The 260,149-nt window shown below is 43.7% G+C and overlaps 3 protein-coding genes across 12 annotated transcripts; 2 read left to right on the top strand and 1 right to left on the bottom strand.

The window, feature by feature from the left end:
• Positions 1 to 35,824: 35,824 nt before the first annotated feature.
• On the top strand, positions 35,825 to 98,639 carry Uev1A (Ubiquitin-conjugating enzyme variant 1A). Of its 3 annotated transcripts, none has more exons than XM_075703202.1 (4): positions 35,825 to 35,911; positions 52,651 to 52,802; positions 90,088 to 90,213; positions 97,876 to 98,639. In XM_075703202.1, the coding sequence occupies exons 1-4, from the start codon at positions 35,887 to 35,889 to the stop codon at positions 98,014 to 98,016; spliced, it is 444 nt and encodes a 147-aa protein (XP_075559317.1). In that variant the 5' UTR covers positions 35,825 to 35,886; the 3' UTR covers positions 98,017 to 98,639. The 3 variants fall into 3 exon arrangements, with proteins under 3 accessions (XP_075559317.1, XP_075559321.1, XP_075559323.1); XM_075703206.1 differs by lacking the exon at positions 35,825 to 35,911 and adding an exon at positions 36,129 to 36,162; XM_075703208.1 differs by lacking the exon at positions 35,825 to 35,911 and adding an exon at positions 36,479 to 36,503.
• On the bottom strand, positions 49,199 to 142,160 carry LOC142590758 (uncharacterized). 5 transcript variants are annotated; one of them, XM_075703192.1, is made up of 7 exons: positions 141,984 to 142,160; positions 141,533 to 141,725; positions 136,376 to 136,537; positions 131,183 to 131,390; positions 129,782 to 129,977; positions 125,463 to 125,535; positions 49,199 to 49,275 (listed from the first exon to the last, which is right to left on the bottom strand). In XM_075703192.1, the coding sequence occupies exons 2-7, from the start codon at positions 141,704 to 141,706 to the stop codon at positions 49,252 to 49,254; spliced, it is 837 nt and encodes a 278-aa protein (XP_075559307.1). In that variant the 5' UTR covers positions 141,707 to 141,725; positions 141,984 to 142,160; the 3' UTR covers positions 49,199 to 49,251. The 5 variants fall into 5 exon arrangements, with proteins under 5 accessions (XP_075559307.1, XP_075559311.1, XP_075559302.1 ...); XM_075703196.1 differs by lacking the exon at positions 49,199 to 49,275 and adding an exon at positions 110,984 to 111,218; XM_075703187.1 differs by lacking the exon at positions 49,199 to 49,275 and adding an exon at positions 114,418 to 114,589.
• A 230-nt stretch (positions 142,161 to 142,390) lies between these two features.
• Snx21 (Sorting nexin 21) lies at positions 142,391 to 188,086 on the top strand. Of its 4 annotated transcripts, none has more exons than XR_012830236.1 (5): positions 142,392 to 143,039; positions 148,573 to 148,709; positions 164,453 to 164,834; positions 174,657 to 175,087; positions 187,595 to 188,086. XR_012830236.1 is itself a non-coding variant. In XM_075703173.1 (5 exons), the coding sequence occupies exons 3-5, from the start codon at positions 148,608 to 148,610 to the stop codon at positions 174,977 to 174,979; spliced, it is 807 nt and encodes a 268-aa protein (XP_075559288.1). In that variant the 5' UTR covers positions 142,904 to 143,039; positions 147,174 to 147,280; positions 148,573 to 148,607; the 3' UTR covers positions 174,980 to 186,352. The 4 variants fall into 4 exon arrangements, 3 of the variants coding, with proteins under 3 accessions (XP_075559293.1, XP_075559283.1, XP_075559288.1); XM_075703173.1 differs by lacking the exon at positions 187,595 to 188,086 and adding an exon at positions 147,174 to 147,280 and having other exon boundaries at positions 142,904 to 143,039; positions 174,657 to 186,352; XM_075703178.1 differs by lacking the exon at positions 187,595 to 188,086 and having other exon boundaries at positions 142,391 to 142,724; positions 174,657 to 186,352.
• The last annotated feature ends 72,063 nt before the right edge of the window (positions 188,087 to 260,149 follow it).

Genomic DNA, 260,149 nt, shown 5'->3' with positions numbered 1-260,149 from the left:
TTTAATGTTATCGTGTTCCGCTCTTAAAGGTGAAGCTTAAGCGTCCTCCAAATTTTTCAGTGTATGTGATAGTTTGGGAGTGACCGAAGAGCAGCGTAGCTATAGGGATTTTACTGGTACTTTGCTCGAAGCACACAGGCTCCAGTAGCCTTTAGCTTTTGCAATTGGTGCAGCGACTGGACAATATCTCATATGCCGCTCTTTGTGCTATTTACCGTGAATTGAGGGAAGATGCACCTCAGCGAGCTATTTTCATTATTAATGAAGCTATTTGGATGGAATTTACACTAAATATAGCTATTACTCCTATTTTCAAATATGATTTTAGCTGCTCAATATCATATTTGGTTATTTTTCTGTACCTCCTGGAGGTGGGAAAAGTAGGGTCTCTTGTGCAAGGTTTGGGCTTCATATTAGGCTTAACAGATTGTTATAAAATACTATATTTCTCCTCATAAGTAAATCATTGCAAACAAGCTCGAGAGGTAATTTCATTTAGCATCATCATTTAAAGAAAACAACCTGCCATGGGTGGCGTAGTGACTATGGCGTTGCACTGCGAAGCCTAGGGATGCGGGATCAAATCCTAGTCACGGCGGTCGCATTTCGATCAGAGCAAAATGCAAAAATTCTTATGTACCGTGCATTGGGTGCACGTTAGAGAACCCAAGGTGGTTGAAATTAATCTGGAGTCCCCCACTATGGCTTGCCTCACATAAAACACTAGAATCTAATTACATATTTTTAAATTATTCTGAACATTGAAGGTTGGGTTCCTAAAATGCACTTGACCAAAATTGGTGCAAGTTGCAGTAAAGCCTAGATGCTTGCATTCTGCACATCCTTGTCCATGTCCTAGCAAAATTTAGCCGAGTTTGAGTCATGTTAAGTACAAGAATTTTGTGTACAAGTGGTAATAAGATTGAAAGAAGTGAAAAACAAAGCATCTAAACATGCTCAATATTATTGCAGATGATCAATTTGCATGAAATTTGACCACAATGCAGACCAGTCCTTTCAGAAGTGTAAAACCCAAAAATTGTCTTGCTGCATAGGTGGCATCCTCGGAAGCCTTGTGAGCTTACTCATCGAGCAGAGTTTTCTTTGCTACACTGCATGCAATGACGAGATTTAGCCTCAGTTGTCTATTTCCAGAGACTCTCTGGTCTCTGGAAACATTCTCTGGTCTCTCTGGTTGTTCAGAGTGATCAAATCCCAAGTTGTAAGGATGCTGAACTCCTGTAGAACCTCCTCAAAGCCTTTGTTGAACCACACTATGGCTATAGGAGTGACCACCTCACCAACAGTGTGTGAAGCAATTCTTGTTTTGGGGCATAGAGAGACTCGGCCACATTTTAGGGTTTGCCCTGAATACAGCAAAACAGGTTTCCGCTTGTCAGTCTCGCATATGTAGGAAGCATAGCCCTCACCTGAGTACTGGTGAAAAGTGGAGAATGAGCTCATAATGACTAAGCCAGGGCTAGTGCTCGCTTGTGAGGAATGCTCTCCATCTGGGCAAAACTGTGCTTCTGTCTCATCAGTAGAGTATGAATTAAAAAAATAAAGCCCCTCCAGCTACCATACCTTGAGTAGGATCATTTTTTTGCAGTGCTTGGATTGATGACAATTCCATGTTTTTATGCAGGAAAATAGAATGTTGTCGCATAATTTTGCTATCAAAATAAAAAAAATGTAGTGAAAAATATTATTTTTCGATCCATGTCTCCCCTAAAATAGTAGTCATTTAGAAGTATAAAAAGTCAATATGTTTGTGAACATTAAGATTTTTCTTTTATATCAGGCACACTGACATTCTTGCCGCTGCGGTTGGTTGGTTTTATCACTGTTTGTTCTTTCGAAGTGCTATACTTTACTCACTGAAAGAACACCTGAACTATGCCATACAAAGTGGAGCTGAGGTAGAAGAAAAAGTAGAAAGATTGAAGATTTAGGGTATGTGAAGTGAATTTAAGGAGTGTTCATATGGGGGATTTTTCTGGTAAGCTCCACTCCTGCCCTGCAGGCAGTGCTGCCGTTGAGCAGATGCACTGCAAAGGCTGGGTGCTTGTCCCACACCAGCAGTGGGTGGGTTTTTGTGGCACTTGAACAAACAGTCCCCCGACTCTGCAGGGAGCTCAACAAGATCATGCTGCCTTATAAAGGCATGATGTCATCATGTGATGTGCTCCCCTTGCAGCAGGTGGATGGATTTCTCATTCGTGTGGATACGGGAAGGATAAGGGAAGCAGCGCAAGGTGGAAGAAGAGTGCTGTCACAGATGCTGACTAAGTATGCTCTGTAAAAATATGCATCACATGTGCATGCAGTGACTATTCACATCCAATAACTTGACACTGTGAAAGCCTGACCATGCAATAAAGGTGCAACATCGGTCAAGCCAATCTTTAACACAGGAACACAAAAGTATGAGCATTTTGTGCTCTTATAACACATACGCATGTTCAATCATTTTCAGTGTGCATGCAAAGCAGGCACTGCAATGTTTCCAAACATTCAAAATTGAACAGTTCATGCGTTTAGTATCTCAGTTGCTTGGCAAGCGAGCACATGAGTACTGAAGGCTTTGATACAAATAACTTGGCTAACATATAGCATTCAGTCAGTTAATCGTGTGTACGTGCTTGGGAATATTCTTATGCTCGAGAGAGATGGCACTGACTTGCAATTCTCGTTTTTTTTTCCCACAGCTCTGCAGAAAAAATTTTCTCCATATACAGTGAAACAACATGAAAGGAGCACTGCAGTACTTTATCAACACGGTAACAAAGCATTTACTATCTATAGACAATTGCATCCTGAAGATGTGTGCCAAATATTCACTGCATCCAGCAGGGAGCTTGCAATCTCGCATAATATGTAGCTCGCTCTCCTGTAGCTTTAAAGGTCCCCTCTCTTTTGCTCCAATCAATGAAGTTGTAGATACCATTGATAGATGCCAGCCATTGGACAATTGTTCATGACCATGAATTGCTTCGGAGTAAAAGCTCGCACATGCGTGCACACTCCTCCAACCTTCTAGCAAGTGGCAATTAATGTATCCGAGCCATTCTATCGCTGCTGCTTGTCATACTCTTACATTCTCAAAGCCTTTCACAGAATATTTGAGATGCCCACAACTGGCCCATATGCTGCTTTGTGCATAAGGCTTTTTATAGCATACACTACCACATTAAAAGTGAAAGGCACAGACTTTCACCCATGCATTGCGATGCACCCGTGTCTTGGCCTAAGTTTCAGCTGACTCAGGTTAACCTAACCGTACATCTTCAGGAGCTGAGATTACGGTGAGTACCTATCTTGCTTGGTTCTCTCTTTTGTCTTCACCTTTGTTTTGTGGATTCCATTCAAGTTAGCATCCAATTGGCTCACCCATTGACATTACTTAAACAGATCTCCACCATTGCACTTTTATAGTTAAGCTCTTAAAAGTGAACTACAACAAAATTTTTGGCATCATAAAAAGCCTTGACCCACCGCAGTAGCAGCTTGGCGATGGTGTTGCGCTACTGAGCTCAAGGTCACATGTTGAATCCTAGCCACTGTGGCTGCATTTTGATCAGGGCAGAATGTGAAAACGCTTGTGTACAGTGCATTGGATGCACATTCAAGTATCCCAGGTAGTCTCAGTTAGGAGCCTATCACTACAGCATGCCTCATAACCAGACTGTGGTTTGGGCACATAAAACCCCAGAAATCTCACCAACTTGGGCCACTGGTTAGTCCGTGGTCTACTGAGTTTAGCATCAGGCTGCTGTGTTGAGGGAACAGTGCTCGAAACTAACCATCGGGCCAACTTGGGCCACTGGCTATGTGTTCCTGGGTATGCGCCGCTCTTCAATTAGCCTCTTTCACGCTAACTTAGGTCACTTGGTATGGGCCACTGGGTATGTGCCGCTCTTCAATGACAAAAAAATTAAAAAGTTATCCAGTGCGGGACGGCATCGAGACCACACCATATACATTCTCAGATAATCTTGTCTGACGATACATTTGCACGTGCCAAACAGATTTCGTGGCGATGGCACTATATGGTGCAGCGTGTTTAGTGGGAAAAGCGTGAGAGAGGAACCCAGCTGCATACACTCGTTGTTCATAATGCATGTCTGCAGTGGCAATATGGTGTGTCACTACATTACTTCAATGCTAATCGCATTAACCTCGACATTCATCACGAGTTGAGCTCTGTCAAAATTTTTTTGTTCACAATCTTCGGGTACTTCGTGCACTTTCTGGGGGCTATGTATCTGTCTGTTTGTAGCTGTTTTCTTGCCTACCTTGATAAATGGGTAGTTCGTAGTCAAATGGGTAGCGCATCGGGCTGCTGTGCTGACATAACAAGGTTCAAAAACCAACCATGGGACCAACTTGGGTCACTGAATATGTGGAAATGTGTACATATGTGCTCAACGAAGCTCTTTCACACCGACATGGGTCACTGTAGATGCAAGACTGGGTAGGTACCATTGTTCAAAGATATTCTTTGATGCTGAATTGGAGCACTGGGTATGTGTCACTCGGTATGTGGTGGTCTTCAGTAAACCTCTTTGATATCAACTTGGGTCACTTGGTATGTGCCAGTAGGCGAGTGCCGCTCTTCAATGAAGGTATCTGACGCCAACTTGAGTAATTAAGTATGCGCCGTTGGGAATCCAGTGCTGAGTGGAATCAAACCAACATCACAAGGGTTCCTCAAGGACAGCAACCTGACGCATTAGCAGGCTGTGCCACAAATGCACTGGGAATGTGCCACTTTTCAATTAACTCCTCGCCAACTTTGGTCACTGAGTATGTGCCATTGACTGTGTTGCAAACAAGGCAACAATTCTCAGCGTTCACAGGCATCGGCGTGCCACGCTTATCGTCTCGGAGGCCGCGCGTGTACTTCTCGGCAGTGCCACTAGTTGGCGCAGCGGGTCCAGAAAAAAGCGCGAGAGTGGAGTCCGGTTGCCGCATGGGGTGTTTCCCAGCGTTCGAATGCACCGGCGCGCCATGCATTTCGGAGACCACGCGCAGGCTTCACGGCAGCGGCGCTAGATGGTGCCGAATGTTTTTAGGAAAGCGCGAAAGAAGAATCTTGCTGTAGTACACGCCTCATACATAACTCGTTTCGACGGTGGCAATACATTGTATCGCTATGTTGATCCAATGCATTACTGCCGACAGACATTGTGAGATGGGTTCCGCCGCCTTTTTTTTTTTTTAAATAAACAGCCTAGTTTCGGATAGCGCACATATATAGCAGCCTCCATAGAATAATTTACATTTGAAATAGTAGTGGGCACTTCACGAAGAATTAGCAAAAAATATAACTTTTTGATACCGAAACTGAAGAAAAGGTTGACGTTGTTCAACTCAGTCATGAAATTATTCAATGATTAATTATTCATTATATCTCTATTCTGTCTCTTTCTGACCCCTATTAATGCTCATTATTTGCGCATTTCGTATATCATTCAATTTACGTCAACCTTGTCTTTTTTAGTGTCAACTCTTAAGTGACTTTTTTTTTTTTTAACCAAGAAGCCTGGAGGGCTGATCCAGGAGATAGTGAAGCATATAGTGCAATGTGGTTAATTTACTACTCTATTGGTGCTAATTACCCGTACCGTTAATTTTACATACTCTGCGACTAACTCTCACATCTTGTTGGCACCTCTGAAGCTGCCTTTGACACCATTGTCTCGCATGATCGTGAACTCGCTCCTTTACACAAAAGTGTGCCTTATGGTGGCTTTGCCTCAACATGTCTTTATCTATGGCAGTGCACCCTTTACAGGGGTAGAGTGCGATAGGGTTAATTTTCGACTATAATGGCGCTACTTACGCCCGTACCGTTATTTTTACTTACTCTGCAGCTAATTCTTGTTTCTTGTTTCATTGAGACCTACATTTTGTTTACTCTTGTGACTCCATACGAAGCTCTGGATGCGCTAGAAGGCCATTTTTTTTTCTGGGTCTGGTTACAAGATATCCATATCCCATGCCAAACTCGTGTAAAGTCAGCGAAGATCTCGTAGCTAAGACCTTGTCTTCAAAAACGCCGCCATTACTGCTCAACACTAAAGTACAGAACCCAAAACATTGCGAATCAACGCAGCTCCTCGGCATGAGCTTTGAGATGGTGTGGCATCCGCAGTACACTGAAAATCTCCGATAAATGGTCGGGATTTACGTCTAATCCATTAACCACCAGGTGCATGCATTGATAGCTGAAGTGCTTTAAAAGCTGTTAACAACAAAATTTGAGTATTACCAAACCTGCAGCTTTAGCAAGCACATTTCAATAATATATGATACTCATTTTCAACCAATTTAGTCAACAGGAAATTTTATTGCAGTTGGCAAGCAAAAAGTGTGTGCACAGCAAGCGGGAGGAGGGGGAGGCGTGTTTCTATTTACGCCCAAGCCCAGCGCTCGATCGCTGCGCCGCCATGCGCCGCCCGCACGTACTACATCTCTAGGTACTTTTTCGCCGAAGCGCTATGGTACGCGCCCTAGATGTATTGGGTTTTGCGTCCCTGGCTGTGCCAGGGCGCGCAGTGTGTTCGGGCCAGCCCGCATTCGCAGAGTTTAGGCGGCGTAGGTTAATTTTAATTCTGAATGCTTAAGCAATTGTATGCTTACCCAAAGAGAAAACCGTCCCTTCGTCCGTCCCGTGATAAGACGACCGCTTTCGATATAGCGCCCGCAGTAGCGAACGAATTTGCCTTTGCGCTGCCTTCCGCTTCAACGGAAATGAAGCGGCGAAAACACAGGGCTGGCGTTGCTCTCAGTTAACGTCTCATTCTGTAACTTTCGCAGATCGCTTTGAAGTTAAGCGGACCCGCGTCTCTTCAAGACTATGTAAGCGGCAAGAACACAGCGCGCGAAGCTATGAGCTGTTGGCACTGTTTTGTGGGTATCGCAGATCGCTTTCAAGCTGCGTCCCACGCGGCATTGACATAAGCCGCCGCCTTAGTACATTCATGGCTCAATAATAAAGAATTTTAGGGCGCCCCGTATTCCGTAAAGCGCGGGCGGTTTGCCAGGTGAACGGGGGCGTAAACGTCAGCAGGCCAGATTGGTGGCGCCAGCTGTTGGCGCAAAGCTCAATCACACAAACACGGAGCCAATTGCTATATTCTGCTTATCTGCTGGTGTAAATTTTGCACAGCAGGGTAATCGTGTGGACAATTATGCCACTGCCAAAAATTTGCACCGGCACCGAAGCAGAATATAGTAGCTTACTGCAATTTTAGCTCTGTGTTTGTCTGGTTGAGCTCTACGTCACCAAGGCGGCTGCATCGCGCCGGCCGCTCACGTTGCTCCCGCCCATCCGGCAATCCGCCCAAACCACCCTGGTGTCACCAATCCAATGGTGTCACGCGGATGAATAATCCGCTGAAGAGGGATAACGGCTTATAAAATGATCGGAACGGTCATCAGCGCACCTCGGGCCTCCACCTGCAGTACTTTAATTGCTTGCGTCATCAATGCTCCTTGCGCCGCCGTCGGCACTAGTTCGTGTCGCCACTCAGCTGTCGTTAGTAATGGCCTAATCAAGTTACATAACATTGGTAGTGACACCGGGCTGCGCGGAGGTGAGCTAGTGGCACAATGCTTACGCATAGTCTAACTCCCAGAGGAGTTTCTGCGAGATTTTTTGTTGTTGTTGTTCCTGGTCGTTTAATATGCGTCGTGTATGGCGCCAGCGCACTGCTATTGTTTCTGCTGGAAGAGCGATAGTGATATCAATAAGGAAGCTTGAGCGCAGCGATGATGTGACTCGTGGTGCGAGAAACCCTCCATGCCCCACGATTATTCCAGCTTTTGTAGATCGAAGCGCCTCGCACACCACAACCAACTTCTTATCACATCCCTTTATCCGCTTATCCAAACTGAGCGTCCGCACGCAACTCTTATTTCGAAGCAGCCTATAGGCGGCTTGTTTTGAAACACCTATTTTCTCTTAGCGACAGCTGGGTGAGCAGATTGTGCGCCCAGGCACAACATCTCCCTAGGCCCACCAAGTACCTACAAGGATCTAGGGCGCTCGCCGTGAAGCTTTGGGGAAGAAGTACCTAGAAACGTGGTACACGCGAGCAGCGCATGGCGGCGCAGCGATCGAGCGCTGTGCTTGGGCGTAAATAGAAACACGCAAGCGGGAGTGCCAGTGAAAAAGAACTTGTTCAATTGTGACAAAACTTTGCAGGGATGTGTTGGTAGGTACATGTGCATAGATCATAACCTCTTTACAATCACAACGTCTATAGAAATAGCCATGGAGATCAGATAATAAACATTTATAATGCGCTTTTCTCGATATATATTAGTGGTGCATACAATATATGTAAACAGACATTTTGTGGAATATTTCTATTAAGATGGAGGTCTGTGGGAAGAAAACAAGTCTACTAAAGGAATTGTATATATGGGAGTGATAAAGTATAGATAGCAATGGGAATTGGTCTAAGTGGTGACGTCATAGCTTATATAGATAGACTTTCGCCAGGGTTGCCCGTTGTTGCCTCTGCTCTTTATGATGTACATAAATTTTCATACTTGCGGGGAATTAAGGTAGCTGTGGATCCTTTGTAGGTATTTCCCACGATATTAACGTATGGCCCCTGTACTCCTTGATTACGGAATGCCTCCATGATTGCTGGTATCTCTACTGAATGAAATGCCTTTGCATAATCTATGAAAGCCATCTAGAGAGGCTGATTGTACTCTGCGGATTTCTCGATTACCTGATTGATGACATGGATGTGACCCATTGTAGAGTATCCCTTCCTGAAACCTGCCTGTTCCCTTGGTTGACTCTAAAGTACAGTATTCTCCTTATTCTATTGGAGATTATCTTGGTGAATATTTTATGTAATTATGGAAGTAAGCTAATGGGCCTATAATTTTTCAATTCTCTAACGTCTCCCTTTTTGTGGATTAGTATAATGGTAGTATTAGTATAATAATGGTGGCATCCTTCCAGTTTTCTGGGACCCTTAAAATGAATAGTCAGTTCGTATAAAGAGCACGAGGTCGCGGGATCGAATCCCGGCCAAGGCGGCCGCATTCCGATGGGGGGCGAAATGCGAAAACACCCGTGTGCTTAGATTTAGGTGCACGTTAAAGAACCCCAGGTGGTCGAAATTTCCGGAGTCCTCCTCTACGGCGTGCCTCGTAATCAGAAAGTGGTTTTGCCACGTAAAACCCCATAATTTAATTTTTAATTTTTCAGTTCGTATAAAGGGCCGCCAGTTTTTCAAACATTGTCTCCTCCATATTTGATTAAATCGACTGGTACTCCATCTTCTCCTGATGCTTTTCCCCATTTCATGTCTTGCAAGGCCCTTCTAACTTCATCGTTAGTTACAGAAGGAGCCTCTGTAATCTGTTCATTACTACTTCGAATGGAGGTATCGTGGCTGCTTTGGGTACTGTACAGGTCAGTATAGAATTTTTCTGCTGCGTTTACTATATCTTCGAGATAGCGATGATATCACCCTGCTTATCTTCTAGTGCATACATCTTAGTTTGTCCAATGTCAAGTTTCCTTCTCACTGATTTCAGGCTGCATCCATTTTTTACTGCTTCCTCAGTCTTTCAGACGTTATAATTTCGAATATCCCTTATTTTCTCCTTGTTGATTAGTTTTGACAGTTCTGCAAATTCTGTCCGATCTCTTGAGTTGGAAACTTTCATTCTTTGTCGTTTCTTTATTAGGTCTTTTGTTACTTGGGAGTGCTTACCTACTGGTTGCCTTGGTGCCGTACCTCCCACTTTAATTGCTACTTGTTTAGCCAGCCTAGTTATGGTTTCATTCACTGCCTCTATGTAATCTTCATCTCTCAGTTCTAAGACTCCATATTTGTTTGCAAGTGCCAACCTGAATTGGTCTGCTTTTGCCCTTACTGCATCTAGGTAAGCCTGTTTCTTCTTGACCAATTTTACTCTTTCTCTCTTCAAATTGAGGTGAATCCTAGCCCTCTACCCTTTTATCACTGCTCTTTACGCTACCTAACACTTCTATATCCTGCACTATGCTGGGGTCGGCAGAAAGTATGAAATCAATTTCATTTCTTGTTTCACCATTAGGGCTTTTCCAGGTCCACTTTCTTTTTCTACGCTTCCTGAAGAAGGTGTTCATTACTCGCAGCTTATTCCTTTCTGCCAATTCTACCAACATCTCCCCTCAAATGTTCCTAGAATCTATGCCATAGTTGCCAATTGCTAGTTCACCAGCCTGCTTTTTCCCTACTTTTGCATTGAAGTCTCCCATTACTACAGCATACTGAGTTTACACTTTTCGCATCACTAATTCAAGATCTTCATAAAACTGTTCTATTTCATCATCGCGGCTGGAGTTTGGAGCTGAGGTTTGTCATACCTTTATTCTATACCTCCTAGTCAGCTTTATCACGACTACTGGTACCCTCTCATTAATGCTGTGGAATTTGTCATTGTTGCCCGCTATGTCCTTATGGCTTAGGAATCCTACTCCGAACTGCTTCTTATCTGGTAGTCAGGGGCGTAGACGGGGGGGGGGGCTTAAGACCCCCCCTGAATTATTTTTGTGCTGTCATGCACCGCCCACAAAAACAACCCCGGTGCAGGAAATAATTCTGGGTTTTGTCTAGAATGGGGGGGGGGATCTTGTTCATGCTCGAAAAGACGTTTCGGCAAGAACATTGTGAACTCTGGCTGGATTTCGTGGCAACGCTCATGCACCTGGGGTCGCATAACGTAAGGAGCCCCATCCGAGCACAGTTTCAGGAGCGTTTTGATGGCAAGCGGACTTGTCGCGGCATGTCACGGAGGCCGCAGAATATACGGAGCACATGGATTTCAATTTCGAAACTTTATGGGCATAATGTTCTCGTAAACTTTTGATGCAAAAGGTGCATTGACATTTCCAAAATGTGCTTTAGATTTTCAATTCCGAAACTTTGTGGGTTTAATGTTCTAATAAACATTTGATGCCAAAGGTGCATTGACTTTTCTAAAGTCGTACATCAGACCATACGAGACAAGCCAAATCAACACACTATCCGACAAGTTGGCAAAGCATACAGCGAGGTCCGATGAGATAGACGAAGCATTGTGGTGGTTCATTTGTGCCATCATGTGTGAATATCAACATGTTTTCCCTTGCGCCAAAGCACCCACGGCAAGGCACTAAAGCCAGCAAAGGTAACTACGCTTTCTATTTATTTTTTCTACTTTGACTTTTATTCACGAGGACTCATTGAGCCTCTTCAATTTTCTTGTTCTCAGTAACTGCGGGCTGCTAGAGCCAGCCACAGGTCATGCGTTTTGCACGTGTTGTCCTGACAACCACGCGGCGCACTTTTGGACGCTTTCTGGCTAACAGATGAGAAAAAGAAACAATGGTCGCTCGCCGCCATCACTGTGGGGACTTGACGGAATGCAACGCGTTCGCTTGAGGGCATCACGTTCACTTCGATGTTATTGCAACCTCTCCGGAAAGTCTTTTGTCTAGCCAGTGCAGGATACTGAGCATTATGTGTACGGGTCTCTGTGAACCAGGCGTCTCACGTTTTCCTCAATATTCATTCGGTAGCCACATTAGGTGCCTAAAGTAGGCATTCTATTGTGGCCAACATGCTTTCCTTTGTGTTTTTTTTTTCATTTCGGTGCCCCCGCCCCACAAAAGAAAACAAAGGACATTGTTGCGGCGCAGCAAATTGTGGCATGGTGAAAGTTCGATTTTTTACTTCTTTTGCGGAAAGTAATGGGCCACGGGACTCTTCATTTGCCGGATACTCTTATATTGTTGCGATGGCAATTATACGGACAGTTTAGGCGATCGTGTATGCGCGAGTGAAAGCATAGGGGGCTAGGGGGATGGGTGGGCCGACATTGGGGGCTCAGCCTTGTGTCTGCAAGGGAGAAAATTTGGAAGACGTTTAAGCTTCGCCTTTAAGAGTGGAGCATGATGGCATTCAAAGATCTCCGACTGCATGCTTCTCATGCTTCCCGGCAAGTGGAGCGTATGTAACCGTAATGTTTACCGGGAAACGCTGGCCACGAACGCTGTGCACGAAGGCAGGCTTTGTGGTAGAAAGGTGGCCTCTTGCATGACCCGCGATGCGGCGGAGGCGAGCGCCAGCTGGAGGTATTGCAAGTAATCGGGCGATCGAACCGCCCCGTGGCCCCCGAGACACGCATGCGCTGGCGTGCGCAAATGGCGGACGCCGCGGCCGGTCTGTGAATTGTAGAAATACTGGAAAAGGGACTTCGCTGAGTTCTCGCGTAACAGAATTATGTTTTCTCGTGTAGTCAAATTACAATCGGAGAGCTATCATGTCTGTAGGTATGTGTATATCGTAGTTTACGATATTTCCACGTATTTTAGCTTGAGAAATTGAATTAGTTCAGTAAGTTCCCCTTTCATCACATGGATAGCCTGGGTATGGGTGGTTCGACAATTTTTTTGCGGCAACGACGCCGGACGCCGAATTTTCTGCGACACGGGCTGCTTAACGCGATGCATCGGGGAGAGGGGAGGGGGGGAGGGGGCATAATGATTCTGTGGTCTGTGAATCTGTGATTGCGCAACATGTTTATTTGCCTTGTTTTACGCATTGTATACAGTGGCTTTTGCTTAGATGCATAGGTTTATAGACTTATACGGATATTTATAGACATAGACTTATACGGATAGTTAAATATCTTGTTGCGAGGTTTTGTGTATAGATTCACTGAACTTTGTTTCCAGTGAGGTTTTTTTATCCTTTATCAAGGTGTATCTTCACATTTGCTTATTCCATTGTATCTTCGCACTTCTAATATATATTTTGTAGAACTTCTTTCTATATGTGCTTACTGTTGTGACTATAATTTTGATCCAATTACCCGCAATACACGACCGGTGACAGCTGTTCCTGCGCAATACATTGGAACAAAGGACAGCGTCATTGAGATTTTTCCATGGCCGTTGCATATGTACAAAAATACGAGGGGAAGTAAAAAAGCAAAGGGACTTTTGCAATTTCTCGCACTAGGGTATGGTAACACTGCTAGCATCCAGCGCTCTGCAACACTTCTATGGAACGTGTCACTTTTATTCCCGCGTTAGTCGTTATAGTGTAGCAGACCATTAAACATGGCAGCTCCATTGTCGATCTGCACCACGGAGGAAATGAGGGCAGTGATTCGTTTATTGTTTGCGGAAGGTGTTAAACCTGTGGAAATTATTCGTCGAATGCAAGCGCAGTATGGTGACAGCTGTTTATCGCGAAGCAAGATCTACAAATGGATAAAGCATTTCTAACTGGGAAAAACTTCTTTATGTGATGCGGATAGATCGGGCAGGGCATCGACGTCAAATACTGCAGGACAATATGAAAGTCGTTGAGGGTATGGTGACGGAAAACAGATGTATCACAGTGGACGAAATCGCCAATACTTCACATATAAGTCATGGTTCAGCGTATCCCATCTTACACCACAGGCTAAATTTTCGGAAAGTGCGTGCAAGGTAGGTCCCAAAAGAATTGCCAGCGCAGCATAAGGCACAAAGTTTGGACAAATCTCGCAAACATTTGACCCGTTATCGTCGCGAGGGAAATGCAATTTTACAGCAAATTGTTAGTGTAGATGAAACTTGGGTACATCATCACGAACCAGAAAGTAAGGCTGCGAGCATGGTTTGGAAACGCTCATCACCAGAAGTTAAGAAATGTAAATGTGAACCATCAGCTGGGAAGATTATGTTAACACTATTCTGGGACATGCAAAGTGTGGCAGCCGTTCATTTCACTTCAAGAGGCGAAACTGTGAACAGTGAGAACTACTGTGATGTGTTGCGAACCAAACTGAAACCTAACGTTGTGGAAAGCTGCGAAAAGGTGTCATCCTACAGGAAGATAACGCTCGGCCACATTCTGCCAAACGGACGGCCGAAACAATAAAGGATCAAGTTGGGATTCGAATTCCTGGAACACCCGCCATACAGTCCAGACCTGGCTGCAAGTGATTTTCATACATTTGAACCATTTAAGGAAGCGCTCAGGGGAAGATTTGCAGCCGATGCAGAAGTCATTGACGTCGTGCAAAATTGGTTACAGGTGCAACCAAAAAACTTTTTTTTCGACGGAATAAGAAAACTTGTGAAATGTTGGGCAAAGTGCGTTGAAGTGCGTTGAAGGACAGGGAGGTTAGGTATAGAAAAATAATACATGTTTCAGTTTTCTATCATTAAAATATATGTACCTTTTCTCCAAAGTACTTTACTTTTCGACTTCCCCTCTTATAAATAAAGTTCTTGAATTACAAAGTTTCATTAAATATGTGTCCTCATTTTGTTCATTTCACGGCCATCACATTTTTCATATCAGCTTCATGCACTGCTTTGCTGGTTTTGAACTGATATAGTTCTAAAGTTCATGTGATATTTTCTTTACACATTAAATAGACAAAAAAAAAGGTTGAAGCATTGATACCAGTTATTTCTGGCACAATTTTTTGGGAGGTACGAATATATTCTTTTATGAAAAAATATATTTTACATGTCTTCACAGTGTGTAGCATTATGTTTGCGACAGATGTTTGCGACATCTTTGGCAATGGCAATGCAGTTATTATTCATGTATTTGATCCCTCGACAATTTTTATAAAGAGCAGGCCGAGCTGGAACGTGAACCCCCCCCCCCCCCCCCCGCTCCCCGAATGAAATTTCTGGCTACACCACTTGCAGGTCATCCTCGATAGCAGAGGACATGGCCATTTGTCAGCACTGTATAAACCTCACCCGATCTTCTAACCTCACTAAGGCCAGTGATATCCCAAACAATGCCTGATAGTTCCTCAGAGAGTCCTGCTAGGCTAGCTTCACTCGCGAGGGTTAAACGTTGCAGGGAAGTTGATAGAGAAAAAAAAATTGAAATATAATATAGTGCATAGTGAATATAGTTATATAGAATATATATAGAAAATATAGAATATAGTATTTTGAATATAGTTGATCACAAAATTATTGCAAGTATGTATGTATTGGGCTGCCAAAAAATTGTGGACTTTCTTAAGTATTTTGTCACTGTATACAACGGAAAGTTCACTGGCATTCACACATAGAGCGTATTGCATTCAAGCGGTGTGCCCTGTTGGCATGCTGCATAGATTCAACAACAATCGCTCCATAGAGAATCTGCAACGATGCTCTCCTTAATTATGATTTTCTGTATGGTTGCATATTAGAGTATGGCTGTGTTTTATCCTCTGGCAAACCCATTTATAAACTTTCACTTCTTTTTCTTCTATAATGAGAGTCCTGAAAAGGTCGAGTAACCCTTTCAAGTACACTTCCATAAAGTGGTTTTGTCAAATACAGTAAAACCCCTTTAACTCAAAGTTGTAAAAAACTAGGAACAGTTTTGAGACAGGTGTAATTTCGAGAAAAGCAAATTTACGAAAATATAAGCCTCTGGCCATGCATAGACAAATGGAGCCTCTCGAAATAGGTGCCAATAGCCGCTAAATTTCAGGCATAAGCTCAATGTACCAGGAGTGCTTTTTTCAGTCGACCACTTTTGCAAGATGTGCTATAAATTCTGCGAGCTATACGTTAAATCTACAGTCAAGTGTCACAACTTGCATGGCATAGTGTGCAGATCCACAAACAAAGACACGGAGCACGGCAAACGAGCAAACTGACGACGATCTATTCACACGTGAGCGTGCATGTTGCGTAGGTCATTTGTATCTTCTCACATTTATTGCGCTCCGTCAGGGCAAGAGTGACACTTCGCCTGCGTTACCAATGAGATCGCAATCAGCCATGAATGGTGATGATAAGAGGGGTGTAGAACGAAGCGGCATTCGCTGCGAACTTGCAGTCCTGTCGCTTTTTGGTGATATTGCAGTGGCGCATAAAATATGGAGACCTTTGGGTAGTGACTTTTTCCCAATGTTTTTGCACTCGAGATTATTAGATATCCAGAGCATGGTGCAAAAGCATTTCGAGATAAGAGGTGAAAAATACAGTGGACTCTCTTTAAATGGAACAACATCAAGGGACCAGGGAAATTAGTTCCGGTTATCAGGAGTTCCATTTACTGAGAGAAAAAGCTGAATAGAATTGCATGAATACAAAACTAATGCCGCGTTCAGACTACGTGTGCTACGTACGGATCGTTCGCACGGATCGTAAGCGTAAACGCAAAAAGCGCAACTAGTTTGTTCACACTACTGCTGCATTGAGCGGAAAGTACGCAACAATCGCAACCAGTCTGGGCGTAAATGTTGGAGTACCTGCTACTTTGTAGTTTGTATAGGTGTTCTGTGCTTTTACGACAGGCACATATACGACTGTTAGGACGCCGCCAATGCACGAAGCAGTTTCGGTTTGAGTCTTCCGGTCACGGAGCTTCAGGCCTCCACATATTCCGCGTTTTCATCCGGTGCCCGCCATCCCAGCAATCCATCGGAGCAGCGTTGTTCTTTGCGTGTATATGCGGTTTGACGGTCTTATTGTGCAGTGTGTGCTCGTGGCTGGTGATGATACTAGCTTATGAAGCCTCTGCGTGACCTCAATCCCAGCCGTCCGGCGTTTGCAACGCTGTTCCTTGCTGCCGCTGCCGATCGCGCCATCCGCGTTTTCCCGGGTTAGCGCGGAACGCGCGCGGTGTCCCCGAGTGCAGTGTGGTTTTCCGGTCTCATTGTGTTGTGTACACTGCCCGTGCCTAGTGATGATGCTAAGTGCGGAAGCTTCTTCCCTGTGCAGCGGTTAATTCTAATTGAAGTGCGACAGAGGCCGATACTCTATGACCAGCGCCTGAAAAGTTGGGCTTGAAGAGCCTCGACTTGCTCTAACAGCCGCTTGCTGATCGGCGCCATGTGGAAAAATACCAAACGCGGCTGTCCCAGAACGGCGATTGGCCAGTCGTAAAAAACGTATCTTATCGAAAGGCTCAATGTGAACATAGGCGGTCGCTAGCTGCGTAAACAGTCGTTCCAGCAGTTGCGTAAATTGCAATAAATACGCCTCTTATAGCGGATGCGACTGTAGTCTGAACGCGGCATAACCAACCATGAGGATGGTGTGCTGCTTAAGAGGCAGTTACGTTTAAGCGACTTTTGTTTGAGATTCCACTGTACATGGAAACGGCGCTGATCCAGAAAAAAATTTCAGCTTAACCGATATTTCGAGATATTGTCACGTGGTGGTGACGTTGAAGAACACAGTAGCAATACTGTGAAAGACAAAACTATTTTATTGGGCGAACCTGTGCCCACAAAAACAGGCTACACGTATAGCACAACGATAGCGGCGAACACGGTCGGCGATCGTCGAAAATCTGATCAGCGGGTCAAGCGCGTCGGCTTTTATACATCAGTCGTCGAATGTTCCAGAGTAATCGCTGGGACCCGCGTGCCTTCCACAAAGTTCTACATCATTCGCGTCGCGCACACATGCGATCAGATTACACAAGGTTCGGTCACAGCTAGACAGCGGATGGAAGCATCGATAATATTCCAGAAACTTCCGATACACGCAGGCGCGTCCTGCGCTGTGCGATAACATTTGTTAGGCGGTGAAACGTGTCACCCGAGAAAGACAAGTACACGTGTCAATACCCCCCTCTTAAAAAGCATCGACCCGATGCTGCAAACGAAAGTAATAAATGAAAAACACCCGTAGCAAAGAGAACAACAAAATAAGGAAGTTAGTCAGCGGCCGTAAAATGGTTTAAGACGCACCACGTAGACCACTTCAGATCGTGCGCGGCGCCGCTGTGAATGCGAAATGCCGTCTGGCACGACCTCACAGTCCAGTGCGCCAATACGTCGAATGACCTTGTAGGGTCCCAAATAACGTCGCAATAGTTTCTCACTCAGTCCTCGTCGGCGTATCGGGGTCCAAACCCAAACACGGTCGCCGGGTTGGTACTCGACGAAGCGTCGTCGGAGGTTGTAGTGTCGACTATCGGTACGCTGCTGGTTCTTGATCCGTAGACGGGCGAGCTGTCGGGCTTCTTCGGCGCGCTGGAGATAGGTAGCGACATCAAGATTTTCCTCGTCAGTGACGTGTGGCAGCATGGCGTCGAGCGTCGTCGTCGGGTTCCTGCCGTAAACCTGCTTAAATGGCGTGATCTGTGTTGTTTCTTGGACCGCCGTGTTGTAAGCGAATGTTACGTACGACAGGACGGCATCCCAGGTCTTGTGTTCGACGTCGACGTACATTGCTAGCATGTCGGCGAGGGTTTTGTTCAGGCGCTCCGTAAGACCATTCGTCTGTGGGTGGTAGGCAGTTGTCCTTCTGTGCCTTGTCTGACTGTAGTGCAGAATGGCTTGGGTGAACTCCGCTGTAAAGGCCGTTCCTCTGTCGGTGATGACTTCTGGGGTGCCATGTCGCAGCAGGATGTTCTCGACAAAGAATTTCGCCACTTCGGCTGCGCTACCTTTCGGCTGTTCTTTCGTTTCAGCAAAATGGGTGAGGTAGTCCGTCGCCACGATGATCCACTTATTTCCGGTTGTTGACGTCGGAAAGGGTCCCAACAAGTCCATCCCGATCTGCTGAAACGGTCGGCAAGGAGGCTCGATTGGCTGTAGTAATCCCGCTGGCCTTGTCGGTGGTGTCTTGCGTCGCTGACAGTCTCGGCATATTCTTACATAACGGGCGACGTCGGCGGTCAGGCGCGGCCAATAATACCTTTCCCGTATTCTCGACAGTGTCCGGGAGCATCCGAGGTGTCCAGCGGTCGGATCGTCATGTAGGGCGTGCAATACTTCTGGACGCAGTCCTGAGGGAACAACAAGGTAGTTGGCGCGGGCTGGTGAGAAGTTCTTCACGAGCAGGTTGTTTTGCAGCGTGAACGAAGACAACCCGCGCTTAAATGCCCTAGGGACAACGTCGGTGTTCCCTTCCAAATACTCGACGAGGCCTTTTAGCTCCGGGTCTGCTCGTTGCTGTTTAGTGAAGTCTTCCGCGCTTATTATTCCAAGGAAGGCGTCGTCGTCCTCGTCGTCTTGCGGCAGGAGATCGATAGGGGCGCGTGATAAGCAGTCGGCGTCAGAGTGTTTTCTCCCGGACTTGTATATTACCGTGACGTCATATTCTTGCAGTCTGAGGCTCCACCGCGCCAGCCGTCCTGACGGGTCCTTTAAGTTAGCTAGCCAACACAACGCGTGATGGTCGCTGACGACTTTGAATGGCCTGCCATAGAGGTAAGGGCGGAATTTTGCTGTAGCCCAAATGATGGCGAGGCATTCCTTTTCAGTCGTAGAACAATTGCCTTCCGCTTTTGACAGCGACCGGCTAGCATATCACCCGTTCAAGTCAGTCTTTCCTCTGGACTAGGACGGCACCGAGGCCTAGGAGTCGGTGTGGATTTCGGTATCTGAGTCCTCGTCGAAGTGTGCAAGTACCGGCGGCGACTGCATGCGTCGTTTGAGTTCTTGAAATGCGTCGGCTTGCGGCGTTTCGCACTTGAACTCGACATCACATTTGGTTAGATGTGTTAGCGGCTCCGCGATGCGTGAAAAGTCCTTGACAAAGCGCCTATAGTAGGCACACATGCCAAGGAATCTGCGCACTGCCTTCTTGTCGATTGGCAGCGGGAACGTTGCGATGGCAGCTGTCTTCCGCGGGTCGGGGCGTACTGCAGATTTGCTGATGACGTGGCCTAGGAACAGAAGCTCATCGTAAGCGAAGCGGCACTGTTCCGTCTTCGGAGTGAGCCCTGATGACTTGATGGCCTCTAATGCTGTCGCAAGCCGCCTAAGGTGATCGTCGAAATTTCCGGCGGAGACAACGACGTCATCCAAGTAAACAAGACACGCCTGCCACTTCAATCCTGCTAACACCGTGTCCATGACGCGCTGAAACATTGCAGGCGCCGAGCACAGTCCGAGTGGCATGACCTTGAACTCGTAGAGGCCGTCTGGCGTGACGAAGGCGGTCTTTTCGCGATCTCTCTCGTCGACTTCTTTTGCCAGTAGACAGACTTGAGGTCCATCGACGAGAAGTATTTAGCGTTGCAGAGCCAATCCCGTGCGTCGTCTATCCGTGGAAGGGGGTACACGTCCTTCTGTGTGATCTTGTTCAGTCGACGATAATCGACGCAGAAGCGTAGGGTTCAGTCCTTTTTCTTCACCAGGACTACAGGAGATGCCCACGGGCTTTTCGACGGCTGGATGATGTCTTCGCGCAGCATTTCGTCGACTCGTTGCCTAATAGCTTCATGTTCTCACGTCGAAACTCGGTAAGGGCTCTGGCGGAGTGGTCGAGCGCTCTCTTCGGTTATTATGCGATGCTTTGCAACTGGTGTTTGTCGAATTCTCGATGACGTCGAAAAGCAGTCTTTGTATCGTCGAAGACTTCCTGATCTCTTTCTGCTTACTCATAGGAAGACCTGGATTCACGTCGAAGTCTGGTTCGGGGGCTATGCTCATCGGGGGAGATGCGGCAGAATCCGAGAGGACAAAGGCATTGCTAGTTTCCACAATTTTCTCGATGTACGCGATTGTCGTGCCCTTGTTGCTGTGCTTGAACTCTTGGCTGAAGTTGGTTAGCATAACTTGCGCTTTCCCTTCGTGGAGTCGAGCGATCCCTCTTGCGACGCAAATTTCACGGTCGAGCAGTAGATGTTGGTCGCCCTCGATGACGCCTTCTACGTCAGCGGGTGTTTCGGTGCCGACGGAAATAATGCTGGAGCGCGGCGGGAGGCTCACTTGATCTTCGAGCACACTCAAGGCGTGGTGACTACGAGAGCTTTCCGGCGGTATCGTTTGATCTTCTGACAGCGTTATCGATTTTGACATCAGGTCTATGATTGTGCCGTGTTGGTTCAAGAAGTCCATGCCGAGAATGACGTCTAGTGAACACTGTTGGAGGATAACGAAGGTGGCAGGGTAAGTCTGGTCATGAACGGTAATTCTTGCCGTGCATATTCTAGTCGGTGTAATGAGGTGTCCTCCAGTGGACCGAATTTGGGGGCCTTCCCATGCAGTCTTAACTTTCTTCAACTGCATGGGCGGCGATGTGTCCACTCATGACGGAGTAATCGGCCCCTGTATCGACTAAGGCGGTGACTGCGTGGCCGTCGAGAAGCACGTCGAGGTCGGTGGTTATTTGTCTTGCATTACAGCTCGGTCTTGGCGTCGGATCACGGCTGCGTCGCGTTGACCTGTGGCTGGCATGTGACGTCGTCAGATCGTCTTTCGTCGACGTATTCTTTGCTTCCAGACTTTGTCGGGATGGCGGCGTGTCGTTATGTCGTCGAGGTAGTTTCTTCGGCGTCTTCGTCTGCGGCGGAGGATCTTCGTCAGTTAGACGAACAGCAACCGCAGCTCCATCGGTTGCTGCTTTTAGTTTTCCGGATATGAGCTCGCAGAGCGGCCCCGGGCTGTGCCGGTGTATGGTCGGCGCTGCGGCGATAGGTAGCGGCCTGGTGACGGCGAACGGGATGGTCGTCGAGGGTTCCACTGAGTGGCGGCGAGGTAGTCGGCGATATCGCGAGGTCGTTCGCCAATCTGTGGTCGCGGCGCGTTAACGGCGAACCGTCGGAGTTCCATCTCCCGGTATGGGCATCGGCGGTAGATGTATCCGGCTTCTCCGCAGTGATAGCAAAGCGGACGGAGGTCGGGGGCGCGCCAAACGTCAGTCTTCCTTGGAATGCCTCGTGGAGTGACGGGTTGGCGTGCTGGCGGCGGGGGTGGTGGTGGACGACGGAACTGTGTCGTCACTGGGCCCTGCCGTGGGCGCGGAAGGGGAACGTGACGGCGGGCTACAGCGGCGTATGTCATCGCTTGCGGCTGAGGCGATTCAGAGGCTACTCCGAGTTGTTGTTGGAGCTCCTCACGTACGGCGTCGGCAATCGAAGCCACTTGAGGCTGTGATGACTTCTGTAGCTCCTCCCGCACGACCGCTCGGATAGTCTCGCGCAGGTCGTCGGTGGCCAGTGACTGAACTCCGGCGTAGCTTGTCGAGTTCGTGCGGCGGTTGAATTGCCGGTTCCGCATTTCCAGTGTCTTCTCGATGCTAGTGGCCTCGCGAAGAAACTCGTCGACGGTCTTCGGTGGGCTTCGTACCATTCCGGCAAAAAGTTCCTCCTTTACACCACGCATCAGCAGGCAGACTTTCTTCTCCTCGGACATATCCGGCTCGGCATGGCGGAACAGACGGCTCATTTCTTCCGTAAAGATGGCAGCGTTCTCGTGAGGTAGCTGCACTCGGCCGTCCAGCATATATCTTCGGCCCTTTCCTTGCGCACGACGCTCGTAAAGGCGCGCAGTAAGCTGCTACGAAACAGGTCCCATGTTGTCATGGTCGACTCCCGGTTCTCAAACCACGTTCTGGCAGCGCCTTCTAAGGCAAAGTATACATGCCGCAGCTTGTCGTCGGGGTCCCAGTTGTTGAAAGTCGCGATTCGTTCGTAGGTCTCCAGCCAGGATTCCGGGTCTTCAGTAGCTGCTCCATGAAAGGTCGGTGGGTCCCGAGGTTGTTGCAGGACAACGGGGGACGCTGAGGCAGCCATTGGGGTTGTCTTGGCCACGATCTTCTTTGTCGGCTCAGGTAGAAGTCCGTGCTCTGGGGGCAGTACTTGCAGTCGGCGGCTAGCACGCTGGGCTTGGGCGACGCTGGTTTTGTCCTCGGGTATGGGGCGGATCGCGGCTTTGCGGGGGCGTTCGGTACATGAACGCACAAGCACCTCCACCAGATGTCACGTGATGGTGACGTTGAAGAACACAGTAGCAATACTGTGAAAGACAAAACTATATTTTATTGGGCGAACCTGTGCCCACAAAAACAGGCTACACGTATAGCACAACGATAGCGGCGAACACGGTCGGCGATCGTCGAAAATCTGATCAGCGGGTCAAGCGCGTCGGCTTTTATACATCAGTCGTCGAACGTTCCAGAGTAATCGCTCGGGCCCGCGTGCCTTCCACAAAGTACTACGCCATTCGCGTCGCGCATGCATGCAATCAGATTACACAAGGTTCGGTCACAGACAGCGGACGGAAGCATCGATAACATTCCATAAACTTCCGATACATGCAAGCGCATCCTGCGCTGTGCGATAACATTTGTTAGCCGGTGAAACGTGTCACCCGATAAAGACAAACAGGTACACGTGTCAATATCAGAGTTCGAGCTAATGAAGGTTTACTGTAGCTCTCTTTCAGTGACTATGTAACATTGAATTTGGTTATAGCTTTCCAAATAATGCTAAGTATTTGCCTTCTTCTTACTTATAGCCGGTGACAAACCAAGGATGCAATAGCATATACACAGCTATCACACAGTCCGACTGAAAGAGAACGTTGTGTACAGATGCACCAGCCAATCATGTTCGCTCATATCAGTGATGTCATGGCAGAGCTGAACTTCTTTCAGTATCGGCATTTTTTAAATGAACTGTGTTCTAGAACACGGAGGCACGTATAGGGCAGGTGAAATATGGTATTGTGGGCGAAGCTCTTACTGATTTCTTAGGTTGTCACCGAATATAAGTTGTCTTTTGGGTGACTACTTCATGTGCCTTTAACTAAAATAAGAGTGTGACTGCGACCAATGCTTCCATCTGTAAAGAATTGGCAGGTTTTGGCATTGTATCACCATCACTGAATTGGTCTCTTGCAATATGTCTACCTGGTTTTCATGCCTATCTTTCAGTCTGAATTATTAGAAACTGGTTTAATTAGCTCTGCATAAATTAAAGCCATCTAGTCATCAGCCATAACTTATTAATCAATCATAACCATAATCATAACAGCCATAACACATTAATCTTCCCTTTACTCTGCCAACCATGCCAAATTTATCAAACATTTTAAAGCTATTGATCTGTTACTCCCATAATATTTAGACATAATTTGTCTAGTGTGGCAAGCCTGCAGGCTACAAAAGTTTATTCCTAAACGAATATGCTTATTATCCCGGCCACGGCGGCCGCATTTCGACGGGGATCGAAATGCAAAAATACCAGTGTACTTAGATTTAGTTGCACTATAAAGAACCCCAGGTGGTCGAAATTTCCGGAGCCCCCCACTACAGCGTGCCTCATAATCAGGAAGTGGTTTTAGCAAGTAAAACACCATAATCTTTTTAACGAATCTGCTTATTCTGTACTCTAAGTGTAATCCCTGTTCTACCAACATTGGCATTCATTAGATCATAGTTAAACAAAATTATCTATTGTCACTAACTTTGCCTAATCTCTAAATTTTCCTTGGAACACTAGACGATGCCCCCTTTTGAAAATAGAAGTCTTGATTATGAGACCATTTTGCCAAGCCTTCTACTCAACTTCTACCTTCCTCCCTTTTATGTCATCTCCTTTATGTAATTTCTGTAATGGCTAAGAGTGAATATTAGAACATTTCTTTTTAAGATGTCATTTTTGCTTCGAAGGAAAATACTTTTAGAGTAGCCCTTGAAAAGCTTGGCCAGAACTTGACTCTTCTAGCAGTCCTTTCTTTTGGTACTATATCGCTTTGGGTTTTAGCTGCACAGACATTTAATACAGGAAATTAATGTCAAAAGCAACAGCACTGATGAAAATGATTATATTAAAATTGTGTCGCATACATCTTCAGACAATTTAGGTTGGACCTGTGCTACAAATTTGAATAATATGTGCAAATGATTTTTAAAAGATGAGTTGGAAAGGAGACGGCTGGGTGTTTGCACTATATCGTCATGTAACGGATTCACTTTTTTTCATTGCTTTAATTCCACCATGTTTAATACCTGCGTCAGACGGCCACTTCCGATCACGATCAAGCCCGATCCGGATCAAAATTGTCAACCGCGATTGGCTCCCTCTAGTAACTTGCACAAAGGAGTCAATCGTGGTCGATAATTTCCATCCGGATCGGGCTCGATTGCTATCGAATGTGCGCCGTGTTACACCCCTTTTACAAAAGCGTATTTTTAAGTGGTTGGATAGATGCTTTCCACGTATACTAGATATGAAATAATTCATGTCCTCGATCATAAATGATGTTCGTGTAGAGACTTCTTGCATGAAGTCCACATTCTGTGAATTTTACAAAACTCTCTGGAGAATTGAAAAGTCTTAATGTAGGGTTTTTCAATAAGGGCCGGTCGATGTTGAAGTGGAATAAAACAAGCTGTGTGTGAGGTATTAACGAAATTCTTTTTTTTATTTGAAAGGCCCATGTATGCCATTATGTATGGAATATAACATGGTTCAAATGACCGCCGCGGCTTCTCATGGTGGCACGGATCCGAGTGGTCCAATTTTCAATGACTCTGCCGTATAGATCCAGCTGAATTTGAGCGATGGCCTGGGTTATGCTGACTTTAAGGGCATCGGTCAATTGCGGCTTATTGGCATAGACCTGCGACTTCAGGAAACCCCACAAGAAAAAGTCTAGTGGGGTCAAATCGCACGATCTTGGTGGCCAATTCACGTCGCCTCTGCGAAAGATAACCATACCCTCAGATCGTTCATGCAGAATGTCCATCGTGGCATCCGCTGTGTGGCACGTAGCGTACGCATCGTCCTCCTGGAACCACATGTCGTCTACGTCCGTATCGTTCAATTTGGACCCAAAGAACTCTGTTATCAACGTTGTGTAGTGCTCGCTGTTGACGGTGATAGCCTCACCAACGTCATTTTAAAAAAAGTACGGACGAATGATGTCGCCGGCCCGAAATCCACACCAAACAATTTGTGGATGTATTGCCAACCCACCTCGTGTGGGTTGGCGTCGTCCCATATGCGGCAATTGTGCTTGTTAACATAGCCATTCATCCAAAAATGTGCCTCATCGCTAAAGATGTTTTTTCAGCTAAAATTGGGGTCCTCTAGCAAACGCTTCGAAGCCCAGTCAGCGAACGAACGCCGTTGTCTATGGTCATTAATTTTGAGCTCCTGGGTCAGTTGGATCTTGTACATACGGGTGTAGGCCCAAGTCCCAACGCAAAATTCGTCAAGTTGAAGTCTGCAAAAGGCCGAGTTCTTGTGCACAGCGAGGAAGTGACTGCTTCAGGTTCTCCTGCATACTTTCACGGACCGCAGTGATGTTCTCGGCCGATCTGGCGTTCCTTTGACATACAGGTGTTGGCTGATCGATTGTTTACCGAACCGGTCGTCTTCAGAGAGTCAACTTTGAAAGGCCACCGCGTCTGCCATAAAATGGGCTCAACGTGCGCAACGTTTGCACTAAAGAACAGTCATTTTGATTAATAAAGTTTTATCATTTGGACGTGCGGCCGAATCGTCTAACTTGCCATGGTGATTTGGCATCAGTGACTGAGTAAAAAACAATGGATTAGACAGACGCCACCAAAACATGGCCACCACAGGTTGCCATCATCGAATCGCCCCAATTGAAAAACCCGTTACGTTTTACATTTGTATGCATCATCATCATCATCATCATCATCATCATCATCATCATCATCATCATCATCATCGTATTCATCCTGCAGTGGTACAGTTATGGTGGCTAGAAGCGCTAGTGGCCCTTCTAGCCACCCTAGTACGGTATACTAGAATATGGCAGTGTGTTGAGACGGCGGAACGCGCCACGCACTGCTTTGAAGCCAGGAGCGTAGACAGGTCCCGGATGTATGCGGCGGCGCTGCAGTCGCACGGGCTGTACGGACGCGTTCTCCGTGTGTTGCGACCGGTTGCAGCCTGCTTGCTCTGAAGGACTCTGAAGGAATTCCTCGAGTTTCTGTCTCGTTGGGAGTCACATGCAAAATGTCTCTGCGGCTTCTTGATCCAGTCGACGGCAGATGGGCTCCGTGGGACATTGTGCAGCACTTTGGCTGTATTAGAATACTTGGAAGGAGAGGGTTTTAAATACCTATTGACATCTAGAGTAAGCCAATATAAGTTGGAAAACTTCTTGTGAGGTAGTCGGGCAGATCTAACGATCACCCAACGCTGTCGCAATTTTTTATTGTTGTGAATTGCCTCTCTTTTCATAACTTGGCGAAGGCAATGCAAACAGGGAACACACAGGTCAGTAAAGATTTGGTATCGCTACTTCACTCACCTGATAATTCTGACAAGGAAGGGGACGTTGCGTCACTTGATGAAGCTGGAAATCTGACGCTGGTAGAGCAAAGGCTAAACAGTACTCCGCCAGAGCACCGGGCTTATGTGGAGGAAAGGAGCGATGAACGCCTCATCCATTATATATGGCAGGGTATGCCGCGCAGAAATTTTTTACTCGCAACAAATGTGAGGATTGCCGCTCTTCTTTTGCAGAACTCATGTCAGTAGCAGAGTCTCAAAATTCACAAAATTTGTGACAGGGGAGGATTGCTGTAACCCTCTGTAAGAGTTGAGGAGGACTTTGTGATGAAAAACTGGAGGTTTATTTACATTATTTACAGTGAGACGACCAAGAAATTAACAGTCATACAGTCATTACGGGCCGGCAGCAACTCGAACGCTGCGGCCCGTGGCAAGAAGCTCGAAAGAGATCAATGAAGGAATGCTCCAGGAATGCTCCCGGTCTCTGGCTTTTAAGCCCTTCGGTGTCTCGATGTCACGTCACGTTCGGCCAATCGGCGAGCCCGCTCAGGTGTCGTCATTTTCGGCCAATGGTAGGCGCCCGTGCGATTGTGTCACACCCGGCGGAGAGGGTCGCTCCTTGGGCCCCAATTGTCCGAGGACTTACTTCTTTTTGCGGTATTGCCTTCCCGGCTTGCAATGCGCCGTCACAATAGGCGGATGGGGGCGATGCTTCCAGGGTTTCACGGTGCATTACAGCCGTCTTGCTTCGGGACCCACTTTACCTGGAACAGTGCCAGGCTCTCGCTTCACTTTCGGGAAGAGTCAAGCAGTGAATAGCTCCACCTGCGGCACACGAGGTGGGGGACGCCAACTCGTTTGCACGTGCCGCGCCTCGGGAATGTAGTATACGTGCTTCTGCGCTCCTTAATTAGCTGTGGCGCGATTCGATGTGGTCTGGTGAACTCGAAGGAGGCTTGAGGGAGTATATTTACAACCTTCTTCAGAAAAGAGGAGCTTTGCAGCGACAGAATAGTTGATGTCATGATTCTAGTGAAAGCTTTAAATTTGGCTATGCCGTAGGCTGCAAATTACATGCTGATGATTTCACATCTGCAGTTGTGCGTTTTTATGTCCTAACAAGTAAGGCTGCACTTTTACGTTAAAGGTTAATCAGTGAAGAGAAGCACGAGGAAAAAGGAAATTGCACTTTAAAGTTAGCTATATTGTTCTTAGCAGGCTGGTGCAACGACCCTTCTTTGTCTTTTTTATCTGAATGCACAACTTTTTCTGGTGCATTCAAAAAGCTAATTTTGTGAATATAATTAAGAAATGAATTAAGGAAGTCATTTGCGCATATTAATTCCGCTGTAGGTGTCCATTTGCTTGGGATTGAATGTACTCGCGCTGTTTTTCTGTGTTTTGGCATACTATGTGTAGTTTTGCAGAGATCCCTTTTACTTGGCGTCTTTCCTACCTGCTTTATTCCTTTCATAGAACTGCAGCATGTCGTTGTGTCTCATACTCGCACATGAGCCTGACGTTCGGGAGCACTTCATGATGTAAATAAAGAATTCACGAATAAACTGTGCAAATGTAGTTGCGGGGGGCTCGCGAAACCGAATGAAAGAACGAGGGACAAATGTTTATTGCGAAAGAAAATAAATACCAAGCAGGAAAGCTCTTTGGCTTTGGGCTATGTACGTACATATTGTTTTGCCTTCTTTCCTACAACAGCGGCTGACGAACTAAGCGCTTCTACGTTGGGTCGCGGATGCGGCCACTTTTTTATGAATGCGAACCGCAGAAGAAAATGTGTGCACCTGGAATCCGAGTTGGTTTAAATAAATTCGATGTCCTTTACTACGGCGTTATTTCCAGCCAAGTTTTCCATCCGAATAATTTCTGATTACGTGGCAGCGTGGCTCAAAACAAATTTAACGGCTTTATGCTACTACTTCGGTGTCTGCAAAACCTTTGCTATCAGGTTAATAAATCCCTCCAATGGGCGTTGAGATGCGCTAGGAGTGCACATATAATCCCTCTATTATATGAAGTGAGTTTCGGGGATGCATCTTAACATCCGCCAAGCATTTGCACGTCTACGTTTATTTGACTGCAGCAGAAAATGATTATCAAAATATCAACATGCAGCGCTGGCGCTGCGCCGTCCGTTCCGTACAAGATGGATGGATGGAAGGTAGTAGCGTCCCTTTTGAAACGTCGTGATGGCAGTTGCCACCATGCTCAGATTTTTATTTTGCCTTTTATTTTTATTTTTATCTGTATTGTGTGTTATTGAAATTCTCGATTTTCTTTAAATACGTACGTCTTCCTACCATTTTAACCTTATGTCACCTCTCTGCTTTTGAGCCACCAATCCTCCAATCGCATTTTGCTAATTTCCACCGCATATTTATTTACATGACTATTATTATCTCTGAACCCTAGGGCCTCAGGAAGCGTGACTGTGGCCGCATCGACATCGGGATTGATACCATCACGTACATTTTAGTATGAGGTGTTCCACTGTTTCTACATATTTACCACACACAGTATATGTGTCTTCTTCTTCGTTAAATTTCTTTTTATAGCTCTGCGTTCTAAGACATCCTGATCTAGCTTCAAAGAGAAGGGCACTGCCTCTTGAGTTATCATAAAACGCTTCCTTCCTGATCTGGTGTTTCCAGTATCGATATAGTTCCACACTATGCTTCTTTTCCATTGAATTTATCCAATTTTTACCTTCCGCGTTTTTAACCTGTCGTTTAATGCTCTGTCTTTCTTCGTCCTCGTGTCTGGCATACTTACTGGTTAGCTTCCTAGTTCTTTTCCGCCATTGTGAGTCAACGCTCTTTCTGTATAGGTATTTAAATACCTTAGCTGCCCACCTGTTAACGTCCAATTTTCTCAGACGTTTTTCGTATAGGATTTTACTCTGAGCTTCCCATGCTTCGAACGATGCCCAGCCCATATCTCCCTGTACTGCTTCGTATGTGGTTTTCCCGTGGGCACCTAGTGCTAACCTTCCCACAGCTCTCTGATTTACTTCTAGTCTCGACTGAACCTCTGCCCTTAAACACAGGACCGCATTCCCGAAACTAGACCCCGGCACCATTACTCCCTTCCAAATACATCTCAGTACCTCATACCTGTTGTACCCCCACAATGCCCTATGTTTCATTATCCCGGCATCTCTTCGCCCTTTTGTTATGAGAGACTGTTCGTGCTTTTCCGTGTACATCTGCCCTTTGTTTATCCAGACCCCGAGATATTTGTATTCGACCACTCGGGGTATTTCATGGCCTTGTATTGTAAGCTCCTGATCAGTTGTATCGCCGAAAAACATCCCACCGGACTTAGCTGCACTAAAACTGAAACCTAAACTGTTTCTTTCGTCTCCACAGTAATTAACCAGAGTTTGCAAATCTTCCTGGCTATCTGCTAACATTACAATATCGTCCGCATACATAAAACCCGGTAGTCGTTGCTCAACAACCTTTTCGCCTAATCTGTACGACAGATTATACCCTAGATTGCTTCGTTGTAACCTTCTTTTCATGCTTATCATATTGTCACAAGCTGTCATGAACCACGCCTGCCGCGCAGACAACCAGATGAAAGAAAGAAGAGGACGACGTTAGGCAAGCTGCCGCGAGACCGCTCTTCAACAACCGCGCCTATCAACCAGCTTCAACCGGTTCTGCATTAAACACCTCGTCTGTAACAATATAAAGCATGAACAGCAGCGGTGACAGAGGACAACCTTGCCTTAATCCTTTGTGTACCTCGACAGTTGTCGTACTCTTAATACCTTCCCATGTTATTTCAACATTATTTTCTAGATATATTTCCTGTAGAAAATTAATTACCTCATGACCAATACCTTCATCTTTTAATATGTTCCACAGGAGTTCCCTGTTCACGTTGTCGTATGCACCGCTTATGTCCAGGAAAGCTAAATACAGAGGTCTATTTTCCGCCTTAGCTATTTCTATGCACTGGGTAAGCACGAACAGGCTATCATCTAAGCGCCTACCACTTCTGAACCCGTTCTGAAGTTCTCCGAGTATTCCATTACTTTCTACCCATGACTGCATTTTTAATTTCACCGCCTGCATCGCCAGCGTATATATAACTGATGTTATCGTAATTGGTCGGAAGTATTTTATGTTCTTCTTATGACCTTTCCCTTTATAAATCAAATTCATTTTACTCTGTTTCCAGCTGTGCGGAATTTGCTTATTTGTTATGACTGCCTCCAATGCTTTTATCAGCGTTTCCTTGCTTCTTGGGCCAAGTTCATTAATTAACTTGGTTGGAATTTCGTCTATCCCCGCGGACGTGCATTTTCGAACATTTGTTTCTGCCTTGTTCCAGTTAAGATTGGTCAGTTCTAAGCTGTTTTCTATTATGCTATCTTGTATTGCTCCCTCATTTATGGCGATTACCGTATCGTCTTTCCTAAATGACTCTGCTATAACTGAACCGATGTAGTTCACAGCGTCATTTCCCTCTAAACAATTTCCTTCGGCATCGTGAATCTGTTCTTGCTTTCTGTGATTCGCTTTACCCAGCCAGCTTATATGGTTTCAGAATTTTCTTGACCCCCCTTTATTAGTTGCATCGCGAACTTCAGCCAGCCAGCGATCAGAGGACTCCTTTATTTTAGCCTGGACGAGCATCTGCACTTGTTGCTTTTGTTGATAAGATTCCCATTTTTGGCCTATTTCCTCTTCAGATGACTGCGCCCTCTTTGCTTCTCTGTGTTCCCGAGATGCCAGTCGTCGTTGTTCGATGGCCTCCCTGATTTCCTTATTCCACCAACTTCGTGGCTTCCTCTTTCCTCTCCAGCGGTTTACTCCTTTTACTTCTTTTATTTTTGTACTAATGAGTAGTTCTAACTGATTATAATCCCAGCTTTCCATGGGATGTTTCTCTATTGCTTCCTCTATGCCGGCCGCTATTTGCGCTATTTGTTCGTTATTTAATTTTGCGTACTCTTTTTGACTTCCCTGCATTTCTCTTTTGAGCAGGGCTCCCAACTGTAGACTAATACGCTTATGATAACTTCCGAGGCTGTACTTCCCCTCTTCGTCTATTTCCATTATTGCGAGCTTGCTATACAACCCCTGCGACATTAAGCAGTAGTCAATGGTCGTTTGTATGTTATGGGACTCCCACGTGATTCGTCCCTCACACTTAGTTTCTCTATTTACTATAACTAGGTTGTGTCGCTCACAGAAGTCTAGCATCAACTTCCCATTACAATCTGTGTATCCATCCAGATCCTCGATGTGGCCACTCATGTCACCCAGCAGACAAATATCAGCACCTTCTCCAAACTGCTTTATATTGTCATCGAGACACTTCACTAGATCCTTGTTCTCTTGCCTGCATTTGTTGCCTGTCCCTAAATAAACTACTCCTAGCCATGTCTTTTTACCGGAAATTGTACCTGATACCCAGACATGTTCTTTGCAAGTTAACTTTATTCTTTGCCAATTTGTTCCTTGATGTATCAGCATACCTCCTCCTCCTCCCTTCCTCTCCGTTGTTGTTCTATTGCTCCCTTCCCAGACGTGGCCTTCAATAAACGGTGGGTCTTCTAGATCCCTGAGATGTGTTTCGCATAGCGCGTATACACTTACTTCTTCGTCCTTTAACTGCTGTTCTATTTCTAACCACCTCGATCGCTCTCTTTCTACCGCCTTGCATGTTTACGTACCTGATCCTGGTGTTAAATTTCTTTTTAGTTTTCTTCCTGGACCTCCTAGCGGCCATTTTATTGGCGTCAGCCTCTATTGTTGCACTTTCTACACTGTTTCTACTTACCCCTACGCCCTAAGGCGCAGTGGACCCCCTAAAAAAGCTACTGCCCGACCTGCCAGGCGCCAGCCGATCTCGGCTTCTAGCCTTCCATTAAAGTGGATGCCATCTCGTGTAAAGCCTCCGCCAAAGCCTGCTCTCTGCACTTCTCTATTTATGTCTGCCACTTCAAATTCTTTCTCCTGGCTTAGCTTTCTTATCTCACGATTAACAGCCACAACGTCCTTGGCAATTTCTCCGTTCCGTCCTTGCACCTCCGGCACTGTGCATACCACGATCTGGACTTGCTGTGCTATCGTCCTTAAATCGTCAACTCCCTCCGCTAATCTTTCCACTACTTTTGCGGCTTCACCATTCAAGATATCATTTAGCCCCGCCGCTACCACTACCAAATTGCGCTCTGCAACATTCTCAGAAAGCTCGCTTTTTGTTTCTCTCAGTACTGCGTCCATTGTCCTGCCTTGGAACGTCCCGACTGCTACCCGCTTATCACCCTTTGCATGCTCCATTATAGCTCTTTTGCACCTCCTCATATTTGAATCACCACCGATAAGTACTAGGGCATTCCCTCCCTTCCTCCTAACTTCCAGGTTATGCTGCCTCTTATCATTGGCTATGAGCTCATTCCTTCGGGTTAGCTTGTTCCCCTCCTCTCTTCGCGCTCGCTGGCGCCCCTGTGGCGGCAGCGTCGCCTCACTCGGGGCGTGTTGCGCTGCTTCACTATAACTATGCCGATTCACCGGCGGCGAACCGACGACCGCTTGCTCTGGCTCCCTGCCTCCCACTTCGCCTGTAGGGTCTACCCTACTTTCTGTGCTTTTGCCACCGGCTTGGTGTCCCGACCCATCATTCTCCGCTGCCCGCGTCTCAAGCGCATCAAGCCGCCTATCCAGTTCTGCTCTCCTTTCCCTCTCTTCTCCAAGCTCGGCCACGGTCCTTACTAATTGCGCGGCCTGGACCGCTTCCACCTTGACCAACTCGGCGACTTTCAGCTGCAGTGCTACCCGCTTCTCCCGCTCCTCCCTCAGGTCTGCTTTCAGCCCTTCGAACTTGGCTTCCCAATTTCCTTCCAGTTTTTGGACTGCTTCCCTGACCCCTTCGCACAGCCTGCACGTAAAGCTAGACCGGCCCCTCCGCGTCTGCTAAGCTCTGGAAACTGGTCTCGTCGAGGGAGCACCAGCGCAGGCACTCGTCTCACTGCACTTGCTCCGCGCCCCCGCGGCCTTCCCTTTTTTTTGGTTTCATCGCTAGGCCTACGTCCTTAGGCTCAACGAGCAAGTCCGTCAAATCACTTCGAAGAGCAGCTGAGATAGTTAAATAAGCCTATCAAATAGGTCCCGCCTAGCACCTAGGCCTAACGGGGGAAACCGCCAGACGTACCTAGACAAAGCCGGTACGTTTATTACTCTTACCACTAATTCAAAATTTGCGCTCCTGCTCCATGCAAAATACTTCAAAAACACCAGCTAATAAAAAGCCCATGTTTCTACAGCGCCATCTCGTGCTATCTACATGAAGCGCTTCAGCGGCGAGCGCTTCCTCATTCAGGAAAAATGTATGCCGCTACCGCTTTTTACAGAGAAAACGGGCAAAAACACGCCGTGAGCCACAGCGGCTATATGCTTCCTGGACAGCCACCGATCTTGAACTACTGGTCATCGAAGAAGCCATTCAACTCTGTGAGGCGCGCACCGAAGACACGGTTCACATATACACAGACAGTCAAGATCGAGGCCGTCAAGCAACTGAACTCCCGATCCTACACGACTACCATAGCGCACCGCATAAAACAAGCCTGCCGCCACCTGCGGGACAATAGACATGCACGCATTTTCGTACACTGGACACCGGGTCACAACATGAGGATAGCGGGGGACAGGGCGGCCCATGAAGCTGCAGGCGAGAAAATGAGAGAAGACCGCCATCGCAGCCGTGAAGTGAGCCCGTCCCTGCTGGACCACACCTATAGCTCCCCGTCATCTGTCGTTGTACCAGACCACCAGATTGCCCGGTTGAAACGCGAGAGGAAGGTTCTACTACGGGAGTCCCCCCCCCCCCCCCATTCCTAGCATCCTTCCTCCCATTCCCACTCGCCTTCCCAGAACAGCCCAGGTTCGCTTCCACAAAGCAAGAGCTAATGTATCTATTACACCGGATGTTCTGAGCAAGTGGAGAAGAACACAAGTGGAATGTCCCAACTGCCCTGCGATCAACGCCATTCCTAAACATCTGATCTGGTCCTGTCCTGCCACAGCCACCCTCAGGGACAAGTACGCCCGACCTCTAAAGGTGGCATCGTCTGAGTCGCACCGCAAGCAGATGCCACCAGAAGAATTAACGCTTTGCTGTCCTTTGCGAAGGAGGCAGGCATACTTCCTTTCACCTGATCCCTTACCCCTGTCTTAAGCCACGAGCCATCATTTTTAATAAAAGTTTCAATCTTCCTGAAGACAGTAACCGTGGGCATAGAATAGGCTGCTGCTGCTGATGATGATGGCGAAAACATAGCCGCCACAGGTTGCCAACATTGACCAGTCCCAATTGAAAAACCCGTTGTGTGTTGCATTTGTATACATTTGATGATTCTGAAGATGCAAGAAATGCGGGGAAACTAAAATTAGAATGAACAGAGCTAACGGTGCCCAGAAGAGATACTGTTGACCCGTCACACCGCTTTATTTGCGTTGATCTTTCAGAATGGGTTACCCATTACCCTGAGACAATTGCCCCGAGTAGAATGCTCTGAGGGACAACCAACCAACTTATGGAGGAGAAAGTTGGCACATGCTTTTAGGCATTCTACACGCGTCTGTTGCATTAAAACAGTGCAAACTGCTGCTCGGAATCTTCACTGCGATGAAGCAAAGAGCTAATAAGCAGTTATGATAGCAGTTCGAGATAATCGTCCTTTATTCTGCTATACAAGTGTACAGCATGCAGCACAGTTCCAGCGTTCCAACAGATTTCAGTCCTGCTGTTTCGGCTAAACCGCTGAGCCGCCGCGCCTGAGCTGAGCCAGCTGAGTTTGGAAGCTGTGTAGTACTTGTGAACTCGTCCAGTGTGGCAACATTGTCCTAATTGTTCTACGCTCAAGATGGCGGCATCCACCTGCGCTGCGGGTAATGGATATAATTTTTAATGACAATTTCCACGCATTTCACAACAACCTATAACGAGGTTTATCCTGACGGCAGTTGTAAATGCATTGTCGCTTGTTTGAGGCTGACTTTACTTTTGTTAACTGCGATAGAGAGCAGTTTCCGGTGTGATACCAAACCTCGATCTGGTCAGCCATTTTTTTTTGTACTGTGACGTACGAAAGTTTTCGGAAATAATACGTGTTGTGTGACCATGTCCGATGAGCTAGAACGTAAGTGTCATGTAATTGTACGTTGAGTGATGTGTAACTGAAGCCGTTTGTTTGCTAGTGCAAGAGAACTTCGTTAGGGTTCAGCTGAAGGGGCGCCGAGCAAGCGAGTTGCGCGACATGCTTTAGCCGGTCTTGACACCTCTGTCGTCTGTTGTGCGTCACTGTGTTTTTAAATTTAAAATGCAGTTGTCATGATCGGAAAAATTCTTTTACGCGAGCAACAAAGTGATATTGCTGCTTTCAAATTTGGAATTTTTTTAGGTGTCTGAACGCTCCTGTATAAGGTTTTAACATCGCATTGGAGCGTGCATGAAATTCACAGTCGCCTTATATGCCTTCAGGTAATGTACATTAGCGAGTGTATTTGATGGTTTTGTAGTTGTATTGCACGGAGAATGGAAGGCTACTGACCACAGCTTATCTTCATTTTGCTACCAGGTTTACTTTTGCACTTCACGGTGGAATGCGGGCACTATGAAGTCGCCGGAGCGGCGCTTTTACACCCAAGAAATTTGATTGTGCGTGCAGTTTTCTTGAATTAAACATTTAGGGCTTCAGCTATCATTGTCACCTGAAAGCATTGCCGTAAAATTTCCCTGTACTCTTGATGACTACGGGCTCGGCGATTCGTTGAACGTACCGCGTCTCTTCATGTTTGATGCCCTGTTTAATGTAAAAAATGCCATATTGGTGAATGTTAAAATTTCGAGTACCACAACATGGAGAGAAGGGTTCCCATTTGTATTTGTTGCTTATAGTACTGTTGGTTATTATTGATTCTGGGAAATGCGTGAGAAGTACCAGTCGACTTCCACTAATTCATATCATTCCACTAATTCAAACCATGTAATTTGTTTTCATTCAAAAGCACCGGTCGCTGATACATTGCTTTCCAAGAGGTTAATTTTCTTGTGAAATGATTGAATATCCAATAATGGGAGGCCAATGACATGTTAGTGCATCGCTTGAGCTGGACGAGCAAATACTTATTTTAGGAATTTACCGTGCGGGAGTTACGACGGGACCAATGTAAGGGCACCCTGTTATATCTGCATTGGTGAGAACTTGTGCACATTTTAATTTTGATTCTTTATTATGGCTGGCTTGCTTCTCCAAAAATGTTTAGCTTCTCACTCCGACTAGCTCTATTGATTGCAACTGCCACAGCTGGAATGGAAATAGGGCAGTATCTTTTAGTCCTTCGCTTGTTAAGGCAAAGCTGTAATAAGAAAACATCTAAACCCTGCATGTCCATTGCCAACTATGAGCGCATGTAACAATCAAGTGTTGTTGCTTTGTGTAAACAAAGGTGTAATTATATGGAAATTTTGCAGTCACAATTTAACTCTGGCAATCCCACCAGGGTTGAAGTACTGGAAGTCAGCCATATGGTTGCTTATGTGAGCAGTATGCTATTCAGCTCAAAATGCTGATCAGTAGTATGGAAACATGAGTATGTGTCTATCCATCTGTTTACCTAGATAGTCATTTGGTAGTGCTGTGTCCATTTCTTTCATAAGTTTTTCCGTGCTGCTTGCCTGAAGATTGGAATTTTCGTGTTTACAAAAGCTGTGCCCCCAAGCTTTGTTATGGGACTCTACAAGCCCCCTGTTACCATTTCTTGGATTTTCTGTCTGTAATTATATGCCACATCTGTAGTGTCAGGGTGTGAGCACTTGCTTCAGTGAATATGAAAGCCACCACCAGTGAATTTTGTCTGAATGGTTAAGCAAATTATGTTTTCAGGCTAGCCAACAAAGGAAGCAAAAATGGCAGCATGGTTGTTCATGACTGGCAGAGTATTGAGTATGAGCAATGTTGATCATATTGCACTCAAGAAGGCAGTGAGTTACACTGTGCACAACAGTAGTGGGTATGTTGGTGATGCACCGAGTGTCATTGTGGCACTACTACTTTTGTTTTTCTTAGCACGTTAAAGTACATGCTTTGCTGTCGTCCCTTTGTAGCTGATGTTCTGACTTGTGTTAAGCATTCCTTTCTTCGGCAGTTTTGACAAAATTGAGGCTGAACAAAAACGGCTGTGTTAGAGATGGCATGTTTCAAAGAAAGTAGCTGCATACTTTTGCTAAAACATAATTCTACAAAATTTTGTAAGATGAATGAAACATAGCTAAACAGATAAGTGATTCTCTTAGAACCAGGTTTCTTAATGCATTTTAATCAGGTGTGTGTGAATGGCGAGACATTGTAATCAAATAGACCATTTAAATATTTTGAATATGGACGTGGTGCAAATTTTTTTTTTTCATTTCTAAAACACTGGAAAATGAAGTTGAGCGGGAAAGTTGTGAAGAGAAAGAAAATGTATTCTGTTCATCATTGTGTACTTAGCTACTTGCAAGCCCAACTGGGCAGCCGGTTAAAGTTTACTTACATGAAAATTTTGTGTCCCGCTTTTACGGTATGAAGCCTTCGTTCCTCAAGGGTGCCACAAATAATTATTTACATCACCTTTTGTACAACCTGTTCATAACATGCATTAAGCACAGCACAACTTTGGACATGAAAAAGGAGACTAGTCACGTCACCAAAAGCGGCGGTCACATGGTATCACAACTTAAAGGGCCCCTTACCACGCCGCTTAGCAAATTTTGGTTATATGCTTGAAGGTATTACGTGCCCTTTAGGGAGTGTTTTACCGCAATAATTTTTCAAATTAGTTCATTAATAGCTAAGATAGAAATATTTCAAGTGCTGCGAACCGATGATTTCAGGAAGTGAGTGTCACCGCCGACACAGATACTCTCTCCACCTGCCCCCGTCTAGCCTCTGTAAGCGAAATTCCTTCCCAGCGTTCTCCCATACCAGAGCTGGAAAATTGTAAGACACACGTCACGAGCCCCGCCTTTTTTTTATTGCTTTTTTGCTGCGCAGTGTACTTCCGGTGACAGTCTCGCACGAGAGCTGTTGCATTTGTCTCGTTTCGTGCAGCGCATAATTTTGCACGCTGTGCACGAGCATCCCTTACTAGCGGTATAATACCTGTGTCACGCGGGCACATTTGGAAGGCCTTCCAGTCGATGGCCTCCGAAATGCCACAACTCTATCGACTCAAAGGAGTTGTCGCGCTGCTACACGGCACTTTCGAAAGGCCGTAGAGTGGTTCACATGTTTCTCGTAAAATTGTATGGCGCTGCGGATGTTTACTTTCGTTTTCATGTCACGAAAAGTTAAGCAACATTAAAACCACTTAAAAGAACTATAATTCCTTTTATGTTTGTTTATACATTTAAAGAAATGTTTATACATTGCCATACATATATGTTTAATTTTTAGGTTGTTGAGTAGCGAAACTGCGGCAATGTTTGCGTCGCTGCATGTCGCTGTTGCCGAGAGTATGTGCAGTTCGCACATATGAAGTGGCAAAAATACTTTATTGAATAATTAATAACACCCATATATAGTATTTTTAGAGCATTTTCGTTTGATTTGTTCTTTCTAACCAATAGTATGAGCACACTGTGAACGAGAGGGCATGTTCGCACTGTTTCCGTTTCCGTTGCTCAAAGGCTATCGAGATTTCGATAGAGTTGTAAGGTGCTCCATTGACTCGATAGACTATTGACTCGGCGGCCTTCGAAACCTTACGTGTAGCAGCTCGAACTTGACCTTTGAGTCAACTGACTATCGGTTGGAAGGCCTTCCAAACGCCCGTGTGACACGGGTATTAGTTGGGGCTATGCTAACACTGAGGCAGGCATCAGAGGATGAAAGAGCATGATCACAGCGCTGGAACAAGGTTGAAAATTACATAGTTTAATTCTCTGTGCAACCTGTGAACAAGCAGACCAAATGGAAGTACATCTCTCTTGCTATGGTATGAAGCAAAACCAAGATGTGCAGACATTTGGTTTATACGTTTTATTTCTCAGAACTTTAATTTGTCTATTAAAGCAACAGATCAAACAAATAACTGCTGTTGCCTTGAATAATTCTCAGTTGTGTGCCACTATGATGTCACAGGACTGTGAATTATGTAGCTGCACTTAAAGGAAAAAGACACATCCACCCACTCTTAGCAGTTGCTAGAAAGAAAACCCATACAGGTTCCTCAAAAAAAAAAAACCCTCGCATTTGAAGAAAAATTCGTCCTGGTCCTGGACTCGAACCCAGGACCACTGCCTTTTTGGGGCAGCCGCTCTACCATCTAAGCTAACCAGGCGGCTAGCAGATGGTAAGGCGAAGTCGTATTTGTCAACAACTCGAAGCAAATGCAAGAGTTTGATGTAATAGTTCTGCTGAAACCCACAAGGTGGAGAGAAGGAATTAATTGAAAGAAAATTAGACATTCACCCAATCGTATTAATTGCTATAAAGGAAACCCACATGGGCTCCTTGAAAGAAAAGGACAAATTTTTCTTCAACTCCAAGGCTTTTCTTTCGAGGAACCCATATGGGTTTCCTTTGTAGCAATTGCTACGATTAGGTGGATGTCTCATTTTCCTTTAATTACTTTTCTCCATCTTGTGGGTTTCCACAGAACTATTACGTAGCTGCTCTTGTGCGATTGACATCGCATCTGCATGAGGAAAAGGGTGCAGGGCATTTGGTTTGAAATTTCAGGTCTTTTTGCGATGTGTAGCGGTGTAATACTACTCAGACATGATCGTTAGCTTGCATTGCATGCACTGCGCTTGTCAGTTCCAAATTACCAGACCTGGTGAGGGGCCCCATAAGAACCTGCCAGTCAGCCCGCTGTGGTGGTTGAAGGCCATACAATGACCGTGTCGGCTAATGCTGCAATATTGGCCCTGTCAATTGTGTGCTTCTCTTACAAAAACGTACTCTCTCCTCTTGTTCTGTGAAGTGATTCAATTGAATGGTGTTAGTTTTTGTAGCACGGCAATAGTGTGTGTGTACACGTCAGTGGTATTTAGTACCATGAGACCGGCACAACAGGTTTCAGTGACATAACGAGTCCCATTATTTTTTTCTGAAGCTGCGCTGCCCTTGGCACACGCTTCGAACTGGTCTCCTTTACAGGTAATCTAATTGTTGTGCGCTTGGGGAATTGAGGCTCTATAACGTAATTACTCGGTCAGCAGCTATAGAATAAAGCAATAAAAACTAGAAAATTTTTCTGTCAGTACTCCTTTAAAGTGAAAGGTCAGCACACTTTGTTTTGGCAGTGGCATATTAGGAATATGACATACAAAACATTACTAAATGCTTATGGTGAATTTGTGCGGTTCCATGCTAGATTAGGTTTGAAGTGAATGTAGTGTGTTCAAGCTAAAGCTAAAGTGATATGTTAGTGCTTGAGAACGTCTAAGGTTTCAACATTATCACGAACAGAGCTTTAGTAATCGAGAAATTGAGGTAAATGCAGGATGATTAGAGAATACCCCAGGACATTCAAGTACTGACCTGATGACAAAGGCACTCCTCATTGTAATTCTATCACTATTACTCAACCACTCATAAAAAAGATAATTGCACAGTATTATAAGACCAAAGAAAATGCTACTTGTTCAGTTCTGTTTGATTTTTAGAAAAACTCATTGATGTTACCCTTGACAACAATGCGGGCAGTCTCAAGGTTTCGTTTTCCCCACTCTGCACTACCCTTGCTTTCACATTTCAGAAGTTTTGTTATTGCGTAGTGCTGTGCTGGTTTTGCTGGCTCGCGAAAGTCACACGAACTGCATGTAGCAGAGAATGCCATGTTCATGTGATGTCGTGGTATTCCCGAACGGTCCACGCCACTTGACCGAGTGCATCTGCATTGGCAAATCCAACACCGTGTTTTGGCTTGGTTTCCCCATGGCCGTGCATTTGGGTTTTACTCACCAAGGGACCAATGGCAGTAAAGGGTGGTGATGGCATATGCAATGTCAGCAGCTCCGGGGTGGGCGATTTGAATTGCACTAAAGGTATGCACACCGTTCAGACGTAATTTTCTCCTAAAATAAGTCTTGGCATAAACAAGCAAGCACTGCGAGATGTCTGGAATGTTATTTTAACATTCCACATTGACTTTGTGTTTACCTTTAGTGTCCCTTTAAAGGGGACAAAATGCAAGTGCAACATCATGCTTCTGTTAGTGCCGTGAACACAGTGAGCTTTGTCGAGAGACAAACTTTGTGTCATTCAAAATAAATCCAGGAGCAGCCTAAAACCGAACCATCCTTGATTAGGTTACTGCAGGCTGCCACGAAAAAAATAATTCCTCTACAAAGCTCGCATAGTAAGTACTCTGTGTGTGCAGCTTTTTCTACCACTGATGTTAAATCTCTCCAATCCAAAGAGATTAGAGAGTGGGAAAGTATAGCTGGCTAAGTTGGTTTAAAAGCTGGAATTTTCAGGCAGGGCACATGCTAGTCGTAGTAATCCTAATTCTGAGTTGCATGAAAGAAAAAGTGCAGTAGTGCTAAAGGGGACAATACATTCAGCATCTGCAATTATCAGATGTTTTTTGGTATGTTATAATCTATAAAAATTTGCTAGTTACATTTTAGTGATCTAAAGGTGCTTGTTGGATTTGTGAAATGAAATCCAGCCAGGGTTGTAGCCATCACAATTTCTCAGTGGCTTAGATACCGCCACCTGTCATCCATTCTCAAATGGAATTTTTGTTTTGTGTAATGCTTGCGAAATGTCAAAGTAGTAGAACATCCACAACCTCCAACTCGCACAATTCAGACATGAAATGGAAGGAAGCAGGAACACCGCAACTAATGACAATCTTTTAATGAGCACCGTGTAGTGAAAGAATCAGTTATCCAAGGAATTGTGCAGAGCATTCTTGCCTGCCAGCATACCACTTGTGCCAATTAACAAGTGCCTTCATATCTTAGAAGATTACACAAAGCAGTATTTGCTGGATGAGTCAGCTCTCCAAGAAAAGTCTGTGAGGGAGCGCTACAGTTGGGAATGACTGTTAATCAAAATTAACCCTTTAAGTGCCAGTAAAAATTCAAAGTATTTAGAAAATGACATTTCTTTTTTATTTCCTGATCTGGATAGCAAATTTTTTGCAGATGAAGGTAGTCAATTCACAGCTTGTGTATGAAAATACGAAATAACAAGAACCATGTACATTGACTAGAATAGTCAAAGTGATAGCGGTTCAGCTCTGGCGCAACTGCTTGATGCTACAGATACATCTTAGAGCAAGCATTTGTTGAGAAAGACTTGCGAAAAGTTGAGAGTTCCCTAATAGTGGCTGTGGAGGTTTAGAAGGTTGCTTTCGTATGATAGATTTCAAAACACAGTACGAAGCAAAGTCCTACACTACACTCCTTACACCAGAAGCATGGAACCTTGCGGACTTTGTTGCCAGTGTTACTTCAACCTTTGTAACAGACAGCGTGCTGCACATTAGGCGTTCTTAGCCTGCTGTAGATGGGATAATGTCCACATAGTGGCATGCCGTCAGACGAGTAAGCCCTGCTTTCAGAGAATGTGCACACCTGAGGGGGCAGCAACATGCAAGTGGTAGCCGCCATTTTTAAAATCTCTGCTGGACGAACGAAGTCTATAGGGAACCCACCACAACGTCAGAAGAGATTAGATGATCCAGGCCCATTGCTGGAACTTAGAAAGAGCGCCCAAATGTGTGAATGAGAGTGACACTTTCTTTGCACTTTTTTACAAAAGATGGCACCCGAGTAAGACTCGTCCCTGGCACTTTAAGGGTTAAAAGGAAATCGCAAACAACTAAGTGGTATAATTTGAAGTAACTTTTTAAGTCTGCATAACAATAAGGACTGAGTCAAAAGGAATTTGCCACTTTATTTAGCATAGTATTTTGTGTTCAACACAGCTGCAATAATTCTAGAGCAATGGAGGGATGCCATGGGTTAATAAATGTTGAAGGTAATGCTTCAGCCAGGAATGTACTGGTACTTTCAGCACTTACAAGTGCACAACTTCATAGGACTGAGAGCTACTCAAAGAGACCCAAGCAAATTAAAATCATTGTTCCCAGTTCCTCTGATTGCATGGTGCAGAATGCCCTCAACATATGAACCCTTGATTTTTTTGTTCATCATATGCGCATTATTAGACCGTGAATTCTGATGCTGCTGTCAACAGCAGTGGTGAGCAAATTACAACATTTTGACTATATTGTGGGCATCAGGTTGTACTGGAGCAGGTCCCAATATGACACGATGTTTGGCACCCTGTGCAAGTAATGTCTTTTTACCCGTTGTGGCCCCAGAATATTGTGAGGATGACCTTGGCATATATAGGAGCTTTTTTGAATTGCCTTGGTTATTGTGGCAAAGCAATTGAGCCTCTGCCCTTTGCTTGTCTTGTCCACTTGGGCTCTGCCTGGCCATAGTTGGTTCAGCACTTGTTGTCAATGGCAATGCACCAGGGAAAGCGGTCTTCCTCTGCCTGCTGTGCAATGTCATAAAAGTATCCTGTGGACATCTGCCCACTGCTCTTTTATAGACAGCACAAATTTTTTTGACCACTTGAGTCCTCTGAGACAATGCCTTGAGCAATATGGTGCATCAAGCAATGTGTAATGTTTGATTACACAGCCATTTCATCAGTGCTGCCACATCAGTTTCTGTGCACAAGCCATTACACTTCTGATATTAAAGGGCCCATCCATAGATTGTTAACCCTACGAGAGTAAACTTTATTATTTTTTTTTGGGTGAAATGTCACTCCCACAAGGTCAATTTCTTTATTGCATACTTAAGATCTTCAGAGAGACTTACTTCAAGATAATGAGCAAAACGAGAACAAGGTAAAAGTGGGAGCCAATGTTTTGACAAGCGACATATTTTTTTAAAAGGCGACATATATACAACGTCAGCTTGAAAAAAAGACAAATTTATTTACAACATACTGTGGTCGTAAGCAGGGGCGTGTAACAAAAGCAGTTGACAAAAGAAATTAAAAAAAAAACAGAAAAAGTGAAACGGTAGAAGACAGTATAATACATAATTATAATCAAAAGTCGGCACAATAGAGCAAAAGTGAAAAGCACAACCAAACAGATACACAATATGATAAAAAAAACAGTTCGTACTGTGTGGTCAAAAACAGAAAGGTACACAGTACTCAAAGTCAGGATTATCGCCATCACAAAATGCTTCCAACGGTGACGCATTCCATTCTTTTATGGTCTGAGGGAAAAAAAGAATACATGAAAAAATTCGTGCGCGCAAAGTAAGGTTCAAGAGTATGAGCATGTGTATGTCTAGTTTGCCTACAAATTCGGTGTGTTAAGTAAGTTTCAAGTTTAATGTTAAATTTACCAAAATATAGTGAGTGGAGAAATTTCAGCCCAGCAATTGTTCTTCGGTGTTGTCAAACAGGGATGTTATTGCTAGTCATGAGCGTTGACGGCGAGTCATTTCTCTGGTAAGCATTAAATATAAAACGGACTACTTTTCATTGCACCATTTCAAGTTTCCTACGTTGGCTTTCGCTTTTACCTTGTTATCATCTCCCGCCTTCCTCGTGTTCTTCCCTTACTTCAAGATAAGAACTCGTAAATATTTGGTGAGTTGACAAAGCAAAAAAAAATTTTTGTTCTGTTTACATAGTTTATTTTTCAGTATATGGATACACTGTAATAAGCATTTCTTTTAGAACAATGTAAACTTCACCCTAATTATCTTCAGCATAGCCTTAAAATAACCAGCATGTGCAGCGATGAAGAAAGTGAGGCGAGTGCCTGTAAGCAAACTCGGTGGTTGGGCATCTGTTGGGAAAACCAAGCAAGTTAGAGACTTAAACATTTTTCAAGTCACTACACGAAGTGCAATTAGTCCTCGAAAATCACTGCCTATGCAGTGTTATTGTCTGTAATTGCACGTCTGTGGGAGAAGCATGCGAGTGATCATCTCATGATATTTTGAGAGATCAGAATGTGATAGACATCAGTTCTCATGGCACTCATAACCAGAAACTGTGTATCCGACAACAGTGTATCTAAAGTGTACGACCTCCTTCGGTAGCCTAGTGGCTGTGGTGTTGCGCTGCTGAGCTTGAAGTTGTGGGTTCAATCCAGGTTGCGGCAGCCACATTTCGATGGGGGCAAAAACCAAAAACGTGGGAATACTTGGATTTAGGAGCATGTAAAGAACCCCAGGTGGTTGAAATTAAGCAAGAGTTCCCCACTACGGCATTCCTCGTAATCAGATTGTGGTTTTGGAATATATGACCCCAGAATTTAATTCTTAAAGCGTGCAAGCACGGGTGTGAGCATGCGGTATTAAACAAGGCAAAGTGTTAATACTTCTAGGTGACTGTTGCTGTAGCCACCAAAGCGCAACTGGAAGATCAGTTCAGGTTGGAGCAAATAGGTGGCAGCACATTAAAGTAGCTTTTTTTTTTTTTAATTCATGGGAGGTAGAAGCACCTCTGAGGTGATCCTAGGCGGTGCTTTGTTCCAAAAAGGCTTATTCTTTCAAATGTGCATTTGCCATAATAGATATACAGTAGTGGCCCTTCAAGGGTTAAGGGGTCACATGGGGCCGATAATTGAGGTTTTTAGTCAAAAAACGAGTTTTCAGGTTATAGCAATTTCAGGTTCCTTTACTATTCTCAAGATAGCATTCTTTCACAAGCCGGTGACTCTGTACAAATGAGAATGCCCGATTTGCTGCAGCCTCACCGTGCTTGTGGAATTTCTGCAGTCCAATCGGACGCAGCTGCAGGGGGTGCTCGATAAGAATCACGCAAAATGTGAAAAGAAATCAGCGACAGTCCTTTCTATATTTTTTTTTTTTATAGCTGCTGCAACTTTTCGATGCGACTTCACCCAGAGTCCATTTCATGCCATTTCTCTTAGCGCTCATTTCACTTGAATAAGATGACACACTTCAGAACTTTTAGAACCGTTTTTCTCAGTTTGTGTTTTTGCACAAAGTTCATGTTTACAAAAAATATTGTGCTTGTATAAGGAAAGGAAGACATATTGATAGGGTGCTTACTGGGGTATAATGTTGTGCAGAATGCAACTGTGGACTCAAATTTTTAGATTCCACAATAGACAGCTTTAGTTTAGCATACGCTATGCCGTTGCGTACGCTATAATATAGCGGGTTGTCACTGTGTATGTGCAAAATGCTTGACCCATAGCGTATAGCGTATGTGCGCTGTTTCTCAGATTTAGTGTTACCAACTTTGCATGGTTTATGTAGTTTGTGTAAAACATGGCAGCAGTCCCGGCTGCTCGCTCCAAATTTAATTTGTCGTTGCGTTTGTAAAATTCACTTCATTCGTAGCAAATGACTGTGTAAACGGCTTTCGCTTAGTCTCAGGTCGCTTTGACGATAGATGATTATGGGTAACCTTGTGGAGATTTCAAGATCGCTTCTCATTTTGAATGAATCAAAGCCCAACGAGAGAAACATTTGAGATGTCAGCGCCACCTATCTGTGAAGTCGGGAGATAGCCGCGACGACAGCATATGGTCTCTGAGATCGGAAGATCTTGCAGGGCAACTAAAACTGTAATAAACATGCTGCTTAGCATATGCTGTACTGTAGCCTATAGCCTACACTATAGTTGCGTACTCTATACTATTACTACTATTCTAGTTTCTTTATATGAAAATTGAAACTTGTTGCCGCAAGGTGGAAGTTCAGTTCCTTGTGGAGCCAATTATTCAATTTTTTTTTCTTAAAAACTGCAGAAATTGAACAAGACAGCTGCGCAGTGTAATAGTTTGGGCCATTATAATAATATATGATGTACAAGATTTCAAAAATTTGTCATTTTAGGATGATAGTTTTTGTGACTAAGCATAGTCACTTCAACATTTGAAAATTAGTAACTCTTTCAAACATTCTTCTAGAATAATAAAATTTGTCACCTGGCCTTATAATATTGTCCTACCTGGCCTTATAATATTGTCCTGAACACATCCTCCACTTTTTATCAAAACCAAGTTAGTGGTAACTTTTGCAGGCCGTGTCCCCCCTTAACTCTTTCGTTACCGTGCCTATTCAAATCGATCGCTGGTGAACGATGCTTTAGATCGCCAATTTCGACTTATTGGATCCGCTTTTTATCTATATAAGGTCATCCAGTAGTTAGTACAGGCACTGCACTTTCAGAATCAGTTATTTTCGCACTGCGGCGAGTAGTGATTTTTGATAATCTTTTTGCGAACTAATGTGCGTATGCTGTAGCGAAAAGAGGCATGGCTGTCACCTTCTGCCGGGCTCGGGAAAAAAAGCATGCCGCTCTCAATTACGCCCCACTAGCATCAAAAGTTTGTAATCAAGTGACTCCTAGCATGCCACGAATTAAACTATATCGCCGGCTAGCCGTCCAACAGTGCTGAGCGGTGATAATTAACTGAAAATGACACCACTTGTTCACTAGTGAGCTTTGGTTTGGAGTCCGAGTCATTTTATTCCACTGAAGTGTATTTCTGAAGGTCTGCCGCATGTCCAACATGTAGACCTGGCTTTGGCAACCAGTTTCCAAGAGTTTCGGTAACGCTTCTGTCATAAAATCCGGGCAAACGGCGGCGCCGGTGTCACTGCGCAGTTATTGAAAGTCACTCCCATGGCATCGTCCCGCACGGCTGCGTCGCGAGAAAAGTGTCCTGCTCAAAACTATGCTGCACCCGCACTTGAATTTAGTGATGAGGCCTCGATTTATGATGCCGAAGATGACGGTAAAGCAGATTCAAGCTCTGACAGCGACAATGTTTTGAGTCAGCATGGGACATCTGCAGCTATTCACTGGCGAGTTTCCTTTACGGCCTTGAGCAGTCTCCTTCCTTGTGTGCGCTTATCTGTGGATTTTTTTAATGACCTGAGAGCTCTAGTGATTATCTTCAGGGTGCATACTTCACTTGGTTGTGATGTGCTGCCATCAGCAGCAAAGAAACTTCCGTTCACTCCAAGGTCGCCTGTAGCATGTCTCGGCCCAGCACTACGGATTAGCACAAGACAGTTTACAACGGCGTGGGATTTCTTTCTACTGTTCTCTGCAGAGAGTGATGTGCAAAAATGCAAACAGATATGCTTCGATGCATAATCTTGTAGTTGCCCAGCTATGCTGAAAGCGATCGGTCCTGGAAGAAGTGCATGACTCTAGATGAACTGATGAAGTACTTTCCTTGTACTTCTCATCGGACCACCTTCAGAAGATGCAGAAAAGGTGGAACTGCAAAATGTGTTAAGAGGACCACAAAGTTGAACAAAAACCATGCGTTTTGTGGGAAAATTGTGGAGTGCACCTATGATTCACAAAATCGAACTGCTTCAGCGCCTGGCATGAGCGAAGAACTGGTCTTGGTTTCTTTTTTGTATCGGAAGAATGGTGGTGTACTGAGCATTTATTTTTTCAGACACTATTCCTGGGTTATCTATCTTTGAAATGTATATTCCGAATTTTCATTTATATTAATATTTTTGTAGATATGTTTTGTTTTTATCAACTGGCAGCAAAAATGTCGCTTTCTATTTTACCGAATAACTTTTTTTGTTTGGCAATGAATGTTTTTCGAAAGAGCATTTCATTATGCACAATATGCTATTCTGCAATGTGTGCTGGAATGCTATTTGTAGTGGTGAGTAATTTTTTTCTGAAACCTATAAAAACCAACTATTTTCTCGTGGTAATGAAAGAGTTATGGACCTTCACTTTTGTGGTACGATTGAAAAACTATCAGTGAAAGTGTGCATACTTGCAGTGGCTTTTTGGTAAAGTGAAAAAATTTTAACCAGAGTTTTTAGATCTGTGAGCTTACTTGATTACAAGGATAAAGATGCTGGCAATGCTGATATCAAGTGCCTAAAATTGAACTTGAAATGAGTGAAGCTTTGGCAGCAGAAAAAATTGAGCTTTTTAACTATGTGATTAGAAGCATTTATGCCTGCAAATTATGACAGCTTCTGCAAAACTTATTCGATTTACTGACTTTTGAGCGCGCCATACATCAGCGCTGTTGAGAGAGGCATTCTGAGGAAACCAACAGCACGTGGATGTAAACAGCACATTCTGAAGGATTCGAAAGTGTTAAGGTATAAGGAGCACATATGAAATGTATGAGCTAGAGTTGCATATAATCAATAATGGGTGCAAAGCTGCATGTAGCGGGTCATGTTACGAGTGGCACTTTTCAACCAAGACAATGTAGTTAAACATGGATCGGAGGTGTAAAAGCCTCGGTGGTAGTGTAGAGATAACTTGCAGAGTGTGCTTAGCAGCGGCGCGGGTGTGCACGCACGCATGCACGCGCGCGCGCGCGCACACACGCACGCACGCACGCGCGCACACACACACACACACACACACACACACACACACACACACACACACACACACACACACACACACACACACACACACCTACCTCTGACGTAATGTGGGGTGACGTTATTTGGTTGTGATGTTTAACTGGTGTGTGTCATCAAATTTTTTGCAACTTTCTATGTCAAATTAAATATGTAATTTCTTATTTAAGGAATGATACTTTTTCTATCATTTTGAGATTATGTTCCCATTGGCACCACACTCTTGGGGCACAATATGGATTGCAGGCGTTCCCTTTAAGCATAACGAGGTGAACCCGGCTCCTGTATCTGGAGCTAGGCGCGTCAGTCATTTGACTCTCCACTATAGAACTCGTGTTGTTAGTAAGGCTGTTTAACTGACATACAGGCACTGCCATACTGCTTCAACATCCTGCAGCACATATTTGTGGGATTTTCACTCTTATGAACCCAAAAGCCAGGGCAAGAGATCTCATTCCCTGGTGCACACTTCCAAGTGAGTGGCCAAATTCAGAGTACTGTGGTCATGTCACTTTTACCATCAGGATACCAGGCATGTGTGCACACATCTGTTTAGTGAAGGGCCAAAAAATAGCATTCATCACTGAATTTTACACCTGATTGTTGGTGAAACCACGAATTCCAGTAGCCGGCATGTAATGAACAACTTGATGGTTGCCAGAGAAAAACTTCATGGCTCAGGGAGCAAAATGTGATTCACTGCCTATGGGACAACACATATAGTATTGTTGAAACACAACAAATTAATATTTCAACACCAAAATTATAATATTTACAAACATTAATGTATAAATGTATTCAGAAGAATAACTTTATATTTTGTTTAAGTATGCATGATTGTGTAAGTGCTTACATGTTATGCCTAGCCACAAAGACAGCAATTAATAATAATATTTGGGATTTTGCGTGCCAAAACCACTTTCTGATTATGAGGCACGCCGTAGTGGAGGACTCCGGAAATTTTGACCACCTGGGGTTCTTTAACGTGCGCCTAAATCTAAGCACACGGGTGTTTTCGCATTTCGCCCCCATAAAGACAGCAATTCTGCATCATTTACTGTTGCTTTGTTAAAATGAGAATTACATCTGCTCAAAGAAGTGCTGTGTTGCACTAGCCTATATGACTGGTGAACTCCTGCATAAATGTTATTCCGTTTGGGCCAAGCTTAGTTTTTCTGATACTTGTGGTGTTGTGTTGTTCACTGCTACATGTTCTACTCATGGACATCAGTCCTGTTGCTTAGGTTCTGTTCGATCCAGTTATGTTTTTAACTGGTTGATCTGGAGTGGATTCGCACTTTCGACTGGTTGTTTCGGATCGACTCACCCTGTGCCGGATCACTCTCACATACTCTGCTGCGGAGGCGCGGATTCGGGTAGAAATTTGACGAGAAGCATACATCACTTTAGCTCATTGTGGGACATTGACTTTGTTGGTCGTCGTACAAACATACAGAACGGAAGTATGTTTCTGTGATGTATGTGCAAAAACTTTCCGTATGATCCACCGTGAAGCGTTTTTGCTCTCCACTGACAGGTTCACATTGGTGAAATCTGAGCACTCGCCTCAGGATTTCGGTGGCTGCTCTAGATCGACCAGTGAAAAATACAACAACATTTGTTGAGGCATGGCCAGCATAAATGAAGTGCCTCATGCATCAGGTACCCACTTTACATCCATAGCATCACTATATGTGGGTGCACCTGCACAGTACACATGATACACACACATGCAGAAAATGATGTGATGCATATCTTTTGCCCATTGTGTTTCTGCATCACCATGCTCCTCACTGTTGCTTTGTATTGTGGTTAGTGGTTGATACAACTGAGAGGTGGATGAGTCATAGAGGTAGGTGGTGAGCTGGACTAGTAGGCAATAAGCTTGCCGCCTCCCATCGTGGGGAGAGCCATGGTGTTTCCCCGAGCATAAGTTGGCATGCTAAGCTTGATACTTGTAAGGTGGCTTCTGTAAAAAACATAGTCTTGACTGTAGTAAACATTACTTATCAAAATAAATGTTAGGTTTAAGTAGTCAACTAGTCCTGCTTGAATTATTACAACCAGCATGTAGTGCAACACAAAACGCTAAAAAAGACGAGGACAGCGCCAGTCTCCGTCGTCTTGTGTGTTTTGTATCATGCTTTGTGGTGGTCATAATAATGCAGAAGCAACTTGCCCAAAGCCATTTAATAAATCGTGCTTGGAACTGGCTTGCTTGATGTTGGCCCTTGCTTTACAGGCGGAGTGGTGGTTCCACGCAACTTCCGACTGCTAGAAGAATTGGAACAAGGCCAGAAAGGTGTTAGTGATGGCACCATCAGCTGGGGCCTTGAGGATGATTGCGACATGACACTGACTCACTGGACTGGCATGATCATTGGCCCACCGAGGGTGAGGATTTTTTTTTTTTTTTCCCTATGCTAAAAACTGTCATTTATCCTTTTGAAGGTAGATTGTTTTTCACAAATTGCGACCCTCCCATGGTAGATTTTTTATGCAGATTTAAAATCCTAAGAATGACTTATGTCAAGAAACTATTTAAACATTTGAATGTGACATAAAGTAAAAAAGAATGTGGACTGTATAACATGGTTTATTCGTTACTATATGGACACCTTGTAATAAGTATTTTAAAGAAGAAGTTGACTTAACAAAAAGAAAATTGGCTTAACTAAATTTTATATTTGAACATTTTTTCAAACAGCCAAGCAAGCATGGTTACAGCAACAATGAGACGTGAATCTGAGCACCCAGCAGTAAACCCAGTGGTTGTATGCTTTTCAGAAAAACCAACTGAGCGACAAAATATTAGTTTGAGACCATTAAAGGAGATAACATGAGCTCTCTGGATTCTCAAGAAAGGAAACATGGTGGTATCATTTGTGAGCCCCTGCTTGTAAAGAAAATAATTGCATGCTTTTGAAAAAAAGATGCTGATGAGCAGCTTGCTGTAACACTTTAACCCTTTTGGCCCCAGTGGTGTCATTTGACGACATTAGGTAAAACTTTGTGCATAATTAATGAAATGAAGTAAATAAAAAAAATTAAGATTTCAATACGAAGCCAGCACAGTCTTGAGGCAATTGCCTGCAGTTTAGGTCAAATAGGCAAGACAGGTATTGTTCGGCAGAAAAAATAAAACTAAGAAAATGAATAGTAGCAGCAACACAATTCATTTCGCTTTAGGATGTCACAACTGCCAAGCAACCTTGGCATGTGGCTTGATAATTCTATTGTATGATATGTTGAATGTTCAAGAAAATAAAAAAGCAAAGTGCTTTTCGAAGCTCATATGATAATTTTGCGGTGTATGAATTTGACACCACAAGGGCTCAGTGGTGGTAAATAGGTTTTGGGAATAGTCACTTTGTTTTCTTCCATATCTTTCCCAAATTGTTTTCTACAGGCATAGTGCTCATTTTTGTTGTTTATTGTTCGTTCGTGACTGTTTCTAGCTGAAGGTATATAACCGCATTTGACATTCAGGTGCATGTAGATTATTCATCGATAAAAACAAAGACGACTCATTGAACATGTGTGCATAACTTGTTCATTAGATGAAGAAGCTGCAGGTAGCTTTGAGGATATTGGCCCACAAATATTGAGCACTCGGCACGCACTACGACTTAGAACAAGAGGTCTGGGCACCTGTAGTAAGCTTATTTTTATTTGGTACAGTTTATTTTGAGTTTGGTGCTTTGGAGTTTGGATGTTTGTATGAGCATTACAACTACCAACATAATGTTTGATGGAAATCCAACTTTTCCAGCCCCTGCAGCATAAAATATAAGAATGCTGTACGTTTTGCAAAGAATACATCACTTACTCATTCACAACCTTTGAGCCCTTGTGGACACCCTATTTGACACCCTATCCGTAACTTTGCTAAAAATCATAAAATACAGTGGAATCTCGATGATACGAATCTCACGGGGTCACGAAAAATATTCGTATCATCGAAACAATTAAAACTAGCTAAATTAAAGAGTCAGAGGTGAACTCACTCAGGCACACATACGTAAAAAGTATTTATTTCTTGAAGAAAAAGACTCTAGTGTCCATCTGCTTCTTTTTCTTTGTCAGATCAATTAGCAAACTTTTTTCAAATCCATAAAAACGCGTGCATGTGTTGTCGCTGATTTCATCCGCGGCCATAGCACGCTTCAGAACTTCGAGCGCATGCAGGGTTTCAGCCGCCGGTGGTGGTCCTTCGCCATCGCCCATGTCTAACACAAAGAACGCGGCCCGAAGCACAGCAGTCACTCCGTCCGGTGGCACGCAGAAAAGGAGGAAAAGCACAAAAGCAACAAAACTGCCACCGCTTCAAACTCTTTGCGCCCAGTCGCGGCCTCCACGCTGTCCGGCGCCGCGTCCGCACCTCCGTACCAAAAGAGAAAATGAGAAATGGTGTGACTGCGTGCTGTTCTCTTTCACTGCTGTCGGTGGGGCTCATGCTCGCAGTCGCGTCCGTCCGTGCGCTGGAATCGTGCCAACTGTGGCCATAGAATAAACTCCTCCGCACATCGGCGCAACCTCCTCCCCTTCTTAGCAACCGGCGTGCCAGTGGGGGGCGCAGCTGTGCATAGCAACCGTGGCGTCACACAGTAGCGGTAGAACGAGCGCGCGCGCGTCGGCGGTGGCAGCTGCACCGCCGCTCCTTCGCCAGACGTCTCATTGCAGTCGAGTGAGTGAGATACATAGCTCCGAAGCGGCCCAGTGATTGTGCGCCAAGCGGTTCGGGGAAGCGGCAGCGGATGCCGGATTCCCCCAACACCAAATGCCAGAAGAACAATGAGTGAATGCGCATGCGATGACTGAACATGTCACCAGATGCGAAAGCAAGGGAAGCAGAACGGAAACGCCAACAGCGACTGATTAGATCGCCAGGTACCAAAGGCAGGGAAGCAGAACGAAAGCGGCAGCAGCTACAGGCGATATCGCCGAACACCAAAGCGAATGAATATTGGAGCGCACACGGCAGCAGCGTCTGGCTTTCGCCTAGCACACTTTAGAATTTCCAAAGTGTCTTCGGTAACTTTCGTATCAGCCGACGCGGGCCGAAAATTGATTCGTAACAACTGTTCTCTAGCACGTTGCAAAGTAATGGGGCTCAGCCGGGACCACAGAAAAATTTGTATCATCCAGAAATTCGTATTAGCTGTGATCGTATCATCGAGATTCCACTGTACAAATTTCTATTTTTGTGTCATGCTTTTAAAAGCTTTTTGTACACCGAATATGTAAAGGAAAAACGAATTTCTGATCGAAAAAGTTTACAAATTAGAAACGAGATAGAAATAAGTTTTGGCAACAGCATAACCAGAGGTGGCCCATGCAGCAATGTCAAATCTAAAGTGTGTGCACACGGGCATGAGCATGCAGTAATCAACGAAGGCAAAGCACATATGCTCCTAGGCCACCATAGTGCTAGACACCATAGTGCAAAGCGAGAACCAGTTCTGGCAGGAGCTATGATGTGGCAGCAGAATAAATATGCTAGAACTCAGGATTGGCAGCAGCATTTTTGGGGTGATACTAAGCGGCGTTAATTCCAAAAAGGCGTGTTCTTTCAAACGTGCATTCACAGCTCTACGTGCACAGCAGGGTCCATTTGGGTCTTGTTTCTACTGATGTACAGTGGTTGGTGACCTACAAAGGGTTAAATGTGACCTAAGTGGTGACTAGTGAGCCAGTTAAGGTATGATATTGCGAGTTTTAGGAAAAGGTTGTCATATGAATCTAGATCTGTCAGCCCGCAAGGACGTCTGCATCAGCAGGCGTTTCGTGTGTTGTACCCAAGCACATGAGGGTTGGACCCTCCCGTGTGTAGCCATGCGCAGCTTAGCGGTGTCTGGGGAAAGCGGGATTTTGGGAGTTGAGCCAATGCCGGGGTGTTCAGACATTTAAGGCCCACCGGCGAAGGCAACACACCTCTTTGGCCTCTGCTTCACATAGACAGCACCTCCAGACTGACCCACCTGGAGGAAATTGGCAGTCGCTTTTTTCTGTCTCTCTCTCCTCGAATCTTAGTCTCTCTCTCTCTCTCTCTCTCTCTCTCTCTCTCGCTTGTTGGCCTTTCCTGCCTTCTTCTCTCTTCCATTTACTTCCTTTCTCCCTGGCGGCAAGGTTTAACCCTGTGTGGCTATCCTACCTTGGGTACACCATATTTGGTTATAGTAGCGGCATGTGACTGGCATCGTGCAGACTTGTATGCAAGCTCTGCCACATCCCCTCGTTGGACTCCGTGGTGGACGGCCGGCGCTGTTGTCAAACAAACATTTTCTTATGGCAGCGCAAACTTATGTTGTCTATGATCGGCGTCTGAAAAGCTGCTGCACCAAAGCATTGTTCCAGTTCTCCTTTCGGAGCAACGCTCCATTACCGAAGTGCCATGTAGTCCATAGCGAAGACAACGTACCGATAAGAAAGCTGTCTCCATTTCTGATGGCCATGTGCCTGAAAGACAAAATTGGGCCGATATACAAAGCCTCAAAAATGTCAAGTGGGGACCTACTCCTAAAAATAAATGACAAAGATCAAGCATAAAAGCTCTCGGAACTTACCAGTATTGGCGACGCGACAGTGACAATTTCGGCCCACAGAACACTAAATACAAGCAGAGGTGTGATATCTGAGGAGGGCTTTGTTTCCAGGAACAAAACACGACCAAAGCACAAAGAATTGTCATCCGCAAAAATGGCCAAGAAATCCCCACAAAACATGTTATACTCACCTTTGGAAAGAGCGTAATGCCTACCTCTCTGGATGCAGGGTATGTAAAAGTAAATGTCGGACCACATATCCTGAACCCCAGACAGTGTTTCAAATGTGAAAGGTTTAGACATGCTTCACATGCATGCCGAGGATAAAAAGCCTGTGCTAAATGCAGCTCCTATGATCACCCATCTGATAATTGCACTTCCCCACATTGCGTTAACTGCAAAGGAGACCATCCAGCTCACTCTCAGTCTTGCCCTTGCTGGAAAAAAAGAAAAGGAAGTAATTGCACTAACGGTTAAAGAAAAAATCTTTCTTTGAAGCAAAAAAGCGATTTTCATACCTTTCAAGAAGTTATGCCGATCTGACGCATGTGGGGGCAACATCACAGAAGCCTCAGGAGTCCCCCGAGCCCACGCACAGCGGCTCCACAGTGACCACTCCCACCCCCGTGGTGGAAGCAGCCAGTGCTGCTCCATCCTTTTCGAAGGGCCTGCAGACACCAGTCCCGCAGAGCCATAAAATCAAGTGAACCCCAAGGCCTGAGGCACATGTCTCGATGCCCATCTCTCCATCGCACCTCAGAGAAAGCGATGGAGCTTGATGCAAAAACCTCGGTGTCATTGATGCTGAAGGACAAGCACTCTCTCGAGCTTGGAAAGAGGGACAAAGTCCCAATAGCCACATTAAATAAGGAAGTGATAACCTAAAGGCTATCGCTCCTTTGTATTAGCCTTCTTTAGATCTATGTCACCTAACATCTTTCTTATCTCTTATTCACTCGTATTGCCATTTTTTACCTTTCAGTTTTAAAATGGCTTTTATTATCCACTGGAATTACAGAGGACTCTTATGCAATTTAGGTGACATCAAAGGCATCTCAAGTAACTTCTCTCCTGTGGTCTTGTGCTTACAGGAAGCAAACCTAGGCGAAAAACAAAAAAAATTTTAAAAGGCTTTAGTGTGGTACAGCGTGATTGTACTCAGGCAAACTGGCTTTCAGGTGGTGTAGCCATTGTTCTGCAGGACGATATCGCAGCTAGAGAAGTTGCCATTAACAGTCACATAGAAGCCATTGCTGTCACCGTTTTAGCACACAAAACCATTACTATTTGTTCACTATACATTCCACCGCATTCGCATTTTACTGTAAGAGATCTAGCATTAATTTTAAACCAGCTACCTGAACCTTTCTGATTTTTGTGCACAGAACACGTTACGAGGCAGCATAACAACCGACACCAGGGGACATACAGTTGAAGATGTTATCCTAACAAATGACATATGCCTTTCAAACTGGTCATGCAACCTACCGCTCTCCAAGCACAGGAGCTATGAGTTGCCTTGATTTGGCGCTATTTACTCCATCGCTATTCACTGATCCCCAATGTAATGTAATAACTAATCCCTACGGTAGTGACTATATGCCTGCATACATAAAACTAACATCCACGCTACCTATCCTATCTTCTAGAGCACACGGTTGGGAACCTAATCTAGCAAATTGGCCTCTCTTCACCGAAAAAGCCAGTGTGTATAAAAGTGATCATAGATGACCTAAGCATAGACGAAGCGAATGAGAAGATTACTGCTTGCATAGTTTGTTGCTGCAGCGGAAGAGGCTGTTCCCCATTCTACTGGATTCTTAAGGAAAAAACTAAAACCCTGGAGGACGAACGAGGGCACAGAAGTTAAGAAACTTCAAAACAAAGCATGGGGCATCTTCGAAGGTACCCAACACAAGATAATCTATTGTCATTCAAAAAAGCGAAAGCAGAAGCAAGCTATATCCGCAGGCAAGCCGAAAAAAAAACTAATGGAAAAGTTATACTTCATCGATTAACAGCTCAACTACATCCGAGAGAATGTGGGACCAGGTTTACAAGTTTAGGGGCGATGTTCCTTACACAGTCCCCATACTCTCAGCTCCAGACATGCAAACAAGTCTACAGGAACAAGCAGACATATTAGGCCAGCACTTCTACGCCATATCTATCTCAGCGAACTATTCCGCAATCTTCCTAAAACAGTCTGCAGAAAAATAAAACGAAAGCTTCCGACAACAGGCAGTTCAAATAGGCCATTTAATGGCCTTTTAACGCTCCATGAAATAAAGAGTAACGGGTAAGAAAACGGCTCCTGGTCCTGACAAAATACATTACACTATGCTGGCCCACCTGTCCCAGAAAGTGGTGGAAGCCTTGCTGCGTTTCTTCAGTGCGATCTAGGAAACGGGTAAAATGCCTGCAGAGCGGGAAAAAAAGCTGTTATTATTCCATTCCTGAAAGCGGGAAAGTCACCGAAAACTCCCAGCAGCCATAGACGAATAGCACTAACAAGTTACTTGACAAAATCATATGAAGCCATAATAAATCTAAGATAACATACATTCTCGAAACAGATAACTTACTAGATTCTTACCAGAAGAAAGGGGGTTAACTGAGGGGCCCGCTTTTTATTAGTCATATCATAAGAAGCCAACAAACACTGACACCAAGGACAACATAAGGGAAATTACTTGTGCTTAATAAATGAAATAAAGGAACGATAAATTAATGGAAATTAAAGTGGATGAAAAAACAACTTGCCCCAAGTGGGAATGTGGGTGCTACCTGTGGCAAGTTGTTTTTTCATCCACTTTAATTTCCATTAATTTATCGTTCCTTTATTTCATTTATGATAGATTCTTACCAGTGTGGTTACAGCAAAGGCTGCTCAACAACTGACCATCTTGTTTGTCTTGAACATATCATACGTGAGGCATTCCTTTGCAAACAACACTGCCTACCAGTCTTTTTCGACCTAGGAAAAGCATACGTCATGACATGGAGGTATGGTATTTTACAAGATCTAGCAGCACTAGGAATACGCAGCAGAATGCTCAACTGTCTAGCCGATTTTCTATCAAACCGAACATTTCAAGTTCGTCTGGGTGCAACAGTGTCCCAAGTCATTGTCCAAGAAAATGGTGTCCCACGGGGTTGCATATTAAGCACTACGGTTTTCGTGGTGAAGATGAATGCAAATTCAGTTATGCTGTGCAACATTATGTACTCTTTATATGTCAACGACCTTCAAATTGCATGCCGTGCCTTGAGTATGTCTACATGCAAAAGTCAAATCCAGATAACAGTAAACAGGTTGACCAATGGGCTGATAAAAATGGATTTCGTTTTTCTACACAAAAAACTGTGGCAGTCGTGTTTTCACAAAATAAGGGGGTTATGCCCGGACCGAACTCTCAGATTAAATCAAAGCCTACTACCAGTGAAGCACTGTGGGGATCGAGGTGCCTCCCTGCACCTCGTCCCCCAGCTCGCATGTTGTGCTTAGCTCTATCTCCGGGAACCGCCGCCGTAATGGCAACATGGCGGACATGGCTAGCGCGCCGGAGCTAACTTTCTACGCAAACCGTGCTTCTCTCTCCCCGGCTCGAATCGCCACGCGAGCAAGTGTCACCAGGACACGCCCTGATTGGCCTACTGAGTCTCGGCCCCCGGGTGCCCTCTCCACCCGAGCTCTCTTTCGCTGAGTACCTCATCACCGCAGCAGATGCTCAAAGGCCCGCAACGAGTTCATTACATGGGACCTTTGTTCCCGTGACTCCTCATTCTCGCGCTTGGTGGACCGCTTACCGGTTAGCCCTAGTACAGTGGGTGCATGTACTCGATCGGTCTTGCGGTGAGCCTTTGCCCGTAAGCACCATGACTGTTGCACTGTGCTGTATCTGGGGGAATAAACCTGTGTTCTTTGGCAATCTGACTCTGGAGCCTTCTCTGCGCCGTATCGGAGAGTCGACGAACCCTGTCGTAGCGCCTTTGTGCATTGCAGAGTAAAGGAGCGTCGAAAACGAAAGTTTTTAGGAATAATTTTTGATAATAAACTAAATTTCATTGCCCACATTAACAGCGTAAGAACTAAGGCAAACAAAGCGCTTAACATCCTGAAGGTCCTATCACATAAGCATTGAGGCGCCGACTGAACGTACGCTGGTTGCGTATTTACCTTCAGCATTCTTGACTGCGGCTGCATAGTTTATGGATCAGCAAGGCAGTCTAACATCAGGCTTCTTCATCCCACACACGATCATGGACTACGCTTAGCAGCTGGTGCGTACAGGACCTCACCAGTACAAAGCCTATATGCCGACAGTAACGAACCCTGTTTGGAACACTGAAGAGCCTTGGAACACCAAAGAGCCTTGCGCACAATTTCATACGTTATCAGAATAACAGCTCTTCCTAATCATATATGCCATACTCTTGTCACTTACACCACGAACGGAATGCACTACATCAACAAGTCACATAGTGTGAAACCACTTATCCTTCATTTCGAAGAAATGTGTCGAAACTACATTGTTCTGAGCGAGGCTCTCGGGGTTGCCGAAAGACCGAACAGACTGCCCCCGTGGTATGGTTTTGAACATTGTGATTTCACTGTTATAGACCACAAGAAAAAAAAAAGAAACACCACGTGAACACATAATGCAAGATTTCTCAGAATTACAAGAAAAATACAGTGACTACACCGAGTTTTACACTGACATCTGCAAGACAAATGAACATGCCAGAAGCGTAGTCGTATCGGAACACTGGGAAAATTGTCTTAGGTTGCCACAGTTTGCTTCAGTTTTTACAGCTGAAGTATACGCCCTTATGGCTTTGGAAAAGATAGTAACAGAAAATTATAAAAATGCAGTTTACTACATAGATTCTCTCCGTTGACTTAATTTCCTCCATAGAAAGTCAGAGTGCGAACCTCTTCTTGGAGGCATCCTTAGAATGCTTGGTGAAAGTGAAAATCATGGTAAATTATTTCGTCTCTGTTGGGTTCCAAGTCACATCAGAATTTCGGGAAATGAAAAGGCAGACAAATATGCAGCAATGACAGCCCGTGAAAGACTAACAAAAGTAAATCTTCCATTCAAGGACTGTGTACGGGTGGTCCGTGCTGCAATCACGTCAATGCAGCAAAAGGATTGGGACTGTCAAGTTAGAACGACAGAAAGCTGAGCTAGTTGGTAAGGATTCATTATGCAAAAAGGTGAGGCGTGCAGACAGGACACAAGAGAAGAGAAGTGGACAACACGAACGCCGAGTATCAACTGAAGGGACCTCTGAGGTGAAAAGAAGAAAGAAGACACAAAACTCATCTGCGCAAGCTCTGGAATGGTATCACCACGTGTCAGTCGGCTACATGTGCCAGTCTACGCGAGAGATAGCTGTTAAGGCACTTAATCTCTTCCTTGCGTAAAGTAATCGAAGGCTGGCTCATGCACACACTTCCACCATTATAGATATGCCATGCCTCTACCATAAGACGCGTATCCTCATTCTTGTGCCTGTACAATATTGCGCATTTATCTAACTCTGGCGTGCAGTTACAATATTGGCAATGTAGGGAAAAATTAGAAGGCGAACCACCGGTTAACAACCTTTTATGTTCCATTAGCCTCTGATTGATACACTGCCCCATTTGCCCTACGTAAAACTGGTTACAGCTAAAGGGAACTTTATAAACCACACCCATACGACAGTCAGTGAAACTGTTGTTATTGTGCTTTACAGGACAAATATCTGTTCTTTCCTTGCCTTTTACTTGCTCCTTTTTCTTTGCACGGCAGCACATATCTTACCTAGCTTATTGGGAGCAGTGAAAGCAACATGTGCGATATTGAATGAATGTACAGAATAGCCACTACTACTTTTTTTTTTTTTTTTGCTATTGCTGCTTTCTGTAATCAGGTCCATCCCCCTCGAAACCAACTTCTTTAGGCGTTGAGCCACAGTGGCCACTGCTACGCTAGGATAACCTGCTTCTGATAGGTGCCAGACCTGTGTATTAAAACTGGCGCTCATTTTGTGCATGCAGGATCTGGTGAGAGAAGACTTAAGGCATGACATGGCAATTCCGTTTTTTACTACTTTGGAATGCTTGGATTGAAAATTTAACAACGGCTTCGAAGATCTTGGGGAGTACTGCCAACAAACGTGATTTTGTTCGAAGATCAAGCAAATGTCTAGAAACTGAATTACGTTTCGCTGAGGAAATTCCTTGGTAAACTTTAATCCTCCTCCATAAAGGTTAAGTTGCTCACTTATTGAGGTAGCAGCGGAATCAAATTCTTCCCTGTTGCAGAAAATCAGGTAATCATCAACGTAACAAAATATCTTGATAACGCAATCACCTAAGGCTTTCTCTAAGCACATGTTAACCTTACTCAGGTAAATATAGCTAAGAATAGGGGCAACTTTTGAGCCAATACAAATGCCTCATTTCTGCAGAAACACGCCATCTCTCCACCCAAGCAGCGTCGACTTTAAGTACATTGAAAGAATTTCTAGAAAAGCTCTCGTGGAAACACCGCATCTGTCAATAAAAGCCGACTCTTGCACTTGTTCTTTAATGCACTCATTTACGGCATTTAGCAACTCGTCATGCAGCAAGGAGTAATACAGGTCTTTGATATACATACTGAAAGCTGTACAATCACCAGGATTTACCTCTCTCAAATACTGAACTAGTGCCTGAGAATTACGCAAGCGAAAAGGGTCTGGAAAAACTAGTGAAGCTGAGCATTTCTGTAGGTAACTAGCAACACAGACCTGCCAGGTCCCTTTCTCTTACACTATAGCACGAAAAGGAATTTCTTGCTTATGGGTCTTTGCCGAGAAAAATAGTTCTAGGGTGAGGGAGTTTGCTTTCTTGACATTAGAGACAACCCTATCAAGATTGTTTTGACAGGAGGTCAACCGCACGTTGCTTAACTGCTGAGGGCTTAAGTTTTACTGGCTGTAAATTATTTTCTATGGCTGAAATCGCTTTTTCTGAAAACATGTCATCTGGCATAATTACAAAATATCCTTCCTTGTCAGATATTACTGTTTGTGCTCCACAAGGTAATTAACTAACGGTCGGACAGGGTCAGACGTCTTAAAATGAGAATTGGGTTGATTAATGCTTGCAGTACAATCTGAAATACAGCGCGAGCGTTCTTGCGGGACGAACCTGCTTATTCAGTGCGGTATGCTTAAAACGTCAACGGGTTTTATGTTATGCTTAAAACACTGCTTGGGACCTAAAGCAAGGGTTTTTCTATGGGTATCACTTACGTTGGCGTCTTCAAGAACCAGTACGTTATTTGACGGGTGAATAATTAGAAAGGTGTTTCCTCTTACTTTGTTGAAGCTCAGGAAGGTTCATCCTTCACAGGAAGTCCATGTGTTGCTCGGCTAACCTGTTGCAATCGCCGTAAAGGCGGTTCCAATGACGACCGTCTCCCAGGGCCTCGCAACGGACCTTTAAACAATCCTGGTAGAACCTAACTTGGTGCCATGATTCAGTGGAAAGAATAGCTTCAATCCTCCTGGCATGTCCAGTTGATGGTTGAAGGAAGCCGCACATCATTTGAACTTCCAATGGGACTACACGATTAAAAGTAAAACACGACATGGTTCTAGCGCGGAAGATACACATCGGGGCAATTAAGGAAGCTAACGAAGCAGGATTGTGCAGATAAGTAGGGGAACATGGAACAGGGCTCAGAGTACTAGAAATGAAGCTTAGAACGACAGAAAGTTGAGCTAGTTGGTAAGGATTCATTATGCAAAAAAGAAGTGAGGCGTGCAGACAGGACACAAGAGTAGAGAAGTGGACAACACAAACGCCGACTATCAACTGAAGGGAGCACTGAGGCGAAAAGAAGAAAGAAGACACAAAACTCATCTGCCCAAGCTCTGGAATGGTATCACCTTGTGTCAGTCAGCTACATGTGCCGGTCTACGCGAGAGATAGCTGTTAAGGCACTTAATCTCCTTTTTTTTTAAATTGAAATGAATGTTAGGAGAGGTTGGCGCCTTTATGTGGTGGCACCGGCTACTCCTTGTCACTTGGCAGACGAAACAAATTTGCGTAAAAAGGGAGAATAGTGACACTAAATATAACACTCAGCAGAACACCGGATCAATAAAATATATACAGTCCAACAGTACATAAGTCACAAAGTTCTGTGCATTAGTTCAGTCCACGTACGCATATATAAAGTCCGATGTTTTGAACAGCCAAAACATACAACACTTGTAATACACTCCAAGTACAGGACAGAATTATACATATTGCATAAAAGTTGCGATCACCACATAAACCAACTATGAACCACGAACGTTTATTAGTCATATAATAAGAAGCCAACAAACACTGACACCAAGGACAACATAGGGGAAATTACTTGTGAAGGCTGTGGGTTCGGTTCCTGCCTGTGGCAAGTTGTTTTTTCATCCACTTTAATTTCTATTAATTTATTGTTTTATTACTTCATTTATTAAGCACAAGTAATTTCCCCTATGTTGTCCTTGGTGTCAGTGTTTGTTGGCTTCTTATGATATGACTAATAAAAATTGGGCCCCTCGGTTAACCCCCCTTTCTTCTCGTTAAACAACGTTTATGTAATTCATTTAGCGTATTCGGATCATCCAATACTTAATATTTTCCCAAAACGTTGGTGTCCTCTAAAAACTTTTTCAGAGCAAGAAGTGCTCTTTTTTGAAGGCCAGCAGTTGGCTATGGGCTAAGTATCTTTTTTAGAGTGAATGGTCTTCTGTTTAATATAAACAAATTAGCTTGCAGTACCGTTCTTTGTGTATCGTATTTCGTGCACTCGAGAAGAAGATGATGCACATCTTCGTCTGGATGGCCACAAGAACACTGCGGACTAGAGACACGTTTTATTCTGTACAAGAAGTGTTTCATAAATGCAGTACCAAGACGCAGCCGGTGTACCAAAGTTTCAAATTTTCTATTGTCTCTTAGTTTCCAGCATTGATAAATTTATACATGGGTCTATAGAGTATAACTCTTGAGTTTTTAGTTTGCTGGTCAAACCAGGTAGTTTTGCTGAGACGACAAGAAATTTGTCTCAGGATCAGACAGACTTCACTACGCAATAGGGGAAGATTGGTTGTCTCTGCGTTATTGTGCGCTCGATTCGCAGCTGCATCCGCTGCAGTATTACCAGAAATATTGCAGTGCCCAGGAATCCACTGAAATGCAATTACGTGGTTCATTGCAAGTTCTTTGAGCGTCTCATACAATATCGAAGTGTTCAAAGAATTTTTCTTATTGCTCTGTAGTAATGTGAGAGCAGCTTGCGAATCGCTAAAGATAACCCATTTTTGCGAATGTTTTTCTAATGTTATGAAACGCAAAGCACACAGGATTGCAAATAGTTCTTCCATGGTGGAAGATGTCTCCTGGGATAATTTAAATGTTTCCTCTAGCTCTAAATGTGGAATGACGAATGCTGAAGTCGAGGAATTTTTATGACACGAACCATCTGTATAAACATGGATGTACTGGCGGTATAATGAGTAAATTTGGAAGAGTGCTAGTTGCTGGTGCGGCTACTATGAACATGTCTCTCTTAGATATAATCCCGTCAACCGATAACTCTATTTTAGGGTATGTTAACATCCAGGGAGGGTAACTAACATCCACTTTGCATAATTCAAATCTTGGTAATAATGCTTTATGTTCTCGAACATCGTGAAGTTTGCTTTTGTTTCTTTCGGTGAGCGCGAGGTTTAATGGATGCTTCTCGTGTAGGGTTAAGATGCGATAAATATGTCGGCATGTTTCAACCGTTCGTATGACTGGAAATGGGGGGTGACGAGCTTCAGCAATTACTAAAGAACTCGAGGTAGCCTGCGGAACGCCAAGACACACTCGCAGCCCCCTTGCTAGTAAACGTTGAAGACGTTCCTCAGAAGTTTGCGATAAACCATGGAGAATAGGTGCCGAGTAAGCAATTTTTTGTTTTATGAGTGCATTATGTACTTGTAGTAGCGAAGAGACTGATCCCCCCCACGTTGTGCCTGCGAGTCGCCGAAGTACGTTTATTACTGCATTGGTCTGCTTTTCAATTGCCTGGATGTATGAAGCCCATGTAAGCTGGTGGTCAAGAATAACTCCAAGAAATTTATGCTCTTTCACAAACATCAAAGTTTGCCCGTTAAGCCTGAGTTGGAAATTAATCAGCTGTCGTCTAGTGAAAGGAAGTACGGCTGTCTTTGCGTATGAAAGACTCATGCCTTTTTCTTTTAAAAAGATGTCGATACTATCAAGACCCTCTTGCAGCGTTGTTTGAATGTCTTGTATATTAGAACCAGAGGCCCATATGCAGATGTCATCTGCGTACAGAGAATACCGTAGACTAGACGGGAGTTTTTGTGGCAAGGCTGCCATGACACAGTTGAATAAAAACGTACTGAGAACACTGCCCTGCGGAACGCCCTGCGTGATGCTGTGATAATTACTTTCTCCTTCAATTGTTTCCATAAATATTTTTCTATCTTTCAAGAAATTTGATACCCATCGCAGCGTTCGACCGTGTAGGCCAAGCTCTAACATACCAGCAAGGACGTGTATGTGACTTACAGTGTCGAATGCTCTTTGAATGTCTAAGAATACTGCTACTGTCACATTTCCACAGCTTCGTTCATGTTCGACGTATGTGGCAATATCTAATACTGCATCCATTGTACACCGATTTTTTCGAAAACCGGTCATGTGGTCGGAAAACACATTTGTGTGTTCACACCACCATTGCAGTCGACTGTCTATCATCTTCTCCATTAGTTTGGAAAAACAGCTTGTGAGACTGACGGGTCGGTAGGAGTCAAGACAAAGTGGAGTCTTTCCTGGTTTTAGCACTGGAATTACCCGAGCTAATTTCCATGAATCCAGAAGAGTCTCTCTTATCCAGATATCATTAAATATCTCCAAAAGAGTCATTCTTCCTACTAGACCTAGGTTGTTTAACATCACATACGTAGCACCATCTGGGCCTGCGGTTGTCTTTGTACGGCATGACGAAAGAGCACTTTTCAATTCATTTAATCTAGACTCACAATCAAGTTGTGGATGTTGTGACATAAAGCACGCACGAACCTTCTGTTCTGCTAGTGTTGTCGAACTTGCAAATTGTAGGCAAGTAAACGGAATTCCTGGTCTGGATATAAGTTGACAAAATTCGTCAGCAACGGGTGTTTCCGGAGTGCTTCGAGCTACGGCAAGGGCTCGAAAGGGATGGCTCTGGGTAACTGGACCACTAAAAGATCGGACAACGGACCATATTCTGGGAACTGGAGTAAATGGAGACAACGACGCGCAGTATTCTCGCCATTTTCTTGTACCTAATTTTTGTAAGCGTCTGCGTGAAGTTGACTGAACTTTCTGTGCCATCTTGTAGTCGTCCAGCTTACCACTGCGGCAGTAAGCCTGTTCTGCGCGCCTTCTAATTGCTCTTAGGCATTCATATTCGCCGTCGACTGCAGCGTATTCACTTAGAACAATGACTTGCTTTGTGCAGATCTTGTAAGAATAGCATGGGCAGGATCATCTGTGCCACGGGTAAAGGCGCGTAATCACCAAACGACGCTGAAGCTCCATGTGTGCTCGAAGCAGGTAGCTGAATAGCTGACTGAGATGGTCGCTGGGATGACAGATGTGGTTGAGGCGAATGTTGAGGTAGTCGCTCAGATGTTATGTGAGGTTGCTGTGTCAATGGCACAGGGCGTTGTTTAGAAGGTCAGCGAAGTTCACTCGAAGCCTGGGCAAGATGCGTAGTGTTCTCTGGAGGTGGATTGTGTCGCTCGCTGTCAGAACGTTGTTGACCTGAGTGCTTTAGAGCTGCAGAATAGTTCATATTGACCACTTGCTCTTTATTTTTGTTGGCAGTTGGAGTCTCGCATCTTACAGCATCAAGGTTGGGTGGGGGCGCATTACGAGGAGGCAGCCTTACGTATTTCAACTCATGTCTGCGCAACCTTGAGGTAGCTCTGCTCTGAGGGCACCCGGAAAAGGAAGCTGTATGGTTTCCGCCACAGTTGGCACACTTTGGCTGACACACAGACTTGCACTCTGAATAGTCGTGGTCTTCTGAGCATATCTTGCAGCGACGTGGACTGCGGCAGTTCTTCGATAAATTTCCAAATCTCTGGCAGTTGTAGCATCTCAGAGCAGGGCCGTGATATTCTTCTACGGGATGATTCGTGAAACCTACACTTGTTGCGGCATTGGTTTGTCTTCTCTGAAATGAAGAATGACAGTTCTCAGAGGGCGTGATTCAACCGCTCCATCTTCTTGGCGATTGTAGCGTGCCTGACGACGGGCAGATGTCACGCCAAAGTCCTTCAGGAAGTCAACCAGTTGTTCTTCTGTATACTCAACTGGCACATGGCGTATCTTGCCGACATTCTTGGTATAAGATGCCGGAATGAATGGTTTGACTCCCAAACCAGCCACTTCGCTCATCGACAGTAGATGTCTTGCAGATGAGACTGAAGTAACATTGACAGAGAAACTTCCATCTCTGTTTACGTGGAATGACTGTACTTTTTCCTTTGCCGCGGAGACAATTTCCAACGCAGCGCGGTTTGGATTCACTTGCCAGAAGTTACGCCCTTCCTGTGAGGGTCGAAAAACAACTGGAATTCCCTCAAGCCGCTTCTTTTTATTCAATACCAAGGAGAACGGCGTTTCATCGCAGTCTATGTCTTCATCTACACTTAGCTCATAGGTAGAGCATGCACGCAAGTCTTGTCGTCGTCAACCCGTGGTTTCTTGGCTTCACTTTCGCTTGTCTCAGCCATATTCACTGAAGGTGCACTGGAAGGTAGGGCAGCGTTGAAAACTATCGTCGCTGGCTTGATGACATTAGGCGCGTGTTGTGGCACTTCCGAGTGCGGTGCCTATTCTGCGGCACTCATGCGCCTAGGAACGCCTAGTAATCAAAGGCTGACTCATGCGCACACTTCCACCGTTATAGATATGCCATGCCTCTACTATAAGACGCGTATCCTCATTCTTGTGCCTGTACAATATCGCACGTTTATCTAACTCTGGCGTGCAGTTAGAATCTTGGCATTGTAGGGAAAGATTAGGAGGCGAAGGTGGATAGAATGTGTATCGCCTTCTAATCTTTCCCTACATTGCCAGTATTGTAACTGCACGCCAGAGTTAGATAAATGTGCAATATTGTACAGGCACAAGAATGGGGATATGCGTCTTATGGTGGAAGTGGAAGGAGGCATCATACCACCAGGAGTGTTCCGTGGAAGTTGTTCTATGTCCTGTTTGTATTGGACACCCATATCTCACACAACTTTTATTGAAAAATGAAGAACAAGCGGCTTGTAATCAATGCCAAGAATCTCTTAACTATGAATCACATTTTAGTAACATGTCTGGTGTAGGAGGGAGAAAGACAAATAGTTTTATGAACTTTACAAAACGCTAACACCACTTCATCTCTCCCTGATCCTAGCTGAAAACGCACTTGTGTCCCTAGAAGATATTTTTAAGTTTCTAGAAGAAGTAGGTTTCTTAAATAAACTCTAAAGTAATAATTTTTGTTTCATCAAATTCTATATTCTCATCCTGTCCATTGCGCATCATAGCCTTAGTTGCCTTTGTGCCATAAAACCCTACATAAATAACTAGATCCATCATGCTTTTAATTCATTATAAGTGTTGGGGCATCAAATCTAGCTGGTTGTGAGAGAGTTGGGGATAGACATTCCTGATGCACTAGCACTATCCATTCCTTTCACTGTGTGTGTGCCATGGTGGTTTATTAGTAGCTAGACTTCATGCTACTGAGCTGGAGGCTGCAAGCTTAATGTAAATGCAGTTGCAGTGGCTGCATTCCATTCAGGGTAGAGTGCTGAAATGCCTATGCATTGGAGATTTCCCTGCATGTCAAAGAGCCATGTATGGTTAAAATTACTCTGGAGCATTTGATTGCAGCCTCTCCCGTGCAAAGAAGCAGACACATGCATGCAATATTCAAGCTACTGAAGTTGATCCTGTCGCGCTCTTGCGGTGTGAGGAAACCACATGGATGTGACAGGGAAAATAAGCGATCACAAATTTACGAAATGGTAACTATGCATCTAATCATTTAATCATGGCAGCTCAAGTGGCCTAACCATCTAATAACACATGGTCGTGGCTGCTTCAACGTAGTCATTGGCACCAGAGCTCTGATGTGTCATATTATAGCTGCATTGGAGGAGAGATGTCGTGATAGCTGACTGGCTTGAACAAGGCAAGCCCAAGTGTCTCCATGGCACTGCTGGCCACCTGTTGCCACCCGAATATCTTGATGAGAATGGGCTGGACCTTTCATTGAAGGCTTAAGTATACATTTATGAATATCATCTATTGGCATCTGCATGCATCATTGCCCTATATGTATTCTGTTCCATGAAATTTGTTTCACAAACGTTTAAGTGCTTGCTTTGTCTCAAGGGACAAAAAAGAAAGGCACTTGTAAAGAAAGCCCCCAAATGTCCTACTTCGTGTGAGCCACCTTGGGTTTTCTGGCACAACCAATTTAGTTCTTTTCATGAACAACCAGCTGACTGTTAGTAATAAATTGCTGTTCTTGAAGGTGCCCTGAACAAAGAAAAAAGTGGAAGTACCTCTGGACTGAGGACTGCCAGATCAAAGCTTGGAAAACTAGTGATCGTAGGGTGCTCTGAATTTTAGCCGAGCTGAATCGGCATATATTCACATAAGAACAGCACGTAATGTGCTGGCTGTTTGACATGTGCCGGTGCATCACAATATGCCTTGCATATCCATGGGAGCTTTGTTCTTTACTTTGTCGCAATTGACCTTCATTGATTCATTCTTTCTTTAAGTTTTAATGCCTGCTGTCTACGAAAGAATCACCAAGGCATAAAGAACTTCCCATCTTCTCTTTATCATCATTTTTCTTTTATTTGTGTTTCTGAGATGTGGCTTTGCAGCAGTGACAGCAACATGTACGAGTACCATTCTTACATTCCTGAATATTGTTTACCGTTCAAACAGTAAACATGGTGGTGTTGCTATACATAGTGGCGTTGCAACCAAAGAGTACCGTATTTACTCACATAATGGTCGCACTTTTTTGTCAAAAAAGTTGCTGCAAATTTAGGGGTGTGATTATGACGCTGGTTAAATTTCCCGAGAAAAGAAAAAAATTTTTTCATCCTGCATTTGCTGCGGTATGACAACACGTCAACAGACAGGCGGCTGCTGCTGTAACAGTGCGGGACACCAAGATAAAAATGGAGGCCGGCTGAGCAGCGATTTTTTTTTTCTTTTCGTGAGTACATTATGTGCATTGAAACAGTTTCTTCCATATCAGTAATGAATCATATCGTTAATATTAGCAAGTTTGCGGCAATAATGTAGCCACGTCCACTTTGAAGGGGCAGAAACAGAGATAGGTGTGCTTAGCTGCCAGTGACATAGATACACATGGCGGGTATGCTGTGCAAACTGCGGCATTTGTCTTCTCTACTATCCTAATACGGCACATTTCCGCTAAGGGTGGGCAAATATCTTAGCTGTGTTACAAGCGTCGGCGTATGAATAGGGTACACTTCTAACGTATCATGTAGATGTGGCTACTATAGTTTCCGCTCGCAATTTGTTGCGAGCCCACGAGTGCAGACGACACAATCGAAAGGCACCTTTTTTGTTGTTGTTGACCACAACCATTATAAAGCCTACAAATAATAAAGCCAAGGCAAGTTAGGTTGTAGCTTTTTTTTGCTTCACGGATGTGTGGAAAGTGATGAAAGGAATAAAATGGGGCACTTGCTTAAGAATCTTTGGTGCATGCAGGCCGCTTGGTATGTCTCGCGTAGCATTCGCCAGCATTTGACAGATGGTAAGCGCGATCATCATTAGCTACACTTGGCACACGACATATCGCTGCAGCAAGTTGGGCTGCGATCATTACACGGGAAAGAAAAAAAATCGAATTTCGACAACAAAATTCAGGGGTGTGATCATTATGCAAGTAAACACGGTATGTACCCTCCAATCAGGGCTACGCTAGATGGAAACTATGGGGCTATGATTAAAACTATTCATCAGAAACACCAAGGTCGACAAGTAAATGTTTCTCGTACACAGCAACAACCGTAAAACAAAGAGCGCGAAGCTTTGGCTTAGCGAACCACGTTGCTAAACACATACTCTAACGGTTGGAACAGCCGCAAGTGTGCATGGATGGATGGCTGTTATGAGCATCCCTTTGGAACGGGGAGGTGGGTTGCGCCACCAAGCTCCTGCTATTTTACTGCCTAATGTCCTACCTAGGTAAAAAAAAAAGAAAAAAAAAGAAAAAGGAAACAGACTATAAATTCCCATAACCAAGTTTTCTGACCCCCTATTGTGAACTTTGTTTTGTACGTCCCCGTTTTCTGTCGTTTCCCTACTTTTCTTCTGCCAGTCTTCCAATCACCTCTTACTAATCTCTATTGTGGATGTGTTTACTTTCCCCCATGCTCTCACTGAACCCAAGCGCTTCAAAGAGTCCATTATTGCATAAAATGATCGCTGGGCCAGATATCTTCACATTCTAATAAAACATGCTCCGTCGTTTCCCTGTGTTTACCGCAGCAAGAACATGCTTTCTCTTCCTTCTTACATCTCGCTATATAGGTGCGTGTTCTAAGGCATCCCGACCTCGCTTCAAAAAGTAATGAGCTTCCCTTTGAGTTATCATAAATTGTTTTTCTGATTTCGTTTTTCCCTTTTAAGTAGTTACTCATGGCAGGTTTCTTTTCCACTTGACCGTCTTTGTTGCTGTGTTGCCCACCCTACAGGCCACATACTTGCTGGTAAGCTTCCTAGTTCTTTTCCTCCACTGTGAATCAACGTTTTTCCTGTACAGACACCTGAACACTCCCCCAGCCCATTTACTTTCTTCCATATTCCTCAGCCGTTCTTCATACTCAATTTTACTGTGAGCTTCCCTCACTTCAAAACTAGTCCAGCCCATATCACCCTGCACAGCTTCATTTGTAGTCTTCCCGTGAGCACCCAATGCGAGCCGTCCCATTGACCTTTAGTTCCCATCGAGTCCTGATTGTATCCCTGATTTAAAGCAAACAACCGCATTTCCAAAAGTAAGTCCTGGAACCATTACACCTTTCCACATACCCCGGGGCACCTCGTACCTATTGTATCCCCATAGTGCTCTGTGCTTCATTATGGCTGCATTTATCTTCCCCTTTACCGTTACTGTTTTTTCTTGTGTTTCCATATATCTATTGCCTTCATTTATCCATATGCCAAGGTATTTATATTCTCTTACCCGAGATATTTCCTGGCCCTGTATTGTCACTGTCTGTTAACTGTTTTCATTGAATACCGTAACACCTGATTTTCTAACACTAAATTTCAAACCTAAATTGTTGCCTTCCTATCCACAGATATTAGCCAGACATTGCAAATCATTTTGCTTGTTAGCTAGCAACACAATGTCGTCCGCATAAAATAAACCTGGAAGCTGCTGCTCTACTACTGTACCCGCCTGTTCGTATGAGAGATTAAAGCTGATATTACTTCCTTCTGGCGCCCTCTCCATTCTCACCATGTACATCATAAACAGCAGTGGGGATAAAGGGCACCCAAGCCTCAGTCCCTTGTTGATATGAACTTTCTCCTCGCTCCTCATCCCTTCCCAATCAATGCAAACGGTATTTTCTAGGTAAATCTCTCAAAAGCTGTAGACAATCATTGTCTAAGCCTTCTTTTTCCAGAATATCCCACAGATTGTTGCGGTCTACGTTGTCATACGGTCCTGTAATGTCTAAAAAGGCCACATATAATGGTCTGCTTTCTACTCTTGATATTTTAATACGCTGAGTAAGAAGAGATTAGTTATCATCCAAACGCCTACCTATTCTGAAGCCATACTGAAGTTCTCCAAAAATGTTATTATTCTCTGCCTATGCTTGCAGCTTTAATGTGATTGCCTGCATTGCTAACCTGTATATTACCGATGTAATGGTGAACGATCTATACGAGTGAATTCTGTTTCTCCCCCTTACCTTTATAAATTAAATTAATTTTACTTTGTCGCCAACTGTCTGGTATTCGTCTATATTTTAGACTTTCTTCTACTGCTTTTAACAAGCTTCCTTACTTTTTGGTCCTAGTTCATTAACCAGCCTAACAGGAACCGCGTCTAGCCTTGTGGCTGTGGGCTTCGGAATTTTCTTTTCGGGTTTTTTCCAGTTGAAATTTGTCAGCACTAGTGTCTATTCCACCTGGGTCTCTTTCGTGCTCTTTTTTTCTTCAAGTACAGCCTCGTCATTGCCTTGAAAAGATTCGATTGTCATTTTTCTGATGTAATTTAATGCCGCGTCCCCTTCCAGTTTGCTTCCATTTTCAGCTAGGATAATTTCAGCATAATTCCCGAAACCCTTAATATCAGCACTTCTGCATTCCACTAACCTAACACTAACGATTATTTCCGGTGCACAAACACGTAACGCCCAGCCAAGTTTTTTTTCCTACTCATTGTGCCTGATAACCAGGGATGCTCGACATTTTGAATTTACTCATTTCCATTTGGCTCCCTGATGGATGAGCATTCAGACTCCCCCTTCCTTTCTTTACGACTTAGTTCTGTTACACCCTTCCCAAACATAATTCTGAATCACTGGTGGCTCTTCCGATTCTCTTAAGGTGCGTTTCTGTAACTGCATACACCCCTATTTGTTCTCTATTTAACTGCTCCTTAATCTCTGCCCACTTTTCCTTTCTTCTGCGGCCTTGCATGTTTATGTAGCCTATTGCATGGCGAGCTCTCTTTGCTTTCCTCCTTTTTCTCTTATTGAGGGCGATGCTATTCTGAGGTTCCCTTAGGGGACCTTCTTCATTACTACCTACTCTGGCCTCCTGAGCACCTGTGGGCCCCCTAAAGAGGTAAGAGCGCGACCAGCAAGTCGCCAGCCGACATCTCGTGCAAGCCTGTAATTGAACTGGATCCTGTCTCGTTGAAAACCACCACACCCTCTCACTTCCCTGTTTACTTCGACAACCTCGAAAGCTTTCTCTTGGCTCATATTCCATATCGCCTCATTTGCAGCCACTACTGCTCTTGGTACGTGACTGTCACGTACAGGCACCTCCGGCACTGTGCTCACCACAAACTGCACCTGAGGGGATAGCTCGCGCAAGTCGTCCACTCCCTTCACCAAGCGCTGAGCTAGTCCTGTCCCTTTGCTGTTTAGGACGTCATTTCGCAAGGTTGCGCAGGCGGGCATTTTCCATGCGCTTTGCTTTTCGTTGCTCCATGACAGAACCCAGTGTCCACCATGGAAATGTACCTACCACTGCTCTTCTTTGGCCATTCACCCTCTCCAGAATTGCTTCTGAGCATCTAGCCAGGTTTGAGTTTGCGGCGATAATCACCATTTCACTCTGTCCTTCCTCTCCCTGCTTCCCTTTGTCCTTTTCCACATGATTCGGATTCGACAAGGGCGATTGACCCCTGCGCTCCTGCTTTTTTTTCGTGTGGCGGCCTTAAGGTAGGTGCTGCTCTTTCCAACTGACCCCTCACCACGCTGCACATTCCACGTACTTTGCTGGCGCTCCCTCACCTGTCGCTTCGGGGGACAGTGTTCCATTGTCCCGACCATGCTCATTCACAATGGCGGCACTGTTGACCTCTTCTTTGGCTGCTTGAAGTCTTTTTTTCCACTACTTTCTGGGCATCACGCTCCATATTTAGCTCACTTTTGAGCTCTTCAACCTGTTTGACAAACTCTTCATGGAAAGCCTCCATTTTCTGTAGCCTAGCATAGACATCACAGTGTGTGCCGATTGACTCGGTTCCCTCTCCATTATCTTCCGTCCCCTCATCTGCCTTGAGGGACCCCCCCCCCCCCCCCCCCGCACACTGCCTGCTTTCCCGGCTTTTTCTGATGCAAATACTATAATACTATACTAATGCAGAGCCCGTGCCTTCTAGCAAAATTCGATACACACAGTATCTAAATTCTTAAAATGCCGCAAATTAATTCTCACCATTGCTTCAAAAGCAATCAATGCCACACAGACTTAAGGTATGCCATGTTTTCGCACGTGTTCAACCATGCGGCGATGCTTTCACTGTCCTACCAAAGCAATATTCCGGATATGTGCACACACACTCCAACCAGCTAATAGTCTTGCGATTTCCTATAAAGACTTAACGTCCCACCCGGTTGCATGTGTTGAAGGAAGTGGCACGAAAGGGTGCTCTTGACTATCCTGCAAAACCAAATATATAGTCGAAACACACCCATGCACGCGAAAAAGAAAGAGAAAAAAAAGGAATTGACGCAATTATTATTTCTGTAGTTTGCTGGCTAGGTGGTTCTGCTGGCATTTCCTACTACAGAGAAGGTGGGTTTTTTGTCCTCCATTTCAGTATTCTTGCTATTTAAGGGCTAAAAAATCACCAAATCAAAAACAGAAGCAAGCTCAAACCATGCACAAAAAACTTATGATTTCGTCACCGCCATGGAGCCCTTGAAAAACACGTCCATCCGCCACAAAACCTCGCCGTACGGTGTAGTGTCAGCCGGCAGCACCACGGCCGGCAAAATCAAGTGAATGGGAGAGGGTGACAGGAGAAGGCTTGCTGTACGAGCTGCAGCCTTTCTGACTGGCATCAAAAAAATGGAGGAGGCGCTGATCTAAGCACCACCACCGCCATGTTCATTGCCTCGCCGCCCGATTACAATAGCCACCACCATGGCACCGGCAGGCCTTGCTGCTTCGACGTTCGCTATTAAGCTTCCCACGGCGGCCGCTTTTGGATGGGGGCGAAATGCGAAAACACCCGTGTACTTAGATTTAGGTGCATGTTAAAGAACCCCAGGTGGTCGAAATTTCCGGAGTCCTCCACTACGGCATGCCTCATAATCAGAAAATGGTTTTGGACGTAAAACCCCATAATATATATATATAATATAATATATTAAGCATCTTGCCATTTGTTGCTGTGGTTTTCATCGAAAGAATTCGCCGTTGTCAGCAATGGCACCGACTCCGCCTTTATAATCCTCGTGATTGGCTTCGAAGCTCGGGAAGCACAGCGTGTTTTATAATGCCGGTTCCTGAAAGTCAGCTTCGCCTCAGTACAGCGAAGTTACGTAGTGAAGCATGCGCGAAAGTATTGCGGTGAAGCATAACAAACATGGGGAAGGGACATGGTCGCGTCACGGGACACAGTATGTATGCCTTAATTATACACACGTGCAACTGCCATAACTGGTCACAGTATGAGCACTGATGTGCCTAATAAGTGTACTGGCAGGCCTTCAGAGATTTTTTGGATGTGCCTGTGGCGATTTGAGCCCTTAACCCTTTGAGGGTGGAATTATTTTGAAAAGAACTTTCTCAGGTGGACAAATTACTTTATTGCGGATCTTGAATGTACAAAATGTGTAAAGTCGGGAATAAATATTAAAAATAAATAGGAACAGTATTTTGGTGTCGGCATCACTCAGAACTGCAAAATGTTCAATAGTATTTCAGAGTGTGGTACTCCTTGAAACATGGCTCTACGCACAGCGCCTTATCGCAGTCTGCACACCTTAAAATGCGTGTCTGTTCTCCTCTTGGAGCGACGAGTTGTGTTGGCGCACACATGACATCTTCTCTGCGTGCGGCTGCCTTGGGCAGAGGTCTGAGGCACCCTCTCACGTAAGCGCGTCGCCAGAGAGAGCGAGAATACCTCGTGAGCGGTGGTGATAAACAAGCTAAGAGCAGCACCAATCAAGATAGAAATCAACTTCCGCCGCCCCTGCAAGAGAGTGCCGACAAAGAGAAAAATGATGTTTCGGGCGCCTCCGTTGTGATCACGCGGCGAAACCGAAACCGCAAAAGGGGTGTTGCCACAGTCTGCGCGACGAGCTGAAGCTAGAACTCAGTTCTGTTTATCTCCCCAAGAAGGTAGCGCAAGTTTCAAACGCTTCGTGCAAGTCCTAAGAGGTGACAGCACCTCGCAGTGAGCACGCATCGTCATTATGGCGCGAAATTTCAAACGGAGGGTCGAAACTGTACCCATACGGCAAAGACCTTGCAAGACAGAGAACCGCCACCGTACATGTACGGCAAAAACCTTCAAAGGGTTAAGGACAGTAAAAGACATGCATTCATTTTTTTGAACTGCTAGATTTTTCAAACGTTTTCTCGGCCCCTAGGGAGTCACAAAAATCAGATGTTGACTGTACAACTGACCAAGAGGATGCTTCAAATGGTCCGTGGGGCGAACGAGCGGTGGAAGGAGGACGAGAACAGAAAGGACCTACGCATTGATGATTGAATGGGAAAGAAAGCATGCCATCACTTATTTGAGAGAGCTCGAGATCAAAAAACATTGTTGGCTGACACCAAGATGCAGGCGTCCCTCATCCAAACAAAATAAACTCTTTAAAGCAGTGAAACATAGCACTGAGACATTGTGTACAGGCTGATGTCAGGACAGTTGAAATTGACTTACCAGCTGTTGAGGGAGAATCTCACTTGTGACAAAGTTCGGGCCTCATACCAACGAGCTTTCTCTCAGTTGGTAGAAATAGCTCATATTCAAAAATATTTTTTTCTGTATTCATCTCCTTTTTTATTTGTATTTGAGAATGTTTGACTCGATTTACAATGGGTTTTACCATACTTTTTCCGAAGATACTTTATTTGCTGTGCATTTTACTAACCCGTCCCTTCTGTTTTCATTTTGAGTAAAATAAACACTACTCCTTACTATTCAAACTGGGTTCAGTCATTTCTTCTTTGTTTTTTATTGTTTTTTTTTTTAATTTGTAACATTGTTACTAGAGGGTGACAGCATCGGCTGACATGGTGTCTGCCTGACGGCAAAGTTCATCTGTGTCACTCAGGGAATTTGGAAAACTCAGGGAAAACCTGGAAAACTCAGGGAATTTGGAAATGTCAACTTGGTAGACATGCTGGATTTAGGCTTTCGACTAATTGGTCATGCTATAACAAATCAAGATTTTCTAATTTTGGTAGGCATTGTTAACACTGACCTCACTGATCATTTTCCTATTTTTTTAGTATTAGACATAGATAAATTCATCTTTGCCATGAGCTCTACTGTCTGGTCAGCTCTCAATTTATTTCACAGTGCTATGGAGGGAGACTGTTAAATCTTTCTGTTCTGCAATTCCTTCACTAAGGCAGTCTCAACTTGTTCTAGGAGTATTCGATGTAAAAGATGACCCAAACATCCTGAAAATCCTTGTATGACAAATGGTTTGCTTAAGGAGCTTATGGAAAAAACAATTTGTATACGAAATCTAAGATGTTTATCTGTTCTCTGCTATATCGGCATAAAAAATACTGCAACAACCGTCCTGGGTGTCTGCTAGAAAAAATTTCCGCTGTCTGTTCAATTAAAAAGAAAAATTGCACTCGATAAAGAAAATTATTTTGGAAACTTGTTGCCTAACTTCATTACAACTTGTGGGGATTTAGGAATTCGCCGGCACCTTTGCATGGGTGCATTCACCTGTTCTGCCATCCCTAGACCTTGCCCGCCTTCGTGCTTGCAAGCGGTTGTCAGTGGTGGCATGCCACTCGCGATGGTTTGCTGTGAGGGCAGGGCACTGATATCCCAGCAGCCGCTGGCGGCTGCTCTCGTGGCGAGAGCACTTATCTTCTCCCTTTGGACTGCACCAGGTACACACATGCTTCCTTTCACCCGCCGACACCTTTGTGACTAGGACTTGAGCTCGTGCACGGTACTTTTGCCCGTGTGGGGAGTGTGTACCTTGTGTTGTTCTTTTCCTGACGCCAAGCCGAAGAATGGGAGCCTTGTGTGCGAGGTCATACCACACCGAGCGACACTTATCGGAGGCTCAAGCCGAAGGAAATTGCCAGAGCTCTCGCGAGTTGGCCCATTGGTTATCGCGAGAGCAAGTAGCATAGCCGCTGGGACTTTTCCTTGCAGCGTGTCCCAGCTTGAGCCTGTGCTCTCGCAGCAACGTGCTATGGCACCCCTGTCTGTATTTTCACCCTTGATGCGGGACCTTATTGGTTCCCCGCCGCCCTGGACCGGGCGTTTGTGCATTGTTGGGTGCCACCGGAGACAGTAAATGGTTTCCATTACCTCAAGGCAATACTGTGTTCTTGCATGCGTTGCTCAGTAGCCCCTTGTGGCCTGAGCTTGCGCACAGCGGCACGCTAGAGGCCGACGAGTGACGTGGCCCTGTGGCTTGCTAAGCTCAAACCCGCGGTGGTTGGTACTCCTGGAGACCTGAAGACCCAACAAATTTCACCAGAGAAATTCTGGTGCACAATCTCTCCGCTATCCAGGGATTCTCATGTGTTTGAAGTCAATAGCACTCTAACACATGACGAAAAAAAAAAGTCATTTGCGTTTAATGAATACTTTAAATCTGTTTTCACTAATGATAATGGTATACTGCCTGCTTTCGAAACGTGCTTGCCTCTGATGTCTGATCTTGTGATCAGCGAGCAAGGCATTATGAAAATGCTTTTGAATGTCAATATCAAGAAGTCCCCCAGACCTGATAAAATACCACGCACATTCCTAACGAGGTATGTAGAATGGGTAGCAAAGTACTTGCTTCAATTATTTTCAAGATCTCTAAACGAAGGACAGGTTCCTTATGACTGGAGGACAGGCAGAGTTGAACCAGTTCATAAATATGGTAAGAAACAGTGCATCAATAATTACTGGCCACTGTCATTTACATCGACAAGTTCTAAAGTTATGGAGCACGTAATACATACCCATATTTCTGAATATCTTGAAAAACATAATTTTATTACTTATTTTAAGCATGGATTCCGTAAATGTTCTACTTACTCAGTGAGTCCAATGTTACATGACTTTACTAACTCTATTAATAATGGAAACCAAACAGATACCATTTTTATGGATTTCGCAAAAGCATTATCAAAAAGTTTCTCACAAAAAGCTGCTTTCCAAAATTATTATCACAATAAAAATTACAAATTTACTAATTGGATTTAAACATACTCGAGTAACCGTCAACGATATGTCACTTGTTGTGATCATTCATCTCGGTCTGTTTCTGTTGACTCTGGTGTCCCTCAGGGTTCGGTGCTTGGGCCACTCCTGTTCATAATTTATGTAAACAACATTGTAAAAGACATTCCAGTTCATTTTAAACTATGCGCGGATGATTGCGTGCTTTACTCTGGAATTAAAACTGTATCGAATCAGACAATACTGAATAAGGCCTTGCTAAAGATTACTTAATAGTGTGATGCTTGGCAGATGCCGATAAAATTTCAAAAAATTGTCTACATGAGAGTAAATCACACAAAAAAATTTCCCTCATATTCCAGTATTCTTCTGCTAACAATATTCTCTCTGAAGTTGCACATTACAAATATCTAGGATTATGGCTAACTAACGCCTTTGACTGGACTAAACACGTTGATCAGGCGATAAGCAAAGCAAACCGTAAATTTTTTTTTTTACTTAGGCGGGCACTAAAGATCTCCACACGCCAAATCCAGTTTCCAGCTTACAATTCGGTTGTTATTCCAATATGAGATTATGCGGCGATAATTTGGGGTCCATTTACTAAAACGAACATTAATAAAATTGAAGTACAAAAGAAAGCAGTTTGTTTTGTTTGTAATAGCTGTGGACATGTAATAGCTATGTAATAGCTATGGAAGTCATCTGTTAAATAGAGCTGGTTTGACATCTATAACCAAAAGAAATTGTGTTTCCCTACTTAAGTTCTTATACCAATTAATCAAAGGTCATTTTAATATTAACCTTAAGATTATCTTTCTTTTTAAATTACACTACAAGACGTCACTGGCCTTTGCCAGTGTAATAACTGCTTTAAGTATTAATCTTTTTTTTAAGGACAGTAACGGAATGAAATCGGCTTACTAACAACGAAGTACTACAGCTCTCTCTGACGTCATTCACCAGAAGCCTCAGTGTCCACTAATGCTCCCCATATAGTTATGAATTTATTATTGCTATCAACTTGATGCTCCTTACGTTGAGTATTAATTTATTCACTCAAGATTTGGTGTGTTCTTGATTAAATAAAATTGCCATAAACCTTAGTTTACTGCTATGTCTACTCCTATGTGCACTGCCATTATTGAATATTTCTGTATTGCTGATGCGTTTTGTTGGTTTAGTAATCATTTGCATCCTTTGTTTCCTGGATTTGTTTTGTGAATATTTTATCTGTGCTTGTATCTGTACGCCCATCTGGCGAAAATCCCTTCCTGGAATTTCAGCACCAATAAATAAATAAATAAATAAATAAATAAATAAATAGACCGACAAACAGACTCATTCTTAACAGGACCTCTGGGAGGCCCAATAACTTCATTCTGAAATAGCATTCTTGCAGAATAAAAACAACTCTAAGAAGCAATGGCAATTGCTGAATGATTTTTTCAACAGTAAGTCACCTACGTTTATCCAAAAAATTGTAAAGCATAATCTTACTTTTTGTCGGCCTGCTCAGATTGCAAACGGTTTTTCTGACCATTTCACACCACTCAACAACAGTGATGAGACAACTTCTCTGCCTAAAATAGACCACCTGAGCCATTCCTTCTACCTTTTTTTCCTGTCAGGCCTCATAGAGTGCTTTCAACCGTGTGCAATCTGCGTAACATAAGCTGAAGATTTGATGGCATTTCAATGTGGCAAACTAAATATAGTCGCCGATGCCATCTGTGAGCCCCTGAGCGTAGTGAATAATCCTATTTTATTTTATTTTCTAATTTTGCCCCCCCCCCCTTGTAACACCCTGTAAGGGGCCTTGAGGGTATAATAAATGATGATGATATTTAAATTTGACACATTTCTGCCATTGTTAAAGTGTGAAGAGGTTATTCCGATCTTTAAAAAAGGGTAATAAAGAAATATGAAATTACCATCCAATTCTCATTCTTTCCACCCTAAGTAAAATTCATGGTGTGATCAAGGAACCAGTATGGGTTCCAAAATGTCTGTGGTTTTCACCTTCACTTGGTCAGTGACTGCAATTTCTTCGTCATCATGTTATCTGACCAGACAAACTTTCATCGACCTCTTGACTAAGATTCATTATTCATGATGAGATTAAGCAAATATATTGAAAAATTGCACATAATAAGTCCTGCCATTTATGTTGTTGGGGCTGGAAGCTCTACTAACTTGGCTCTACCTTTTCTGATTTTATTAAGAATTGCCTTGATAATAATGAATTCGTCGGTTCCATCTTCTTAGATATTACGAAAGTCTTTGATGCTATTAATTATGTGATTCGTAAATTTGAAGCATATGGAATAATAGGCCCTGCCTTAACCTTTTTAAAAGAGTTATCTGCGTGATAAGGAATTCAATGTATATGTGCATGAAACTTTTTCTCTTAGTATCTGTACATGGTAAGTCTGTCTTCTCTGGTAATCAAGCTAAATAATACACCCAACTTCTTGAAATGGTGCAGCGACAACAAATTTATTAGGCTGCTTAAAACTAAATTTTTAGTCTTCCATTCACATCAAAAGTCACTAATTAATATCCTTCAATAATGTTAGGTCATCATTCTATTCCCATTTGCGATTTCGGTTCTTTTCTAGGTTTCATCCATGACAGCTATGTGAAATTTCTTCACATCAACCTTGCTAAGTTAAATTGTGCTTTAGGTTTTCATGTGCTTATAAAGGTGCGTTGGTAGCTTTCTCGTTGTGCTTTGTTTAACCCTACCTTACATTCATTCGTTCTCACATTATCTATGGAATAATCGCTGGGGGTAATACATATCTATGTCATCATCTATGTCCAGCGTATACAAAATCAAGTCGTATCACCTACAGTTCTCCACGTTGTAATGCTCTCAGCCTTCTTGATCAGTACAAAATATCTTTCAGAAAGTCATTCTATTATAATTTAGCAATATTGTTTCATAAATTGCTTGCTTCCCAACTGTCCTTTGAAGACATTCGAAGTAACTCGCTTAATAGGAAGCTTTAGCTCGGGTGCTCCTATCTAAATACATGTGGAAGGAGAATTCGTTTTTCTCAGCAACCACTACACCAAATTTGGCAAGGTTTGTTGCATTTAAAAGAAAAACTTAAACTCTTGTGACTATTGGTTTGGAATGTTTTATTTAGGTCGTAATTTTTTTTATTAAGAATTGGCAAAAGTAGGAAATTTTTAGAAAACGAAACTATGAAGTTTACAACTCTGTAACCCAGCAATAAAAAATAACACAATTCTGTGAATTGCACCTAATAGTACATCTAAAGCGGACAAAATTGATGTTTAGTAATATTTTAGTAATAAAATTCAGTAATATGGAAATACAGCTTTCGCAGAACCCTTGTAACCAACGTAACAAATTCACGTAAGATGTAAAATGACATCTCGAATTTGTCCGCTTTGAATGATCTAATGGATACCGTTTACAGAACCGCAATATCTGTTCTTGATGCAGAGCTATTAATTTATAAACTTCGTGCTTCTATTTTTTTCGAACTTCTGAATTTTTGAAAATCTTTTTTTTTTTTAATTCAGGCTCTGAATCGAAATTCCGCTTTCGACAGTCACTAGAATTTAACTTTCTCTCTCAGATACAACAAATTTCGTTAAAATCGGTCCAAGGGTTATCTTGGAAAAACGTTTTTGCGTTTTCATCATCATCATCATCAGCCTATTCATGTACACTGCAGGACGAAGGCCTCTCCCTGCGATCTCCAATTACCCCTGTCCTGCGCCAATCGATTCCAACAAGCACCCTCAAATTTCCTAATTTCGTCGCACCACCTAGTCTTCTGCCGTCCTCTACTGCGCTTCCCTTGTCTTGGTACCCATTCTGTCACCCTAATGGTCCAACGGTTATCTAGTCTGCGCATTACATGACCTGCCCAGTGCCATTTTTTTTTCTCTTAATGTCTATTAGAATATTGTCTATACCCGTTTGCTCTCTGATCAAAACCGCTCTCTTTCTGTCTCTTAAAGTTATGCTTAGCATTCTTCGTTCCATCGCTCTTTGCACAGTCCTTAACTTGTTCTCAAGCTTCTTTGTCAGCCTCCAAGTCTCTGCACCGTATATCAGCACCGGTAAAATGCACTGATCGTATACTTTCCTTTGCTATGATAATGGTAAGCTCCCATCCAGGAGCTCACGATGTCTGCCGTATGCGATCCAACCTATGTTTATTCTTCTGTGAATTTCCTTTTCATGGTCCAGGTTCTCTGTGATTGGTTGACCTAGGTAAACATACTCCTCCGCAGACTCTAGAGGCTGACTTGCGATCTTGAATTCTTGTTCCCTTGCCAGGTTATTTATCATTATCTTTGTCTTCTGCATGTTAATCTTCAGCCCCACTCTTACACTCTTCCTGTTAAGGTGCTCAATCATTTGTTGTAACTCGTCACAATGTCATCAGCAAACCGAAGGTTGTTGAGGTTTATGCGCCGTTGATCTTTACTCCTAAGCCTTCCCAGTTTAATAGCTTGAATACTTCTAAGCACACAGTGAATAGAGAGTTTTAGCCCAGCGGGTTTACGGCCAGCGGAGCGGAGCGGGCGAGCGGAGACACGACTGCGCATGCGCACAACGCTGAGGCGGCCAGCGGTTTTACGGAGCAGCGTTTACGCCCGCTGGAAAGCACTCCCCAGCGGAGGGTATACGCAGCGCGCGAGCGTGCGTAAGCGCGCGCGGGCGTGTATGGGAAATGCAAGATGGCAGCCGCGAACATGAACGCCGGCAGTTCTGCTTAGTTCTGCATCGACGACGGCGACTGCGGCGCTGACCCGTACATTAGTACTCAGTATATTATTAACAAATAATGTACTGAGAACATGTAATATATCTTTATTCAACATTTCTTGCATTATAAAAGCAAGCGTAATTCAAATTCATTTCTCAGTAACTCCTATTCGGACCACTAGGTGGGGAAGCAGAGCGCCCCGCTCTCTCCGCTCGAGCGGGCGAGTGATCCGCCGGGCTAAAATTATTTTTTCGCGAACCGCTCCGCTGGCGCAACGGTGGAGACCGCGAGCGGAGCGAAACGTAAACCCGCTGAGCTAAAACCCTCTAATAGCATTGGAGAGATTGTGTCTCCTTGTCGGACCCCTTTCTTTATAGGTATCTTCCTACTTTTCTCGTGTAGAATTAAAGTGGCTGTGGAATCTCTGTAGAGATATTTTCCAGGTCATTTACGTAAACGGTCTGTACTCCTTGATTACGCAATGCCTCTATGAGTGCTGGTATCTCTACTGAATCAAATGCTTTTTCGTAATCTATGAAAGCCATATAGAGAGGCTGATTGTACTCTGTGGATTTCTCGATAACCTGGTTAATGACATGGATGTGATCCATTGTAGAGTAACCTTTCCTGAAGCCAGCCTGCTCCCTTGGTTGACTGAAGTCCAGTGTTGTACTTATTCTATCGGAGATTATTTTGGTAAATATTTTATATAATACTGGTAGTAAGCTAATGGGCCTATAACTTTTTTAGTTCTTTAACGTCGCCCTTTTTGTGGATTAGTATAATGTTTGCATTCTTCCATATTTCTGGGACCCTTGCAGTTGATAGACATTTCGTATTGAGAGCCGCCAGTTTTCCTAGCATTATGTTTCCTCCATCTTTGATTAAATCGACTGTTATTCCATCCTCTCCTGCCGCTTTTCCCCATATCATGCCTTGCAAGGCCTTTCTGACCTCATCTCTTGTTAAAGGAGTAGTTTCTGTATACTGTTCATTATGGTTTTGAATAGTTCTCCTGAGTCGTCTGGGTAGTTTTCTGGGAACGCAGCGAGCCTAAGCACTAGAGAGACGGGAGTTGTATGCCTCATTTAACCTGTAGTGGTGCCTTCTTCGATCAGTCGGACATATTTTGAACATTTCGCGTTTGTAAGAAATTGGCGGCTCTGCTACCGCCGCGGTCGCAATACAATTCTCTGGAATAAAAACACGAGTAAGCAAGAAAGAATAAGAACAGATGTAGACGAAAGGGATGGATGCATATATGATGGTTCTGACATGCTGAAAATCTGTGTGTTAACTTTGCAGCTAGGTGTCGTTGCTTGTTTTCCCTTATTGTTTGACCCTTTGTGCAGTTGTCGAATATTGATAAATGGTGTGATTTGATTAATATTGCTAAATGATTAATGAAAAGAATAATGATAAATGATAAAGCCACAGATGGAGCATTTCCAGTGAATTGTTAAGCCATGTTGCTGGCCGTAATGACGACCAATCTGCGCTCTGATAAACCGCATAGATGGTACTCAACTGGAGAAACCGGGTAGTCTATGACCTGGACATTTGTGGCCATAAGTAAGAAAGACAACAGAAAAAAAAAAGAAAATTCAACAAGTGTGTTAAGGAAAATTGCAAGAGGCCCCCGTGTGGATGCTCGTGGCGAAGATATGTAATTCTCTGTGATAATGATAAACTAAAAAAACTTTTTTTTGCGTTTTACATGTATTTGAATAGGCCGCGTCGGAGTTGGGCCCGAGCTAAAGCTTCCTCTTACGATTACTAACCCCACTAGGTTTGCTTCTAATTATAATCTCTTGTTACAATCCATTTGCACTAACCATGGTAAAGAAACATTCCATTCACTACAATTACACTTTCGAATAGTTTGCCTGTTCCACTTGAGACCCTCTTACATAGGGGCACTTTAAATTTTCATTAAAATATTTGCTACTAGCTTCATATAATTTGCCCCATTAAATGTTTACGGTTTTAATTAGGCACTGTTCCTGCCTTGTACTTTCATCACTTTTTTTTTTCACAATTCTTACACTGCACCAGTAAATTTTTTTTCTTTGCTCTTATTTATCTGCATCTAAACATTGTATACTTCTGTATACTAGATTCTACTTCTGTAGACTATTTGTAAGCTAGATTTATGTATTTTTTTTGTGTGTATGAATAAACTCAAACTTCACTTCTTGCCACTTCCATTGTTTTTTACCTTTATATTTATTTAACATTTATATTTATGGTGCTCTTTGTTCATACCTGGCCCTTGCACCACTAAACAACACACATTCATTCATTAACATTTATATTTCTTGTGTTTGATCATTTATTAGTTCATTCTGCTGATGTGCTGCCGACCTTGAGAAATTGTATGTTTTGTTTTAATTTCTAACCAAGGTTTCCATTCTCACGGTCACTACTCTGGGACCCTTATCTGTATGCATGCATCTTGTAACTATGGTTTTTGTGAATAAACTCAAAACTAAAATAAGCTCTAGATGAAAGGTAACTGAGTAATACTTGTTGGGGGGCTAGTTGGTGCATGTTTCCAGAAGAGGGTTATAGCGCCGAAAAAACACAACACACAGCAAGCGAGACGGGACAGGCGCGGACAGACGGTTGCGCCTGTCCCGTCTCGCTTGCTGTGTGTTGTGTTTTTTCGGCGCTATAACCCTCTTCTGGAAAGCTCTAGATGCTACATTTCTGGTGCATTTTCAAGAAAGGCCATGGAATGACCTTTCTAACAGTGATAGACATACAGCGCGAGGCTTTATTCATGAGTGTGAATGACTGGTTTTCTAGGGCACAAATATGAATAAAATTTTGCTGTCATAATGCTGGATTCTGGCACAACAAAGGATTGTGAACCGAAAAGTGCAAAAATGTGAAGATTCATTTCTTGCACTGTTTTGCCTGTTAAGTGAAATTGGCCTGCATTACGAAGCCGTTCCAAGTTAAATTCAAAGCTTTCTACTGGGGCATTCAAAGCTGCTTAGTGAAACTGATGGTAATATGTATTACATTTATAAAATATGACCACTACTGCTACCAAATATGATAAGAGAATTTTTTTTGTAGCCGTGTTTTAGATGCAGTTAAAATTAGCAAAATGTGGTGTAATTTGTGCTGCTGATTAGGGATAGGACCCTGAGTGCTCAATGTGCAATTTTTGTTTCCTTACCTTAGCTCATCCAGAAAAGCTTATCTTACAAAAAAAAAAAAAAAAAAAAGCCCTTGTCTTACCAAACTTAGCACATGTATCATATACTAGTGCTAGTGAGCTTCTCAGCACAGAACACCGCAAATAAGTTTGGATGAAACGTTTGCATGCCTAATTTACATAAGAATGACTTTCCAGACCCCATATGAGAACCGGATCTACAGCCTGCGTGTGGAATGTGGATCCCAGTATCCAGATGAACCACCTTGTGTCAAGTTCATTTCTAAGATCAAGATGGTTGGCATCAGTGAGAGCAATGGTGGTGTGAGTATATTTTTTAAATGTTTGTGATATTTATTTTATTAGTTGCCAGACTAAATCTCCACACTTCAAATTTATTGTAGCATCATGGCTAAGTTCAAAGTTTAACTTTCAAGCTTATTTGGAGGAGACCATCACATGTTGAACATCTCCTTTGGGTATCAGAAGCTGCAGCTGACGTGTCTCAAGAGTAATTTTTAATATGGAAATATTCCTATTGGTCAGTCTATCAGAAGGCGCATTGACCAGATGACACTTAGAATCAGATGACCTCATCGTCATAAATCATAAATGCATGTCATCTCCGTTGACGTGAGTGAAAAAAAGCAGACTTTTTCTCTAGTTTGAATAGTCAGAGAATGTGATGCCACTGTTATTTCCCCTTCAGTCTAAAATTATGATACCATCAATAAATCTATTGATCACATAATTGTATTCTAACACGCTGCATTAAATATTGATTTATTGTTAGTCAGTCATGTTGTGTCTTTCCATAAAAGGAATGGGATCACTGACTCAGACCACGCACGCAAGTCATTTATCGGCTGCAAACATTGTAACAAAGGAAAACATAGTCTTTCACCATTGCTGACGGAATGTGACATGTTGAACATAGTGTAAACATGGTAGTGCCTTCAGTAAAGTGGATGTATGTAGCAATACACTATGCACACAAAAGTGAAATGAAGTCATATTGGGTAAGTAGAGGGTTGAATTCACTCACAGTTAAATGGCCATGTTTTTTTCCGTGCGATTGCCGGACAGAACTCGATATCAAGTCACATACACAAATGTGCACACTGCGACTGAAGGAGTATCAAATAATGATGCAGCGAACTGTTTTTGGATTTGATTTGAAGAGGACACATGTGCAGCATGCATAAAGAGCCTCAAGTAATGCAATGCCGCAAATGTGGCGGCCATGAATAAAGTTGCCACCATGTTGACTGGCACAAAACCGCAACTTTGGTTGCCAACTGCTGACGAAGTGGTGGTGATTAGGCCTAGTGGCCTTAGCAGTGCAGCTGGTGGAGTGGCCGATGGCAAGCTGTCGTGGGAAGCTTGCCATCAATATATTCGCTCTCTTAAATCTCATCGACAATCGAGCGTGGGTTCAGATGCACAGGCTAGACTGACAGCAGTAATAGCAGAGTACGGATCGACGTGCAGACCCCTGCATGTCCCAAAAGCATGTCAGCAGGGGTGTGCTCGGGGATCGTTGCCCCCCTCCCCACTTATACCTGCGTGTATGCTTATAATGAATATTGGATATGAAGTTTTTTCATGTCCTAAGTGATTTCACTATAACAGGGTTCAGCTCTAATTTCTTACAGCCGAGGTCGCACTTGTCTGCTTCTCTCGAATGCAAGCGTATAAGCGTTATTGTGTTCAATTATTACATATTCTTATTAAACAAATTTTCCACAGTGCTTTTAGTGCAATCGTGTAAGCACTGCAGGATTGAGCATCTTAAGAGGACAGCACGTTTTCCATGCACTAGTTAAAGAAATGTACCATAAACATCAGTTCTCGGTCCTTTCTTTGAGGCCTCCTTTACCAAATTTAGTAAAACTGCACAACACTGCTAAGTTTCCTTGGCTGATTGCAAGTATGCAATCAATTTTTGTAATAGGCTAATCAGTTCTAAAATTACTTAAAAATAAATTACTATTATTTCCAGGAAGAATGGAGCAAGGACTACTTGCCAAAATATTGCTTTAGGCAAATAGCTTGATACTAGGAAGCATGATGTTCAAATTGGTAGGAATAGTTTTTTGGTATAACAAGTATTAATGGTCATAGAGCACTTTGAAGTGTTGTGTTCAAAGTGTAGCTAGCTCATTATTTAATGTACAACCAAGAAAAACTAAATTAGAATGAGAATTTTGAAAATCTGCTCCTACCCTGTGTACATTAAGCATTTAGCTACATGCTGACGTAAAATATTATGATTCTAGGTGCCCTGATGGCCGAGATGTCACTCCTGAGATTGCATGAAGCCCAAAATTTGTACTTTGTGAAAAAAAAAAAGCTCAATTTTAATTTAATACTGCAATAAAATATTGAAATATTTACATTGCTAGATGTTTAGTGGCCACTGGGGATATAATCAGTCTGCCTAGAGCTATACAAATATCATCTTTAAAAAATCAATTTTTTCTTTCATATTTTTTGGTCTCTTAAGACCTATCTGTGCTGCCTTTGGTGCGACATGGCACAGTGGGACACTAGAGCAGAAAACAAGCTTCATGTGATTAAACCAGCACTAGGCAAATGAATTCAAGTAGACACCAAGAATCAATCAATCAATCGATCAATGTTCTATTTCCAACGAAAACTTGTTGGGGGTCCTCCAGGCGAAAAGCAGCGACATACAGCTTGAATGTGCCTGGAGGCCCTCACATGGCAGCAGTAAGTCAACATTTGAAAACACTAATCTGTTACAATATACAAATACAATGGGTCACATTTACATTAATTACAAAGATCACATTTCAAAAATATGTTTACAAAACTACACTCTAATCTGTTTTCGAGTCAAGGTACTTATGGTAACATTTTCTTTCCCAAATTTATTTAACAGTGAAGGTAGCATGTGTCTTAGCGACTGCATGAGGAAATTTGTGCATCTGTGTGGTACGAACCACCTGTCTTTGCTGCGGGTACGTGCATCACTACTTTCATATTCATGTCGTAACGTATGTTTTAAAAATGCTTTAGAATTTTCGGACCCGAAGGAAAAAGAATGCAGTAGCTGGTATTCATAAAGGTTAGTTACTCGTATTATGTTATAACTCTCAAAAAGTTGCACAGTAGAATGGAAATGAGGTACATTCGCTGCATGTCGAAGTGCTCGTTTTTGAAGTTGAAGAAGTGCATGAAGGTTACGTTTCGTGGTGGTAGCCCATACAAGCGCACAATAATTCAGATGCGATTCAAACAAGGCATAATATATCTGCAACTTTACTTTCTCTGGAAAAAAATGACTGCAACGGGACAATGCACCTGCGGCAGATGACAATGATTGCATAACTAGTTCAATGCGATATGTCCAGTTCATATCTTCAGAAAACGTAACGTCCAATACTTTATATTTGGTTATAATCTCAATGGGCGCGCCATCCAACAATAATTCTTGATTTAAATAAGACTGCCTGCCTCTTGCCTTGAATAATATGGCCTTTGATTTGGAGCTATTAATTGTTAGAGCGTTATCACGAGACTAACTCGACAAATTGGAAATGATACTGCTAGATCTCTGTAACAGATCATCAAGATCATTGCCAGAGACAAACAGGCTCGTATTGTCAGCGTATAGTACGATGGATGTGTCACTTACTACTTCAGCAATATTGTTTACAAATTATTAAATATTAAACAAAATCGGTCCCAAAACTCTACCCTGGGGCACACCTGATCTAATTTCCCTGTAAGAAGAGCAGTATTTTTTGATAGCAACACACTGCATCCGCCCAGACAGATAAGATTGAAACAACTGATTTACCATGCCACAGATACCATATCCTTCTAGTTCACTTAATAAAATTTGATGACTTAAACGATCAAATGCGTTGCTATAATCAATAAAAATACCCAATGTTAGTTTTCCCGCGTCAATGCTATTAATTATTAGCTCTTTTTGGCGTAACAAAGCTGTATCCATCCAGTCATCCTGTGCTAGCTAAGGATGAGACATGCTTGCCTCACACACAATTTTGTATTGGTGTGACCAAAAACATGCATGTGAGGTGTACCAGAAATCTATTTTAATCGGCTGCATTTTGAACATCTGCCCCCTATGCTAACAGAAGAAAGGGGGTTAACTGAGGGGCCCGATTTTTATTAGTCATATCATAAGAAGCCAACAAACACTTGACACCAAGGACAACATAGGGGAAATTACTTGTGCTTAATAAATGGAATAAAGAAACGATAAATTAATGGAAATGAAAGTGGATGAAAAAACAACTTGCCACAGGCGGGCAACGATCCCACAACCTTCGCATTTCGCGTGCGATGCTCTACCAATTGAGCTACCGTGGCGCCGTTTCCCCATCCTCTTTCTTGGGTATTTATGTTTCCTAGTAGAACCCTGGGAGTGTTAGCCAGCGCCACCACTCACAGACCTTGGCGGTGAATATGGAACATATTTTTTGCCGCAGGCATCATGAGAACGTGATCTTTTTGTGTGAAGGCAACTGGTCAATAAACCCACACATGCTACCTGAAGGCATCAATGTTGCCGGATTCGAGACCCTTGTTATGTAATAAACGAGAAGAACAAGTTAACGAAGGGGCTCAATTTTTTTATTAGTCATATCATAAGACGCCAACAAACACTGACACCAAGGACAACATAGAGGAAATTACTTGTGCTTAATAAATGGAATAAAGAAACCATAAATAAATGGAAATGAAAGTGGATGAAAAAACAACTTGCCGCAGTTAACCTATGTTACCCTATGTTAGCAGGTTACATAAAAGTATGCATACTTAGCATGTGAACTCACACCAATGCAACTGCTAGCTGCGGCAGTTTCGCGATTGTGCTGGGCGCATGGTAGCACGCTATGTATTAAAGGGGGTGTAATGCAGAGATTTTCGTGGACTGATATTTTAGTGCATGTTAAAGTACCCTGGGCATTTGAAATAAACCTAGTGTGGCGCTACAGTGTCTCTGTCTATATTGATGATTCCATTTAGTGGTGCTAGATCCATATAGGACAGAGCATGATGCATGCGACACAAGTGCTGAACTTCAACTAGGCTTTTGTCTTACATCCGTCTTGTCTTGTCTGAATTTGGTGCTCTTGAATCGTGTATCACAGTACCTCTAACTGCCCGAGCTTTTCTTGTTTTCTCAATCTGGGTGTAGTTTTGAGACATAAAACACAACCAGCCATATATTTATTGGAATGCAGAAGGCATTCGTTGACTTTTACAGAGAATATATACAAGTATGCTATGCAATACACACTATGTACTTCTAATAAAATAGTATTTAGAAAAATAATGTGTGCAGAGGCGCATAAGACTTTTAAAAAAGCATGTGTGTCCTGCACATACCTGTGTGTTTTCATGTATACATAGTACATGCTCCGGAACATAGTTTTCAAATTTTAGATAGCTACTGCCTTTCCTCGTGACCATTCTCTAGAAAGAAATCAATAGAGAGTTCTTGGCAGAAATTGGTACAATGACAAATGAAAACATGCTATGCTTGATAGATTCTTTGGTTTACATTGCCTTATATCTCCAGCACTAAGTCTGCAAATGTACTGTGCATTTATTCATCCTCACCTATGACATGCTGACAAACGTAAGCCGCAGTGTGATTAGCCAGCAAACTCGTCGCGGCACCCCGCGGCGGCCGTGGTATCTATACTATGTAGCAGACCGCAGCTACTTACAACTCTAGTGCGTATGCGCAGCGATTGCTGTGTGCGCAACAGGGCTTGAGTGCATGCTTGTGCCCATGTGCTTTCAGTCTGACCATGCAACATGGTGCGTACCGGCTTTGTCTTTCACCAGCTTGACCGACGGTTAGTAGGCACATCCAACTTGTATATTTTTAAGTGCTATCAATAAGTCTGCCAAGTCTACCAGAAGTCAGCGAGCGCTGGTAAGTGTGCATGTGGTCTGACCTTAAGTTTCATGTGGTTTGAGGCCAAAAAAATTTAATTATGGGGTTTTACGTGCCAAAACCACTTTCTGATTATGAGGCATGCCGTAGTGGAAGACTCCGGAAATTTCGACCACCTGGGGTTCTTTAACGTGCACCTAAACGTAAGTACACAGGTGTTTTCGCATTCCGCCTCCATTGAAATGCGACCGCCGTGGCCAGGATTCGATCCCAGGACCTCGTGCTCAGCAGCCTAACACTATAGCCACTGAGCAACCACAGCGGATGGGTTCGAGGCTAGTTGAGGCGTAGTTGAAATTGCAAGGCGCGATGACTATGAACCTGTTAAGCAAGGCGGCCAAAGTTTAAATCCTGTGTGGGTGGCCACAGCTGAGCGTGAGGAGGCGATAGTCGGCTTCTTCTGGAAGTACGTAATTATTGAAGTTCGAAAGTATATTTTCACTGTCTTCAGCCTGTTTATTAAACTTCGTCAATAAATATACACAGTAACAAGCAGAAGAAGTGTACTGATTCAAACACCCTTCTTGATGACGTCAGCTATTGGCCAATAGCAGTCATGTATGGGAATCCGCTTTATTACGAAGTAGAGAGTCCAGAAAAGAGTGAGGAGCACGCTTCTGTTAAAAAGAGAGCATTTGAGAGAAATTTGAGTTTGCGCTCCGCTTGCAAGCTTCACATGCTGCGCATGACTGCAGTACTTGGCTGAGATGTTCACAGCAGTGTGTGGTACTCTCGGACTAGTTATTTCATCAAGCTCAAGGGGTGGTTCAGGGCCCCTTTAAGTGCGAAGCAAAGACGTTTGAGCACTTCATGGAATTCTGCTAACCTTGCACGAGTAGGTAATGTACAAATTCACGGTCCGCCAAAATGGTAACCCACATTTGCAGTTCAGCAACACTTCATTGTTGATTGGTATGAAATGCATTGAATCCTATGGGCATTTGCCAAGGTTATAAAATATTTCGTTCTCGATATATTTCATCATCATGGGTTTCGTCATTTCAGAATCGTTATCCCAGGGTTGTCATGCCAACATTGTCATACTGCCTTCATTGTTCCTTCAACATCATTCTTTCATAATTCTTCATAGTCACTGCATTGCCATACAGTGTTCGTGCAGTCATGGTTGACCGTGGCGAGTAAGTGTCATTGCAAAGTGGGCCGATCCGGGGAACAGTGTATGTCGCATGAAGCTGAAGCAATGGAAATTTCGAAATCACCACTACAGATTCTAAATTAAAGACAAAAATAAAGGAAGAACTGAGGACAACAGGTGCTCTGATTGGTATTTGTGGGTGACGCGGCTCAAGGCCTGAGTGCCAACATCTGATGAACAGGTCGTCTGCTTCCCAAGTTGCACACCCTCGAGGTATGTCAATATCATGGTAAAAGCTTAGGAATCCTTTCAATGCGAGTCTGGAGTGTGGTATCCATCGCTTAGCCGATGTGAACGCTGCCGACGTACTCGCACGAGCGAACATGAAAATGAAGTTTGTTTGACCCTCGGAAATTGTGTGATTGTCGTAGAGGTAAGTGCGAAAGGAAATGTGCTACTCATGTCACTCGGTGCGACAACAGCTGTGCATAGCCATCTAGTACACTGTAGCACAGCAACGGGAGTAGCCACCGTGAACTCAGCCTTAAGCTGAGTGATAACCTCTGAGTTTGGCGCATCGTGTGCGCCAAAATTAGAAGTAGTGTGGTGTCCACGTGTACACCCAAAATAAAATTTCAATTGCGTGCCACGGTGACGTTCAGTAAGCAGGCACCACTCTACTCCGCCGTAGCCTTTGGAGTGGAAAGCATTGAAGGACAGGGAGCACTGCAAAAAGGATATAAGGTGATCTTTGATTGCCAATAACTCTGCTTCTGCTGAATGTATTCAAGTAATTTTTGAGGCGAAGTATTTCTGTAATATAATGTACTTTAATGTCAAATGCATTTTTCGACTTCAATGAAAAGTAGTTCAGAACCCCTTTAAGTAATGTGCCCCTGTGTTAACTGGCATGCCACTCTGGCAGGTGGAGAAGCGCAGCCTGAGTGTGCTCAACCGCTGGCAGAGGAACTACTCCATCAAGACGGTGCTGCAGGAGTTGAGGCGTGCCATGACCCTCAAGGAGAACCAGAGGATGGCCCAGCCACCTGAAGGATCCACCTTTTGAAAGAGTGGTGCTCTCCTCTTCTGTACTGGGCTGCTGCTGCCACCGCTACCACCACCGCTCTGTCTCTGTGTCTCATTTTGGACTTCTCTTTGTGCCCTCCGTTTGATTTCCTTGAAACCGCAAACATGGCAGTTTTCTCTCCTTTAATTTTTTTTTTTTAATGAAGCTGCTTGTCTGATAAACCTTCCCCACCTTCCTCCCCATCTGCTTTTAGTGAGCACACATACTGTTCTTCCTAAATGGAGGAGATAACCACATCTGCGGCCACAGCTAAAATTTCTTCCTGTTCTTTCCTCCCAGATATCTGCTCTTGAGTGTACTTTTGTGTTACATGGAGAGTTTCCTTTTTTCTTTCTGTTATTCTTTGTTCACAATGTGCACATATGGCTCCGAAGAACCTTTCGCCTTTCTCCTATTTTGGATTTGAGCGCTAGTGGCACTTAAAATTCTTTTGTAACTGCACCTTTAAAGCAAAAATGACAAGCTTTTCCCTTTCCTCAATAAGCAAGCACAGCCTTAGAACATTGGGACTTTATGTTGCCATGTTTGCAATAGAGACCAGTCTTGTCTTTAAACTTGCTAACTGAAATATGCAGGAAAGGAAATAAAGAAAAAGCAGGCTATTTTGAAGTGGTAAACATTCTTCATATACATTTTACACTTTCTTTTTGGTTTAGGGGCTGGCCATGAACTTGCCCTGTACTCATAGGTTCCCTTCCTTCCCAAGTGCATGAAGGGAGCTCACTGTGTAGGAAATGGTAGCGGAACACAAGATGCTCATCTGGCAGGTTGACATCCATCAAATGTTGGATATCTCAGCCTTGAGCATTACTGAAGCAATCTACGCGTTTGGTAAGGAAAGCCTTTTGACCAGTGTTTTGCTACAGTGCTCTCTTCTCTGCCAGAGTTCGGCATGATATTATGTGCATGTGCAAGATGTGTATTGTCCTTAACTGCTGATCTGCACAAAAACACATGTTGAAGAGTTGCAGTGAAGGTAGTGTGCACATGGCGTGCCTTGAGTTGTATGCCAACTGTGGCCATAAGTACGATGTTTGTCAGCAGCTTTCATGAAATAGTAAATTCCATTAAGCTTTGGTTCAGATGAGCTCTTCACACAGACTTTGACACATTTTGGAGACAAAGTAACTTGCCAGTGAATGGTGTTTCGTTGTACTTCCGATATATAACTTATTTTTACTAAATGAGTTCTGCAGAAGTCCGTGAAGTGAAGGCAGCTTGAGAAAGGAAAATATGCCTGCCATCTGGCTGTAGCTGAATGCTACAAAAGGAACCAGCTTAGTTTCCTGTAAAGCAAACACTGTAGTTGACAAAAAACAGCCTGGGCCAGAAATTCTGCCTGGGGCCACCACATCAGAGCAGCTTCTCCACTTTTCAGATTCTGCAGAACTCATTTCGTTAATATAACACTTCAATCTTCCATTTGTCGATTGATGTGACTTAGCACTACCATCTGCTAGCCTTCTGGATAGCTCAGTTGGCAGAGTCTGACTGCACCACCCTGGCAGTGGTCCTGGGTTTGATTCCCAGATCAGGATATTTTTCTACTACCAAATTTGGTTTTCAAGAAACTGAGCTGGTTTCAACTTGTAGCATTCTGCTACAGTCGGGTGGAAGGTAATTTATTTTGGGACTACTCCACATGGCACTAACTTAATTTCAGTGCAATGTGACATATTATTATCGTTTTCTCCTTTTACTTTTTTATACCTGCTGTGGGTGTTGTAGATTTTCTGGGCTGACTGAGATTTAGTTGTGTGTAGGTGCAGTGCACACTGCATCAAGTTATTTTTGTTATGTAGCTGCCAAGGAAATTGGGAATGAAAGCTAGTTACCTTATTTTTGTCTTGGTATTGCCTGCAGTCATGTGTAAGTATGATAGGTAATTGCACATGTAATGCAAAATTACTTTCTCTTTTTTTTTGTATGTGCGTGTGTGTGTGTGTGTGTTAAAGGGGTTCTGCAACACCTCTTCTTCAAAACTGAAAACATGTTGGAGTGAGTGCAATGCCTTTCAATGAATGTATCAAATTTTTCTGAAGGACCTAATAATAACAGATATAGAGAGCGTAGCTTTTACTTTTCCCATCCCTCCTCAACACGTTTCCTCTTAGCTCAGCTGGCATCGATACGAATGCCCTACCGTTCCTACATTTCCTTTTCCCATGGTGCACTTATGGTAACCTTTCAAGGTGGTGTCTGACAAAAGTGCCAAGGAGCTACAGTGGAGTGTTGACATAATGGGCAGGACTCATTTACAGCCACCGCTTCAGTGTTTGCTTGAAAATCGGAGGGGTGTGCATGCGTGTGCGATATTTCGCTCGGGAGCAACTCGTGATCAAGAACGATTGCGCAGTGCCTGGCATCTATAAGCTGTTGCATGGATCTATGACATAATGTGGAGCATAATAGAGGGTGACCTCAAAAGCCACAGGAGAGGGCCAGCAATTTTTTATACAAAATCGTGGGCTCCCTGCTACACGTGGCAGATAAATATCTGGCTCGCATGTTCATAGCAGCACTACCTACAAATCACTGCAGTTTTATTAGCAGTTCGAAAAGTGTTGCAGTGCCCCTTTAACATCAGGAGAGAAAGAAATGCATGTAAAGTTTGTGTACTCTGAGGGAGTGACATAATAAAGTGTTTTTGATTGCTTCAAAGCTGTGTTGCTTTTAGGCATAGAGGTCTTTAAACATGGTTCAGGACAACATTCTTTTGGGCTAGGTGGTGCATACTTGAATTGGGAAGGAACAGCGCCAACTAAGACAATCACGAGAGGGAGAATGACACGGGACAAGCGCCAGTCGTTCTCCCTCTTAGTTGGCGCTGTTCCTTCCAAATACGAGGTCTTTAAAGCAAGCTGTTTCAGACATTTATTGACAAATAATGATCAATGCAATACATTCGTTTCATTTTTTATGTTTGTCATGCTTGGGTTGAACATAGCTGTGGTTCTTGCTTTGAATTCCAAGTGACAAAGGTTTAGAAGTTTGTGGCGAACACTGAATATAATTTTCACAGAATTTCTATTGTGATAAGGCCATTTCAAGTTCTTCTGGCAACTTGTGGATATAATGATGCATAAAGGCATTCACAGCCCTAAATATTACTTCACACATGGTATAAGTGCTTCTCTTCTGATATCTGAAGAAATGCAGCACATATACAGAAATTAGGATCGCACACCTATCATTTGAGACTTTTGATTTCTTGATACATACTGTCACTAATGCTCCTTCATAAAATCTCTTAAAGCACTTGATAGCAGTCCATGGCCTTGCTATCTCTTTAAATTTAATGCGTCGGTGTACAGTGAAACCTTGTTAAACCGTAGTTTGCCGGAGCTCGGGAAAGGTACGTACTAAACGGTAGTACTGTTTAACCGAATAGCATGAGATCGCCCACTGACCTGTCGAAAACGGAACTCAGAGAAAGTGCGATGAAAGGGGAAAAAACATGCAGTATTTATTCACTTCGCGCGACAAAAGCGTTATTTTCGTTTGATGCCGCGGCGGCCTAGCACGCCGACGACAGCGGCCTCAAACTTACTGAAGCTGCGTGCCAGCTTTTCAGCCAGCCCCCTCTTCTCGGCAAACACTCGCATGGCAGATTCCTCGTTGGCATTACGTATTCACCGTGCACGTGCGCAGTAGTGCTGCAGAAGTCCCGGGGGCGCCTTTTTCACTACGGGTGCCGGAGTTTGGAATAATTTTCATTTGGAATAGAGTTACATTATCGCGCCCCTATTGTCGTTGCGACGATTGCATTCATGAGGCTGACGCAACGCGCAGCTTAGGCCACTGTCGGGCCTGAATCGCCCGTGCTATCGCTTTCCGTGTCGTCCTCGTCACTGTCGCTAGTCGACACTTCGGCAACAACAGAGGCAACGATGGCGAAAAGTCGAACCTCGTAGCCGACATATCTTCGCGGTCGGAGCAGCGCTGCCGAGCAACTTCTTCGCATTCCAAATGCCACACAATGTAGTCAACAGCAGATCCCTGTTGCGTGTCAGCGCAGACTTCTTCGTGTCACGTTCGATAGCACGGACGATGTCTAATTTTTCTTCTATGCTGAGCACCCGGCGTCTTTTTTATCCAAGCTTCGGAACGACGCGAGTCCTCGCTTGCACGACGCCATAACGCTCTCTGGCACTGCGTCGAAATGATGTTGATGTGGCTTCACGCGCAAACGCACAGGGCGCTTGGAGGCCGTTGTTCTGCCGGGCCGCCCGATGGAGACGGCGCAGCGCAGTGTTTGCGCGACGAAAAGTTCAGACGCTACGTTTTAACCGATGCGTACACAGTAAGCTGGTACGGTTTATGCGGATACGAAACACATTATGTTCAATGGCCGCTGAGTCGGGGATTTGACTTTACTTCTTTTAAAACGAAACTACTGTTTAAGCGGGTATGGTTTAACGAGGTTTTACTGTATATCGAATTTGCACTGGTACAGAATGTCCATAATGGGTGTATTGAATTATTAGTACCATATTGCATGTAGCTCTGATTGTCGCACTACTGGAGTTACGGCACATCTGCAGTAATAAGACTGATAACCGCTTTTTAAAGTGCTATGACCACAAGTTTCAATTCGAAATTAGACGCCTTTTTGTGGAAGTTGTAGATTCATTTGGCAATCTGTGCCATGCCAGACTTGCAGTGTGTAAAATATTTTTTTAGCTTAATTTTTTCAGTTTATTTGATGACCCTCATGCAGTTGTATTTTAGAGTGCAGCTCTTAGGCACCAGTTCCCGCAGCGAGCGTCAGTGTCAGCAGTGTAACCGAGTGTGCGAGCACAGCGAAAGATGACAGAGCAATCGCGGAGCGGGAGATGAAAGTCGCGAGCCACCAACAGCGGAGACCAATGAGAGCGGCCCCTTCAGTGACGTGCGCACGGGGAACTGGTATCTGGCGGGCCCGTCCGACTGCTCGTTTCGTACTATCATCCGATTGTGTCAGCTCTCGCTCGTGCTTGTTTGGTTTGCTTAATTGGTCTGGTATCGTTTACGCTTGTTTTGATTCTCATGGTTTGTGATTTTTGTAATCTGATTCTATGCGCAACGCAAATTGTTTAGTACTTACTGGAAGCCATGCGGGCACCAGCGATTACACTGGAACCTTCGACAAGTCGTGTATAAAAGCCGATGCGCTTGACCCGCAGATCAGTTTTCCGACGATCGCTGACTGCTCACCGCTATCGTTGCACTTGAGTGTTACTCGTTTTGCTGGGCACAAGGTCGCCCAATAAAGAGTTAAATTTGTAACTCACAGTTTTGACACTGTGTCATTCTTCACTCTCACTACCACGTGACAATATAATCAAGATACAAAGTAGTGACCGCCAGTTCTTTCTGAACAGTTAGCGACGCAACCGGTGGAAGTGCTTTGTCTGCTGCACCTGCTAAACTAGCTGCTCGAGCAGAGGCTCAGCGCTGCTGCCGAGAGAACCCTCTCACTGAGAACCAAATTCTTTGCCACGATATATCGCGAATTCAAAACAACTAAAGAGCTAGTGAGTGTCATAATCGTCGGTGAATTTTTTCTTTTCGTTTTCTTATTTCACTGGTATGTTCTCTAACTCCATCCAGTACACTGTTGATAGTGTGTTCAAAAAGGTAAGGCCATACCATTGTCTTGGGCATCTGCCAAAGCTAACAATGAATATAGCTAAGGCAAACCAATTCTCAACGAACAGCAAGTCAAGAAATGGGGGCGGGGGCCGGAGAAAAGGCAGAGAGAATCATGACGAAAACTACGCTAGCAGGAAAGGAAGCTTTCAATATTTGTGATTTAAGCCTGTAAATAAAGCTTGTCTCATCAAATTTAGAGTTGTTCTATGTGAAGCTTCTTTTGAAGTGAGATTGGACTGAAAGGCTAGTCGGTTCACAATTACAGGAAAAAAAACTGCACTTCAAAAAGGGTTGGAAGGGGAGAAAAGGATGCATGAAAGGAACCACAAACCCTGTGCTGTCTTATTTGCTGAACATTCTTTAGCATCGCAGCACTAGCTGTGTTGAAGTGCTCGGTGGATGTCGACTCAAAAACAGAAGTTTGCAGAAAAGAGATGAACAACAAGTGTGAAAGACAATCCTCAGGGACACTTTAGTAAAAAGAAAAATGCAATGTGCGTTTGACCACCAAAGCACGTTAACGTGAGCACATGGTATGCAAAACAGTTTCAGTATCGTTTGAAAAGGCAGTGGCATTTCAAAGCTGGGTAAAACAGCTGCCTCTGCGCAGCATGCTGTGTGATGTGGCATTGCTGTTAGCATAGAAAGTTCCAGTGCACATTACCAATGTTATGCATCACCTCTAAAATGGTGAGCAGTGATTTGTCTGGCAAAGCTTTTTTGAAGACGTGCTGGTACTTATGCAATCTGTGCTGTACAAGAATGCTTGCAAGAGTGAATGACTATCATTTAATTATGTAATAAATTCAGTTCTCGTAAAACTCGGATGTACTATATGGTGTAAGTGCAAGCGATAGGGTTACTTTTTAAAGCTGTTGTGCAAATTGGCAATCGGCAGCAGCCAGAAGCTGTTCACTTAATTGAACTAGTTCTGTGTATTTTATGTATTTCTACTGACATATAGCGACTTTTATGTTTGGTAATCTCAATTATGCAAGCAAGTGTCCCTGAAATTTTCAGTGCACCATATACAGGGAGTTTCACTTCAAATATATGCGTAGGTGCGCGCCGATGGACGCGCCACTGGTGGCGGCCTTGCGCAGAACACGCGGGAGAGGAGCCAGGCGCGTGCCTTAGTTGTGTCGTTGATAGTGCTTCAAAGTTGTTTCTTTATTATAGGGTGCTTCTTCGTCTTATACCTGTGTCACACGGGCATATTTGGAAGGCCTTCCAGTCGACGGCCTTCAAAACGCCACAACTCTTATCGACTCAAAGGAGTTGTCACGTTGCTACACGGCGTGCGTGTAGGCGTGCTACACCCGTCGTTAGTGCAGACTTATATCAAACAAATCCACACGGCGCAATCTCTGCATATGCCGTTGTGATTTTTCTGCCGATGAATACATGTGACATCGCCGAATAACTGCAGTCGAAGTCGCCTCAAGAAGAGTAATTGCCAATTTATTGATGGAAACGCGTACACTAGCCAACGAAGTCACCAAACACACGGGTTAATAAAAGCGCGTGTTAGTGCTGTACCACCGATGCAATTCTGCTGCATACGCCGACGAACTACAGTTTGTGCAATTTTAAATTCCCCAAGAGAGCTGCTTGGAAACGTACAAAGCTAAAGACTAACTTTTCAGTACTTTTTTATATTACTAGAGAGAGGTGCCACATGATATATTTAAAGGCAGAGCAGCGCCAGTCAAAGTAGATGAGTGCTGGCGGCAAGACCCCGTTTAGTCGTCTGCATCGTAACCATAAAAAAGAATTCAGTTGAGTACAAAACTCACATGCAAGAAGGGACTACATTGTGAAACAAACAAATCACTCGGCGTGTTAAGTTTGCTCAGGCAGCATCCAGGTGTGATGACTTCCCAAATGGGACGCGAACTTTTCAGCGAGAAATGGAACAAAAATACCATATGCAGCAGCTATTAGCAATTCTTGCCCTGAACTACCTCTTTTCTAAAAACATTTCTAAACACGCAAACAATATCTAAGATGCCCTCGGGCGAAAAGAATAAACCTGTTAAAGAAGCACTTCCTTGGTATCATTCCGATAAGACACAGCATGATTTATATCCTTTACAAACAAGGCAGGGTGAAAGCTTCGCAGCTCAAAAGAATCGACAAGAGTTATCATGGAGCAACTAGCAACAGTTAAACATGTGCGAAGCCACGTATAAAATAGATGTAAAAACATGAAGTGCGCGACAGATGGTGCGAGGATTTACCGCGCCACATGAAACCAACAATTTCAGTTCTTGCAAGCTTCAGTAGCTTTAACATACAACGCAATGCGCTCGTGCAGTCGTGCTGCATAGCTAGCGCAACACGGTAAAGAAGCGGAAACCAATATAAGCAGCAAACAGCATTCCGAACTTTAGCGAAATGCCTTTAAACCTCATGCTGCACTGCAGACGAACTTCGTTGCTCACGCGTCTACCTATGATCGAGTGGGAAAAAAGAAACACTGACGAGACAAAGGAAAGGATGAGAAAAGAAATTTCCCTTCGAAGCGACGATCCATATATTTTTGCTACCGTTGCTCCCGCTGATGAGGCTTTGCCGGGAATGATTAGAACCGTATTGCCGGCACGTTTTCACCGGTATTTGAGCCCCCCACCCTGCAACAATTCTTCGACATTCCCTGAAGCTTTGGCTGCCTCACACGACACGTGCGAAAGGTGTTGCCTATCCTGCTCTGAAAACGTGAATAAGACAGAGAAGCACGATGAACAACACAACAAACTACGGCGCGCGCCAGGCTCCTCTCCCGCATGTTCTGCGCAAGGCCGCCACCAGTGGCGCGTCCGTCAGCGTGCACGGCGCCTATAGGCGGTGCACGAAGCCTATATGCAAATGCTACGTAGATGGACGGAACCAAGGTAATGTTTGCCGTCACTTGGAGATACTTGGATTATTTTTTTTCATTCTGCCTAATTACATAGTCTTTTAATCAACTTCTCAATTATAATTAAATGAAAAATTTCTAGAAAACTGTCAAGCAACATGGGGAAACTCCCGATACAGCTTTCTGTTGCTCAATACCTGCTACATAAAGGTGTTTTTCCCAGAAAGAAGCCCATGCCTCGAGTGGCCAGTTGCTCGTCAATTTTGCATGTTTTCGTGGGCTTCGTTCACGCTCGGAAAAACACTTCTGTAGCACATATTTAGCAGAAGAAAGCTGTATCAGGAGTTTTTAACGTTGCTCCACAATTTTCTCATTGACACTTTCCATCTAATTATAATAATTGAGAAGTTGATTAAGAATAATTATGTAATCAGGCAAAATGGAAAAAATAATCCATGCATCTTCAAGCGACAGCAAAAAAGATAACCTTGGTTTGGTCCAGCTATGTGGCATTTGCATATTCTTAAAGTTTGGCTCAGGTTACGTGCAACGCCCTGTAGAACGATTTAGTGCACATGCAAAAAGATGCCTAAACTTGGTTTGTGGACAGCACCTTGAGACAATTACAGATTCCTTGTTTTATACATGGTTTACAAATGATTTACGCAGTCAGACAACAGGGTAAGCACCATTTATTAACAATATAGGCAAAAGTTATACATATTGTAAAGTTGTACATTGGGGTTGAGGTAAAAATCAGGTATATTAAAAGGATCTGCTCTGGAATTAGAGCAACATAGGAACATTTGTTGCTGGAAAACAAAAGTGTGACATATCCTTCATCATTGCAGAAAAAGTCTTTGCAGGTTACTGACATATTAGGGAAAGTTTGAATCACTTTCCCAAGTAACCTCGGATAACCACGGGACGTACAATACAAATTCCTTTAGGATATATAGCAGATTTATGAATGCCTAGCAAGACCATAGGAAATTCTGGTACAATGATGTTGAAATGTCAATTGGAAAGGTGTCGAGTGGAAACATGCTGTTCGATTTGGTATTGTGACTATGTGATCCATAACCAGTCGTGTTTCAAAACCAGTACTTGCACACCCTTATCATATAGTAAGTAATGTGTCCCCTGGAACAATTAATTTTACACAGTTAAAAACAGTGTACAACATGGGACAAGAAATTGAGACAGAGTTCACTTTCTTGTCCTGTTATGTGTGCTGTGCCAGTGCCATGTATAAACTATAGATGTTGAGCATAATTGTATGCAATTGTGCTCCACTACGTAATGCAAGACCACTACGTGTATCATGCATTAAGTGAGGCATTATATTTCTAAGAAAAGGATGTCGTAAGCCATTATATTTTTGATAAAAGGGTTCGGTCACGGTGTCCACTCTTATGTGCTTTAAGATGAGGTATAGGACTGCCTTTATATGCCCAGAAAAGTATATATAGATACGATTTAATGTGACAAAGTTTCCACAGGTTGTAATTGATGCGATGTATCCTTAGTGAGCATTTTCTTTTCTGGGCACAAAAGAAGATCCTCCAGACAAGCAAGGTTCACACTTTTCCTGAGCCTAGCCTATGTTCTGTACGTCTCGCAAAATGCACAGGATAAGTGTTTAGGAAGGGCGAAGTGAAGCTGCCATGATGCTCGAGGTCTGCTCAGAGCATTCACAAATCTGTCTAAATATTTTAAAAGACATTTATCGATGCCGTTCATATATTCAGTTGAAGTTCAATGTGAATTTTCACTGATGCCCAACTTTTTGCCCCATGCATTCTGTCTTGACACTGGATGTTTGGACTTTATAGAATATGCCGTGGATACCTATGGTTACTTGGGTGTGAAAACTCCAAATCCCTGTACAAAATGTAAACATTTTCTATCCAATAGGCAAAATTAAGTTAGGTCAACCAAGCTGACATTGTGTGTTGGTAAACCTGCTGTTCAATGCATCATTGGCAACACATTTGTCATACATGGCTTACAGGTAGTAAGCTGCAAGATAAAATATTTTTGGCAAACATGGTTTGTATGATCTGTAAACATGTTTCAGTGAAAAAGGCCTGCAAGCCATTGTACTACTGTAAATGGAGAGATAATTCTGAGAATTTTTGTACAGACTAGGGATTTAGCTGCTGCAGTAGCAGGAGTCAAACCTCTATAGTATATAGTAACTTATGTTTTCAACAGCTTGTAAAAGAGTGTGATTGGCCATTTGGAACCTTTTGGAAGAGTTCAAACTTATTAATATAATAGTACATGCTATAGAAATATATGAAGTTCAAGAAACGCTGCCAGCTAGTAAAGGAAAAGAAAACTATGCAAAGCAGCCAGGGCTATTCTTATGTCCGTATCATCCAATTTCTGCAGTTTTCCAAATAGGACAGCCTTTAAATGAGCTCTGCACATTGGGCTGCATCACAGTGCCAGTGTGTTTTTGTGTGGTTCAATCACGGGAAAAATCCTTAGCAGTTGTAACCATATCTCATTAGCTACAGTAGCTCCCAGTTCTAATTTACTGCAATCAACTACTAGCTTTGTGGTAAGAGACCAGATGTTTGTTTAGTGTGCTCACACAAACTTATGAAAACACAAAACCATGTGTGAACTGGTAGTGATTACTTAACAGATTTGTCAAACCTATTCTTCTATAATAAACTTAATGTGAAAGCAGAAAAGCAAAATTATTAGAGCAGTACTGACCAGTTACTGTTTACTTAGTACATAAACAGTTACGTTTTTAATAAAAGACATTCAGCCAACAATCGCAATTATTTGGCATGTCAGCCAGGCTAGAGCTCTAGTTTTACCGAGATGCAAATGACACAATCCAGAATGGAAAGATGTTACCTGCAAGTTGAATATGACAAGAGCACTTTAGCATTTTGCAGTATCATTAGACCTGAATGCCCTTAGCTTATTTAAAGCCATAACCAGCTGTTAACAAAATAGGGCATTTTAACATTATCACTGCAAAATAAATGTTTTCAACATATTATGAAACCAAGAGCAAGAAGATATGCATTAAGAAAGGGATTATGTCATTATGATTATGTCATTATGAAAGGGAATATGTCAGTGCTAATTATAAATTTATAGAAGTGTTCAATCATCTAAGTGCAGGAATCGCTATACAGTGTTTTATCCTCTGTTTTATTTGCATTTAACAACAAAAAGAGGCAAAATAAGATTTTGTAGCAGCCTTCAACCACTGATACTATATTTTTCACAAATTTAATTGTCATGTCAGATGGACACTATGGAAAATCAAAAACCAAAATTATGCTAAATAAATATTCTCTTCTTCAAAGCCATGTAAAAGTGATTCCCCCACTTGGAACAACAGAAAGCCGAGCAAGTCAGTAGGGATTTATGGTTTAGAAAGGCAGGCCTACAAAAAATGGACACTTGGTGCATTGTACTTTTGATGTTTCTCACGTCCCTGTTTTGCATATGTGCCTATTTAAAAAAAAATAATCAATCCCCTCATTCTTAATGTCACAAAGAATTGAGATAACCGTCCAGGAACATTTTTCATCGAGGCAGTGCTGAAGCTACATGCCTCTTAGGAATTTGCTCAACTTTTTATCTTCACTAACCCATCAACACAGCAGTGCTTACATAGCAAGTTTTCAGCGATGAATGTTTTCAGTTATTAACCTAGTACTGACATCACATTTTAGACTTTACATTTACATTTTTTTTTTTTTTTTTGTTAAGTGAAGGTCCTGGGCCTTGAAACTGCAGAAAAAGTACAGGAAAGCCTGAACCCTAAATAACTTACTATGCCAGGTGTTTCTGGGAATACATTATGAAATTTTTAAAGATCGCCTGTTGCAGATAGCACAGTTCTAGTCCTTGAGCTGGTTTACTCGAAGAGGTCTACATTACTTGCACGAGAAATTGAAATGTGTAATCGACTAACAAAATTCACAAATAAAGCTTTTAACAAATTACCGTACGACACAAATGGCAATTTACAGATTGTAGCCAGTGAGACTGCTAGGCATATCCACTTAAATAGAATTCTGTGGATGACACCATTTTCGAGATATGTGCCATCACATTTGCAGCAAAAATGCACTGTTGTTCCACCTACCATTTTACCAGAACACTATCTCATGCATTGAAGCACAAAAGTAAATGGACCGCCAATGTATTTCTTTGAAAAGTTCAGGAATTAATGTCTCAAAACTAGTGTAATCCTGAGAATTCATTCCAAGTGGCTCTGCCTTGTGAACCCCTCTGGCTACAATTTGTCAAATGCAAGATGTGCCAAAATATGTACCGGTAATTAGCTAAAAACTTAGTCAAATTTTGTTAATTAGTCAATTATCTATTTTGACATCTTAGGCAAGTAATGTCTGCATTTTCTAGTAGACCAGCTCAAGAACTAGAGTTGTGCTATTTGCCACAGGCAATTTTTGAAAAATTGCTTAAAGTCTTTGCATAAACACCTGGTATAATAGCTTTGTATGAACAAGTTTCAGTTTCCTTTCATAGGGGGTGTATGCATCATGATGCATATACACCTGATACCTTGGGCTGTGCATTGAGTAGCAGCATAACAGACTGCCGAGTGAGCCGGTGCCAAAATGTTGTGATGTCGCCCTCCCATGTGACCACATTCTGTGTCATGACATCACGATGCAGTCGCCTCCTGGGAAAAGAAACTGAAAGTGGTTTTAGAAAACTATTATAGTGAATTATTTAGGTTGCTCTGAGGCTTGCCACTTTTCAGTTTAGTTTAAAGGTCGAAGACCTTTATTTAACAAAAAAAGTTGAAAATATTGTGTCAGTACTCCTTTTAAAAAATAGAGGATTGAACACAAAATTCCCAGAATGCCCAGCAGTGATGGACATTAGAAATTGTGCACTAATTGCCAGCAAGCTCTTTTGTTAAATTCCACTATCTGTCCATTACTAACTTTAGCACACATATTACAACTGTAAAATTGAAGCTGTTCAGTGCCACCTAGTAGGAATGCAAAGACCAGCACGAGTGTAAAGGTTTTCATTTACAAACAGTGACATGCGCTGGCAGTTTACATACTTTCCTACAAAGCCTTTCATAAGCACTGCGACACCAAGCTATGTTGAAAACCTATCCATTTCAAGGTTGCTTTTGGAGGGCAACATCTCGAAATCAGTGCAACGCCTTGTTCACTAAATGGCTGCAATTTCGTAAGTGCAGCATATATGGCAAAGTTAGTAAAGTAAAAGCAAGCTTTAGTTAATTCAAGAGCTTACAGGTAGTTATTGCATAATTTCTGATAACAGCCAGTGCTATGAATATTTACCAGTGATCATTACCACTCAGTCTCGAATTCACTATTTTTATTTATTAGGGACAGTTGCTGCTGAAGCATATGGTATGGCATTTGGCTATGGGCCCATTGACAGTGGCATACATCGCCATGAAGCCACATCAAGCTGAGAATTCGCATACATCCTGTAATTACCACTAAAATTGTGTTTCTGGCATGGCCAATATGTGCAAAAATATGGCATTTGAATGTTGTTGAAGATAATATGGTAGTTTTATAAATGTTGTTGAAGATAATATGGTAGTTTTATAAATGGGTAAATGTGTTTTATGTAGTGGACCAAAAATTTTAGCTTTAAGTATGCATTTGTATTTCATTTCTTCTTTCTTGGCCTTAGTGCTGTTCGGTTGTGGGGTAGGCTCTTCTGGATCTATCTTCAATCCCATGTGCTAAAATTCACTTACGCAAGATTAATTACGCTTAGAAGTTCTGGTACAATGAAAAAATAGACATTCAAATAAAAATTCAGTGTCTGCTAGTGTCATACGAAATCAGTCTGGACTTGTAAGGTTTCAACAGAATAACAAGAAGTGCAGGCTCGAAATGGAAGGCATTGGTTTCTTTTGACACTGGGTTATGCTACTGTTTAGTATTCTAATTGTAAAACTCTCACAGTTTCCTCTATTAAGCAAGGTACTCTAAGCTTCTCTGCAGTGCTCTTATAATATGCTTCAAGCTTGACTATTACACTGAAGCTAAACATTAAGAAAAAAAGAAGTATTGGTATATAGCTTCCAGTAATAGGAAAGCTATGGCAATGATTGAGTGACTTGAGCATGTTTTTCTAGATGATTGAAATGTAGGATATATGACAAAAATATGAAGGTGGGATATTTTAAAATTTTACATGCATGAGTAGGTTATAACACCCTTCTAAAAAATTGCAGTGATTCGTGTGTGTACAAATACAAAATTATACCTCATACAATGAAACTCATGCAAACTGTGTGTTCTGCAGCTACAGGCATAATGCATAATTTTGGGGGAAGTAGATAGAAAAAAATGCAACTACACAGCTGGAATTAGTTATACATGAGGTAATCTGCATGGTGAAAACAAATGTGACTAGTGTATCTACAGGAATTAAAGGTAATCAACAATTCTAACAAACAACTTGCATAATTCATAAATATAAAAACACAGTGGATGAACAGCAGCTTCCAATTTGTGTACAGGATGATGTCTCCTGTGGTTCAACAAAAAGAACATAGTAGTACAGGATGATATAGTTGTCACCTGTGGTTAAAAAAAAAAAAAAAAAAGCACATTTTGAGAGCATGTGGTTTCTCTGTAGTAGGAAATTAAAAAAGAGAAAGAACGAACAATTCCACTAGGCAAACGGGAGCACTATTGCGGTGTTCAAAAACTTCCCTTGGAGGACATGTACCAGCCTGAGAAATGCTGCCATGACGTGTGTGTGTGTGTGCCCTTGGAGGAGCACTTGTTTAACACTTAAATGTGATCCTGGTGTCCCAGTGAAACATTGTTAGTTGCAACAGTACCGTTCATGAAAATAATATGTGCATTTGAGCGTCTGCACAAGAGCAATCGTTCATTGCTTCCGTGAGACCACAGCTGCAATTGGAGCAACCACTCCTTATGAGACTTATGAGCACATTGTAGAGATGCAAGAACTTGTACACATGCAACATAACACTCATAACTATTGAATACCTTTGTTTATACATTATGCTTGATCATAATTAAAACCCATCATCTATGCCTGCACGTCCACTTGGACTAAGTCAAGGTAGCTGTAGTAGCTGTAACGTTGCATCATGCTTCAGTAATTTGGCACACTCATCTCAAGAAAATTGTACTCAATCATTAGCACAAAGGCAGTATCAATGCATTCGAAAACAATTAGAGACGCTAACTGGTTGCTTACGGTAAACAGAACACACTTTTTTTTTTTTCATCTGCCAGCATTTTTGAAGAATAGCCCCTGGCAAATAACACGAATCTTGCTTTTCAGATCAGTTATTCAAAAAGGTGGATGTTACTAGCACAGCAAATAACAGTGTGCAGTTAACGGACTTACACAACTGCTCTAATTACATTTTTGATCAGTGAGTTTAGGGCACATGTTACAGGTGTGCAACTGAAATCAGTCAATTATCATGGCACGACCATTCAGTAGGAATCATCAGGACAATACCACGTTTGAGATATACACCCAAAAATGTAACAAAATATATTGGTGTGTCTTGCAACTTTGTCTCGCAATGCATAACAAAGGCCTTGTAAGCAAATAACTGAAACGCTAGCACATTTCGCTGCAGTATTGGGAATTCACACCTCAACACACTCACTAGTCTCGAAATTCACATAAAACAGACAAGCTTTGAGCACTGGTTGACTCAAATCCTGCAAATGTAATATGTGCATTAATGTAATTAAACATACGTTGATTAGTAGAATTTGTTGATTAGCTTATTGCAGATTGTCATTTGAAGGGGCGTGCAAATATTAAAAATTCTAAATATAAATCAAATATCCATCAAATCTTTGCAGTTCAATTCATATTTAGATTTGTATTCAAGAATTCACCATTCGAATTTGCCGAATATTCATTTCATTTGAATACTTTAAGGGAAAACAACAGTTTTTGCAGTCTACAGGCAGAAAGACTTATAGAAATGGAGACTTGTCTGAATTATTCTGGTCCATGAGAGCCACGGTTCTTCCGCAGATGATCCAGTTCCTGAACATGAAGGAGGTCACTTATGCACAACAGTTACCAGCCATTAAGTAAGCATGTCTCGCCTTAAGCAGTCTACAATTTTGCTGTATCTACTTAGACAAAGCAATTTATTATTTGGCCAATTTCGCCATGCTTGGATTCCTTCAAAACAATATGCAGTGCAGTACTATTGTTCTTAGTTACTTTAACGAGCACTACACTCTACTGCATGCATCTGTGATGCACAGCTGCTTCCTTTCTTTTTTTCATTACTGTCATTGTCATTGTGCCCCAGATACAATCATACTTTCCTTTTTTTCCCATTTACAAGCTTTACAGGTAACCTGACATCCTGTTGTTAATGACATTAAACATATCAAATAATGTAAGCAAGCCTTTTGTTGCCAAATAGACTCCATCGGACTTTTCATTCCACTTAATTTTTAGAAATTTTGAATATTTGACATTTCAAGATCATTTTTCTCAAATATTTGTACTCGATTTGATTTGAAATTTTTGCTATTCAAACGCCCCTAGTGAATTGTGGTACAACTAATTCCTGCCCCTTCAAGTAATGCAGCTGTGTAATATATTCAGAACTGTTTTATCTGCCAAAGGTGATTTTTTAAGATGTGTAAAAAACTGGCTGGTGGCATTTATTACTTTTGGCACTGGAGGCTATGAACCATGGGCATAAACAGCTACTATATTGCGCTCTTTAAACTGTATAATTGAGCTCTACTGTGATCAATCACACTACATAGGAAAACCTCATATATTAGTTACTGAGATAAAAAAAATACTATGTTAATATCGCCATTCAGTGAGATCTGTATAGTCATATATATATATATATATATATATATATAGGGGAATTGAAATATACACAATATTTCAAACAGCATGAATAAACCATTAAAATTAAAAGATTCTATGCCGGTACTTTCACAGTTGTGGTGCCAACTTGGAACAACCTCTAGCTTCATATTCAGAACTGTTTTCTAATTGGGAGAGTGGATTTGACCTAAGCTGCATGCTGTAATCTACATTTCTTCTGTGTGAACAAATGTGCAAATGCCTATGTGCCTAGATGTACTTAATAGCTACACTGAACAATTCATACCTTAAGAACAGATATGTTGCAATGTTATAAAATTATCTTCGCTACAGAGCCAGTGTTTCTACATAATGGTAGAACAGCTCATTTTGTGCGGCTGTGGTTAGCTGCAGTGGCAGCATTCCAGTGCTTGGCAGGTATGTGGGAGTGGGACAGAGACTGTGGGGGTGCGTGCCATCTACTAACAAACACATACACAGTTCTGAAATTCTCCAAGATATAAAGCAAGACCTTGCTGCATGTTACAGCTACAGTTTAAGCTAACAGTCGCAGCTCAAAGACCAAGATTTTTGCAAAACAAGAGCAAAGCTGCTGACAGCTGTCTTGTCTAAAATTAAAAGGACATGTGAACATAACTTTATATCACACTTCTAGAAAACTGTTTCTAGTAAAACAGAAACAGTCCTACTAAGTATAAATGTAGACTAAAATGTGATATTAACTCCTTCCGTGCTTTGGACGAGCTGGGTTCATCCATGTACTTCTGGTAAAAACAGCCAAGGACGAGCTCAACTCCTCAGTGGTACTTTGCATTGTCTAGCAATGCCATGAACAAGCCTAGTTTTGTCTTGGTGATTAGTCGTGCTTTTGTCAGATGGCAACATACAATTCGTGAGGCAGTGCAAGAAAAAGCAACATTATCTTTTCTGGGGGAATTGAAACATGTTGACAACTGGGTTTTTTTTAAAACAATCTGGCCATTTTTGGTCAGAATTCGGGGCAATAACGTGGCATTGGAGGGGTTAATCCGCTGTAATATTTCCTTTCTTGAAGATAAAGCACACATGGTTTATACAGAAAAAATTGCACCCAATATGCAAATGGCATGTGAATAAAAGATGCCTTTTAATTATATTCATTGTTTATGCGCGGCATTGCAAGGTTTCCAGATTTAAACTACAGGAAAGAAACTTTGTGTATATGCATAAGTAAAAAAAACCTGGAGATGAAACAAATTAAAAAATGAATGGCTGTGACAGGTTATAAAAACACCTACAAAATATTACTCTGTGTTTTACCAGCATTACATGTCACTTTCGTGTAAGCACAAATTAGAAAACAATTCAGTGATAAATAGTTTCAGCACAATATTACTGATGAAATTTAAATTTATTCAAGGCTTCATCATGTTCTGCACTGTCTAACTGTTTTTATTCTCCAGCTGCCAAAAAATTCCTTTTGAACTTATGCAAATTATGAGATCTCGGTGCCAAATCTGCATAACTACCATCCTTAAATAAACCTTTCCTACTATACTCCTATTTGCATTCATGTACTTAATATTAATGCATATCTCTTTTCGTCACTGTGACATAGGCATTCTTACAAAGGATTTATGGGTGCAAGCACAGCTACTTTGAAGATAGTATATTGCCATTGTGTATAGCACTGACAAAACTGCCTTTACCACTTTTCTTGCGACTTTACATAGGGCACTACCTCATACCTTTCTTGATCATCCCCTTGTGTAAAGTTTGAGGAATTAATTAGAAGTACCATATTTTTAACTTCTATATATGCAATAGTTAGGCTGCTGTAGGCACTATGAACTTCATCCAGAGAGCAACAGACCTGAAATTTAAATAAGTATAATATTTCCTAAATACTACAAGAAAAAGAAAAATAGATGCTTACTGCTACATAAAAGAGAATGCCAATCTAGGATCACATTTCAAGGTTATGGTTAAATACTAGTGACTTGACAGCAGCTTAATGATAGCCAGGCACTGATAGTGCTTTCTATATTTCCAAGTGACAAAACACTGAATTGAGAGCTGGTGCAAAAATTTGCATAGTGCCACGAACCAGTTCCACAAATACAGGACAACTCTGTAAAACTGCGACTGCAACTTTTTTTTTTTTTTTCAAAACAAATCGTGACAATTGAGGCGAACTTTGATAGATAACCTAAGCTTTCCTGTTTGTGAATATAACAGTGTAGCAGAACTCTGCTATAGCAAGATGGCTGGTACCACACATTTATTTTCCTAGATCAGTAATTTTGTTGCAACAGGAGTATCTCTAAATACTCCTCACATCCTACCAAAACGAAAGTATGAAAAATGTTTGTAGAATTGAAAGTAGAAATTAATGGGGCTTTTTATCCCAAAACTACACCTCGAATATGGGCAGGTGTGTGGCAGTGCAGTGTTTAGTTTTGCCAAATATCAGCAGATCTGTATCTCTTCAGAAATGAGCAAATTATGATGCAGTAATAAAACAAAATGTCAAATTCCTCAAAAAGAGAAAAACAAAGCTTTGAAAGTAGCCATTATGACTGTATGGCACTCACAATGTACTGTGAGCTGAATTTCTTATAGGAGATTGTTGCACACACAAGCCAAATATGCATAGCATGACGTCTCACAAATAGCTAACAGAGCTGCATCAGTTAATTAAACATAATAAAACAAAATGCACAAGTGTTTCCTCCCACATTGCCTACCTGCAATGCAAAAAGGTGCCTGAGATAGTGTAAGCTTTCGTGCTGCAACATCCTTTTCTAGTTCTCGTGAGCATGTTTGAGGCTGCTGCTTTCTAGTGTGAATGGGTGTGTAGCCATGCGGTATTTCTCATGTTTCGCAAGCTTTCTTTTTCAGCCAGAGAGAAATAAGCATTCAAATAGTATCTTGCTGAAAACATCCCAACTTGCTGTTACTTATAATTTCCTATAACTCTTTTTAATTGACACCTTGGCAATTAGGATGGTAACTAATGAGCTAGATAATTTATAATGAAGTCATGGAACATCATGAACAATATTACTGGTGGCTGCTCAGCTCATCCGTGAACAATATTCAATTAGGTTTGTTCATGCAAAATGATCAATCTTTTTTTTTAAAGCTCAGTGCATGATAGGGGATGCATGGTATTTATATTTTATTTTATCAGCTGTAAAAAGTATACTTGTTCACATTTATTTGTTGAGATAGGATGTTTTTTTTTTCACCTGCAACTTATGCAGTTTTTCAGAGAATAGTAACCGAAGAGTCACAACAGTGGTTTACTTTGTCTTGATACCTGCTTTTCTCAAACAAACATTGATTTTCAGGCTAATTGTTCTGACGCATTGAGGGTGCAAAGAAGTAAGACTTTTATAGACAGGAAAGCAAAAATGTCATATCTGCCTTTCTTTTTCGTCTCCATCATTTTGGCTCTTCAAACCCTCAGCCTGCTTCTGTAAAAGCATTGAATAAGCTATATTACATCTAAAGGTGCCCTGAAACACTTTTCTAATTAATCACAGAATGGTGTCACTGTTAAAGGACATTGCCTTACAAATGTCCTGCCGCAAAATTATTTTGAATCCTTCAAGTATAAGCGGAGTTAGACGTACTTATCACACCGATGAGTGGCTTTCTCTCTCCTTTCATCTCCACTAGGGCACATTTCCCCCCGGCACACTCCTCGTTAAATAGACGGCAAGCGACGGCATGGCGCCTCTTACAATCAGATACATATCCGAACCCGGTGGCCTACCACCGCTACTACCTGGACTTTTACACGGATAGATGTAGATTCTGTGAAGAAAGGGCGGACCTACAACATATGGTTTGGGCTTGTCCTCGTACACCCATACAGAATAAAATAATTAAGACCAGAGAGCAGTGGGAGACCGCGTTGCTCAGCTGTGCACCGGAAGACCAACTCAAGGCAATCCAGCAGGCCGAAGATGCCGCCAGGGCCCAAGGGCTTGAGGCCGTCATTTAGGTAGAGGCCTAGGTCTCAAATCTGCTGTGCACAAATAAAGTTTATTCCTCCTCCTCCTCCTTCAAGTATAAGCGGAGTTAGACGTACTTATCACACCGATGAGTGGCTTTCTCTCTCCTTTCATCTCCACTAGGGCACTGGAAGCTACACAGGGGAGAAACCAAGGGGGTAAAGCCCCACCCAAAAGTTGGGCATCTTGGTGGCGAGAAGGCTCATTGTGGCATACCGTGGCAGCTGCGGTAAACTGCGCTGCGCAGCATGCCGCTGCTACCTTGGCGGCCGCATCAGCAGACGCAGCTACGTGCAAATGTCGTGTGTAGACTGGCAGTGCAAAGATGAAATGATATTCGTCTTTTTGAGATCGTAGACATACATATTTTTGATTTATTTAGCTCAAAATTAGCAATATAGTATTACTGATAATGTTCTCGCAATCACGAAATCAGCCAATTGCTGTTGGTAGGCATCGCTGCTCACAATGACACTGCATGATGACATTGCGGAGGCAAGAGCAAGTGATTTTTCACTGTTTTTGACACGACATTGACAATTCCCTTCCGCATGCACTGCAATAATATTTGGCACACATTTCCTCAGGAGCCTATTCTGCAGATCGGCAATGATTTCTTACTATGTTTAAAAAGCGTTTAAGGGCACCTTTAAGAATCAGTCCTGCTACATGGAATCCAGATTTTAAGATTATATGCAGCATTCAGCTGACAACTGCATAAAGTGGAAACCTTTGAAACCTCCCTATGCACTGTCACCTAAGCAATGATAAACATGGCAGTTCTGGTGACACAGAACTGCAGCAACAGAAGAGCTGCCATTGAGAATTACCGCTGCCATGCATTTATTTATTATTTTAGAAAATAATGCAAAGAATAATGTTAGACTATCAGATAACATCAAAGATATTAGAAATAGAACTCCTTTCTGTAGCATTTAGTTTATCCAGACCAGCATAAGGTGCTGTATGGCTCACACTCTCTCAATATTGTTCCCGTAGGGGAATGACAATTCAAATGAATCAGTGCCTTCTTGGACTGTAATGAGAGTTCAACTATGGGCACAGTTACAGCAGTGCGGTTCTACTGCCTAACACTAATTACTACACAGTTACTAACCTTAAATATTTGTTAATGTCTAATTAGCCTACTTTGCTTGTCATTTTCATTAATGACCTGTAACTACTACTACTGTACTTCATCTTTACACAGTAATACTAAAACTGTGATGTACACTAATAAGCTGCTATATGCAGTTTGAACAAATAGATGACAGTCATGGGAAGTGAAACAATATCATAAAGAAGCCTCAAACGTAACTGAAATGCCATTAGTGAATATGAGAGTGTTAAGTGGCAAATGTTCTTGGCATCTATATTTTCCATCCTGAAGTATCATGAAATAATGAAATCAAATTAACTAACTGCTCAAATGTCTGGTGTCCTAAATACAGTTGCTGTAGAGGTGACATTATAGAGCTAGTTAGCCCAAATCTCACATATGGCAAAATAAAGTGAGAGGCTCATCACCATTGGTGTTGGCAATTTCCAGAATATGAAAACTCGCCCATTATTCAGACATTCCTTTTACCCTGCACTAATTCTTTTTGAAGAAGCTGTTCTACTGCATTCCTTTCGCTATTTCCTTTACACTCATTATCGCAAAGGTGACTGATCAGCCCCAGTGTAGCACACGCAACACCTGCAATACTCAGCCAAACATGCAAAACTACACGCATATTCTTTTACGTTATTATGTATGATCTACCTGTGAGTATGCTCTCTTCCCCCTTTAAGTAAAACCTTCCAATGCCGATTTTCATATTCAACAAAGTGTCTGCATGCATTGTAGCACAAACGTAACAACAAATGATTATGGAGCAGTGAAATGGAGGAAAGGATGAACAGAGATACTGCTGAGAATCTTTAAAAGAGCTTTTTACAATGCACCTTGCTCACTACAGTTAGTATGGTTATCAACTTTTTTCACGCTCATATTTCATGCTGTACACATTTCCCAATAATGCCCTTTCTGGCTTCCTAGACTGGTTTAATTTCATTTTAGCCATTTGTTTGTGCATTTATTACAGTCAACAGCACAACAATTGTAAATTTCTGAATACTATTTTGTTTATGAATTCCAGCTGGGCCGCTGTCACTGTCGGTAATTTCTGGAAGAGCATGTAAAAGTCAGCATTGCCATTTGTTGGGCATGTTGGTAAACTGACTTGGAAAGCATATTTAGCGCCAGCACTCCCAGCACGTTACAAATATATTTACGTTTGGCAGCTCAAGCCATTGTTCGCTGGCGCTAAATATGCTTTCTATGTAAAAGTGTGCTGTAATTCATGCAGAATGTTAAACCAGTTTTTAAGGCCTAACAGCAAGAAATATCTTGTATGTAAATTATGCTTGCAATCTGTAAAACAGTGCATAATTCTGTAAAACATGAGCCACTCAGGCCTCTATGGCAACTTAAACTATGAAATTGCTGCGTTTCTGTGTTGCATATTGCTATGTGAGCGCTGAGCACAGTGCAAGAAGGACAGGTGCTCCAATGGCACCGTGGCTCTGTAGAGAGATGTCTCTCACAAGCAATGGTATTTTGCATGAACACCACTGCATAACTGCACACATAAAGGGGCTGATGGTCGAGAACTTGAATATGCAAATGACTATAGTTGGATGTGAAATGTGTTGAAAGAAATAAAAGCAGTGATGTATCCTTCCTTTCCTACACAGTAATTATTCAAGTCACTCAGGTGCCATAACAGATGATAATGCCTCCAACTGTGTGGTTATGGTGCTCGTTTGAGCAGATGGCATGTGACAATGCTTGAAAGGGGTTGCCAAAATGACAACCTGCTTTTAGAACTTTTGTTTTGCTGTTGAAAACTCAGTCATCCTCATGAGCATTCACTAACGTCCCTGTCTGACCTACAACAAATGGTACACAGCGAAGATTCTGAAGTGCAAGTGAGAGAGAGGAAGAGAAGTTTGCCATTCGCTCGAGTGGCTTCACTGCCTGGCAGAGAGAGACTATGAACAAGAAGTTCTTCATACTGATGAGCAACAGGAGGTATGACTGATGCAAAAACAAATTTTCTACATTTACTGTTTCTAAACAGAGGACCCAACTGCAAGTGTAGTGTGGCAGATTGCCATTGAAGTGCATATAGAAAGATGTGCAAGAGGCAAAAAAAAAAAAAAAAAAGAGGGGGGGAGGAAAAAAAAAGCAGCAAGCAGAGTGACTCATCGGTGAGTTATCGCAGCTGGTAACTGATATTTTAGGAGAAAACAGCCATAAACATATCAGAATTGCCAACACCGAATGCACTTCATGCAAAGGCAAGCACAAAATGAAGCCAGTGAACCACAAGAATAACAAAGTATTATACATTTGGTATGAAACTCTATGACAAGAACTTGCCCATAAATGATTCCATCATTCAATAAACAAGAACTCTTGTGACATCTAAAGTAGCTGACGAAACAAAACATAACAGCTCAGGTGCCTACCAGCAGCAATTAAACATCATTCCTTAAACTTTCATGAAATGAAATAACACAAGTGTGGCATTATAGACACTAGCAAGGGCTCTGAATAATGCAGGCTGTAATGCATGTCCAGTGTTTGCCTGCCCCAAAGCCTCCTAGTCATGTGTGCCATCCTACAGAACCCAGCATTAATGGGACGTGCCAAGCGTCGTCATCGGAGCACCTGTCCTTACACCACGGTGCAGCTTTACTTATCCCATTGTAATCCTGTATAACAGTGCTGGATGTTTTGAACTTCCAGAGACTACAGATTTTTCTCCAATTATCGGGAAGTTGTATTACTGGAAAAACATTTGTAGTATGCCAAACAAAACAGACACCATTTAATGAATGGGTACACACACAAAGCATTGTTCTGAAGTGCAGCCATACACATAAGACTGGTGAATCTTGGTAGCACAAGCTAATAAAATCAACAACTAGCAGCTGGTATTATGCTTAACAATGAAGTTAATATTATACATGTCTGAATCACCCATAATCCCATTTTACCAGCACTTTACAAATATATTTATGTTTGGCAGCTCAAGGCTATGAAAGGGGTTGTCCCCCAGAAGATCATTGAGCAAGAAAACCAGGGGTTTCTCCTGGCAAAAAGACAATGAAAGCAAAACTTTTTGAATTCATCAGTAGTGTTGTTTAAATTAGTTGAATTCAATATATGCATCAAATGTGGTGGGCCAGTCAAAGTTACACAGGGTTTGAATTTAGAGCAAGTTTGAATCCTTGGAAGCCTACAGCATTCTGCAAACTGCAAAACAACCTTAAGTTTTTCATTGAGTTTACCAGATGTCCTGGCATTCAGTTCTATTTGTATAAACTAAGGAATATCCAAGATAGTAAAAATTATTACCCATTCTATTTTACAACAGAATTTAAAAAGAGTGCCTTTGAAGGTTTCAGTTAGATAATGTTACTGTCAAATAAGTGTTCTAGGAACTGGGCAGCTAAGTAAAGTGACTTGTCTGTTTTGTCTAATGGTCATGATGCACACAACAGCCAACTGCCATTAATTTGGCAGTTTTTCATTTTTTCATTGATTTGATTAGGTATGTTTAAAAGTTTGCAAACGTGCCCAGTGCTTCTTAGAAAAAAGAATTTCTTATTTCAAATTAGAATGCTGCAAAGTGAATAGTTCATACTGGAGTGGATTGTCAGTTATCATTCTCTTGCCAAAAAAACTGAACTAGCTCGAGCAAGTGTGGAAATACTCTCAAGCTGTCAAACTGTGAAACAGAAGCTATAACAGGAAGTGCAGCCTAACTCTTGCGAATGACAATGCTGACAAAGAAGGCATGATTCAGTTCTCAGCTGCAGAAATTAAGCCATTTCTGGGCAACATCAACATGGAAGCACGCATTAACGATAGCAGAGCAGAAAGAAGTGTGCAAGCCAGCAACCAATGAAGACAGTGCAAATTTCTGCCATGCCACACCATAGGTGAGGCTTCCACAAACTAGCAGGGGTGATAACAAAGAGGCCAAGAAGCTGTGACTGAAACATGCCTGAAGTGCAAATGCCAGGCTCTGCAGCTCATTGCAAGACTATTTATGCAACACTTGCTTGGTGCATGGAAAAAGTCTAACACACAAGACACCTCAGAAAATGAATGCTCACTTTGGTGCAACTTTTGAATATTTCAATTTGAATTTTGAGTATTATTCAAACTTCAGTAATTCAAACCAATTTTGCCTGTCATGCCAAGGCTGAATTAACATAAGTTGAAAGTATACTTTAGCTGACAACCATAACTGTGCTCACGCTGTCAGCAAATCCATCTTGAGTAACCTAAGCAGCCAAATATGCATCTTACTGTTTTGAAAAGCCAAACATACATGTTGACTAGTTTGCGCACAAGACAGAATAAAGTTCACCCTTTGTGGCACATCACGCATGTTATAAACAGAACATGCATGCTAGGGATATAAGTCTCATTTGAAGACTTGCATTATCACTACTTCTAAATGCATACATTTTGCTTGGCATTGAAACATGAATTTCAGTGTATAAGTATGTGTAGTAGAACATTAAAACACTTTAAACCAACTTTTATGTAGCCGTTGAAATATTAAAACATACACAATGATTTATACATAAATTTTCACCTTTCTGCTGTGAGCTGCTAGGCATAAATAACTTCAGTGGCAATATTAAGCAGAGAAACAACATGAACAAAGGCACTGACTGGTGGGTTTATATATACAGCACTGTCTCCTCTAGTCTGTGCCTTTGTCCATGCAGTATCCTTCATTAACATCTATGTGCATAACTAATTAGCCAAAAACCGCCACTTAGTTATCTTTTAGTGGAGACTATTGTAGTGAACCTCGCATATTTGCTGCTTTCTATTCCAAGGCAAACATACTACCGTAGCCTTTTTTTTTTCCTGTAGAGAGAATGCAGTGATGCCTCAACATATGTTATATGGATGTTGCAATGGCCTTTGAATTTGTGTAAATTGGGAACTCAAAGCAAATCAGACACTTGAAGCAAGATGGCACCTCTCTGTAGAGTCCTGGAGGCAGTGGCACCAAGGGGCTGGTGGTTCGCTTGTACCGCTGGTACTCCTCCATGCTGGACAAAATAGCATTGTTACATGTTATGATACTTATCAGTGTTTTGAGAACAAGAAATCATTTGCTTTACAACAGCAAAAAGCTGGTGTTAAAAGGTAATGCTAAACTTTTTTGAGGAGGTATGAAAGTCCATAGCACACCTTTGCACAGTTATATGAAGATGGAAATAAGTCATTATTTTAAACATTGTCTAAATGTAACAATTCAATGGCTACACAAATAACAAACTCAAGGTAGCAAAAGACAGTGAAGAAATCAAACTGCATTACTCTGGAAGTAGACGCACTGCACTGCTGATGCAACTACCATACCACTTTTCACAATCTTTTCCTGTTTCTAAGTGAATGCTTTTCAGCCAATGGTTCAGAAGGGCTCTGGGATGACATGCATGTGTGTGTACCAATCTGCAAACACAAATTTCTTGACATTTCACTTTGAAAGCCTGATGAATCGTTAATGACTCACATGCCAACATAAAAGTATTGGCAGAGTAAAACAAAAGTAAAATTGTGAAAAGAACAAAATGTAAGATGACTGAAAACAGCATGCTGCACTTATTTGTAACCTGCAAGTAAAAAAAAAATCAGAGAAGCACACACAGAAAGCTTAAATGCCCTTAAGGGGGGACATGGTGCGACATGGGCAAAAAAAAAATTTTTTTCCAAGTTTCTTGCAGTTTTGGGTTTTTCAATTATTCAAGAAAGTGCCAGCAAAATTTCAGCCGCATTGGCACAATAATAAAGTGAGAATTTGTGGTGGTGCCTTGGATAAAAGAAATGTGCCCTGGATAACCGTTTTGGAAGCGCATTCATAGTGAGAAGAAAAGGCATAGCATGAAATGGCTACCATCATTGTAAAGGCCTTTTCCTCTCTTTTTTATAAGCTCAAGCAGCGGCATCAAGGTGCAATAAGATGAGTGCAAAAGCTGATGAATGAAGCCAAAACTAAAAAAATGTGCGCACTAAATGCAAAGTAAGGAAAACTCGAATGGTGCCGACGGTGTCACTTCACTACAATTTGCCACTACATGAGGCTTCACACCATCACCCCAATTTCTTGGCACATGCATCTTCACACATATCAACCGTTTTGGTGCATGCTGTGCTTTTGGTCCCTTTGCCATCTGCACATTTGCATGTGTAAAATGGCCCTCAACTTTGGCATATGCTACAGCTTTGGAAAGCTACATTGTTTCACAAAGCTGAACGACAATCCTGAGGTGGCCGAGTGACAGTGTGGAAAATTAGCTTGTGTTCTGGGCTTTTTCAGGTCACAGTGAGAGATTGACGCAGCGGCTTATTCTGCAACACTGTCCATGTCTGTTCTGGTGTTTCAAATGGCCACGGCCCTGACAGTCATAAAAATAAATGCTGGACAAAACTGATTCAGAGAATGCTTGAGAAGTTGGCCACTATTTGTGGCATACACATGGCATAACATTCGGGAAAAAAATAAAAATTATGGGGTTTTACGTGCCAAAACCACTTTCTGATTATGAGGCACACCGTAGTGGGGGACTCCGGAAATTTCAACCACCTGGGGTTCTTTAATGTGCACCTAAATCCAAGTACACGGGTGTTTTCGCATTTCGCCCCCATCGAAATGTGGCCGCCGTGGCCGGGATTCGATCCTGCGACCTCGTGCTTAGCAGCCCAACACCATAGCCACTAAGCAACCACGGTGGGTACATTCAGAAAAGAGCTTCAAGTAATGTATGCCCAAGGTGACAGTGAAAGCAGCAGCATGTGCAAAAGTTGCAAAAAAATAAATGGAAGTCATTTTCTCACAAGATTGCAGAATACAAGAAGGCCTCACATATGTTCCAGGGGATTTTATAGGCTACATGTGAAGTACAAATAAAATGGCACAATTCTGAATCTTTTAAGGCATTGTTCTCATTTTGCATTTTTTAGCTATGTTTGCATTTTCAAAAATTGACAGTCACTTAAAGTATCCTTATATGATTTGAAGGCAAAAGCATGGGGACATGTCCAAGTTATCACCTTAAATTAAAACTCCGCCTTAATCCACCTTGCTCTAATTTGTACCAACTTTAGTCCACCTTAATGCAATTTTGGGAGTGGGCCAGGTTGGACGCTGTGGCTGTTCATCGTGGAATTTTGCAGTGTGAGCCGCAGCAGGTCCAGCACCGGGAACGTGATGTCGTCACTTGGTCTCGTGGGTTTTGGTACTGTCAGATGATAATGCCGGATGCCAGATTTTTCACTTCATGGCACTTATAAGGCTTTCGCCTTAAAGGGCCCCTCACCAGGTCTGGCCATTTTGAGCTGACAAGTGCAGAGCATACATTGTGTGATAACGATCGTGTCTGCAAAGTATTACATCGCTACACGCCACAGAAAGATCTGAAATTTCAAACTGAACGCCATTTTTCCTTCTCCTCGCGGCTGCCGCGCTCCAAGCATGAGGATGACGTACTCGCGTCCCTGCGCCTACGTACTCGAGTCCGCAGTGTGACGTCGCTCGTGGTGACATGTGACTTCGAGAATTGTTCATGGCACCATCTGCTACTTGTGTGATCTGTTGCTTGAATTGACAAATTGAAGTTTAGAGAAATAATAAAACAAAAATAAAACACACAAACGGAATGTCTGCGTGTTTCTCGCTTCGCATCGAAGCAAGAGAGATGTACTTCCGCTTCGTCTGCTTGTTCTCACAGTCGTGCAGTCACGTGCGCAGGTACCGAAACTATTCCATTTTCTACCGTGTTCCAGCGCATGATCATGCTCTGAGATCCACTTGTTCTGCCTTAGTATTCGTGTAGCACTGAATTATACTGCTAGTCATGTTTCCTTGTGCACAGCAGGCAAAATTGCGCACTGCGCGAACGAAACAACAGCTCGCGCACGACACCGTCAATGGAAATGTGCAGCACCAGAAAAAAAAAAAAAAAAAAATGATCGCGTGACGTATGCGTCACGTGATCGTCGAGGTCTGGTATGGGAGAACGCAGGGAAGGAATTTCGTTTGCAAAGGCTAGATGGGGCGAGTGGAGAGAGCGTCTTGCTTGGCAGTGGAGCTCGCCTGCTGAAATCATGGGTTCGCGGCACTGAAATATTTCTATCTCGGCTATTAATGAGCCAATTTGAAAAATTTTTTGTGGCAGAATGCTCCTTAGAGGACATGTAACAACTTACACCATATAACCAAAATCTGCTATGGGGCCTGGTGAGGGGCCCTTTAAAAACTATAGTTTCTACATTACATTACACAGAGTAATTAGCTTCAGACAATTTTCTGAGGTTAAATTTTATGCAGAATGCTATACTGTGGATGTTTCGCCTTCCTTAAAATAGAGAAATTCAAATTTTGAATGCAAGGTGAAAATGCTATTTTAGCGGTGCCAGTGATATATATATATATATATATATATATATATATATATATATATATATATATATATATATATATACATACACATTTTTTTTCCATGACAACTACTGAGATATACGAAAAATGGCTCCACACTAGAATAGTTTGGGTCTTCCTAATATTATGTAAGGCACAAAAATACTGAACTTTCTTGTCATTTTAGAACAGTAGCTTTTGCAACTAACCATAATCATTTGGAACGTTTAAAGGGCCATAACATTGACAAAATATTCTAGAGCAATAAAATTTAGCACCTGGCACTGTACTATTGCTCTAAACATGCCTTCCAATTTTTATTAAAATGAGCCAGCAATTCAAAAGTTTACTTTCCTGGGCTGTGTATCTTGTTACAACTGAGGCCTGCTTCTACACTTGTAATGTAGAAAAATAAATTGAAAAGTCTGCATGGAAAATCACTTTCCTGATGGCGTAATGATGACAGTATTAGGCGTAGAGAGAGATTTGTGTTAGCTACAGATATCACTCTGTCCGCTCCTTTTGCTTACACAATGATAATTTTCAGAATTCTTTTTAGAAGTGAGTGAGAAAACAAGGAAAAGCAAGGGAATGAGGAGTGTACGAATTGGCTTTGTTCAACCTGCATTTTTTAGAAACATTTAATCAGCATAGAACCAATGAAACACAGCAGGAAAAACCTGGATTGAAATTCTCACAAGCAAATAAATGAAGTATAACATCCTCTTTATGGTCCATTTAGGAAAGCATGGCACCCTGTTATATATGGCACCCATGCTACTGTTCTACTTGGGTGCACAGCATTCACTGTGCACCCAAGTTGAGTATGATAAAAGCTGGCAAGCCACAAGCCATATCAAATATGCGGCACACACCAGCCATAGCGTATGTCGGCACTGTTCTCCAGCAGGGGTACTCCACTGAGGAAAAGGATGATGGCTGTGATGAAAAGGGGGCTGAGTACAGCCACCCATTCGGCCCCCCTGAGCACATTGGTAGAGATCAGGAAGATTCCCCACCATAGCGTGATTTCCCCAAAGTAGTTGGGGTGCCGCGAGTACTTCCACAACCCTGCACCAAGCGTAATATTAAAAACAATTAATTCACTTAATTTTGTACATAAAACACAGTTTCAGATTTCTTTTTGGGCAGGCGGCAATAATGTAATGTGCCTAATAATAATAAGTATCTTGCACTGATCTTGCACTGAGTGCGAGATACTTTTGCACTTGTTGAGACAACAACACAGCAGAAACAGACTAATGAAACAGTAAATTGAACAGACAACATAGGCATTGATTGACTGATTGCATGCACAGTATAACAACTTCATAAAAATCATTGGTTACATCTATGCGGACACAGAAAAGCTGTATATTTACGCAACAGACACGTCACTGGAGTGACTTTGTTAACAGCTTGGCTTTTCAGCTTTTCATACGTGCTCTGCACAGATTGTTCTGCAGTAGGTGAGAACAGCAGCAAAAGCACATCAGTAAAAGGTGCAGGGAGAGCAATTACTGAAAAATAACAGTGTGTGAAAAGTTACAGAGAAGCTGTATAACATACCATGGTTGTGCGATACTAAAAAAACAGAACAGCTGTCTGCTATAGAGGAATTAGCTAAGCTCCTTAGGATAAGAATTCAAAACAAAATATATCACTACGTACTCTTGTCTGCTTTGTACAAATATCGAAATGAAAAGCTCACAATATAAACTTCAGAAAAACATTACACTGGCTTTTGTATCCTTCTGCAATGCTCAAAACATGGCAGTGTCATTAGAGAAGAATACTGAAGTGAAGTTTCTGTACTGATAAGTGCAGGCAAAGTTATTTCAAGTGCCACACAGACACACAGTACACAATTAATTTAAGAGAATAAACTGCACGGATAAACACACTGTATCAGTGTGTTTGCTGAGATAATTCAAGCGGTGATGCTTTGTGGAAAGCCCACTTAGCTATTCTAGAAAAGGGTCCTTTATCTAAGCATGGGCTTTGTCGAAAGTATACAGACCATACAGTGTTTGACCAAAGCTGTCTCTGGGCGATGCAATACAGGACAGCAATTGTCACCTCGGCACAATGACAAGGTCAAGTTGATGTGCTGCCAATAACTTTAAAGCACCGCGCAGGAGCCTCACAACATAGCCCAGAGACAGCCTTTTTCACCTGCATGGTGGCCTTCATATTTTTGATAAACTCTGTGCGCAACTGTCACATATAAACACACTAAGCTCTGCACATAGGTCAGCTGCTGCCACTGTACTCACCAACGTCGCACCAGTGCCTGGCATTGGACGTGTTTTGCCGGTAGCTGTACTTCTGGGCATCTGCCATGGCCTCACAGAGGAAGCCAATGACAAACACAATGGTACCGGCCATGTCGAGCCGGGTCATGGTGGCATCCGTCAGGGGCTCGGCCTTGCGCGGTGAGTTTACAAAGATGACAGGCAGGCTGACAGTGTACACCCACACCGCCTGCATGGCACCATGCCTAAGCTCATACCGTGTTTGATGTTCCTATAAATGCTCTTCAGACACACATGCACAATACCTTTCACATCTTCACTTCCACATTAAAGCGTTTTCCAGGGTATCTACCAACCGGGAAAACCGAGAATTCTCAAGGATTTTGAGTAGTCTGTAAATACTCAGGGAAAACTCAAGGAATTTGTGCTCCTATCGGGGAAAATTTGCTTTAATTTTATTGAAAGGGAACGAAAGTTGCGGTGATGTTGGCTCGAGTAATAGAGAGGAATCGCAACGAATCTTCTTTGACGCTGTGTCGTCAGCTGGAGGAGTTGCCAGTGTACAGTCAATGACCAACTTTCCGGATGCTTCGCGGCGCCACCACGTACCCCATAAAGTCAATGTATAAGAAAGTCTCTGAAAATGTATTTGAAATTTCGGTCGCAGAAACCGTTCGCCGTCCCATTTTCCTGACCTTTAGCCGTGACTGCAGGTCTCACACGGCATTAATCAAAGCCACCACCGTTGTCGTTTTGATTACCTCACCGCCTTGAACCGGCGCTCTCGCACGCAGATATGCTGGCAGCCATAGCCACCGCTGCGGTAAGGCTAGGCCTAGCTGCTTCCATCGTTCCCCACCTGCGGCAAGTTGTTTTTTCATCCACTTTCATTGCCATTAATTTATCGTTTCTTTATTTCATTTATTAAGCACAAGTAATTGCCCCTATGTTGTTCTTGGTGTCAGTGTTTGTTGGCTTCTTTTGATATGACTGATAAAAAAATCAGGTCCCTCGGTTAACCCCCTTTCTTCTCGTTTATTATATAACGAGGGTCTCGATTCCGGCAACATTGATGCATTCAGGTAGCATGTGTGGGTTTATTGACCGGCTGCCTTCACCCAAGAAGATCACATTCTCGTGACGCCACCAGCAGAAAGGATGTTCCACATCCGCTGCCAAGGTCTGTGAGTGGTGGCGCTGGCTAACACTCCCAGGATTCTACTAGGAAACATAAATACCCAAGAAAGTGGATGGAGAAATGGCGCCATGGTAGCTCAATTGGTAGAGCATCGCACGCGAAATGCGAAGGTTGTGGGATCGTTCCCCGCCTGCGGCAAGTTGTTTTTTCATCCACTTTCATTTCCATAAATTTATTGCTTCTTTATTCCATTTATTAAGCACAAGTAATTTCCCCTATGTTGTCCTTGGTGTCAGTGTTTGTTGGCTTCTTATGATAGAACAAATTTTAAGTCTTGAGTTCATAGCTGTTGCACTTGAATGTACAATACTCTGGCAACACAAAACATTCCTGCTTACAATGATGCATTAAGTGAAGCAAGCACAAAAAACACAAAATACACCAGGAAAGCTGCTTCCTGACATGCAAGAAGAGATAAGCATTTGCCTATAATCCGGTCTCTAACAACGAAGCATGTTGTTAATAAGGTCTTGTTGACAGACTGTGTTGTTAATCAAGTCTGACACCTGACAATACATGACAACACATGATGTGTGAGAACATGAGCTTGCATATAGCAGGTTCGTGTTTCCACACGTCATGTCTGCCTGTGAGAGACACTGCTTTTAGAGATAGCAGTAACATCAGCACCAATTCAAGAGTGTGACATTAAAGAAAAAAATGATTTCACCTGTATTAGTAAATTACTCTACTACAATATCAAAAATGGCACTCCTACCGCTAGAAGCAGATCAGTAAGCCAGAAAAGCCATAAAGAAGACAGACAGGCAGTGACACTACCTTGAAGTTCCCTCACCACCTACATGTGACATCGTGAATTTTGACAGCGTCTGCTAGCACCTAGTTAATTGTGTATCGGTAAAAATGGACTACATTATGTTTTAAAGCGGCCAAATATTAAACACGGCAATTTTCAGAATCTTGTACTGAGCCAACAAGGCCCAAATAAAAAAAAAGTACTTTGAAATCTGTGACATCGCACTGACGTACCACCACTGGAGATTTTGTGCTAAATTAAAGAAATTGAGTTTTCACCTTCATTTTCTTTTCAACATTCAACCTATTATTGCAAAATAAGGGAAATAGAGTTTGAAGAATTTTTTATTGGCCAAAGCTGATTTAATGTTTCTTGTTACTGGGGGGTCCCTTTAAGAAAGAAAAAAAATGAAAGGCATGCTTTAATGACATATTTGTTGACCTCCACCAGAATGTTTCGTGTGGAAAGACACAGACAGAAGAGGCTATTTACACTGGAGCCAGGCAGCCAGGCCGACAGTCGCTCGCGCCAAGCGCACCGACCCACTTCATCGTCATTCTCACGGCGGCTCGTTTCTTGAGCACCGCTCGATGATATCGTAATACTATCAATGGCTGAAACTTTAGTTTTGTTGAAGCTAACCTTGAAGATTTCATGCCATTCAAATTGCTTTCAGTGTTCTTCATGTGTTTTTGATATAATTCTGCTTCACAACTTTGGCAGTTTGCAATACAATTGAATCAAATGCTACATCTCAGATAACTGAGAAATACAAAAAAAATAAAACTCTAAATTACATCCGGCTGACATCACCAAAACTGAGCACCAGAATGATGGAACCTTAATTATATAGCATCATTAAATAAGCAGCCATAAACAGCTTATTAACACTGCAACTTATCAATTCTTTCCAGAAAATTCTTTTTACGAACTGCCCCATATATTATTTATAATTTGTCAACATTTTGTAGATAATACACAGATCTGAGTGATACATATCAACAGCTCTGTTAAAGATATTCATTTAAACAATTAAAAATGAAAAGCTGTTCTTGAAAAACAACAGGCTTTTGCTAATTGTGTATATAGATTTTAAATGCAACATTCTGAACACATGATAATGAAAGAAATATAAACCGTCAAATACAGCTAAACATCGATATAACGATGTCGGTAAAATCGGCACTTTGCTTCGTTATATCAAAATTTCGTTGTATTGAAATTTGACCTTTTATACAAATAAGTATAGTCGCCGATAGATTTTTATTACACGGAAAGGGGCCGCAGAATTTCCAGAACTATCGGGCAATCGAAAAAAAAAGCAAATTTGAATGAGAAAACAATTCATTTCGACAAATTTGGGAGTCGGCGACGAATGATACGGTTTCATGCCACGTATGTACGTCAATATCTTCTCGGCGCTGCGAAGTAACCGAAGCCAGCCATGCTTTCGCGTGCACTGCGCCCCCGCAGCTGATAGCGTCGCCCGCACTGGGACGACGTTAACGGGAAAAGCGCCGGCAGTGAGGAGCGAATGTTTCCTCTGCCTCTCGCTCCAACGGGTCACCGAAACTCGAAATACTAAACGTGCGGTAAGACAGCTTACATGGTGCCATGCCGTCTCGGCACGAGCAGCAGATTACCTTGGCAGGGTGCGCGGCTGCGTACGCGCTCAGCCGCGCTTACAGACATGCGCAGCCACGGCCGAGTTGCACGCCACAAATCGAGACGCGCGTCAGCTTACCCTCCACTCCGCCCCTTCGCGCACACTCCCCTCCCCCTCTTTCCCTTTGCTCGCGCGGGAAGGCGGCACTCGTGAAGCCACCATCTTTCTTGTCTCACCCTCGCACACTTTGAGTCGCACCTAAAGCGCACAGCGCGCGATAGGATCTTATCGCACTTGGCCTTTATACGGAGCATCATGCGGCTTCACTTCGGGGGCCGCTCTTGATTTGAGAAGTGTTTGCAAGCAGCCGCTTGTGATTCAATCATTTGACCGTCTGCGTCCGCGGAAGTTTCCATTTATTATCCCGGCATTTCTTAGCAGCGGCAGTGAAATTTCGTTATATTGAAATCGCATACGAAAACACTTTGTTATATTGAGACTCTAAATACATGGTGGTCTATGGACAAGAGGTTATGAAAAGTAAAATACTTCGTTATATCGAGAATTTCGTTATATTTAAGTTCGTTATATCGAGGTTTAACTGTTTAATAAATGAGCATCCAAACTCAAAAGGTTTGAAATGAGTTGATAAGTATGGTTTGTCTCTATTGAAGCATAAAGTAATGATTGGTAAGGGTTGGAAAAGGGAAACATTTCCTGTAACAGATGTTGTGTCTTGCGGACATGGGCACTATTCAGCAGCAAAGGCGGAGCCACAGGACTCGGTGGCTTTCCCATGTGGCCTCTTTCCCAAAGACCGAACAAGCGCAATAGTGCTTAACTCAAGCAAGAGTTAAAGCATCACATATTTGAATAAACACTCTGGTTATGTACAGATGTCCCGATGTCATATATCTGTGGATCAAGTTAAACAAGAGCTTAGTGTAACAGCTGCTCAAGCAACTCAAGCAACTCAAGCCTCTAAAATGGGCAAACCATTCTCAATTCAGTTCAGCCTAAATAAAGTAAATAAACCATCACTAAAAAAAAAACTCTTTGTTAGTGTTTCACACAGAATTAATTGAACCAAATACCTAAGCAAAGCCTAATAAGTGCAATTTTTGAACAACAAAATTTTAAAAATTAAGAATACTCTGCTTCTTGGACCCATTATAAAAACAGCACAACAGCAAATGGAGGACTGAAAGAACAAATTAATGAACACAAGGGCACAGCCCACATTGCTTGTGTTCATTGGTTTGTTCTTTGTGCCCTCCGTCTGCTGTTGCGCTGTTCTTTATAATGGATTACGAACTAGTCCGGTCACACACATTTGCTTCTTGTGACCGCTGGAGAAAGAAGCAGCGCAATGAATGCAAGTGAAGTAATGACAGTCTTACATAACCATATATGACAATGAAGCAGCTTGTTTATTGTTGCAGAAACACTGCAAATTAGCCTAATTATAAATCAAGCCACTGCTGTTATCACAGCCTGCTAACATACAAGAAATGCTGGAAAAGTCTGATTGCCATATGGGACAGCTCCCAGTCCGTGGCTTATGATACCCATGCTGCACAGACATAAATAAGGCTGCTCTGTTTTGAAAACTAAGCAGCACTTTTCATTGCTATTGCTGAATTGTCAACCGACCTGAAAGGTCCAGAAGATGGCGAAACGTACAATATTCTTGCTAGCTTCTTGAAATCTCTCATCTCTACCAATTTTGATAATCCGGAAAAGGAGGAATGTTGATAGGCGCACACCCCACAAACAGACGAGACCAGTGGTGAGGCACTGCCTTGGGCTATAAGTCTGAAAAAGACAATCATGACTTAGTATTCGTTTTCCAGCTACCAATGTGTCTTGTGTTTAGGGTATTTATAATTTTTCAGATAACAGTAAATACTTGTATGCTGCTTAGATAACTTTATTTTATAGCAAGAAAAAATGTTTTTGTTTTCACATTGAATGATGAAAAGAAGGTCCAGTCCAGTAAAATGTGCCTTGTACAAAAAGAATAGTTTTACGAAAAAGTCTAGAACCATGTACACCACGTAGTGTGTTAATAACTTTAACAGTGGTATTTTTCATATTCTGCACCAAGGTTAAATAAGCACTGACAGCATTCTTTTGTAACTTTAACACTTCAATGAATTTATCTGTGTCTAGTAATCATGAAATGAAACCGTAATGTTCCAATGTGACAAATAATTAATGATAGCATTGTTAATTGTGATGCACTCTGGCGTCACTTGAGAACAAGTGATAATGACTGTAGATAGCTGAGTGCCACACTGCAGCAGTTGCAACTGACTCGATGTGTGATCACATGGGCTCACACACTAGTGATGGTGAAGAATAGGTTTGAAGTTGTTATAAAGGAGGTTTGACTGTAGTGCAAAAATTCTCAAAACCAAAAGTGAAATCCACCTGACATGCATGGACAGCTGTACATTGATGGAGTTTTGTTGGCTAGCAAATTTCTTCAGTGAAGCTGCATATCTGATCTCGGGAAGGTATTAATTTCAGTCCCTCCCCCCCTTCCTGATAAAGTTGAATATAGTAATAAACTGGAACTTATGAAAAAAAAAAAAAGAAGAGCCTGCCTGACCTATTTCACATGTTTCTCTTCCTGATATTACTAAACTCAAAAAACATCTAATGAACTATTCAGTTCCTCAGTAGTATTCATATAGCCCAGCACTTCTGCAATATTGAAACCACAGAATCACAGTCACAGCTATTAAGTAGGCTGCCTTGTGCACTGAGGCACTGTGTTTTGTTTTACAAAGGTGCATGCAATATTGCAGTCATGAAGCAGTCAATAGTGGTGAACTACTTCAAGCATGTCATTTGAACTGCATGAAACAGGATCTTGGTCCATGAGGCTTATAGAACCAGAGCACCACAAATAATTGCAGCACTTTTTATACAACTCAACCAAAATGTGCGCCAAGCACAGCATGGCTTCAGATGTGAAAAAGAAGATTTAACACGTCACCGAAATCGGAGGTGGTGGTCATGTCGCATCTCACACAACGCAAGAGCCTGTAAGTCAGCCCGGAGTGGTGGCTGAAGGCCCAGTGACTGTGTCGCTCAAAGCAGCCAAACTGGCCCTTACAACTGTTCACTTTTCTTGTAAATGCAGGGGGACAGTCTAGTGATGAATGGACTCTGCTTCTGGCAGCATGGTCATAGTGTGCTGGCAGCACGGTCATAGTGTGCATGTGTACGCGTCAATGACATCTGGTACCACCAGACCGTCGCAGCAGGTTTCAATGATGTGACGGTGTCGGGTGACGGTGACGATGTCGAGAGGTGCACTGCACTGGGTGCGCATTTTTGACTGGCCACATTAAAAGGTAATGTAATTAATTATTTGTTATGCTCTCGGTGAATTGAGGCACTATAGCAAAATTACTGCTTTGATGGCTATCTTAAAGAAGCAATAAAAATGAGACAAACATTTTCTGTCAGTACTCCTTGAAGATGCTACCCAAAGTTGCTCTGACGTATGCAGCACTGTTTAAAGCTGTTGGCCGGTGAAGATTAACTTTGGTGTGTACTCATGCAAGCTGTGTAAGATATAAATTTTTATATTGCAGGCGCAAGAAGCAGTGTGTTCAAACACAACTAGCACAATTCTATAAATCTAAACCTGCTATAAGCTCACTAAATGTGGAGATTTTAATTCAGTTACTACTGGTAATGGCCATTACATTGGTTTCGCATCACAACAATTTTTCACTAACTCTAAGAGAAAAAAATCTGAGGAGGATGTTGTGCATGTGTTTGGCTGCTATTAATAGCAATTGAACTGAAATTCTGCACTTTGTGTTCTTCTCAAGGTTCTATTTTTTAAATTGCAGCATTTGTTCTTCCATGAATTTGTGCAGCAGTGATGATGAGTAGGTGCCGCAATACAAAGAATTCAGCGCTTTTTGTTTTGATTTCTATAACACTGCTACAGGCATGGCTGCAGGAAACCTTACACAACCTGTTTGAATAGGCATGCAAGTTAGCCTCCTTGGCTGCAAGCTAGCTAAGCTATATATCTAATAGCTTTGTGACCAGGAAACAAAATATATTAAAAATACCTAAAGATTAGTGACTTAATCCAGAGAAGTTGCTTAGCAATGATGTTTCTACGATCTCACTATGATGACTCCTATACAAACTCATCTATAATGACTATTCGAGTATTCAAATAGCTGAAACGCGTCATGTATGAGGCATGTACTGTAGCCATACTCCTCTCTCGCACTTCCCTCTGGGGCTGCTGCACCTTCTGGTGGTGTCACCGTGAAGTTCGCACATACCCAGTGGCACAGCACACAATGACCCAAGTTGGTGTCAAAGAGGTTCATTGAGGAGCAGCACATGCCCAGTGGCCCACATACCTAGTGACACACACTCAAGTTGGCTTCAAAGAGGGTTCATTGAAGAGTGACACATACCTAGTGCTACATACCCATGCGAACGGCTCATATTTTTAGACTGCACTATCTTTAGGACTGGCCCACATTTTTGGTAGGAATAGCTAGCTAGGTGGAATGAAAACTACTCTGACAATGCCAGGAATGCTATTCACATTAAAAATTTAGTATAGTATGAGTAATGTGAACATGTTGCTATTTTACCGTGTTGAAAGAACTGCATTTTGAAAAAATTCTCATAAAATTTCTTCATGAAGTTCATTTCAGGCAGCTTTACCAGAACAACTTCCTGCAATCGGTTGACCTCAGAGTAAGATAAAAAATTCTATAGCTACCTTCTCATCAGTCAGAGACATTATTCGCAACTTCCACGGCCTATAGGTGTCGTGGCTGTACATCCAACATGACGGACGTTGAGATGATCGCGACATGCTGCTGGAATGGTACGTTTGGAGAAGAGCAGAGTTCTTTGTGCTGCAATGTATGTTATTGCACAGGTAGGGAAGCAGTAAGATTTTGTTATAACTGAAGAAAGGTTGCGTACATGAATGCACCCACATTAAGCACTTAACTACACAAAATTGTAAATGCTGCAAATGCAGCAGACTGTTGCATCAGTAGCATGAAATCATTAATGGAAGCTTGTCACTAAGCATAGAATGATTAAATATTTACCTCAGTAAAGTGAGGAAAATTCCCAGAGACGCGGTTTATATTGCTTTTATCTGCACTATACTCTGCAGCATAACATTTGGTTCACTTCAGTTTCTGTCAAAGGCTGTCAAATTTGGCATGTTCTGCAACAGTGAACTGATGATGAAAAAGACGAAGTGGAGTTTGTGCTTGAGTGAGCAAACAAAGTAGCCAAAGAATTGTTTTTGCACTGTGTGACGAAACAGGAAAAGCAACTCTGCAGGCATATCCAATTGCCAGTAATGTGCTTTTATTCCGGTCCCTTGATCAGCAAACAGTAGAGGACTCGGACAGGAAGTCAGCCAACAGTGAACAAATTTAGAATAAAGTAAAAATAGCCAATTTCGAGAAATATTGTGTCTCTTTTCGACTGTATGTTTGCAGTCTTTAAGAAATGTGAGGAAAAATAAGAAGAAAGAACTGTGGGTGAAGGTTAAGAGTTGTAAGAAAAGTACTTTCTGGGAGCTTGAAATAATGTGACAGACATTTTGAATGCGGACTTTTTGTGATGAATTTGAGGCACATTGCACATAGCAGTCGCATGCAGCTTTCTTTTTGTTGCACTCGTTCATTCACAATGTTTATTTTTTTATGATTTAGTGCACAAACCAATATCTCTTTTTTCTCTGAATATTCCACACTTCTCCTACTTTGGAAAAGCATTGATAGGCAAGTTGCCTGTACTTCTTTCTGTGTCTGAAAATGCAGCAGTCACCTGTTCCACCAAGCTCGATCACTCCTTCACTGGTTCGCGAACAAACCACGTAGCGCCACCACCACCTCTCAAAGTTGCGAATACCATTGGCTTTGACTGAATGTACTATTCATGAACAGTTATCTATGTAGCAAAGGGTGAGCAATCAATCCCTACTGTGATAACTGTGACAGTTTAGAGACAGTGGAAAATACAGTACTTGAATGGGGCCCCACATATTGTTACAAGAGATTTTAGAAAGACAGGAAGCTAGGCAAGTTGGAACAGATTCATTATAAATGCTGAGCAAAGGAGCAAGGACAGAGACAAAAAAAAAAAAAAATCAGAGCTAGTGACCTTGTTGTTATTTGCTTTGTGTACTCATTCCTTTGCACATGGTTATAATGAATGCTATTTTGTGTTGAGCATGAAATGAACATGATCTGTCACGCTTTGCTGACATTATGTGACATATATATGACTTACATACTATGCCCTGCCCTTCAAAACAGCAGTGGGCCTTAGATCTAGATTAATTGTTTGATTAACTTTCAGAAATTGACCTTAGGAAAGCTTTCGCCAAAGTTCGCTTCATGATAATGAAAGGCCTGTATTTTTTTTTTTGCGATCTTCTCACCCATAAATATAATTATCAGTTTCACTGGCCTATTTTTACACTCACGCCCCCCTCCCCCCCCCACTTTTCTTTTCTTACACTCACCCACTGAACTCTTTTAATTCCTTCCACCGTCCTTATGCATGCAGAGTAGCGTGTCAGCGGTCATATGTACGTACGTCGGGTGGCAGGGGGAAGAAAGGAAAAAAAAAAGAGAAAACCTCTGCCTTTTAACAAGGAGCATACCTCTCTCCCGTTGCTACTTTGCATGGTGCACACATGAATGCATGCCGCGAGGATAATACAGCTGTTACAAATTAAGGAGAACAGTAGGAAGGGGGCAGAAAAAGCACACAAAAGATACCTACCTGGGATAAAACAAATACAGTCAAGGCCAGTATAATAAAGTTGGCACCACCAGCGAAATCTGTTAATTTGTCGAAATGAAATGTTGCTGCGATGACAAAGAAAATGAATTGCAGTCCAACGGTAACGATGGCAGATATGGCCAAATGGTCGGCGTCAAATATTTCTACTGCCATTCGTCAGTATCAATAAATTCTGAAAAAAAAAACAAGAGAAGGAAACGGCAGTTGTGTGCCGCACTTAGCATATATAAAGAACCAACTATATCATTGTTAAAGTTCTAAATGCAACACTTAAAACCGAGGGGCTCGATTTTGTTAATCATGACCACATAAAGCCAACAGACAATACGTGGGTCATATAGCTTCCTAGCAGTGCTCTTCTGTAATGCAGGAAAGTAAGTACAAACGATTCTAGTTTAATTTAATTTTTTACGAGTAGTGATGGGCTTACCTCTCAGTATTCATATCCGTGACAGTACGAAAACGTCATCATGTTCGTATGATGAAGCTACTCTGCTTCCAGAATGATGGTGCATAGTTTTCGGCCGAAAATAGCTTCTACTATCGGAAGACATGTCGTCTTACAATGCGCTGGAAATGTGCGCCGTATGCGCAACGTGCGCGTAAGCAATGCGCAAGGCGAATGAAGCATCCGCAGAACTGCATCGCAATAAATTTGATCAAATAGCATGCAAGAACTTTGATAGATAAATATTATTTTAAAAATTTGGTGTGTTAAAACCATTTTCCCGTTGTGTAGCGGCTGCGTTATACCCGATTAGTAATCAATATCATTCAAAGGAGAGGAACTCTGGCTCAATGCTGGGTCAACTGTCATCGTCATTGTAAGATTTTGGTTTCGTTATTCTGACACACGCAACTTATTCAGAGTGATCTGATCGTCAATCGCTTATACCAGTACAATTAGCAGATACCTTTATTCGTACAGTACTTACAAATGTCGAATAGCCGATGATATTTAACGGCATCAGTCAATTAGCTTCGATGCCCATTGGTCAACGACGACGACAGCGCCCTATCGTACGCTGTGACAGCGCCAATGCCCCCAATTGATCAAAATTCGTTATAAAGACAGCAGTGTGGAGAGTCCGATACCGAGACAACAAAAATTGTCTCGGCCTGTGAGACGACGGCAGTGAAACTCGCTCGGAGGTCGAACGGTTGTTTTTTGGTAAATAATCATTGCACTCGTTGCTTGGTTGGCTGTGTCAGAGGCGTGTGCCCTTGCAGCTGCGCTGGCTGCGCCTCGCACAAGGCTGGCTGCGGTAGTAGTGACTGCGGAGGTGTCACGGTGATGATTTCAGATCGACGAGTTACAACGCGTGTTCGTAGTACTGTGTAGTTATGAGCTCCGAGGAACTGAACTCTTCTCTTTCTGATGACGTGGACGAACTGCGTTGTTCCCAAGTGGTGGGAACGCTTTGCTTTTCTGACGCTGCAGATGACACGGGGGAGTGTTTCGTCTCGTCGACATCGAGAACCATTCGTGAGTTTTTCGCGTTCTTGCACTGACCTGTTTTGAATCGATAGATGATCCGTATACGTTGCCTTGAACGGTAAATAGTTAATTACTTAAGGGCTTGCGAAAGCCACTACGGACATATCAACACTATCAATAATGCACTCTTAACTTAAGCCATATATAAGCAGGTGTTCTCGCCCTTAATATCTGCTCTGCTCGAGAATTCTTTTTTATTAGATAAGTAAACAGTCCATTGTGCAAGCGAAAGGAAGCCGTTAAGATATTGCGATTTCCGACCTATCGGCGTAACAAGCTGTCCTTCGTTTTCAATCCTTTCGTTCTCTTAAAGCTCGCCTTGACAGATGCAACTGCTTTCCCATGCTTGCTCGCCTGCCTTTTTCTTTGCGCTTGCGTATGACTTGCACGGGCACAATTTGTTTTTCTGTTATTTTATCTTTTCGTGTGATCATTAACCAATAATTACTTTTCACATGTTAATTCTTCGTAAACGTTTTTCAGCCAAGGAAATATATCTTCTGTTGGGTTATGACGTGTGGTTGTTACATAGATGGTCATTGTTCGACGTATAGATACATTTTAGAAAAATTTGCCTTCTTGATGTGCGAAAGCGTTTAACTTGTCAGAAAATTAATGTTTATGTATGTGCGAATATAAACGCACTCATTTTTTTTTTAGCATATTTGTGTGAGAACCATTCGAAAATAAGCTTAATAACAGTAATGATTTAAAAAATAAGCGCGAGGACGGGGGCACTGAGTGAATTAAGGCGTGACACAACGAAGTACCTTAATTGTGTCGCTCCTTCACTCTTGTGTCTTCGGGATTAGTGAGCCATGTACCATCCACGACCTCGTTCAGTCGCGCTTTCACGGATTCAAACGAATGAGCCCGCCAACGTGTTTTGACCAACCCAATTGTAAACACAATCTTGTGAAGATGAGCGTTTGAAGGGAAATGAAAGTGATCCAGCTTTTACGAAGAAAAGCTCAAATGTAGAAACACACACACACTGTCTAGCTGCAGTATTTGTGTGTTTCTGAAAAAGTGCACTCCAATGTCTCTAATATGCAAGTTTATTTACTCATATGTTCTTTCATTGCCTATGTTGTTAGGTGGTCTCTCAAGAGCAGTGAAGTGCATAGATCTTGGGCTTTTATTTATTTTTTTTTTTCATTTCGTTTAGTAATAAACATGTTCTTTGTCTGAAAGACTAAGATAAACCAGCTGTTTCCAACTAATAAAAATTACAACCTTTACATTCGATAAATAGCGAACAAAGCAAAAAAAGAATTTTTCGCTTAACAAGTAGGGAAGCAGGGTGTCATAGATTAGTAAAAATTGTGTAAAATAAATGACAGTTGTGCAATAATAAACAGATTTAACTGACTCGCTGAAATTGTATATAGTGTCCATTAAAACATGATACCTATAGGTGTCAAACATTTTCAGAGGATTCTAGGATTGCATTGGTGTATTGTGTGTCCTTTGTGTGTATTTGAATGATTGTCCAGAGAACATGTGCATGTTGCTCTCTTAGGCCTTCTGGTAATGATGTTGCACAAGTGGAAGTACTTTCTAGTTTGTATCTTAGTACCAACAAAAAGCTGCCTGGTGTTTATAACCAGGGCTGGCTCATGCAACTGAACAAACCCTAGCTAACACAATATTTTTTTGTTGCATGTGCATGAGAGCCTCCAAAAGGTGCAAAGCACTTGAGACAGATATTGCAGTGTTTGCTACACTTTTTCCTTGTGTGTGTTGTAAGAATGGAGAACTTGAACTGCACCTATGTTTTTAGATTTCAAATACTGTGATTACTTGTGCTATGTAGCATAATTTGCTGTAGTATCTTTCATTGTTATGTCTTGTAAGAGATATGTACGTCACTGACGAGATGAGTGTCTGTAGAAATGTTATGGTGTTTAGTGATGTAATAAATATCAGTGGATGAAACTAAGTGATCTTGCTTGAGAAGATTTCTTCTTTGTTTGTGAAGCAGCTTTTCAACATAGCTCTGTTTGTTCTGTTCCTGGGTGTCTGCATAAAATATGTGCCATTGGATATTTGCATTTAGTGTGTTGCAATTGTGTTACTGTTGTCCAAATGAGTTCTCTGAAAACCTGTTAAGTGGTGGTAAACCTTCCTAAACTAGGACTCATCTTTCATTGACAATGAAGCATCCCTTCCGAGGATCCGCTTTGAGTTTCCTTTGTAAAATTGAGCTACAGTCGCATGAATAGAGGACCATTTCCTAACATAACAGTTTAATGCTTGCTAGTTAGGGTACTTTTTTACAAATATTCGTGTATGGTAGACTAATAACATTAGTGTTATATGCGCAAATTCTTGAGTTGTGTTATTTACAAGTGTTGTGGTTTCTAAGTACAACCTTGCGATACAATGTAGAGGAAGTTTTCTTTAATAGCACTCCATATGGTCGTGCAGGCTTTGGTTGCTTTCTAACTAAGCCTGTTCATAAAGGCATGGTTCTCCTGTTTGCAACGACCTTGAAAATTAAGATTGCGGTGTGGCCTTAGAAGTATGAACCTTGTACTTGCAGTTTGATGTTTTTTTGGACTGTGCTCATTGGGCAAGCTCACAACTGCGATTATGCTCATTGATCTTGCTAGAAGCTTATAGCTGCGAAGGTACAAAACCATTTGCAAGTCTCCAAATACATTTGGCCTGTGACCTATAATTATTACAAACTAGCAGATTATTAATCAGGACTGACCTGAGCTTTCTTAAACATTCTAAATAATTGTACGAAAATTTCAGAGGTTGAAGTGCTCACAGTTGTCTTTCCCCTTTTTGTATTTTCATTTCCCTTTCATTCTTGTCATAATTGCCATAACATAACATTTCAATAAAAATATCAAAACCAATGCTCATGTGCTTTAGGGCATTTGTTTGCCCACTGGAGTTAATGGAGAGAGGTGCAATTGTGTAGGACCATTTTCTGCACAACTTGTGAGGCAGACCTGCCATGGTGTTGTGCTACTAAGCCTGAGGGCATGGGATCAAATCCCGGCCATGGAGGCCGCATTTGATGAGGGTGAACTGTAAAAATATCCATGCACTGTGCATTGTCTGCATGTTAAAGAACCCCAAGTGGTCAAAAGGGATCCAGAGTCTCTCACTACGGTGTGCCTCATAATCAAATAATGGTTTTGGCACATAAACCCTAAGAAATTAATTAATTTTATTTGTGAGGCAGGTGCTTTAATTAGTGCTAAGGGAACTCTTCATGCCAGTCTGCCATATAAAAGAAGCACTAATACAAAAAAGTGCACCCTATAAGTCGCAGTGCATTATAAAAGCACTGACACAAAATTTTCAAAGTTGAAATATTCATGTTGCCCAGTTCCTGTGTAGGCATGGGCACCTGAGACCAGTTTTCAATGGTGGTTAGGTATTCAAATTACACGTTGCAGTACGAAATGTTGCAATCAACATGCCATGAAGTGAGGCTTTGAAATATTGCTTTGCACGCTATAGTTGAGCTTCACGACATTTTCTAAGTGCTGCTTTTGTCATAAGCTGGCAGGGGACAGCAGATTGTTGGGAGTCCCATCCCAAATAGTCTATTTATGCCATTAGCCAACATAAGGAGGAATCCAAGCCAAGCCGAAGGCAGCCCTATAATGTGGTTGTAATTGCAAAGTTTCTCACTGTAACACCTAAAGGGAAATCTGGTGCCACCGTCTATGGGAGCTTCCTAAGGGGCGCTGTGCCATCATGGGAATGATGGTACATGTGTCTGCGAGGCTTGTGTTGGCTGTTGTTGTAAGAGGCTTCGTCTAAAACGTGGATGTGGCTACACAAATAACACATTCTTCAAGTAAAATCTTAAAATGTTTCCATTCACGTATACGACATCTTCCAGTGAAGTTTACTCACCTACAATGCATAACCAAGCAAAGAAAAGCAAGAAAAGACGACAAACTGTTCCAAAGCGAGCACGAATCTTGTTGTCTGTCCTCCAACTTTAGCGGCCCGCTGATACTTTTTACATTTCATATAATTGTACATGCAATAACAAGTTTTCATAGTTAAACAGAACATGTTTATGTGTAATAATAAAGCTAAAACAGCTTTTTACGTGCTGTTTTAGTAGAAAATTAATCTTTGTGACAGACGGAATGGTGCTTGCCTGGCTCTCCAAGAACGATGCCTATCCGAAGTCGCAATATACCGGCATTCCCATGCATACCACAGCGCAGCAGCACCAGATTTCCCTCTAGGTAATGTAGTGAGAAACTCTATGGTTATAATCACTGTATTGTGTACTGCAAGCATCTTGCTCACATTTGACTTTTATCTCTAAATCATTGGAAGTGGGTAGAGTATAAACTGGCTTTTTTTTTTTCAACCCACTTCTAAAATTATGTTCAGAGCATAGAACCCATAGAATGTAGTACAGGGAATCTGAATTTGAATTTTTGTAAACAAATTAAGTATAAAATTGTCTGTAGTGACTTTTTAAACTTCCTTGATACTTATTTGAAAGGCCCCAGACTAGTCCTTAAAAATTTTGGCTCTGGCTCTACATTAGAAGTTGTAAAGAACTGTTTAAGGAGTGTTCTACTGCAAAAATATTTAGTAGAGAATTTCTTGTAATAGTGGAAGTACAAACAAGTGAAAGATTAGAGTTTCAAGCTGCCTTCCCCACAACATAGGCTCTCTCTCTCCTTGATGTGACTGTTGTTGCAAGCAACATTCCTTCCCTGCCTTCTCCTGATGTGCTGCAGTTTTTTGTCAGTACTTCTTTAAAAGGACCCTGTTACTTTCCATGGTAGTCAGCATCTATGGCGCTCTACTGCTGAGCACAAGATTGCAGGATTGATTCCTTGCCGTGGTATCTGCATTGAGACGAGCGACTACTGATAAGCTGAGATTTGGCAGCCAGCACATGTACTGTTTAGGAACTGCCTTGATCGGTAATGAAAGGAGAGGAATTTGATAACTCATTTGGTTTCATATCTGGGAAACTTGAGAACTGGATGTGTCACAAAAAGAGAAAAAAGGAAAAAGGGGGAACCAAGTGATAAGTCCACACAACCGAAGTTGGAAAAAAAGAAAACAGATTACTGTATTACTTGCTATTTTCTGCATACAAATAAAGAGCAGAGATTTCTGGTCTGAAGTAATTCTACAGCTATATAGATTCCATAAACTTTGTTTTATTGTATCAAGGGTCATTACTGCAAGTTTAGTAAATACTTAAGTAATGTATCCTGTACTAAAGCAGTTCAAAACATTCTTATTCCTGGGTGTACTTGTTAAGTGTCACTAATGTGGACTATATTGCTTGTCGGTGTGCAATATCGTTGGTTGAGTTATTGTATTATGGCATTCTAGATGTTTTGCTTATCATGTAGCATTTTTGCCTATTGTTCATTGCAAGAAAAGCAATGTTCTTTGCTGATACTAGTAATGTTTGAAAGGTGCATCACACCATGGGTTATGTCAAAATATTTTCTGTTTGAGAGGCTATTGGTGATTTCACAAATAAACACTGTTATTTGGTTTCTAGGCTCGTGGTCAAAGACTTCACAACCAAACACCTTGATGGCCTCAGCAGGTGATCCTCCATCCAGAGTAGGACCTCAACAGGTGGTCTTTGAGATTGTGTCTGCCAAAACAGTCGTTGAAGGACGTAAGAAGTTTGTGGTGGGTATACCATTGTATTGTTGTTATGCTTTCATTTTACAGCGAAGCTCTGTATGGCTTGCCAATTCGTTCGTCCATCTGTCTGTCCATCCGTCCGTTGGTCACCTGTATGCCAAAAACTCCTCTGGCGCAACTCCATGTGCATGCGCGAAAAAAAGAGAGAAAGAGAAATGCGCGATTAGCCAACACCACCTAAATAGCACAAGGTCTGTTTACTCCAATCCATGACGTCACGCTACCTGGCCCAAAATTTCCATTTACAAGGCTGGCGTGATGAAATCGGTGATGTCAAATTCACTGTTGCCTACTCAGTAGCATCCTAATTCAATTCTATGGCAGTCAGGCCAGGTAACATGATGTCGTGGATCGGGAGTGAAAACGCCTTGTGCTGCTATCTAGATGGTGTTGGATTGGTGTTGGATTAGCTGCGCCAGTAGTGACGTCGTTGGTCTCCGTTGCAGCTGAGTGCATATGCAACAGTTTCTCTCCAGCACCATAATGGTAGGCCAAGCGTCATATGTACTTCTGAGGAGCAGGCAGCTTTCGATCAGCAATGCTGCGAGCAGTAGCGGGAGCAAGCTCGTCTACGCCATGCCGATGCTGCAGCTCTGGCTCAATAACAGGCTTGTGCAGCTGAGCGCAAGCAGCAACTGCATACTGAACCGTTTTTTAATGCGCCATTGGTGTTAACCTAGTGATAAACACCAGGGCTGCACGTTTCAGCTTTGCTGGTTAACCATCTGTACGGAGTGCTTGGGTGGTGATCTTTAAATTTGTTTATCCATCACTGTGGCTATAAAACTACAATAACATTTCATTCAATATGCAACAGTACATAACCAAAACACATACTTGGTCAGTATGTTGTTATTTAGATTTTTTATACATAGTAGCACATGTGGATACAACACAGCAGATAAAGATGTGCTGTGAAACTGTGTTTATGGCTATTAAATCTTGAAGGATTTATATTAACGCTGTTGCACAAATAGGTCCCTTAACTTTGTTAGTAGCAGTATAGTTTCGTGTATTGTCAGAACTATGCCAATGACACAAGAACTTACAGGAACTTTCTTTACATGTTCATGCCAAGCCACTTACGCATGTCACGCTCTAAATTTATGGTTGTTTGTTTTCACATTTCGTGTTCTTAAAAGTTGGGTGTGATTGGGTGATATCTTTTTTGCTGATAATTAAGAAGCTATTTAGCATTTCTTTCACATTATAGTACATTGAGATACAATGCAGCAAAAAGTAGTGCTTTGAAAATATTGTGAGTGCAACACATGCCTGACTTTCATGTTCATCACCTCGGCATGTCATCCATTGTACATCTTTCTGATTTGTATATATCATCAGCTGCAAAGCTTCATCCTTGTGTGGCAGCATGGGCTTGGCTGGAATAAAGCAGTTCCTTATAAGTGGTGAAAGGTGCTTTTCGTTCCCCAAGACCTCTCGCACGTCCTCACTGGAGCTTCGCTGGGGTCACCGCATAATACCACCGGCCATGCTCGCTGACCAGCAAATGCAGGCACATCCAATGCCGCCGCTCCACTGCAGCCTTCGCCATCCTGACCAACAACAACCACCAGCGTGGCCCACAAGTCTTCGCTGGTCTACAAGGGATGATGTTGAGGACTGTCTTCGAAACTACAACTTCGTAAGCAACTTCAACAATTGGGACAGTTCACAGAAGTTGCGGAATGGCCCGTTCTGCCTGTCTGTTGCCACGAAAACCTGGTTGTGGAACCATGTGCCGGATCTTCCTGACTGGGTGACATTCATGCTACAGTTTTGACAGATTTTCGGCACTCCTGCTGTTCCCGCTAAGGTCGCCAAGAAGAAGCTCCGTGAGCACATCCACTTTCCTGGGGAATCGTAGACCTCATACATTAAGGATGTGCTTGCATTGTGCAGGCGTGTGAATGCCACTATGTCCCGGAGCGACTAAATACGCCACATCATTAAAGGAATAAACACCGTCGCCTTCAGCGCCCCCGCTGCGCAAAATCCTGCTGTCATCCAGGATCTGATCACTGCCAGCGGCTTGAGAAATTCCAGTCCCTTCAGCTATACACCGATACCTTGGACATTCGTCTTTCTTCGTCCATGGACTTGCGCATGCTGATCTGTGACATTGTTTGTTAAGAGCTTCATAAGTGGAGCCCTTCCTACGCTCCACAAAATACCGTCCCTTCTTCACGGACCGACTTGCGCGACATTATTAGGCAAGAGATCAGATCCACTTTGCGTCTACCGTGCTTTAATGGCCCCTGCGCTCATCAGGTACCAAAGTATGCTGACGTTGCGGCGTACTCTTCAGCCTGTACGGCCCCTCTGCCTACAGCAGGAGACCATGCTTCAGTGGCTTCATTGTCACCATCAATGCGTGTACAGCGTTACTACTCCGCTCCGTGTCTTGCCTAACTTATTTGCTATTACTGTGGCTATCAAGGGCACGTCTCCTAGTTTTGTTGAAGGCATCAACAGGATGAGCAACATAGCTATGCTCCTGAGGAACGTACAGGCGTACGTCCAGCAATGGGCTATCAGCGCACGTCATTACTGCGCTACCTACCACCGGCCACCTTCTCCTCCGTAGCCTACTCGTATACCTATGAATTCTCGTGACTCTTGCCGCAGGTTTCCTTCTCCACATTATCGTTCAGTCTCGCATGTCCAGCCTGCTTTTCACGTCACGAACGCATGCTCGGAAAACTCCCCGTTGCAGTTTTAGGAGGGAAAACTGCATCCAGTGGACAGCCTACAATTCCTCCAGAGCGACCACTCAACTTGTTGTCAGTGTTTGTAAAAGGTGTACGTGTCAAAGCTCTCGTTGACAGAGGCCCTGTCATTTCAATTATTTGTGCCAACTTTTAGTCCTGCCTCCAAAAAGTGACAACGCCTTACTCTGGCCCTTCTCTCCATGGAGTGACCAATGCTATTATTCGTTCAATCGCACAATGTATTGTTCATGTCTCCATAGATGGAATTCATCACCACATTGCTTTTGCAGTCTTTCTGGAGTGTATCCACGAACTCATTTTCGGGTGGGACTTCTTATCTTCTGCGTCCGCTTCTATTGTCATCAGCGCCTCATACAACTGGATGCCACCGGCTATTCTCTTCCTAACCATGAAGAATGCATTCGCCTCATCACCTCCTCAGATTAGGTTCTTTGGCCATGTAGAGAAGAGATAAGTGTCAACTCGTGGATGGCGATGTACTCATTCTACCCTACAGCTAGACCCTATCTCGAGGGATTCTGATTCACTTCTCTCAGGGGTCTGCATTGCTTACTGCCTTAAATCAAACTCCCGAACCCCACCTGTTGTCCTGTGGATCAACTGTCACTTGTGCATTTGACACTGATCCAGTTGCAATTGTTGCTCTTTCAAGAGTGCCACCAGAGTAAAGATCGCTGCCAAGCAACGCCTCTTCCACACCATTGTAGGCAACCATAAGCCCTGAGCTGCCCCCTGCCCATAGTCAAGGTCTCCTCACCCTATTGAACAAACACCGTTCCTTGTTTGACGTCAATTCGCCGTTCCTCAGTATGACTACCACCACTACTCACTGCATACAGACTGACAGCTCCCGCATTGTTCATTGGCGCCCATATCACATGCCTCTTACAGAGCGCAGAATCATGGAGGAAAACGTATCGGATATGCTTCAATGAAATATCATATGTCCTTCCTCGAGTCCCTAGTCCTCCCCAGTTCTAGAGCAGAAGAAAAATGGTTCAGTGCGTTTTTGCATCGATTACCATGCGCTGAACAAAATCACTCACAATTATGTTTATCCCTTGCCATGGATAGACAATGCACAAGATAAGTTACATGGCGCCGAATATTTTTCTAGCCTTGATCTTAGATCAGGCTACTGGCAAATACCGATGTCAGAGTCCAACAAGGAAAAAACGGCGTTAGCCACCCCAGGTTGGCTCTACTAGTTTATTGGGATGCCTTTTGGACTGCAATGCACTTGCCACCTTTGAACATATGATTGATAATGTCTTTCATGGTTTGAAATGGAAGGCCTGTCTGTGCTATCTTGATCACATTGTAGTGTTTTCAACCACATTCTCACAACATTTGCATCATCTTGAAGAAGTTCTTGCCTGTCTGGCTTACAGTTCAATGCGAAAAAATACTTTTGCTGGCAAGACCATCAAGGTTCTGGGGCACTTGGTCAGCAAAGGGGGTATTGGAACATACCCTGAGAAGCTTGCCGCCATCCTCGAATTTCACTGTCCGCTGCGTCAAAAAGACCTGCGCAGTTTTCTTGTACTTGCTTCTTACTTCCAGCACTTCATACGCAACTTCACTGTGCTTGCATCCCTGCTCCATCAACTCCTCGAAATTAATGTGCTCTTTGTTTGGTCTGACAAATGTGAACATGCTTTCCTGGCTTTGAAACATGCCCTGACGTCGAACCCGTTTCTGTGCCACTTTGATTCGAGTGCGCCCACCATCCTTCACATTGACGCTAGCACTCATGGTCTCGGTGCCGTTCTACTGCAACGTGACAACACCTTCTGCAAACGAGTAATTGCTTATGGTAGTCGTACTTTAACTGGTGCAGAGAAGAATTAAACCATAACTGAGCAGAAGTGCCTTGCTGTTGTTTGGGCAGCGAAAGAATTTACCCCACATTGCCACGGTTGCCATTTTACTGTCGTTAGCGACCATATTTCACTGTGCTGGCTCGCTTTCATCTCTAAAGAACTTATCGGGTCGCCTTGGTCGCTGGGTGCTTCGCTCACAGGAGTACGATTGCGATGTCACCTGCAGGTCTAGCAAAAAGCATCGGGACACCGATGCTCTGTCTCGCTACCCTCCACTGAATCATGATGACTCACCATCGACTCTTCATACTAGCGTACATCCCGAGTCCTCTTCATCGGCTTTAACCATCGTAACGCTACATTGGCAAAGACCTGACAGCCCATCTGCCCTTGTGTTCCAGCAACGTGTCGACCCATACTGCTGAACTATTCTAAAACGCATGGAAAGTTCATCTTCACCTCTGAACGCCTGACTTCATAAAAAATTTAATCAATTCAAGCTGCACGGTGGGACTTTACATAGTTACGTTTATCACGTTGATGGCAACAAATGGGTGTTATCACACCGCATTCTCTGCAATGTGAAGTGCTGGAAGCCTTTCATGAACATCCGACGGCCGGTCATCTAGGTTACTACAAGATTTGCGACAAAATACGAAGTCGCTGCTTCTAGCCTGGCCTCTCTTAGGCCGTCGCGAAGTACATCGCATCCTGTGTAAATTGTCAAAGCTGCAAAAGACCAGCAACAGCTCCTTCTGGCTTTTTGCAATGTCTTTCTTGTCTTGCTTTGCCTTTCCAGGTTGTTGGAATAGGCTTGTACGGCCCTCTTCCCACGACTTCAAATGGCAACCGTTGAATTGTGATGGCCATTGACCATCTAACATGCTACGTGGAGACAGCCTCTCTACAATCGGGGACTGCTGCTGAAGTTGCCTATTTCTTTTTACGCAACATTTTTTTACACTATGAAGCTTCGTGCGTCTCCTCGGCGACCACGGCAAAGTCTTCCTCTCTAATACTTAGCAAAGTTCTGCACGCCTCAAACACCATTCGCAAGATGACTTCAAGTTGCCATCCGTAGACAAGCGGCTTGACGGAGCGTATTCATCGTACCCTCTCAGACATGATTGCAGTGTACATCCGCCCCAACCACACGAACTGGGATGCAATCCTGCCGTTCGTGACATTCGCTTATAACACGGCTATGCTACGTACCACCGGCTTTTGGCCCTTTTTCCTCGTCTATGGCCGTTCGCCAAGTTTCATTCTGGATGCATGTTTCCTTTTGAATTTTGTACCCCCAGCAGCTGCTTTCTCAGAACAATTTTTGTCTTGCCTCATGAACTGCCGTCACCCTGCCCTCATTAACGCCGGCATCTCCCAGGACACTTGGAAGACTCTCTATGACTCGACTCGCCATGCTGCAACTTTTTCTCCTGGTGACAAAGTTCTTCTTTCAACTCCTGTGGGTGTTCCCGGCCTATGCGAAAAGTTTCTCACTCGATTTATTGGACCTTACATGGTTATTGACCCAATATCCCCTGTTAATTACCACTTCTTGCCCCTTAGGACGCCATCTGATCACCGTTGCTGCGGGACAGAGATAGTGCATGTCTCTCGTTTGAAAGCATGTACTTGTTGCATTTTATAATACTTTCACGGGGCCAGGCAGCTGCTTCCACAATGAAAGGAAATTAGTGTGAGCGCAACACATACCTGACTTTGATCTTCATCACCTCTACATATCATCATCCATTGTACATCTTCCTCATTTGTATATACAGTCGAACCCGGATATATAGAACCCGCATATTTAGAATTATTGGCTATATTGAACACACAGATTACCTCCTTAAAAATACTATGTAAAAGTATAGGACAATTGTGTAGTATATCGAATTCCATTTTCGTCGGACATTCGATATATCGAACGCCGCACTGTGCCGCACCCCTGGAAGGTGCGCTTTTCCCAAAGACATTCGTGTCCTGTCCTCAGGGGAAAATATTTCCGCAGAGTCAGTCAGCAGGCTCCTCCTATGCGCATGCGCGGCCGTCGCCTAGCGATGGAGACGCAGAGCCTTTCCCCCGTTCTTGCGCCCCACCGGCGCGAGCTCTCTCGCTCCTCCTCTAGCGCCGGCGTGTGCATTGGGCAACAGCATTGGAGCTCAGCGAAGAGAGTGCGCGGCATGGAGACGCGGCGACGTTTCCAAGCCACGCTTCCTGGGAAAAGGGAGAGAGAGAGAGAGAGTGAGGGGTCGGCACGGTCGCTCGTGGGCCAGGGGAGACAAGAGAGCCAGAGAGGGCTCAAAAAACGAACACAGCGCCTTCGACGGCATATTCCGCTGATCTTTTTCCCTGCTCTCTTCTTTCTTTTCCCTTTGTCGTTCCTTTGCAGCCCTGTTGACTGCCACTCGAACAGGCTTCCCTCGGACTGCTCCATCTGCGCATCGCGCGTTTTGTTGTGCATACCTCTTGTTTCAACGTGCCTTGTGTAGCGTGTGTGATTGCAGTCATCTGGTGAGCTATGGCATCCGCGGACATAAAAAAGAGGAAGAATCTGGACTTTGCAAGAAAGCTTGAAGTAATCCGGCGTGTCGAGAATGAAGAAAAGAAGTCCTCCGTGGCAGACGCATTCGGCATTCCGCGGAGTACTTTAAGTACGTCGTTAAAAAACAAGCAGGGCATCAAGCTTAAAGCAGGTGAGGAAAGTCGCTCGGGAGCGTGTCGTGTGCGCCCTGCTGCTTTTGACAAAGTGGAGAAGGCACTCTATACGTGGTTTCTTGAAATCTGAGTGAAAAATATTCCCGTGGATTGCCCGATGTTAATCGAAAAGGCCAAATGGTTTGCTACGGCTCTTGGCGAAGAGAACTTTTGCGGTGGCACTGGATGGCTGTAACGGTTTAAAAACCGCCACGGCATTGTAGGAAAGGCCATTTCAAGCGAAAGTGGGGCTGTCAGCAGCCAGGAGATGCAGCAGTGGCTTTCTGAGGAGTGGCCGAAGATCACTGAGAAGTTTTCGCCTGCAGAAATCTTCAATGCAGACGAAACTGATCTCTTTTGGCAAATGTTGCCAAATAAGACACTCGCTCTTCATGGAACCTCATGCCACGGCGGTAAAATGAGCAAAGTGTGTGTGTCGGTGCTGCTTGCAGCCAACATGGACGGCTCGTGCAAGCTACGGCCATTCGTGATCGGGAAGAGCAAGTCACCGCACTGCTTCAAGAACTGCAAACAGCTTCCCGTCCGCTACGGCTGTAATAGGAAGGCCTGGATGACACGTCAACTTTTTGTTGAATGGCTGCAGGCTTAGGATGCTGAGTTGGGCAAGTCGGGCCGCCGAGTTTGCCTTCTGGTAGACAACTGTTCGGCCCATTAAACGACTTGCAAGCTGCAGCACATCGAATTTAAGTTTCTCCCGCCAAACACCACAGTGAGACTGCAGCCCCTCGACCAGGGTGTCATAAAGGCATTTAAGGTAGGCTATCGGAAGCGACTTATTCAACGGCTCCTCATAAACCTCCGCATGAGAACCGACCTCAAGATTGACCTGCTCGGCGCGATCCAGATGATTACCGGCGATTGGGGCGACGTGAAGCAGGCCACAGTAGCCAACTGTTTCAGCAAGGCAGGCCTTGAAGTGGCCGGAGATGAATGTCCGGAAGCTTTAGATGACGACGAGTGCTTGGAGGACGCATTCCGCGACTTGTCCAATTTTCCTGGCGCCGTCCCATCGGAAGTTACTGTTGATGACTTCATTAACGCTGACAGCGAAGTTCAAGCGGTAGCCGACCTCGCTGATGAGGACATTGTGGCCGGAATAGCTGGCGTTCAAGACGGCGATTCCAGCGACGACGAGGGCAACTGTGTTTTCGAAGAAACGCGTCCGTGCACAGCCACTGAACTGGCGTCAGCGTTCAGCCTGATTCGGCGCTGTTGCGGCGAAATGAAAGGCACTGGGCTCTCGCACCTGGACAGTCTCGAGAAGATTGAGACTAGTGTTTTAAACTTCATTTCCCAGAGGAAAAAGCAGCCCAAAATTAGTGATTTTTTTTTCTGTGAAATAAAGTGCTTTCATATTGTGTGCACATGCTATGTGATTCGCGGCTGTTCCAATCGGTAAGCCACAATTTTTTATGATTGCGAGTGCTTTTTTGGCCTATATCTGTATATCGAATTTTCGCTATATCGAACTATTTTCCGATCCCCGTCGAATTCGATATATCACGGTTCGACTGTATCATCATCAGCAGCAAAGCTTCATCTTCGTGTGGCAGCACGAGCATGGCTGGAATAAAGTGGTTCCTTGTAATATTTTTTGGGCTATCCATTCTTTAAGAATATATCTTATTGCACTTGCACAAATAGGTACCCCGGCTATGTCACTAGCAGTATAAACCTTGTGTTGAGAATTATGCTGCTGACAACAATTTCAGGAAGGGCTCTTTGTTTTCATGATCCATTTTTTCAGAGTTGGGCATGATTAGGTGATATCTTTTGTGCTAGTAATTAAGAGATCAGATTTATTTTTGAATAACTCATTCTAAAACTAATGTTTATGACAAATATTTTTACCCATGAAACTAGCAAACAGTAAGCATACATCTTTTACCAGGCATAATGTAGTTTGCTTTCACAAACACATTATAAAAAGGTTCCCCCAGGAGAGGGTTCTTCCACGGAGTTCTTTTTGCGTAGGTAAATGATGCAAGTTGTGGAAGTTCTCACTAATTCTCACTAACCTATTTTAATGCGATAGCATTAAGGAGCCCGTGTTGCAGAAAATCCGGCGTCCCTCGACGGCGGCCAACATCTGGCATCAGACATCGCATCAGCAAAAAGATTTTCGAACCACACATACCCAGGCCGTTCATGTGATGCAAGGAATTCACTGAACTAATTGAATTTCTCAAGCTAAAGTATGTGGAAAAATCGTAAACTATGACTTACGCTCAACCTACAGACATGATAGCTCTCTGATTGCAATTTGAATATACGAGAAAACATAATTTTGTTGTGCGAAAACTTAAACAAACCCCTTTTCCAGTGTTTCTACAATGCACAGACTGTAGACGGCATCTGCCATTTGCGCACGCGAGCGTGTAAATATCTTGGAGTCCAAGGAGCAGCGCACCTGCTTCCTTGAAAGACTTCCAGATGGCGCTCGCCTCCGCCGCATCGCGGCCCCTGCAAGAGGCCGCGTTTCGACCAGAAAGCCCGCCTTTGTGCATAGTGTTCACCACAAGTGTTTCCCAGTAAACATTACGGTTACATACACTGCAGTTTCATGGAAGTGTGAGAAGCAGTCAGTGATCTTTTAATGCTATCGCGTTCCACTCTTAAAGGCGAAGCTTAAGCGTCCTCCAAATTTTTTGGAAGAGGGTTCAGAATTGTCCAAGGCTTGGAGATCTTGTTGACATGAATTTAGGGTAGATTATTCATTGATGCCTGTGCTGTTCACCTAGCACATTTCTTTACAAAGTGGCAGCCACCTATCCGACAGACAGGGGCGTAGCCAGGGGGGGAGGGCTTATGGGGCTTCAGCCCCCCCCCCCCCCCGAAATTTTTTCGCACTGTCCATGCACCGCCCACTAAAATCCCCGGTGCCGGAAATCATTCTGAATTTTGTCTAGAATGTCTTTTTCATGCTTGAAAAGACATTTCACCGCGATCATTGCGAAGTCAGGCTGGATTTCACGGCAACGCCTATGCACCGGGAGTCACATAACGCAAAGATACCCATCCGAGCACAAAGATTCAAGGGCATTTTGATGGCGAACGGGCTCGCCGCAGCATCTCGCGGAGGCCGCGGCTTCTACAGAGCGCATGGATGTCAATTTTGAAATTTACGGGTATAAAGTTTTCATAAACTTTTGGTGTAAAAGGTGCATTGACATTTCCAAAGTTGTTCTTTAGATTTTCAATTGCGGAACTTTATGGGTTTAATGTCCCTATAAATATTGGGCACCAAGGGTGCATTGACTTTTCTAAAATTTTACAATGGACCATACATCGAGACAAGCCAAATCAACACACTATCAGACAAGCTGACAAAGCCAGCGGCGAGGTCCGATGAGATGAAACGTTGTGGTGGTTCATTTGTGCGGTCATGACACAAGAAAATATCAACATTTTTTTTCCACTTATGCCAAAGCATCCATGTCAAGACACTAAAGCCAGCCAAGGTAACTACGTTCTTATTTATTTTTTTACTTCGACTTTTATTCGTGAGGACACATTGAGCCTCTTCATTTTTTTTTTTTTTTTTTGTACTCTCTACTTTACCCGCGGGCTGCCAGAGACAGCCAGAGCGCATACGTTTTTCTCGTCTTGCTCCGACCACCGCGCAGCGCACTTCGGTGCGCGTTCGCTTTTTTGTGGCCTAGTGGATTTTCGCGTGGCAGAGTTTTGGCGCTTTCTGGCTACTGAAGACAAGAAAAAGAAACTATCGTCGCTTGCCGCCATCACTGTGGGGACTCGACGAATGGCACCGCATTAGCTTGAGTACAACCTCTCGGGAAAGTCTTGTCTCGCCAGTGTAGGATACCGAGCAGTATGCGTATGGTTCTCGGTAGACCAAGCGTCTCACGTTTTCTTCGATATTCCTTTGGTAGCCACATTAGGTGCCCGAAGTAGGCATTCGATTGTGGCCAACATACTTTGTTTTTTTCGTTTCGGTGTCCCGGCCCCACAAAAGAAAAAAAAAAAAAGAAGACATTGATGCGGCACAGCGAGTTGTCGCGTGGTGAAAGTTCGATTTTGTTACTTCTTTTGCTGCAAGTAGTGGGCCACGGGACGCTTCAGTTGCCGGATACTCATGCTATATAGTATTGCGATAGCAATTATATGGGCACTCCAGGCGCATTCCTGCCGTCACCGTCGCCTTCATGTTTTGCATAAAGTCCAAATGCGATAACATCGCGACCGCGCGCTGCATACTGTATGTGCCAGTGAAAGTGTAGAAAGGGGGGTTGGGGGGGGGGGGCGGGGCTGAAATGATGGATGGCTGGTGGTTCAGTCTTGTGTGCGCAAAAGTGAAAAGCGGGGAGCAAGTGCGCCGCCTTCGGTCGCGCGCGATACATCGGGGGGAGTGGATGGATGGGGGCGGGATCTAGGATTCTGTGAATCTCTGATTGCGCAACATATTTATTTGCTTTGTTTGATGCATTATATACAGTGACTTTTTTTAAATACAGAGATCTATTGGAGACATACATATATTTAAATATCTTGTTGAGAGGTTTTGTGTATACGTGGAGTGAACTTTGTTTCCAGTGACACTTTTTAAAAATTGCGCCGCCTTCGGTCGCGCGCGATACATCGGGGGGAGTGGATGGATGGGGGCGGGATCTAGGATTCTGTGAATCTCTGATTGCGCAACATATTTATTTGCTTTGTTTGATGCATTATATACAGTGACTTTTTTTAAATACAGAGATCTATTGGAGACATACATATATTTAAATATCTTGTTGAGAGGTTTTGTGTATACGTGGAGTGAACTTTGTTTCCAGTGACACTTTTTTACCTTTTGCCATGCTGTATCTTCGCATTTGTATATTCCATTGTATTTTCGCATTTCTAACGTATGAGGGCCAGTCAAATGAAAGTGATACAACCAGCCCCGCACAATAATGGTTCGGTTCATTATCTGCGAGGCATGCGCGTAGCACACAGACATCTCTCATTTACATAAGTGACACGTAGGTGTGAGAATAAATTTTTTAATGCTCTCATACACTGGGTTGAACATGGTTGCGTGACGGAATGGACGCTCCAGAAGTTGAGCAGCGTGGTGCCCTGAGGTTTTTGACAGCTGAAGGTATTTCCCAAAAAGAAATTAGTCACCGTATGGCTGTCGTGTACGTTGAACATTGCATTTCATTGGCCACTGTGAAGCGTTCGAGCAAACGGTTCAAAGAAGGACGTGAAAGTTGCAAAGACGATCCAAGGCCGTGCCAAAGCCATCTGCAATCACCCCTAACAAAACTGAAAAGGTTGATGAGCTGATCAGACAAGAACGGAGGATAAGCATCCATGAACTAGTGGCAGAGCGTGTGAACACTAATCAAGGTTTGGTTCACGCCATAATTCAGGAACATCTCGGCTATCGGCTCTTGCGTGCTCAATGGTTGCCCTAGATTTTGAACTACCGCCAGAAAACGGAGAAGTTCAGCGCTGTCTTGACTCATTTGATCTGGTATCATAATAAAGGTGACGACTTCCTGTCTCCAATGTGATCGAAGACGAACCATGGTGCCACTTCTACGAGCCTAAAACACGACGGCAGAGCTTACAGTCAAAACTTTCTAATGCACCACCCCCAAGAAAGGAAAGGCCGTCATTTCCGCCGGAAAGGTGTTGTTGACTTTTGCTTTCGATCGTCAGGGACCATTACTGATAGAATTTGCTAAATCTTGAGAGACTATCAATTCTTCTCATTATTGTGAAACACCTGATCGGCTGCGTGTCACAATCAAGAACAAACTACGTGGAAAATTGACGAATGGGGTCATGTTGTTCCACGACAACGCCATCCCCACGTCGCTGATGTATTTAATACAAGACTGGCAACGTTCAAGTGGGAAACGCTGCAACATCCGCCACACAGCCCAGACCTGTCGCCTTGCGACATCCACACTTGGGGCCAAACGAAAAAGACAGCTCAAGGGAACCAGATTCGTGTCGGACGATGACGTGAAAGAGTCAGTTGCAGACTTTTTGAAGCAGCAACCCAAGGAGTCTAATGAGACGGGAATCACGCGACCCGTTAGACAACGGGACAAATGTCTAGATGATCATGGAGACTACTTTTAAATAAAGTACCGCGTTTGTCATATATTCGCATTGGCTGACTTTCATTTTACTCGCCCTCGTATATTTTGCAGAACTCCGGCTTTTTATACGTGCTCTCTGTTGCGGCTCTAATTTCGGTGCAATTACTGAGGATATACGACCGGTGGCAGCTGCTCCTATGTAATATGTTCGAAGAAATGAAAGCGTCATTCAGATTTTTCAGTGGCCGTTGCATATGTACAAGAATCTAAACAAGGTTCTTGAACGGCAAAGTTTCATTACAATATTTGTCCTGAGCTTGTTAATTTCATGGCCTTTACATTTTTCATATTAGCGGCATGCACTGCTTTGCTGGTTTGGAACTGATATAATTCTAAAGTTCATGCTATATTTTCTTTACTTACTAAATAGCGAAAAAACATGGAAGCATAGATATAAGTTATTTTAGGCACAATTTTTGACACATACAAGTAGTATATTATTTTATGAAAAATACATATTTTACTTGTTTCGACAGTGTGTAGTGTTCAAGAATTCGTTTGCAGCATCTTTAACAATGGCAATGCAGTTCGTATTCATTTATTTGATTCCCACACAAATTGTTTAAGAGGAAGCTTTAGCTCGCATCCAGCTCCGATGCAGCCTATTCAAAGAAATGTAAAACGCAGAAACGCTCTTCTGGGATAACCCCCGGATTGCTTTTAATGAAATTTGTGGCATTTGAGAGCGAAAGCTAAATTCTAGTGTCTGTTGGAAGCGGAATTTCGATTTAGGACCTGAACATTGTTTAAAATACCTTGGAAAACTCGAAAGTTAAAAAAATAGAAGCATGACGTTTACAAACTAATAGCTCTGCATCAAGCACATATGTCTCTGTTCAGTAAACGGCATCTATTATAACACTCAAAGCGGACAAATTTGGTGCGTCAATTTGTAACTTACGTGAATTGGTTACGATGTTTACAAGGATTTCGCGAAATCTGTATTTCCGTATTGCTAAATTTCTTTAGATTCATGTGTAACATGGCAATTCTGTCCACTGTAGATGTACTATTAGGTGCAATTTACAGAATTGTGATATCATTTTTTGTTGCTGAGTTACAGAGTTTTGAATTTGCAATTTTGGTCAATTTTTAATAAGGGATTGACAAAATAAATGAAAAATTACAAACTAACAGTCACTAGGATTTAAGTTTTTCTTTTAAATGCAACAAACCTCGTCAAATTTGGTGCGTTGGTTGCCAAGAAAAACGAATTCTTCTACATGTATTTAGATTGGTTGCCAAGAAAAACGAATTCTTCTACATGTATTTAGATACGAGCACCCGAGCTAAAGCTTCCTCTTAAGGAGGAGACCGAGCTGCAATGTGAGCCCCCCGAATGAAATTTCTGGCTACACCACTGCCGACAGAGGAGATAAAGTGTCATGACATGACCTTAGCCACTGACTGCAATGACTTGTATATTGTGGCTTTTCTGATTGTATAGATGGCAGCATGTATTCAGTGCTATAGAAAACATTGACTTCAGTGTTAACTTTAGTGGCATATTGATGGAAACAGCTGCATATAAGAACAGGGTTATAAGGGGTAGTTTATAAGGAGTAGTACTTTGGAATCTCATCCTGTATACTACAATTTCGTTTATAACAATGTGCTTCTAACAATCAACAGAGTTCTAAAATCTTGTTGTTGACCCTGAAGTTGAGTGTGAAAAGCAGTGGAGTATGCATGGAGCTTTGACTGACATGGCGCTTTAATTTCATTTTTCATTCAGTAATGATGAACTTGGATGCTACACCTTGATAGAAATTGCTTGGCACACGTTCACTATGTTTACTCACATATTCCATTCTCATTCATGTCCCTCATGCAAGAACAGTGACTTGGGAGCAGCAAGTTGCACTTTTTGACTACAGACATTTAAGCACAGCATGGTCAATAGTGAATGCACTGTTGTCATTGGCTAGCAATAATCTTTGACCCTGGTGGATGACTTGTGTGCTGTATGCTCGTCCCCACAGGAGCAATGGTGGCCGATGCATGAGTACATAGTGAGGCAGGAAGTTTTACCTCTGACCTCACGTGCACAGTATTGTATTGATTTTTGCCAAGCTAGTGACTCTTTGCAGAGTTTATTCTCAGAAACCAAGTGGTTCTTAGCAAAGCAGAAAGACAAAAGGCATTCAAAATGCATTCAAAATGCATTCAGGTTTAAGAACCCATTTTTGGCACATCTCTTCAAGCAGAATGGCCACTTCTTTTCGTGGCTCTTTGAAAATGTAATTTCTTATGACCCCTGCCATAATAGCAGTCTTCAACTCTTTTCTGTTAGCAGACATTGTTCATAGGACTTGCTTCTTTGTGCTTTTTCCTTCCAGTGCTACACAGTGCTTGTGAAAAAGAGTCCTGGACTGGAGAGACTTCCAGGGGTCCTGGAGCGTCGCTACTCTGATTTTTCGGCCCTGTTTGCGGGTCTGCGTCGCCGTCACCCATCATGCGTGGCTCTGCGTGACTTCCCTTTCCCTCGCAAAGCCCTGCTCGGAAACTTCACTACTGAGGTGATAACAGAACGTAGTTTGGCCTTTCGCCACCTGCTGTCCCGTGTCCATGCATCGCCGGAGTTACGTCGGTCACCAGAGTTTGCAGAATTCACATGGCGCCGGGAAGTGTGCCGTGCTCATCGGCTGATGACTGCTGGCCAGTTTGAAGATGCCTCTGTCTTGCTTGAAAATGCTTACTCCGTGCAAGAGAAAGTTCTTGGTAAGTGGTACATAATTTTTAAATTATGTTTTTCTTTTTGATGAAAAGTAAAAGTTCTGCACTTGCTAAGTTTGAACCCTCAGCAGTTAGTATTTCTTTCAGGAGCATTGGATCATTGAGGTAAGATGAGTTTATTCTGCACATGTTTAGAAATGGGGTGTAAGCACTTACCATAAGAGTTATAACAAATTAAGTATGTTACGAATATAGTGCAAGGCAGTGAATGAATTGCAGAAGGGTTAAAATAGATCTTGTTGGTACATTGGAACTTTTGGAGGAGCGCTATATGATGGGACAAAGAAAAACACATGGGTGCCCCCATGTGTTGTCTTCCTTTGTCCCATCATTAATGCTCCTCCAAAAGTTTCAGTGATAAAGTTTTTCTTATGGGTATTAGTAAAACAAATTTGAAGGCATAAATATGGGAAGGAAACACTGTCATTATGCTTTTGTAACAGAATTACCCTGGGATGCAGTCATTATTCTATCACACTTTTGAGTAGGCATGTAGCCATATATTAGTTGCTGTGTATGGCTCCCTTTAGGGAGCCAGAGTTGCATTTGTTTTCCATTTGTCACTCACACCACCATCTGTCAAGTGCAGTCACATTCCAAAAGCAATCATGTGATATGGAGAAACCAACAATATGGCACTGATAAACAGTTTGCGATGGCAGTGCCACAACAGTTCAGTGCTTTATTAGATGACCAACATCCAGACTACTGCATTAGAAATTAGCCTATCGAATTTCTCTTCTAAGTGCATAAATCATATGATAACTACTTTTTTTTTCATGTTTTTAGACTTGTTTAGGGTTGCTGGGTGGCATGTGTTTTGACAGATGGTGCCACTAAGCTGCGCACAACGAACAATCCTGCGCTAGGCAATTTCTCGGCACAAGCAATAGCATATTTTTATTAATTCAGAAGAAATCGGACAACTACCATAGCTAATATGTGCAAGTTTGTAATAAGTGGTCCAAGATTGTCCCAGATAAAGCGGACAAACCATGCAGTAGTTGAGGTAGATGGCAGTTGTTCATGGCGCGACGAGCTTGGCTCCTGCAAATGTGATCTGTGGGTTTCCCTCAACACCTTGGTTCACCTTGCAGACAAGATGGTGAACCATTGCACAACTTTGTTCCTGTAGGGAGTATATGTAGTAACTCTACTATATTTTAACTTTGTGCGCACTCAGTGGTGCTCTAACATGCTTGAGAGCTTGTGCAGCATCATGGATGTTACAGTGTACTATATTCAGTGACAACCTAAGACCAGTAAAGTTTTGCCCAAAAGACTGCACTGCAGCTACCCTTTGTGCTTCCACACTCGAAAACAGTTGGTTCCTAAGATACGTACACCAATACTGAAAAAAGTTTGTGTCGACTGTGACATCACGAAAATGAGTGAACATCGTAGGCCAGTGCACCTACACAAATTCTCTTTGAGTTAGGCACTGGTGAATTTGCCATTGCATTCTTGGTTTGTCACGAGCTGTAGTATTTATGGAGTGCCATGAATTCGTGTAGTGCTATTAGGTTTAAGTCTCTTTGTGGAGTCTTGCTGACGTAGAATATAGGGTAACACAGGTGTAGAGCAGGTTTCACAGCTCGCATGCATGATAAGATTATGTACATATGACCCTCTCATGTCATCAAATGACAATGTTGATGTTGGGCCCCAATCAACCAGAATACTATCAGGCCATGTCATTCTAGCTTTATGACAAGTGCGTACTATCGCACTCAATATGAGCTACGATGCAAAAGCATGTGGCAATGCGGTCACGTGTTGCAGCTCATATCCAGCACAGTAGTGTATTGAATCTCATGCAGATGGTGCTTAAACTCTTCCCTTACCGCTAGAAATGTGCTCATTTTCAGTGCTTCCATGTTTTAACGTCTCATTTTAAGACATAGTACTTGCAATGTATACTGTGATACATAAAATTGTTGCCTGTTCACTGGTATTTTGAATGGAAGTAAAGCAGAAATAATTGCTCTGAGAAGTTTTGATAATTATATGAAACTTCAAAGAAGCACCTCAAGAAACATGAATGAAAGTAATAACTTGCTATTTTTAGTATAATTATTGAGTAGAAAAGAATCTGGAATGTACAAGGTCTTCACTGGGCCCAACTTCTGTAAGTTGGATCAAGCAAAAAGCCATGTTATGCAGATTTGTTGGCTTGAATACTAGCCATAGTAATGCCCATGTTGCGCGTGAAAGCTGTGGCTTCACAAGTGTGAAAATGGGTAAGTGCCTATTGTGCAGTGAGCATTTGCTTTTACTCATTGCAGCAGGCACCTTTTTTTTTACATTATTTAGGCTTGGTGGGGCAGTGGTTGTCAGGTTGGGGAGCATGCAGAAGCCTTCTCATATTTGATTTTGTGTTCGATCAGCTTTCCTGTGCAAGGAAGCTTGTCTAGTGCTGTGCATTCAAATGCGCTGGAGTCTCTTCTCCACATATTTGGAATAGTACCTGTACAGTACTGTGCAGGAATGTGCAGTGTTACAAAATATTCTAGAGTAATGGAATGAGGGACTTGCGAAGGCCTGAAAAGTGAGAATTTAGCCTGATGGTAAAGCTAAGGTCGAAGGTCGATCTGAAATCGACTGCAGTGCTCTTGTGTGTATGAAAACCCCCACATGACGGGAAGGATTGTTCATAATAGTTCATACATATGCCGTTGAAACACTGATGGATAAAACCAAATCACGGGGGGGAAATCAAATGGCACTTGATATTAGTCGAACACAATTATGAAAGTAACATGCGCCCATGAGCATCGATAAATGTTTGAGACATCGTTAAAACAGCCTAGGCATTGTATTGGAAAATTGGACAACATTACCAAAGCTAATCTGTCTTCACTGTCATGTAATCCTTTGAGGGTTGAATTTTTTTCTGAAAAACAGTGCCGTCGTGGTTAACTTTCTTTATTACAGTTTTCAGTGGTAAGAAATGATTAAAAACTCGTGAATAAAACAGACATCTATTGCTAGCAATATTTTGTCTCAAGACATTTTACTCATACCAACAGTATACATGCATATATGCTATACAGTAAGAGATTGAGAAAAATACCTACCAAAATTTATGGCTATCAATTTGTTGTCCCCAAAATACATTTAATCGCAAGAAGGAATGTGTCAGAAATAAACGCTTGTGCAGTCGCTGTGTGAAGAGGCACAGTGCGTAGCCAAACTGAAATCATGACTGCGCATACCCAGTGTACAAGAATACGCAAACTGCAATTTAAAGAGGAACTGCAACCGAAGGCAAAGAAAATGAAAACTTTTTAGTATCTCTGAATTTCGGCTGGGCAGAGCTATTAAGGTACTGGAAACATGATAGTGGCACCCATAAAAACAATAGCATCCCCTCCACACATTCCTTGGAAGTAGCAGACACGCGTGCGAGTGAATGCTTAAAGGTAAACTAGTTGAGTTGAGTGCCCCGGTGAGCAGAAACACGATTTCAAATTACTTTGGGCTACTCCATAGAGATGGCAGTGCCTCTCAAGAACCAGTGATGTCAAATACTCTCGAAATATCAAACATAATATCGGTGCAGTACATGTACAGCAAAAACATTTAAAAGGTTAAAAGTTATGTGGCCGAGTCGACCAAAGTGCAAATTTTGTGTCATTTGACTGAGCAGGTGCTAGGAGCACTGGAGACTATTTTCCACGATCCCTCCAGTCGAAATTTGTTTTTCAGACTCTCCAATCTGCCAGAAAGTGTCGTTTCGTGTGGTGCATGCTGTTGCTGGTGGAAGAATTCTAATGAAAATGTTTAATGTATCGAAAAACTGTTGATCAAAGTTATTGGTTTCTTTGGGCCCAGGAAGGGGAAGAGTTAAGTGCCACAGTAACAGTGAAACTCAGCGCCTTAACCATAGTGGATGACAGAAAACTCAAAACGACCATGAGGGCCTTTCGTGCAAGGGTTTCACTGGCTACATGTGGACTATACACACCTGCCAACTCTCAAATTTTATGTAATTTTGGCTTGTTCTACAATTTTACAAATGCTATGTTGAGTTTTATGACAAATAATTTGTTCGCGAAAATGTTTCACTTGTCGGGTTTCCAGCCCTACTGTTGAAAGTCTTCTGATTGTGAAAAGACGTCGGAGGGGTATTTGCTCTAAGCAAACTTATTTAAAGACATTCCTGAAGCAGGCTAAATTGGAAACAGCAGTCACTGAAACAGTCACTAGGACGTAAAAATATTGTGTTGCTTGTCAATATTTGCTGTTCTAAGTTTGCTGCTGCTTCTGTGTTGTCTACAAGCAGTGTCACACAGTCACTTTCAGTAGGGATCAAGCCCGATCCGGATTGAAATTCTCAACTGCAATTGATTCCTTATGCAAAAAAAGAGAAGTGAGGCATGCAGACTGGACACAAGAGTAGAGAAGTGGACAACACGAACGCCGTCAACTGAAGGGAGCACTGAGGCGAAAAAAGAAAGAAGAAACGAAACTCATCTGCGCATGCTCAGGAATGGTAACACCACGTGTCAGTTGGGTACACGTGCTTGTCTACGTGAGAGGTAACTGTTAAGGTACTTAATCTCTTCCTTATGTAAAGTAATCGAAGGCTGACTCATGCACACACTTCCACCATTATAGATATGCCATGCCTCTACCATAAGACGCGTATCTTCATTCTTATGCCTGTACAATATCACGCATTCATCTAACTCTGGCGTGCAGTTACAATCTCGGCAATGTAGCGAAAGATTAGGAGGCGATCCACCGGTTACTCTACTCTACTGTACTCTTGGGTCCTGTCTGCACGCCTCACTTCTCTTTTTTGCGTAATGAATCCTTACCAACTAGCTCAGCTTTCTGTCGTTCTATGCAATTGATTTCCTCCTGTAGCTTGTGCAAAAAAGTAAGTTGCGACTGTGAAATTAAATCCCGATTGGGCTCGATTGCATTTGAAAGCATCCCGTGTGGCATCTTTATAAAGGTTAATCATTGTTAATAAATTGCTTATTTATCCTACAAAAGGCTGTGTGCGCAAGGCAAATGTGAAAAAGAAATGCATGCTATTCCCCTTTTCCACTTAGTCTGTGGGATTTCTAAGAATTTTAAAGCTCGCAGGATTACAGCTATGCCTATGGGTGGTGTTTGGGTTTCCTAACCAGCAACAAAATTTTTTGGTGGTGGTGTCCGAAGGGAAAGACAGTCATAGTTGTCGGTTTCTTGTCTAATTTATGAAAGGTACCCTGAAATGGTTTTGGCACTTCTGTACAAAAGTAATAAGTCGGTAAAGTAGATCCTTCTGATCATTAAGAAACAGATTTAAGTGCTCCACATAAAGTGTGTAATTTATAACAAAGCGTTAGAAATGTGCATTGCTACCGATTGCTGTGGCGCCACTCCCCTGAGTTTTAAGTCTCCCCTTCTTATGCTACATAGTGTGGGTGGAGTGATGCCACTCGGGCAAACGATCTGATTGGCTACCCACGCAGCGTCACTGGGAATGCTAGAAACATGTTTCTTCATGAAGCTTATTTTTAATAGCATACGTATGCATAGAAATTTGCATGCTCTTGAAAATAAGTATACAGATGCAATAAATGTATATGTTTCTTCAAACCAGTGGCCTAATTCCATCGTGCAGATCATCTGCTAAAGTTGTGGTGACGGCAGCTGATGGTGCGCAGAGAGGTTCTCATTTGAACGTAGGTGCAGCGATTTTGTCTTTGGTGTCAGGAACATGAATGGTACCAGCACTGTATTATGCTTGTATCACACTGAAGATGTGCGCAGGGAGTAGCATCGAGCAACAAGTAGCCATGACAAGAAATGTTTACTGCAGTATAACATATAGAATAATTTTGTTCCAGGAAAAAGAGTAACCTCTTCTAACCTGCTGCCACGATTTCATGACATACCAAATATGACCTCATAAACCCTAATGGGACACTTAAGCGAAAGAAATTCTGATTTTGATGTCATGTGTGGTGATATAGCAAAAAAACATGTCACCGTGTTACCATCTTTGACTTAAACATATTGCGCATGGTGCTTCCAAGGGTGACACTCCAAGAAACTTGTGCGGTTGCATCCGTTCAGGTGCATAAATTGAAGTTGCCACTTCTACAATACCGACTGTTTTACTGACTGCCATAAGATGTGAAATGCTTCACCTGCGAAGTCTTGGTTTGTTCAGTGGGAAGACATGCGAATATAAAGGCATTGTTTTGGGCTGGATTCTCATTTCAGTTCTTTTTAAGCGAGTTGACAAATCTCACTTGAGGTAGCAAATGGTGCGAGAGTAATTTTGGGTGTTTTTATCTTGCATATAATCATTTATAAATGCAACTGCAATGTTCTTTGTTTTCCGACAAAAATAATTCTGGCTGTGTCACAAAATTATTTTCATTCAGTGTAAACTCTTTAAGGAAATACTTGCTCAAATTTTGCTGCAATACTCTTCTAAGGTTGTTGGGTAAAGTTTACATGCCACACTGTAGCCTATCTCATCTGCGATTTGTTTTTTGAAAACTGCACTGTTCAAGATTCTCTGTCCCAAATATCATGCATGCTGCACATAACTTAAATTGGAGATAAAGAAATCCTGTGTGACAAAATTTCCAACTGTTTCTATATTTTGGTGAGATGAAATTTGCAAAGTTGGTCCAGTGAGATCGTGGGATGCTGAAGATAGTACTGAATAGACATTCTATGGAATGCAAGTGATGTGGTACAGGGCTTTCTCTTGTAGGAGGTTGTTGTAACATTTTTAGTGTGGTTAGCATACTCTGCAAACTTCACCCAGTTTTTGGTATGTCTGTCCATTTGCCTGCATCACCTTTTTTCTGGCAACTTTGGTCACTAGGTAGTCCCTTGTCAAATGGGTTGAGCATCGGGCAGATTTGCTGAAGGAACTGTGTTCGAAACCAACTGTTGGACCAACTTTGGTCACTGAGTATGTGCTGCTCTTCAATGAAGCTCTTTCACGCCAACTGGCTCACTGGGTACATGCTACTGGGTATGTGTCGCCCTTCAGTGAACCTCTGTGACACCAGTTTGGGCCCTGGGTATCTGCCACATTTCAAAAAAAAAAAAAATGTTACAGGCGATTAGATACAAGCATGCATACATACAAACATAGTAGATAGATAACCCCCGGAAAGTGTGAGAAGTACCCTAAGAATGCTAATGTGTTGAAATCTTAAAATTTATCTGGTGCAGGGTGAAATCGAATCCATGTCGTATATATTCGGGCAAGCTTGTCTAGGTATATATTCACATATGCACCATGCATGGACTTCACAGCGGAGTTGCTAGATGGTGCAGCGTGTTCACAGGGATGCGCGAGAGCAGAGCCTGACCGCCTCGTACGTGATGCGATTCAGTGCTAATTGCATAAATGTGTAAATTCATTGAGAGATGGGTTCTGCTGGAATTTTAATGCGTTTAGCATTCTTGGGGTACTTCACACACATTCAGGGGGCTGTCTGTCTCTCCTTCTAACCATTTTCACATAAACCAAGGATGCCAGGTAGCCCATGGCCAAACAGGTGTGGCGTCGGGCTGCTGTGCTCAGGGGACAGGGTTCGAAACCAAGTGTCTGACCAACTTGAGCCACTGGTTACGAGGCGCTGTGTACCTATGTGCCATTCTTCAACGAACCTTTTTGATGCCGACATAAATCACTGGCGTTGCGGCACACTAGGTATGGGCCACTGACCCAGGATACCAACTTGGGTCAGTGGCCCAAGATGGACTGTGTGCCAGTAGGTGTGTTCTGCTCTTCACTGACCATCTTTGATGCTAACTTAAATACCTAGGTTTTTGCCACTGGGAATGTGCCACTTTGTAATGAAAAAAAAAAAAACAGACACTTTCCTGATCGGGGCTACTGGGTGCTGCTGCTGTCTTGCCAAATAACTTGCACATAAAAAAAAAAATAGAATTACGGGTGTGATGCTGGTATCGAACCTTGCTCCTCCAGCACAGCAGCCTAATGCTGTGACCATTCGGCCACTATCGCAGGCATACTTACATTGTGCTAAGGCCAACTAGCTCAACTAGAGATTATCACCACGTGTGTCGCATTGCATAGCACGAGTGCGTGAGAGCAGATGCATGCCCACCATGTCCCTTAACACTAAAGATGCCGCAATGGAATGGCCAAATTTATAGCATCGCCTTGCAAAAGCTTTGCTTCTTATATATTTTAAGGTGTGCATTGGATTTGCATAATTTTTTTACTTTTTTGAACTTCTATCATTCTAGACCCAATAAAATATGTTGAGATCATGAACTGCTGTTTTTGGATTGGTGTCGAGAAAAATGCGTTTGTGTTAAACAACTTGGGTTGCTAAAAAAGAAAAAGCTATCGGGAATGGTATTGGCTTTTTTGATGCTTGATTAGCATGGTACAACTGGAAGAAAAGGCTGATGTCCATATGTATATAAAGGCCGATTTAATCTTGTTTGTTTGGGTAAACAGTGTATTGAAATTCAAAAGAAACAAGGGAGCCAGTAGTCGCCATAATAAGCAAGTTTATATGGTGCTGCAATTATAAAAGACAATAAATGCAGTGTGCAGCTGAGGAATCGCTTGCAGATTTTTTACAAATAGTTATACCTTAAACATGATTTGAATAAAGAGAGAAGTTTGGTAATTGTCCTGCACTTGTTCATTACTGGACCTTTATTGTTGAATAATGTTTGCTTTTTTGCCTTTGGAAACATAATGCTTGTGCCACAAGAGTCATGAGTAGATGATTTTGTTACGGCAAGAAATGCAGGACAGTGACACTGAATTTAGCAGTGTCAGATATTTTTCGCAAAACATATTGCACCATTATTACTGGTGCACTGTAACAATTACTTAAGGGAAACATCTACCACTCATTCATGTTATTCTGGAGACTGTATGGAATCCTGGTATGAGTAAGGTTCTTCACTGGGGATTATTGTACTATGTATGCCTGGATATGCAAGACATGTTCATGGCATTAAAAGTGTTAATCCATGAAGAGTTATTCTCTAGTAAGAAAAACTTCAATCTGTCTTTCTTTTTTTAGTTTTAGTCTATGTATCGTGAAATGTTTTCTCTTCATCAGGGCTCAGTGAGTGCATGTTCAAAATTCCGGCAGAAACCATCTTACAATGAATGTCAACTTTAATGTAATTAGTAGTGAAGCAATGTAGTAACAAACCGTATTGCCATTGCTGAAATGCGTCATGTAGGAGGCATGCATGTAGCTGTGCTCCTTTCTTGCGCATTCCTTTGGACATGCTGCACGATCTAGTGGTGCCGCCACAAAGTTTGCATGTGGCGCGTGTATCAATATATGTTTAGACAAGATTGTCTGAATACGTATGACGCTGTTTAGATTCCGCCCAGCACTGGAGGAATTTCAAAGAATTTTTTTTTTTCATTGAAGAGCGGCACATACCCAGTGATTCAAGCTGGTGTTGAAGAGGTTCACCGAAATGCGGAACACATCCAGTGGCATATACCCAGTGACCCAAATTCACATCAAAAAGGTTCATTGTAGAGCGAGACATAGCCAATGTCACATGCTCAGTGACCCAAGTTGGTTCAAGGGTTAGTTTTGAACACAGTTCCTTCAGTACAGCAGCTCGATGCTCTACCCATTAGGCCACGAAATACCCATTAACACATGTTGGCGTGAAGATAGTTAGGGTACAGGAGCTAACAAAATGGAAAGTGTATGAAGTATAATGAGAATGCTAAGTGCATCAGAAATGTTTTTGAGGAAGTTTTAGAGCTACGCTGTTGTAGACTGGTGACATGGATCATTGCTGGATGACCTCTTTTTGCAGGAGATGGTGACCCGGACACATTCACCACCTTGGCGGTGCTCACAGCTTGCCTGAATGCAGTGGACAATGTGGCCGAGGCACAGAAATATGCTGAGCTGGCCCTGTCCAAGCGGCTGCCTGGCAGCACTGTGTCAAATCCCAGCGACCTAGAGGTGCCATTACTTGTGCTGGCAATTCGACTTTGGTGGGCGGTGGGAAAGGAGAAGCGTGAGCTGGAGGAGCGACTGCGCCAGGTGAAGGACACGGGAGTCAATGTGGATGCTCTGCCGACACTGCTTGAGCTGGTACTCAAGAAGGACAGTGCTACCTTGTATTCATCCTAACATGATAGACTACCAGCACTTGATCCTCGCAGGCTGTGTTTCCCACCACTCTGTGCGGCTGCAGGCCTTTGGGATGTTGCAGCTCTTCTTTTTTCGTCTGTGGATGAGGTCAGTAATTCATTTTCCGTGCACAAAAGGTTTGATGACACTAGCTACAGTCTTCATAGGCTAAGTAGATGCAACTGGACATCACTTACCTCATGTGACTTCTGTGACCTGGAATCTTGAAGCCTGCGACAATGGGAGGCTTTGGGACTTTTAACAGCCTTTAATTTTGCGGGAGTTTCAAGAAGCATCTGCAGTTACATCTTGTGTGAAAGTGTGAATTCAACAAGGATTTGTGAAGTTTGAATTATTGCTTCAATTTTCTCTCATTGAATCTTACGGTTACATTTTTAGTCATTGCCTTGAAGGGGTTCTGCTGTAGCTCTCAGTGGTACAGCTTTCCTTGCTTTTTTCTGCTCTCCTATTTTGTCATGGCATAATCATGCCTGATGCAGCACATTACATGCCCGTTATACTTGGCCAGTTGTGCACAACTGTGCGACACCTTTTGTTTCTTTCTGATTTGTCAGCATGTGAATGTTTTTTGCTCAACCATTCAAAGAAACCTTCCAGTGGTGGTGCCGTGGTGGTTGACTAAATCGGGGATAAGGTGAATCGGGGTGTTTCAGAGCACTGTTAAGAGCACTAAATGCCATTTTATTTGCAAGAAGAATATGGCACACTAAACCAGGCTTGGGTTGGAAAATTAGGATAGAGCAGATATCTGTGTCTGAGATGCACCTGTGCCCAGCTGACCTTCCAAATGTGGCAGGTAAGTGCACTTTTCGTAAGCACTTAAATGCACATCACCGGCTTTTCCTTATTGACAATCCTGAAATTGCTTGTACTGTTGTTTTCAGATGGACATTTGAATGTGAAATTTAAGGTGTCTTCAATGTTTTTAATTTCGAGGCTTACATGAAATGCAAGTTCAGGCAGTATGCTTTATATTGGTATGCAATGCATATGTTGAGATGCAAATATTAAAAAATGCTTTTCCTGTTGGAGCAAGGTTCTTCATTCAGTTATGAACATTGTTTCGTGCTGCAATGAAGAAGCTGCAATGCTGTACACATTACTTTCTGCTCCTCAAACTGCACATCTGCCAGATACATTTGTTATATAGTCTTGTGGTTGGCACATGCATGCTCAGAAAAAAAGCATAGAAAGACGTCTCGCTAGTATGGCTGTTCACATGCGATGACACAGTGAAATAAATTAGAATTGTGTTGAAGGTAGTTACAAAATTTTGCAGTATGTGTCTGTGGGGCACAACTTGACTGCTGAAGGCAAAATGTAGCTTTAGTTTGCGGAATGTTTAATTTTGCAGGATCGCTTTAGAAGCATTCACTGTTAATCAGTAGGAAGTAAATAATTCTTTTCTACTGGAGTATGTGTCAGCAGTAAGATAAGGTTAATATTGTATGTCTACTTTAGGCACTTATATCATCTTCCTTAAATATACGTTTGGCCAAGTCGTAAACTACAGACCCATTGTATATCTGGATGTGTAAGTTCACTGTGTTTGATAGTGTCTGAACTGCCTGATCTATAGCTTACCCTTTATACAGCTCGGGCCATTAATGCCAATGAATAAATTCTGCATTCCTTTTGTGAAGAGCAACTCCAATCATTCTATTTTTGCACATTTTATATTTATCTTATTTATATTATGTAGTTATATATAGGAATCATTCAGAGCTTGGGCTTTCATAAAATGAAACCGCTGGCACAGTGAACTATGTGTTTAATAAATGATGACCATAATGGGCAATACAGTGATCACAAGTCACCAGCAACCTGCTCTCTTTCCTTGGGTTATGGTTAGCCTTCAGCACTCTTGGTTAAAACCTAAAAAAACATACTAATATCCATGTAGTGTAAATATGTACCAAATACCAAGTCCATTTTTTAAAAAAAAGAAAAAAAAAAGAATTTTAGGTGAATAAAGCATAATGTGCAAACATGCTGGCATTTATGCATAAGAGTTTTGCCATTCAGCTTCTTCATATGGTAGGAATACAGATCTAATGTAGAGTTGACATGTGTAATTTAGAAATATAGGTGAAAGAATTAGAACTCTTTTTCAAACTTAGTGATACCTCGTAAATGTAACAGTTCACTGCATTTTGTACATATATATTGTGGAAATTGGGTGCACTTCTTTCCTTGTTTAGCTCTCCCTCTTTGGCATTGCATGTCACTGCATTTTTGGGTGAACTCTTAGTTGCATAGTCATTGCATAGTCAGTGCATGTGATGGTTGTAGCTGCCTCATAAATTCTGTGCAGCTGTTGGTGCATTGTTGACTTTTGAGCCATTGTTTACTAGTGAGAAGGAGCAAATGGGGCCCATAATGTATTAGGTATGCTAAATGGAAATACAATGTTGATCACTTAGCAGCATGTTTTAATGGTGGGTTCTAATAGATTGTATGTGAAAGCTGTGTAAGATTGGCCCTCATACATAATGCACATTTACAAAAATTTGATTTTCAGGCATGCTAAACATATGTCACTAGTTTGCACATGCTAGCTAAAAATAACTAAACCTATATGTAGCAAAACTTGTAGGCTTCCATGTGAATAAAATAGCGAGTGAAAAAGAAAAATGGTTGATAAAAATGAAAGGGCAGGCTCAATTTTTTAAAGATGCAAAACCATGAGCTGAACCTTGTTGATAAAGGGACACTAGAGGCAAATGTGAAGCTTAGATAGAGTGATAAGATGGGGCTTAAAACCTCCAACATTTGTTAAGTACATGTTAATCAAATCATGGTTGAACATTGGTCATGGTTGAATCATGGTCTTTTCCTCAGTTTAAATGGCCTCAGCAAATGTGGGTGCCTTGCTCATATTTCTGTGTAGCACAGAAGTACTACATTGTGTTTGCAATCTAGGAGGTCGAATTCTGTTAAACGCTACACTTTTGGTGACTAAGAGGGCTGCACAGAGGGGGCACCAAATACTGCTTCCTGGTGTTAACAGCTCAAAACGTAGACGGGGACAGGGACACGAGACGAGAAGATGACACCACGAGTACCGACTTTCAACAACATTTATTTGAAAGAAACACGGCTTCTTATACATTTGGCCGCAGGAATCACGCATGTCACAGACACGTCATTGTACATCACGTGACACACACACTTCTGTGCACTGAAGAAAATGATTGCACGTGCAAAAGCTGAAGTTTTTTTTTGTTAGCAACAAGGGTGGCGTGCTAACATTGCTCACGAAGTCTGGCAATCTCGTCTGCCTCAATAATCTCCCGAACCAGCTGGTCGTGTTTTTCCAGCACAGTGACTGCTGTTAATACCAGGATGGAAAACCAACAAGCCCAAGCTGCTGTTCTAGCAAATACTGCTGCCAAGGCAGTGGGAAGAGTTAGCATGGATTAGCTGTTATGTGGAAAAATTCAACAATATTGGACAAACTGCATTTTCTTTGATGACCAATTGCAGTGTAATTTCCTTTATGTTATCTGTCATTGACCACTCATGACACATTGTTGTCAGAATGATATACATAACTGGGAGCTGGTTGCACATTTTAGTGCTAGCAGGCAAGAACAAATGGGCAACGTAGACAACACTATGTGCTTACTTCAACCATTTTTGAAATTAGTGCATTGTGGTGTCTGCCTCCCTTTTGCATTGGATGTCCTTTTAAGGGCCTGAAACATCAGGAATTTTTTATTGCTGTTTATATTGCTGATGAGTTGTTTTGTCATATTTTCTTGTTTGGTGTTTTGTAGCTCTTGTGAGCATTAGCCAATTTCTGCTCCATATTTTTGCAGAAGGAAACTCTTTCGATGGCATCAATAGTTGATCATTCTCATTTTATTTTCTTTGCTTTGTATTATTTAAAAGGACTGCTAGCTTCAAAAACCTTTCTAACAGCTGTATTTGGTACATGGCTGCAAAAGTCATGTCAGACTTCAAATTATATTAAAACTGGCAGAGATTTCTGGCATAGAAATCGGTAGATTTGTTAAGAACCTTAAGTAGCTCCTTGCTATGTTAGGTGCTTTGCTCCTTCTATAGAAGCTGCATGTCTCTGGTACGCCAGAGCAGAAGTGTAGCACCACTGCCCTGGTGAAGCTGTGCACTGGTGCAGGGTGCTGTGGGACACATTGCAATGTTAATGCTGCAGGAGGCAGGTTACATTGCTACAGCAGTGATGTATCTAGTAAGTTACTAATATGCTGTGGTGCTCTTTCCTCTTCTTTTTTTTTTCTTTTTTCTTTTTTGCTTGCCTTGTCCAGCTGTGGCAAGGCTTGAGCATAGAACTTGCCATGCTCTCTTGCTCAATTTACTTTCTTTGCTGCCCTTTGAGTATTGGTTTCGCTTTGCTTGTATTTGTTTTGGCTCCTGTCCTTTCTCACCTTGAAGGAGTCAAGACAGCAGCAATAATTAATTCCTTGAAATACCACAGAACATTCATAGCCGCTGTTAGAAAGCGGTCAGGTGAGGGCAGGGAATCAATAGTGTGGGATCATTGTATGCATAGAGCAGCAATGTGTAGTTAAATTTTCTGTCCATGATTGCATGGCTTAATTATTGGGTGCATTTACTTACCCCTGAAAAAAAAAAATGTGTTTCAAGGCCTCTTGTAAATGTGACTGTAAAAAAGCGAATTTTGGAAACTTAATGTAAAGCTGGTTTTAGTGTCCTATTCTAAGCTTGACCGGGAGAGACCTTTTTTTTTTGTATATATCTGTTGCAGACATCCCAAGAAAAGACGGGGAATGCGGGAGATGGAAATTCAAGACGATGAGCAAAACGTGAACAAGGTGAATGCAGGAGTGCATTCACCTTGTTCACGTTTTGCTCATCGTGTTGCAGACATAGAAATCTGAAGTAAGGACAGTCTATTCCAAAGCATTCTGAGAAAATGCTGGCAGTTATGCTTCTGCTTGCCAATCTGTTTAACATAATTTGAAAGAAATTCATTCATGCTGCCACTGAGTAGAAAAAGACATTTAATTTCTTTATGCTTTCTATCAGCTTAAGTTGCACTGTTGGAGCATTAAGTTGATGATGGTCTTAGTAGTCATGAGGTACAATTTTCATTATGGGAAAATGTGACTGTGGAGGATGGCTTGTAAAACTTGGCTCATTATGGTGAGTACATTCAATTTTCAGAATTAGTCAATGGCAATGTGCTTTTTCACTTGCTGTTGTGGCTTAGTGGCTATGCCAAGCATAAGGCTGTGGTTTCAGTTTCGGTTCATACTGGTTGCATGTAGGTGCCAGTGGAATGGAAGAATAGTTGTGTGCCAAGCAATCGATATAGTTGGAAGCAAATGTCTAGAGAAAACTGCGTCAGCAAAATATTCAAATGTTTTTGAGCACAGCCTGAGCATTGTCTGAGTGTCAAACCGAAACATTTTTTGTTCCTGTTTTCGTTCCGATTCAGTAAAGACAGTTCAGTTTCACTTCAACTTCTGAGTGAAAAAATAATGGTTCAAACCAGTTTGAACAGGTTCATGTCCAAATAGAAAAATAATTACAGGAAAGCAGCATAAATTTATTTTGTAAAAGAGCTCGATGCTGCTGCTAAGCTGCACAAAAATATCACATATGTTGTTCTTCAAGCCACAGGAAGTTAGTCGTTAAAAATTAAGCAGATCTAATGCCAGTGCTGGAATCTTATGTGAAGTGAAGCTATAGTGAGAAAGAGATATATGTAGAGAAAGAGAGAAGGAATTGCAGTCTTCTAGCCCGTGACTCTTCTCTGCAGAGGGAAGAAAAAGAAAAGGAGCTAGGGGTATTTGGAGTGATGATAAGGATAAGCAGTAGGATGTGACTATGTACGCATTCTTGTCTGGATGGCTTGTTCAGAGCCTTGGCTCTAAGTCGGCATTAACTGAAAATTCTGAAACAGCCTTGATGGCTTGTTTCGTTGATCTGTCCTGCCAAGGGCCCAGTGAAATCTTTTTGCTAACTTCCTGTTAATTTGTGCTAACGAAGAGGCTTTGCGAATATAGCCTCTGGGCTCATATTCACAAAGGCTCTTATGCTTGAACTGTTCGTCAAAAAATTTCCAGCCAATCCTGATGCTTGACATATTAGTGTTAGTGAGGGCAGCCAGCCAATGGCAAAGAGCACTTATGAATGAAACACTTTGTGAATTCGGCCCCTGGATCCTCTTTGGCACGAACATGGACGAGCGGCCAAAATTTGCTTAAGGAGAGTAAGGACGAGCACGACTGTGACTTTTACGGCTGCCACTCTTTTCCAAAGGGAAGGCTTGTTGTCATAGCCCACCAGACACATCTACAGATTGCTGTTTGAGGTGCAACATTGTAAAGCGTGCCAACGTCTTCCATCTTGTATAGGAGTCAGCACTGATGCAAGATTATAAAGTCTACTCGCAGCTCTCCATTGCGCAAGTTTTCATCAATGGAAGAGGTCAAGAGGGGAGCCACAGCACAGAAAGGGGATACTGGACTGTCGTAGAATCTTTGTGCGAGATGTCTTTGTCCACGCAATTTTAACTTGCCCTATGCTAGTTCCCCTTCCCTCTCCTATTTCTCCCCAGATTGTCACCACCAAGAGGGCAGTTCATACTCGTTTATTATAATACATTTGCAGCAACCCAAGGTAGCAGCTAAAGAAAGCTTCGTTTTAAAAATCATGTTGCGGAAGCACATGTAAAAGCATTGTCATTTTTATTGCACCTGCTTCAACTTGTGTGATTAAAAGCAGCCACCTAGTTAAGAAGTGCTTCTTTATTTCAACAATCATATGTAAGTCTCTGACTGACAGAAAGCTATTTAACAGTCACCAATTTCAAGTGCTTACGAGAGTGCATTGCTAACATGTCTGCCTCCCTACGTGATACATTGAAAACGGTACTGATGGTGCTGCTACTTTTAAAATCAAAGGGGGAGGGGGGACATGGTGTGTATTTAAAGATGAGGTAGCATATTTGAGCTGCAAGTGCAGGCAGTGCATGGATAAAAATCTCCAGAAAAGGTGGCCAGCCTGAACCGAAAACCGTTTTTTTTTTTCTGTTTCACTCTGGAGGGAAAAAAAATAACATTCAGATTCAGTTCAGTTCGATAACCTGGTTTCAGTGCATTACATTTGAACAGACGCGAGTAAGCTGTACTACTTATTTTCAGCTAGCATGCCTAGGCTACGAAGAAACAATTTTCTTGTAGCATCTCTGCTTTTAAATTTTTGCTCGCTACTTTAAACGTTAAGGAACTGCAGGTAGTTGAGATGCATCTGGAACCCCCCAGTATGGTATCTCTCGTAGCCTGCGAGTTCACACCCAATCAATCAGTCAATCAGTGTTTGTAAAAATTAAAGTGAATACTACAAGTGTAGGCTACCACATATGAACATATATTTAGTTGCTGGGTAACATATTTCTTGCAATTCCTTGTTTTTTATGCAGTTGTATATTTTTGTCAAGAAATATTAGTGCAACATCTATTGTGATTCTGGCTTATCTGTTGGCCTGTTGACTGAGAACAGTGAAGAACACTGCAGAAATAATTATTGAAAAAGACTACACGCTTTCTGGGTTCTGCTGATATTCACTGTAATTAACACAACCTGAAATGTAAAAATAATTGTGTGCCATGCCCATGGTTTTCACACTAGAAATATAACTTCTGTTGATGAAGTTAGCCATTTTGGCACCTATGCTGTGAAGAAAAGCAATCCTCCACAAAGCAGAATGCAGTAGTGTCCTAGTCACAATTTTTTTTTTACTTCATTGTAATTTCTTCATTGCATGGGGTCTGTTTTATTTTGTCTTGGGTTTCTTTAGGCATGTGACAGCTGATAACTGTGCTGGAAAATGTGCATAGCTTGTCTTCAAATTGATCTGCTGGTTAGCACTTCTCGGTGAAAGGAACCTGGTATAGCTGGACACTTGAAGCTGACTTTAGAGCTGAAAGACGGTTGGTCTGGCATGCATAATGATGGGTGAGATGGTTCACTGCAGTGTCATGTTGGTGCAGTGAAAACATAAATCATTAGTGAGCCACTACAAAGGGTGGCATTGAGATTCTGGCCAGGTTTTTGGGTTAGTGAAGGCATCACATGCTTGTGTGCATTGTGCATAATATCTTGCATAATATCTTTAAGCCTGGAAAATTAATGTAATGATTGTGATCTTGCCAAATCTTCTCTGCCGTTGCTGCTGCTGGAAAAAACTGTTGGCAAAGCAGGTAAAAGAGCATGATCTATGCCATTCATAAGATGAAGTGAATCACTCATTTTAGGATATGTTTGATAGTTCCGCTAGCTGAAGGTTTACTTCAGAATATGCATCAGAGTGCTGGAGGACTGCGGATATAGCCTAATGAAAAAGTAGTCCTTAAGCAATGCAGTGGCCACTGATGCTTGTTGAAAAATGCTGAAATCCATGTTTGACAGTATATCCAAAATCTGTATGTTGATCGATTTCCTATGAGATGGTATTAACTGCTTGATGTGTGCTCAACAATTCTGCCTAGTTTCTTGTTTCAGTCTGTAATGTAGAACCCAGAAATTAATAGATTTTTCAATGAGTGAGAACTGTTCACTAACTTGCACCCTGTACTGTCCTTCATACCAACTGCTTTTCTCTTAGCAGTAGCAAAGGTGAGATGAAAAATTGGGTCTATTAATGTATACTTCATTATTTTATACTTCATACTTTGTCCCAAGGAGGCACTAACAAAGCTTGAAATTGGGATATTTGAAGCTCCATCTTTCTTGCAGCAGTGTGAGAAAACAACTCGGACAAGGACGAACGCAATGGAATGGGACTGAAAACATGAAGTGCAAACCTTTTCACTCCTGTTCCAAGTTAAGTTTCAATCCTGTTCCAGGTTGGACAGGCTGGGCTTCACCTGTTCAATCCCATTCCTTTGTGTTTGTCCTTGTTGAGTTGTTCCCTTGTGCTAGCACTAAAAAGGCACCAGCACTAAAATACTTCATAACGACTTGAAATTACAGTAAGGCTACTACTAAACAATGTGAAATGAAAGGATCCCAGTGGTTTAGTGTGTCCATGATATGCTGTAAACCATTTAGATATCTTCATTTTCAGTGGTGTTTTCCTTACCCCTCTTCATTAGTTCACACTTTGATGACCATTTCACCACATATCATAAAATTTACTGCTCTTCTGCTCTTGTACATTGCTGCTTTAAAAAAAAAAAAGCTGTCTTTTTTTTGTTGTGATGGCTATGCAATTGCAGATCTTCGAGTGTAACATTCAGACAGCCTTGTCATGTGCTGCAACTTATTGATCATGAACGAACTAATCCAACATTCTATTCTTGTGAGCTTTGTTGGAGTAACATGAAAGTTTTAATGCATTGTTTCGTGTTGCCATTGCATTCTTTGAGGCACATGATTAGAACACACTCATAATATCCAGAAATGTGTGCATATAACCATGTGGTCTGCACAATTTGAGAGTTGCACAGTGGCAAGGTTTTTTGGGGGTTGCTTGCACCACGTTTGGACAACCAGAGTACACAATCCTTCTGCCACCTTTAAAACTGAACACGTCCCATAGGTGGTGGTTGTTACCTCACTGTTGTTTCATTGAGCACTTCGTGCAAATGACCCATCAATGTATATAACTTTTGTAAAAAAGGTTAATGGACTACAGTAGCAACTACAATGTTGTGCACTTGCTGTTAACACTGAAAACAGTGTTTCTTGGGAATACCACTATTTTGCATTTGGATAGGTGCCAGCCATACACTGCTGCTTGTATTTTTAATCATTTGATGCGTAAGTACAGTTAAACAGAGGCTGTAGGCAATGCCAAATGTGTGACAGCCAATCCTAACTAACCTATTGTTTCCAGCTTTGCAGTTACAGCAGCCATTAGCTACTAAATACATATTAAGGTATGCTTTTATCTATTGAGATGCACATATGAACAATCCTTTTATTTATTTATTTTTTTCAGTATAATGAATTGGGGATTCTTTTCAACTCTGATCTTCGTTGCATGCAAACTGCAATCCAACACTCGGGACCCTGTACATTCCATGTGTTTTCTTTTTTGTTGTTGCTGCTTTGTGTATTTCTTATGTCCTTGTCCATATATATTGTGAATGTTTATTTACTTTTGCTGAAATGCAGTAGAGGTCTTCAATGGCATTGTTAATGTTGCATATATATTTACACATCTGTATTTTAACGAACAGCTGTTGTGCAGTGCTGTTATCTGATACTTCAGAATAAGCAATCATAACTTGGCATTTTGACAATGACACTTAAAAACACATTCTTGTCATTTGCTACACCAAAAAATTTCTAACCAAAGTCTGATCTCTCATCTGTTATTTACCATACATAAGTGTGTTGAAATTGATCTTTATGTTATTATGAAATAATGTGCAGTAATCACCTGAGCACTATGCAGTGATTGGGACAGGTTAAACGAGTGCTGACATGACATTATTGACTGTTCATCTTCTGTGTGAAATGGAGGTCTTAGACCATGAAACCCTAGAAAAAGCACTTCAAAGCCTCAGAGTGCCATAAATAATTTATTATGGTAGCTTTAGAAGAACTTCTTGCTGGGCTAGTTGGTGCATTGCTTTGAAGAAGCAAGTTGCGCATTAAAAAAAAGTTTATTTTACAGGCAGTTTTGTTTTCATTTTCCAAGAGCTACTAACAGTGTCATGACATCACGATCACATGGTCACATGGGAGCAGGGCATCCAAGATGCTTTGGTGCTTGCTTCAGCTTGCCCTGTCACCTCCTATGCTGCTACTCATTGTAAGGCCCGATGTAGCAGCATAGCAGACGACCGAGCAAGCTGGAGTCAGTGCCAAATATTGAGATGTCCTGCTCCCATGTGACCACCTTCTGCATCGTGATGTCACGACACAGTAACCTTTTGGGAAATGAAACCGAAATTGGCTGTAACAAAGCTCTTAAATTATATAGGGCCCTATGCATTTCTCTAGGGTTTAGAAGTTCAGGACAATTAAAAAAAGCGAACAGTCGAAAGTGTTATGTCAGTGCACCACCAAATACTGTATTTACTTGCATAATGATTGCACTAACGTAATGATCGCACCCCTGAATTTTGTCGTGAAAATTCAATTTTTTTTCTGCCCCGTGTAATGATCGCACCCCGAACTTGCCGCAGAGATATGTTGTGTGCCAAGTCTAGCTAATGATGATTGTGCTTACCATCTGTCGAATGCTGTCGAATGCTGTCGAATGCTATGCGAATGGCTCTTCAAGACATACCAAGCGGTTTGCACGCACCAAACATTCTTAAGCAGATGCCCCATTTCATTCCTTTCATCATTTTCCGCACTTCCACGAAAAAAAAAAAAAAAAAAGCCTACATCCAAAATTGCTTTGGCTTTATTATTTGTAGGCTTTATAATGGTTGTAATAATGTATAATTGACAACAACAACAAAAGGCACCTTTCTTCTCATCTGGACTCGTGGGAAGGCAACAAATCACGAGCGGCAATGATAGTACCCGCGTTTACACTCATATGTTAGAAGTGTACCCTATTCATACGCTGACGCTTGTAACACAGCTAAGATATTCGCCCATCCTTAGCAGAAACGTGCCGTATTAGGATAGTAGTGAAGACAAATGCTGCAGTTTCCGCAGCATGCCCGCCTTGTGTTTCTATGCCACTGGCACCTAAGCACACCCATCTCTGTTTCTGTCCCCTCAAAGTGGACATGGCTATGTTATTGTCGCAAACTTGCCGATATTAACGATATTCACTACTGATATGGAAGAAACTATTTCAGTGCGCGTAATGCACTCACGAGAAGAAAAAAAAAATGCGTTAGGCGCGTTCGGCTTGCTCGGCCAGCCGCCATTTTTGTTTTGGTGTCCCGCACTGTTGTAGTGGCAGCCGCCTGTTTGTTGACCTGTTGTCATCCTGCAGCAAATGCGGGATGGCAAAAAATAATTTTTTCTTTTCGCAGGAAATTTAACCAGCGTAATGATTGCACCCCTGAATTTGCGACAATTTTTTTGACAAAAAAGTGCTATCATTATGCAAGTAAATACAGTACCCTTTGGTTGCTACAAGAGCAGTGACAAATTGTTTTTTGAGGACTTTAAACAAGTCATCTACAGATTAAAATCAAACGGGACCAGATTACAAGAGTATTCTTGTGGTTTGAAATGCACGTGCAGGCATGGGCTAATATGTAGCCTAAAGAACTGGACAACATGTGAATAGGAAGCGTGAGGAGCAAAGCCAGAATAAAGGTGTGGTGGGGACTGGGGCTAATATAGCTGCACTGCTTCAGACAGAGGGATTCTATGGGACCTGAAAGATCTATTCTAAACATTTGTTTTATGTAACATCATCCATGTTGCTTTCATTCTTGTAGCTGTCTATTCAGTCTTCTAAGAATTTTTTCAGATAGATTTCTGTCAGAGGTGGGACCCAGGACTCTTATTCCTGAAGCTCCCACCTTAATTCATTGCTGTTAAGGGTAGGGAGATGAGTTAAGATGACACACCCAAAAGAAAGGTTTTCCTGAAAGTAGCCATGTATGAGAAGCCATCTGATTTGAAGTTCACTCATCCCTGTTTGTCATAACATTGCAGCATAAAAGCCTGTTCACTTCAATGACATGATGAAAGAAGTTTTTGGGCTGCAGGAGTCCTACATCCCAGTTGTGAATATAGGATGGACTACAGAACTTCTTGTGAAAAGGTGTAATCAAAAGCTCCTGCACATGGCATATGCTTTTCAAGCAACAAGCACTAAAAGTTTGTCTAGTTCTTTCTCAACAGTGCATGCATTGAGCACCAGTTGTCTGTGGCATATCTGCATTGTCTTTATATGATAATGTGGCACTGTTCAGCCAACATTTAGAAGAAAAAAATTGTTCTTGCAATACTGCAGAAAAATAGGAGGAACATGAGCAAGTGATGGAAAGCACTTCAAAATGTGTATGCACAGATAAGTGTTAGCTTGTAATATGTCTATGGCAAAGGTGGAAGGTGTCACGAGTTGCATTGTTGTACCCATATTCTTTCACAGATGATTAATAAAGCTCTTTAGACAACAGAAACAATTTCTTGTATTGAATTTTTCTTGTTATAAGTGGCTTCCCCATATCTAAGTTAGGTCATGGCAAAAAAGAAAGATTGGCTGTTCTGAGCTGAACTTTGTGCAGTAGCTCAAAGGCAAGGAGATTTAGCATGAGGTGTCATGCCTTTGCTAATAAGTGCACTTTATTTTAACTTTTCGTTCTGTTTTGTTTGGTGAAACAGCTTTTCTTTTTTTTTTTGTGCCACATTTCAGTGTACTACATTTGTGTTCATTTCCTCAGGAGGCCTGTCTGCCTACTTGACGAGGGAGGGGGGAGAGCACAAATGAGCCTCTTGATTCTATATAGTATATCTGTTTTGTGATAGAGAAAAATTTACAGTTCTTAAACACGCATAAGAGAACCCCTTAAAGTTTTATTCCTATCTCAAGGTTACTTGATATGAACAGGTTTTCCAGCACTTTTCCTGAGATTGTATTTAATATCTACCCACATGCATCGGAGCATGTCTGGGTGAAAGCTGGCTGCTGTGGCTGTGATCTATGACTTACATATATCAATATTATGCGGAAGCAGCTATAAGACCTGACTTTGAACATAAGATTTTTTATCTTCAGTTTTTATTTCTTATGATTTGTCACTCTTATGTGGCTGATCCCAGCAACAGCAGTGGTGTGGCAGGCTGTGAGCCAGTGATGGAGGGTCAAAAGAGTGAAAAAGAAGCAATGTTACAAAATATGACTCAATATACACAGATGGTGAGAAAGAAATGGGAAGTTCAATATAGGTGATTGCTGAGCCGAAAGTGCACGCACTGATCAACTTAAGTGTTCCCAATCTAAACCTTAGGCACTTACTCATTTACAGTATTGATGCACTTCATTTTGGGAAATTCATTGTGGCGTTTTCCTATTTTGTATAATAAATGTGCAATAACTTTACGTTTATGCACTAAGGAAGCTGTCTGTTATTCTTCATTCATGCAATTCAGAAGGGCTCATACACTTTCTACAGGTACAGGGGGCAGGAAATAGTACTAGTGTTTAGGAAATTTGCGTGTTTAAAATTGCATAAGGGTTAGCAGTCTTTGCACACAGATGTGAAACTTGTATTTATTAACATGGTTACATTTCTATAGTGCACCAACTAAATCGGGGAGATTGTTAGTGTTTATCCATATATTTGTTGCACTGAGGCTCTTAACTCAGGTGCTCAGTGCACAATTACACTTGTGCATTGTCAAAATGTTTGTCTCTTCCCAAACAGATACAAAGTTCAAAGTTAAGGCTGGCAGTTATGTTCATCTTATTTTATGTAAAAGCAGGTTATGTAAAAAGGGCCCCTCAACAGATTTGAGCATTGCAAACAGGCCAACGTGGTGTCTAAATCATGCAATGGTGATAATGTCAGCAAAGTATTACGTGGATTTGCACTGTGTAAAGAGTTAAAAATTAAAAAAGAAATCCAATGCACCCTTTCCTTGAAGGAGTGACTCAGCCCACCAATGAGAAGATGTCGCACTTCCGTGTCACATGCACTGTGCCAGCAGCAGCGTGAACAAAGTGGGGATTCCTGCTAAATGCAAGGCGTGCCAAAGTGTTTCTGAAGATGTGCTGCATGGCAAGGAAAAGGTGACAAAAGAAAAGAGAGAGAGGACACAGGCTCAGGGTTTGTAACAAAAAAGGAAGTGGGACTTTGGCTTCAGTATGGGAGAAGGCAGGAGAGGAATGTTGCTCGTGGGTGCTGGTTGAGGCAATGGGAGCTAACCCCTGCTGTGGGGTGAGTAGCCCACTTTGACACTCCATGGCCTTCCAAATTTTCACTTGCTTCTATCTCGGCTACTACTGAACCCTTGCCAAAAATTAATTCGGTAGAATGCTCGCTGGATGGTGCTTTACAACCAACAGTGTATAACCAAAATTTCTGACTGGGCATAGTAAGGGGCCTCTAATGCAAAAAATGTTATTGCGATAGCAATTATATAGATACTCCAGGCGCATTTCTTCCATCACCGTCACTGTGAGGTTCCGTATAGAGTACAAGGGCGGTAGAATGGTCACCGCGCACTGTATGCTGTGTGTACGAATCAAAGCGTGCGAGGGTGAGCCAGTGACCGCGGCTCTCCATCGCATGAGACGTTCATTTGAGGGATCGCCAGCTGCTTGTGTGCAGGTGCGAGTAAGAGCGGGCGTGAGAGAGTCTGGGGGCTTTTGTTCCTTGAATATATATTTCTTAGCCTGTGTTGTATGCGTTTGTTCCCTAGACATGCCGGCATTGCTGAGTGCAGTCAAGTTTGCTCCGCCGCTGGCTGCCCACGCGGTGAGGCAGTATTCACGGATGCCCCGTTTGGTGATCGCTGTGTCTGAAGGGGCAAGGTTCCGACTGGTGTTGTATAAGTCACGGGTCGCTTTTTTTCGTCGCGCTGATAGATTGGATTTTTTTACAATGCTCCAGGAGGGCACAAGTAAACGGCAAACAGAGGCCTCAGGAAAGCACCTGAGGTTATATTAAAGCAGGTGGCGCAGGATCTCCAGGGCACCCAAGGGGTAGCGGGGGGATCAAAGCTGGAAGCAGGGCAAGGGCGGCCCATGGGTTGGGGCACGCGTAGGCCTCGGCGAGCCCCAACCCACGGACCAGTCCGGGTTCTAGCTTTGGTGTCCTGGAGGCACTGCCAATAATGTGAAATAATCGACACGTTGTTACAATTAGTAAAAAACATGATTTAATAAATATAATTACGTCCAGCCGCCAACTTTTGACGCTAAGTTCAGCACTACCACGCCCTGCAACTTCTGCAACACCAGTCAGAACTTTGCCTCTAAAGGTACGTCGGACAGACTAGAAAGTTTGAGAATAGGGGCCCCAAACATTTTGGGGCCCCAAAGAAATAGCATCGAAGCCACTGCGCATGCGCGAGATGCAAACTGCGTTTAGGTTTTGTGTTGGGCGCGCTAGTTCACTGATTTAGCAGGAGCCCCAAAAGTTGCCCCAAAATTTTTGCGTAAACAAACATGGCAACACCCCTCGAAGCGACGGCTCTAACATAGCACCAAACTGGGTTCGATTCGTGGTAACACGTGAAGTTCGCAAGCTAGGAGAAGTGGCTGCGGTTGTCGCTTTCTCTCAACTAGTGTGTTATGAAGATTGATTGATTAGACGTCGCTGATTCCGAATTCAATTGTGGATTTTATGGCTCGTAGGCCTAACACGGCCTAGCTTGGCTGGTGAAGGCACGTAAAGTTGGTTACTCAAAACTAAGTGCAACTAATTGTTTGCTGCTTACAATATAACCTCATTGTAATTAGACGCGAATACACGAAAGTCAAAATTGCTATTCTTATAAAATGGTATATTTTATTTAATTATTTCTAATAGCTTTTCTTTGACGCCGTAGTGGTGCTGTCAGCTCAAGACGCTATGGTATTCTGGAAGGGGAAGGCTTAGGTGATGATTGTCAACAGCTTTTGAGAGATTTACCTAGAAAATACCGTTTGCATTGAATGGGAAGGGATGAGGAGTGAGGAGAAAGTTGATATCAACAAGGTACCGAGGCAGGGGTGACCTTTATCCCCACTGCTGTCTATGATGTACATGGTAAGGATGGATAGGGCGCTTGAAGGAAGTAATATCGGGTTTAATCTTTCGTACAAACAGGATGGTACAGTAGTAGAGCAGCAGCTTCTAGGTTTATCTTATGCGGACGACACTTTGTTGCTAGCTAACAAGCAAAGCGATTTGCAACGTCTCGCTAAAATCTGTGGACAGGAAGGCGAGAATTTATGCTTGAAATTCAGCTTGAGAAAATCAGGTGTTATGGTATTCAATGAAAACAGTTAACAGACAGTGACAATACAGGGCCAGGAAATATCTCGGGTAAGAGAATATAAATACCTTGGCATATGGATAAATGAAGGCAATAGATATATGGAAACACAAGAAAAAACAGTAACGGTAAAGGGGAAGATAAATGCAGCCATAATGAAGCACAGAGCACTATGGGGATACAATAGGTACGAGGTGCCCCGGGGTATGTGGAAAGGTGTAATGGTTCCAGGGCTTACTTTTCGAAATGTGTTTGTTTGCTTGAAATCAGGGGAACAATCAGGACTTGATGGGAACCGAAGGTCAGTGGGTCGCCTCGCATTGGGCACTCACGGGAAGACTACAAATGAAGCTATGCAGGGTGATATGGGCTGGGCTAGTTTTGAAGTGAGGGAAGCTCGCAGTAAAATTGAGTATGAAGAACAACGGCTGAGGAATATGGAAGAAAAATGGGCTGGGAGAGCGTTCAGGTATCTGTACAAGAAAAAATATTGATTCACAGTGGAGGAAAAGAACTAGGAAGCTTACCAGCAAGTGTGCGGCCTGTAGGGTGGGCAACACAGCAACAAAGAAGGTCAAGCGGAAAGTCAGAGAGGCTGAAATAATCTCATGGGTGGCGGCAATGGAAAGGAAACCTGCCATAAGTAACTACTCAAGAGGAAAAAACGAAATCGGGAAACCATTTATGATAATTTAAAGGGAAGCTCATTACTTTTCGATGAGAGATAGGGATGCCTTAGAACCCGCACCTATAAAGCGAGATATAAGAAGGAAGAAAAAGCCTGTGCCTACTGAGGTAAAGCTAGGGAAACTATGGAGCATGTTTTATTAGAATGGGAAGACATCTACCCAGCGGTCGATTTAGGCGCCACTGGCCTCCTTGGAGCCTTTGGGTTCAGCGGGAGCAGTGGTAAAGTAAACATGTCCGCAATAGGCATTAGTAAGAGGCGATTGGAGGATTGGTGGAAGAAAAGTAATAAAACGACATAAGACGGAGACGTACAAAAGCACAGTTCGCAATAGGGGATCAGAAAATTTGGGTGTGGTAGTTCATAGTGTTCTTTTATTGTTTAACCTAGGTAGGACATTAGGCAGTATAATAGCAAGAGCTTGGTGGCGCAACCCACCGCCCCGTTCCAAAGGGGACGCTCATAACATCCATCCAGCTATCCTGAAATGTAAAGCCCTATTCTAAAACTTCACTCCTGCTTGCCCCAGCGCTAACACCTGCAAAGCTCTTTGGGGCCCCTATTCTAAAGCTCTCTACTTTCTCGTGCCTGTGGCACTGGTGCTGAGTTGGTCATCGTCACCGGTGGCCTTTCAGCCGCTTGCGTTCAACCGCGGTTGCTAAGGCGCTCTTGCCTTCTAGATTGCCGTAAGGCAAGAGAAAGTTATGATCCGCCACAACTGACTTAGCACGAGTGCCGCAGGTGCGAGACAGTCTGTCCGACATAGCAGTTGCCAAATCGGGCGTCAGTGCGCACTGGTTCACCTGTTTGACCGCAACGGCAGCCAGCGTCCGAGCGTAAACAAACTCGACCCCACTCCATAATGCCGGCACATAATCCGCGCAAACAAACTTCTCCACCGTAGTGCCTAGGCATAGCCGGATATTCAAGGAGCAAAGGCCTCCAGATTTTCTCTCTCACACCCGCTTTCACTCGTGCCTGCGCAGAAATGTTGATTGCCTCGAGAAACACCATGCCCTGCTGTATGTACCCACTAGCAATTGTAATAATCTGCTCGGGCCGCTGTATCTTCAAAGCCATCTACGACGGGGACAAAGTCTGCTGTGTGCGGTGTTTTTGCGGCTTAATTCGCGTTGGTGTGAGAGGCAGCACAAAGGTAAATTCGCTCGCTGCTGCTGCTGCGCTTCCTCACTTCAGCGTTTTGACAGCGAATTTCCGCGGTCATCGAGTGGGATGTGTTCATGTTTTCTTGTGCGCATGTGACACCTTACTTGTTAATTTAGTTAGTATGCCTATATTTACAAGTTTATATGACCGGTAAAACTACTTACTATCCTTACTTCGTATAGCTGTCCACTAATTAGCTATGGCAATTGATGCTTCGCTTTTCGGACGAAGATGCGGCTTTCTTTAAAGTAGTCATCTCCTGCCCAAACTAAAGTATGGTTTCTTCATGCTGTGAGCGGCTACGTTGCCTTTGTGTTTCAACACATATCTAAAATTAGCAGGGGGGCTTGATTTTCTGCATAGACAAAATACATATGTTATATTCACAGACATTTTACTGTGTCGTTGCTCTTTCTGTGGCCCTATACATAAGTCTTCCCTCAGTGTCATTGATTTGTTTGGTTTAATGCCCCAGTGCAATGCACAGGATATAAGAGAAGTTGTAATGGATGGTTCCAGGTTAATGTTGACCACCTGCAACTCTTTCCTGTCCCTTCTTTGTTTAGGGCGGGATTTAGCCCACCTGCTACTATGACAAGGTTGCCTCCGTGGACATTTTCCGCGAGCTTTGCTTTTGCTCGCTGCATGACAGAACAGGGTTTGCGTTGGAAATCTCCCTACCGCCACTCGTTTATTGCCTTTCACCCTCTCCACAATTGCTTCTGAGCACGTAGCCAGGTTTGAGTCGCCAGCGATAACCATCCTTTCACTCTCTCCTACTGCCGAGGCCTCTCTCCGCTTCCCTTTGCGGGAACGTGGCGCTTTTGAGGCCTTTGCGCGGTGGGATGGATGGATGTTATGAGCGTCCCCTTTGGAACGGGGTCGTGGGTTGCGCCACCAAGCTCATGCTATTTACTGACTAATGTCCTACCTAAGAAAGAAAAAAAGAAAGAAACAAAAACCCATTATGAACTCACACAACCAAATTTTGTGACTACTATTGCGAACTTTGCTTTTGTACATCTCTGTTTTTTGTCGTTTCCCTACTTTTCTTCCACCAATCTTCCAATCGCCTCTTACTAATCTTTATTGCGGACATGTTTACGTTTCTCCTGCTCTCGCTGAATCCAAGGGCTTCAAGGAGGCCAGTGGTGCCTAAATCGACCACTGGGCAGATGTCTTCACATTCTAATAAAACATGCTCCATCATTTCCCTAGCTTCACCGCAGCAAACACATGCTTCTTCTTCCTTCTTGTATCTCGCTTTATAGGTGCGTGTTCTAAGTCATCCTGATCTCGCTTCGAAACGTAATGAGCTTCCCTTTGAGTTATCATAAATTGTTTATTTCCTGATTTCATTTTTTCCTCTTAAGTAGTTACTCATGACAGGTTTCTTTTCCATTGCCGCCACTCATGAGATTATTTCAGCATCTCTGACTTTCCGCTTGACCGTCTTTGTTGCTGTGTTGCCCACCCTACAGGCCACATACTTGCTGGTAAGCTTCCTAGTTCTTTTCCTCCACTGTGAATCGACGTTTTTCCTGTACAGATACCTGAACACTCCCCCAGACCATTTACTCTCTTCCATATTCCTCAGCCGTTGTTCTTCATACTCAATTTTACTGCGAGCTTCCCTCACTTCAAAACTAGCCCAGCCCATATCACCCTGCATAGCTTCATTTGTAGTCTTCCCGTGAGCGCTCAATGCGAGGCGAGCCACTGACCTTTGCTTACCGTCGAGTCCTGATTGTACCCCTGATTTAAAGCAAACAACCGCATTTCCAAATGTAAGTCCTGGAACCATTACACCTTTCCACGTACCTCAGAGGACCTCGTACCTATTGCATCCCCATAGCGCTCTGTGCTTCATTATGGCTGCATTTCTCTTCTCCTTTACTGTTATTGTTTTTTGTGTTTTCATATATCTATTGCCTTCGTTTACCCATATACCAAGGTATTTATATTCTCTTACCTGAGGTATTTCCTGGCCCTATATTGCCACTGTTTGTTCACTGTTTTCATTGAATACCGTAACACCTGATTTTCTAACACTAAATTTCAAACCTAAATTGTTGCCTTCCTGTCCACAGCCAGACGTTGCAAAGCATTTTGCTTGTTAGCTAGCAACACAATGCCGTCCACATAAAATAAGCCTGGAAGCTGCTGCTCTACTACTGTACCCGTCTGTTTGTATGAGAGATTAAACTCAATATTACTTCCTTCTAGCACCCTCTCCCTTCTCACCATGTGCATCATAAACAGCAGTGGGGATAAAGGGCACCTCTGCCTCAGTCCCTTGTTGATATCAACTTTCTCCTCACTCCTCATCCCTTCCCATTCAATGCAAACGGTATTTTCTAGGTAAATCTCTCAAAAGCTGTTGACAATCATCACCTAAGCCTTCCCCTTCCAGAATATCCCACGAAATGTTGCGGTCTACGTTGTCGTAGGCTCCTGTAATGTCTGAAAAGGCCACATATGACGGTCTGCTTTCTACTTTTGATATTTCAATACACTAAGTAAGAACAAATAAGTTATCATCTAAACGCCTACCTATTCTGAAGCCATTCTGAAGTTCTCGCAATGTCATTATTCTCTGCCCATGCTTGAAGCTTTAATTTGATTGCCTGCATTGCTAGCCCGTATATTACCAATGTAGTGGTCAACGGTCTATACGTGTGAATTCTATTTCTCCCCCTTACCTTTATAAATTAAATTAATTGTACTTTGTCGCAAACTGTCTGTTATTCTTCTATCTTTTAATGTTTTTTGCATCGTTTTCACCAGAGCTTCCTTACTTTTTGGTCCTAGTTCATTAGTCAGCCTAATGGGAACCTCATCTGGCCCTGTGGCTGTGCGCTTAGGAATTTTCTCTTCGGCTTCCTTCCAGTTGAAATTTGTCAGCACCAGATCATTTTCCTTCTGGTTCTCTTTCATGCCCCCTTTTTCCTCAACTACAGCCTCATCATTGCTTTGGAAAGATTCGGCTGTTATTTTTTGGATGTAATTTAATAATGAATCCTCTTCCAGTTTGTTTCCATCTTCGTCTAGGATATGTTGTTGTATTGTTCCAGAATTCCTGCCTAATAATTCTATGTGGTTCCAAAATATTCTAGGTGGCCTTTTTCTCATGTATTTCAGACAACCAACGTTCACTTTCGCCTTTTATCTTTGCTTGCAGCGGTATTTGAACCATAGATCTTTTAGGCCCGTATATTTCCCATTTTCTGGCCACTTCATCCTGTGACAACTGCACCTTCTTTGCCAGCCTGTGCTCTCGGGGGATGCTTTCTGTTGTTCGGTGATCGCATCCCGTATCTCCCTGTTCCACCAGCTTTTCATTTTTTTTTTCTTTTCCAACAAACATGTTGTTTCGCTTTCCGTATTTCTGTCATTATTGCGCTTAGAAGCTCACTATATTCCCACTCTTTACTTGGCCATTTGCAAAGTTCTTTCTCGACTCTAGTGACTATATTTGTTATTTGTTCAGTGTTCAAATTTGGACTGGCCATTTTGCACTCTTTCCCAACTACATATCCCAGTTTCAAAATGATACGTTTATGGTCACTCCCTATGCTGCTATACACTTCCTCATCAATGACCATTTCTCTCAACTTATCATGAATTCTCTCTGTCATCAAACAGTAATCAATGGTTGATTGCCGGTTTCCCAATTCCCACATGATCTGCCCTTCACACTTAAGCACTGTATTCACGTTAACGACGTTATGTTTCTCACAAAGGTCTAGCATTGACTTCCCGTTGTTGTCGTTATAGCCATCTAAATCCTGTATGTGGCCATTCATGTCACCTAATAGGATAATTTCAGCATAATTCCCGAAACCCTTAATATCAGCACTTCTGCATTCCACTAACTCTTTATTCTTCTCTGCACAATTATTTCCGGTCCACAAATACATAACGCCCAGCCAAGTTTTTTTCCCACTCATTGTGCCTGATAACCAGAGATGCTCTTGACATTTTGAATTTACTCATTTCCATTTGGCTCACTGATGGATGAGCATTCAGACTCCCCCTTCCTTTCTTTACGACTTAGTTCTGTTACACCCTTCCCAAACATAATTCTGAATCACTGGTGGCTGTTTCGATTCTCTTAAGGTGCATTTCTGTAACCGCATACACCCCTATTTGTTCTCTATTTAACTGCTCCTTAATCTCTGCCCACTTTTCCTTTCTTCTGCCGCCTTGCATGTTTATGTAGCGTTTTGCATGGCAAGCTCTCTTTGCTTTCCTCCTTTTTCTCTTATTGAGGGCAATGCTATTCTGAGGTTCCCTTAGGGGACCTTCTTCATTACTACCTACTCTGGCCTCTTGAGCACCTGTGGGCCCCCTAAAAAGGTAACAGCGCGACCAGCAAGTCGCCAGCCGACATCTCGCGCAAGCCTGCAATTGAACTGGATCCTGTCTCGTTGAAAACCACCACACCCTCTCACTTCCCTGTTTACTTCGACAACCTCGAAAGCTTTCTCTTGGCTCATATTCCATATCGCCTCATTTGCAGCCACTACTGCTCTTGGTATGTGACTGTCACGTACAGGCACCTCTGGCACCGTGCTCACCACAAACTGCACCTGAGGGGATAGCTTGTGCAAGTCGTCCACCCCCTTCACCAAGCGCTGGGCTAGTCCTGTCCCTTTCCTGTTCAGGACATGATTTAGCCCACCTGCTACTGTGACAAGGTTGTGCATGTGGACATTTTCTGCGAGCTTTTCTTTTGCTTGCTCCATGACAGAACCCAGTGTCCGCCCTGGAAATGTCCCTACCGTGACTCTTTTATCGCCTTTCACCCACTCCACAATTGCTTCTGAGCACTTAGCCAGGTTTGAGTCGCCGGCGATAATCACCGTCGCTCTCTCCTATATCTCCCTGCTTCCCTTTGTCCTTTTCTGCATGATTCGGATTCGACAAGGGCGATTGACCCCTGCGCTCCTGCTTTTTTGCTGTGGCGGCCTCAAGGTAGGTGCCGCTCTTTCCAGCTAACCTCTTACCACGTTGCACGCATTCCAAGTTCTTTGCTGGCACTCCCTCTCACGTCGGGCATGGGCGTAGCCGGGGGGGGGGTTATGGGGCTTCAGCCCCCCCCCCCTTGAAATTTTCTTGTGCTGTCATACTCCGCCGACCAAAACAACCCCGCCGCCGGAAATGACTCTGGATTTTGTCTAAAATGTATTTTTAAAGCTCAAAAAGACATTTCGGCGCGAAGATTGTGAACTCGGGCTAAATTTCGTGGCAACGCCCATGCACCTGGAGTCGCATAATGCAAGGAGCTTCATTCGAGCACAAAGTTTCAAGAGCGTTTTGATAGCGATGGGGCTCGTTGCGGCATCTCGCGGAATCTACGGAGAGCATGGATTTCAATTCCGGACTTCATGGGTATAAAGATCACATGAACTTTAGATGTGAAAGGTGCACTCACATTTCCAAAGTCGTGCTTTAGATTTCATTAATTATTAAATTATGGGGTTTTACGTGCCAAAACTACTTTCTGATTATGAGGCAAGCCATAGTGGACTCCGGAAATTTTGACCACCTGGGGTTCTTTAACGTGCACCTAAATCTATGTACACGGGTGTTCTTTTTAGATTTTCAATTCCGGATCTTTGTGGGTACCCGCCGTGGTTGCTGAGTGGCTATAGTGTTAGGCTGCTGAGCACGAGGTCGTGGGATCGAATCCCGGCCGCGGCCGGGATTCGATGGGGACGAAATGCAAAAACACCCGTGTACTTAGATATAGGTGCACGTTAAAGAACCCCAGGTGGTCGAAATTTCCGGAGGCCGCCACTACGGCGTGCCTCATAATCAGAAAGTGGTTTTGGCACGTAACACCCCATAATTTAATTTAATCTTTGTGGGTTTAATGTCATAAACATTTGACGTCAAAGGTGCATTGACTTTTCTAAGGTCGTACATCGAACCGTACAACGAGACAAGCCAAATCAACACACTATCGGACAAGTTGGCAAAGCACGCAGCGAGGTCCAATGAGCCGAAGCGTTGTGGTGGTTCATTTGTGCCATCATGTCACAGAAAATAACATCAACATTTTTTTTCACCTGCGCCAAAGCATCCATGTCGAGACACTATATAAAGCCAGCAAAGGTAACTGCGTTCTTATTTATTTTTTCTACTTTGTCTTTTATTCACGAGGACACATTGAGCCTCTTCAATTTTCTTGTTCTCACTAACCGCGGGCTGCCAGAGCCAGCCAGAGTTCGTGCGTTTTTCACGTATTGTCCTGACAACCACGCGGCGCACTTCGGTGTGCGATCGTTTTTCTCCGAGTGGATTTTGGCCTTACAGAGTTTTGGACGCTTTCTGGCTAGCTGATGAGAAAAAAGAAGCAATGGTCGCTTCTTTAGGGGCTTTAGCTGCCACCACTGCGGGGTCTCGACGGATTGCAACATGTTGTTTGAGGGCACCACTTTCATTTCAATGTTATCGCAACCTCTCCGGAAAGTATTTTTGTCACCAGTGTAGGTTAACGAGCAGCATGCATTCTGTGATCTGGGAATCTGATTGCGCAACATGTTTATTTGCTTTGTTTGGCGCACTATACAGGGTGCTTCAGCGAACTTTAGCCAGAGTTTAAAAATATGCCGATGCACTTTAAGACGACGCGATCAAATTCATGTTGGTCCTTTTTGTATGCAGTGTGTCATGTTATTTCTATATCTTGTTTAATTTGATAATTAGTCAAGATTAACCTGTTTCTGAAGCAACGAAGCTAGGAAAAAAATTACAATTAGAAAGTTGCAGAGCGGTTTGCAAAACGTCCGAATAAACAGTTTCTGTCTTTCTATTAGGTATTAGTGTTTTTCAGCTTGTTGCGGATGCCCGCGAAATACAAAAAAAAAAAAGAACGTGACATGCCCGCTTGCGCGTCGTGATTTCACTGCTCCCAAGCATTCTGCGCACAAACAGCCATAGGTACGCTGCCGCTTAAAAAGCGACAGGGCAGCGACGCAAGCGTTCGCTGTTCGATTTAAGCTAGCAACCGTTATCGCTTGCGCTGCGTAAAGCGAATGACGGACGTAGTGGTGGGGGTAGGTGGTAGTTCCAGACAGCGATAAACGAACTATCGTGCATCGGCTGTTAGAGCGCGAGCAATTTCGTGATGCCCTTTTCCAACGAAGAAAAAGCAGACATGATCCTTGTCCTAGGAGCTGCATGGGGACAGAGACTGCAGGCTGCAAGAATACCTCAAAGCTGGCACGGGGGTACGCGACCGAGCCGGATGACAATATTAAGTACCTACTAGTCGCTGAAGCAAACCAGAAGCTTCACAAGAAAGAGGCAGAGAGCTTCAGTCATAAATAATGAGGTTCGCTCCAACGTTTTGTCTTTCATGGCAGCTAATCCACACGCTAGCATGCGCAGCGTGGCGCCCAGCTCGGTGTGTCCAACTCTACTACCTGGAGGATTTTTAAAACAGCTCGACTGCACCCCAATCATCTGCAGTTGCACCAATGCCTGGAGTCAACGGATGTCCAAAAGAGACTCAACTTTCCGAATTGGATTTTGATTCAGGAGGAGCAGGATTATGACTTTCTCACCAAGGTACTCGAACTGACGAGGCGAACTTTTCCCGAAATTGCCAAGTAAATATCCACAACGCACACTATTGGAGTGAGCGAAATCCCCACTGGCTAGGAATATCCCGCCACCAATATCAGTGGTCTTTTAATGTTTGGTGCGGAATATATGACAGCACAGTCATTGGCCAAGTGTTTTTAAACAACACTGACTGGCAATAGGTATGTAAGTGAGTTCCTCAAAGGGCCGGTTGAAGACTTCTGCTGCAACATGCCACTAGCCCAGCTTGACGCAATGTGGTATCAGTGCAACAGGGCCCCAGCCAACACCTGCAGTCAAGCACGAGCATGACTTGATGTTACTTGAGGGAGAAACGGGCCTGGTCCTGTGGCCAGCAAGGTCACCCGCCCTCAACCCTCTTGACTTTTTCTTGTGGGGCTATATTAAGGATCACGTATACACGACGGCAATGACGACTCCAGAAGCCTTGCAGGAGAAGATAATTGAAGTCTGCCACATCATTTCACCGACGGTGCTCAAGGCAGCGACAGCAAGCCTACTCAGAAGATCCTAGTGTTGTATCGCTGCAGAAGGTGACCCCTTCGAGCGCTTGCTGTGAAAGCGCATGAAAAACGTAAATTCACTGAAAGACGGCGTCTATGGTCATTTAAGATACTTTTATTCTACCATTTTAAGCCTTCTGAAAACGGAGTTTTTTACATTTTATTTAATGATTTTCAATTTCCGTACAGCTATGCGAAGTGACGGACGTGTTGCTTCCGGAAGCACAAGCGATAACCGCTTCGTTTGCTTATCGCTATAACGAACTTTCGCGAGGGGAGCACATCGCTGGCATAAATGGGACAGCCAACACCTGCGTCGCTGCCCTGTCGCCTTTTAAGCGGCAGCGCGCCTATGGCTGTTTGTGCGCGGAACGTTTGGGAGTAGTGCAATCACGACGTGCAAGCGGGCATGTCACGTGGTGTTTTGTAGTTCGTGGGCATCATCAGTAAGCTAAAATACACTAATACTAAGTGGATAGAAATACAGAAACTGTTTATTCGGACGTTTTTCAAACCACTCTGCAACTTTCTAATTTGAATTTTTTTCCTAGCTTCGTTACTTGAGAAGTTGGTTAATTAATCTTGACTAAAAATATAATTAAGCAAAAATAAAAAAGATAGCGTGGCACACTACGTACAAAAGCAAGCAACATGCATTTGGTCGCGTCGCCTTAGAGTGCATCTGCATATTTTTAAACTCTGGCTAAAGTTAGCTGAGACATCCTGTATACAGTGACTTTTGCTTAGATACGTAGATTTATTGGAGACTTATACGTATATTTAAATATCTTGTTGTGAGGTTTTGTGGATACATGCAGTGAACTTTGTTTTCAGTGACTTTATCAAGCTTTATCTTCGCATTTGTGTATTCCATCGTATCTTCGCATTTCTAATGTATATTTTGCAGAACTCCTGCTTTCTATATTTGATCTCTGTTGCGACTATAATTTCGGCGCAATTACAATACACGACTGGTGACAGCTGCTCCTGCGCAATACATTGAAACCAAGGACAGCGTCATTGAGACTTTTCCCTGGCCGTTGCATATGTACAAAAATGTAAGCAAGGTTCTTTAATGACAAAGTTTCATTAAAATATTTGTCCTCAACTCGTTCATTTTACGGCCTTTGCATTTATCATATCAGCGGCATGCACTGGGGTGATATACCGTGAAGCTGTTCCAAACTTTTTTATTCCAATTCTGTAATGAGCGCTCCGCGATTGGTCAAAAACTTTTTTGGACCGCCCCCATTTCACCTGTTTGTCACGCGACGTCACGAAAACCGCGATAGCTCTCCATCTGATATGACGTGTACACACTGATTATGCATGATTTGACCGAAAAAAGAAAAATATAGTTATTTCTGATTCGACGCCTTTTCGCCATTAGCCCCCGGCTATTGGTCAAAAGTTTTCGGGCTGCACCCACTTCACCTGCCTGTCAGGCGAGTCACAAAACCGCAAAAACTCACCGCGTCAAAGTGGCGTGTACGCAGTAAAGATGCATTAATATGCTGAACAAAACTGAATTTTCTTCTGAATAGCCGCATAACACGGTCATGGCCACGCTGGCGTTGTGCCAGTACTGCGCCAATTCCGTGACCGCTGGCATCAGTACGGACTTCGGTAGGCGCAGAAGGATCGAAATGGGCCAGAATGGGAGGCGTTGTGAGAATGTCGATTAGATGTGAGAATGCAGAGGCCTCGTTATCGCCCCACTGGAAAGGGGCGTCTTTCTTCAAAAGCTCGGTTGGTGGTCGTGCTATGGCGGCGAAATTTCTCACGAAACGGCGGAAGTACGAACAAAGGCCGATGAAGCTGCGCACATCCTTGACACACTTCGGAACAGGGAAGTGCGCAACAGCATGGATCTTGCCTGGGTCCGGTTGCACACCGTTCGCGTCAACGAGATGTCCAAGGACGGTAATCTGGCGACGGCCGAATTGGCACGTCAATGCGTTGAGTTGCAGACCGGCTCGACGAAAAACGTCCAGGACTGCTGAGAGGCGCTCGAGGTGCGTAGCGAAAGTTGGGGAGAATACGATAACGTCGTCCAAGTAGCACAGGCACGTGGACCATTTGAAACCGTGAAGAAGGGAGTCCATCATGCGTTCAAAAGTGGCAGGGGCGTTACATAGACCGAACGGCATCACTTTGAATTGATAAAGACCGTCGGGTGTGACAAAAGCAGTCTTCTCGCGGTCGAGATCGTCCACGGCAATCTGCCAGTAGCCGGAGCGAAGGTCAATAGAGGAGAAATAGCGAGCACCGTGGAGGCAGTCAAGGGCGTCATCAATCCGAGGTAGGGGATACACGTCCTTTTTGGTAACCCTGTTAAGGTGCCGATAATCCACGCAAAAGCGCCATGAGCCATCCTTCTTTTTGACCAGTACTACAGGTGACGCCCATGGACTATATGATGGTTCAATAATGTTCTTGGCAAGCCTTTTGCGAACTTCTGCGTGAATAACTTGACGCTCAGCTGGTGACACTCGATACGGGCGGCGATGAATAGGAGGGGCATCGCCGGTATTAATGCGATGTTTGACAGCTGTAGTTTGGGCCAAAGGACGATCGTTAAAGTAAAAAATATCGTGGTAGGAAAACAGAACGCGGTAGAGTTCACGAGCGTGCTCGGACGGCAAGTCGGGGGCAATCATTTTCTGTAAGTCAGCGATAGTACAATTTGCCCACTGCGATGGTAGAGGAGTATCGGATGAAGTGTCGTCTACTGCAATGGATGCTACTGATTGATCCTCGAATGAGCAAAGCTGAGCCAGAGATATCCCACGTGGCAGCACTTGTGTCGTCAAGCCAAAGTTGACCACTGGCAGGCAGACGCAATTCGCCGTAATAGATAAAACTGTATGAGGTACTGTGATCCCGTGTGTAAGGAGGACGTCCTGCATAGGAGCCGCGATGTAGTGACAGTCGGGGACTGGTGGAGATGACACTAGAACGTAGGTTAGTGCCGAAGGTGGCAAGCGAACGAAGTCGGCGGAACTGAGGCGACTGAGGTGTGGTTCAGCAGGATCCAGAACAGGCAGGTCAAGGCGGAGAGCACTGGCGGAACAATCGATGAGAGCAGAATGTGCGGAGAGGAAGTCTAAGCCGAGGATGATGTCGTGGGGACAGTGGGCGATGACTGTGAATAGCACGATTGTTGAGCGATCGGCGAAGGAGACGCGGGCGGTACACATACCAATTACGGGGGCTGTTCCGCCATCGGCGACACGGACAACAGGCGTCGTGGCGGGCGTGATAATTTTCTTGAGCCGGTTGCGAAGGTCAGCGCTCATTACGGACAAATGCGCCCCAGTGTCTATGAGTGCAGACACAGAAACACCGTCGACTTGCACGTCAAGAAGGTTCAGATGAGTGGGCAACGTCAGTAGAGGATTTGGCGGCGTAGGGAGCAACGCAGCGTCACCTCGAGGCGCTGCATCGTCTAGTTTTCCGGCTGGGAGCGGCGTCCGAAGGGAGTCGGCGAATAGGAGCGACGGGGCTGGGGAGAGCGAGATTCTCGTCGTTGGGGCGAAGGCGAACGAGAATAGGGGCGGTTCGTTGCAGGAGAATCAGTGGCGGCATTATCGGAGCGTGCGGCATAGGGACGAGAAGGGCCACCTGGGGGGCGAGAGTAGGCAGTATAAGTAGACCGGATCGGGGAACTCCAGCGACTGCGACAGTGCCTAGAAATGTGCCCGATTCGATGGCAGTGGAAACAAATGGGCTTGTCGTTAGCAGTGCGCCATTCAGATGGGTTGCGGAAACGTGGTGGGTAAGAAGATGCGGGACGGGGCGGAATCGAAGAAGCCGGGCGGGTATCAGGACGATGGGCCGATCAGATGGTGTGAAGACCCATGTTTTCGAGCTCTTGGCGGACAACTGCCTGGATCAGTGAGACCGTAACTGCAGTTGTGTTGGTGGGACTGGAGTCGAAGGCAGCCGGATAGGCGGCCTCGATCTCACGCCGGACGATTCTGGTAACATCGGCAGTGTTGTTGGGACGAGGAGTGTCGGCACAAGAAGATGTCGCTCGTGTGTTTGGCAGACAGGCGAACTGCTGGTCAATACGTCGGCTTTTGGCGAGTTCCAGGCGGCGGCACTCTTTTATAGACCTTTTGCATCCGCGATGTGGCAGCAGTGCGTTCATGACCCCAGAGAACTTCCGGTCAGCCAACTTCGACAGTCCAGTTAGCCAAGAAAAAAGAAGTATTTTGTCGCATAGTATACCCCAGGCACATATTCTTGGTGTTTTCAGATATGAGGAACGTGCGCTGAACATCAAGCTCATGTAGGGGCTTTTTTTGTTGCACTGAACACTACAATTCACCTGTCAAACGTTCCAACTCTGCAGCAAAACTGGTGCCAGCTGGAGGGTTCTATAAGTTTATAGGCTATTGTAACATATGCCGCTACTGAGGGCTTGACCGGAAGTCTTCTGGGAGCTCTGTTTGTAAGCATGAAAAGGGTCTATAACAGCATCCACCGTTGCTACGTTGTTGCAAACGAGCAAGTTGAAGGCGTCATCGGCAATGCCTTTGAGGATGTGGGAAACCTTGTCTGACTCAGTCATGGGGGTGTCAACTTTGCGGCACAGAGCCAAGACGTCCTGAATGTACGTGACATAGGGCTCTGTTGACGTCTGCACACGGCCGGAAAGCGCCTTCTGCGCCGCAAGTTGGCGACCGTAGGGGTTGCCGAACAAGTCTCGAAGCTGTGTCTTAAGTGAATCCCAACTGGTGAGCTCATCTTCGTGCATGCGATACCAAATTCGAGGTGTGCCACCGAGGTAAAAGACTACGTTGGCGAGCATAATAGTAGGGTCCCACCGGTTATTGCGGCTGACGTGTTCATACAGGCTGATCCAGTCATCGGCGTCTTCCCCATCTTGGCCCGAGAATACGCCAGGATCACGGGGAACGGGGAGAGTGATGTAGGTCGTCGAAGTGGCAGCAGGTGTCGGAGCCGGCGGAGTCGGGTTGTCGTCGCCGGGAGCCATGAAGGAAGGCTCGACGTACCGTCCACTGCGAAGCTCCGTGACGAGGTACAGGGAACGTCCACCTCCACCAGATATGTTACGTAGGAAGACGCAGACGAAAAGCTGTGTACAAGTATATTTACAAGAAAATACGCTGCGCTTGGCCAAGAGGCAACAGCCCGCGCTAGCTTCTAATCGTCGTCGTCGTCTTCACATTGCTCGCCTTTCGTGATCGCACATATTGTGCCGTAGCAATATGTTAAGAGCTCGCCAAATATTTTATTACAAGCTACTACAATTTGTGCATCATGAAAAATTATACATGAGTAGCCACATTGACAAATCATCTTACTACTTTAGAGAACAAAAGCGACGCATGCCAATAACACGGACTAACTATGGAAAACAGTCCATGATATATCAAATAACATCACTTCTTAATAAAATGGAAAGAGATTTGGACTTCGAAGTTAGTCGAAACCTCTTTAAGAAACAGCTAAAGAAAGTATTATTAATCAATGCATCCACTTTTACTTTATCCAACTAAACAAAAAATTTCCTTGTATTTTAGGTATTTTTCTTTATATTGTCTGCAACACATATTGCTAAGTTGATTATAACACTGTGCATACGAAGCTCTCGTAGTTATATTGTTAGGAAGCGTACACATATTTAAGAGGGAATTGTGAACATAATTTTTTGTTGTTGTTGTATAAATGAAAATAGACACATGCTGCGAACTTTTTTTACTATGTATGTATTATGTTTATGTGTAACCGGTACAGATGCCTCTGTCAGGTATTGCCATACCTTTAGCTTCTGTACCTTTCTTGAAGAAAAAAAAATCAAGAAAAATAAATAATCTGAAAGCGCGCGACGATAAGCTGGTTCTTCATTTTATGACGCCAACTTTGACGCTCGTTGCAGTGGACGACCCTGACAACGACACATTGGCTCGCCATGCTGGGCTCGACTTGAGCGATTTAAGCATTGATGAACGTGACCTGCTGCTGAGGGCGCGCGCCGCCGGCGTCGTTGCGTACTACTACGACGGCGGGCTGCTTTGAAAGACACTCCACGCGACTTCAGTAAGTCGGCGTTGAACTCGTAATCCTCTGGACGAAAGTGCAGCGAGCACACTACGCGATTTTTCGACTCTTTGTCAACGCGCTGTGGCAGAGGTACGGCACTTAACCACTTCGAACGGAGAGGTTCACTCACTGGCACACCGTGATGAGTAACATTGGATTCGCCGCTGCAAATGCCCTTGGACAAGCTCCGCGGACCGTTCGCGCATCCCACGACATCACATGGACGTGGCATACTAGCTGCTTGTTCCAAACGCAAGTTTCGCGAGCCAGCAGGACCACCGCAGCACGACGCGATAGCGAAACAACTGAAACTCAAAAGCGAGCGTGCAGAGTCGAGCGAAAACGAAATCCTTTCGATCACCCATACTACTAAAGGGTAACGTGAAAATGTTATTTTTTCTTAGAATGGAATAGAAGTAGACAAGTAGCATGTTCTTCCGTTTTATAGCCTAATGAAATGATCTTTTTAATACGAGTAGTTGAGTACTAGTGACATAAATTATGATGAGGAGTGCTTTCGTCATGGGGCTAATACCGGAATGTCGCTGGCGGGTCTCAAATCGTGTCATGTATTTACCTCAATTTCTCGGTTACTAAAGCTCTGTTCGCGATTATATTGACGCCTTAGACGTTCTAGAGCATTGCTTTATAAATTTAACTTGACTTCATAGTAACCTTTAGTGTCCCTTTAAGCACCCCCCATACGTGGGCCGCTCCTGAAGATAGTGCACCACAGGCTGACCCTCGGCGGAGGTGAATCGGGCGTTAAGCACCCCGCATACGTGGGCCGACCCCGCAAGTAGTGCAATATCGGGCCGACCTGCGGCAGAGGTGAAGCAGGCGTTAAGCACCCTCCATACGTGGGCCGTTCCCGAAGATAGTGCAACACCGGCCGACCCTCGGCGGAGGTTAATCAGGCGTTAAGCACCTCAAAATACTGGGCCGATCCCGAAAGTAGTGAAATATTGGGCCTACCCATGGCGGAGGTGAAGTAGGCGTTAAGCACCCCCCATACGTGGGTCGCTCCCTAAAATAGTGAATTACCGGCTGAACCTCGGCGGAGGTGAATCAGGCGCTAAGCGCCCCTCATACGTGGGCCCATCCCGAAAGCAGTGCAGTATCGGGCCGACCTGCGGCGGAGGTGAAGCAGGCGTTAAGCACCCCCCATACGTGGGCCGCTCCCGAAGATAGTGCAACACCGGCCGACCCTCGATGGTGGTGAACCAGGCGTTAAGCACTCCGGATACGTGGGCCGATCCCGAAATTAGTGCAACATCGGGCCGACCCATGGCGGAGATCAAGTAGGCGTTAAGCACCCCGCATACTCAGCAATAAAAATGATAACACAATACTGTGAATTGCACCTAATAGTACATCTAAAGCGGACATAATTGATAGGTTACGCATGAATCTCAAAAATTTAGTAATATGTAAATTCAGCTTTTGCAGAACCCTTGTGCCCAACGTAGCAAATTCATGTAAGATATAAAATAACTAACCGAATTTGTACGCTTTGAATGATCCAATTGATGCCGTTTACAGAACCGCGATATCTGTTCTTGATGCCGAGCCATTAATTTATAAATTTCATGTGTCTATTTTTTTTCGAACTTTCGAATTTTTGAAAATCGTTTTCGCCAAATTCAGGCCCTAAATCGAAATTCCACTTCCCGCAGTCACTATAATTGAACTTGCTCTTTCGAATGCAACAAGTTTCATCAAAATCGGCCCGGGGGTTATCTCAGAAAAGCGTTTTTGCGTTTTAAATGTATTTGAATAGGCCGCGTAGGAGTTGGGCTCGAGCTAAAGCTTCCTCTTAAGCTTTAGTGACTGTTGAAGCGCAATTTCGATTTAGGGCCTGAATTATGTAAAAATAATTTTTAAAAATTCGACAGATCGAAAAAAAAAGTGGAACAAAGTTTGCAAATGAACAGCTCTGTATCGAGAAAACATATAGCGGTTCTGTAAACGGCATCCTTTAGAATATTCAAAGTGGACAAATTAGATATGTAAATTTATATCTTGCGCGAATTCGTTATGTTGTGTACGCGGGTTCTGCAAAAGCTGTATTTCCATATTACTAATTTTTTTTGAGATTCATGCGTACCATATAAATTTCGTCCGCTTTAGATGTATTGTTATATGTAATTCACATAATTGTGGTATCATTTTGCATTTCTGAGTTACAGAATTGTAAGCGTGATAGTTTCGTTTTCTGAAATTTTGCGATTTTGCCACCTTTTAATAAAATATTGACGACCTAAATCAAACATTCGAAACCATCAATGACTAGATTTTAAGTTTTTATTTTAAATGCAATAAACCTCGTCAAGTTTGGTGCAGTGGTTGCTGAGGAAAACGAATTATCCTTTTACATGTCTTTAGATAGGAGCACCGGAGCTAAAGCTTCGGCATGGAGTGCAACGGTCAATTCGGCCGCCGGGCTTTATTGGAGTGTCCGCTCTTGTTGAATTTCTTTTTCTATGGTTATTGCGCGAGCGTCGACCGGCCTAGCGTCCCAGGCGCCTGGCTGCCCGTTTCGGAACAGAGAAAATCAAGATTTCGCAATCTTCTCTCCTTCGCTGGCTGTTCCATGCTACAACATTCACCCTCGTGGCAATTGTTTGGGGTGAGTCGTCTTTTCTGCCGCGGCAGAAATGACGTTACACACGCCAGATGCAGCTTCGGAACGTTCAGTTCCTGATAATACCGAATAATACGTTGCACGCAATATACCATCACTGCCTGTATGCTGAGGGGAAAAAAGCGCTTGCTTCGGATGGTAGTGACCGCAGCTTAAGGAACCGCAAAAAGGGTGAGGAAACCTGGCACGATGCCTCCCTCTCCTCGAAAGAGGATTGTGGGCCGTGGCGGTGTTCTTGTTCTTGGTCGACGCCCGCGCGAGAACCTTCAAATCACTCTAGATGGTACGTTCAATCGTGCACCGCCTGGAAACAAAGCAAGACCCCTCCACAGCGTCCTCTTGGCCCACTACAGCCACTACCATGTCCTGCTCGACCGTTCGAATGTGTTGGAATCGACCTCTATGGCCCGCTCCGATACAGTGGATGTGGAGACCACTGGATTGTTGTTGGCATCGATCACTTGACGCGCTACACCGTGATCGCGGTCCTTCCCGCCGCTACCGCACTCGACGTTGCGATGTTCATTCTTCGTAAGTTCGTTCATGTACTACGTGAAGTCTGCGTTAGATAGGATGTTCGACATCCGCTGCCATAGCCGTGAGTGGCGACGCTGGCTAACACTCCCACGGTTACTTCTAGTGGACAGACATAAATACCCAGAAAGTGGACGGGAAAATGGCGCCATGGTCGGTCAATTGGTAAGGGCATCGCACGCGTAATGCGAAGACGTGGGCTCGTATCCCACCTGCGGCCAGTTGTTTTTTCATCCACTTTCTTTTCGATTTATGATTTTTTTGAATTCAATTGGAAACTACAGATAATTTCCGTCATGCTGCCTTTTGTAGCGCTCCCCCCCCCCCTCCCCCCAACCGTGCTTCCACTTACTCGCGGCGCAAAGAAAAGACGCGAACACCGTGGACGCGAATTTCACGAAAGGTGGCCGAGGACTCACTCGTATTAATTGTCACCGCAAGTCGCAGAGGTGTCCTGAGTTTGGCAAAACGTGTAGCACACGCGGGAAAAATTGATCGCTCCTCGCAGCACGCTCCGTTAGTTGTTCGGCCTCCAGTGCAGGCAGCGTTGGGGAAGTGCCACCACGACAGGCAGCTAGTCAGTCCTTGCGGCGGGCCGCAAGAAGATGACCCCCGCGGCGTTTCCGGCGGCAGAGGCAACACCGGATGCGGTTCCATTAGACACCGCTATGTCGCCGGAGCGCCGGTGGGGCGCCACGAAGCAGATTACGCGCGCTACACCTGTCGCTGGGAGTGGGCCACTGGAGAGGTGGGAGGAGGGGCGGACCGGTCTCCGCTGCTCTTTGCCCGAGGCAGGGCCAGGGACGCGAGGCAGTCGAGGTACCGCCGACACGGTGCCGATTCCGCAACGAGGGCTGCGGCAAGCGCAGAAGAAAGAAGCAAGGAATTGAAGCCGAGTTGAGAGGTGGTCCTGAACCTGGCAAACCTTACTAAAAAGAAAAAAAGAAACACAGCAAATAGTGACAAAGTCGCGTTTGCAGTAAGTCCAAGAGCTGTGGGGTTTCTGGCCATCATCATCATCAGCATCTGGCCAGCCTACTCTATTCGTTAGTTAACGTTCTGTGCTTGGTTTATTGGTGTTAACATAAGCGCGGCGTCAGAAACAGCGTAAGCTGATCCTTCGCGCGAGAACTGTGTCCGCCAAAGCGCATAACGTACCTGTACAAGCAGCATATGTGCGGATAGCAAGGCGTTTTTAATAAATAGTGCTTAAAATAAACCAAATCAAGAGTTATGGCAACAGAATCAGAGTTCCCCAGGGGTTGATCCTTTCAATAACGTGCTAACCTGTGCAGTTTGGTACATGTCTGACGAAAACGAGTAAGAGCGCTGAACAACGGAACGTGACCGGCCGCAAACGAAGTTGTCACGTAGACGAAGTTGCCACGCTGCACCAGTCCTTGACAATGTCAAAAGCAAAACCTGAACTTCGTGGCCGGAACGTGCTCTTTCGTCGACTCTTTGGTTGCGAATAATGCCACACTGATTCGTCAGCCACTGAAATCTGATTATATCTTCCATGCCTTCGTCAGGTCTTTCTTGAACAAACGATGCGCCATCCTCAAGGCTGGAGATTTGGAATCGGAGAAAATGGAGCTGAGCAGAAGAGGCACCCCCCAGGGGTCAGTCATCTCACCACTCCTCTTCAACATCGCAATGGTCGACCTCTCAAGGTATCTAGGCAAGGTCCAGGGCATCGGTCACACGATCTACGCGGACGACATCACTGTCTGGTGCGCGGGTGGCAGTGACGGTCAAGTCGAAGCCGCTCTCCAAGAAGCTGTCGACACTACAGAGCGTTTTCTAACCGACACGGGACTCCGGTGCTCCCCGAAGAAATCGGAGCTCCTACTCTACAGCCCAAGTAGAAAGGGCCGCAAGCCACAGAACTGGAAACCCCCCTCTGAAATTGACATTAATCTCTACACCAATTGCGGAGATCCCATTCCCAAAGTCGCGTCCATTCGAATCTTGGGAATGACACTCGAAGGGGCGGGCTCGAATAACATCACCATTCAAAAACTAGCAAAAAAGACGGACAGCGTCATCGGTCTAATCAGGCGGGTAGCTAACAGAAGGAGAGGCCTGAGCGAAGAGAATCTGTTAAGGCTAGTCCACGCTTTCTTGTTGTGCCATTTTACGTACGTAGCGGCCATGCACGTCTGGAAGAGGGCCGAGCGAGACAAGCTAAATGCCATGATAAGGAGGGGGATCAAGAGCGCGCTCGGACTACCCAACTACACACGCACCGACCGACTCCTGCAGTTGGGTATTCATAATACCCTGGAAGAGATTGCAGAAGCACAAGAAAGGGCACAGATTCTCAGGCTCTCGGGCACCAGGGCGGGCAGACGACTCCTAACTGAGATGGGCGTCCCCCCGGCCACTGTCGAAGATGCCTACCAGGGCCTTCCGAAAGAGCAGAGAGATAACATCATCATATCGCCCGCCCCGCGCAATATGCATCCCCAGCGCAACGTGGAAAGAAGGAAGGCCAGAGCGGTAGCGCTCCTACGCCGCGCAACCGAACTCCCTGGCGGCAGCTGCTTCGTTGACGCGGCCCAGTATGCAAACAGCAACAATTTCACGGTAGTTTCAATCAACCACAGAGGTTCGACCGTTAACGCCGCTTCGGTACGAAGCACGTCGTCGCATGCGGCCGAGCAAGTGGCCATTGCCTTGGCCCTCCTGGACGACGGACATGCCAATATCTTTAGCGACTCCAGGGCAGCCATCCGCGCCTTCAGCGTTGGCGCCGTGTGTAAGGAAGCCTGTCGCATCCTCGAAGGCAAAAGCATCGCCACCCACACTCTCACGTGGTTCCCCGCTCACATGGGATCCATCATGGGAGGCCCCGCAAACCTCAACGAGCTGGCCCACTCCAAGGCGCGAGGTCTCGCTTTCCGCGACCATGGAGAACTCCAACGCCGGCCCGCAGTGGTGGAGAATAGAGATCAACCGACCACATACAACGAAATTGCGCAGCACTTTTATCTCGGCAGGAGAGACTTTCCCCTTCCCCACAAGAAGTTAAATAGAGCGCAGGCATTGACCCTCAGATTATTGCAAACAGGTTCATATCCCAACCCGGCTTTATTACACAAAATTTATCCCGACACCTATGCCACTAGTTATTGCAGGCACTGCAATGACATCGCTAGCCTAGACCATATGCTCTGGCGTTGCCCCTCGTTACGAGGCACGGAACAAATCAATGTGGACAAGTGGCTCTTCGCTATCAAGAGCCCCGATGCCGGGGCGCAACTATGGGCTGTCCAGAGGGCCCACGATGCGGCGGTCGGGCAAGGCCTGACTGTCCCAACGTGGGAGCGGCCCGCAGCGCGCTGAGTCGCGTACCTCAGGACCTTATTAAAGTTTTGCATCCATCCATCCATCCATTTATTTTTAACAAGGTGGGGGGGGGGCGGTGAGATTCTGTGACCTCGGATACCAGCTGTTCGTGAGAGCCATGAACTAGGCTTGACTGGTGTGTTTGGAGGGCCACCTTCGAATCATTGAATATGGCCCGCCGCAGGCACGTACCCAGGATTTTTTTTCAGGGGGGGGGGGAGGTGCCAACCCAAGGTAACCTTTCTATGCAAATCGGGGGGGGGGGGGAGGTACCTTTACTAGCACAAATGTGAATAATGCCCACCATTCGCCTTAAATACGCGTAAACTTGCAAAAGAGAATTGAAAAAAGGTGTACCTCACAGGTACGCCTTTGAGATACACCTCTCCTTTACTTGGCAAACAACAAATGGACTCGCGCTGGACAGAAGCGCATGAGGAACACTGCCAAGAACAAGTAAACAAGCGAAAGTGTAAAATAAAGATTTCTAGTAGCGTTTTCTGAATTAGCTCCGGAAGAACTACAAAGATATATATATATATATATATATATATATATTTGCGAAACAATCAGAGTTCTTTTGGATCCCTCGTTTACTGCTCTACCAATTTAATTGACAAAACCGAGTCGTGTTGTTATTCGGGAAGTTGCGTAACAATGCGTGGTCACGAGTCCCACGCAACCGCGTAGAGCGCAGGCCGCTGCGGTTCTAGACGTACTGCGCCCACCCCGGAAGGTTACAAAAACAGCCACATAGCACAGCAGGGCTACGTCAGGCGGCTCGACTCGTAACAGTAGAAGTGGCATTCAAAACACAGTGAATTCTCCACTTCTAACCGCATTTTCTGTACTTCCTTTGCTGAATATGCTGATCCATAAATATTTTCACAAACAACCGTTGAATTTGTTAATTTTCGCTTTTCCTTCCTGTTTGGCTGTTGCCTTGGCTCTTTCCCTTGGTATATCGCTTAATTTCTCCACTGCTTGCGACTATTGTTTCCATTTGCCAATTTTTCCCGAAAATTGCTGTACAATTAGGGGAAAGTCAGACGAGGTAACGGGCGACAGTCATATTGCGTATGGGTTTAATGGTTATTGCAGGGTCGGATGATGGGCACTGTTTTGCATCTCACCGAATTGATAAGAAAAGTGTCCTTCACACCCCAGGAGATGCCGGTAACTACCGCCGTCCAAAAAGAGTGAAAAAATTGACAACCATTCCACTCTGTGAAGATGGGATAGCAGCTGGAGCTGACGGCAGTACAGGCTCTCAAACGAAAAGCAAAGTGCTTCACCTCCGCCGCGGGTCGGCCCGAAGGTAGTGCAATGCCGGGCCGACCCGCCTCAAAGGTGAAGCAGGCGTTAAGCAGTCCCCACACGTGGGCCGATCCCGACGCTATTGCAATGCCAGGCCGACCCGCGGTGGAGGTGAAGCAGGCATTAGGCACTCCCCATTTGTGGGCCGATCCCGAACATGGTACAATACCGGGCCCACTCGCGGCAGAGGCGGAGCAGGCCGATCCCGAGGATAGTGCAACACCGGGCCCACCCGTTGCGGAGGTGAAGCAGGCGTTTAAGCGCTCCCCATACGTGGGTCCATCCCAAAGTAGTGCAATGCCAGGCCAACCTGCGGCGGAGGTGAAGCAGGCGTTAAGCACTGACCATACGTGGGGCCATTCCGAAAATTTGGAAGGGCGCGTTACAAGTTCCGAGCCCACAGGGGTATGTGCCATTGAGCTTGGACCCTTGCTGCACTATCACCAGGATCGGCCCACATAATGATTTTTTTTCTGTTGGCGGACGCCGGCAAAACTACGGAAGGTTAGTCATATAGAGCTTTCGCTGTAAAAGGCACCAAAATATTGACCGCCGAATAGATTGATTTGTCGGCGCTTTAGGAATATTTGTGAGGAGTGGTGGCGTGGGCGGGGAGGAGGGGGGTTTGCCGCTTAATTTCGGGGGAGGGGGAAGCCGGGCCCCCCCCCCCAGGCCCCCCCTTGGGTACGTGCCTGGCCCGCCGGTAGAGGCCTTTGGTGGTCGGTATAGTCAACAGTGAATCTGAGAGCTGCAAGTTACTATCCCTTTAATGATGTGGCATAAGAGAAGCTAAATTTGATCGATGCCGCTTTTGATGCCGATTACACGCAAAATTGCAGCGCGAAAGGCCGCTCGAGGCACTTTGCCTGTATTCGCGGGCTTCTTTCTCGCTCGGGGCACCCTGTATACCGGCAACCGGTATGGTGCCACCTCTGTAAAAAACATATTACCTGTTACTGTACGGAACTGAAGCGGACGAAAATCATCTCCACTTGAGCTTCGCCGACATGTCACTTAATATAGTCAAGAGCGCAATTAAGATCTTGGGTACATCCAGAGATTCAAGGGACTCTAAAACCTGGCTCGATGGACCACAAAGAACATGGTACAAGATGCTAGATTTGATCAAGAGGATCGCGTACCGATCTGGAGGAGCAAGCACTGCTGTCGCCAACAGCTAGTGTCGGCACTGCTCCTCTCTAGGGCCCGGTACGGAGCGCAGTGTTGCCGTCTTAACGTTAGGCAATGAAAAAGAATTGAAACTTTTCACCGAGAGGCATTGAGAGCAATCTCTGGCCTTTCCAAACACACTAATGCCGAAGAACTCTATCGATTCGCCGATCTATACCGCCAGTTGATATTCTCGAGATTCAGCGATAAAAGTTCAAAACGCCGGAATTCTACACACGCGGCAAGAAAGAACGCTTAGGCTTTAACTGAGACTCGACATGGAGGATGATTACTTCGCAGAACTGCCTGAAAAAAATTCACCGGGGGATGACGCTCGTGCAACAGATTGTAAACCGCTTCCCAACGACATGGGGCCTGCACACGCCGAACGACACCGAGCGTACGCGCGCGAGCACCAAGCCGAGGTGGAACATCACAGATATAGTGGACGTCTACACAGGTGCGTCCTTACCCAACCTTTCGTGCAAGAGAGGTGCCATCGCCTCCTGTCATGCATCCGCCGACATTACGGAGGCAAAACACATAGAGGGTAACGCGTATACCTAGATAGAGCGGAACTCGAGTGACAAGCCAATGCGTCGGCGATCGACCACACAGCGCAATCTATGATCATAGTCAAAACAATAAATATTTACAGATTCACTAGAAGCATACCGCCCCTGCAAGTCCATGTTCGGCATAAGTTCAGCAGTACACAGCATCAAGATCACCTGCAAAGCAGCCGAAGAAGTTTCCGATAAACTGAAAAAAAAAAAAAAATCCGGCAGCACTCATTTACAATGGTTGCCTAAGTTATGCGAGAGCACACATACGTTATTCAACTTCTATTACAGCCGATTGTGCGGAGCATGACGGTGCGTCCGTTTGGCTTCGTCACTTTTGCAGCCAAAAGCACTGCGTCTCTCTGGAGACTTTCTGAACTCTCCACTAGGGTGCCTCGATAGCAGCGCATTGAGGCGCTCTACTCGCCACGCACGACACGCGTAAGCGCGTTGATATCGCGACAGCAAGACTTTGGCGGTGCTCTTTTGCTCTACTGTCGCAGGTATTTCGAGCCCTTTCTGAGGTGATGCGGTGCCGACGACAGGTGCGCACTTACCACGTTGCAGGCCCGGGTTCGATTCCTTGTAGAGCTTGACTTTCTTAATTCTTTTTTGCGCTGTCATCCTATCGAGGCCACATAGCTCAATGTGGGTAGGGCAGGTAAGGAAATGCTCTCGCACTTAAAAGATTGTCATCCACTGGATCCCGAGCCACGATGGCATTCGAGGGAACGAAATGGCGCACGGAGCAGCCGACATCCAGTTTGTTGCTAATTGGTGGGATGGTTGGTTGGAAATTCTTGACTGAACGGCAGCGCACTTAATGAGACATAGACTAACATTAAAACACGCAGATGCATGGGCTCCGAACGCACAGAAAGACTAGCTCCGAACACTTGCCGCAAGATACACAACCACGGATCTACGACCCTCATAGATCCTTGCGTCACCTGCCTGTAGAGAGGAAGCGGCGCATTCGTGAAGTCACGCCTCAGAACACGCATCGTCCACTACCCGGTTTTGCACGGGCTTGGCAAGTCGTGCTGCATAATTGCAGTCAGGCTTTGCTCGAGCGCCAGACATAATAGAAAAATGGCGCTCTTACACCAAACGCGCGGTAATTACACATGGAGGTAACGAAGGTTTACCTTCCGGACAGCGGCAGCAAACTACCAGAAAACAGCGGCGAGCAATATCGAGTAACGAGCAGCACTGTTACAACTTCCCTGGCTGCGAAGAGCGCGCAAGACCTACCGCGAAGCACTTCATCTGGAAGTGCAAAAAGGACCCACAATATGACACGCTATAGGCACCTTCGGCAAGAAGAGGTCACCAACAATGAGAAGCAAGTTCGACTGATATATATATATATATATATATATATATATATATATATATATATATATATATATATATATATATATATATATATATATATTATGGTGGCCGCATGGCTGCGCTGCTGTACCGCCATCATCACCATCTGAGCCTGGCTCACGCGCCTGTGCCATGAGCTGCGCGCGCTCGTGACCCGTGCGCGTGGCGGCGGCGACGTCCGCGAGCCGAGCCGTTAAAATCTCGCACAACACGGCGATCTCGCCCAAAGACGACGAGGCCATCGCGTCTTGTCGCTCAGTGGCTTCACAGGCTCCAGCTCCCGCCGCAGTCGAGACTTGGGGCTGCTGTTCATTGGCTTCCGAGACTTCCTTGCGTGGCGAAGAGCGCGTCTCTATGGACAAACAGAAAGCAAACCAGACAGACAAGACGAGAACGATAGGGGCTCACAAATAACACCGCACAAGAAACCAAACCGCGAAAGATACCACAACCGCTACCGTCAAAATGACAGGAACTCCAATTAACAAACCAGAAGCCCTGATGCCTATCTTCTGAAAAGCACAAGCTGGCCCCACGTTGGGCGCCAAATGTGGGCTAAGGGCCGTGGCTTCAGAGCGAGTGGCCAGCTTAGGCTCTCGGAGACGACACGGGGTGCAAGAGCCATGCAAAAGACAACCTTTACTGCCCGAAGCCCTAACCAACTGGACTGCTTCCTGGTCACCGTTCCTGGTGCTCTGGCTCCGGGCGGTTGCGCGTGGTACGGGCGCATGAACCAGGTCCAGACAGGGATGATGGCGGCACAGCAGCGCAGACACGCGGCTGGCGTTCCCACAATATATATCCTCTTTTCGACGTCCGCTTCCTACTTTGTCGGGGGCAAAAGAACTTTCAGCATATCGAAGAATGCGCCCGTGAGTTGGCTTAACCTTTAGCAAGAATTACAAAGTCAGAGCACGCTTTACAGGAGAAAGAGTTCGGGAGACTGCGCCAATTACAGATGCGTTGTACGTGTTACTGACTGCCTGGTGTGTTTTGAATTTTGTGCCAACGAAATCAAACAAAAAACAAATTTACAGTGACGTTTCACTTCGTGAACGTGGGTGACGCGCAAGCGTGTGGGTGCTATAGCGCAGACGAAGCTATCGGCCCTCAGTGCGCTTAGATGCCTACACTGTCCGCATCGCAGTTCGTGTTCGGGACAGGGCTCGCGCGGCCGCGCCATGTGCAGCAGCCGCCGGAGTAGAAGCCGCCGCAGCAGCCGCCGGAGTAGGGGTTTGATTTTCATAACAGCCACATTTAGACAACAGCAGAATGAAACCAAGAAAGGTACGACGGAAATTATGGACTTAGAACTAATTCATCATGATAGCTACATTTGCGATTAGCAGCGCGTTCTATTTATGCATTAAAAGAAATGGAAATTTAAGCGGAACAAGATACAACACTCGCCGCCGGTGGGAGCCTAACCTACGGCCATCGCACGACACGTGCGATGGTCTGCGAATTGTGCTGCGACGACGACCATTTTGCTATCTGTTTTCTTGGGTACTTGCGTGCATGTTTTTATAACATTGCGCTGCCAGGTGTTGGGGCTCATTCACACTGGCGATTAGCCGAGCTTGCGCGACCAAGTTGGTCGCATACATGGCCGCAAATGGTTGCTTTCGTCGAAAATTGATTGTTTTGGGTCAGTCGCTCACTGATCAATCGCCGGTGTAAATGAGCCAGCGCCACTCGCGACCATGGCGGTGGATGTGTTACACCCATCAAATCACTCAGTGCGTGATTTTGGGACCAGTCAGCGGGCCAGTAAGCCCTCGTGTGCTACCTTAAGGCATCAAGGCTGCCCGAGTCGTGCACATGGGCGGAGAAGACTAAGGAAATCCTAGCAGCTCCATTTTCAGCTGCAACCACGCGATGCCGAAAGAGAATGAAGGCTAGCATAAATGAATATATATTAGTCCCAGTACAACCAGGAGGTTCAGATACAGTCATTGACTATGATTCTTCTTTCGCTAAAATAGACTAAAAGAGCTCCACATTTGCCAGAAGTGTGACCATTTTATGAAGCAATAAATTTATATTGCGGCATATATGACGCAGATAGTGCTCAAGTCGTGCCGCTAGAGTTCTGTGGAAGACACATTTTGATATTCTGCTTGCTTTCCGTGGAAATGGAAAACTTCACGGACCTCTCGGCCATAAGCCGTAGAAGATTATTCTGCCAGACTTTAGGGATAAGTGATTATTGGAATATTAGAAAGTGCCCAAAGTTGCGTGAGTGACTGGGGAGAACGCAGAATACGTTTCGCCCACATTGGTTGCGCCATTTCCTCCCTTAATTGCGACAACTTGTGAATTGTGCGCGTTGATAATGAAATGAATGTTAAACTTATAGAATCTGAGGAAGTGTTTTTATTTCTTCTTACATGTGTTCTTTACCTGACATGTAATTTCGTCTTTCTGCCGGCGCTAACTTAAAACAAGCGAAGTGATAATAATAATAAAAAACTACGTTAAATATGAAACGTCTGAAGATGTTTCTGGAGAGAGTTCCAAATAGTGTCAGCTAACCTTACGGCAAGTTCTATCGTTCAAAGTTTTTTAAAATAATTTATTAGTTTTAGTTTTTAACTAATTTATTATAAAAGTTTTAGTTTCAATGTTTATTAAAAAGATGGGCCATTTCTGCTACTGTTTTCTAACACCATCGTTACCAGTGTTCGGACAATATTCTTGAATCAGCCTTGTGATGGCGTGAACACAATATCACGAGGTAAAAAAATGCTAAAATGGCGCACCTTCACACTTAAAAAAACTTGCTTATATCACGCTGATCCGCCCAAAAATTGAATATGCTTCTGCCATATGGGATCCCGATCAAGCATACATTATCAACAACATTGAATCTCTGCAAAACCGTGCTGTTCGCTTCATCTTTTTCGATTATTCATGCTTCACCAGCGTCACATCTTTAAAACGACGTGCCGAGTTGGTATCACTATCATGTCGACGCCAGTTTGCTCGCCTAACCTTATTTCATAACCTTTATCACCATTCCACGCTGCACGATGACTTCTTTGCACCAGCCCCTGCAGTCTTCTCGCGCCGTGACCACGCTAACAAAGCAAAACACGTAACGTGCCGCTCATCGCTCTACGCAAGATCATTTATTCCTCGCACAATAATAGAATGGAATAACCTACCATCACGCATAGCTACTGAAGTTAACTTACCATCTTTCCAAACCTTGTTGCAAGAAAACGGTTAGTGGTAGCAGATTAGTTATTACTTATTGTTACATGTATATATAGTGTAAAAGAGCTCTTGTGATTTCATGAATTAGTGCATATACCCCCTGTTCACATCTATTTATTTTATGTTACTTGTGTGTGGGGTGTTTATTTCATGTAGTTTTATTTCTTGTGTATATTTCATGTTTTTGTCCCCCCCCTATGTAATACCCTCGCGTGAGGCTCCTTAGGGGTAATGTAAATAAAATAAAAAAAGATGAGAGAAAAAAAGAAAGTAACTAAAGGAGTGCACGAATACGTCATGGTAGATTACTTACCATAGAAAAAAAATTAAATTGTGCTTGGTACGGTAAATATTGGCGCCTTATTCTATAAAGTTCCTTGGGGCTTCTTGTTACAGAATACTACTGACTACACCGAATACACCGAACACTAGTAGCACCATTGATTCGGCTATGTCGGCTTACATATAGCCGGTGGTGACTCGGGTGTGATGCTGCAGTAAGCTGAGTGGCAACAAGTAATGCGGGGGACGCCAAAGTGGAAATTGTGCGCACTCATATCTCACACATTTTACAAGCACATTATAGTAGTGCTAAAACGCCGTCAATAATGAAAAAAGAAAAAGAAAGACAATGACAATGGGAACTACAAGACTTTTCAGTCGTGACGGTGTCGACGTTGCCGGCAAGAGTCGCGCGCGCCTCAGGCGATGACGTAATTAGGCGACGACGTTTTGGTTCGGCGGTGGCCGAGCACCGTAGTCGCTTTTTGCGGCCCGGTTGTCCAGTTGTGGGGGACCGCGGGGAGCAAGCAGCCCTCCCCTCGGGAACAACCCTCGCTTTGGCGCCGATAGCGGAGCGGGCCTTTTTGCTCGCCTGTCCACAGCGGCGTGCGCGTGGGGATCAGCTTTTAGTGAGCGTTGGTTAAAAGAGACGCTTCTTCCACCCCGGAGCCATTCGTTTTCCCCCTTCCCGCTTTCCCGTCTACTTCCGGTTCTCGGGCGAGCGTGCCGGAAGTGCTAGTGAGTCACGCCACTTCCGGCCTTTCTTCCTCTCTCACGTCGACGGCGTGCTTTTTGGAATTGTTCGTGGGCATTCATTGCACTTGTTTAAAAGTCTATCGGTCCTGTTCGGTTGTTTCTTTTGCCTCTTTCTTGTTCGGTCGTTGTTCTCTCTGGCGGTGCTGATGGCTGGCATCAACCATGGTTAGCGATGAAAAAAAGAGAGAGGGGGGAGGCAGCCGAGTGCATAAGAAAGGAGGAGAACCCCATATCGGCTGCGGAGGAGCCCTTTTTGCCCAAAGTTCACTCAGCCTGAAATGTGGCCCGGTATGAGCGGGCGCTTCAAAAGCGATGCAGTTTAAAGCCCCGACCGCGGAAGGCGAATCCAGGCAAACGATTTTACTGCAAAGCTTTTGCAGGAGAAACCGTCTAAGGGTGCAGTGAGACTCAGTGCACTGAAATACGGCTGTTACTTTGAGTAAACCCGGCGTTATCATGCTTGTCCGAGCCTCCTGAATATAAATTGACCTGACGGACAGAAATGTAGCAATTAAGGGAGATTTGTGCGTACACGTGCACGCGTGCTGTGAATTTAACGTTTGGAATTTTCAATCTTTCTATGACGCAATGCAAATTTGTATCTAAAGTAATGGTCACGCAATAATTGTGCGGTTGTCTGCAACTGCAGTCAGAACGTAGCTTTGATCACGGAGGTACGGTCTATGTTCCGCTAATTCGTGTTAGATGGCTTTTCCCTCCAATTTTGATGTTATTTTAATCTGAATGCTAATTAGAAATGGATGTATTGGAACAGATAAGTTGCTGTACGTTTTCTGCGGCTTTCATGGCACAAAAATAAATATAAAAGCGTACGGATCTCGTCTATTGAATAGGTCACTCCATTTGGCTTTCTTGTTCTAGCAGGTTTTACTAGTAGAGGTTATTTCACAGGTTACATATTCCCGATCCGGTTTATCTAGCTTTGAGCATCTCACATAAGATGCAGTGTGCGAAGGATAATTACGGGCAGACCAAATTCATCTCTGGAGCAGACTGCGAACGGTTAACCGCGAACATTCCTGAATTTCCCAGTGCATTTTACTCGCTCTTTGGTTTGTAAAGACGTCTTAACTGCAGTACTCAGATGTATGAGGAGAAGCAGTTTTTGCGAACGAAATGGAATGGCGAAAGCCGTAGTGTTCCCAGTGATGACAATGCAGTTAAGGTCTTTTCATAGAATCCCTAGTAAGCGTTAGAAGAACCCTCCTCCCGGTGCTTCTGGAGAACGCTGGGAGAATTGCAGTGCCACCGGAAGAACTCCGGGAAATTTCTGCGCAACGCTCTTCCGGTGGCTGTAGAACCCTCCCAGCGCACCAGAGGAGGTATTCTGTAAGAGTCCACCCAGTAGACATGTTCATTTCGTCTGCTGCTCAATGCCAATTGGTTGTAGCGGCTCGCTGCTGGGGACGCGCAGCCCAGCCCAGCCAATCAGAACTTCTACAGCAGACGAAATGGACACGTCCAACAGGTGTACTAAAAGACTCAGGAGACTAAAAGGGCTCCTAGAAATTTCACGCAACCTGAATATGCGTGAAGCAGCCCTTCACGATACTGGGGGACTCCGATATTTTTGAGAACCCCAGATAGTCTAAATTTCCGGCGTAAACTACGGCGTACCTCATAATTAGGTCGTGGTTTTGGCACCTAAAAACCCATAATTTAATTTTTCAATTTTTTTAACGATAGGCTTTAAGAACGCTGCCCCCTGCCGCTCCCTAGTGTACGCGGTTTGTGTGTGCTCGTCTTTCTTTCTCTCTCTCTCTTTCCACCATCAACTCTTTCTCTCTTTTTAAGCACCTCCTCCTCCCTCTCCCCCCCGTGCAAGGTAGCCAACCGGAACTACCTCTGGTTAACCTCCCTGCCTTTCTATGCATCCTTTTCTCTCTCTCTCTCTGAAGATACGTTCAGGATGTATGTAGCAACAGACGCGTGCCGTCCAGAGCGCTATCCATTTGCCAGCAGCACGTATGAGATACGCCTGGTTAGTGAACCATCCACGAGGTGGCCGAGGATTTATGTCGGTGTCGTCCATACGAGATGAGACAGACAAAAAAAAAAAAACTCCGCGTTCGTCAGCGTCCATTTGTTCACTTGCGCAACGCAGGTGTGACTGTAGGAGCTAATTATTGACAATTGAAACTCGCTGGACCATCACTGTAATGTGCCCAAACGCCTTTAAACTCAGGACATTTGCGTGTTTCAGAAGAGAAAACAAAACGGGCAAATGCGATACAACGCTTTCGCAAGGTATTTATCTGAAACATTGCAACTTGTTCATGTCAGGTGAAATAATACCAAGCACCGTACGAGTGATGTGTATGCTAGTTTGCATGGAGGGACCTTTTATGTCACATCTCTGATGATGACCGATGCGAATTGATATTGGAAACTGCAATCGATCTGATAAAGTTTTTGAACACATTCTGTTGTCCACATTCGAACATGGAATTGGTGTGTCACCCTCAACAGAAGGAAATTACTATCAGCACTTTTGGGTACTAACAGTGTGCGCTTTTTTTTTTGCAAATGACTGCGACAAGGTTTCTAATTCAAAACTCAATATGAGTACATGTAATATAGAACAGGCGAAAACGTGGACCTAAAGGCTTTCTAAAACGCCACCAAAAACTACCAGCTGGTAGTTTTTGACAGAGATGATTTATCTATGGGGAACTATACCTCCTGTTTGGTAAGAGGACCAGTTGTGACAGAACCGCCGTCAGTTAGAAGACGACTTACGATGGACGCAAACCGCATCTAAAAGCATGATGTTCTGATCACTCAGAACATCACACATCAGCACCACGTAGAAGTATTCTGAGACACAATATCACTTACGCTATATATATAGCTACCAATGCCCCAATAGAATACAAACGGCGAATAAGTCTGGCAGATACGTGGCGGTGTTCATCAAGCGAAGCTTGATGCGTTGGCTCCTCCGCAGTTTAAGGCACATTTATTGCGTGCCAGACACGGGTGGTTCATATACTATTCCGCATCGTACTTTTGCAGGTGGCACTTAACATCGGCACATGTTCCGGGAACTTCACATAGAAGCTTATAAAAGGGTTAAGAGAACGCTTTGTCGGGATACTTGGTTCGTACGTGCAGCGTTGACAAGCGCATACCTTAAGACGGGACAGAAGAAAGCAGACACAGGACAAGCGATAACTGCTCGCAAATATGTTTTATTCGGAGCAGATAGCATGCACATATCCGCGGTAGGGCCTGCGAACCACACATGCGCTGTTCGCAGGCCCTACCGCGCATATGTGGTAAGGAAAATTGCAGACATCTTGGAATGCAAGTGCAGGAATGAGCAAACGTTTCTAGAAGAACTGCGGATATTTCATTGTTATGATGAACTGCAAGGATGTCTGCCATATTCATTGCCACTTATGCGTGGTGCGGTATGTACATGTTCCTTGCTTCTTAAAAAAAAAGAAAAAAAATTCCTGAGTTTCACGTGCCAAAACCACGATCTGATTATAAGGCACGCCGTATAGTGGGGAACTCCGGATTAATTTTGACCATCTGGAATGTTTTAACGTGCACCCAATGCACGGACGTGTTTGCATCTCGCCCCCATCGAAATGCGGCCGCCGTGGCAGGGATTCGATCCCACGACCTCGTGCTTGGCAGCGCAATGCTATATCCACTCCGCCAACACGGCGGGTAATTTGCTTCTTTTACGTATGCTGTCTGCTCCAAATAAAATTTTGTTGCGAGTTAACGCTTCTCCGGCGTATGTCTTGTCCAGTTCTTAAAGGGCCTCTGAACCACTCTGGCGTCGAAGGTGAGCGTGTAGTTTCTCTCTATCCTCCCTACAGGCGCTCTTTCGTCTTCACCGCGTACTTACCTATAATACACGTTGACCCTACGTCAGTACGTAAAATCGCGTTGGCGCTCTTGTTGGAAAACCTCCTTATCAGGACCTCGCGCTTTTCATTTAGACGCTGTTGCCGCCGCACGCCCCGTATACACGCTGCACGTGGTGAGATCATTTGACTGCACACGACGAGCAAGGGAGCCGGCGAGGAAGAACAGGCGTGCGAATGCATAGCAAATGCGTGTTAGCAGACGGACTAGAACTCGTATGCCTCGTATATGGACCAATCGACAAGCTTAATTCTGCCGACGTCACGTTCATGACCCTTTAGGCATCGCGAAGGGTGAAGAATGGACCGAGCCCGGAAAGGAACACACGATTAAAAAATTAGTTAGAGGTGAATTAGGGGCACTTTAATATGTGTGCTTTTTAAACCTGCAATCGTAAATGATATGGAGGCTTTTGAGCTTTCATAGTTCTTGTGAAGGGCTTCACAAAGCCCATTTTAATGATGATTGAGTAGATTTTCTCATTTAACTGTTCTCAAGCGGCAAACGGAGACAAATTGAGGGAGAAGCAATTTTGCAGACTTATTCGGACACGATCAGCAAAGTGTACGTCGCAAATCAGAGGTCAGCTTAACTTCCAATGCGCCCAGCGACGTTCTGTGAAGAAATTGGCTGTTTGAAAGCGCAAACACAAACAACGAAGAAGAGCGAGGCACAAGGAGCGCTTCTTCTAACTCGTTCTTCTTGTGTGTTTGCGCTTCCAAACAACCATGAATCTATACCGACTGGCCCGATTAGCCATCCTTCTGTGAAGTAAGACAGATCTTTGTACTCCCATCTAATCGTCCTATAATTGGAACTGCTCTGATTGGGCGCTTTGAACTGTAAAAATGTTCATGTTATGTCCAGTATTGATAGGACAGCTTCGTAATAGAGGGTTTCAACGCCGTTTCTGGCTCACTGGAGACAAAAACGTGAGCGGCGCTGGCTAACACTCCCAAAACTAATTTTCCATACAAACACTCAAGAAAGTCCCAGAGAGGCTGGAAGCCGCCGTAGCTTTATTGGTGAAGCACCGCAGGCCCGTAATCCGGAGGATGTGAATTCGTTACCTACCTGCCGAGAGTTGTGTTCTCGTCCAGTTTAATTTGCTTTTATCTGCTAATTTCTACATTTAAATTTAGCTTGACGGTCAGCTACCTCTATGCTTTCTCTAGCTTAATTGTGTGTTACCTAAAATGGCTGTGACTAATCAAAAATTGAGCTCCTCAAATCTCCTGCGTTCTACAGCATCCATGCAAGTTCACACTATCGGAGTGTCGCGCAGAAACCTTTGTACGGTGCCGTCTTTCAATATTTTACAGAGCAGAAGCGTGCAGCATTGTTATGTCAACCAAAATGTTTTATGTCCTTCAGGTTCTTCATGGCGCAAGGCTTGACATTCAACGTTTCAATCAAATTTTGCCGACGCTGACATGATCTTGCAGTTTCGAGTCTAAAGTGCTTTGGAAAAAAGAATAAATAAATAAATAAATAAATAAATAAATAAATAAATAAATAAATAAATAAATAAATAAAGCGGCCTTGGCGTAGTTGTAAGAATGATCGGCTTGAAAATGCAAGATCGTTGGTGTGGCAAATCAGTTCTGCGGAGGAGGAAGTTTGGAGGAAGTTTTCGCAAAAGGAAAAGGATACCGGCCACTCCTGCAGGAGTGAGAGCCGACCATCCCCAATATTCTCTTCACTCTCCCTCCCCCCTTATTGCCTGCGAAGTGTGGAGTGCCCTCCGGCACCCCCACGGAAAGGGAGAATTTGTATTTGGTTCACCGTGGTGACACTAACAGGTAATGAAACAAGAAAAAAGCATGCCATCTGAAGGATGTAGTTAAGTGCAGTGTTTTTTAAAGGAGCTAAGTTAAGTACTACAGCACCAAACATCGTTTTACAGAAATCCAAACATGATGAAATTGACTAAATAATAATTTGTTTTGCTTAAACCGGAGACAACGAATTTGTAACTGCTTAAGGTGACGCATGCTTATTTAACGACTGAAACCTTCTGCCGAAGTTATCTCTCTTCATGCATTCGCTCTGTGGCTGGTTTGTCTGTGCAACAACCGTGACTCTCTCGTAACAGAATTGTTCACAATAGTTTCCAGTTGCATCAGTCTTTCTCCTTGTAGACTGCATAAATTATTGTTGCCCTTTCTAGTGTTCGAACGGAAAGAATATTCCACAACTTCAAATAGTGATATCTCGAACCGAATAGGAAAGAACGTTCGATTCGTATTCAAAATACTAGATATTCGTACACCTCTACAAAATATGTATTTGTGACGCGAAAAACAAAATTCAAACCCGAAATGGTTAAGATGTCTCTAAAGCATTTTTCGCTGCAATGCACCTGTGCATGAGACGAAACAAATTGTTTTGTGCACGTGGAGGCGGCAGGAATTAGTTTTCAGGAATGACTAGTGAGAAAAGAGTGATCTTCGGCAATTCTTCTTTTAGGAATTCATAAACTGCAAAAAATTTCTACACGCAGACATTTTTATTTTGTAGCAGCTGCGCAAGACACGGAGTAAATTTTACTGCTGGCCCTAACTAAGTTGGTCTTCAGTACACGTATTGCTGAACGATGCAGTAGGACTCATAAAACGTTAGTGAACTATTGAAGAATTCCAAACCTCCCGGATTTTTTATTTGTACAACCTTTGCTTGTTCATTTTATGTTTTCTTCTTTCATGATTATGCATATTTTTTCAATATGTATGGCAATTGTGTTTGTGTTCAATTTCTGTCTGCATCTCGCAGTTAATTGGCTCAAGGCTTCCACTACATTGCCGCGTACTTTTCTGCATATTTCATCGTTTTATTCAATTACTAAATGCGAATTACCGTTATTTTACGTTATTTATATTTTCTCATGCAATATTTTGTTTACATGATAATCATATCTGAAAAACCTACAGCGATGGTTACCAGTGAATGAATGAATCAGCCAATCAATCAATCAATCAATCAATCAATCAATCAATCAATCAATCAATCAATCAATCAATCAATCAATCAATCAATCAATCAATCAATCAATCAATCAATCAATCAATCAATCGTGTTCTTCAGTTTTTCTGCAAGAGAAGGTAATCAGCTTTAGTAAAAGAAATGCTATAGAGATGCTTTAGGCATAATTTATTTATTTAGTCATTATCGTTGCATGGGAAATGTTTTATGCTTTTCATAAATGAAAAGAAAGCATTAAAAATCTTATATAAATATCGCTTGACGCCAGAATGTTCGATCAAAGAAGGTCGGGGATATCATGATATGCCTGCTTAGAACGGGACGGTGGTTGATGCTGTAAAAGATATGACCGCAATGCATGGTAAACAAGTTGGTAGGGCAGATATAAGACATGCGATTGCAGATGTTGAAATGAAGGTCAAGTGGCTTATTTTGTTCCGTAGGTTCGTGGGGCGATCTCCTCGCGGCGGAACCGCACTTTCTATCGCGAGGTAGCTTTGCCCAGCAAACACTGATGCGTGCTACCTTCGCTCCGTGGCTCTTTTGTTTAGACTCCACGCTGACCTATGGCGAGACGAGATGAGCAAGGAGTGCAGTCTGTCAGCCGGGTAAGGCGTTGTTGACTCGGATACACGCGTTGGGCAACACACGCACGGCGTCCTTTCCGAGCCCGCGGGAGAAAGATCGAGCGTGCCGGAGACATCGGATACGCAGGGCTGTACACGGTGTGTAGGCGCGCGCGCGCGCCAGCGAACGCCGCCACAAGTGCAAAGCAAAAGAAGCAAGGACCCCGGCTGGCTCGTTTGTTCAGTAGCGGTGGCGTCGGCGGCAGCTCCCGGTGTTGACTGCAACGTGAGAAGCGACGGCCCCCCTTTGCTGCCTGCCGACGCCCGCGTCGAGTGCCATCGGGCGCCGTGTTTTTGCAGGCCAAGTTGTTTGCCTTCGAGATGGCCGAGGTGCGGGCTCTGCACACGCCGCCGACTACGCACTTGAGTGCAGTGGTCAGACAAGAGTGGACCAAGGCCTCGTACCGACCGTGCAGCCGCATTGCGCCCCAGTCACCATTCAAGTAGATCGCTCCTTGGCGCCAGGGAGGTCTCCCGTGACGAAGGACTGTTTTGCCATGGCTCAGCGACGCCGTACGGGCGGAAGCAGCAGCACGAAAATACACCCTGCGGAATGAGAACTGACTGTTTCTATTTGCCTGTGAAAAATTTTATGACTCTCAAGTTCAGTGAAAGGCCTACGTTGTCATTAAGTTATAATTATATCATTTTCACAGTACATACACGTTCATTTTTCTAGCGTGCGGAATATTTGACAAGGTGATGCCCACTTTCGAACTTTTATAGCTTTCATGGCAAGTTAGACGCTACGCTTGTCTGGTCTCTACCGTTTTGCGAGAGACGAGGAAAACTTTGGCCTAAGTGAATAAGGAAGTCATCTGGAAAGCCAGTTACGTACAAAACATGCGCTGCTTCTCAATAAACTACTTTTTTTCCATAGTCGCTGTTATATCAACATCGAACGCTAGGATAGTTGTAGACAGTTGGCGCACACCGCAAGTCTGCGCTGTGCAAAGCCACAAAAGCGCTGTTACGCTTTCTTGAGATGCACAGACTTGTATATACGGCTGCTTGTGATGAACTGAGTGATGAACGCCACGTTGCACATGTGTACGTGCATACCGTGAAACTCTCTCTCTCTCTCTCTCTTCTAACCTTTCGTTCCCCTTTCTCCTCTTTCCAGTGCAGAGTAGCCAACCGAGCTTAATCTGGTTAAACTACCTGCCGTCCAGTCAACACTTCTCTCTCTCTCTCTCTCGTGATTGAACAACGCTTGTTCTTACTAGCTGCGTTGGCGTATGAATTAAACTGGTAATACGGATCATTGTTTCGTTCGCGGTGTTTATTACAGCGGTTGGTCCTCGGTATCGGCCAGCCTACTTCTTTTAATGCGCTGTTTCCGGGAGTGGACCACTCGCTTGGTTTCCTCGGATGTCGCGACGCGTGCTATACCTGCAGGAGGAGCCAGAAAGGAATCGCGAGCATGAAGAGGCGTAGCGCGAAAGTCGCGTATGGGAGAGTGAGGAGGATCACGTGACACCGAAGGAGAGCCGCGCTAACCGAACACGCGAAAGGCACTGCGGCGAAGGGTCGACAAATAATCTCTTCAGGTGCACTGGCGGGGTACCAGGCAGAGTGTAGCGCGCGCGAGGAACCATCGGGAGCAGCAACATGAGCCGACTGCGCCTTCTCAAGCCACCACGAAGGAGTGCAACTTCGAATGCAGACAGCGACACACGCAATATACTGCAGATATAGGAATGAACCGAGTCAATACACGAGACGGTGAAACAATAATTTCAACAAGTTCGAATGGTCAAAGGACCAAGTGTTGGTACTGCTATTATACGACGAAGGTAGCCTTATGGACTTGTGGGTTCGACATCATATGCTTTGTTATAGCAGGCAAAGCGACAGCGACACAGAAAGGCAGATTAGGCAAACAAACGTGGCCAACTTTCATCAATAAATTTATTTGTAGTTCTCGTATATTTATGTATACCACTCAAAACGTCATAAGAGACATGTGCATTGTTCAGTAAAAATAAACAAAATTGGGAAAACCACAAGCAGACACTTTTGCGGTCACACTGATTGTTAGAAGGGTAAATGTTCAACGTTAACAAATATGATCGCACTCTTTTATTGATACTAAGAAATTAATGGCTTACTGACACATGCATCACCAAATGTTGCTATGTTCCTAACTTCCATAATCAAGCGCGTCTCATTTCGCACTTGCTTCTACTCATGATAACAGTTCCTTTTAATCTGAGTTGGCAGTTGCATCTTTGGCTATGATAGGTTATCATAGGCTATGATAGGCTATGAAGCTTATGAAGGTTATGATATATACAGCGATAAACACTTAACAGCACATGCAATCACACAGACACCCACATATACACTATAGAGATATTTACAAAGTTTCGTTAAGGCTCGTGGCCCGCAAGGCGTTTTGAGGAGTATAAGTGCACCTGCGAGAATAGGAAATAATTCTGTTGTTGAAAGATAGCAGCACTGTGTGCTCAGCTAATCTGCATTACTGTGTCCCTGTCGTTCTGCCTGCGCTATAACAAAGTAGAAGATGCTGTTATACCTTCTTTCGCAGGTCGTATGAAGAATCTCGTGAAAGTCTTGAACCTATGGACACCGAGGCAATGGGCATTGCTACACGGGCTATTATGTGTGACTTTTGCAACAAGTCAGTCGTGCTATGGGAACTGCCATTCATATGCAAGCGCAGAGTCTATGAAGATGAACAGGGCCCGTAGTACATATCTAGCAAGGTCGAGGCAACAGTATACGAGACCCGCCACGGGGGTGGCTTAACGGTTTTTTTTTTTTTGCGTTGTGCTGCTAAGCACTAGGTCATCTAAGCACTAGGTGCTAAGCACTAGGTGACATCAGCAATTCGCAAAATATGGGTTTAGTTTACGAGACTCTAAAGGAACTCACAAAATTAAGTGAAGAGAATTGCATAGTAATGGTCCAGTAGATGTCCGGCCACTGCAATATCCCTGGCAATGTTGCAGCCGAAGAGGCAGCTGGACAAGCGCATGTTAACAACGTCACATCTTGACTCCCTCTAACACAAAGCGAATCGCGGCACATACTAAGACAGATCTCAGCCGTGGTTGCAGAGCGAAATGGTTTGACCAGATTTATTTTGCATTGACCCCTTCGGTTCAGTATAAGATTCCCTTCACATTAGGTACAAGCAGAACCATTGAAATACTCATTCGCCGTCTGCGGCTTGGTACTGCATATATACAAAACACTTTATGAACAAAATTTAAAGAGCTGATAGTCAGCATACCACTTGTGGCTACCTGGATGAGGATATACAACATGTGCTCAAGAAAGAATGTCTGTTTATGACTGCTCTTATAATACCATCAGTTTTTCTGAATGCAACACAGCAAAGCTTCCGCAAAAAGTATGCTAGGGGGCTTTCTTGCACAAACGATGGTGTCGTCGACATGCCTGCTAAGGGGCCTTCCTGTAGAAACAAATTTCCGAAGTAATTGGCTCAAAGAAAAGATATTGTGCTCTCTACCATGAACATCTTTAATCATATCTCTGCACAGTCCACACAAATGGTCAGTGTGTCGAACAAGTTTGTAGTGAGTACATGATACTATTTAAGAGCGAGTCAAATAACATTGTGCAACTACTCCTTCCGAGTACAATCCTATGAATAACTGAAAGTTCCCAAGACAGCTGAATAAAAAAAGATATTGTGTTCACCAATTTTCAAAAGTTTCTTTATCGTATGCAACCAAGCAAGTTACACTGAAAAAAAAAGAGTATTCATGTATGAGAAGCTCACAGTATGTGCTCAATTTGGTCTGACGGTGGGCCATCGAATCAATTGATTCATGCGCCTTCGTGTGAACCTATTTTGCGTTTCTTGTGTGCCCTGACATTAGTGTAATGTGAGTGGACTTTGTGTTGACTTTAGTGTACTTATGTGAGTCGACTTCTTAGTTTCTTTTTTGTGCGCATGCGTGTGTGTTGTGTGTGTACGTGCGCGCGCGTGTCCTTTCTTTTTCAGTTCATGTGACAAGACCTTAAGCTTAATTATATGAGTTGACTTTCAGTTTTAGTGTGTTTTTTGTGATTTATTTTACATATCTGTGGCCTTTATTATTTGCGCATCTCTGTGTGAAAATCAGCAGCTGGCGTTAATTGAAGGCGCCTAAGCATCATAATAAAGAAAAATTAGTTCTAATTAAGCATCGATTATATACGCGGGCGACAGCAGCGCACCGAGAGTATTGCGCATGTGAGGTGCGCAGTCATGCAGCAGTAGGCGTGTCGGATACATAACCACCATCTAGTGACACGAGAAAGTGGTCACATTTTGATATGGCCGCTCTCGCTGGCCACACCATGATATTCCAAAAGAAAAGAATTCCTGGACAGTGCGGCTTATGTAGAAATGAAAAAGCGGATCTAGCTGCCCGCTTAGGTTTACATTTAGGAAACTTCAGGCGAATACAAAATTCGACGCTTCAGCAAGGTCAATGAATTATGCTCATGCAGAAAGGAATCGCTTGTGGAGTCTCAAGCCTCAACATCTCTTCCTCCGCTCAGTTGACCAGTTCTTAAGATCGAGACTTCCAGATAACCTTCCCCGCCACCTTGAGACAACGAATCGCAGGCTTCGTCTGAATGCTACATTCACGGATGCATGTGCCATCTCGGACTGACGACGAACAGTTGTGATAACTGTTTTGCGTTAGAAATCGTGGAACGCATTTTGTTGGGGGAATGTCCAGGTTACAGAGGTAAAGGACTTCTTATTTCAGTCGAATAAGCTCTGCTTTCACTAGGTCTACGGGGAGCGTGTCCGGAATTTCTAGAGACGGTTTGACAACTATTAAGCGAATCAGGAGTGATCGACTTCATACTGTCTACGCATTGGTGTTGTGCCACATTGCGTGCCTACATCGAGGCGACGGGCGCTCCCCCTCCCCCCACTCGTTCTTCTGAAGTGGTTGCCCTTGGTGACAAGCGGCAAAGTTTCAGGAAACTGCCCAACCCTTTATGTGGGTCGAACTGAGGAGTCCGGGGCACAGAACACCACGACGAATCCACTGGCAGCGTTCAGAATTCCACAGAACTGCTGACCCTTACCGTGGAGACCAGTTTTATGCAGCTTGGGCTTCTCCTTCGACGAAAGAGGAAAGCGATGCGGTTGGCGTCAGCACCGGTCCTGCCTCGTTCCTGCCGACGATGGGTTGCCCAAAGAGATTTAAAGGGCCCCTCACCAGGTCCCATAGAAAATTTTGGTTATACGCTGGAAGTTGTTACGTGTCCTTTAGGGAGCGTTCTGCCGCAAAAATTGTTCAAATCGGCTCATTAATAGCCGAGATAGAAATATTTCAGTGCCGCGAACCCATGATTTCAGCAGGCGGGCTCCACTGCCAAGCAAGACGCCATCTCCACTCTCCCCGTCAAGCCTACGCAAGCGAAATTCCTTTCCTCCATTCTCCCATACCGGACCTCGAGGATCGCGCGACGCATACGTCACATGCCACGCCTTCTTTACCTTTTTTTGCTGCTCGCATTTTTTTTTTTTTGCGTTCGTAGTTCCGTCTGCGCCGTCGCGCGCAAGCTGCTGTCTCGTTCGCTGTTATGCGCGCTGTGCACAAGAAAAGATGTCTAGTGGTATAATTCAGTTCTACACAAATACTGAGGCAGAACAAGCGGGTCGCAGAGCATGATCACGGCGCTGGAACACGGCAGAAGATGGCATAGTTTCGGTACCTGTGCACGTGACCACACGACCGTGGGAAGAAGCAGACGAAGCGGAAGTACATCTCTCTTGCTTCGGTGCGAAGTGAAAGAAAACACGCAGACATTCCCGTTTGTGTGTTTTTATTATTTCTCTAAACTTCAATTCGTCAATTCAAGCAACAGATTGCACAGATAACAGACGTTGCCTTGAATAATTCTTGAAGTCACGTGTAACCACGACTGACGTCCCACTGCGGACACGACCACGTAGGCGCAGGGCACGACTACGTCACCGTCCGGCTTGGAGCGCGGCGGCGGCGAGGAGAAGGAAAAATGGCGTTCGGTTTGAAATTTCAGATCTTCCCATGGCGCGTAGCGCTGTAATACTTTGCAAACACGATCGTTATCGCGCAATGTATGCTCTGCGCTTGTCAGCTCAATATGGCCAGACCTGGTGAGGGGCCCGTTAAGGCAGAGCCGGCCCTTTGTCAGAGAGAAAGAGTCGCCACCAGCCGCCCCGTTGGTTTGGTGCGCTCTTCGGCTCTGCTACTTGTATGCTATTACCTGCTATTGCCTGCTATTACCTGCTATATGTAAATATTGTATAGAGCTTTTGGTCTCCTCTTCGTACGCTTCAAGAGTCCGCCTCTCGTCTCGATCCCGAGTCGCAATATTGGTTATATATTTTTCTTTACTAGATTTCTGTGGCACTCACTACCGAAAAATTGTATGTTTTTATCTAGTCCCTAATGTAGAACGTTTGGAACTTGTCCCGGGTGCTGGGTTTTAATTTACGATCTTACAATAAATAAATGAATAAATAACTAAATAAAGTGAGTGAATGTGCTTCAGATCAAAGTATACAGGATGATTATTTTTACATTTTACAGAATTCTCAAAAATCGGCTGTTGCATATGATATTATTATTGTCATTGAGCTAGATTATTCAGAGAGGCGGACATTACTTGCTCGAGAAATCAAAACACATATTCAACTAAGTAACAAAAATTCACTAGTTAACTTGTGCTGTTCCACTTACTTTTTTAACAAAACGATCTTTTATGGCTTGACGCTCAGAAGTAACTGGAACTGCGGAGAAGGAGGAGGAAGTGGTGGAGGAGCGAGAGAGAGAGAGGAAAGGGGAAAGGCAGGGAGGTTAACCAGAGAAAAAGATCCGGTTTGCTACCCTACTCTGGGGAGAGAGGGTATGGGGAGGTAAAGTGGTAACAAAGTACAGATAAGGAAAGAAAGGAGCAAGGAAATAGAGTAGGCAGGGATGTTAACCAGAAATGCGTCTGATTGGCTACCCCACACTGGGGAACGGGAAAGGGGGAATAAAAAATAAGATAAAGAGAGAAATGGGCAGAAGGAAAGACGCGGTTAGTTCGCGTACGCGTGCGCAGGGCCTAACCAAGTCACAGGCGCTTACACAGGCCATTCGCCGTCAAGAAAGACGAAAGTGCCTTCACAGCTTTGTGGGCCAGGAACGCCCATGTATTTTGTCCTACAGTTTCGGAAATAAAATATCGAAACTGGTGCAATCCTGGAAATTCATTTCAAGTGAATATGTCTTGCAGTCTTACCGGCTTCAATACGTAAAATTGCAATATGTGCCGTAAAGCCATTAATTAACAAGTTAATTAGCGAATTCTTGCGGGTTAGTAGAGTGTGTGTTTCGGTTTCTCGTGTTAACAATGCCCGCCTCTTCGAATACTACAGCTCAAGGACAAAAATTATGGTATCTGCCACAGGCGATATTTAAAAATTCCGTAAAACCTAAAAATTATCACCCCGTATAGTTTCACCAAAGTGTACAAATTTCAAATACATAAAGGTAATACATTAATTGTTTCTTTGTAAATAAAAAGGAAGGTACTGTGTTTTCTGCTGCAACTCTGTGAAACTGCCACCACGTGACCTTATCGAAGCGCTGTGCCGCAGGTTGTGCCTGAGTCGAAAAGGGGAGAGGCAACAAAAGCGCGGGAAGTCGGGGAGAAAGGGCGCACGCCACGAAGCGAGGAGACAGTGCGCGGCTGCCGCTGGAAGGCGACGCCATTCGCGCGCAGCGAAAGACACAAGCGGCGCCGTCGTCCAGTTTTGCTCCAATCAGGGGGACACGCCGGCTCGCTGATGAGGCGCGGCGGAAATGGGGAAACGGGCGCGCGAGGGGAGAGCGCCGCCCTGATTGGGGCGCAGCAGCAAGACGTGTCTCGATCATCGGAATTCCCCAACTTTGCTCATTTATCTAATTGACGCCCGACAGATTGCGTGGCCCGCTCTGAGCGCGCTTTTCCCCTGCTAGAGCCCGCTGCTGGCGTCAGCTGTCGACGCGCCGCCAGGCTGTGGGAAGGGAGTGTGTGTGTGCCTTACAAAACCCCTCCTCTCCTTCTCTCCACTCGTCCTTCTGTTTGGAACGCGCTTCTCGCGATGGGAGATGCTGCGACTAGGGCCCACGCACGACGGATAAAGAGTAAAGAAAGAAACGCACAAGAGGGAGAAAAAAAAGGAATAGGGCATGTAGCAAGGTTAACCAGGTTTCTCCCAGTTTGCTGCCCTACACTAAGGGAAGCGGAAGAGAGTGAGACAGAGGGAGAAAAAAATGGATAAAATAGACGCATGCCCTGCTTAGTTCGCTTGATAGCATATTCCGGATAGCAATCGCCGCGCTCGAACCATGTTTTGGCAGCGTTGAAGTCCTGACAGACCCAGGAGCGCGTTTCTTTCTCATCTCTCTAGCTGCTTTGCTTCATGGTCCGCAACGTAAGTGGTCCTCGAACTGAGCGTTCTGCCGAACCCAAGTGCGCCCACGCGCGCACATGTACCGTTACAGTCGTTTACAAACGCGCTTCGAGCTGAAAACGCTAGAATGTTTATAAAAAAGATGAGAAATAAAATATTTTAGCTGGTGCCACATTTGCGGTAAATAGGACTAAGAACGAAGAAATCAGCGCCTCTACGGCGAACCAACGGTGCCCAGGAGGTACTGCGGCAGTTTGAGTGTGCAGCTGAAATATGCTGACACCATCCGATAAGGAGGCCACGAAAATGGTACGACATTTTGGACGATCACAGACGTGCACCTGTACCAACGTTTGTTTTAGCTCTACGCGTCCGGCCACGCTCTGGACATAACCATGCGCTCATACGTCCTGCTAGGACAGACCGGTTCCCAGTCAGGCCAGAATCCGGACACATGTACCTCACGCTGAGCGGTGTAATAGGTGAGCCGAAATCGCAGCAAGATGTGCTAGTGAAAACTGCTTCCACCACTCGCTAGGCTGTGTTTTACGGCGCTGCTATTGGTACGCGAAGTTTCAGCACTGCTTGCTCATACTGAGCATAATATAAAGTAAGGTGTAGAGTGGTTCGACAAGATGCTACGTGACATAATGTACGCAATGACCGCTTGAGTTTGATTGTGCTCACGATATGGGAGATTGTTTGGCGGGGTACTGTGCATAAATAGGGTCTTTCGCGTACCACGTGCAACCGGAACATGTGCTGGCCATCTCTGTTTACCTCAACTCACAGTCTCGTGCCAGTGTAGCGGCACAACCATAGCGCTGTACTAATTTTCCCGTAACATTTTTTCCAGATTTCTTGCACGCAGTTAATAAACTTGATTTCTCTCGCCGACACACATTCGCACGCGCCCACTTTTGCCATGACTTGATTTCTAGAAAATTTTCAATTTTACTTTATTTCACGTCGCTTAAGCTTCATTTGATTTAATGCCAGTATAGCGATGACTTACATTAAAAATAATTCAATATTACTATAATCAATTTAACCCAAAGTACACAGCGTTCTCTTCGCACCGAAAATATATTTCTGCAGGCCTGGATCATTGCTTGTTAGTATAGTACAATCAGTATGCCTTATACTTCTAGACGTGATCGGAAGACGTAACTGTTTAGGATCAAAGTATCATTGTAACTGGAAGCTTTGTAGCAGGTTGTGCCTCATTGTGTGGCGTGATTGCTCGTTTGCGTAAGTTACCTGCTATGTGCACCTTTGCTTGATAATTGTTGGTCTGAGAGCTCACTGATGTGCGTTAAGTGCACCACTCCCTTACCGCGATTTAATTTACGCGTGTTTGTTTTCTTGTACGTGCCTAGTTACCAGACCACGGTTGGGGATGTCTCCCTCTCTCCCCGCACTCTTGTTTTTACGCATATGTTAGCAGTGTTGTTAGAGCGGTAGTATCACTGCGTCATTAAGAAGAACCTTGACATGTGCTTTGGCTGCCCGTCGGTAAGCTTATCAGTCTACGAATTCTCATATCTAGATGGTACTTGAATCATGTCGTGTTGTGTGCCCATTTTCTTGTTTCCTTGTAAGCGTGTTGGTTTTTTGAATGCGCCATCGATTGGTGGTCCATTAATTATATGCTTCCGAATAAACGAAGCTTCAGTAAGCAGTTGTCCTGTCTTGGTTTTCCTTTTTCGTACTGCTTGCGCTTTAAGCTATGACTGTTTTATCATTATTATTTTTTGCGTATTCACGACATCGTGTGATCTGCCCGCGTGTTGGTACTTTGGACTAGTTTTGTTTTGCTTTTTTTTCCTTCGTCAACAGTTGGTTGCAGTGCTTGCATATAGTTGTGCTGTTCATGCTGTAAAAAATTTTCTCGTGTGTTTTATTTCTGTCTCTTGCAATCTGTATAGCTTTCCTCTCTTCCCAAGTTAGAAGCATAGTTTGAAATTTTGCTGCTAATTTGGAAAGGGAGGGGGGGAGGAGTCGGCTGTACCTGCGATTTCAAACTTTTGTTTTGTATGTCACCATCCGCAACAGATGATCGCATGCAGCAAACAAAATTTCGAGCTCTTAATGGTGCAAGGGCCAGGGATGGCCAAAGAGTACCAAGAAATGGTATGGAGCAGTCTTTGACGTGGTTTCTTAACTGTTGTCGAAAATACAGGTAAGATACAAACGTAGAAAAAGAAAAAAAGACAGACGAAACGGGAATGACAGCGAGGCTAACCAGAGGGGAAGATCCGGTTTGCTACCTTAAGCTGGGGAACGAGGGGAGGGGGAGGTAAAGTGATAGGGAAGTAGAGAGAGAGAAAGAAAGGGAGCACAGATACACAATCACAGTCGGTCACTGTCACCACATGCTGTCACCGCGCAACACAGTAGCACTTGTAGCACTATGAACATCACTTCAAGCTGCAGCCTCTTGTCAAAGGCTGTTGTACTTAAAGACTGCAAGAGGTGCCCTCGTTGCCATCCCTTGCGATGGCTTGTGATCTCAGCATTCTAAAATTGTTTCCTCAGTTAAAGGTCTTTGGTCAAAGCGTGCTATCGCGATTGTGATAATGGTCTCTGCAAATTATAGGGTACAGTCACAGAGAAGGCGTTGAAGAGTCCTCGTTACCACAATTACACAAGGCGTCGTCGACCCATCCAATTCGGAATGTAAAAGACTTCGTAAAAGCCACTCCTATCCATATTGGACAAAGCAGGATAGTTTCGCGTCGACAGAGTCTAGCTGGGATGCGATGGCGGAGAGAAGAGTCTATGTGGTGCAGCCGGCTGCTTTGAAAACTTCCTGTGTTCCACACGGAGAACGTGATATCGCGGGTGAGCATTCGAAGTTTTATAGCGGCATCTGTCCTTGATAATGGTATCGAGTCCTCTTTGCCGCCTTGAACAGGTGACCGAGCAGCTTTATCTTCGGGTTCGTTACCTATGACGCCGGAGTAACTTGGAAGCCACTGAAATGTCACGTGGTGTACTTTCTCATCTAAGGTATGGATTAGTTTTCTAATCTCGCATACCAGTTGTTCGTGCGGTCCGCGCCATAGGGATAATATAGTAAAGAATGCAGCAATGCCTTCGAGTCACTGAATATTGACCATCTTCGAGGTTGTTCTTGGCTGACGAGACGAAGTTCCGCAGCCGTCGATGTCGCTGGGTGACACGTCGCGAAACTGATGGTGGAGGCTTTCGCTGGGAAAACCATGGCTCCGGAGGAACACTGGAGAGTTGCTTATCCATCAGTATTAATGTGTACGTGGTCGGCGTACCTCTCGTGCAAAAGGAGCGGAGATAGTTGTTTAAGAGCAGGTGATGTCAATAATATATGGGGTTCTAGTGGCACAAAGCAACTCACAAGCCAAAAGAAACGCCGTAGAAGGGTGTGGCTCCGAATTGATTACGACCACTTTGGTTCTTTATCGCGCACCCAAATAAAATTTTTACACTGCCCCCATATCGCAGATATTATTAATGTCGGGACCTCGCGCTCAGCAGCAGCAGAATGCCATACCCGCTACTGACCCGCGGTAGCGAGCGCAAAACATAAAGCATCGTCCGACCTACGGTAGGGCGCTTTGCGAAATTGGGAGAATACTGCCACAAAACGGTCAACCTTCAATTACAGCAAATAATTGCTAATCAAAGCCACTCGTCCTTTAACACCGGATATGGCGGGCTTCGAGGCTGGTCCGTATTCAGGACGTTCAATCGGCGCATTTGATTTCCCCGCACATTGTGTTATGACCAAATATCCGGGGTTATTATTGCTGTATTCCTGCTTGAAACAGAGTGCGCGCCTCTGTTCAACCTGCTTCAAGTGCCCGTATTGAGCCATTCTCGCCAATCAGAGAGAGATATATAAACGCCAAACGTACCTACACGCCAAGTGTGCTTGGCATGTTTCCCTAGCGGAAAGTTATTTACTGCATGCGGCAGTGACGCTGAACAGAGGTTACGATCTAATGCGTTGTAAGTGCATGACTGTATATTTGTGGGACGGGCTGCAGTCGTTTAAACAAGAATTCGTTGTTTTTTGGGCTGCCTCCAAATTCATCAAGGTACGAGGGAATTTTTGTTCTCTTGCTGAAGCTGCCATATTCGCGTCTATAAAGGAATGTGGGGTGTATATTTAGCAGTGTTTATTGGCTGAATGATGCCAACTGTAAATTTCAATCTCAGGGAAGCATGTAGCCAGGCTAACATTTATTAGCCTGATCTTTTTTTCTTCACTGACGCGGTATATTACAGACAATTTTCCGATGAACACACTTTTTGGTAATTTACAAACTGCGCAGTTGCATATACTTGCATATAGCATCATGCGTATCTTAAGAGCAAAAATAAGGATTTTGTCCTTCCTAATTTTCATTTATGAGCTTTTTAGGAATAGAGAAAAACAATGTTACGTAGTTGATAGTAGGAGCCCTTATTTTTTTATAACGTTCATGTTTGACTCGATTCAAAGAAGTTATTCGTGCACCCCTGTAAATACATGCATATAACGACCACAGTTAGTGAGCAGTGTGCATTTACACGCATTTGAGGCGTCAAAAGCAATTAATAAACACACAGCCATTGCAGTGAATACTTGATGGTTGTATTGCAACACGTCTCTTTTAAGTGAACGCGCAGGATTTACAGTGCTTACGAAAGCGACTGCTAACTGCGACGAAGGCAGTAGAGGCTCACTCTTGTGAAGAATCAGTGCACATTGTACAGCCACTGTAGTACCCATAGCGCGATTTGATTACATATTTGTGGATGCAGAAATATTTCACCGTCTTCGCTGCGATTTTAGTTATGGCTTCTAGAAATGAAAGAATCGAAAACAGGCCAAAGGCACGAAGGAAGTATTTGCAGAAAAAGAGGTCATTCGTTAAGAGGCGAAGTATGCAGAATGTTTGCTCAGGTGTCTCGACACATTTAATAAGGCGTGAGGCGGGCACCTGGGCTAGGGCTTTTAAGCACCGGACGGAACGGGGATTGACGCTACCAAGTCTTCGGTAACATTACGCTGCCCAGCACTGTAGGTTAAGCCTTCATGAATATTATTTAGCAAGTTGGCCAGCGGTAACAAGAGCCTTTTCACCTGCAATTGCACGGCTGTTGCCACATACAGCGCTGAAACGTCGCGAACAAACCGCGCGAATTGAATTTCCGCCTCGGCACGGGCGTGTAGATGTGCAAGAGTAAAAAATGCCTCTCTTTCTACCCCCATGTCTCGCGAACCGATTTTGGCAAACGAAGTTTGGGAGACTGTTTCTTTGTGAGCCTGACTCGCGTGTCATCACTGCGTGGTGTCTTGCTTCTCATTTACTATATATATATATATATATATATATATATGCGTGTGTATGCCATATCAACCCTGTAGTCATATGAAGACGTGCCGACGTGCCCCCCCCCCCTTCCCTTAAAAATAATCTAGAAAAAGAAAAGACAAAGATGTGATGACAATTTCTTTGCTTTGCCAGCTACACAAAGGCTCCGGCACGCGAACGAATATTGTGGAACCCCGTTTCTAGTCTGCGCGCTTTTGTCCAAGGATTGTAAAGTCTGCAAACTGTTTCACAATGCAGACCTTTTTCTTTCTTCTTTATGTGTGATAACTCGTCAAATGTGCTGAAGGACGACACACGTGGTCCTGCCTTGTCAAGCTGTTTAAGAATTGCCATTTCATCTCGTTCACAAAGTACTGCTCTTCCCAGCCCCCTTACTCTCTGTCATTGACGAGAACATTAAAACCCGGCACAACGGTCGTACTTTCGCGTCCCCAAATCGCAGTCGCGATCATTGGCTTCGCGCCCGTTCTGTCTGCATGTCGTGCTGGCATGCGCTCGAATGCTAACGATTTGGCTCGCGGCTCCGTGCATCTTTGTCAATGTCTTGTTTCAACGATTCCGCGTAACTTGAAGCGGCTTGACGAACTGCCTACAAGTAATGAATACATAAAGCGCTACTCCTTTAGTTGCTGAGATACGGGTCGTTTATGGCTACTTTTACCCATAAGTATTTTCTTGCTTGAGAATTGACAATTATAGGCGTTTCTCCTGTCATCCGTTGTGGCGACAGTGAAATGCCAAATGCGTAAGCTGCATGCATTTGTCAACCAAATCATCAAGCACAGATGTGCCATTTGTCAGAAAAGGCGAAAAAAGTGAAATACACAATTTTGCTTTGCCGTTGACGTTGACAGGCTTCTTGCGGATTCTTCGGTAGAAGGAATCTGCTAATGCAAAATAATTAAAAAATGTATAGAGAGATGGAGATAGAGAGAGAGATTAAAAGAAAACTGTGACGATGATGTCTGTTTGTGTAGGTTGCGCGCTTCGGGCAACAGAAGAAAATAAAAAGTCGCTCCCAGTCCCTCGTCTGAGCTTTGTCGTTTATCGTAAGCCCTTTTTACTTTTTCTGTTGCTTCTTGTGTTACTTGTTCACAGCCCGCACCTTTATTTTGTTGTAATAATGAACATGTGCGTCCTTAATGGCTTTATGTCCGCGTTCGTGTGGTACGAATGCCCCCTTCAGAAGGACAGCGGGTCTTGTTTATCTCGCCTTTGTCAATTCTTCGCCGCTGAAAAGCGCTGATGGTGCTCTAACGATGCGCCTTTCGACGGCATGTTTTCTCCAAAGGACGGCAGCAGCTATGAAAGTCGAGATTTATGGTTTCCAATTGTCAGTAGTAGTACTAATGATTCGCAGTGACAATGTTACCTCTGTCGTAAGCGTCATCCGCATGGCTTTTATCTGCGTGGTTATTTTAATGATTTCTGGTCCTTTCTGTTGATACAGCAGATCAAGTTTGTCCTCCAAGGCATAAGCGTTATGTTTTCTGTCTTAATAAGGGTTGGAGAGTTTATGTGGTAATATGTTTTGCCTCTGGGAGCTGAATAATATGGAAGACAGCAAATTGCATCGTGTTCACTCTTATTTGTTCTGCATTCTACACACAACGGTGTCTTGTTTCGATTAATACCTCTGCGTGCGTAAGATAGCAGTTTTAGGCGTTCGGCATTACTCCACGAAGTTTCAACCCTCGCGATGAAGTTAACAACAACAACAACAACAACAACAACAACAACAACAACAACAACAACAACAACAACAACAACAACAACAACAACAACAAACGCAACAAACGTTGATGGCACAGAGTGTCGCCCGCGCCCCCGTTGAAATTTATGTTTGTGTTCTTGCCGCCCAGTTTGCAGTCCTTTTGTCATCTGTATAGGAAATTTGGTTGGCCATGATGCGGACCGTTACTGGCATTCAGATCATCGCGGGCCAACTCGAATTCATTACTCGGTAGCTGCTAAGCGATAATTTCTTGATTTCATCCTGTACGCATGATGTAATCGGTTGTCGCCGAACGGGAGAATGGTCATTTTCAAAAATTAGGGCACTGTTCATTATCAATATGTCTCTTGGCAATGGCACTAAAAAGAAGTATGATCCAATGATTTTAAAGTCAGTGATGGTCGTGTTTTCAGCTGGTCTTAACCAGCACAAGTACGTTCTTGTGACTCTTTCGCAGCAACAAAAGGCCACAAAAGCGCTGCTGCGATTTTTCAAAGCTACCGGATTGAGCGACCGTCTGTGATACGGACTCAGTGACCGTCAGTGATATATAGCAGAAAACTGTTACTACGTCGGCGATATCCACCGTGGACTTTCTCTTCTTCTCCTAATCTTTCGCTCCCCCAGTGTAATGTGGCCAACCAGGCTCAGTCCTCGTTAACCTGCCTGCCGTTCATTTATAATTTTCTCTCTCTCTCTTTGATTTATGAAGGCATTTTTAGAATAAAATAAACCATTAAGAGTATGAGTGTTGCTGAGGCCTGCAGCCTGCGTTCTGTCGCGCTTCTGAAACCCTTTACGCGAGAAAGCACTGAACCATGAGGACAAGGATTCCTGTCCCTACCTAGAGCTTCAGAACACACCACAACCAACAGAAGGTCGATTAGACGTCCTGCAGACAGCGTCAGTAGCTCGGAAATCGTCGACGCTTTGCCGCGTACGTCCTCCATCTATTCGGTCGTCGGTGTGTGCAGGGGCAAATTACTAAGAATCAATATCGACAGGCGAATGCACATATTGGTTTGAAAGACGAGGACGACGAAGTGCTTCTTCTGTGGAACAGAAGAAGAAGCAATTTGATGAGGACGGAAAACCTCAATGTTATTTTTGCAGTGCACCTGAATCTATCAAACATTACTTTCTCTTGTGCCGCCGCTATCTAAGGCAACGGAAACTCTTAGAAATATAATTTAGAAAACTTGAGCTATCGCTCACCTCACCAACTATTTGCTTTGGGGCGACTTCACTGGGATCCAGCCACAGGGATGTTTTTCTTGCAGTTTACAATTTTATTAGAGGGACAAAAAGATTGCCTTGCTGAATTTCTAAAATAATCAATTATTTTTATTATTTCATTTCTTTATGTTTAATTATTTTATCAAAATCCTTAGCAATATCTTCATTACACTTCTAAATTACAGTTCTTTAGTCCCACGCTCCACTGTTCAAATATAGTTTTGCTTTGATTCAAAGCATACGGAAAACCGCCTGCTTCTTGGCCGATCCCCCGGAGCGCCAGTGTTTGAGAGACGAGACGAGAAACACAAGCTGCCGGTCTCTCTGCTTTTGAACATACTCATATGTAAGTATATCCTTTATATTATTCATTTCAGTTACAATATTTTTTATTTTATTTTTTTTAGTATTCCTATCAACGCAAGGCTTACTATAGTATTGATCACTACTTTATCTCATGTATTTACAGTTTATTTTTCATCTTGGATTCTATATTTATTTTCCTTTATTGTTATTTATTTTTAACTAATTTATTTTATTTTTCAGTCATATTACCACCCGATTCGTGGCCTATCCCCCATAGTGGGTTTGTGCCATTATATGAGGCATCATCGTCGTCGTCGTCGTCGTCGTGATCATCATCACCATCATTCCAATTTTCAATCAGTGGCGTGGCCTGGTGCCTGAGCTCCCGAACACTGGTTCTGGTAAAGTAGCTGGCTGTTTTCTTTTAATCTGTGTCTTTTACGTAATTGTTTTTGACCTTTTGTTTGAACATCTGTTAACTTGCCAGAGTAATTTCCTATTTCTTCGCAATGTCATTCTCATCGCCTGGCCAGGAGACTTCCACCTGGTCGCTTCCGGTTCCTAACTCTGATTTACCGGTGGAGCTTTTTTCAAGAAGTGGGACGAGCAACGTACCTGTGGATTTGGTTCCGAGTGATGGCGGAGTGATTCGCATGAAGAATCCCAAGGCAATTCAAATCGAACTCCGGATGGCGTCTGCCAATTTTCAACAAATCACCGAGGTTCGACAGTTTTGCCGAGGGGGCATTTTTTTCTGCTCGTCAGACCAGGCTTGTGTTCAATATTTTCTGAAGTGCGATGTTTTTGCGACACATCTGGTGAGCAGTTTCATTCCTCATCATCTTGCATGTACCAAAGGCCTAGTACGTGGTGTCGACATAAGTCGATGTCCGTCAAAAATTTTGGAAATGTTTTCAGCGGCAGGCGTGATCTCTGTGTATTGTTGCAGCCGTGTCGTTGATAATAAGCGCATGTCCACAGAAACAGTCATTGCTACTTTTGCTGGAATGAACCGCCCATCGGAAATCAAGGCAGGGCCACTTATATAGCGAATTGAGCCTCTATCACTTCGTGTCCTTCAGTGTCTAAAGTGCTAGCGGTTTGGGCACTCCATAAAAGGTTGCAGGTCCAACACACGATGTCGAATTTGTGGAGAAGGCCATAATTCAAATGAGTGTTCTTCCCGAAATGAGTCCTGCTGCCTTTGTAGTGGTCCCCACCACTGCAAGGTCAGGTTTTGACCTTGCCCTAAAAGGTCAAAAGAAGTGCAAATCCTCGATATAATTGATAGACGTCGATGCTCTCGTCGTGAGGCTATTAGAGAAATTCAGAGCAGGACTCAAGGGTATGCTTGTATAACGGCCCGTCAAACACTGTGTATGGAAAACTCAATCTCTGAGGCTGTGTCAGCTTCCGTAGAAAAGGCGTTGGAGAAAGCAATGGAGCGCACTGTGACAAATCTCACCGACTCTCTTGTCCAGATGCTGTCCTCACAAATAGCTCCGTGGCTTCAACTAAGTAGTAAAGCCAATATTGAGGATCCGATGTCGGGTCTCCCGCGGAGTCCACCTATTGAAATATCCACCGCGCAGCCATCCACGAATAACGATTCATAGAAGCCATAAACTTCTGAGAAAGTCGACCACATATGTCTCTCCGACACAGATGGGATGGAAAATCAAGATGTACATATGGACCCCCGATCTCATAAACGAACAAGGTCACCGACAGAGAAAAAATCTAGCTCTCCCACCAAGTCCAAGGCAAAAAAGTACGTTCGAGAGATTCCGACTAAGAAGGGCTTTTTAAAGGAGAGCGTTTTAGAGCAAGCAGCCTTCTGCTGCTCGGATTTATTCACCATAGGAACTTTAACAGTAATTAAGGGGAACTGTCGTCCCATACTTTCCGCTACAACAGATTTATTATATCTTATTTCTAAATATTCTCCAGATATTAATTTACAGGAAACTTAGCTTGCTGCTGGTCAGACTTTCCATGTAAAAAATTTCCGATGTTTTCGATTGGATCGCCTATCCCGAGGCGGGGGTTTAGTTTCGTTTGTCTCATCAAAAATATGCCATAGAGCTACTATAGTATACCAGATAATGTCCCCAGACTGTAAAATCTTAGCACTGGATATAATACTTCCTGGTTGCACACCTTTTTCTATATTTAACACGTACTTCCCCTCTGGAGTGCAAGATACCCGTTATCTAGATTGCTATTGCTACTGCTATTGCTTGCAGTCAGAAGAACATCATACTAGTGGGAGATTTTAATTCTCATCATGTATCGTGGGGTTTCCGAACGGACACTTGTGGCAAACGCTTGTGGGATTGGGTCTTAACGAGTAATTTCTATTGCTTAAATTCCAGCGCACATACTTTAGTTCGGGCTCAGTCGCGATCTGCCCTAGATATGACGTTTGCTACCTCGAGCATGTCTGTCACCTCCTGGAAGATTGTAGATACCGGAACTAACAGGGATCACCTCCCTATAATTTTTGAACTGCTTACCCCGTTAACTAGTTTAGATAGTAATGTTCGCCCTTTTGTTAATTACGAAAAATTTTAAAATGCGTTAAAATAAAATAAATTATGGGGTTTTACGTGCTAAAACCACTTTCTGATTATGAGGCACGCCGTAGTGGAGGACTCCGGAAATTTCGACCACCTGGGGTTCTTTAACGTGCACCGAAATCTAAGTACACGGGTGTTTTTTCGCATTTCGCCCCCATCGAAATGCGGCCGCCGTGGCCGGGATTCGATCCCGCGACCTCGTGCTCAGCAGCCTAACACCATAGCCACTGAGTAACCACGGCGGGTCAGCGTTAAAATCAGCTTTACACGCTCAGGAGGGCATGGAGAGGGATATTGAAGCAATAAGCCTATGTTCAATTCTAAAACAGTCATCAAAGAACGCTCAATTTGTTGTGCAATCTACTAAGGGTGGATCATATTGTCCCTGGTGGAATTCTGACTGCGAGCGAGATTTTAGACGTAGAAAAGCTGCGTGGAAAAAACTTTTATAGAACCAATGTCCTGTTAATTGGGCTGATTATACATATATAGCTACTACATTTAAACGAACAGTCTCAAAAGCTAATGAGGATTATGATTCCAAGCATTACACGTACCTTTCGAAGCCTAGCAATAAAAAAGCCCTGTTTAAATTTCTTCGACCTCGTAAAGTTATACCAGCGCCCATGAATGTCGACGCTGTCGTTCTATCAACAAAAGAATTATCAGAATCACTCGAGAAAATTGCTCAAGGACTTGCCCGACGTTTCAAACATAAATTGCTGATAGGACTAAAAAAACCTTCCTTCTGAGACGACGTTGTAACAGTAACAGCGACAGAGCTTCAAGGCATTATTCGTTCATTGCCGGCGTCAGCCCCAGGTCCAGCTGGAATTACAACAGGACTGCTAAAGTTTTGTTTGATTATGCGGCTCAGGACCTGCTAACTATAACAAATTTCTCTCTCAAGAATTCATGGGTTCCAAGAGGGTGGAGAGTAGCTAAAATTATTCCACTACTGAAGAAAAAATTATCGTAAAATTATCGTATCGAAAAAAACGTAAGACCAATTTCTCTTACTTACAATGTCGTCGAATTAATAGAAAGGGTTGTTCACGACCGTATAACAAATTTTATGCAGGATGATACCCTTCTCAGTCCTTGTCAGATTGGATTTCGTCCCGGCCACTCCATATGCTGCGCCCATGTAGATTTAAAGAGCCGCATTAAACTTTCTCACCGCAAACGAGAGTACGCAGCTTTGGTGATGCTAGATGTATCAAAAGCATACGACTGTGTAGAACATAGCATTCTATTCGATAAGCTTCAGTCTACGAATTTTTTGAAGTATATAACCGCTTGTATCTATGATTTTATAAGGGATATAGAGTTTTATTCTTACCAGCACGGTATTTCGACGTCTAAGCACAAGCAGACAAGAGGTGTACCACAGGGTTCCGTTCTTTCCCCTATATTAAATATTTAACATTTTGCTAAGTACAATTCCTTTGTCTCCGGAAGTACATGTTTATGTTGATGCGGATAACGTCGCATGTTTTACATCCGCAAACAATATACATTCACTGCACCAGTAGTTGCTTAATTACTTAGGAATGCTGGACACATGGCTAGAGGGGTTATGTATGTCGTTAAATATTAGCAAAAGTGCGGTATTAGTATTCCAGTTAACTGCACAGGTAGTTGCAGTTAACGTGGACACATGCAGGCATTTTGCCCACAGCGTACTATTGATCCAGAAAAGCTCACACCAGAAGGCCAACCACGATATCGATGTGGCTTATGTAAATCTGATGAGAACGATATGACAAGCACAAATTGTCCGACTAAACAGAAGGTCACAGTACGGGTACGAAAGGCTATACCAAAAATGACTATAGTAACAACACACAATCGTTATGAGGTTCTTGCAGAAGAGCCAGAGATGCTCTTGGCAGAAGAAGAAAAAGCCCCAGAAACACAACTGTATTCTTCTGTTCTTAAACGTGGCAAGCAGTCGCAGACAAAGAAACAGAAATTACCGGAACCTCTGTATCAGTCGGATGATGACCATGGTGACATTGACGCTCGGATAGACGCACTGGTTAGAGAGATAGAGCGACTACGCAAACATAAAGAATTGGTAATTCTGCGTCGTCAGAAAACAGGAGCAACACGTGACGCATCAACCACTGCGAATGCCACCGTTACGCCTGGATCCCGTCCGGCACAACAGGTCAACCAAGCTGTTTGGACAGCAGTTTTAGATCAACTTCCTCAACTAACGTTGCTCATTCAGAATTGCCTGCATCATGGCTAATTCTCTGCAGCAGCTGTCACAGGATAGAATTCTACAGTGGAATTGTCGGGGCTAAGCTCCAAGTTAGGAGAAATTAAAACCAAGCTTCAATACACTAAGCTACATCTATGGGCACTGCTTATTCAAGAGCATAATAAGCTATGCTCCCTGTCCAATTTTAATGGGTATCATAACCCATCTATTAGAGATAGACGTGCTACTACAATGGCTTCAGCTCCGGGAAAAGCTGCAGTTTATATATCATCGCATATTGCTCACACAGTGATTGATCTGGAGCCATGGTGTAGGGGTTATGGTTAGGGTAGCCTCAAGAAGTTATCGGGGTCCTGACACGACCAGTGAAGACTCCTGTCATTCTAGTGTCATTCTACGCCAGACCACAGCGCACACGTTAGAACTTGGGGTGGATAGCCCATCTCCGGTCTACGTACCCGGGAATTCCTATTCTCGTGGGTGGAGACTTCAATGCCCCGCATACAGAATCGGGGTACAAGTACAACTCCCGAAGAGGAGACCAAGTTAAAAACATCATGAGCGATGCCACTTTTACGCTGTTGAACCATCACGCTGTGGCTACCTGTGCTGTACCCGCAGTATCTAGAACAAACGCTCCAGACCTCACGTGGTGGTGGGGTCCTGGAATGCCGCAGTGGCGGGTGGAACCAGATACATGGGGCAGTGATCATATGCCAATAATCATTGGTTTGCACAGAACGTGCATAAAGAAAATTCGACGACGAGTAACCGTCACGAATTGGGATAAGTTTTGGGAATCATCGATTGATAAAGTACCCTCAGAGTCCTAAGAAATTCTTCCGGCTTTGCAAGAACTGCTACGGAGGAACACCACTGTAACCACAGTTGACGAGGAACAACCTCAACCGGACCTTGCCCTTTTGCAACTTTGGGCAAAGCGGCGTCAGGCAGATGTGTATGCGTCGAGGAATCCCGATGCACCAGGTAGCCGTGAACGTGCTAACCATATAGCGGTGAAGGCGCGTCGGCTCGAAAAGCAACTTTCTCGACGACGATGGTATGAGTGGTGCGAGAATCTTGGATCGGGCATTGGAAACAGAGCACTTTGGCGTACGTTCCGGTCAATGGAACGCGGTCATAAGCAACCTGGCCCTGCAGCGAGCGTTAGGTTAGCGATGCAGAGTTCGCCACATCAATTTGCTGAACACGCTGCTAGAGCGTTTTTCCCGAAATCGTCGAAAGCGTCACCAATAAACTGCCCCGAAATTGATGACTCTGACACAACTTCCAAATCCGAAATAACCAGCCCTTTCAGCATGGCCGAACTAATAGCGGCGATTGAAACTTCGAAGCAACGAACAACACCTGTTCCCGATGGTATTCCTTATGATGTTTTCAAGATCATGGAAGGAGCAGCTCTCGACGCACTTCTTCAGGCTATTAATAAAGTATGGGAGACTGGAAACGTTCCACCTGATTGGAAGCATTCAATTGTTGTCGCGATTCCGAAACCAGGAAAGTCTCCAAATAGCCTGCAGTCTTTACGCCCAATTTCACTAACCTCCACTGTCTGCAAGCTCGCTGAAAAGATGCTGGCCACACGTGTTTCCTGGTGGCTTGAACGCCACGATAAATATCATCCCACTCAAATTGGATTCCGTTCTTACTTGGGAACTGAAGACGGACTTGCTATCTTATCAGACGATGTTTTACAGGTTTCACCACACAGCCACGCTGTGCGCACGGTAGTAGCAACAGACATAACGAAAGCTTATGACAACATAGACCATGCAATCATTATAGCCAACCTCATCGACCTGGGACTTCCACCGCGGGTGATAAGATTCATCTACTCATTCCTTCAGAATCGCACATTTGCCATTAGAGTAGATGGAAGGCAACAAAAATACTTCACATCTAACAGAGGAGTCCCACAAGGTTCGGTTTTTGCTCCTCTTCTCTTCAACGTTGCTCTAATACCTCTAGCCTGGCAACTACATGGGATTCCAGACGTGAGGTTCTTAATCTATGCGGATGACGTCACTTTGTGGTCCGTGCATGAAGATATATCTAGACAAACTCAACAGATTCAAGAAGCCCTTGATGTTCTGAACAACTACGCTCGGAAAGCAGGGTTGAATATTTCCGCCCAAAAATTAAGCTATGCTGTGGTGGCCAACAAGAAAGGACGCACAAGAATCACGCAGCACGCCTTTACATTTAGACTCGGCGCAGTGACAATCCCTGAGGCTTCTGAGGTCCGCATACTGGGTCTCGATATTCACCACTCCGGCAGTGGTGCACACTGGCTCCGTAAAACCAGACAGAGTTCGACAAAAACACTTCACCTTATTCGTCGCATTGCAGCAAAAGCAGCTGGAGCTCGTACTGACGTAGCTCGACGGTTGGTGCGTGCAGTCTTGCAGCCACGAATTTTATATCAGGCACAATTTCAACGGCTTTGGCACAGCTGGCACAGTTGGAGACGAATAATCGCGATGCTATGCGCACAATCACAGCACTGCCCAGCATCACTCCAATACCAACTTTACAGGAACATGCCCAGCTCAACACAATTGCAGAGCTAATTTTGCAACGTGAAAAAGCACGTGAAATAAAAAAAGCAACTTATTCCGGCTGTCGCTGTGTTGCATGCTCATTTTCAACGCGGCTCTCGGATTGACAATCAGCCCTATCCAATGCCTCCCTGGGAATTCACCAGCATCACAACTAATAAGCCAACGAAGTTACGACGCAGCGATACAACAGGTATTATTGACGAACACAATATCGTCGATGCATCTTGCGCTAACACCTGAAAAGTCTATACAGATGCTGCCATTCTTCCAGACGGCGGAAGGACATCATTCCTGAGTACTACGCATAATTTCATCAGCGGCCACCAGCGCTATTTATCTACGGAAGCCAGCGCTCTAGTAATGGAACTTCACGCCATCCACGACGCTGTGCAAGATGCGACATCTAAGCGGCCTACCATCAAGCAACTAGATATCTTCACTGATTCTTTAGCGGCTGTTCAGGAACTCAAGAAGGTTGATAAGGCGATGGAAATCTGCGAGACAATGCACACTACGAATAGTAAAACAGCTACTTGCGTCAAGGTACACTGGATTCAAGGCCATTCAGCGAACCCTCACAACATTGCTGCTGACCAGGAGGCACACTGCCCTCCTAATCCTGATCTTCCGCTTATTCCCTCCTACCTCAACCCCTTATCTCGCTCCGAGCCCGTAAAAAATTTATCCGGCAGGACACACGCGCTCTTATCCCACCGTGTGTCTTCTCCCTCCCCCTTCACCTTACTAGGGCGGAGGAAGTTGTGCTTAGGAGGCTTCGGGCCCGGGTGGCCCTTACACCAGCTGTTGTCTCACGATGGAACTGGTCGCATTTACCACTGGGTGCTACGTGTCCATACTGCTCCGTTCCTGTGATGGAAGCAGATGCATACCACCTAATATGGACATGTAGTGATTTAAAATCGGAAAGCTCGCGTCTCCTACTGCAAGCCGGCCTCCGCTACAGTGTGACAACCGGCTATGACCGCTGGATACATGACAACAGATTCCACAAAACACTGCTTTAATTCATACACAACACAGGCCTCACAGCACACATATAATACACATATACGCACCAAGAATTATGCCTTAAGGGCAAGTCTTTATCGCAATATATATATATATATATATATATATATATATATATATATATATATATATATATATATATATATATATATATATATATATATATATATATCTTTACAATACCGACAGGAAATAATTCCTCAAGTTGGCGCAGTCAAGTATCTTGGTGTTGTTTACGATGGCAAACGGCGCAGTCTCATTGACCATACTAAAACAAAGGCAGAACGTACCGTAGCTATGCTCCGCTGGCTACGCCACTGTCACTCTGGACTACGCAGGGATACCTTACTGATGATAGATAAGATGTATGTTCTGCCCATATTAGCATTCGGCTGCGTAATATTTTCCGGTGGCCCCGCCTACAAAATAAACCTCTCATACTTTTAGAAACTGAAGCTAAGCGATCATGCCTCGGACTACCTAGATTTGTTGCCAACGCTGTTTTATACCAGGAAGCTCATATACCCACCCTAGATTGCAGATTCCGCATGCTTACGGTTCAGACATTTTTAAAAATTTATGACTTTTTAAAAAGACGTACGCAATATGCATTTATTACTGAACCGTCTGAGCTTTTTCAAGTATCGTGGTCGAGATTCCACAATCCTCAGATAATATTTGCGCAAGCACAGTTACAAAAATTCGATGTGTCCGTACGCCAAGTTTGCCATTCAAATGATGCCTTAACAGACGTCAAAATTGAGTTCGAAACGTATTTCTAAATCGTGCTAAACTATTACCAAGGCGAGATTTAATTAATATATTACACGGCCACCTACACCAGTTAACCACTGACAATGCAATAGCTACTGACGCTTCTGTGTGGAATGAGATGGCAGGAGTGGGGGTCTTCTCTGAATCCCTTCAGTGGTCTTACTCCCTTCGCTTTCCCAACTTCACACCCATATTTCAGGCAGAATTATTAGCGATTATATTAGCATTACGAAAACTGCCCCAAAATGACCCATTAGCTGTTATTGTGACCGACTCGCTATCTGTATGCACAACACTTACTGCACCTTTAAATTAAAGAATTCAACAAACTTTGTTCGATGGTACCTCCGTACTTACGGAAAGTATGTTTGCTTTGGGTACCGGGACATCGTGGGTTGCACTTGAATGAAATGGCTGATTCACTCGGACGAGCATCCCTCAACGGGGCAATCATATCTGTTTTGCCGACATCAGCTTATGTCACCTCGGCTAGGCGCAGAAATTTCTCTATATCGCAAAACTCTGCAATATCCATGCTAACACCGTCTTCTGAATTCCACCATCTTGGCTTCCCATTGAATAATAATTGGTGTCCTTCGAGGCAATTGGAAGTTTCTTTTACAAAATTGAGATCTCGTATACCTCCTCTAAATTTTTACTTATACAGGTCTGGTCTCGCAGTGTCGCCTCTATGTTCTTTTTGCAGTGCACCTGAAACTGTCGAACATTATTGTCTCTCGTGCCGCCACTTTCGAAGACAAAGAAAACTATTAGAATACTCATTTACCAGACTTGGCCTCTCGCTAACCTCGCCAACCATTCTTTATTTTGGGGCGAGTTCACTGGGATCCAGCCACAGGGATGCTTTTCTTGCAGTTTACAATTTTATTAGAGAGACAAAAAGAGTACCTTGCTGAATTTATAAAATTATTAATAATTTCCATTATTTCGTTTCTTTACGTTAACATAATTTATCAGAATTCTTAACATTATTTTCATTACACTTCTAAATTACAGTTCTATAGTCCCACGCTCCACTATTCAAATCCAGTTTCGCTTTAATTCTAAGCATACGGAAAACCGCCTGCTTCTTGGCCAATCCACCATAGTGGGTATGCGCCACTGTTTAGGATACAAGACAAAACAATCAGTCAATCAGGCTTAGACTGGTTCGGATCGCAACAGTGAGCTCTCGGGGTTTTGGCTAAGTGTCGGGCGGATTTAGTCCAGTTTTGTAGGCGCCAAGCAGTGTTTTGAGATAAATTTATATTGTCTGATACTGAGATGGTGCCACAAATGCCAAAAAATTCTACAGGGGATGGCGCGGGGCGATCTCCGCCTTGGTCGGCCTCCCTACCACCTGATAAAATGCCTCTTGAAGCTTTCTTTCGTAGTGGGGTGTGCAGCATTTCTGTGGCGCTGGTGCCTTTGCATGGAGGAGCCATCCGGCTCAACAATCCGAAGGCAGTGCAGGCGGAACTTCAGGCGGCCACGCATCACTACTTGCACATCACTGATGTACGACAGTTTGGCAGAGGTGGAATTGTTTGCCGTTCGCCACACCAGGCATGCGTGTATGACCTACTTAAGAGGAAGCTTTAGCTCGGGCCCAACTCCGACGCGGCCTATTCAAATACATGTAAAAACGCAAAAACGTTTTTCTGAGATAACCGCTGGAGCGATTTTAATTAAATTTATTGCATTTGAGAGAGAAAGTTAAATTCTAGGGACTGTTGGAAGCGGAATTTTGATTTAGAGCGTGAATTTTGTTAAAAGGATTTTCAAAAATTCACACGTTTGAAAAAAAATAGAAGCATAAAGTTTACAAACTAATAGCTCTGCATCAAGAACAGATATCGTGATTTTGTAAACGGCATCCATTAGACCATTCAAAGCGGACAAATTTGATATGTCACTTTACATCTTAAGTGAATTTGTTACGTTGTTTACAAGGGTTCTGCAAAAGTTGTAATTACACATTACCCCATTTTTTGAGGTTCATGTGTAACATATCAATTTTGTCCGCTTTAGATGTGCTATCAGCTACAATTCACAGAATTGCAATATCATTTTTATTGCTGAGTTACGGAGTTGTAAACTTGATAGTTTCGTTTTCTGAAAATTTGCGATTTTTGCCAAGTTTTTATAAAAATTTGACGACCTAAATCGAAAATTCGAAACCAACAGTCACTAGATTTTAAGTTTTTCTTTTAAATGCAGCAAACTCCGTCAAATTTGGTGCAGTGGTTGCCGAGAAAAACGAATTTTCCTTTTACATGTATTTAGATAGGAGCACTCGAGCTAAAGCTTCCTCTTCAGTGCTCATCATTTGGATCGATGCAAGTGAGTGCCTTCATCCCCCCGCATCTTGCCTGCACTAAAGGAATAGTTCGTGGTGTAGACTCTCAATTTAAGTCCAGTAGAGACTCTAGAAAAGCCCTCCGCGGCTGAGGTAATTGTTGTTTGCCGGTGCAACAGAATGGCGGACAATACACGTGGCCCTACTGAGTCAGTAATTGCCACGTTCGCAGGTACATCTTGCCCTACTGGGATAAAAGTATGGCCTGTAATCTTCAGAGGGGACCCGTTTGCCTCGCGTCCATTACAATGTCGCAATTATTGGAGCTATGGCCATAGCATGGGTGTTTGAAAATCCAGCCTTCGTTATTGCGTCTGCGGCAGGAGCCATTCCGCTAGTGATTGCTCGGCTCAATCGGACTCGTGCTGACTCTGCGGTGGAGCCCACAAGGCTGATTGCTCAAACTGCTCTGCTAGAACTCAAGAAGTCCAAATACTAGAAGTTATGGACAAAAGGCGTTGCTCACGCCAAGAGGCCATTACGGCGGTAAAGGGAAGAGTCCATGGTTATGCGAGTGTGACAGCACTACACCATGCTGTCGTTGATGGAAGCCTGTCAGAGGTAATCGCACAAGCTATTGAAAAGTCTATGGCTAACATTATAGAGCGCATTGTAGAAAGTGTCACAGAATGCATTATAGGACTGGTATCCTCACAGTTAGCACAATTATTACCGATTGCTACTGCTCAGCCATTAAGCTCTGACATCAATGCTTGTTCGCCCCACTCTCAGGAAAATGGGGCAATTGCGTCCACAACCCATATAAAGCAAATCAGGCCTGTTCCAGGTACCTCAAACAAGGTCACTACTAACCCAGACAACTCTCATTATCAGGATACCTCGAACATGGAAATGGACGTGAGTGCACACAAAAGGAGGTGTTCTCCCCTGGAGGCT

Source organism: Dermacentor variabilis, chromosome 1 (genome assembly GCF_050947875.1).
Source record: "Dermacentor variabilis isolate Ectoservices chromosome 1, ASM5094787v1, whole genome shotgun sequence".
Taxonomy (NCBI): domain Eukaryota; kingdom Metazoa; phylum Arthropoda; class Arachnida; order Ixodida; family Ixodidae; genus Dermacentor; species Dermacentor variabilis.
Note: the sequence above shows the minus strand (reverse complement) of the source record. Positions and strands in the feature narration are given on the sequence as shown.

Bases quoted from the DNA above. Each gene is read 5' to 3' on its own strand.
- LOC142590758 (XM_075703185.1), bottom strand. From the start codon at position 141,706: ATGGCAGTAGAAATATTTGACGCCGACCATTTGGCCATATCTGCCATC. The intron at 136,538-141,532 runs GTAGGTATCTTT...TGTCTTTTTCAG, and splicing joins CTGTATTTGTTTTATCCCAG to ACTTATAGCCCAAGGCAGTG. The intron at 129,978-131,182 runs GTGAGTACAGTG...CGCTTGGTGCAG, and splicing joins CAGGCACTGGTGCGACGTTG to GGTTGTGGAAGTACTCGCGG.
- Uev1A (XM_075703202.1), top strand. From the start codon at position 35,887: ATGGCGGCATCCACCTGCGCTGCGG. The intron at 35,912-52,650 runs GTAATGGATATA...CTTGCTTTACAG, and splicing joins GGCATCCACCTGCGCTGCGG to GCGGAGTGGTGGTTCCACGC. The intron at 52,803-90,087 runs GTGAGGATTTTT...ATGACTTTCCAG, and splicing joins TGATCATTGGCCCACCGAGG to ACCCCATATGAGAACCGGAT.
- Snx21 (XM_075703168.1), top strand. From the start codon at position 142,898: ATGAGCTCCGAGGAACTGAACTCTTCTCTTTCTGATGACGTGGACGAA. The intron at 143,040-148,572 runs GTGAGTTTTTCG...TTTGGTTTCTAG, and splicing joins GTCGACATCGAGAACCATTC to GCTCGTGGTCAAAGACTTCA. The intron at 148,710-164,452 runs GTGGGTATACCA...TTTTCCTTCCAG, and splicing joins AAGGACGTAAGAAGTTTGTG to TGCTACACAGTGCTTGTGAA.